This window comes from Pinus tabuliformis, chromosome 5_1 (genome assembly GCF_031772625.1).
Source record: "Pinus tabuliformis cultivar Carrire ecotype Pingquan chromosome 5_1, CPIR1, whole genome shotgun sequence".
NCBI lineage: Eukaryota > Viridiplantae > Streptophyta > Pinopsida > Pinales > Pinaceae > Pinus > Pinus tabuliformis.
Window position 1 is genome coordinate 878,276,127 of NC_142305.1, and position 288,358 is coordinate 878,564,484.

General features: G+C 37.4%; 3 protein-coding genes and 1 pseudogene across 7 annotated transcripts; 2 read left to right on the top strand and 2 right to left on the bottom strand.

The window, feature by feature from the left end:
• Positions 1 to 14,789: 14,789 nt before the first annotated feature.
• On the top strand, positions 14,790 to 15,751 carry LOC149167623 (suppressor of mec-8 and unc-52 protein homolog 2-like; annotated as a pseudogene).
• Positions 15,752 to 18,525: 2,774 nt separating this feature from the next.
• LOC149167624 (dormancy-associated protein 1-like) lies at positions 18,526 to 158,314 on the bottom strand. Of its 3 annotated transcripts, none has more exons than XM_089433054.1 (4): positions 158,128 to 158,314; positions 157,633 to 157,761; positions 157,255 to 157,381; positions 18,526 to 18,633 (listed from the first exon to the last, which is right to left on the bottom strand). In XM_089433054.1, the coding sequence occupies exons 1-4, from the start codon at positions 158,234 to 158,236 to the stop codon at positions 18,597 to 18,599; spliced, it is 402 nt and encodes a 133-aa protein (XP_089289180.1). In that variant the 5' UTR covers positions 158,237 to 158,314; the 3' UTR covers positions 18,526 to 18,596. The 3 variants fall into 3 exon arrangements, with proteins under 3 accessions (XP_089289180.1, XP_089289181.1, XP_089289179.1); XM_089433055.1 differs by lacking the exon at positions 18,526 to 18,633 and adding an exon at positions 156,861 to 157,083 and having other exon boundaries at positions 158,134 to 158,313; XM_089433053.1 differs by lacking the exon at positions 18,526 to 18,633 and adding an exon at positions 156,861 to 157,083 and having other exon boundaries at positions 158,128 to 158,313.
• A 78,748-nt stretch (positions 158,315 to 237,062) lies between these two features.
• LOC149167625 (uncharacterized) lies at positions 237,063 to 239,114 on the top strand. Of its 2 annotated transcripts, XM_089431568.1 has the most exons (3): positions 237,063 to 237,799; positions 237,904 to 237,966; positions 238,049 to 239,114. In XM_089431568.1, exons 1-3 carry the CDS (start codon positions 237,446 to 237,448, stop codon positions 238,055 to 238,057), a joined length of 426 nt encoding a protein of 141 aa, XP_089287694.1. In that variant the 5' UTR covers positions 237,063 to 237,445; the 3' UTR covers positions 238,058 to 239,114. The 2 variants fall into 2 exon arrangements, with proteins under 2 accessions (XP_089287694.1, XP_089287693.1); XM_089431567.1 differs by having other exon boundaries at positions 237,904 to 239,114.
• A 1,880-nt stretch (positions 239,115 to 240,994) lies between these two features.
• LOC149167626 (dormancy-associated protein 1-like) lies at positions 240,995 to 242,522 on the bottom strand. Of its 2 annotated transcripts, XM_089433057.1 has the most exons (3): positions 242,292 to 242,522; positions 241,964 to 242,092; positions 240,995 to 241,383 (listed from the first exon to the last, which is right to left on the bottom strand). In XM_089433057.1, exons 1-3 carry the CDS (start codon positions 242,392 to 242,394, stop codon positions 241,307 to 241,309), a joined length of 309 nt encoding a protein of 102 aa, XP_089289183.1. In that variant the 5' UTR covers positions 242,395 to 242,522; the 3' UTR covers positions 240,995 to 241,306. The 2 variants fall into 2 exon arrangements, 1 of the variants encoding a protein (XP_089289183.1); XR_016260948.1 differs by lacking the exons at positions 241,964 to 242,092; positions 242,292 to 242,522 and adding an exon at positions 241,545 to 241,957 and having other exon boundaries at positions 241,341 to 241,383.
• Between the last annotated feature and the right edge of the window lie 45,836 nt (positions 242,523 to 288,358).

Here is a 288,358-nt window from a genome sequence, read left to right on the forward strand (position 1 = left end):
TTCTAGGATTTATGTGTGCATGAATATCTCAACAACTCTACCAAAATCAATCAATATATCTTACCATGATACCATTTGGAAGAAATCCTTGGATTTATGAGCATATCCCTTTTAGGTGTATAATATGCCATGAATATGGTCACATGGATCATGATTTCCCCTTCATTATAGCTTCCACTATAACTTCTCCATAGATGAACAATATTTAGAGGGATTTGGAAAACCCCCAGCATGCAAGCATAACTAGAGAGCCCAATCCCTACTCCTTCAAGCAAGGGCCCCAAGAATAGTAACATTTTCAAATCTCTAGAAGTCACAAAATATCCCTTTAGTCAGGAATCATAACAGCTAGATCACCCTGATCATCCTTCAAGGAAGAAAGAAAAATAGTTTGATCCAAATCCTATTTAGGATTCAGGGGCAAATCTGAACCAAAGGAGTGCTTCAATAGAACTAGTCATCCAAGAAATTGTTATGAAGGAACCAAAGGTTGTGAAAGAAATAGAATAATTTGAGGTTATGGACCTAGATATGATAGACATTCCTATAATGGAGAAACGTTGGAAAGGAAAAGACCCACAAACGATCCCAGAACACCAGGTTCAAATACTTTGTAAAAAATTCCTCAAATATAGGCTATAGATTCAAGGAGAAATATTAGATATAAATATAGGTAATCCTAATCTAGGATTGCATACTCATTCCTCTAAAGATATTCCTAAATCCTATAAAGAGGGAAAATGGGTCGTAGAAGTAGCAATACACTTCTTCAAGAATTGGGAGAAATACTAGTCAACTCGGCTCATATAACATTCATGGTGGAGGCATTCTCCACCAGACATTCCAACCCTCATTGAAGATAATTTCATTCAATATTAGGGGTGCAAATTTTCAGGGTATGCAAATGCTTTAAAGAAATAGGTGTAGAAAGGACTAACCAACAATCATGATGATACAAGAAACTATAATTTCTATGAAAATCCTTCAATGATAATCCCCAAATGTTGGATTGGTTATTAGTCTATAGTAATCAATCAACAATGGTAGGTAGGAGGATTGAAATAATCTAGATCCTAAAAGAGGTGTAAGTCTCGAATATTTTTGCATCTTTTAGAATATTAATAGTGAATTTTCAACTTATAAGCTTAGCATAGGTTTTATTTCTATCCCACGTATATGGTACTTTGTTAACAAGAGATAAAATGATTTTCTTAAATGTATTTACAATATCAAACCCCTTATTAGGGATGTACCTTAGATCATTGATGGGAACTTCAACCTCATTAAACCATTGGAGGAAAATAAGGGAAGCATCAAGCACTTATATGGGGAAGCAAAATATTTTGGGCATATGATGAAACAACTACAACTTCTAGATCTAGACACTAGTAATGGGATTTACACTTGGAACAAAAAAAGAGGAGGGACTCAACAAATAAAATTGTTCCTAGATCACTTTCTAATCCAAGAGAATATGTTGGAAAAAGACTTATTCATGGAAGCCTCAATTTTGTCATGTGGGGTTTTCGATGACGAGCCCATTAGCTTGGAATTGGACCTCACAGTCGGCCCCAAGAATAGACATTTCAGGTTTGAAATCTTCTAGCATTCCCATCCAAATTTCATGGACCAATTCAAAGATTGGTGGAAGGAATCCAATAGTATTGAGGGATATGCCATGTATCACTTCCAATAAAAGATAAATTATGTCAAGGTAAACCTATAAAAGTGGAATCAAGAGAACCTTGGCAACATATTCCAAGCCCAATAGGATATGGAGAACCGAATAAGTCAAGTTTAGCAAGTAGTAATAAAAAAAAGAAGATCATAGGAATTATTTAAGGAGGAATCCCTTATATTATCACAATTAGAGGATAGGGGAAAGAAATAGGAGCTATTTTGAAAGAAAAAATCACATTTTTAATGGTTCAAGGAGGGTGAACGGAATACAAGCTTATTCCAAAAATACATGTTACAACATAGGCATCACAATCAAATATCATTGCTGAAAGATGTTGATGGTTGTAAGCTCCTACATCACAACGAGATGCAGGATGAGCTCATCCACTACTTTAGAGATTCATTCTTGAATCCCAGGCCAAATGGGTGGATGCCATAACTAGAATAACCAAGCATATCCCCACTTTTGTTTCACAAAATAAAAACAAAACCTTGATGTGCGGCATATTTTTAGTAGAAATGGAAGAAACCATTATGAAAATTCCTAAAAATAAGGCACTTTGGCTAAATGGATTCACAACATATTTCTAAAAGTCTGTTGGATGATCATAGGAGAATAAATTTGTGAAGTGGTTGATGAATCAAGGAGCAAAAAGTTAGTCCAACTCATAGTGCCCACTACCACCTTCTTCATCATGGTTCCCAAGCATGATCCAATGGATGATCTAGGTGGCTTCGTAAGTATTGCACTTTGTAATATGATTTATAGAATCATCACAAAAGTCATAGCCAATTGACTAAAATCTATTCTCCTCATCTAATCTGTCTATATGTAGAATAAATATATATCTTAGATGGGATATTGGTATCTCATAAAGTCATACACTCCCTCAAGAGCACCAGAAAACATAGTATGTTCATAAAGCTAGCTCTCTCGAAAGCATTTGATGGTTAAATTGGTCATGTTTTCTTCATATTTTCTTAACTACTATCTTTGAAAATGAATGGGTTAATTTAATTAAAGCACTAATATCAATAGCTTTCTTCTTCGTGCTACTAAATGGATCTCCCACAACTACCTTTACTCCATCGAGAAAAATTGTTAAGGTGATCCCATCTCCCCATTTATTTTCATCCTCATGGAATAAGGCCAAGGTAGAGACATCAAGATTGTTGTTTCAGAAGGAAAGGTGAAAGGCATTAGAATATTTAGGGAGGACATTCCGATCTCCTATCAACAATTCGTAAATGACACAATTTGTATGGGAGACACTACAATCAAAGAAGCAAGAACCCTCAACAAGGTGCTAGAAGAATTCATGGATGCACTAGGGCCATAATAAATCAATGCAAATTACAAAGGTATTTATTTAACACCCCACTAGCAGTTTAGAATAATGTTTCCAAACTATTAGGTTACAAACATAACGCCCTTCCTATAAAATATTAGGGGCTTTGTTGGCAGATAACTCCTTGAGAACAAGGCCAAGGTTAGACGTAGACAAAAAAATGAATGGGAGGTTGGCTAGTTGGAAATTCCATTCTCTTAAAATCACATGTCAGCTGGTGCTCCTCAAATTAGTTCTACGGGCCCTCATTTCTTTCATCTATTCAAAGGTGGCCCCAAAGAGCATCCTTAATTCATAGCTTTTAACATGTTTTTCTCTAAGTTAGAGTTTTGAAGAGAAAATATATGGACACTAGTGACCCGAGACAAGATATTCCTAACCAAAATTAAAGGGGGACTTGGGTTGAGAGACCCGAAACTATAAGCACAACAATGGGAGAACATTTATGGTGGCACTGAATCCAGGGATGAGAAGCACTTTGGAGACAAATATGGGATTGAAAAGATAGTAATGGATCTGAGGTAAGACTTTTACATGGGACAAAATCCTTAGGATGGGATTTCATGGCCCCTCTCTCTATCATATATTTCACTCAATAACTAAGGAAGCGGAGCACCTCTTCAACAAGTGTCCATATTCAGACTTCCTTTGGACACAAATGACAGTGCAAATGCATTAGTCAAAAAATGGTGAAAATCGACTTGTTTAAATCCCATTCTCAGTATAATTTGGAGTCTCCTCAAAAGTGTTACTGTAGTGTTCCAAACTTAAATAAATAATGATATGCAAAGCAAAAATGGTTCATACAAAGAAATTTTCAACAATTAGTAAATGCTCATAAAAACTCCAGAAGTAGAACGAGCTGAGCCATTTTATTAATTAATGGAAAAAGTACAATAGTATGGAGGAATGCACCTGGGATTGCCTCAATGGAAAGTGTGACAGAACCCAGGTGATGAGACAATGATATCAAGTACAGGAAACTGACTGCTCCTCTAATGCTCTGTGCTGCCTAGAAAACTACACTGTTGGCTAGAAAGGAACTACAAGAAACTCCACTTCTGCTGCTCAGAAAATGCTACAAAATCAGCCCCAAGCTCCTTGACCAAAACCCATAGAAACCCAGAAAGGGTTCGGTCTGAATCCAACCTCCAAAATTCGGCCTCCAATATGCCCTACGCCCTCCAAACTGCTCAAGGATACGACCTGCAAGGAATATGTTGTAACCTACTTTGTATTTTACATTTTATTTGTTTAAAAAATAAAATTATATATATATATATATATATATATATATATATATATATATATATATATATATATATATATATATATATATATAGATATATATTTATATTTATAAAGAAAAATAGAAAAATAGAAAAAGAAAAAGAGATATAAAAATATAGATAAAAAAAAGGAAAAATAAATAAATCCTGTGCAGAAGGCATTCTAATCTAAATGTTGCCATACATATATCATTAATTAGATTTAATTAGTTTAAACATTAATTAGCAACTAATTAAATCCTTTATAAAGCACGATTTGACTTTTTTTGTTTATTGTAATTATTGTGCTATAGTGGACTATCAGGATGTTCCCTGCCCACATCAACGGTTGGGGGAACATTTCACCCCCCCGACGCTTCAGACATTTAACCAAGGGGGGTAGAGTCTAAAAAGATAAATTCACAAACCTGTTGTCGCTAACGTGTCCTCCTCTCATTCATTTCAGACCCCGCCCCTCTCCAAAACCATTTACCATCCACCCCCTTGAAAACCACCAATTGCCATTTCTGCTCCAGCCAAAAAAAATAAAATGCCACTTCGCCTCTGCCATTTGTCCAACTCCAATTCATTCAATTATTAACCGTTATATTTTCAATCACTCCACCATGATCGTTGCCTTCTCGCAATAAATACCCTGCTCCTTTCAACGGTTATCCCTCAAACGATTTAATCCTTGTCTAATAAAAAAAACACATAAGTTTTTATCCATTCCTTTTGCTTATGTTCATCCAGGAGCTGTATGCACAAGCCCATTACAACTAGAACCAACGCTCAAGCATTCATCACTACATCAATCAACTAATAACCCAGTAAAACAATAGTCCTTACCTAATTACATCTTCAACATTTCTTCTTCTAAAGGAAAGTTTAAACTAGTTGAAGAAAACCTAATGCTACCCCATGTTGTAGACCTAGACAAATTACCCTTAGTTGACCAAAAATACAAAATTTTTGAAACCCGATGCAAGTTCGATCTTTATGAACAGCACAATTGGGCCAAACAAAAATTCTTTGATGCCAACGATGAATTGAGCATGTGGGACTCCTTCCTGCCTCAATTCATTTTCTCTCAGACTCGTTCCTTTCTAGAATTTGTAGCCTGGTGTCATTTTAGGTACATTCCAAGTCAAAGAGCCATTATTGCTCCAAAGAATGATATTCTATTTACAGTATCGCCTGAGTCTATATGCCAAATGCTTCAAGTTAAACCTTCAGCCCCTTTGCACCTTTTTTCTGTAGATTCCCTCATGGAAATCTATATAAAACTCACTTTCCCTCAAAGAGCTAAGATTTTTGAGATATTTTTACCTGAAAATGCAGAATTACCAAGAACAAATCCTCCATACCCTTCCTCAATGTTTCCAAAGATGACTAGGCAGGTTGTCTCAATGGTTTCTTGTCTATTAGGTTATCCAACTAATCAGTGGGTTGATGAAATTATTCTAGGATTTCTATCAATGTTTTTAGTAGGTGAAAAACCCTCAATTATCTTCAATTACAGTGAATTTCTGTCAGAAGCTATACATGATCAATTCTTGAAGTTTTCTACTGAAGGATCTTTTAAATACCAATTAGTTATTGTATACTTGTTCTTGTTTCATCAAGCAGATAAATTTCAGTTTCCATTACAGAAGTTAAATGAATAGGGTAATCCTCAATTTGTAATTCATTGGACTTCCTTGGTAAGTAAGAACACCAATTAATTTTCCTTCAGTGATTCTGAAAATTAGTTTCTATATATGATTTCATGCTTGCTCAGTAGTGATGTTGTTCCTAGGATTTCACGAAAAATAAAAAGAATTCTTCACCTCAATGAGCAAACAAAGACTGGAGATTGGTACATGTATCAAAACTACACAGAGATCAGAGTATATGGATGTGAGCTTCCTCCATATAAACTACCTAAGTTTGTGCCAATCAGGATTTTTGCATTAGAATATATCAGGCAGATGATGAACATGGATGAGTTGTATTTTGTGTCAGCTAAAAAGAAGTCTTAATTCAAGTTAAAAGCACAGATTGGGCCATTCATTTGTAATACCATAGCAACAATGAAGGTGGCAGATCTTCTTTTGAAACAAATGAAGTTCAAATTAAGTTTTACTTGGTCTTATGATCCCTTAGGGATTATTTCTAAGTTAAGGGTAGAACATAAAACTACTCCTTATGCACACACTCCTAGACTCTGAAATTGAACAATACATGAATCAAGAAGAGTGGCGGGAGAATACATTGCAGGAAGAAAAGGAGGAGGTCTTCATTTCAACAACATCACAAACTCCAGTTCCACAGGAGAAAAATGTTAATAGGACAAGGAAAGTTCTCCCCCTTCAGTTCCAGAAGTTCTAGATATAGAGTTCATAATGTACAAGAAGAAGAAAAAAATCAAATCCTCTTGAAGAACAATTTCAGGAAGAAAGTTTGTAGGAACAAACTACATTGGTTCTAACAGGTCCCCATGCTGCAACTTTTCCAAGGATTGAGGAAATTTTCTCAAGTTCTCCTGTATCCTCAATTTCTCAAGACCCATTAGAAACATCTCAGACAAGAGAGCTAACTCATAGTGCAAAAAAACCAAGTATCTTTTCTGGATATAGGGAAATCAAAAAGAAAAATGAAGCACTAAAAGCTACCACCTATTTTGAATTTTGGAAGCAGACCCTAGTTTCTCAGCACAAGCTTCTTTCTGCACTAGATACTAAGAAAAGACAATTTCAGATGGCCCTCGTGGAGCCTAAAGTTCCCTTCCCTAGGACTGTAGAAGATTAAAAAATATATATTTTTTCTTTTGATACCAAATAGATTCATCCTATTGACCAGATTGACTTACACAAGCAAGATGGAGAAATGATTTACTCCACTTTGACTAGTTCAACAATGGAAACATCTAAGTTGTAGGTTTCATTAAACAATATTCAGTCACAGTTAAAGTTAGAAAAAATATCATCTTTGGCTAAGGATACCAAGATAAAATATTTAGAAGATCTGGTGATTAAATTGGGATATGATCCTAGTAATGTGAAGGTTGCTGAAGAAATGATTAGGAGGAAAAATGTTGATATCCTAGCATTAAGAAAACAACTAAAACTCCCTACCACAGAAGATCCACAAACCAAAGAATTTGGTGAATTGGAGAAAGAGAAAGAAAGAATGTTTAAAATTATTGTTGAACATAATTTGTAGATATAGAAGATGGAGACTGATTTAGAGAAATTATTAGAGGAAAAAGAATAGCAAGCTGATGTAGCAACAACTATTCCTATAGCAAAAAATTCTATTGCAGATACTTCAACAACAAGGACTTCTATTATAGCAGCCATAACAGTGGAAACAAAATCCACAGATTCAACAACCGATCTAGCTAAAGCTATGGGAGATTTATCCTTAAAGGGTCAAGAATTTGAAAATCTAACTCAACAATCTTCAGGAGAAAAAATCAAAACAGATAATGCTTACTTGGCAGAGCTTCAGAAAAGCCATAGGCTAACTCAGAGAATATAGACCCTTGAAAATGAGACTGTTATTGCTCAAACTATTGCACAAGCCAAAGAGAATATTTGGCTGGATATAAATGAATCCATAACTAACTTATGTCCTTCAATTGAAATCATTTTTGAGTAGGAAGAATTATTGGAGAAGTCAAAGGAGGTAATAGAAGAAGTAAAGAAATATTTGGGTCATAAACCAGGAGATGCAACATCATTGATTAGAATTTTGAATTCAAAAACAAGGGAAGAGTTGGAAGACTATGAATTGAAGACATAAATGAAACTATTCTGGAAGTCAAAAGGATACTTACCAAAAGAAATTTAGTGCTGCAATTAGAAAATAAGTGTCACAATTTAGAAGCTAGCATCCAGAAGTTTCATAAAAAGTTTAATGTGCTTCATCAGAAAGTGTTGAAGAATCTAGGGCTAATGTAGTTATTGTGATTGTTCTTAGCATGATAACTATTTGTGAGGTATTTTTAACTTTTTCTTATTAGCACAATCTTCTCTTGATATCATTAGTGTGTGTATTTCTTACTTCATCAAATAGTTACCAAAATACAAGAGACAAGAACACAAGATGTTGGATTTCTGCTAGGAACCAAAACCTCTCCCTCATGGAGAGGAAAACCCACACAAAATTCTTCTTATAGAGATTCCAATTGACGAATACCAAGATCATAACCCTAGATCTATGAGGCCATTCCAAGACCAAGACACCAATCCTCTTCTTTGACATTGTTGAGATCATCATCATTGCTGCACCATCATCGAGGTCTTCATGAATGAGATATTCATTATATGAGAGCTGTATGTAGATCTACCGATATCATGATAGTCTCATCATGATTGTTCCTTCACCGAGATCATAACGTTTGTGACTATATCTTCATCAAGAACGAAATTGTGACTGCACCTTAATGTATGTCGAGATAATGTGTCACTATGAGGCCCTTCCATCATAATCATGCTGAGACTGTGAGTGGTATTGTAGGATTCTTGAGATCATCCCTATCACTATGATTATGACAACACTGAGATTTGTATCAAGAATGAGATTGTGTTATCTTGATAGCTAGTCAATGTTATGCTGAGAATATCTCACTGTATTACCCATCCGAAATCATAGTGATACTTCTCCATCCAAGGTACTGAACTGCTGCCTTAATCTGAGATTCCTGCACCTCCTGTACCCATCCGAAGTTCAAAGAAGAATCCAAGTTTCTTGCTTTTATGTTGTGACCCTAACTGTGTATATATAGTAGTTATGTCTTTGTATTTGAGCCGAAATGATAGTGTGAAGCATTATGTCCTTTTATTGAGCTGACATGACTTTATTTAGTTTATTTAGTTCAATTTGAGGCCAACATGACTGCTCTCTTGATCGTTTTTCTTGCTGCCTTCTTCAAGAGGATTGTGCTTGTCTGGCAGGGCTGTTTTAGACCTTTATATAGACTTGTATACATTACATATAGGCTCAATAAGAGCATGACATTAACTCTTTGACATATTGAGGCTCTCAATGGGAGCCATCTATAAAATAAACCTCTTTCTCATGAAACCCATGCAGCAAGGAATAATAATAAATTCATTTTCTTGTTTTACAAAAATCATAATTACAATGTCATTGTTGGGTTGTGTTAAATTCTTTCCACGACTAGCCCCGGTAGTGTAACGGGGGCAAAGCCCCCCCTATCGGGGGGTTTGAGGGGGGCAGTATCCCCCCTCTACGAGGTTTGGGGCAGTGCCCCGAGAAATTTTTTTTGGACCCTATATTAGGTGGGAAGACCTACCTATGGTTTTGTGCATGGGTTTTGCACATGGTTTTGGGAGTGATGGTTTTCAGTCCATGGTATTTTGTAGATTTGGTCAAGGGAACTACTGTTATGTTCTAATCTAGGGTTAATGGATTGGGGTTTATGGATGCTTCGGCATGTATACATATTTATTGTAACATTGAAAGGAACATAATGAAAAGTCAATCTGGTAGTCCCGGTTTTGGGATCCAGGGGAAAATCTCTGTGTATATTTGTTTTATGTGTTATGCTCTCGCCATTGTTTATTTTCTATTTCTTAGAATTCTTATGTAGGTAATTTCTGTACGGGGTTATAACCTATAGTCATAAATACCGAACCTAGTTACACTTTCTTCAACACTCCCTCTTAACTAGGGAGGTATTCATGATGGTACTTATTCATTATCAATCTGAAGAATTTCTCATAAGAAGAATCACATTGGAAACCCATCTGTATAGCATCATAGTAACCCACATTGTTACCACATCAAGGCCTTGACTGACAACTCTATCTCTCATTAGATTAGAGCATAATGTTGGCTAGCCTAATGATTATAGACACCTTCATCATTGTCTCTCAAGGTACATACCCACTCGGGTGTTCACTGAGTGTGACCTTCTAGGAATATTATTTTCTTGGGTTCCCAACCCTCAAAGAATGTCAATCCTCGTGGCTACTCTTATCTTGGATGCCCTACACATCCTCAAGGAGAATCAGATGCCAAATGATTACCCAATCCTTCATTCTTTCTTCCCAGATGAAGACAATAATGTTGTGTCTTTCTCTCCCTCTCAATTATGGAGGATATGCCCATTCCTGTAAAGGAATGTACCCAAGCTCCCTCTGACCAGGGACTTGTCCAAGCTCCCTCTTAATTAGGGACTTGTCAGAGCTCCCTCTTAACTAGGGACTCTCCTTTTACATCAACAGGTTCTTCTTTGTGGGTCCTTCAGCTGCTTGATCAATTTCTTTCCTTGATTTCATGAAATTCAGTCAAGATTCTTCCTTGTAAGGCATTAGCCATCCATCACTTTCCTTCTTAGTTCATCATGTCATTCCTTTCTTCATGGAAAGTAGCCTTCTTTATACATATCTAGAACCTTCGTCATATGGATACTTCTTCCTCATCAGGTTTCTTTCAGGGATTTCCATCCACCACATGAATGCTAGTTGTACTTGTACTTACAACTCTTGTTCCAGTAGCCCCGCATGAACTCATCCAGATATTATTTAAGAAATCAAAACATAACATTAAATCAAATAGTATCTTACGAGATGGATCTTCATCATGAAATCTTCTTGTAGGTATCAACATACTGCATACATGTTGACACATCTCCCAAAAATATCCATTGTCAAGGGTCTTCATCTTTTTTAGACTTCCATCAGAGTCTTCATATCTTTACGGGACATTTCCTAGTAAAATATTCTTGGTCTTTTGGATGTTGATTGCCTTCATCATGGTTGCATATCTCATGATCTCTTCCTTCCTCACACATTCCATTCCCAAGAGCTTTCAATCCGATTTTCTTGATTGTAGTCAACCACCTCATACTTCATATGAGGACATATTATTTTGATTTCATCTAGTGTGATTTATGCCTTCGTGCATCCTTTTAGAGGAGGAGATCCTTTTTCTCTTGATCATTCTTCTCAAGATAGAAGTAGTGATCCATGTTACCTACAACCATACAACATTAATTTATAATATTAAATACAATCATACATACCTCATTTTACCTTTAGGTCATCTAGGCTTCTTCCAGCAGCTTCCTTGATTGAAAATATATTCAATCCCTTTATATGCTTCATTTCTCATGTAATCATACCATCATCTCATGAATTTCATAAGTTTGATTTCCTAATGAAACACTTGCTTCCTCTCTAGATTAGTGAAGCCTCTGTTGAGGTTTCCATCAGAGAATCTTGAGGATCTTACATATCCCAATTTGGCGGATGTTTCCCTTTTTACTTGATGTATGATGAGCCTTGTCCTGGATGACTTATTTGTTTCCTTTAATGTCCAATGAGATTCCCAAGAGCTATATCCTTCATGTTCGATTGTCATGGATTTTTTCCTTCATGATTGCCATGGTGATGTCACAAGCTCTTGTTTCTAATGCTTCCATGATGCCACAATACATCTTATTATCATGGTCATATCTGTAACAAAATATTTAGGATCTTATGATAGGATCCTTTTGTGAGGGATATCATCTTAATCATAGTAGAGATTTGTTACTCCCTCTTTTTCTTTGTCCTTTTCTTCAACTTCCTCCATCCTTTCGACTATATGAGTTTTCTTTCCATTATCTTTCCATAACATTGAATCTTAGCTATACTATTTGATGATCAAAATTCCCTTTCCTTTCTGCACATGTTTGAGTCCTTTAACCTTCAATACTTTTGCCACCAACTTTTCTCTATCTAGCATAGAGACCACAAATTGTTGAATGAGGTAGAATTCTTGTTCATGGACATTTGTTACCTTGCCTATCAGTTAGAACAATGATGATTATCTTCATATCCCAATTGAGGTCTTATGGAGATATTCCTTCACTCTTTGATACCTTCAATCAGGTCTAAGTGATATGACCTTCTTCACTGTATTTAAAAGAGTATATCTTCTAGCATTTTATATCTCTCTTTTATGTCATCTCTCCTACTACATAGGGATGAGAGGACCTAGGACTGATTTCATATGACTTCTCTTCTGGGGACTATATCTATCCTCCTTTCTTATGCAAGGAATATTGATGACCCAACCAATTTATAGATCTCCTTGCAAATACAAAGTCATTTAACCAAACTTGACTAGAGAATGACAAGATACTTACTTGACATGTGAAGATGAAATATTAACCTTAATTGCTTTAATGGTGGTTGAAGAAGATATATTAGAGCTTCTTCTTACATGATCTTCTTTCAAATGAAAAAGTCTTTCAATAGAAAAGGTTTCTCCTTTTGATGAGGATGATTTATTGCTTCCTCAGATGATCTTCTTCTAAGGCAAGAAGATGATCTTTTGAAGATGTCCATGCCTTATTGCCTTCAATATGATTTGCCTTCTTTTGTAGTGTAGATAAAGACTGCTTCTAGGGTTTCAACCCTTTTCAATATGACGTGATCTTCGATTTTGAGGTCCTTTGAGCTTCATTTCTTTGTAGACATCATGATGAGAGTCTTGGTGGCCTTTTGATGATGACCGTGGAGTCTAAATTTCTTGCTGTTGTAGACTATATCCTTGATTATGTAGACAAAAACCCTTGTTGTTGTAGACTGATTGTTATAGGCTAATATTTCAATCTTGACAAATCCCTTCAACTTGCTTTGATGCCCTTCTTGAAAATTGATCCTTGTATGTCTCTTTTTTATGCCCTTCCTTTTACTTCAACACCTTAGTTCCGATTCCATGTTTAAGAATCTAGGGCTAATGTACTTAATGTGATTCATCTTAGCATGATAACTATTTGTGAGGTATTTTTAACTTTTGCTTATTAACACAATATTCTCTTGATAATATTAGTGTGTGTATTTCTTACTTCATCAAACAATTACCAAAATACAAGAGACAAGAACACAAGATGTTGACTTTCTTCCAGGGCCAAAACCTCTCCCTCTTAGAGAGGAAAACCCACACAAAATTCTTCTTATAGAGATTCCAATTGATGAATACCAAGACCATGAACCTTGACCTATGAGGCCAATCCAAGACCAAGACACCAATACTCTTCTTTGACATTGTTGAGATCATCATCATTGTTGCACCATCATTGAGGTCTTCATCAACGATATCTTCATATTGAGATATGTATAGGAGAGTTGCATGTAGATCCATCGATATCATGATAGTCTCATCATGATTGTTCCTTCACCAAGATCATAACATTTGTGACTATATCTTCATCAAGAATGAGATTGTGATTGCACCCTAATGTATGTCGAGATAGTGTGTCACTATGAAGTCCTTCCATCATAATCACGCAGAGATTGTGAGTGGTATTGTAGGATTCCTGAGATCATCCGTATCATTATGGTTATGACAACACTGAGATTTGTACCGAGAATAAGGCTGTGTTCCCTTGACACCTAGTCACTGTTATGCCAAGAATATCTCACTATATTACCCATCCAAAATCATAGTGATCATTCTCCATCTGAGGTATTGAATTGTTGCTTTCATCCAAGATTCCTGCACCTCCTGTACCCATCCGAAGTTCAGAGAAGAATCTGAGTTTCTTTCTTTTTTTGTGGTGAACCTAACTACATATATATAGTAGTTATGTCTCTGTATTTGAGCTGACATGACAATGTGAAGTGTTGTGTCCTTTTATTGAGCCAACATGACTTTATTTAGTTTGTTTAATTCAATTTGAGGCTGACATGATTGCTCTCTTCATCGTTTTTCTTGCTGCCTTCTTCAAGAGGGTTGTGCTTGTCTTGGAGGGTTGTTCTAGACCTTTATATATACTTGTATACATTACATATAGGCTCAATAAGAGCATGAAATTGACCCTTTGACATCCTAAGGCTCTCAATGGGAGGGATCTATAAGATAAACCTCTTTCTCATGAAACCCATGCAACAAGGAATAATAATAAATTCGTTTTCTTGTTTTACAAAAATCATAATTATAATGTCATGAAGATCGAACCTAGTTACACTTTCTTCAATAGAAAGAACTTCTAGGTTTGAGAGGAATGGGAGACAAACTAGTTCCCCCTGAAGAATACCAGCGTAGAATGCATTTTATAGCTATGGACAAATCAATATTTTCAAAGATCAAGGGAACCATTACAGGGAAGGATTTTATTAAAGGTTTGAGTTTTGATTTGTTAATCCAACATGAAATCAAACATTTGTTCATAGTCAAATCCACCTTTCAGAAATACACTGAAGTGGATGAGACTTACAGAAAATTAATAAAATATTCCATTCCTGATGAAGAAAGATGGGAAAAGATATGTCAGCTCATTGACTGAACTGTTTTTTCTATGCAATTTTTATCCTCTGATTTTTTCCAGGGTTTGAACATGAGACCTCGCTTGAAAAAGATAGCAATTTAGACGGGTGACGCACATATATCTGGCCATTACCAGAAGCAACAAAAGAAAAAACAAGAACATGCCTACACCCGTTGGCTATGGACAACCTGTGCACAGTGGCTAACTTTCCTCATTCACCTCATGGTGGCCTTCATTCAACAAAATACACCAAGCATTGCCTGCCTTATTTCATTCTTCGGCTTCAAATCGTTGCTTTTTGCCTCCCCTGCTTCTCCTCCATTCCGCTCTTTAGTCGCCCCTAAGGGACAACAACAACAACTTGAAGAGCAACAACAAGAGTACCAATATTTGCTTTCGCCTCATACCATCCATGAGGAGGCTATGTTGAAGATACACATCTCGTACAAGGTTTATATTATGCAAGGAGTGAGATTGACAAAAAAAATTGAGAATGCAAAAAAAAAATGAAGATATTGTAGATGGGAAGTCAAGAGTACAGAAGGAAGACTAACCAGTATCATTCTGCACCACCACAAAAAAGTTGATTTATCAATGGATGATAAATCCCGAGGGCATGAAGAGCCTAATGAAATGCCTCTTCCAGGTTGAACAACTTTTGTCTACATAGAAGTAAATTTGATTTCCCACTTCCACAGGAATTTGTCATAATTGGAGTGGATGCATACGTGCTTGAGCATATTGCTAAGATAATGTCTTATCTTCACTTAGGCTCCTCTAGAAAGGTTTTGAAGAAGAAAAGGAAGGAAAAATTGAAAGGCAGAGGCAAGGCACTTCAATACTTGGCCAGTGAAGATGGAAATGATTATGAAAAACAACCAAATGTTGCAGATGGGAATTCTAAGAGGCACCCGAGTAAAGAAATGTTGCCTCCTCCTCCTCCTCGCAAAGGTCACACAGAAGAAAAGGAGCAACAACAACTTTATGTGAATGTCAATAACGAGAAAGATGACATATTTGAAGGTGTTGGCACTGATTACGTTGTTCGTGGTAGAAATGAAAGCCAGAGTCCCCTCTTAGAAGACATGGAAGAATCACCCAGGGACGTGAAGAGGTGACCATTTTTCAATGATCCTGTGTATGGTCTAGCACCACCTACAGACATGACGGGTCAAGATTGGTAGCAAAAAGGTGGTTATGATACTATTCAAGGACTAGCGTACCAGAAATGGCAAGGATATCCTCCACCACCACCTAAAAAAGTTGGACAATGGGCTCCAAAAGAATTAGATTATACGTATCATTATATTCATAGTCAGATACTGCATTATAGTGTGGAAGCAATAATAACTTTACATAAAGATCCTTGATTTCTCGCTCAAGAGGAGAAGGATTGTGGTCTTGGGTAGTATTCAAATGTGACAATCACAGGATTCTGTAGCGGAGGGAGAAGGATGCTTGGGAAAAGGATCCAAACTTCATTTCTCTCTGAGTGTTATCGAGGTTATTAGGAGTACAATCAAGAGATTGTAGACAATGATGATGAGGATGACCTAACAAAAATGGATATGGGTGGCAGGGCCAAGGGCGGTCTCTAAGGTTGGGACTTTGAGATAGAAGAAGAATGGGCAAAATATAATGAACAAAGTGAAGCAATGCCTAAAGCTACCTTTCAGTGTTGGGTGAAGACCCAAGATGGTTGTAAAATGAGGAAGGAAAATAAAGACCATAAGCTAAATAACAAGTTACATAAAATCGACAAAATTTTGGATAGAAAGAAATAAGAGAAGACAAATGCCTATGATGATCTATTGCTTCTGCCAAAAAAAATTCTTATGAGTGCTTAGATGTAAAGCTTCCCTCTTAGATGGGTATTGTAAGACAAATGTTCCATGGAAGCATGTGATTCATGTATGTAAAATGATAGTATTTTGGATGTTATTACTGTAACTTGTATGCTTTTCTAGGATATCTTGTTTGCGTCTATTTGAAATACAACAAGTAGAACATGACGAAGCTTGTTTTCTTTTGATTGAATTTCAAATATAACATGTAGAACAACATGAAGCCTTTTTATTTTACTTATTTTGTTATGCACATAATAAACACGTAGAACATCATGAAGCATTTTTATTATACTTCTTTAATGTGTTTGATGGCAGATAGCCTGCACTCCAGCTATTAGTGATTTTGTTGCAGAAAACGTGTCGCCTCCATTTCATATTTTTCTTTGAGTAGTAGCCCCACCATAATGATTAGGCTGGATTTGGATAAGCTTGCAGCTCCATATAATCCCATCGTCTACCCTCTGCTCTACCCTGATGATTGCCATGGATGGTATTGGTAGCAACTTCGATGATGGCACAGACGGGATTTGAAACCATGAGGCTTGGCCTCGAACGTACCAAGGCATTCAGTGTTGGAGCTGGGGGAAGTGGGTATCCAAGATTCGCGAGTCGGAAGAGAAAGCACATATGGCTGGGATCTTTTGAAATGACACTAGGTAATGGATTGTTGTGTTCAATGCCTCTGCCATCTATGTATGTGTGTTGATACACGTTAATGAAAGAATGCTATATTAATATTATCTCACCACCCCAAATGAACTGGTAATATTTACTTATTTATGACCTAAACTATAATTGAGTCAAAAGAATGAAAAACACACTTAGCCTAGTCAAAAAGTGAAAAACCCACTACATTCATCTACATTTCTATCGACATGTCTTTGCACCATTTTGGTGCGCATGTTAGTTTTAAAAATTATCAATCCATCATGACTTATGATCTACAAGATGATAAATAAATACACATATAGAATAAAAATAAAAATATAAGATTTAATAAAAGAAATATGGGTTATAACTTATTAGAATGAGATAATTATTTGGTGAACACAAAATTCTAATTAAATTGTTTAATATATATGTGTGTATGCATGTGTGTAATTAGAGGGGTAAATAAATATGTTGAATTAGTTATTACATTTCTAGTGAAACATTGGGTCATGGAAAATAGAGATTTTTATTTTTTATTTTTATTAAAATGGAAAAAATAATATTTATAAAAACAATTTCAATATGGTAATGAAATTTTTACATGAAATACATTTTGATTAAAAATTATTACAATTAAAAAAAAAACCTAAATATTGATAAATTTTAAGCTTCTTGATAATTAGTGTAATTTTCTATGTTTTGATAGAAAATTATAATTTAAAAACTTTAGATGGAAAATTATAAATCAAAGAGTAATGTGTCCATAAGGCCAGTATCCAATATATTGAAATGTTCAAGATTGTAGAACTTGAACCCAATGAGTATAGATATTACAAGACATAGGTTTTCAATGGCATTGTTTACTTTCATTATTGATTATCAAATCAACATTGTTTATTATCTTTTGATAATTGAAATTGAAATATTTTATTATTATTTTTTCAATTTATTTGATTATTTTAAATAAATTTTGGGAAAAAAATATTTGAACAGAAAATTTAAATTATACATCTATATATAATTTCAAATTCATTTATATATTAAGAAAAAAAAGTATATATAACAATTAAAAAAATTACAATAAATTTATGAGAAAAATAAATAACCCATAAAGCAGTGAACACATGTGAAAATATAAATATTCCACGATATTGAATACCTCACCTAAAACTCCAAAACAGATTTATATTTTAGAATATAACATATACAATGGCAAAGCACAGCAGATCTATATTTAAGAATATACCATACACCATGGCAATGCACATTTTCATGATCAAATTTGTCAACCTTGCTTCCCTCTAAACCTAGAAAATAAAAAGTTGCTCAATCGTCCCTAGACTGTCTTTCACCAAATCAAGAGGTGACGGCAGTGTGATAAAGATCATGGCTGCCACCCTCGCTCTGCTGGCTTGTATGGTGTACAATCTTATCACATAATGTAAATACAAGACTAAAATATACCCTCTGAACCACATGTGAAGACTGTGCATTACTGTTTCCATTTGTGACATCATGGAGAAAGTTGCCCTCAGCGCCATTTCGATTTCGTCTCTCCACTGTAAAACCTGCTTCAAGTTTTCATTCCAAAAACAGAGCCCAAAAATGATTTAACAATACCTCTATATATATATATATATATATCACCGGAGAGAAGAAAACAATACCAATCAACTGTTGGGCTCTGCTTTGTCGAACATACTAAATCCAAAAATCTAGAATCAAATTATGCTTAAACATACTAAACCCAAAACATAATGGGAATCAAAACCTTCACTTCAAAATGACTCGGAAAAAAAAAACATATTCTAAAATCTACGATGAAAATATATACTCAAACATACCAAACCCAAAACATAATGCAAATCAAAACGTTCACATGACTCACAGGAAGCGGACGGAGAAGAGGCTGCAGTTGGTGAAGATGGCGGACGCAGAGCTTTCAATGGATAGCGAGCGTTGAATATAGAATTTGGGCGGCTTTCCTTTCACATTTATCAGAATCATGTAACTGTAACCATATTGTTTGCGATTAATATTAATAATAATAAAAAATTAAAATATTTAAGGGTTTTGGATTTATTACGATAGGGTGTTGTGTTAAGGTACTTTTTAATGTGAAGTCTTATTTTCAATTCTCTTCTGTGATATATTGGATATGATGAAGATGGAGTTTGCCAAGTTTACAATAGTTTATGGGATTTTTGTTATTAATATTAATAATAAAAATTTTGTTATTAATATTAACAATAGAAATCGCTCACTAAGTAAGATTAGTTTAATTGGTTATTACTGTGTTACCAAGTATATGAGATTCAAAATTCATATTTCTTTCTAGGTAAGGGTAGTTTAATTGGCTATTATTGTGTTACTAAATATATGAGATTCAAAATCAAATCTCTTTTCAGATAAAAAGTAGTTTAATTAGCTATCACCGTGTGTGTTACTAAATATATGTGATTCAAAATTCAATTTTTGTAAAATAAAATCAAGTAAAAACAATAACAATAAATCCTAATTAAGTGAGATTTAGATATTTCTACTTTATTAAATTATTTGGATATATCCTAGAGTGTCATCCCATATCTTACCCAACATTATTGCTTCACTTTCTTAGTGTCCCCCAATCTAATTTTTAATTTTCGGCCTGAGTGGGGAGCGCCAAGTGGAGAGCACTGCGGATTGACGTATCAGAATTGAACGTTTGCCATTTTCCATCCAATAGCAGTAAGACCTGAAGCTACAACAATCGAAGGGCAGATGCATGAAGGCTACGTGCATAGTAAAAGTCGAAGCTTGGGTTTGTAGCCTCAAATGTGTCACCCTCTCAGAAACGGAGGTGCTTCAAGACGAAAGGCTACGTGCACAGACATGGTTGATGCTTGGTTTGTAGGCTTAGACGTGTTATCCTCTCAGAAAATGTTTTTGTCCAAGGTAACACGGGGTTTGCAAGTTTCGGACATTCCCTTTCTCGCCAGTTTCCACTAACGCTGTGGATTTTAGTCAGCTCAAACTCTCAACTTATCTTTTACTTTTCCTGCTTAGCCAACTTTCTTTGTCTTGAGTCTGTAGTTTTGGTTTGGAAAGTTTAGAGACGTTATCCTCACAGATACTGCATCTCCCTGAACCTTTGACCCGTTTTGTTACAAGTCCCCTGCTTAGTTTTCGTCCCATCTCATCCTTTGGCAAAGTGCACTGGGAGGAACTCAGCATTTTGGTTGGCGAGGTCTATAGTTTCCTTTCTGAGTGAGAGTAATGGCCATTAAGTGCTGAATTTTATGTTTTTTGCGGGGTATCGCACATCTTAGTCTTTTTGCTCGGTTTGGAGGTGCTCTTCACTCGGACAAACGCTCGTTGCTCAACAGGTCAGTATTTTTTACCATAATATATCATAAAATGATAGACTTTTTGTCTGTATGGAATCTGTAAATTTTAAAAAGGATTTTTAGACTTCATATGAGTTATGAGCTCTGAATTACTGGTTCAATCTTTTGTCTGACTTCCTTTTCTGCTAAAAGACTGAATTTACCTTCCTACAACCTGTTATTTTCCTGGTTTTACGCTCAAATCCTTATGTTAAGGTCTGTAAATTTGGTCTGGTCATGGTTTTCCATTGATAGATTAAAGAATTGTTTTGGAATATACAAACCCTGTCAAGACATCCGTTTCAAATTTGGTTCCTGGTGGTGTGTTTTTGAGATATATTGCTGTTGCACTAGATGCTCTGAGGTTTCATTCTGAAACTTTCAAAAAACAAAGATAAGCCTTGTTTCTCCTGCCTCCTGGTTATTCCGGCCAGGCTTCATCTTTCCGAGAACCGGAAAAATTTTCGGTTTACTTTCCTTTCTTCTCTGAATCTGTCTCGGGCAGAGAAGTTCAGCCTCAAATCTTTTGGAGGAAAGAATTGGTACCTTATGGGTTAATGTCTGACATCTTGGGTTGACAGAAGCCGCCATTTTTTAAATCTTCCTACCTTTCCGTTGCTTACTACCTCATGTAATCGTCATCCTTCCTTAAATTCAGAAGACAGCTGGACTCTTCGAAATTTATTCTCTTCTGGGAAAACGAAAATTTTGATTCCCGAGACTTCCTGTTGTCAGTCATCTAGTTAGCAAAGTCCTTGTTTTCTGGTTTGGGTATTTACTCTCTGGGTATTTTATTCAGAAAGGGACAAGTGTACATTCACTGCATGATTTATTACCTGATCTAGAAGATCCTAATTAGGACTTTCTCAGTACAACCATTAGGACAGAAGGGGATTTTGAAATGATGGATCCCGCGTCAGACGCATCGGTCACGGAGGCCATGATCCTAGCTGCCATTCAAGCCGAAAACCGTCATAGTGTTGCCATGTTGTCAAACGACTGGAAAGACACGTTGGATGACGTGGTTGTACATCCGTCCTTACCTTCTAAGGACGTGGATAGTGGTGGCCTATCAAAGGCTGGAAAAATTAGAAAAGGCAAACAAAAGGTTTTTCAGCAAAAAGACTTTCGGCAAAAGAAATATGTCGATTTCAAGGCCTCAAACTACTATAATAAGAATACAAAACCTGTTAAAACCGCCCCTCCTCCAGCAGCGATCAAGCTGGACAGTATCCACCTGTCTGATCGCATCGAAAGTTTGTAGGATTTAGCCCTCGTTGGCTGATGGCACTTTCCAGAAATGGACGATTCAGAGATGCGGAAGTGGATAGAGATTAAATGGAAACCTCTGATCGGCTATTCTCCCATTATAGCGAAACTGATGAAAGAATGGTATTGTTTCCATTTTTTGAGTGCAAGCGACCTGGCAGCCATCCAAAACCGTCCATGGGTACAGGGAAGGAGTTTTCTTGCACTTTATAAGTGGTATATTGGCTACAACCTGCTAAAGAACACCCCCTCTAATAACTTAATTTGGGTCAAACTTCCTGGCCTACCACTGGAGCTGTGGTCGAATGAGACCTTAACAAAAATAGGAAATGCAATAGGTAAATGTGTTTATGTCGATCCCAGATGCTTAGGGGAAAAGGACAAACGTGTAGCCTAGGTACTCATAGAAAAAGCCTACAGAGGAGGATTTCCTGACAATATAGAGATATCTTGGAGGGACTTAAAAATTAACCAGAGACTAGACTTCTGGGAAGTCCCATTTAGATGCTCAACATGTCATAGGACGGGGCACCTAATCAAAAACTGCCCTCGGCGCCCTGTTCTTTTATATAATCTACATCATGGAAAATCAAATTTTGGATTAAATAATCATAGGAAAGAGATTCCATCCCCTGCAATAAGTTTATCTTCATCAGAATATAGTGATCTGCAAGGAGCTATTAATCCAGAAGAAAACCTTTGTATAATTTCTTCATCTATACACCCTCAGAGTCAGAGCATCATCCCGGAAATTGCAGAAAAGTAAAAAACCCCATCTGATAAAATGGCTAACTATCTCCCTTCCATTCCTCCCCAGGACCCCGCTATTGATAAAGAAGCTCCCTCCCCCCGTTCGGTTCCTCAGCCATGCAAAGTTGCAAACCTGGACCCTCATATCACCTTTATTCCTTCCTCCTCATCATCTCCATCAAATTCAATTGGCAACGATCTGGACTGTCTCTTAAGTAAAAAATCACTTGAATTTGAACCCTTAACTATACATAAGCCCGGAAAACCATCCTCTCCTCATATAAGTCCAAATTCTGCGAAAAACATTACAGTGAGAAGGAAAAACAATAGGGGAAGTAGACATTTCAGGGGAAGAGAGGATGTAGCTGGCAGAGCAGTCCGGAATCTTTCCCTCGTTGATGTACCCATAATTGATATGTCACAAGAAGGGCCTCTTAGAGCAAGCATGGCCGAAAAGACACCTAAATGACTTTCATCATATCCATGAACGTAAGGGGTCTCGGGGCAGGCTGAAATTTTTTGGAACTAAAGAATCTTTTCTATTCAAAACAACCAAGAATAATTTTAATCCAAGAAACCATGCATAACTCTCAAGTATCTATCTCCTATTTCAGGAAAATGTTCCCCTATTGGCATATGTCTGCTTTGAATGCAAATGGCCTTTTTGGGGGCCTGGTGGTCTTATGGAATCTTGATTGGATCAAAGCAAAGGCGTATAGATATTTTGCAGGCATTCTTATATCAGCTTCACTTAGAGGGAAAGGATGCCCAATCAACATTCTAAACATTTATGCTCCTTACAAAAATAGAATACCATTTTGGGAAAAACTTTTTGCATTAGAAATTTTAGAAATTGAGTTTCTAATGATTGCAGGAGATCTAAATGCTACTTTAAATGCTGATGAATCTTGGGGAATCAGCAGGAAGAAAGACCCTCTAGCAGACCGTATAAGATTTGAATTATTACACAGAAATCTTGTTGACATTAGACCGTCCAAAATGCTCCCGACATGGGATAATGGAAGGATTGATGGGGCATATATAGCAAAAAGACTTGACAGGTTCATTCTACATGTCAGCATAATAGATAAATTGGGCATGCCATTCTCAACAATTGGAAATGTGTTTATCTCAGACCATAGGCCGATTCTATTAAGTTGGAGAGAAAAGGCATTTAGAAGGGGGTACTCTTTCAAATTTAATAGGTCTTGGCTAGAAGAATCAGATTTCAATGATGTTGTGAAAAGAACTTGGAAAGAACTGTCTGCAACTGGTAATAGACCCCTGTTTTTGACCTTCAGGGAAAAAATTTGTCATATGCAAAAGGTTGTCAAAGAATGGCAGATCAAAAAAAGGATTCAAAATAGAATAAACCTTACGGAGATTCAAAGGGAGCTGAACAACTTTTCTGTAGAAATGGCTACACATTCACTTCCTTTCAATACAAGATGCCGCATAAGTGAGCTTAAAAGACAAAAACAAAAAATCCTGGAGCAGGAAGAAGCTTTTTGGAGACTAAAGAGCAGGGCTATCTGGTTAGAGGAAGGGGACAGGAATACAAAATTCTTCCACAGGTTTGCAAGCTCAAGACGTGAAAAAAACTCAATTTGGAAGATCAGTGATGGAAAAGGGGGTTATCTATACTCTCAACAAGACATTTCAGATGAGGCTGTGAAATACTTTCAAAATCATTATAAGAGATCAGAGGATTGCAGAATCCAGGACATCTTATGGGGCATCGACTTATTTCCAAAGATGTTTGATGATGAAAAAATGAGCATCTCTTTCAGCCAATCACGGAGGAAGAACTGTTAGAAACAATGAAATCTTTCAAGAGGGATAAATCTCCAGGCCCAGATGGCTAGACGATTGAGTTATTCATCCACTTTTTTGATCTCATAAAACACGATTTGCTAAGGATGGTAGAAGGTACCAGAATATCAGGAAGCATTCACCAGAATATCTCCTCAACTCTAATTGCCCTCATCCCAAAAAAAGGGGAAGCAGAATCTTTTCAAGATTTCAGGCCGATATCCCTCTGTAACATTTCTTTCAAAATCATCTCAAAAATTATTGCTGAAAGAATCAAGGTAACTTTATCAAATTTTCTAACAAAGGATCAACATGGATTTTTAAAAGGAAGAAATATCTTGGACGCTGTTGCAAACACACAAGAAAGCTTATTTTCCATGCAGTCTAAAAAAAGTGAAGCAGTTATCCTCAAAATTGATCTCCGAAAGGCATACGATTGCCTGGATTGGGGCTTCATCAGATGCTTACTTGCAAAGATTGGTCTCAATGCAAAAATAATAGAGTGGATCATGGCATGTGTTGAGAAGGTGAACTATGCAGTGATTATAAATGGGATACCATCCTCTTATTTTCCAACTGAAAGGGGACTGCGTCAAGGATGGCCACTTTCCCCTCTATTGTTTATATTGGCAATGAATACTCTTAGTCTCCACATAAACAGGGCAGTTAGTGATAAAAGGTGCCAACCTCTGAGGATCTGTAGAAGCAATTATATCTCACACAACCTTTTCGTGGATGATATACTCATTTTTGCAATGTTATGCAGACTCACCTGGACATGCTTATATGACATCTTAAGACGTTTTCAAAAGGCCACAAGAATGCAAATTAATGAACACAAGTCAGTCTTTCTCCATAATGATGTCTGCATGGATTTAGTAGATTGGTTATCTTCTCTCTTTGGAATAGAGGCGTGCTCCATAAAGCATGGAATAAAATATTTAGGATTCTAGTTAAAAGCAAAGGGTTACTCAAAATTGGACTGGCAATGGCTAATAGATAGGTACTACAAAAGGATATCGTTATGGGAATTTAAATGCCTATCAATGGTTAGAAGAGTTGTTTTATCTCAGTCAGTTCTAACGCAACTAGTTGTTTTTTGGGCCCATTTATTCTTTCTTCCTGCAAGAATTATAAAGAAGAGGAACAAGTTAACTACTAACTTCATATGGGGCGGCCAAACAGAAAAAGGAAATTTCATTTATCTAAATTGTTTGATATTTCATGGCCAAAGAAGTTAGGTGGATGGGGCCTGTTGGACCTGCGAAGTTTTGGTAAGGCGCTGCTATGCAAATCACTGTGGAGAGGGATTTATGGAGAAGGCCCCTGGAGCAACACAATAAAAAAGAAATACATGGCAAGCAAAGATATCTCTTACTGGTATAGACTGGGAAGGATTGGATCCAGTTATGGGTCAGCAATATGGCTGAGTTTTCGTAAGGTTGAAAAGTATTTTTTAAGCAACTTAACTTGGAGCTTTCAATATGGTAGCCGGATTCTCATTGGAGTTGATCCATTCCTAGGTGGATAGGAGGAAATCATCCCGCCAGAATCCCTCCTAAGTTTTTTCCATAGAAACGGAATTTTCACTTGGGACAAGCTGATAGCTAAATGTCAGGGTCCTTTCCCTCTTTGGAAAGAGGCGGACAGTATGGGGATGTCGGATCTCTTAGCTCGGCAATGGAGAAATCTCAAAACTTCTTTGAGGAACTGTGGCATATACGTACACGGGATGCTGATGTCCTTATTTGGAAGGATTTAAAAGGAGTCTCCCTGATTCATGTTAAGGATATATATCAGAATCTGATTGGGATAAAGAATGATCCACCAAGACCAATTTTCTCACCAGCCTTTTGGAAATCGGGATGTCCTTCCAAGGCAATTATATTCTCCTAGCTCGTATTCCACAATAAAAATTTAACATGGGAGAATCTGAAAAAGAGGAGTTGGCATGGCTCGGTCTCTGTCTAATATGCAAGTCCGAAGAGGAAAGCAATTTCCACATGTTCTTCAATTGCCGTATAACTCAACAAATATGGAAAGATCTGGCAAAGTTATATAAATTTCCTCATATCTCTCATGTTTCTACTAAAGAAGCTTTCCTATGGTGGAATGGGCAAAAGGAATCCTGGAGGCCTCTTATTATCATTGCTCTATGGTGTATTTGGAAATGGAGAAACAAAATTATCTTTAATGACAGTAAAGAGCCTTTTATGGGAAATCTTCAAAACATTATTGCTCTTTATGATTCTTTACCACAAAAACCACAAAAGCAAAAAAAGTGTAATCAGAAGGAGCAAGCATAAAATCACTCAATGCTTCCAAGAGCGTATTTCGATGCCGCTGCTCAGAATGGCTCATGTGGTTGTGGCATTCACATTATTATGAATGAAAAAGATCAATATCTCATTGCATGGAATGGAGGAAAGGGCACGAATAGTAAAGCCGAGGCGATGGCCCTTGCAGGCCTTTTATCCTTTTGCCTTTTCTTTAACATTCAGTTTGTGTCAATTTTTGGAGATTCAAAAGTCATGGTTGATTTTGTAGTAGGAAAGAGCCACATCAGTAGCCCTCAACTTACAGGTTGGCTGGACAGAATTAGGTTCCTTTGGAAGAAATTGGAAGGATGCTCCATCCAGCGCATTTTCAGACAGAATCAGCATGCAGATACCTTATCAAAGGAAGGTCTCCTTTTGGAGCAAGGTATATGGTACATGAAGGTAAAATCTAGCCAGGAAATTTTCTCTATCCAGGACTTTTCCTTGCCAACTCTTAATTTCAAATCTTTTTGTTTTTTAGTGTTGCATCTGCCTTTAGTTTTTTGGTCTTTTTTTCCATACAACTCTGATTATGGCTGAAGCAAATTTGGAATCTCTTGAACAAGTTTCTGAACACTGTTTCTCTCTTTGGAGAGATCTTTATGCTTCTATTTTAGCAATATATCTGGTTATCATGCTTTTTTTGACAGCAACTTGTGTCACCGCAATGAGCTGGTCAATTTTTGAAAATCCAAAATCAACTAAAATAGCCCTATGAAGATCTATCTGTAAAATGTATCTGTTCATTATATATCTTATATAATACATCATGCTTTTTCTTTCTGAAAAAAATATATAGTCCAGAAGTTCAGAGATCGGTGAAGGAAAGGGATTAAATATTGATTTACGGAGGGAGATGAAGATGACAACCCTTCGAGAAGGGCAGTAGGTCACGGCAAATGGGTCGTGCAACTTTGGCGCGCAGGAAACCAGTAGTGATGTGACATAAGCTGCCATTGTTAGATCAGACAGGTGGAGGTAGCACTCTTCTTTTTACCGAACCTAAAACCTTATCCAAATCGTACGTATTTTACAAATATATATATATATTATTATGCCTGTCCCGTCTGAATCAGATCACCTCACCTCCTGGCTTGAATCTGTGGGCTTCACTGAAATGGCCTTCTCTGTGGGCTGTGTCATGGAAGTGTCTCGAAATTCTTATTATATTCGGATGCGTTGAATCTTGATCCAATGCATTTCGGATTACTTTATCATCCCCTCTGGTTAAACCGATACAGCTTTATCCATATGGTTAGCAATGGAAAAATAACACTTTATGATATGGAGAGTAATTTAATCGTAAATTTTGGAATATCAAATTTTAATAAATATAAATAATAATTTTGTTAATATTTTTTACATATTTTAAATTAAATTTCAATATCAATTTAATTAAAATATATTTTTCCTAAAAGAAAATTTTATAATTGGATGGAATAAAAAGAAAATATCATTAATTAATATCTAGTTTTGATGATGAATAGGTTAGCTGGTGTAAAATTTTGTGGGCAAAATTTTCTCCGATGGGATTTTTACCTAAAAGACTTTTTTTATATAATAATTATCTTGGTTTAATTTAAAACACTCAAAAAAAATTCCTATTTATCATATGAAAAGGCTCTTACATAAGTTATCATATATGTATTTATTAGTCCGTGCCTTAAGCACTATAGCTCTCACCTAGCTGTCAAAGCCTCTTAACTATGCATTAGTTTGCCAATTTTTTGTAATTTTAACTAAGTTTCCCGAAAATGTTGATTATTTATATTTTTCCATAAATTCGAAAATTCATTTCTAATTTTTTAAACTCTTATTTCTAATTTTCCATAGGCTAAGGGAGCATTCATGTGACATAATTCACCCTGGTGGAGGGAAATTTAATTTCAGTATTTGTTGGATATTAGAGAACAATTTTAAAATAGGAAAAAAGAGAATTACGTGATTAGTTGTTGTAGGGCTTTGATATTGACTATCATGATTGATTTGTAGTGGACATTATAGTCTATGCTAATGCTTTGATGACAATGATCGACAACAGAGGTTTCATGACATAGATTGATGGATGGTGGGACATTGTGTCACTTAAGTAAGCAAGGGTGGGGCATCCGTAGTCACGGTTCCAACATCTTACATGAAAGGCTTCGCACATGGTCAGATGTCTAAATCAATGGTGGAAAATGTATATTGGTTGTGAAATAAAGGGGGGCGATTAACTGCGCAAAGTGACTCAATTGGTGGGTTGGTTGCCACCACAATGTTGGCATGGGCTCGCCCTATTTGATATCTGGTTCCAAAGGAGCTACGCCAAAATCACTTAGCAGAGGGTCCAATACATTTAATTGACTTTAACTTAAAAAATTATCACTTTAATTTTTCTCGAAGAGAGTTTGGGCTATCTCCTTATGAGTAAAAACCTTAATTGTTGGAAGCACAAACCAACTTACCAATTATTTTTTGTTAAATTTTATAATTTATAAGGTTTTTTATTCTATGTAACTATAGCATTGAATTATCAACACTACTAAAAAAATTGGAGTTCAATCTGAGTAACAACTAACTACTCTAGGAAAAAGAAAAAATGCAAACTAAAATAAGAGCCCATAGTGGTGATCAATAATGGTAGTAATATTCGAGTGACACCTTGAAATAATGAAAGATTGAGGCTATGCACACATTTAATTCAATCCATATCAATATCACAAATTGAAATTTGAAACATATACAAGTTATATAGAATGAAGAGCAAAGAAGTGCGTGTGAAAGGAAATATTCAAATAAGATAAAAAAATACCATCATTAAAGTAATTGATTGGGTATGGTCATTGAAAACTAGGGTGGAAAGCTAGGTGTCTCAATGCATCTCTCCGAAGCTGAAACAATGGGCAAATTTGGTAAAATTGGAAAGTGCAAGTATCATGGGAAAGAGGATCCATTTGGCTAATTTGCATCAGTTCAGAAAATCAAATTGTTGACAATGGAATTTGTATAAGAGGGCAAAGTTCTGAGGAGGTAGTGAAACCATGATTGTGACCCCACCCCCATCCCAGTGAGGTCATGGGGTCCCCCCCTGAAATGTATAATAATTGTAGATATCTGCAAGTGAAACTTTCGTTGTTAGATTGAGGTGGGAAAATTTTGTTGTTGAACCCAGAGTGTGGCTCCCCCCATCCCTCATTTCTAATGTCACGGGGGTGATGCCCCGCAATTGTTATGGGTAGTGGATTTTGACGAGCAATCACAATTGTTAAGTCAGTGGTGATTTACATTGAGATAAGGTAAAGAGACCAAATTTAAAAGAAATTTATAAATACATATTTGTATATATTATGTCTCAAGAAATCAAATAAATTAATATACACATTGGTGTGATGATAAAGTGGCAGTTGCACATGAGAGGCTAGGTGGCATAGTGTTATTTTAGTTAGTGTTAATTATCGAGTAGGTTGGAGTCCAATAGGTGATGGTGGTTGTTAATCGTGATTAACAAGGGCCGATGGATTTGATTGAGGGTGCAAGTTTGTTTTAGCATTTGTGTTGGTTGGGGAACAACATGTTGTTGGGTCATTGGATCAAATATATCGTGGTTGTTTGATGTCATCAGAGCACAAATCCATTTTAAAACTATTTTCTAGAGGGAATCTGATGTGGGGGTGGGTCATTAGATCAAAAAAGTTTGGGTCGTTGGATCTGGAAGGGATGTTGGTGTAATAAAAGATGGAAAGTGGTACTATTAGTAACACGATGACATTAATTTAATGCCAAAATGCATAGTGTGTTGTAAATGTGGCATGATGTGAACATTAAATGACAAGTATACACCATAATTGAGGTTATTAGGTTATCAATTCTCGTTTTCCTGCTTTCTATGATCCTTAGTGTATCATTACAACCAAAGGAATTAAGTTTCAATCTCTAGTTTGAGCTTAAAGTGAATGTAGAAGCCTACCATTCCCATCTCTAGGAAACAGGTAAGATTTCCAAAGCCTTGTCATAGTACATTAATAGTATCCCATAAGGTTTTCATTACTATGTTAGCGCAAATTAGTAACACCCACATATAGAACATTGACATGCATGTCGCTAGAGCTCAATTAGAGGTGAATGGAAAATCAGTTAGCTCAGACAATTATTTGTTAAATACTCATTTACTTAAAGTTGCATTGCTAGGTGTTCATTTCAACCTTAATATAATTATTCTTTTAGCTAATGATCCGTTAACTCAACATATTGTTCATCCAGCAAATGGATGTAGTTTATTGGAAGTGTCAGAGGAAACTATGGATAAAATGTTGAGGTTACCTGTGAAAGTAAAGAATATTGGTCATAAGGAATTGAATGAGGAATTTTTAACTTTGGATGAAAATAAGAAATTGAGCTTTTCACAAAGGCTAGTTGAAAACCCTAGTGAAGTAGTGAATTACTAGTCACTAGTAAGGTATTGAATCCACAATTTAAGGCGATGGTCTCTTTACTGAGTGTTATTTTAGGATATCACAATGACTTGGTTATGGATGAAGTTGTCCTTATGTGCTTAAGGGAAATAATGACAAATCTCAATGAAATTAGGATTAATTTTCCAGGTTATCTAGCTTAGAGTATACATTTTCACCTTGGTGGTATGCCATTTTTTGAGTTATCCACACATGTTACATATCTCATGCATCTAGTCTTGTTTTGTTATTCATAATATTTTGACACTAAAGGACTATTGTCAAGAATTAAAGTTGTGTATAAATGAGTGAAAGAAATTGACAAGTGGACTAAAGTTTTATACTCAGTGAGGATACAAAGAGGTTATGTTAAATTTTTAGATTGTTTCCTATATCACATTCAAGAAAAATTGCTTGATGAAGCCCCCAAAAGAATGCCAAAGGATTTCAGGAAGAATTTACAGTTGACAAATGAAACCAGTATAGGGGAATGCTATCTTTTTTAGAATTACACTGTCATAAGAATCTATGGGTTTGAAGGTTAGCCCCACTGTTTACCAAAATTTGTTACCCCACAACTTTTTGATTCAGAAGTAGCTAGATATAGGCTATATGTCGATGATGTTTACTTTGTGTCTAAAAGTACAAAGTTGATGATTGCAATGGCATTTGAAATTTTATCTTTACTGATTAGAAATAGGTCTAAATTAGAAATCATTGAAAAGGATTTAATTTCATATGGTTTGGAAAAAGCTTGTGCTTGGAAATATGATCCATTGCATATTATTTATGACATATGAAGAAAGGTTGGTTTATCTGCTTATATCCATATGTCTGATCCCGAGGTTGAAAAGTTGGCCAATATCGATACACGGCTTGAAAAAAATTATAAAAAAACAAGTTTGCAAGTATCCAAAGAAGTTATAGCTAGGAGATTGGACATTGAAATTGAACTAGTTAAATAAAATTTACCGAGAACACAAAAGTAGCAAAGTTAGCTAATGGACAGGTGTCAGATGTTGTAGATAATGCTTTATTTACAAACTGCAACTATTAGCAACTACCAACCTAGATCCATCTTAACTCTGGATCTATCAAGCGCCGAGAGGGATCAAATCTCTAGAGGTGTAAACCTCTTTTCTAAGTGCAAAACTTCAAGAAAGGTTTGCACCTCAAGAGATTTGATCCCTCTCAGAGCTTGATAGATCCAAATTTAAGACAGATCTAGGTTGGTTTAATTATTAATTTTATTTTTTTAATTTAATTTTTATTTCTATGTAATTTTTCTAAGCCAAAATGTTTTAGTTGATAATTTTATTTTTTATTTTTATTTTTATTTATATGCAATTTGAGTGGGTCAAAATGTTTAGATAACATAATATAATAGGACATTACAACATCTCTTCCATACTGGGATGGAGAGTGTCTCTCTACCCAAAAATGCAATAAAATTAAATTAAAAAAATTATTTATAAAAAATGTTAATTGTGAAATGATAGGTGGTTTTTGAGCATGTGATATTGATAAACCATGGCATTGGCCCATAGCATGGTATGGTTAATAATATCCATACTAAATTGGGGCCAATATCCATTGTTAAAAATCTTTTTATATTGTAAGTATTATTTTGATTATGAAATCAGATATGGTTTTTGAGCATGTGGTACTGATGAGTCATCGTATTTGCCCATGGTATGCTATCGTTAATAATATCCATGGTAAAGTGGGCGTGAATATCCATGGTTTAAAATATTGTTATATTGTAAGTATTAAGTTTTTATTTTAATTTATATAGTAAAATGAATCTTAATTTATAGTCATTGTTTATATTTTATATATTTTAATGCGTTAGAGGTGTAGATATATCTCAAAAGTGATTACAATTTTTTTTTTCTTTTGGATTTAATAAAAAAATATATAAAATTAAATTCAAATTAAATATTTATAAAATATGTTGATTGTGAAATGAGAGATGGTTTTTGGACATGTTGTATTGATAAGCCATGGTATTGTAACAAAATATATTTACAAATTAACAAAATCTATGGCAAATTGGACCTGAACATCCATGGTTAAACATATTGTTATATTGTAAGTATTAAAAATTTTATGTGCTTATTAATTAAATTTAAATATGGTTACAAAATTATTATTCTATTTCGTAAGGTAGAATAGATCTTAAATTATTAGTGCTACTTATATATTTTAATGCAATATGTATATTATGATTTTATTTTATCTAAAAAATTATTCATAATTTTATTAATAAAAACAAAATTACAATGTAACAAATTGAATTTTATTATTTTTATTACTTTTAAATTTTTACAAACACAACAACATCTCTCTCTATATTAATTTTAACTAACATGTAAATGTTTACCAATCATTTAGGTATTATTAATTGGACATATTAATATAAATTCAACATATTAAGTCGACATGTAAAAATGTTGACAAAATTTATTACATTACACCTAACATCACACCTGGGCTCTAGAGCACCTCTCGATGCAATCATTGAAAATAGTGTAGCTAATACATAGTACGATGAATAGAGTCACATGGTTAAGAGAAAACAAGAAGATGATGAGGATATTTTTTTCCAAAATACTAATGAAAAATTATCAAAGTAGGTGCAAGGTTTCTTGAAAGAAATGCAACCTAAAGAATATGTAAGTCCAGTTGTGTTCATTTCCATGAATGTAAATACTAAAACATTTACAAGGGAAAAGGATAAGCAATTGATAATGATTGCAACAAAAACATGGGTTACATAAGAATCAGCCAGTGAAGCAATGATTTATAATATAGGTCCTAGATTCCTGTTGTCCACTAATTATGATTAGAATACCTTTAATTTAACTATTATTCAACTAAAAATCAGGTTTAGAAAAGATCTCATTGGTTCAAGAACTATTTCAATTAATGTTGATTTAGGTCAAGTGCTAGAGACAGATATGGTGGAAGGACATAAGCAAAGAATAGAAGTGGTTTCTCAAAGGCTAATAGAGTCTACCACTAGTAACAAAAGGTTACAAACTCTATTATCTAGGGTTGAAGTACAATTGAATAATGCTAAAATATTTGTAAAAATAAAAACAAATAAGGTTAAAGATTTGGAAATTAAGATAGTTATCTTATCAAGGTTTCCTAAGGATGACATTGTTATCAAACACTTATTGGAATCAAAGGATAAAGAAATCAGAGATATGAAAGTAGATTTAAAGTCTTCTGATTTTGAGCTCTTGTTGCAACTGCTGCAACCACCCTCTAATTTTTTCCCATGCTTTAATTTTCGAGCCTCACTTCTGTCCACAAGAGCTTATCATTTACTATCATCAAGTATTCATGCTATGATCAAGACTTACCTTTTCATTCTTTGCTAGTGATTTTATGTTTTGATCCCGGTTTGATACCTTTCAGACACAAGCTATCTCTTCACTTGACTTTGTAGCATTGTCAGTCTTCCCTCCAGAAACTATACAATCCAGACAGGCAAGCCAATTTTGAGCTCAAAAACTACGCAATTCTGGGAGACAACTTGACCTTGAGCTCAGAAATTGTGCAAAGTTTCCCTTGACCTCAGAAATTGTGTGATTCATTGAGTCAAGGAGTTTCCTAGTGGTTGGGAATTGCACAATCCTTCTCGGCAATGTGAATGGATGGCTTCGTGAAAAAGAAAAAAATAAAAAGAAAAAATCAATCCCTAGAAAATAAGGAGTGGATAATTAGTTTCCCCAAGGATGACACAAGTTGCTACTTTTGTACTTTTGCAAGTGTCGTTTTTTCCTTGATTTTAGACATGCACATCATGAATCATAACCAACCTAGATCTATATAATAGTGTTGATGCCTTGAAATTCACTGCACCAACATGGGGGAAAACCACCCAGTCCAGACCTTAAAGCAGCTCCTTTTCTGTTTTGGGTAGTGGCTCCAACTGGTTAAATTAGGTCCTGTTACCTTTTCCCAATCTCTATTAGCTTTAAATCTTCCTTTAATTTCTAATAGCTAGGGACATCAGATTGATTCTTCTAGTTGATCAGGAAAAAGGAATGAAGCTTAAGTTGATTTTGTGGAACAACCAAACCAATCTTAAAGCATTGCCTCGAAAAGAGGACTTCTATAGATAACATGTGCAAGATTTAGCTAGCATGAAATTTCAAATTATTCTACCCTATAATGCAAACATAATCTATCTTGGCCAAGGTAAGAATAGTCTTATTCTTAACCAAGAGAAAAACTATTAATGAGAAAGGGAAGAGAATGTATTTGAATTTGGATTTAAAATATTTGCAAGATACTAAAATAGTTCAATATCTTACAAATGATGAAGACAAATACACAATGAAAAGATGTTAACAAATAGTTGTATAAAATATTTTCATTCATATATCCAAATTCTTAACTTAGCATGAATTCATTATGTGATTTATATCGAGTGAGGGAAATAGTTCTTCAAACTCAAGATAAGTTAAATCAAGATAGATTTGTAAACAATTAATAAATAGTTATTTATTGTTACAAATAAATCTCCATGAATTCTCCATAATCTTGTTTAAACCAGTGAGATTCCTACAAAGATAACTTCACAAAAATAAACAATTTAGCATAAATCGAGTAAAATTAACAAAAGTGCTAACAATACTCATTCATACCGATTGTACTAAACAGATTAAGTAAAAAAAATAATAAATCTGTAAAATGATTACAATAGTGCAACTGAAAAACAAACTTATCATTTATTGAAATTTCTTTTATAGTCCTTGATGCCTAGAATTTATTTGAAGAGAAAACTTCTACAATAGTGTAAGAAAATCTCCCCCGTAAATAATCTTTGACTCTCGGCTATTCTTCAGGGCTCTCCTCCTTCCTCCTCCTTTTCTTCATCTCAAAGCTCTCCATATGTGCAGAAGTGCTACTATTCGAAGCCTCTTTAAGTAAAAGAAAAAGAATTCAGATCCTATCATTCTATTAAAAAGACTAAGAGGTACAATAGTGCAAGCCTCAAAGGCTTTCTTTTTCGAATTCTAGACCCTTTATTCGATCCATTAAGTGGGTTTAAATAGCAATACAAATTTTTTAAAAATGACTAGTCTTCATACAACACTGAGGAAATTAACAAAATCCCTCAAATCTTGAAAAAATAAAAATAGTTTTCAAAGATAATCTTTTGAAATGTCATTCTGGCTTATTGGCCTCGTATTTTGATCAAAGGATCCTCGCATTTGCAGATTCTATGGAACTGATCTACTTCTTTCTCTGCACAACTTTTTCCTCTTCATTTTCTTCACTATCGAATTCTTCATTTATACCTGGAAAATGATAAACCATGGATAAGAAAACATAAATCAAAACTGTGTTTTTAAGAAAAAAGATAAGATCAAATGAAAATATATGGGCCATTTATTTAAATCGCAATCGCATTGGAATCGGGGATAGAGTCTAGCATCGTAGTCAGAATCGGGGGTGTTCCAATCAGAATTGCAATCAAACAGAGAACATTCCAATTGGAATTGTGAAAAGGAATCAAATCGTAATCACTATTTGGAAGCATCCCTATCAGAATCAAATCACAATCATAACGAAAGGGATCGAATTGAAATCGCAATTAAGCCAGGAGCAGAAATGGCGTGAGGCCCATGAATCTCACAATTGTGATATCGCAATCGCGGAAGGCCGGGGATAGCACTGACCGCAATCGCATCAACGGAGCGACATAACATTAACAGTCCCAAAAGACTTGCGATTGTGATTTGTGAAATGACGTGGGGGATGACATGACTAGTGACATCACTAATTACGTGGCAGATCATAATTGCAGTCAGTATGATCCAGGAATCATGGCTTTTGATAGCCGCAGATGTGATATATTTTAGACTCTGGTTTATAACCTTGACGGGTCTGGAACTGATCGCAAATCGCATCATGGAGGGGCAGAGAGGGGTCAAGCCTGTGGTTCTTGCGATTGCGCAGATGCGGGGGAACTATGAAATGGAGTGTATGACTTGTCGAGTCAAGGTGATCGCAATCACAAAAGGGATAGACTATGAGACTTGGGTTATGGGATTTGTGATCTCCATGGATGAGAGATCTTTATGAAGTGGATTTCATGACCTCGTTGGGTCCGGCCTTATAAAATTTCAATCGCATATAATCAAAGGCAGGGGCATTTTATATTGGCGATGTGCGGTATGTCCAAGGTTTAAATTTTTGAAGAAAAAAAAACAATTCTAACAACCAATGTTTAATACTTGGGTTTTTATTTTAAAAAACTAAGTATTAAACTTTGTTTTAAGAGGTTATTTAAATTTTTTGTTGATTTTTATTATATTTTCTGTTAAATAAAATCGAATTATTTTTAAAACTAAGAATGTTTTATTTAAAAAAATGAAAATGTTTATAAAAAAGAAATATTCTTTCTTATTTTTCGTGTTTTTTAAATATAAAAGGGTCCCTATTTTAATATAATAAATTTCATGGGAAATTTATAATATATTAAAATGGGGGTTGTTGAAGAGTACAAGAATTAGCGATTCACTGGATGAACTAGTTATCTCTGATAAATGATAATGAAATTTCAAAAATTCAGTAAAAATAATTTAGGAAGGTGTTGATGCCTCTAAAATCGTTGCATCAACATCGGGGAAAACCACCCAGTCCAGACCTTAGTGCAGCTCCTTTTCCGTTTGGTGTGGTGGCTCCGACTGGATGTAATGGAACCAGTTTCCCTGTGATATATGAGTTGATGGATGATTGGTTTATAATGTATAACGGGAGTGATAAGTGCTCTATTCTAAAGTGCAAAAAATATACAAAGGTAACTAATCTATCCCAGGAATTCTTCTAACAATGCGATTCTTGATTGTTTCTATTGACAAATAAACATGAAGATGACTTATTCATAAATAAAAATATGCATTCATATGATAATTACTTTGTTCAATTAATTGAACAAAGTAATAATTAAAACATTATCGCACTGATCGTAATATATCACTGACATATATATGTTTAAAAGATGACAACTCAGAAACATTCAAAAGTGACAAGTTAAAGAATTGTTGTAGACACACACACACACACACACACACACGTATATATAACAACAAAGTTGATAAATGCCAATTCACATAGAAAAATAAAGCAAAAACATAGATAGTAGTACCGTATGCATTTGGATCTCCTCCGATGTGAATCACATTCAAATTCTGCCTTCTAATTTGGAAATACTTTCATAGGAAGCAAAAGTGCATATCTCATAAAAGCCTTCTTTGTCAAAATTCAGAATTCTGGTCCAGTCTTTTATAAAAAATATATATCGGAAGTACAATAGTGCAACCTCCGATTTAAGTCTTAATACAAAATTAAGGACCCTTTCTAAAAACATGAAAGGGTCTATAAATACTACAAAAAATAACAAACTAAGAAAGAAAGTCACTATGAGTTGGTATAACCAAAAACACAAAAATATGGGATTTATCTTGAAATAGTAGTGTTGCAGTCAGTCGAAAGGATTCATTGTATTGGCTTATCTTCTTGTGATCGCAGTTGACAAATGGCAAGCATTGGCTGGACCTTTGGTGGCTGACTCATACAAGAGTGTAACTGAGCTGTAAATGTGGCATCGAAAAGTTCAGGGATCATGTGGTTGATCGCATCTGTGAGACACTTCATTGCCATTTGCTGACTATGTGGTTTTACAAGGAAAACCCAAAACGTTTGCCATGTTAGGCTGTGAATGCCCCTGATCAATTTTTCTCTTTGCATCAGCTCTTGTTTCCATTGTTGTTCTAATGATTTTACCTTTGGGAGTTTTCCTGGAGAGCATTCTGTTATTAGATTAGATAAATACAAACTATTGTTGATTAATTCAATTAGATTATTTGTTGCTGATTTGCATCTGGATGTAGCTCTCTCAGCTTTCATTAACTAAGACTCCCATTCGGAAAATAGAATTTCTTTATGTGACTCCTGTATCTTTGGCAGATTGGTAGCTTTTCCTTCATTTGAATCTTGCCAAGATAGAAAATTAGTTAAGCTTTCATCTGCCTTCTCTAACTCAAGCCTTGCATCCACTGATTTTTCGATCATAGCTGCTGAGATATCACATAAAGGAACGACCAATGATATATTATGACACAGAAGGTCCAATTGCTAGGATAAAGCCTTGGTCATCTCCAGGGCTTCAGTTCTGAATTCATCCACCTGGGGATATCCTTTAAATCACTCTATTTGATCTTTCATTTGGGCGATTTGCTCTTCTTTTGATTTCTTCACCTGCTCATTCAATAGTTGTAGTTTGCTCAATGCTTGAGACAACTCTTGTTGCTTATGGATGGCCTATTCATCAATTCTCTGCTTTTCATTAATTAATTTCTCATTCAATTGTTCATTAAGTTGTCTCTGTTCCACCAACTGTTGTTCAAGCTGCTCTATTTTTTGTTGTCATTCTACCGATTGTGCCTCTAGCTGAATGATCGCTTGGTCTTTTTCCTTCAACAAATGACTAACCTCTAAAGCCTTATCTATTGTTGCTACTGTATATGCTCTGACATATTGAGAAAGTTTGGTTAAATCTTTGGAGGGATTTATTTCCTCCCTCCATACCACATTCATCATTTCCATCTGAGGAGTCAAAAGAGGAGAGTGATCAATTTTCCTCTTCTTCCTCTGTCTTTTGACTACAACCCTATGCTTAGGGCTGTAGAAGACATCCAGTGGTGGTATTTCTTCTATATGCAAAACAATTTTATCAGTGGAATTTTCAGGGATGTCTCTATGTCTTTATGAAGCTTGGGTGGGCTTCTTGTTCCTACAATCGGAACTGTGTTGACTACTGATTTCTGTGCTATAGACAACTCTGGTGTAGTGAACCCTTGGGTGTTCTCTGGATTACTGATAATATAATCAAATTGTTCCCATTCCTTGATTAACTTAGGGTCAACATTAATGTGTGTATCAAGGGGTTCACTAATTGTTACCTGCTTCTGCTCCTGTTCTGGTGTCTTTATCTTCTCAGGAATGTTTTCACTTTTGGGAGCATTCTCAGTAATTTTCTCCTCAACCTAGCCTTGAGGTCGTACCATAGATGTCATTTTTAATAAATCTAGGGGTAGGGTTTCCAATCTTTGGGCCCTGAGCCTATTGAATTTTTCTAATCCTTGTGTTCCCAATTTAGTCTTAGCCATTTCTTTGACCTGGGAAAATATTTCTGCTAAAGCAAACAAGTCGTCAAAGCTATCCTCTTCGTGATCAAATCAGGCGATTTTTAGCCTAAGAGGTAACATTGTAGGCAACCTTTCTAGGGTCATACTGCCTTTTTGGAATAGTTGCAAGTTTTAACAACTTGATTTTCTCGGCCTCTTTCTCTGCATGTTTAAAATCGTGCAAGGTAAAGGCACCAAACTGAAGGAGAAATGTAGGCCACATGTGTTTCTTAGAATCCCTAAGGGTCTTTGACATCCCTGCCACTGTTATCTGATATGCTAATTCCCAGGCCAGTAGTTTATCGGGGATGTATAGAGGAAGAACATGAGGATCAGTAAGACTGCCGAAAAGCCTTATATAGGTGAATTTCTCTTCTCCAAACCAACTGCCAACTGCTGTTAAGTCGACCATTGCCTCCTCGGATAACCTAGGAGCAGGCTTATTGAACATGGCATAATGTGCAGGAAGAATAAAACCATGACAAATTCTATACAAGTGGTTCTTATAATGGGCTTTCCATAGCTCCTTGTGATAGATGTGAACGGGATTGGGATCTTGGGGAGTCCATTTCCATCCAAGAATGGGGTATTCGGAATTAAAACAGATGGTGTCCATAATATAGGCATTGAAGTAAAAGGGAGGTATCACCTGGGAAGTCACAGACCTCTTTCTTCTATATTCAAGTATCTCGGTGGCCATTTTATCAAACAAAATGTTTGCCCAGTCCATGATATAGCCATGAATTGTAGCCTCCATTAAAGGAACCATATCTATAGAGAACTTAGCAGAATTATGGACTTCGAAGAGTCTGCACATCATTGCACTAGCATAACAATAAGGAGAGGCTAATGAATCTACAGAGTACATACCCGATGTCTCGTGCTTGTGTTTGGTCGGGAAATGTCTCCATTGCCTGATAGGGTCTGATTCAATGTCGTTTTCCTTGGAAAAAGCTTCTAAGAATGCTTTATTATACTGCTTCTCTGGCTTGGGTAAATGGTACATTTGTCTGAGATCCTCTGCTCTAAACGACCTGAACACTTTTCCTTCTGCTGTAGTAAATGTCTTGTCTGTGGTTGCAATGCTCTCAACAATCCATCTGACCACGTCATTATATGGCAAAACCTTGGCATGCACTGTTATTCTGTGTAGGTATGAGCAGGCCAATTCTTTCAACGTATTCTCTGATTTGCTTGTAGAATTTGCTGTAGCTTCTTCTTCGAGTTCTTCGGGCTCTTTTGCTTCGAGTAAATTATAGATACTCTCCCAGCTTACTTTTCCTAAACTGAGGCAAGTCGTATCTGATATCAATCCTTTCTTATTCGGCTTTGGTTCTTTAACTGCGACAGGGGCCTTGGCTTTCTTTACCTTCTTTCCCATTTTTTTTGGGTTCATGAGCTCAGAGTAGTTCTGCATAGACAATGGAAAATGTAACAGAGAAATATTTCTGCTGAAAGCTAATACGGAATGAAAACAGTTAAGGTAATTTACATATGATAAACCAAATGTAATTAAGTATCACCACGGGTGAAATCCTCGAAGGATTCAACCTTAACTACGAAATTAATGACCATCATAACTGCCAATAAAATGTAATAATTATCTGTCGCATCAGACATATGCTTGATGATCCTTTCAAACGTGTCTTTGGATTTTCCCGATTAGCGATCAGTGATAAATCACGAATCACAATCGGGAGATTGAATGGGTCATGCTTAACATTTTTTACTGATAGCTCCGATCACAATAAAGGAATATAATAAGGCAGAGGGGTAATCAGCTCATTGTTTGATTTATTACCTTTTCGTCTATTACTACTTTGATGGTTTTCACCTACCAATAAAACCTTTTGGCGGTCCTTGAAACATGTGCCTTACTTTATGCTATTGCAATCAGGGAATTTGAAATTGCTTTCGCTATGTGTTCTGTGATACCTCTGATTTCCGATTGCGATTACATTATCGAATCAAAGGTTTAGAAAAGAGTGTTTAGGAAGCATTGTGGCTTAACTTATCGATATGCGATCTCCGATTGCATTATTGCATGGAAGATTTACTTATGTTGGCTTTCTAAAAGGATATTTCATATTTTATCAAAAGTTTTTGGATAATAGCTCTATTGCATCGGGCCTTTTGATAAGGATTTTTATGTGTGATATGATTAATGCTAGGCAAGCGATTTTATTAAATCACTAATTTTACTAAGTTTATTAAAAAGGGACCCATTGCTAATTAAAGTTTTGTAATTTTTTTTTTAAGAAATAGGGGGTTGTTGTATAGCACAACAATTGGCGATTCACTGGAAGAAACAATTATCTCTGAGAATATAATGCAATATTCTGACTTTCTTAATTTGGAAACCTTTGAATGTAGAAAAAATAAGTTAAGAATAATTAGATAATCACTAACTCTGAATATAATGAAAAATGTTTCTGCAATTCCTTTGCTATCTTAAAAATAAAAACATTCTAAGTTTATTTAAGCCTTGATTGGTTGATAAAGATAAAACAAGAAGATTTCTCCAACTTAGCTTATATAATGACTCCGTTGTCATAGGTAGAGCCTTTGCTACCAGCAAACGTTTATAGTCTCGGCAAGGTTACCTTTTAACCATTTAATCATTCATTGTCCCATCCATTTCAGAGTATAATTTCTAAGGGTAAATCCCAAAAGATATGTTTCCACATATTTTCTTTATTGTATTTTCCATCTTCTTTATTTCTTATTTTAAAAGATAAAAAGCCATTGTCCTAGTTTGGTGGCCAGCTATTGACAATGCCATTCACTGGTTGTAATTGAACTGAACAAGCTGGCTCGTGATGAGACCCCTTGTCTTATAATTATAAGCCATTACCCTATTTTTATATACAGTATTGGTAATGTCAGTTTAATTAGTTCCCTAAGATCATGGTAAGCACGCTCGTAAAGAGACCTCTTATCTTTTATATCAAGTATATTTTAGAATTACACTCTGAAAAATCACAATCTTTGTGGATGGGGTGAATGATTTACTCCTTAAGAGAATACAAATGATGATGTAAGAGTTGTAGATGCTAAGTTTGGATAGGCCTTTTCTTTTTATAGATAACCTCATTCGGGTTTTAACAACTTGGAATGATTCACAATATTTTCAAGTTTTGAAAAGATCTTACAAAAATAAAAGAGTTTTTCAGAGTTTAATTGTATCTTTTTCCCTAGAACTTCCTTCTTTTCCTCTAAGGCTTCCATTTATCAAAAGTAAATATTAACATTATTTTCTTTAAGCAACCTTCAAAACAGTAAAGGCCAATAGAGGGCTATTTACAATATTATTTTCTAGCAAACAAACAAAACTGCAAATTCACACAAATACGACTACAAATTGAATATTTACAAATAAGAAGGGGTTACCTCCTTAAGCAAAGAATTTTTTCAAGATAATCCCATTGAAAGGAAGAGAATCTCTTTTTCCTGATAGATCTTGCAATATGAATGTTGATAAGCCTATCTTCTCGATGATTTGAAACAGTCCTAGCCACTTTTTTTGAAATTTAGTGTGTTTACCTTTATCTTCGTGAGCTTTGTCCCATTTCAAAACAAGATCACCAATCTATAAAAATTTTGGGCCCGTGGAAGTTGTATCAAAATAAGACTTAATAACCCGTTGATGCTTTGCATGTGTAATTCTAGCTTTTTTCCTTTCTTCTTCTAATTTAAGGATTTGATTATATCTTAATTGAATAGAAGATGAAGGATTTTCTTCAATAAACTGCACTAAGGCTAGAGATGGGAGTGCTAAGTTTGTTGGTATGACAACTTCCTTTCCATACACTAAATTGAATGGAGAAGTGCCTATTGAGGCCTTCTGCGTTATGCGATCTGCCCATAATGAAAATACTAAAGACTTGTGCCAATTCTTTTGATTCTAATCAATAGTTCTCTTAATGATTTTGATGAGATTTTTATTGGTCGATTCTGCTAAACCATTACCCTAAGGGTAGTAGTTTGTAGAGTATTTCAATTTAAACCCTCTTTTAATAGCAAATTCAAGTATGGTATTTCCAGAGAAATAAGATGCATTATTGAAAATGAGAGCATTAGGTACGCCAAACCTGGTAATGATGAACTAATCTATAAAGTCAATAATTTCCTCAGAGTTGGCTACCTTCAAAGGAATTGCTTCTATCCACTTTGTAAAGTAATCTGTGGCTGTAAAGATATATCTGTGCTATTTGGAAGAATGTGGAATAATCTCTCCAATGATATCCAGTCTCCAATGATATCCAGTCCCCATTGTTCAAATGGTTGTTCAATGTTGACTGGTTGCAAAGGAAAGGCTAGCTTTCTTTGTCTTCCACTGGCAGTCTAACACATTTTGCATTTCCTTACGTATTCATGGGCATCTTTAAATAATGTGGGCCAATAATAACTAGCATGTATAATTTTGTGAGCTGTTGTATCACCTCCAAAATGTCCACCTACTGGACCATCAATTAATTACTGCAAGACCTTCTGTGCTTCAGTTTTTTCAAGGCATATTAATAAAACCAAATCATAATTCCTTCTAAACAACACATCATCAATAATCTCGAAGTTTTTAGCTTTCAGTCTTATGGCACGTTTATTTTTATAGGAAAGATTAGAAGGAGCATATCCATTTTTCAAATAAAATATCAAATCCGCATATTGAGATTCAGGGTTGATGGTACTTATCTCATTGATTTCCTCAATATTATTTGAACCTTCATGTTCCTGAATGTTAGAAGCTCCAGCTAACAACCTGCAAAAACCTTGACCTTTGACAATTTTCGCTGGTTTAATGTCCAAATCATATTCTTGTAATGTTGTAACCCAGTTTGCCCTCTTTTCTCCTAACTCCCTTTGGACTAGTAATTGTCTCACTGCTGAAAATGGGACTATTACTTTCGTATGAGTTTTTAAGAGGAAAGGCCTAAAGTGTTTAATAGATTTGAACATAGCGAAAGCTTGTTTTTCTACTTCAGAATAATTAAGCTCAGCACCTTGGAGATTTGAACTAAAAAATGATATGGGTGCTTCCATGTTTTGATCATTGATTTGTGTCAACACAACTGCATAGGAAGTATCGGATGCCAAAGTGTATAAAATAAAATGATTGGAAAAATTTGGAGTGTTTAATGCAGGAGCATTTATGATTGCCTGTTTGATTGAATCAAAAGCTTCCTTTTCTTTATGCCCCCATTTGAACACTGAATTTTTCTTGATCATGGTTTGTAATGGTAAAACAATCTGTGAAAAATCTAGAACAAACCTTTTTACAAAATTTATTTGACCTAAAAATGATTGCATTGATTTTTTATTGTGTGGAAGTGGAATATCAGAAATCTCCTTGATCCTTTCTGGATCGATATAAATACCATATTTTGAGACAATAAACCCCAAGAGTTTACCTTGGTCAAGAGAAAAAAATGATTTCTTGGGATTCAATGAAATCCCATACCTTTTACAGCATTCAAAGATTTGTTTCAAATCATGTAAATGATTTGCTCTTTTCTTGGAGAAGACAGTAATGTCATCCAAATAGACAACAACTGACTTATTAATTAAACCTTTGAATGCTATATCCATTGCTCTTTGGAAGATAGCCCCAGCATTAATCAAACTAAAAGGCATTTTTTGTAGGCATATGTTCCCCACTTTGATCTGAAAGTAGTCTTGAGTATGTCATCTGGATGCACCAATATTTGGTTATATCCAGAAAAACCATCTAAGAAAGACATTAATTCAGAACCAGCTATTGAATGAAGAGTTTTCTCCATTGTTGGTAGTGGGAAGTTATCCTTTTGACTAGCTTTATTAAGATTTCTGAAATCAATGTAAATTCTAATGTCACCGTTCTTCTTCCTAACAGGCGCTAAGTTAGAAACCCACTTTGAATGTCTAACAGGGAAAATTATCTTAGCCTTTAAGAGTTTGTTTAATTCTGCTTTAATCTGACTTTCTAGGTTCGGATGAATTTCTTCAATTTTTGTTGTATTGGTTTCTCCTTAGATATCATTGGAATTGTATGTTGTATGATAGAAGTATCATATGTTTCTAAGTCATCATAATTCCAAACGAAGACATTTTTATATCTATGCAATAGTATGATAAAGGCAAATCTTTCTTCTGAAGTAAGTCCTAATCCCAGATTGATATTTTGTGGTTTGGCCTCAGTGCCAAGATTTATTAATTCAAATCTCAAAGTAGAACTTTGAAGTTTTGAATTAGTAACTTGCTTAAACCTATCCTTGATGTCATATAGATCCTCAAGCTTGACTACTAATTTAGGTATGGAATTTTCCTCAAGTCTTTGCTTCATTTGAAGATCATGATCACTCTCATCAATAATCTGGTCATCATAGGATTTATCAGAAGTTAAGAAATTCAAAATGTCATTGTCATGATTGAATACTTGCCAGTTAGTGACATTGTATGGAACCGATGGTCTAAAAATTAATTCAATTGAAAATCTATGAGGGTTGTAATCCTCGGATTGGAGGAGCTTAGAAGCAACATTGGCTAGTAAATCAGTTGTTGCATTCTAAGATGTAGGAATGGGAGAAATTTTAAACGCTAGAAAATGAGATATAAGGTCTTGAACCAAGGACTGATAATGTTTAAGATGACCAGAAAGGCAATGTATAGTATTTCTTACTTGCTTAATAACAATTTCAGAGTCACTGAATACTTTAAGATATTGCACTTTCAGGCCTATTTCTTTGTAAAGTCCTTGGATCAATGCCTCATATTCAGCAGTATTATTTGTACACTCAAATTCTAGTCTACAGGATAACATAGTTTTTTCTCCCTCAGGACTAACTAAAATACATCCTACTCCTGCACCGTCATTGGATTTTGACCCATCAAAATATAAAGACCAAAATACAGGCTTATCTACAGTTTTATTTACAATTTCCTCAACAATATTAACACACCTTGATGTATCTGTATGAGAAAATTTTTCTATTTGAGATGTGAAACTATTAACTGAGAAAGGTGATGATTGAGCATTAAAATTACCAAAGAATGATTCAGATGAATAGTTGCCAAGAATATTATTATTGAATGCTATGGACTGGTTTTCTTGCTCAAATTCTATTACAGTATGAGTCATATGCTTCTCCCAATCAATCTTAATCTGATTTGGCTTTCCTTTATAGGGAAGCCACATATGAGACCAATTGGTAGAAATGTAACCATGGAGTTTCTCAGACCAATCCCTGCTTAGAATTAAGCCATAAAACTCAAGAATGTCAGCAATCAATATATCAATTCTCTGAACTACCCTTGGATCAGCTGATAACCTAATGGTAACTGAATTGATTTCTCCCAATACTTGAACCTTAGTTCTATCCAACTGAACAATATGCACTGCAGATTTTTGAGGCTCAATATTCAATTTTGAACAGACTGAAGCTGGCATTATATTTGATGAAGCCCCTGAATCTATCAAGAAATTATGCAAGTTTCTATTGTAGATTTCATAGGTCAAGAGAAAAGGAGGGGTATGAGAATTAGATTTGTCTCTGATCAACACAACATCAGTAGCTTCTACTCTATCGGATGGTGGCTTACCCATTCCATTAGCTACCTTGGACAATACAGCATTTGGAAGAGGAGAAGAAGGTACTGCATTTAATTCTTTGAGTAGCAATTTCTGTTGATGTTTGAGCTTGCTAAGCTCAAATATAGAGATATTTGCTCTAGTCTTCTTCATGTCTTCGATGATGTTGTAATCCATAGAGTCAGCAACTACTAATGTCTTGGATGATGAGGGTGGATTGGAAGATGATGGCTGATTTTGAGTAGGCACTGTTGTAGATTTCTTTGTGGGAACCTTATCTTTGGTAGTAGGACCCATATTTTTCTTCTTTTGAGTTGGTTGAACAGGTTCTGCGGCTGCTTTACTCTTGGTACTTACTGGGAAAACTTCCTATTCATATTTAGTATCTGAGTTGGGTAATATGAAGTCCCACATACCATGGCATTCAATAACCTCTTCTTCCTCATTTTCCTCTAATGATAGGATTGTATCTTCATCTTCATCGTTATCAAATCTGATTCTGCATTAGATATAGCATTAGGTGGTTTTGATTCAAGCCTTTTGAAGTTTCTAAATGGCTTCTTAGTGGAGGTCTCGGCTACTTGTTTTTTAATTTCTACCATCTCATTTGACATAGTATTTAAATCCTTTTGCAGACCTTCCATATCATATGGATCTTTAGCCACTTTCTTCTTTGAATCATCATTAAAAGTAACTTTTTTGGACTTTCGTTCTTCAAGGGAAGTGTTATTTTCTAACCTAATGATACATTTTTCCACAACAATTGCTTCCTTCATATTCTCTGCTAAAGTGGGCTTTGCAGCTCTATCAACAAAGATTGATATATTTGAAGGTAAGGCCGATATGTACCATTCACTTCGGACCTCTTCACTAGGTTTAGATGCAGTAAGAATCCTATTTAAGAGTTTATTAAATCGCGAGTTGAAATCTTTGACTAGTTCTCTTGATTCAGTTTTGAGATTTGAGAGAATGTTGATTAATGTCGTTGTAGACCTATCATCACCGAATTTAGTCAAGAACTTCTCTTGGAAAATGTTCCAACTAGTAATGGATCCTGATAGTAATGAAAAATACTAGGACCCACTTCTCCTTATAAGGTATATGGGAAAAGCCTAACAACAACGCCTTCTTCAGTAACTTCATTTAAGTTTACTCACAACATAAAGTTATTTATGTGTTCTTCTGTCAGTATGCCTATATCTGGGTTAAACTTTGGCAACCATTTTTCGGGATGAGCCAGCAATTGACTCAAGGGTGCAGGCATTGTGACTGCCCTTGGATTGTTCCATGGTCTCTGAGCCATTGTTGAGCTACTAACAGAGGAAAGCATAGATGAAGTTACAAGTGGTTGGGAAGATGATGTTGAAGTTCTAGTACCCTGTTGAACAACAATATGGAGTGGAGGAGTGGATGGTTGACTTTGCAATGGAGTAGATGAAATGGATGATGATGATGAAAGAGTCTCACTATCAGACTCTTCAGGTGTCTTCCTTGCTCTTTTTCTTTTAGGCAGAGGGAATTATGTAGGTTCAATACCAAGCTTTTCACTCTGTAGTCTGGTAAGAGGATGGGAAGGAATGTATTGTGAAGTCACACTGCCTTGAGATAACTCAGATTTCTGTGGTGATATTGAAAATCCTTGAAGTTTATGAATTAGAGACTGAACTTTAGGAGGTTCAAGAGTGGATTTATTTGAGATGTTTTGGGGTTCAGTAGTGGTTGTTGTTTTCTCAACTTCTCGCTTAGAAATTGGAGATTGAGAATGCGAGGGAGAAGTCGGGGGTGATGTGGAGGGAGATTTACTCTCAGAATGGACTATGGATTTGGATTTGCTTGCCATTCACAGTTCATGCCCTCCTTCTAGCGCCAAAAATGTTGATGCCTCTAAAATCGCTGCATCAACATCGGGGAAAATCACCTGGTCGGGACCTTAGTGCAGTTCATTTTCTGTTTGGTGTGGTGGCTCCGACTGGATGTAATGGGACCAGTTTCCCTGTGATATATGAGTTGATGGATGATTGGTTTATAATGTATAATGGGAGCGATAAATGATCTATTCTAAAGTGAAAAAAATATACAAATGTAACTAATCTATCCTGGGAATTCTTCTAACAATGCGATTATTGATTGTTTCTATTGACAAATAAACATGAAGATGACTTATTCATAAACAAAAATATTCATTCATATGATAATTACTTTGTTCAATTAATTGAAAAAAGTAATAATTAAAACATTATCGCTCTGATCGTAATATATCACTAACATATATATGTTTAAAAGATGACAACTCAGAAACATTCAAAAGTGACAAGTTAAAGAATTGTTGTAGACACACACACACACACACACACACACACACACACATATATATATAACAAATTAGTTAATGCGATTATTGATTGTTTCTATTGACAAATAAACATGAAGATGACTTATTCATAAACAAAAATATTCATTCATATGATAATTACTTTGTTCAATTAATTGAAAAAAGTAATAATTAAAACATTATCGCTCTGATCGTAATATATCACTAACATATATATGTTTAAAAGATGACAACTTAGAAACATTCAAAAGTGACAAGTTAAAGAATTGTTGTAGACACACACACACACACACACACACACACACATATATATAACAAATTAGTTAAAGCCTTGCATCCACTGATTTTTCGATCATAGCTACTGAGATATCACATAAAGGAACGGCCAATGATATATTATGACACAGAAGGTCCAATTGCCAGGATAAAGCCTTGGTCATCTCCAGGGCTTTAGCTCTAAATTCATCCACCTGGGGATATCCTTTAAATCGCTCTATGGGCGATTTGCTCTTCTTTTGATTTCTTCACCTGCCTGTTCAATAGCTGTAGTTTACTCAATGCTTGAGACAACTCTTGCTGCTTATGGATGGCCTGTTCATCAATTCTCTGCTTTTCATTAATTAATTTCTCATTCAATTGTTCATTAAGCTGTCTCTGTTCCGCCAACTACTGTTCAAGTTGCTTATTTTTTGTTGTCATTCTACCGATTGTGCCTCTAGCTAAATGATCACCTGGTATTTTTCCTTCAAGAAATGACTAACCTCTAAAGCCTTATCAATTGTTGTTGCTGTATATGCTCCGACATATTGAGAAAGTTTGGTTAAATCTTCGGAGATATTTATTTCCTCCCTCCATACCACATTCATCATTTCCATCTGAGGAGTCAAAAGAGGAGAGTGATCAATTTTCCTGTTCTTACTCTGTCTTTTGACTACAACCGTATGCTTAGGGCTGTAGAAGATATCCAGTGGTGGTATTCCTTCTATATGCAAAACAATTTCATCAGTGGAATTTTCAGGGATGATCTCTATGTCTTTATGAAGCTTGGGTGGGCCGCTTGTTCCTGCAATCAGAACTGTGTTGACTACTGATTTCCGTGCTATAGACACCTCTGGTGTAGTGAACCCTTGGGTGTTCTCTGGATTACTGATAATAGAATCAAATTGTTCCCATTCCTTGATTAACTTTGGGTCAACATTAATGTGTGTATCAAGGGGTTCACTAACTGTTACTTGCTTCTGCTCCTGTTCTGGTGTCTTTATCTTCTCAGGAACCTTGTCACTTTCGGGAGAATTCTCGGTAATTTTCTCCTCAACGTAGCCTTGAGGTCGTACCATAGATGTCATTTTTAATAAATCTAGGGGTAGGGTTTCCAATCTTTGGGCCTTGAGCCTATTGAATTTTTCTAATCCTTGTGTTCCCAATTTAGTCTTAGCCATTTCTTTGACCTCGAAAAATATTTTTGCTAAAGCAAACAAGTCGTCAAAGCTATCCTCTTCGTGATCAAATCGAGCGATTTTAGCCTAAGAGGTAACATTGTAGGCAACTTTTCTAGGGTCATACTGCCTTTTTGGAATAGTTGCAAGTTTTAACAACTTGATTTTCTCGGCCTCTTTCTCTGCATGTTTAAAATCGTGCAAGGTAAAGGCACCAAACTGAAGGAGAAATGTAGGCCACATGTGTTTCTTAGAATCCCTAAGGGTCTTTGACATCCCTGCCACTGTTATCTGACATGCTAATTCCCAGGCCAGTAGTTTATCGGGGATGTACAAAGGAAGAACATGAGGATCAGTAAGACTGCCGAAAAGCCTTATATAGGTGAATTTCTCTTCTCCAAACCAACTGCCAACTACTGTTAAGTCGACCATTGCCTCATCAGATAGCCTAGGAGCAGGCTTATTGAACATGGAATAATGTGCAGGAAGAATAAAACCATGATAGATTCTATACAAGTGGTTCTTATAATGGGCTTTCCATAGCTCCTTGTGATAGATGTGAACAGGATTGGGATCTTGGGGAGTCCGTTTCCATCCGATAATGGGGCATTCAGAATTAAAACAAATGGTGTCCATAATATAGGCACTGAAGTAAAAGGGAGGTATCACCCGAGAAGTCACATACGTCTTTCTTCTATATCCAAGTATCTCGGTGGCCATCAGACATAATGTTTGCACGGTCCATGATATAGCCATTAATTGTAGCCTCCATTAAAGGAACCATATCTATAGAGAACTTAGCAGAATTATGGACTCCAAAGAGTCTGCACATCATTGCACCAGCATAACAATAAGAAGAGGCTAATGAATCTACAGAGTACATAGCCGATGTCTCGTGCTTGTGTTTAGTCGGTAAATGTCTCCATTGCCTGAGAGGGTCTGATTCAATGTTGTTTTCCTTGGCAAAAGCTTCTAAGAATGCTTTATTATATTGCTTCTCTGGCTTGGGTAAATGGTACATTTGTCTGAGATCCTCTGCTCTAAACGACCCGAACACTTTTCCTTCCGCTGTAGTAAATGTCTTGTCTATGGTTGCAATGCTCTCAACAATCCATCTGACCACGTCATTATATGGCAAAACCTTGGCACGTGCTGCTATTCTGTGTAGGTATGAGCAGGCCAATTCTTTCAACGTATTCTCTGATTTGCTTGTAGAATCTGTTGTAGCTTCTTCTTCAAGTTCTTCGGGCTCTTCTGCTTCTAGTAAATTATAGATACTCTCTCAGCTTGCTTTTCCTAAACTGAGGCAAGTCGTATCTGATATCAATCCTTTCTTATTCAGCTCTGGTTCTTTAATTGCGACAAGGGCCTTGGCTTTCTTTACCTTCTTTCCCATTTTTTCTGGGTTCATGAGCTCAGAGTAGTTCTTCATAGATAATGGAAAACGTAACAGAGAAATATTTCTGCTGAAAGCTAATACAGAATGAAAACAGTTAAGGTAATTTGCATATGATAAACCAAATGTAATTAAGTATCACCACGGGTGAAATCCTCAAAGGATTCACCCTTAATTGTGAAATTAATGACCATCATAACCACCAATAAAATGTAATAATTATCCATCGCATAGGACATATGCTTGATGATCCTTTCAAACGTGTCTTTGGATTTTTCTGATCAACGATCAACGATAAATCGCGAATTAAAATCGGGAGGTTGAATGGGTCAAGATTAACGTTTCAGAGTGATAGCTCTGATCGCAATAAAGGAATATAATAAGGCAGAGGAGTAATCAACGCATTGCTTGATTTATTACCTTTTCGTCTATTACTACTTTTATGGTTTCCGCCTGCCAATAAAACCTTTTGGCGGTTCTTGAAACATGTGCCTTACTTTATGATATCGCAATCAGGGGATTTTAAATTGCTTTCGCTATGTGTCGTGTGATACCTCCTATTGCTGATTGCGATTACATTATCGGATCAGAGGTTTAGAAAAGAGCGTTTAGGAATCAATGTGGCTTAACTTAGCAATATGCGATCTTCGATCGCATTATTACATCAAAGATTTACTTATGATGGCTTTCTAAAAGGATATTTCATATTTTATCAAAAGGTTTTGGATAATAACTCTATTGCATTGGGCCTTTTGATAAGGATTTTTATGTGTGATATGATTAATTCTAGGCAAGCGATCTTATTAAATCACTAATTTTACTAAGTTTATTAAAAAGGGACCCATTTCTAATTAAAGTTTCGTAAAAAAAAATTAAGAAATGGGGGGTTGTTGTACAACACAACAGAAGGGGAAACTACTTATTGAAGCATTTAGATAGATGAAATTACTCTGATCATAAAAGTCTCATTAAATTTCAATTTCTTAAAAACCTTCATAGATGAAAACACCTGTTTATCCATATCAGTCATTAGTCGGTTATAAAGATAAATTAGGGGGCCTTTTACAACTTAGCTTTTGATGTACTCATTTGTCATAGGTAGAGCCACTGCTGCCAGCAAGCATTCATAGCTTCGACAGGGTTACCTTTTAACCACCAATAATTCAGTATCCCATCCATTTAATAGCACATTAGTTAGAGATAATTTTTTTTCTTTTATTTTAAATTAGTACCTAAAATCCATTGTCCTGGTTTAGTGACCAGATAGTGACAATGCCATTCATGGGTGGTAATTAAACTGAACAAGTTGGCTCATGATGAGACCCATTGTCTTATAACTGAAATAATCATAAGCCATTACCCTAAATTGGTGTTCAGTATTGGTAATGTTAGTTTCATTATTTCACTATAATCATAGTAAGCAGGCTCATGATGCGACCTCTTATCTTTTAGATTTATTATATTTTTGAATTACACTCTAAAAATTATGTTTTAATGGATGGGGAGAATCATTGACTCCTTAAGAGTTTTGGATGACAATTAGAGTTGAATATGCTTAGTCATAATACAGTCTTTACTTTTTAAAGATAACATTTCTTAACTAATAATAGAGTAAAAAGGATCTTATAATTTCGAGGTTTAAAAGATTTTTCAACTTAATGGAATTTTTTTTTTTTTACATAGTTATATAGCTTTTATCTAATTTTTCAATTTTCATAACCACTTCCTTAAAAATTCCTACTTTCAAATTGAAAAAAACATAAAATGGTTTCAAGAGATGTTTGTGAAAATCCAAAGGTATCCTATTAACATCATTATCTAAAATAAAAATGTAAATGTGATATGATAACATAATTTTGTCAACATATGACCATTCACAAGTATGATAGTAAAATCACCAAAACCAAATCAAAAGGAAAACTCCACAAGATTTTTTATATAAATTTCTTAACAAACATAAAAGAAGATAATCAAGTAAACATTCTTTCTTATGTTGAAATTTAGATAAATTTTAACTTGTAAAGTTATAAGCATTTAGTAATAATAAAATTTAGTTCAAATGAGGAAGAATCTTAACCATTTTTTAATCAAAGTAATTCTTTTAAATAAAAATATTAAAGGTTTAGAGATCCCCCATTTTGGATGATTCGATGAGAATCATTACTTCTTCCTTTAAAAACTTAAAGGAAATCAAGAAAATGAGCTCAAAGTTTGATATGGTGGAGGTGTGAAAATTCTTGTGAAGAGTTGCAAAAGAGAGTTACATATCAACAAAAATAAAAACAAAATTGAATCTAAAAAGTAAAGAAATGAATGAAAGTGAGTATATGAGACTTACCATTGAAGAATTTTATTTAATATTACCTGAGAGATATGACTTTCTCCAATGCAAGGTAACTAACTCAAAATCATTATTTAATAAATCTAAAATGCTAAGTAATGAATTTTAGGATTACATTCACCTCGATTTCACATAGGATGACAATAGTAGTGACTATAACCTTCTTAGAAGTACTTGTGAATCAAAGATTGCCAAAACATAGAAATTCTCCACACATGTTTTCTAAAAGCGTTATTGTCAGTGTGATGGAGTTTTGCAAAATAAAGACAATCATGCGATTTAAAAGTCTCTGATATGTTTTATGCCAAAAATGAAAAATAGATGTTGTAAATATTAGATTCATTACTTGCTTATTGAAATCTGCAATGAAAACAGAAATAATCTAATCTAAATTAATCTACTCCTAATTACTAACTGAATGGAGGGAAAACGACTAGGTATAGTCATACTTCCAATGTAACCATGTAAGCATTTTAATTCTTGCATGTATGTATAGATTAAACATTATTAATAATAATGTAATTAAATAAACAAGTTAAATTTGAATGCATAATATAAATTTATTACTAAAATATTTATAGGCAACATCCTTTCCAATTGAATTTCGATTGGATCATAGAAATATGGATGAATTTCTATTAATGATTGGAAGTGATTCAAAAGAGAAGATAACAAGCCAGGTTGTAAAAATGAACTTTTTGATTCAAAGGCCTATATAAAATCGTTAGTGCTATGTGCAAGTGTTAAACTATTAACATTCTTCCATGAAGGAAAAATTTCCAATTATATTTCAAATGGATTTATTAGAGATCAGTGAAATTCTATTAGATACAATGGAATATTATTAATTGAATTATATCGCTAGTCATATTGTGAAAATGCACTCTCTTGTTGACACTTCTTTCGAAAAGAAAGAGGTAATTGATAAGAGGTGAGCATCAATTGGAATTGGGAAAGAACTGACTTTTGATGTTCACAATTAAAATGTAAAACTTCATTGTTCCATTCAGGCAATGCACCAATTGAGTTTTCAATGTTAAATTGCTCGATATGCTAGCACAAAGTATCTATAAAATTAAAAATTGAAAACAAAAGAAAAAAAATCTGAAATCAATTTGTAGTTTACACTAGAGTTATAATTATTGTTACAACATAATTGGGATTGATTTAAAACGATTTCCTTTTCACAAGAGTTGGAGTTTGAATGAATAACAAATTGCGAATTAGAAAGAGAATTATGACTATGAATAGGAATGAGACCTTGATCATTATATAAATCATAGATTGGAATGGTTTCTTGAATGCTGAAATCATGAATACCATTAGTTGTTTGAAAATGAGAACTTTTTGAATTAAAGTGTTCTTCATTTTCATCTGTGATCTGACTTTGATCATGAGGATTTAATCGTGAAGAAGACAAATCAACATCTTCAATGTCAAAGTAATTATCATAAATGACTTTACCACATTCATTAGAATTCTCTTCGATCTTATCCATTGTATCAAAACAAGGAGAAATATGAAGCACATGTTCATTGATGTGAGAAGAATGATCAATAATCAATTCTCTATCTTGATAAAAGCTAATTGGCAATTCATTAAGATCAACCTCTTTATTTTTTGAAATGTCATTAATGTTAAGAGGGGATAGATTGCTATGAGAAAAAATATCAGGATAAAGTGAAAAATGAGAATCATAAGCAATGGATTTTAAAATGTCTCTATTTGAGAATTCTTGCACATTTTCTTCATCACAAATTTCAGATTTATGATCATTTACTTGGTTAATTTTATTTTCTTGAACAATGTTGCGTGTATATTCTTGTGGTTGATTTGTGAAATTTTGCAATCTTTGTGATTTTGGTTTATTAACATGATTACTGTGAGAGGTGTGTACTCATGTTAAGAATTTATCATACATGGCCGAAGCCACTTCATCATGATTTGTAAGTACCTCTATGATAGAATTTGAAGGGGATTGATCAAAGCTTGTAATAATTTCACATGGATTATGAATGGGAGGAAGAAAACAAATATGTTCAAACCAATCTAATAATTCTTCTTTAGAAGGTTTATCTTCAATTTTAAATTTCAAGCAATTTAAATGAAATCAAATGGTAAAATCAATCAACGATTCAAACTCAAATCTTCGCAAATATTCAATTTCATTGCATACCTGTTTGTAGTCATAGCCATAAAATTTACAAAGGAACGTTGTAACAAATTGATCCCAACTGTGAATTGAGGCAACTGGAAGTGATTGACACCAACTTCTGGCTTTTTCCAAGAATGTAAGAGTAAAAATCCTGCATAAAATACCTTTGTCAATTCCTTGAAAAGGTGATTTTGAAAATTTTTGAATGAATTGTAGAACATGGTTAAATGCAGAAGTATTTTTCTTACCATTAAATTTTACCTGAGACAAGAGTCTTACCACTTCTGGTGGAGTATTGGAAGATGCATGTCCAGAAATAATTCTCCAAATTGGAAGTTTAGGAGGCGTCATTGTGAAAAAATAAAATGTTATAAAACAAAGACTCCAAACGACAAAAAGCTTCAGGCCAGGCCCTGCTTCGAGCGCCAAAATGTTTATGCCTTGAAATTTGATACACCAACATGGGGAAAACCACCCAGTCTAGACCTTGAAGCAACTCATTTTTCTGTTTGGGGTAGTGGCTCCAACTGGTTAAATTAGTTCTAGTTACATTTTCCCAATCACTATCAACTTTAAATATGCCTTTAATTGCTAATAGCTAGGGACATCAGATCGATTCTTACAGTTAATCAAGCAAAAATAATGACCCTTAAGTTTTTTTTGTGGAACAACCAAACCAATCTTAAAGCATTGCCTCGAAAAGACGAGTTACATAGATGATCAAGTGCTTAGTATTTAGCTCAAAAATCAAAGTGCTTGAAATCACTCAAAACCTAAACGAACGCGTCTGTCTCGGTGAAATGCTCCCAATGCAACTTATTTCACTCAAAACCGAGTTTGTATGAAGAAGATATCGTGTTCTGTCCGCTTTTCCAAACAAAGGAATTTTTGTAAAAAAACGTACAGTCACTGCATAGTCAACAGTCCGTACTAATCACATGGTAGGTGACTGGGTAGGTCAACGGGATGGTCAATGATCAATTAGGACTTGCCAAGTGGCACATTGCTATTGGTTTGTAGGTTGGTGAATTAGCTCGATTTTATTAGTTTAGGATGGACCAATGAGGAGGGGACATGTGGCAAGCCCGGAGGCCACCACGTCTCCCTCCCCAAAGGCCGGGTTATCAGCACGTAGTGAAGCAAAATATTGGGTAGGTTGACAGAGTTGAAACTATGACCTCATCTGTATAAACCACATGACATGCCGTTCTACCACCACTACAGTTCTCAGCATTCAATGATCATAACATATATTTAACATTTAATGACTTTACAGTTGTGGGAAGGAGGGAGCCAACCCAGTGGGCCAGCCCCCTCCCATGTGAAAACGACACAGAACTGGTGGCCAACATAACCATGGAATCATAACCATGGAATTTAATGCCATCATGTGACCACACCTTACTCTCCGGTGCCCAACGCAAACCATAACCGCACAATTAACACTAATCCAAATTAATTCCTAATTAATCTGGCATATCCATAATTAAATGTGCAGTTACTTTGGCAGAGTTTTTTGTGGTCCCTCCAATTTCGGCGTTAACTCCAGTTAGTGGAGTTAACTGGAGTTCCTCCAATTTTAGTGGAGTTTTACTAGGAGAAATTGTTTTGACCATAACTTTGGAAAAATTCAACCAAATGGAGATCAGAAAAAGGTGTTCCTAGATGATTTTGATGTTCTGAGCACATTGAAAACAAGCATTGTAAACAACACTTTTTCCATTATTGAACTAATACAAAGGCCCAAGCCATGGAAGATGGACCAATGAGATGTAGCCTAGGAGGGGTGAACTCTTTCATCAAAACATTGTGTTAAGTGTTCATTTTGATGGCTTGTTGTACATTTGATTATTGTTGTTTAACACTTGATTTTCATGTTATTTTTCTCATGAACTTAACATAAAACTTAACATAAATTTACCTGTTTTCATTCACAAACACCATAAGGGAACCTATGTACATGAAGCAAAAGATAAGCATTTGTTTTTAAATCCGAAGTTGAAATTAGCACAGAAAAAATAACATTCAACAACATATCAAGTTGGTATCAGAGCAAAGGTTATTTTCTTGATTGCTTGAGTTTTGTGCAAGTAGGGTTTTAATGGTTTCAAATTTGTGATGCTTACAAGGTTAAAGTTGCAGATAGGAGAAAGGAAACTATTGGTTGCAACTCCTGAGGTAATTCCCAGAATAAGAATAGCCACAAGGCCACAATATCCACCCAAAGTTCCAATCACAACTGCACTTGAAACTCCTCAAGTTTTACCTTCAATTGAGATTGAGGAGGTACAAGCAGTACCATAAGCTAAGCTTGAATCCAAAGACAACATGTCTAGAGAAAGAGAGACTGAAGTTCTTTCAAAAGAGGAAGCATTCAAGAAAGCTTTCTATGACTTAACTGACATGGTTAGAGTCCTCTATGAAGAGAGGAATACTAGAATGGCTGGAGAGAGTTTTAAGCGCCCACATGGAGAGGGAAGCTCAGGAGATAAAAAAGATGAAAAGAAGGATTGAAAGGGTAATGGAGGAAAGTTCCTCCATCTCTACCATCTTCGTCTTCCTCATCATCTTCATCATCCTCATCATCTCAAACAACATCATCTTCCACTTCCACCACAAAAAAATGTTCATACTCATTCAAAAACCTTAAAGGAAAAAACTCCTTTACTCAAATTGGACATTAAGTTTGAACTTCCCATGTACATGGTGAGGTGAATGCAGAAAAGTTAGACAATTGGATTTGGCAATTGGAGGTTTATTGCAAAATTCAGAACCTTCAAGAAGATGACATAAAAATCTAGGTGGCTTCGTTGCGGCTAGAAGGAGAAACACTAGTCTAGTGGGAAGAAAAGACTCAAGGGGAAATGTGAATTCATGGTAAGATATCCATTTCTTGGGTTGAATTTGTTTCTAAAATTAAAAGACAGTTTCATCCTTTAGCCTATATGAAAAAATTCATTATGAGTTGGAAACGTTTTAAGCAACTCAAGGGCCAAACAGTTCAAGACTATACCCAGGAGTTTAGGAAGAGGGCTTTTTTGTTAGGAGTAAACTTGAATTCCCAAGATACACTGTTGAAATATATTGGGGGTTTACATTCCCACTTAAAAAATACTATCCTTATGTTCAATCCAAGCAATTTGGATGAGGTATGTGTGCAATCCATGCACTTTGAAGCAAGAGGAAAGAACATTCAAGAAGAGGGTAGTAAGAATAATCCATTCAAGGGTAAGGAGAAGGAGAAGGGTGGAAAATGGAAGGGAATAAAGAATGCAAGTGTGAAGAAAGAAGGGGAGAAAACTATATGCCAACATTGTTCCAAAGCGGGGCATGATGAAACCTGTTGTTGGAAATTCCATCCCGAACTAAGGTCTAAGAAACCAAACAATAAGGGAAAACAAAAGATGACTGCTACCACACAACATGATCTTGGATCAGATTCTGGTGATGAGACCAAGATTCAGCCATGGTCACAAAAGGAAAAGAAGCTATTGCAAGCACTAGTTCCTCACATAGTCACAATAACACTCCAAATGAAGAATCAAGGATAGAGTTGTTCCATGTGAGGGTAATTTCAAATCATACAAAGATTGATGCATTAATTGATAGTGGGTCACAATCAAACTTAATTTCAGAAGACTTGGTCAAACATATTAACCTTGAAACTATACCTCATCATAAGCCATATCCCTTGGGTTGTGTTAGTGCTTTAAATTTCACCTCAGGTTGAGAAAGGTAAACCTCAAGGCAACATCAAACCACTTAGCCTCGTAGCTAGCCCTACGGGGCTGGAGAGGGCTCTCTCCGGACAATCTCAGTAAAGATCTTCAATGGGCGAGATGACCAATAGGGTAACACTGATTTTAGGCTAGTAAACTGATCAAAAGGGTTGATTTGGGGTTTTTTAGGGTTTTTGGTGGCAAATTGAGGGGATGGCAATTTTGGGTGTGGGGATTGGACACAGTTTCTACAGGGGGTTCTTTGGGGCGAGGTAGGAGACAGTATTGATGCCTTTGATTGAAGTGGATGGTCAGGAATGACAGGTGAGGAGCTAAGGAGAGCAAAAAATAACTTTGAATTCTCCTTAAACAGTAGAAAACATTGAAATTAAACAAACTTAAAAGCAAAGCATGGCAGTCATGAATTCTTACTTTAACACTTCGTTTGCTTAATGTGCAGAAGGAAAAGAAAGGAAATGATTCACATAACACACTTACAGGTACATAAGAAAACACACCATCAATACATGTAACCACAAGAATCCCAAAGAGGACTGCAAAACCCTGGTCTTCCTTAGCCAAAAATTGCAGAGATACAGTGAATAATACAATGATAGCTTCTCCCTCAAGAGTCCAACCATGAAAATGAGAAAGAAAGTACATAATATAGATCATCTAACCTCTTTCCCTGCCTCCATGGGTCGAGCTCACTATCCTAGGAGCTGTTTCAACCACTTCTAAACTAAGCACTACAAATTAGGCAGTCAAAACAACTTGCCTCTATAAGCTAGGAAACCAATTCATTCATTTAATTTTCACCTTTTTCATGAATGAATCTTCTAGAAGAGGTACATAAGAGTAAAAGTGTCATAAAAGTACATTAATTACATCAAAGAGCATAATAATCCACCCCAAAAAGTCAAACAGGGTCAAACTGCGTTTTTCTGAGCTGTACAGTGAAATCTGGAGAAGTTTGTCTGACGGGTCGCACGCCTCTGCCTGACGGGTCACGCACCTTTGGGACCACATTTGGGGCACTTCCAGGTGGCCAAATTGAGCAAGAGTAGGCTTGTTGGAAAGGTATGTGAGTCTACTTTCCAACCCAACTGGAATTTTTGAATTTGGTGGTCATTTGCCCCTCCAAAATTGCAATCTCCCAAGACTGCTTTCTGCAACTCAAAAATGTGGCAGAAAGTCAATTTTTGCTCCTTTTTTGACCTTCTGGAGGCCCAAAACTTCATAAAATCTCAAGTCCATTGATGAGCATATGTAACTTCTCATAAAAAATTTGGAAATGCTGAGTTTTTGCAAAATGGAGTTGCCATGATGTAGGGTCGCGCGGGGGGTGAGACCCGTTAATGGACCAAAACTTGTAAATTGCCTGAAAAATCAAAATTGACCCAAAATGTTCAAAATTTCTTGGGATTTGTGCTGTGGCTAGGCTATTTAGTGCCTTGGTCCTTCAGTGAAGCCTCGGCCAAGATATGGAGGGGATCGGGCCTCTTTCTCCTTTTTTGTGCCTTGGCCAACCGCCTTTGGAACATTTTCACCTTTGCCTTGCACACATGCATTCTTGCCCAATAATGGTTCTTCATGTTCCTCAGCAATTTCTTCTCTTGGTTGGCCTTAGCCAACAGCCTCTCCAAGTGTGCATTTACCCGGATGAGCATGGACTCTCGCTCAACGGGCAATGGATCACCGGGTCTTCTTCGATTCAAGTTGCGGTCACTACAAATCCTCCACAACTCATCAAGAGCTTGTTCATCCTTCAACTGTTTGTTGCGCTGCTCCAGGTATGAGATTTTCCATTGTGCCCCCTCTAATCTCCTCTGCAAGGCATCATTTTCAGCTCTAAGGTGCTGAATGATCTCCTTTGACTCTCGGCAAGGAGAACTGACATCAAGATCAATAAACTCTATATCCGGAACACCTGATGGTCCCTCATCAATCTTGGGCTGTTTTCCCCTCCCTGGTACCTGTGCTGCTGAAGAAAGTGAGGCCCCTTCCACCTGATGTGGAGATAACACTTGCTGAGTCGATGAAGAAGGCGAGACCCCTTCCACATGCTGTGGAGAAAGTACTCGCCGAGCTGCTGCAAATAAGGCCCTCTGGCCTCTCTGATAAGTAACCAAAGGTGAGGAGCTGACATGTGTAGTGACGGGGATGTCATGCTGCTATGATGGCCCTCCCTCCTCGTGAACAACCTTAGGGGGTGATGATGGCGCTGTGAAAAACTCACGAGAGATAAACTCCTCCCATGGGATGCCCTGCTGTTTTCACTGTTTGAGATGTTGTTTCAAGGGGACAAATAACACAAGGGAGAAGTTAGGGAGGGGTCTTTTGAGGGGACTTAGGGAAATTATATGTAAGAGGGAATTTAGGGAAGAAATTATGACATATACAACATCACATAATCATAATATGCAAGGGTTTTATGGGAAGTAGGGTTTAGGGTTAGGTTATTGATTTTTAGGGGTAGGGGTAGGGTTTTAGGGCTTTTGGTATTTTTGGTAGGGAGATTGGGTAAAAATGATAAGGGAGGTGGTAATGGGATGTGGGGAAAAAGTGGGGATGAAAAGGATGACCTTGAGCATAGCAAAACAAAACCCTAGCTTTACTTGCACTTTGACCTTTTTAAGCACAATACACATGAATTTCCCATTTCATCTTGATGGCATTTGACACATCTTCCATGCTCATTTTTTCTTTACCAAGCAAAATCACGATGATTTAGAGGCCTAACTGAAGAAATTTAGGAGAAAGAAGTTGATTTATGGCTCACTGGAAAATTTCTGTGGAGAAATCCCCAACGGGTCGCGCCAGTGTAATTTTTGCACTGGCAAATGTGTCCTGATGGGTCGCGCACTTTTGCAGGAGGCTTTTGGAGGCCTTTCCGATGTCAGAATCGGGTGCAGGATAGCTCCTTGGAAAGGTCTTTGGGTCTACTTTCCAACCCAACTAGAATTTTTCAATTTGGAGTTTATTTGACCTGTCAAAAATCAAATCTCCCAAGACTGGTCAAAAAGTGCCAAATGAGGCTGCCTCAAGGAAGAATGTTGTTGCAGTCAACTTTTGAATGCCTTTCTCAACCCCAAATTGATCTCATGATAGCTCATTGGAAATATATTTGTGTCTAGTTATCATTTTACCCATCGAGAAAATCATTTGGCCAACCAAGCTATAAGAAAACTTGATTTTCCCAAGGTCACTTCAGAGGTGTCTTTGATTCTCCTAAAGCAACGGTATTCTTGACATTTCTCTCAAACAATGACACCTGTGTAAAACGTGAAGGAGGTTTTTCTTCCTTGGAATTTTTTAAACAAAAACCTCTCTCAAGTTTCCAAAATTCATCTTTTATTACTCTGGAACATCATTTGAGTGCGACTTGTCCCGATGTGTGAAACAAGGAATTTTGTCGAAATGGAGCGAAATGAAGGGGATAGGGGGCTTCCTAATTCTTGGGGAAATTCTTGGGAGTGGGGAGGGATGTTAGGAAGTAGGGGAAAGTGGAATCTCAGAGATTGAGCGAGGGGAAGCGGTCCAAAAGGGCAAAACACAGGCCAAACCTAGAAAATTGCCAAGTTGTAGCTAGAAACTAGGGTTTGTGTAAAAATGAGGAATTTGGCGGATCTAAGGGATGGGAAGCATTTAATAAGGTACATAAAGGATAGGGGAAGGTGTATGAACATCAGGATACGAGTTTTGCCGATGATTATACCGTCCAAGAGAAATTGCCTTCAAAACCCTAGGAGAGGGAAATGACCTTGCCTGGGCGCAACTGAAGCATGAACAAGATGTAAAATGACTCATTAGACACTGACATGATAATGAAAACCCAATGAATTATGATAGACTCAGCTGAATAGTGACATAGACCAACATTTGGACAACTTTAGAAGGAGTGAAAGCAAACCCTGGACCTAATGCCTAGTGACCAAATTTTGCTTGAAAACTCTTTGAAATGACAAAATTTGACCTTGACACTCTGAGATCACTTTGTAAGAGCATATTTGATCATTGGAGGAAGGCTGGAAAGACTGAAACTAACAGGTTGGATAGTCAATAATGAAATTTACAGGTTACAAGGAAATTCTTATTCAGGTTTGCCATTATTGAAAAACTCATTGATGAAGTTGAGTTAGATGTAGTTCCACTTGACATCTCAAGAATAATTTTGGGAAGTCCTTATTTTTATGATAGGACATGAGTATTTTATCTCCATGAGAACAAATATCTATTGATCAAGGATGGAGTGGAGTACATTTCGAGATCCCATTGCAAAAAGTTAAACATTTCTTTGGTTAATGCAGGGCAAATGAAGAGACTAGTAAATGCAAGTAAATATTTTGTGCTTCTCATGATCAAGAAAAAGAATGATGTTGATTATGAATATTTTGAAGGTTGTGATGATAACTTAAAATCAGATTTGTTTGATGTGGTAAGAAAGCATGGTGAGATGTTTTAGGAACCAAAGGGGTTACCTCCCAAGAGGGGAATTCAACATGAGATACAACTGCAGCAGGATGTTCCACTTCCAAACATTGGCATGTATCACATGTAAATTATGGAGAGGATGGAAATCAAGAAGAAAATTCAAGAATTTCTGAACAAAGGTATCATACGCCCATCTACTTCATCATGTGGTTCACCCATTGTCTTGGGGCCAAAGAAGGATGAGACTTGGTGCATGTGTGTGGATTTTCATGCACTGAATAAAATAACAGTAAAGAATCATTATCCACTCCCAAGAACTGATTATTTTCTTGATCAATTGAGGTATGAAAAGTATTTCAATAAGTTAGACTTACGAAGTGGTTATCATCAAGTTAGAATAGTTGAAGAGGACATTTGGAAAACCTCATTTAAAACTAAACAAGGACTGTCTAAGTGGCTTGTTATGCCTTTCGATCTTATAAATGCTCCAGCTACTTTCATGAGAGTTATGAACGATGTATTGAGACCATTTCTAGATGAATTTGTCATTGTTTACTTAGATGATATTCTCATGTTCAACAGATCCAGAGATGAACATGCCATGCATGTGAACAAAGTACTTGATGTCTTGAGAAAATAACAATTGTTTTTAAATATGTCAAAGTGTGAATTTGGCAAGACTTATTTAGTGTATTTGGGACACATTGTTGGAGGAGGTCAGCTGAAGATAGACCCCTCTAAGGTTGAGTTCATTCTGAATTGGCCCAAGCCCAATACAATTACGGAGGTAAGAAGCTTTCTAGGGACAACACAATATTGGAGGAAATTTATTGCTAATTTTTCTTCCATTGCAACACCACTACATGCATTGACTAGTGTTAAGAAAGTCTTCCATTTGGGAGATGTACATCAGAAAGCATTTGATGCTTTAAAACAAAATATTAGTTCAACACCGGTATTGGCTCTTCTAGATCTTAGACAACCATTTGAGATTCAAACAGATGCTAGTGATTATGCCATGGGAGCATTTCTTATGCAACATGGTAAGCCCATTTCATTTCATTCTGAAATTTTTATTGGTGTTGTGACTAACTATCCCACTTATGACAAACAAATTTATGCATTGGTACAAAGTGTCAAAAAAATGGAAACACTACTTGATGGGCAAAGAGACCATTATCCATACCGACCATCAACCATTGCAGTACTTACAGTCATAGTCAAAGTTGCAGAAATCACGACACTTCATATGGATGCGTTTTCTACAACAGTTTCATTTGGTTATCAGGTACAAAAAGGGAATCTACAATAAGGTAGTTGATATGCTTTCTAGGCCTATTGTGAATTCATCTATTTTACTCAAGCACAATTCTGTTTTACATGAAAGTTACATTGAGCAATATGCATATGATAACGACTTTCAAGATGTGTATGCAAGCTTGAGGCAAGGAAACCAAATTGAAGAGTTAGATTACCATGTACATAATAATTTTTTTTATCACTTGGGCAAGTTATGTATTCCATAGGGAGAAAGAAACAATATCATAAGGGAGGCGCACACTTCATTGATTGCTAGTCACTTTGGTGTAGGCAAGATAGTAGTGAATATCCAAAGGTATTGTTATTGGCCACACATGTTTGATAATGTATATTGTTTCATTAGAGGATGTTTTTTGTGTGCAACAAGTAATCATGGCAATAGGAAACTAGGATTGCACACTCCACTTCTGGTACCTTCACGTCCATGGGAGAGTATCTCAATGGACTTTGTAGGAGGTCTTTCATTGTCAAGGAAAGGTCATGATTACTTGTATGTAGTTGTAGAAAGGTTCAGCAAGATGTGTATTCTAACGTCATGCAAAAAGAAAATTACAGTTGAACAAACAACTCATCTTTTATTTCAAAATATTTGGGTTCATTTTGGTCTTCCTACTTCCATTATAAGTGATTGAGATTCTCGATTTGTTGGGGTTTTTGGTCAAATTTGTAGGACATGATGGAAACTAAGTTGAAGAAGAGTACAACTTTTCATCTGTAAACAGATGGAAAAACTGAGGTGGTCAACAGGACAATCATTCATGTTCTTAGAGGATATTGCAACAAACATCCCAAGTTATGGGATGAACAATTGAATTACATACAACATGCATACAATAGGGAAGAGCATTCTTCTACAAATACATCTCCATTTGAGGCATGTTTTGGGTACTAGCCGAGATCGCCATTGGAGTTCATCTTTGAGAAAGATGTCGCAATCGATGGTCATAACGACATCGATAAGGAAAGGAAGTTCATTGAGAAAATTCAGTTGATTCATCACACAATGAAAGAAAAACTTGGAAGAAGTCAAAGAAGATACAAGGCAAGGCATGAAAAACATCGTGTCGATCATAAATTTCAAGTTGGAGATGAAGTTTGGTTATATATTAGCAAAGAGAGACTTCAAGGGGAAGGTAAAAAACTTAATCCAATCCGTTATGGTCCTTTTAAAATTCTAGAAAATATTGGTAATAATGCACTTACTGTGTAGTTGTGAGGTGTTTCAAGTGCAGCTATGATTGGAACTTTGGCAAGTTACCAACTGGGGCTGAACACGCACTTTGGAAAGTTGATGTGCATGACCACCAAAACACACTTGAAGATCAACACGGACATTATGCATTAGTGTGTTGCTGGTTCAACCGTACCCAAGAATACCATGTACATGTTAGCAAATGAGTTGGATGAAGGGACCGAACCAATGCATCGGTTGCAACGGAGGCAAGAGTTCACTTCCGCAAGATGTCACCATGAGGTGCATGCACACCATCACGGAAAACCAAGCTTGGCATTAGCCCACTAGCTTCACCATCACAGGCATGTCAAAGAATTGGTCTCACCACAGCGGACTCAGTGTCATTGATGTCTTGCAGGTCTTGCTCAAGCCATGTTGTCTCACATGAGAAATGTGCATTGTAATGTTGAGTCATGTCAAGTGTAAGTCGAGTGTCAACAGTTGGATATAACAGTCATAGAGTAGGTGAAGAGTCATGAGGGTAGTTGAACTGTCACAAAGGTGAATGTCAAGGGTCACCCCACCCTTTGCTATAAATAGTCCCTTATAACTCACTGTAGGGGATTTTTTTCAGCCAAGCTTCTACTAAGACTATCTTGAAGAAGACTTGGACAGTATTGTAATGCGCCTTAGCTTCTCCACTTCACAGAGCTAGTTCATCTCTTTGGAGGAGCAGGTGGATGTAGCTGTAACATTCCACTGATGGGGTTAGCAGGTTTACATGGTGTATTGTATGATTGTGACTTACACTTCTTTATATAAAAAAATCTAGCACATGTTCATGCATATGTTGTTAATGTAGTTGCACTGCTCCGGTTGCCATAATGATATATGTTCTTTAACTTACGTACTTGTATATGAACGGATTTGTATGCAATTATATGAATCTTGTTGTTAATGTGTTGCATATGTTGTTAATGTTGTCACCGTCCGTGTCGACTGCTCTACCGAACATCAGACATACCTTTCTCTGAACCTTGTTATATCAACCGTCACACTCATCTCGGACTGATCCATGAGTGTTGTTCGTGTTATCTTACCTTTTATGTTGTGACTGTCGCATCCGTGTCGACTTCTCTGGTAGAAGCTATGCATATCCTTTGTGTTGTGTGTTCCTAGCCAAGTTGGGACTGATCCCTTTCAACCTGGAAATCACCTTCACCTTCCTCTCCTTTTGAAGTGTTAGAACCTCTCATACTCATTCCTTGACTCATTGCATCAGTCACACCCTTGCTACTGACAGAGTTATCTTACTTGCCTCTGTGCAACATCGATGTCAAGGCATTACGTTATGACCCACTGCTAGGACTCTACACCAAACGGTCTAAGGTCTAATTGGGACTTCTTACCAGGGAGATCCCCTTGACATGTTGGCAGGTCCAACACTGTCAACATTAACAAAAGTGCCAACAATACTCATTCATACCAATTGTACTCATTAAAAACAGATTAAGTAAAACAAATAATAAATATGTAAAATGATTACAATAGTGCAACTGAAAAACAAACTTATCATTTATTAAAATTGCTTTTACAGTCCTTGATGCCTAGAATTTCTTTGAAGAGAAAACTTCTACAATAGTGTAAGAAAATATCCCCCGTAAAGAATATTTGAATCTTGGCTATTCTTCATGGATCTCCTTCCTCCATCTCCTTTTCTTCATCTCAAAGCTCTCCATATGTGCAGAAATGCTATTATTCGAAGCCTCTTTAAGTAAAAGAAAAAGAATTCAGATCCTATCATTCTATTAAAAAGACTAAGAGGTACAATAGTGCAAGCCTCAAAGGCTTTCTTTTTCGAATTCTAGACCCTTTATTCAATTCACTAAGTGGGTTTAAATAGAAATACATTTTTTTTTTTAATAACAAGTATGCGCACAATGTTGAGGAAATTAATGGAATCCCTCAAATCTTGAAAAAATAAAAACAGTTTTCAAACATAATCTTTTGAAATTCCATTCTGGCTTATTGGTCGTGTATTTTGATCAAAGGATCCTCGCATTTGCAGATTTTGTGGAACTGATCTACTTCTTTCTCTGCGCAACTTTCTCCTCTTTATTTTCTTCGCTGTCGAATTCTTCGTTTATACCTAGAAAACGATAAACCATGGATAAGAAAACATAAATCAAAACTGTGTTTTTCGGAAAAAGATAATATCAAATGAAAATATATGGGTCATTTATTTAAATTGCAATCGCATTGGAATCGATGACAGAGTCCAGCATCATAGTTAGAATCGAGGGTGTTCCAATCGGAATTGCAATCAAATGGAGAACATTCCAATCGGAATTGTGAAAAGGAATCAAATCACAATCTCTATTTGGAAGCATCCCTATCATAATCAAATCACAATCACAACGAAAGGGATTGAATTTCAATCGCAATTAAGCCGAGAGAAAAAAGAACATGAGGCCCATGAATCTCGCAATTGCAATACTGCAATCATGGAAGGCCGGGGATAGGGCTGATTACAATTGCATCAACGGAGCGACACACCACTAACACTCTTGAAAGACTTGCGATTCAGATTTGTGAAATGAAGAGGAGGATGACATGACTGGTGACATCACTAATGACATGGCAAGTCACAATCGTAGTCGGTATGGGCCAGGAGTCATGGCTTTTGATAGCCGCATATGAGATATATTTTAGACAGTGGTTTATAACCTGACAGGTCCGGAACTAATTGCAAATCGCATCACAGAGGGGCGGAGAGGGGTCAAGCATGTGGTTCTTGCGATTGTGTGGATGTGGGGGAACTATGAAATGGAGTGTATGACCCGTTGGGTCCGGGCAATCACAATCGCAAAAGGGATAGGCTCCGGGACTTAGGCTATGGGATTTGTGATCTCTGTGGATGTGAGATATTGATGAAGTAGTGTTCACGACCCCAGCTGGACTAGCCTTATCAAATTGCAATAACATATTAAAAAAGGCAGGGGCATGTTATATTGGCAATGCGGGGTATGTCTAAGGTTTAAATTTTTGCAAAAAAAAAAAAAAAACAATTCTAATAACCAATGTTTAATACTTGGGTTTTTATTTTAAAAGCCTAAGTATTAAACTTTGTTTTCGAGGGTTATTTAATTTTTTTTTGATTTTTATTATATTTTTTGTTAAATAAAATCGAAGGATTTTTAAAACTAAGAATGTTTTATTAAAAAAAAATGAATTTTTTTATAAAAAAGTTTTTTGTTTTTTGTTTTGTTTTGTTTTTTTTTAAATATAAAATGGTCCCTATTTTAATATAATAAATTTCATAGGAAATTTATAATATATTAAAATGGTGGTTGTTGAACATTACAACAAATAGACACCCCTAAGCTCATTTGAAGATCTTATCTTGGAGCTCTAGCCTCGCCAAGAATATCAGGGAGACTTTGGCAGATTTTGCAACACTTTTCTAGGTGAGTTTTTCTTTTGTCACCTTTTGTATCTTTTTTTGTTGCTTTTTGTCATTTCACTTCTCTGAGTGTTGTTTTTATTGTTTCTTTTCATGTATGATGACATTTTAACTTATATTAGCTTGTAAAAGTGTTGGTTTAGTCCTTTGTTCGTATTTTACAAGTTTCACCTCAACTTTCTTGTTTTTTCCCATTAGTGGTTGTCATTTTGGTGACTCCCTATGCATGTTTGTTTTTCCCTTTGCATGTTGATCTTCTGAATTTTATTTTCATTGATCTATCCTTCCTTAGTCATATCTACACTCTAACTTGCACTATCACTCAGATCTTCCACTTTCCCATCCTCTTTCCGGGAAGATCTGTGCTTCACTTGGCCAGTAGTTTCCTTGCTCAACTAGGAATTGTGCAAGTCCAAGGCTCAAGATTCATGATTAGCCTCTAGTACTATGCAATTCATAGTACCTTGCTTTCCCAACTATGTATTGCGTAGTTCCAGGGCTCAAGTATCACCCTTGGCCACTAATACCGCGTAATGTGCATTGTATCCCTTATTCTGCCTAGAATGAGACTACACATTACATAGAATAAAGCCTTAAGCTTCTCCCCTAGTTGTTGAGACTGAGCAATACATAGTTCTTGGAGCCAGTCCCTTCCCTCAACTCAGGAATTGTGCAATTTTTCCCTTGATTCTTGTGGTTTCTGTCTTGATCTTTCTTTGTGAGTCATTTTGTTGAAGTTAATTCATGTTTCCCATGAGTGCTTTTTCCTCCTACAAGTATTGTAGTTGTTGAGCACTTCTATTGATCAATCACTATTATCATTCCCCTCCAAGAGATATGCCGCAAAAGAAACTACAAAAAGTAGCATCGGGGAGGCAGTTGAGTGTAAGCCAATGAACTTCCTAGTTTTCACATATATTCAATTGTTTATAGAGAGAGAGTCCGACATCACATGACACAAAGTAAATGAGGCATTCTCAGCAAGAAGCTTCAAATCAGATCTTGAAGACTGATAAGTGTATATCAATGTCTAAAGGTTAGGGTTACAAAACATTGCTTGTAGTACATGGCTTTTCCATGTGCAGACATTGTCATCTGAATAATTTATCATATAGATTCCAAGACTATGACTCTTAACAGTGCCAATGTATAAAGGCTTTCCTCTTTTCTAGCACCAGATTACCAACTCATGTACCATTTGTTGGAGCCATAATCACTCATGGATTCTTACTTCTATGCAGCCACCAACTACTTAAGCACAAAGGAGGTTTTCAAAGGCTAGGTGAAAGAGCGAACAAAGTTTCATCAGACACCCACCAACACCTATAAGACAACCTATCTTAGGAAGGCTTATCAATACTTGATAATTCTATGTTTCAGGATCTATGGTCAACATAGTACTAAGACCTTCCCCAAAGGGTGGGAATTCTTGTTGAATCAGATTGTGAACAAAGGAAAACCATTCAATTGGTCATACTTGTTGGCTTAACAACTGAAGATCCATGTAGATAATTACAAGAATCCCCCAAAGGGTAAGATATCTATATTTTACATGTATGTCTACCTAATGGATGCAACATGTGCTCACAATTCATTTCCTGTCATGAATTGGACATGGACACCAAGGAAGTTTGTCGTGCATATCTACTACAAGCTATATTCAGAGTGCAGCCACAAAGGAGTAATGGAAAAGTTTATTTATCACTTCCTCATTTTGTTATACAAATTAATATTTAAGGAAGAGCCAGTTTGGATGTCACATGGGGAAATGGAAGCAGTGTCAAAAAAAGTAGATTGGTTTGCCTCACCGGATGTCACTTTCCTTAAAGTGTTTGGTAGACAAAATTCATCACATCATTTATCAAGGTATCTCACTGATAAGTTAGTCATGCAAGAAGCTTCTTACCACCTTTCCACAAGTTTATTAGTAGTTCTACAAAGGAAGAATAAATAACCTTAACCTACTCTTCCTTTGCAGATTGGATTGTAGGAAATCAATAATTCAAAAGTTGCAGACACCGAAGGAAAGGAGATAGAAAAATTCACATTCGGTCATTTGGACTTCAATCCTTATGATCCTAGGAAATTTTGTAAAGACCATTGTGAAATGATGCATTTTCAGTGGTCAAGAGGGACATTTCGCATGCCTAAGGGGAAAGATATGAGGAATTGTTATAATGCCTCCAAGTCTTCTAAACCAGTCAATTTCGCAAGGACATCATAGGTTACTCCGCAGAAAGAAGTCACTCCAGAGGCAATACCAGTAGAAAGGCGCAACCCATTGCACAAAAATGGTAAGAGGAAAGTTATGCACAGTCCACTGGAAGAGCAGAGCTCCAAGATGAAGGAAAACCCAATTATCCTGAAAGTGGCCATAGCAGCATAGAAGAGGAGGAACCAAAGGAAGCGAGATGAAGATATGAAGCAGAGGGAAGAATAAGAGTAAAGGGGATTGGAAGAAGAAAGGAAAAGACAAGAAGAAGAAGAAAGGCAAAGAATGGAAGAAGAAGAAGCAACAAAAAAACATGCCGAGCAACAAGAGAAAAAACAACTACTAGGAGAGGAGAGCGAAAAGTGGCAAGACAAGGAGCTTGCTCAAGAAATTGAGGAGTTGGTTGTGATTTAAGACATGGAGGTGGAACTAGAGCCATTGAACCAAGATGTTGACATGATTCCAAGCACTTAGCAGGTCACCATTCAGTCTCTCCCTCCTCCGACAGGAGAGAAAGTTGCAAGAGAGGAAGAGGAAATTTTTCATCTTGATGAGGGTCTGGTCATGGACAAATAGAATCTGACTTACGATGAGCTTCAGAAGAAGATTGTACAAGCAAGGAATAAATTTTTTTCGAATGCTCTCACATCTCCCGCATTCATCAGAGAAAGGGTGATTGTAAGAGAGACCAAAAGGAATCCAAATGCTATTGCTACAACTAACTTGGCCTTCGTAGGTACTACAAAGTCAAACAAAGAGTATTTGATAGATGAGAGAAAACAGTTGGCAAAAAACTTACAGGCTGCATGGCAAGAAGTTGAACAAATTTGAGCAGAGGTCCAAAACACAACACCCCCATGAGTGTATCTAGAAGAACTTAAGGCAACCATACTTGGTGAACTATCGACATTGGGAAAAGCCATTCAGAGCCTTTATGAGGAGCTTGTCATCGTGCATAAAGCAATTGTCCACTTGCACCACATGAAACAAAAGTGTAATGATAATTTCAAATCCCTTAAGGTTGTCCATACAGCCAATGTTGTCATGCATGAGTGGTCAATAAAATACAAAGGGGCATTGTCCAAATTGGTGAAGAAAAGAAGGCAACAAGAAGAGTTGGAAAAAGCACAGGTGCAGATGATCATTCATAGTAAAAAAATTCTCGCCTCATTTACTGCCACTACTCATGACTCATATGCACAATTGTACAATAGCGTGGATTTCATGGTGAAATCTCACAAGATTCCATCAATTGGCTCACTCACTATGGCCAAACGCAGGAATCAGGACAGGAAGGATATTGAAGAATACTTGGATCTGTTCAGATAAATCTCTACCAAAGAAGATCATTAGGGGAATTTTGAGGTCTAAAATGGGCCTCCTAAGGAAATTATAAAATAATAGTGGAGAAAATAAAATAATATTATATTACATCATCAAGCTTTAGAGGGAAAAAATAATAACTAATTTTTCAACTCGTATTTTCAACTTATCTCCCTATGGGTTTACAAAAATTTCAAGCGAAAACACTCGTTGGATGCAGAATTTGATTCGTCATCCAAGGAGTACCCATGTTACATACTTTCGATAGACCCTGCTACACAAAAAATGAGAAATACATGAAAATCATGATTGCAATCACGTTTTTTCATGTATTTCTCATTTTTCGTGTAGTAGGGTCCATCAAAAGTATGCAAAATGGGTACTCCTTGGATGAGGAATTAAATTTTTCATACAACGAGTACTCCCGCTCAAAATTTGATTAAAGCCTTAGGGAGATAAGTTGAAAATATGAGTTGAGAAAGTAGTTTTATTATTTTATTAGTTTTTAATCTTTTTACCTTTTTACTCCAAAAATGGTGAATCATCCCCCATGGTTGACATCATCATCTTGAATCCTATTGGTTCTTATAAAATTTATTTTTGTTGTACATTTTTCTTAGGAGGCCCATTTTAGACATCAAAATTCCCCTAATGCTTGAAGTGAATAGGAATAATATGCAGAAATACATTGGTGGCCTTGTCCATATCAATACCATGTTGCTCCTACTCAATAAGGAAACTGGGACTGGTTTCAAATTAGGGTACTTGGATGCCATGGGGGATAAATTCCATTTTTAGTCTGATCTTATTGCACAATTTGGGGAAGTCATCATGAAATACAAATCTTAGTACCGCCATGTGATCGAGAACCTAAAAGTTGAAGTTGGTGAGCTGGAGTTTCTCCAAAATCAAGCTTAACTTGCTTTGTCTTATTAGGTGATCTAGTTGGTTGTACCCAATTTTGTCCTATATGGGTACAAGTATATTGTAATATTCTTTTGTAATTAATTTGTAAGTGGAATTCTTCATCTGAACTTAAACAGGAATGTAAAAAATCACATATATAACCATAAATACCGAGATGCCGTAAAAATACACTTCATTTCATAAATAACAAATATTGAAATACGCTTACAAACATAATGGAAATAAACTAGCTCAAGTGATGGTAGCTTATCTCTAAGAAGAGATGTGGTAGCTACATGCCTCTAAACTGTGTTACAATGAGGCTCAAGGACCTATTTATTATTGAACAACAAGGGAAAACCCTAACCCTAGGATATGGAATGCCAAGAGTTTGTGGGCCCTGTTAACACTCTGTAATTTTCCTAGGGTGAAAAGGAAACTGTAGACGTAACCACAAACCACTTTTAAAGTTGGCATCTAGCCCTTCCAGCTTCATAGATGGCTCTCTCTATATTATTTAATTTTCTATTTTCAAGATCTTAGGCTAGATGTTAAAGTTCAAGATAAATTTTTCAAAAATTTGGTTGTAAAATGAAAAAAAAGTCCATTGGGCATGGAGTCATTAAAATTATCAGTAATTAGTTACAAATTAATAGAGTAGATGTAACAGAGCAAGGTATGCAAACTCCTGGATCTTAAGATTTTTTATGTTATGGCTGAGTTGATAAAGCAAACGATCAATTAAATATAAAGCATATTTAAATGAATTTTATATTTAATATCAGAAGGAAAACATTAAGATTGTTTAAACATGCTAGAGCAGAGTAAAATTAGGTAAATTTAGCTCTTAATCTTCTTGTAAATGACTTAAGAAGGAAAACATTCATGTGAAACTTTGAAAGTAAAACATATTTACAAAGAGGGAAACATCACCATTTGTTTGACACAAGAATCCTGGAACAAAACAACCTCTTTATTTATGAAATTGATTACTTTGAGTACAATTCATAGCTTACATCAAGGTAGAGCTCTTCTATTCATATAATCCAATGCTTACTAAGTCTTTTTACAAAATATTTATAGAATTTGTCCCAAATAAATTATAACTTCAAATAAAATTTATTACAAAATAATATCTACTAAAAATATGTAGATATTTCTGTTAACACCCAGGTTGTTCCCTATGACTCCCAAGGGAATACGGCCGGGGTAACCACTAACCAATCTTTGGGTTACAGTTCCTAGCCTAACTGCAACCAAAGAGGGCTCTCTCTTTATGATTTGTCTCTGTTATGATGGTGTTTTAGGCTAGCTATTATGCTCAGGTTTTGGTTTATGTTTTGGTTGAAGGATTTCTTTCAGGTCTTATGATGTAGTGTTTAGATAGTATAATACCATTGGGCAATGGAGTCTGGAGTTGTGAAATGATCTGATACGCTGGATTGGTGGTGTTCAAACTGCAGGGCCTATTGTGTATTTTAGACAGACAAAACTAGATCAAATGGTGATGTATGTCAACCAACAGAAAGCAATTAAGAATTTTCTATTAAGCTGGTGGGTGAAGGTGAGCACACTGCACAGGAGCAAAACTTGAATTCCTGTGACAAAGGTCACTGTGATAGATGTATTCTGAAAGTGCAGCAATTAAGAATTACACTTATCTAGATTACAGCTGAAGAAAACATTGATAAACAACACAGATTGAACTCAGGGTACTCAGTGAATAAATCCTGAAAGCTATTCTTTTTCCTTGTTGCTTAGTATTGAAAACAGATAACATATATGGATTTTAACAAAACAACTAATTAACAGAGAGAGATACAGAGACTTATTGTATGATGAAATACACGGGGATCCAGTAGTTATCAACAGACACCAGAACGCATCCAACACCTCAGGAATCCGAGAAATCCCATTGCTTTCTCTATTAACTTCTGAAAGGATTACAGCATAAGAACTTCTTCAGGAGAAATCAACAACAACCCTTGCAATCTTATGCGAAGGGGACTTTACAGAAATGCGTATACAAAATATCTCAGGCATTGAGTCATCTGAGAGAGAAAATATCTTCATTATTACGTTCAGAAAGTAGGCAAGGAGTTATTACAATTTTGAATGCAGCGTAAATGCCCTTTATGTCTGTCAGAGGATTGTTTTGACTTTTGAGAGTCACTGAGTCGGTTGCATTACTCTGTTTTAATTCTGGAAATACGCATTTACTTTTGGCTGCGCAGTGCATTCTCGGGTTTGCCAGCTGTGGTCTTCTATTTCTGCTTGGTTGGCCGCTACATCCGCTGAGTTGGCTCAGCTTTGATTTATGCTGCATGCTGACTTTGCTGAACTGTGCTTTTTATAAAAATTTGTAATAAAACAGAAATTTGGTGAATGCCTTACTGATTACAAAATTCTCTGTATTGCATCTGTCCACCATTCCTGTGTAGGGAGCTGATGCCTGAGGATGGCCTCCATTGTCTCTTCAGCTTCTGTATATTTGAAAAAATTTGGGGCCACATCAAACAAGTGATTAATTTCGTTCATTATAAAAAATAGATTTTCTATCTTACTATAGAAAACCTGTCCTGTAATAGGCCCTGTGTCTTCTGAAGTGCTGGCCCTCTCATTGATCTGTGCTGAGGCAAAAACATTTACTCTTTTAGCATACTGTTCATGGGTGAATAATTTCCCTCCGCTGTTCAGTAAGCTAGGGAGTCCTCTACTCTGCAATACCTGAAATTTCTCCATGAACCTATTTACCTCTGTCTGCATATCCTGGGTTCTTTTGTCCAATGTCTGCACCAGATTTCTAAGAGTAAGAACCCTCTTGATCATTTGAATAGTCTCAGTTCTATTTGTGATTCCAATGGTGGCTAACTGAGAACTTGTTTTGTGGTTAAGCACATTGATCATTCTTGTAGCAACTTCAGGCATATTTCCTAATAAGGCCCTTGATGTTCGGATTTCCTTCTGTGCCTTTGGGATGAGCTCTAGTTGCTCATGGATTGTCTCGATATATGGCCATTGGTTGGTGATGGATTGGCCAATATTGGACCATATCATTGCTCTGATCTCAGATATGATTTTATCTAGCCTGAGCTCATTCTCAAGCTCCTTGATCCTATCTTTAAGGGCTTTGATTTCCCTGGCCTTTTCTCCCACCTCTCTTTTTGTCTTATCATGCCTTTCATTGACCTTGGCCAGCTTATCTCTGGTTTCATGCAGCTCTGTCATCTGAGCTTCCAAGATTTGTATTTCATTCTTTAATTTCTGCATGTCTAGGCTCTGTGCCTGTTCTGTACTTGTAGGTGCTGCTGAAGTGGATGTAGCTGTTTGTTCAGTTTGTTGAGGTGGAGGCACAGTGGTAGGGGCAGCATCCTCAAGATTGATGACTTGAGGAGGAGGCTGAGAAGTCTGACCCTCTTGTCTTTGCTTTAGTGCTGCTTGTAAGGCCGCTTGAGTAGCCTCAGACTCTCCTAATTTCTCTTGTGTCTGCAGGAGCTGCTTATATATAGATATTAGCAGATCTGTGGCATCCTTTTCCATCCTTTGTTGGGCTACCTCATCTGTTTGGGGGTGAATGGTAGCTGGGAGCTTGACTTTCTTCCTTAATGCAGCCATGTCAGCATCCCTTAGTTTCAAGATCTCCTGTATCCCTTTGATGTCATTGGGGTTATGCCCAATTTCCACGATGATGTCCTCTAGGGATTTTATCCTGTTGTCTTTGGCCTGAGATGAAGCCCTCTCCAATTCTAGTTGAGAGGCTGTAGCATTGAGGCTGCTTGTTAATTTGTAATTCTCCAATGTTTTGTCTGCCAAGGAGGCATACACCATTTCACCAGTTTGCTTGTGCAGCTCAATTTTATCCATTGGGTGGATGTCCTTGGCCAGGACCTCTAGATTAGTCCTAAGATAATCTGCAGTAGATTGTGGCTGGAGTGCGGTGGGTATGAAGTGACTCATAGTCAACTTGCCTTCGTCCACATCAAAGGCAGCCATTAATCTTTGTTGGTTGGAGGGGGCCATTTTCAACAAATGGTTATATAATTTGATTTTCATGGGTTCACTCCTTCTTTTGATGTCTATAAACTGCTGTTTGATGCCTACCTCTCCTTCCCTCTTCTGGCTGGAGGAAGTGACCTCCCCTCCCATGATTCTGTCTTGTTCTTGGTGGAAGGAACTGACCGAGGCTTCCCTGCTGGGTGGGCCCATACCCATTGCTTGTCCAATTGCCTCATCATCCTCTGAGAAGTTTAATCACTGTCTCTTCTCCCCTTGGTTGATGGATGAAGTCATGGGTGTTTCTCTGTCCCTTTTCCTACTTAGGTCCTCCTTCTGTGGAGTTTGAAGGACCGAGGCATCAGTAATGTTTTCAGGCCTTGAGTGTTCTACATTTTGGGCCTGCTGCTCAGTGGTAATTGGGGCATCTACCACTCTTTCTTGCTGTAAGGGCTGCTGTGTTTCAGATTGCCCTTCTCCTTGCTGCTGTTGTTGTTTTTGTTGTTGCTGCTGCTCTGCCTGTTCTTTCTCTCGCTGCTCTGGCTCTATCTCCATCACCTGTTCTTTTCCCTTCTCTGATATATTTCCAGCAACTCTTGTAGCTTGCTGTTGGGCGGTTGAAGAGGATGCTGCTGCTCCAATTTGTGTGCTCGGCAGTGAGCTGACCTGTAGAATCTGGTCGGTTAGAACTTGCTAGCACTTTGAGGGATGGACGTTCTAGCGGTCCGGAAGTCTTTTCCACGGCTGGTGCAGGTTTGGACGTGAATTTACATGCAGAACAAACAACAAAGCTTGCGCCCAAAAATAGCAAAAAACACGATTTTTGGCATAAATATAACTTTTGGTGATTTTGGCGCGTTTTCGTGCTGACGTTAGCATGACGTCACTGGTGGGGTCAGGGTCGGATGAAGTCAGCAGGACGTCATCCAGCCAGGTGGCGGCCTCTGGTTGGTCCACGGGGAGAGTGAGATGGCAGGACAAGTGGACCAGTGGTTGAGCGGAGAAATGATGCGACGGCGTACCTGGGGGTGACGTGGGGTGACGGAGCAGTGACGTGGCGGTGAGGTAATACAAGCGGGAATGATAAAACCGGAAACCGGGGCGGTTTCATATCGCACCGCCTACGGTACGGTGGCGGTATGCGTCAGTGGTACCTCCGATGGGCTGTGGAGTGGACGCGTGGCTGCCGCATGACGTAGCCAAAATACGGCCGTCGGGAGATATCGTTCGGGCAGCGGATCGGCTCCGATGCTGTAGTGGCCGTCGGATCTGGAGGAGCAAGATCTAACGGTTGTCGGGAGCTTGACGTGACAGGAGGATAGTACAGTTAATGATCGGGCGTCGGAAGGGGTCCGATGTGATAAGGGCCGTCGGATCTGGAGTTGCTTGATCGGACGGTCATCGGGAAGGTGAAGCGATAACCAAGTACGGGGAAAGGCAGAGGCCTATTTTAATATTGTCCTGGGGATCTGTGCACTGGCGGAAGCTTTGGAACAGTGGGTTTTCATGATTTTTGTTTGAAAATAGACCCGCCCTTTAGACTTAGGATAAGAGAAAAATGTTGGTTTTTTGATGTTTTTAGCCATTTTGAAGCGGGTAAGGGTAGAAATTGGGCTTTTAGGGGGTTTTCATGTGCAAATGGGGGTCAAAAATGAGGGAATGAATTTGCAGAGGACAAAGGAGATTTAGCTTAGGTTTATCAAGATGACCAGGTGCCATCTGATCCCTGACATGGGACTATATGGCTATAATGCCAAGGGGGAGGGATATTTATACAAAATTTGGGGTTTATACACCATGGTGTTAGTAATATTAGGGAAAAGGTGATATAAGGGATCTATATAATAGAGTTAGTGTTAGCATGGATGATGGAAGTGAATGGGGAACAAACACTAAGTTCATTTGAAACTTACTTAGTTTAGGGAGTAGATCAAAATGAAAAGATCTTTAGACAAGAAATGTGGCTTTGGATAAACAAGAATCATTATGAAACCATGATCTTCCTCCCTGAATCTCAGCTCATAGAGGGATGTTAGCAAATGAAAATGAAAGGGGGAAGGAGGGAGGTTAGTTATGGTCCTTGCTGCAACTTTGATGAATATGCACACCTTGTCACTTGATAGACTTTGCCTTGGTAATCATAGTCACCATGCCTGCAATGGTGAAGGTAGCCTTTTTCTACAACCACCACTACCTACCCAACTATTTGCCTAGCATTTTTTGTTTCTTCTTGGAGGGTGCACTTGGACTTGCAGACCCTTACTTGCCTTTTCTTTTCTTTGGCTTTTTCTTTGTTATTTCTATCTACTTCTAACCTTATTGCTTCCAAGGTCCCAGATTAAGCAGTTGGGAGCCTTATTTTCTCTACCTAAGCTATTTGTCTGCCAAGATTAAACAGTTTGGACAGACTTCTTTCTCTAGTCTACAACAGGAAATTGAAATCAAGGCCTGATCCAGATTAGACTGTTGGATCATCCATCAGAATGGAAACAAAGCCATCAAAATTGAAATAAGGAGAAAATTTTTATATGCCTTGTGTTTCTAGGAAATATGGGATCTTTGCATAATCAAAGCAGAGCATATTTGGACTTTCCCTAGCCCATCATGAAATATGAAACCTATTGGTATAGGTATCCAACAGTGGCTCCACATGGGGATGGTTTTTCACTTGAAAGACCAAGGACAGCAGGTCAGATTGCCTTGCTCCATTGCTGCCCATATCATCCTTAAAGTTTGCTGCTTTGAAGTACCAAATTTCGTGCTTCCCTTCTTGGTAGACTTCTGATTTTATTTGCCTTTTGCTGGTTGGTGAATAACTTGGAAAACTGCATTTTTACAATCTAAACAGAAAATAATATGTACATCTGTATATATACAAGGGAACCTCAGGTTGCACTCATGGGAAATAATCAAAATAATGCTTCAGCATCCTGCCATTGACAGGACCTTCATCCAAGTCAGTTTCAGTTAGACTTTTGAGGAAGTAAGTGTTGTTACCTTGTACTGCTTGGATAGCAAATGGTCCCCTCCATAAGGAATCAAATTTTCCATGCTTTCCCTTTTCTTCTCTTCTTGCATCCCACTTGAGGACTTTGTCTCCCACATTGAAATCTTCTGCTTTGGTTCTCCTGTCAAAGGCCTTCTTTAATTTTTTTTGTAACCCTTGAACTCTGCTGAACACCTGATCTCTAGTTTGCTGCAGACATATAATTTGATTTATCCTTCTTTGCATATCATTTGGTTCGGCTTGGTTTTCTTGAAGAAGCTTCATAACAGGTACTCCTATTGATGAGGGAAATTTGGCTTCTAGTCCATAAACCAACTCATATGGGCTGGTGCCAATTGATCTTTTGGTTGTTAGTCTATCTGCCCATAAGGCATTGACTAGTTTCTTGTGCCAATTCTTTTTGTTTTCTTCCAGCACCTTTTTTATGATGTTCACCAGGCTCTTGTTAGATGATTCAGCTAGGCCATTTCCTTGGGGATAGTATGCAGTAGAGTGACCCAAAGTAATATGATATTTGTGGCAGAAGTTTACCATTTTCTTGGATCTGAAAGCAGCAGCATTGTCTGTTATTATTTTGTCAGGACAGCCAAACCTAGCCAGTATGTTGTTTTCCAAAAACTGAATGATTACTGAGTCATTTGATTGTCTGCATGGGGCAGCTTCAATCCATTTGGTGAAGTAGTCTGTGGCTGTCAAAATCCATCTATGTTGACCTGAAGATGAGGGATGAATTTCCCCAATGAAATCCAAGCCCCATTGTTGAAAAGGTCTCTCTGTTGCAATGGGTCTTAGGGGAAGTGGCAACAACTGTCTTTTGCCCTCAAACACTTGGCATTTGTGGCATGAGGTAGTGAATTTCTTGACATCAGAGAACATGGTGGGCCAGTAGTAACCAGCCCTCAGTATTTTGTCCACAGTGGATTTCCAGTACAAATGTCCACCACAGTCTCCTGCATGAAAATCTTGCATGATATTGTCAGTTTCATTTTCCATTAAACAGTGCAGCAATATACCTTCATGGTTTTTCCAAAGTAAATTTCCATCCATCACACAAAATCTAGATGTTTTCATTTTTAAGAACCTACACTTAGTTCTGGACAGTCCTGGGGGAGCACACAGGTTTTGTAACACATAACAGATGTCAGAGTACCAAGGGGATTGTTCAAAGGCTACATTGATCTTTGGAGTCGCCAGCTCTGTTTCACTGTCCAGCTGATTGATATCTAAGGCTTGAAAATTTGTTTCTGTCATTAATTTGGCCAAGCCTTGCCCTTTTATTAGTTTTGTAGGTTTTATCTCAATGTCAAATTCCAAGATACTGGCTATCCATTTTCCTCTTCTGCCTTCTAAGTTTTCTTGGGTGAGAATGTCTTTGACAATAGGACTTGGCACATATGCTATGACATGGGAATAAAGGATATAAATCCTAAAATCCTTAATTGCTTTGACCAAAGCATAAGCTTGCTTTTCCATGATTTGGTATTTCAGAGGTGCGTCTCTAAGGGCTTTACTAAAGAAAGCAATAGGTTTCTCATTTCCTTGGTCATCTTTTTGCAGCAAAACAACAGCAATAGTATACTGGGAGGCGAAAGAGAAAATGATAAAGTCTCTGTCAAACTGAGGATTGGTTAACACTGGGGTTTGAGTCAAGGCCAATTTTATACCTTCAAAGGCTTGTTTTGCTTCAACAGTCCACTTTACTTTTGAATCCTTTTTTAACATGTTGTTTAATAATCTGATTAGTTCTGCTAAGTTTGGGATAAACCTTCTTAAAAAATTGATTTTTCCTAAGAATCCCTGCAACTCCTTGACATTCCTTGGGTGGGGCATTTGTAGGATAGCTTGTATCCTATCTGGATCAATTCTTATGCCATCTTTTGAAATAATGTGTCCTAAGAGTTTACCTTCTTCCAAGCCAAATAATGACTTCTTGGGATTTAAGGAAATGCCATATTTCCTGCAGGTTAGGAAAATCTGTCTCAAATGTTTCAGATGTTCTTGGTCAGATTTTGAAAAGGGTGTAAGATCATCTAAGTAAATGACTAGGAAGTCATGAATCTCTTTTGCAAAAGCAATATCCATTGCTCTTTGAAATGTTGCCCCTGCATTTTTCAATCCAAAGGGCATCTTTACATATTTGAAAGTTCCCCATGGGGTTGTGAATGCAGTTTTGTCTTGGTCATCAGGGTGTACCAAGATTTGATTAAAGCCTGAGAATCCATCAAGCAATGACATCCTTGAAGCCCCCACCACTCTTTGGAGAATGTGATCCATTTTGGGTAAAGGGTAGTTATCTTTGAGTGATACTTGATTTAGATTCCTTAAGTCTACACAAAGTCTAATCTCACCAGTCTTTTTTCTTGTAGGGACTAAGTTGGAAATCCATTCAGAGAATCTGATTGGTGCTATGATGCCAGCTTTGAACATTTTTTGCAATTCCTTTTCAATGGAAGGAAGGAGTATAGGATTGATCCTTCTCAACTTCTGCTTGAATGGTTTTTGATTAGGCTTGAGGGGAATGGTATGCTGAATGACAGAAGTATCATAGGACTTTAGATCCTCATAGCCCCATGCAAAAACATCTTGGAACTCTTTGAAGAGGTCAATGTACTTGGGTTTTTGATCAGGGGGCAAAGAAGCCGACAGCTTTATTATTTTGGGCTTGTCAATGGTACCAATATTGCATTCTTCAATGGCTGTATCTAATGGCTGCATTTTTGGCTTCCTAGGGATGTCATTTGAATCAAAAATGTCCTCTAGCGGGGTAAGGCCTGTTGGAAGGAAATTGTCTTTGAGTTCTATGATTTCAGCTTCAGCGCTGGTCACCTCTTCACAGTCAATTTGGTGAATTTGCTGAATGTTTTCGTTGTTGAAAATGGTTGGATTCAGTAATTGTTTAGCTGTTCTAGGCGATATTGGATGAACCATTTGTTGAAACAGTATTTGTGATTGACTTGCTGACTCAAGTATTTGTGATTGACTTGCTCTGTCAGTGTCAATATTTAATCCTGCAAACTCTTGTTGTAAGGTTAGAAAATTGTTTATTTGCATATCATCCTCAAACACTTGCCATTCTTTGACATTGTTTGGAATGGAGGGTCTGTACTTGACCTCGGCTGTGAAGCAGTTGTTGGTTTCCAGTGGAAATTTGAAAGTGCTGGCAAATGTTGCCAAACTGTGTGCATGGAGATTGTGGCCCCTTGAAATTTTTGTGATAAGGAACTCAGAGAAAGTGTCCAATATTTCAATTACAGCAGACCTGTAAGACCTCAACCTTTTGTCATTGGTGACAAAACTTCCTTTCACTTGTTGAATCACTAGATCAGAGTCTCCCATGATCGAAACCGTAGGAGCTTGTAATGCCTTTACTAGCTTGAGACCTAGTAACAGAGCTTCATACTCTGCCATGTTATTAGTGCATCTAAAGTTTAATCTACAAGCTCTGCCTTCTGCATGGGTTTTCTCTTTTTTATGTATCCAAACTCCAGCTCCTGCCCCTAACTTGTTGACTGAGCCATCAAATTCTAAGACCCACAGGATATCTTGCTTGACAGGAGATTTAAAGATCTGTTCATGGGATGGCAATGTAAGCAGGAGTTGGGGTTTCTTCTCTAGCTTGTGTTCTAGGAGAGTTTCATCACTTGATTGAAAATCTTTGATAACTAGAGGAGGGGTAGTGTCCAGTGCTTGACTGATCGATGTTTTATGGGTGGTACTTCCTTGATTAATGTTTTGTTCTTGCATGAGTGTTTTGGTCCTAATGTCATTGTTTTTGAGGCTTGTGTTGTCATTGAAGAGAATGAACGAATCTATGTCTGAATGGACAGCATATACAGGAAAGTTTTGAGGCTTTTCCTCACTGCTGACCATGTATTTCATGAGTGTTTCTCTGTAGAGTCTCTTTGGTTGCCCAAAGACAGAGATGGTGGCATATGACATATCTAATTGCAGGGAGCCTTGGAGTTTAGCTCCCCATGATCTTGATAACAGCATCCCATATTTAGGTGGGATATCAGCGACTACAACATCCATTAGAATGGTTTTGTTGGGGTATTGAACCAGAGACACACATAAATCTTTTATTAGACCTAAACACTTGACTTGGCTGGAGTCAAAGGAAAACAGGTCCTTGTATGGTCTTGTTATATCCAAATTCAATCTTTCCATGACTGCTTTTGGCATGAGGTTATGAGAGGCACCTGAGTCAAACATCGCATTATGCAGTATTTTGTCATGAATATGCAAGCTGACATAAAAAGGTAATATCCCTGTAACTACTGTTTTTCCATCTACCTCTGGGCCAAACAGTAATTCCAGAGTGTCATCTAACACATTTACATCATCTTTGCTATTAGTGAGTTGAAGGGATTTCTTAATCTGTTGCTTATAGATGTCATGCTTGGCTAGCTCCGAGAGGGGAATTGCTATCTTTAGCTTGCCAATCTCTGTGCCTAAGTCAAAAGGTTTATCAGCTTGGGTTTTGGAGTTATGGATAGCAACCCTTTCTTTGCTCATTAAATCTTCTTGTTGGTTTTCATCTTGACTTTGAGACCTGCCCCTTTCACTCATGTCTTGAGGGGTAATATTTAAATCAGGGTGAGAGGACGACGTTGCCATAGGCTGATGTAGTGGTGACAAAAGTTTGGTGACCTCTTCAACCACTACTTCTTCTGTAGGCAAGTTTGTTTTGTCATTAGGTTCTGTGACTATGGTTCCTTTAGACTGCTGTTTATCCTTTATCTTTTCAGGCTGATTTACATTTACAGTCCTACTCCTTAGCTTGTACTGTTTATGAACTTCATAGACAGCACTATCATATCCTTGTTTAAAATCAAAGGATTCTCCTGATTTAGTTTGGAATATTTTGATTTCATCATCCTCATGATCCTCTTGTGTTAAGAAAACTTGGCTTTTACCATCTAGACCCATTAGATTAATCTCAGGGTCTTCATTGGGTTCAGTTGATGTTGAAGTTTCTGCATAATTTTCTTGGAAAGGGGTTCTTATGTCTTGGTCAGCACTTGTCCTACCAATGTTTTGGTTTTGAGTTCTCCTAAAATTCGGATTTCTAGGAGGGTTGTTTTGTGGTGCTTCCCATGATGACTTTCTTTCAACCGATTCCACTCTTTCACCCAATCTCTTCATGCTATTTAGTATTGCATCCAGCTTTTGATCAAAGCCCGAGGGTTCTTCTTTGAAGGCAGTCCTTTTTTCCAACTTTGCCCTGTTTCTTTTGGCAATTAGGTTAGCTTCCACTGTGACAGCAACCCTTTGAGCTTCTTCAAGGGTTGGAGGATCTCTTTCCTTCAACTGATAGGCCATATCAGGGTCAAAACCATCAGGGAATTTATACAGGGCTAAATCAGGAGGGGGCCTTAAGTTCTGTGGGATAGCATTATATACATTGTTAAACCTAGCACAATATTCCAAAACTGTCTCCTGGGGACCTCTCTTAATAGTGTCATATTCACCAAGTACGTGGAGAGGATCTTTCTTCTTCTCCCATCTGTCAGTAAAAGCTTCGTAAAGCTGATCAGGAGTTGTAATGGAGTTTGCATTCAGGGATCTGAACCAAGTTCTAACATCCCCAGTTAAGCTTTGAACAAAAATTCTCATTCTGACACTGTCATCATCTATTTCATAGGTCTCAAAGTGGTCTTGCATCTTCTTAGCATGCTGGATAGCTGTTAGAGAGCCATTTGAGTCAAAATATGAGATTTTGCTTTGATAATCTTGAGGTAAAGCCGCAGCATTAGCTGGTATCTGCAGAGGTGCATACCTGTTAGCCATATTTATGAGGTTTAGAGGGTTAATAGGAACAAACGGGACAGCAGGGATCACTGGTATAACAGGGTTAATGGGATGAGTAGCTAGTGGGAGACTGGTTAAAGGAGTATGTGCAGTGGATGAAGATGTGAGAGGAGGACTTTGCGATGTTGATGATGAACTAGGGGAACTAGGGGTGGACCGGAAAAGAACTTTGCAAGGAGTGGGAATGAGGCTGGGATGATCCGAACTTATATTTGCATCAGCAGGCTTCTCCTGCTTTTGCTGTCTCCTGATGTTTTTTCGGATGGTATTTGGATTATCAACAATGATGGGTGGATTAGGGTCAGGATTTGCCCTAGTATGCTGTGGATTTTTCTTAGGAGCCAGCTTCCAACCTGTTTTTTGGGATTTTGTAGGAAGTTTTTATATCTGCAAGGACTGGATGAAGATTTTGGAATGGCTATATATTCTCAGAGCTAAGACGAAGATTCCCCAAACAAGCTCCTCCTTAAAGCTGTTAATGTGATGCAAAAACAGTTCTAAGGCCTCTTGGCTGGTTTCAGGCTTGATGCTAGCTTTGTAAGACAGATAGTAATTGAAAAAATCCTAAGAAATCCCCAGTGGAGTCGCCAATTATGTTAACACCCAGGTTGTTCCCTATGACTCCCAAGGGAATACGGCCGGGGTAACCACTAACCAATCTTTGGGTTACAGTTCCTAGCCTAACTGCAACCAGAGAGGGCTCTCTCTTTATGATTTGTCTCTGTTATGATGGTGTTTTAGGCTAGCTATTATGCTCAGGTTTTGGTTTATGTTTTGGTTGAAGGATTTCTTTCAGGTCTTATGATGTAGTGTTTAGATAGTATAATACCATTGGGCAATGGAGTCTGGAGTTGTGAAATGATCTGATACGCTGGATTGGTGGTGTTCAAACTGCAGGGCCTATTGTGTATTTTAGACAGACAAAACTAGATCAAATGGTGATGTATGTCAACCAACAGAAAGCAATTAAGAATTTTCTATTAAGCTGGTGGGTGAAGGTGAGCACACTGCACAGGAGAAAAACTTGAATTCCTGTGACAAAGGTCACTGTGATAGATGTATTCTGAAAGTGCAGCAATTAAGAATTACACTTATCTAGATTACAGCTGAAGAAAACATTGATAAACAACACAGATTGAACTCAGGGTACTCAGTGAATAAATCCTGAAAGCTATTCTTTTTCCTTGTTGCTTAGTATTGAAAACAGATAACATATATGGATTTTAACAAAACAACTAATTAACAGAGAGAGATACAGAGACTTATTGTATGATGAAATACACGGGGATCCAGTAGTTATCAACAGACACCAGAACGCATCCAACACCTCAGGAATCCGAGAAATCCCATTGCTTGCTCTATTAACTTCTGAAAGGATTACATCATAAGAACTTCTTCAAGAGAAATCAACAACAACCCTTGCAATCTTATGCGAAGGGGACTTTACAGAAATGCGTATACAAAATATCTCAGGCATTGAGTCATCTGAGAGAGAAAATATCTTCATTATTACGTTCAGAAAGTAGGCAAGGAGTTATTACAATTTTGAATGCAGCGTAAATGCCCTTTATGTCTGTCAGAGGATTGTTTTGACTTTTGAGAGTCACTGAGTCGGTTGCATTACTCTGTTTTAATTCTGGAAATACGCATTTACTTTTGGCTGTGCAGTGCATTCTCAGGTTTGCCAGCTGTGGTCTTCTATTTCTGCTTGGTTGGCCGCTACATCCGCTGAGTTGGCTCAACTTTGATTTATGCTGCATGCTCACTTTGCTGAACCGTGCTTTTTATAAAAATTTGTAATAAAACAGAAATTTGGTGAATGCCTTACTGATTACAAAATTCTCTGTATTGCATCTGTCCACCATTCCTGTGTAGGGAGCTGATGCCTGAGGATGGCCTCCATTGTCTCTTCAGCTTCTGTATATTTGAAAAAATTTGGGGCCACATCAAACAAGTGATTAATTTCATTCATTATAAAAAATAGATTTTCTATCTTACTATAGAAAACCTGTCCTGTAATAGGCCCTGTGTCTTCTGAAGTGCTGGCCCTCTCATTGATCTGTGCTGAGGCAAAAACATTTACTCTTTTAGCATACTGTTCATGGGTGAATAATTTCCCTCCACTGTTCAGTAAGCTAGGGAGTCCTCTACTCTGCAATACCTGAAATTTCTCCATGAACCTATTTACCTCTGTCTGCATATCCTGGGTTCTTCTGTCCAATGTCTGCACCAGATTTCTAAGAGTAAGAACCCTCTTGATCATTTGAATAGTCTCAGTTCTATTTGTGATTCCAATGGTGGCTAACTGAGAACTTGTTTTGTGGTTAAGCACATTGATCATTCTTGTAGCAACTTCAGGCATATTTCCTAATAAGGCCCTTGATGTTCGGATTTCCTTCTGTGCCTTTGGGATGAGCTCTAGTTGCTCATGGATTGTCTCGATATATGGCCATTGGTTGGTGATGGGTTGGCCAATATTGGACCATATCATTGCTCTGATCTCAGATATGATTTTATCTAGCTTGAGCTCATTCTCAAGCTCCTTGATCCTATCTTTAAGGGCTTTGATTTCCCTGGCCTTTTCTCCCACCTCTCTTTTTGTCTTATCATGCCTTTCATTGACCTTGGCCAGCTTATCTCTGGTTTCATGCAGCTCTGTCATCTGAGCTTCCAAGATTTGTATTTCATTCTTTAATTTCTGCATGTCTAGGCTCTGTGCCTGTTCTGTACTTGTAGGTGCTGCTGAAGTGGATGTAGCTGTTTGTTCAGTTTGTTGAGGTGGAGGCACAGTGGTAGGGGCAGCATCCTCAAGATTGATGACTTGAGGAGGAGGCTGAGAAGTCTGACCCTCTTGTCTTTGCTTTAGTGCTGCTTGTAAGGCCGCTTGAGTAGCCTCAGACTCTCCTAATTTCTCTTGTGTCTGCAGGAGCTGCTTATATATAGATATTAGCAGATCTGTGGCATCCTTTTCCATCCTTTGTTGGGCTACCTCATCTGTTTGGGGGTGAATGGTAGCTGGGAGCTTGACTTTCTTCCTTAATGCAGCCATGTCAGCATCCCTTAGTTTCAAGATCTCCTGTATCCCTTTGATGTCATTGGGGTTATGCCCAATTTCCACGATGATGTCCTCTAGGGATTTTATCCTGTTGTCTTTGGCCTGAGATGAAGCCCTCTCCAATTCTAGTTGAGAGGCTGTAGCATTGAGGCTGCTTGTTAATTTGTAATTCTCCAATGTTTTGTCTGCCAAGGAGGCATACACCATTTCACCAGTTTGCTTGTGCAGCTCAATTTTATCCATTGGGTGGATGTCCTTGGCCAGGACCTCTAGATTAGTCCTGAGATAATCTGCAGTAGATTGTGGCTGGAGTGCGGTGGGTATGAAGTGACTCATAGTCAACTTGCCTTCATCCACATCAAAGGCAGCCATTAATCTTTGTTGGTTGGAGGGGGCCATTTTCAACAAATGGTTATATAATTTGATTTTCATGGGTTCACTCCTTTTGATGTCTATAAACTGTTGTTTGATGCCTACCTCTCCTTCCCTCTGCTGGCTGGAGGAAGTGACCTCCCCTCCCATGATTCTGTCTTGTTCTTGGTGGAAGGAACTGACCGAGGCTTCCCTGCTAGGTGGGCCCATACCCATTGCTTGTCTAATTGCCTCATCATCCTCTGAGAAGTCATTTAATCTCTGTCTCTTCTCCCCTTGGTTGATGGATGAAGTCATGGGTGTTTCTCTGTCCCTTTTCCTACTTAGGTCCTCCTTCTGTGGAGTTTGAAGGACCGAGGCATCAGTAATGTTTTCAGGCCTTGAGTGTTCTACATTTTGGGCCTGCTGCTCAGTGGTAATTGGGGCATCTACCACTCTTTCTTGCTGTAAGGGCTGCTGTGTTTCAGATTGCCCTTCTCCTTGCTGCTGTTGTTGTTTTTGTTGTTGCTGCTGCTCTGCCTGTTCTTTCTCTCGCTGCTCTGGCTCTATCTCCATCACCTGTTCTTTTCCCTTCTCTGATATATTTCCAGCAACTCTTGTAGCTTGCTGTTGGGCGGTTGAAGAGGATGCTGCTGCTCCAATTTGTGTGCTCGGCAGCGAGCTGACCTGTAGAATTTGGTCGGTTAGAACTTGCTAGCACTTTGAGGGATGGACGTTCTAGCGGTCCGGAAGTCTTTTCCATGGCTGGTGCAGGTTTGGACGTGAATTTACATGCAGAACAAACAACAAAGCTTGCGCCCAAAAATAGAAAAAAACACGATTTTTGGCATAAATATAACTTTTGGTGATTTTGGCGCGTTTTCGCGCTGACGTCAGCATGACGTCACTGGTGGGGTCAGGGTCGGATGAAGTCAGCAGGACGTCATCCGGCCAGGTGGCGGCCTCTGGGTGGTCCACGGGGACAGTGAGATGGCAGGACAAGTGGACCAGTGGTTGAGCGGAGAAATGATGCGACGGCGTACCTGGGGGTGACGGAGCAGTGACGTGGCGGTGAGGTAATACAAGCGGGAATGATAAAACCGGAAACCGGGGCAGTTTCATATCGCACTGCCTACGGTACGGTGGCGGTATGCGTCAGTGGTACCTCCGATGGGCTGTGGAGTGGACGCGTGGCTGCCGCATGACGTAGCCAAAATACGGCCGTCGGGAGATATCGTTCGGGCAGCGGATCGGCTTCGATGCTGTAGTGGCCGTCGGATCTGGAGGAGCAAGATCTAACGGTTGTCGGGAGCTTGACGTGACAGGAGGATAGTACAGTTAATGATCGGGCGTCGGAAGGGGTCCGATGTGATAAGGGTCGTCGGATCTGGAGTTGCTTGATCGGACGGTCATCGGGAAGGTGAAGCGATAACCAAGTACGGGGAAAGGCAGAGGCCTATTTTAATATTGTCCTGGGGATCTGTGCACTGGCGGAAGCTTTGGAACAGTGGGTTTTCATGATTTTTGTTTGAAAATAGACCCGCCCTTTAGACTTAGGATAAGAGAAAAATGTTGGTTTTTTGATGTTTTTAGCCATTTTGAAGCGGGTAAGGGTAGAAATTGGGCTTTTAGGGGGTTTTCATGTGCAAATGGGGGTCAAAAATGAGGGAATGAATTTGTAGAGGACAAAGGAGATTTAGCTTAGGTTTATCAAGATGACCAGGTGCCATCTGATCCCTGACATGGGACTATATGGCTATAATGCCAAGGGGGAGGGATATTTATACAAAATTTGGGGTTTATATACCATGGTGTTAGTAATATTAGGGAAAAGGTGATATAAGGGATCTATATAATAGAGTTAGTGTTAGCATGGATGATGGAAGTGAATGGGGAACAAACACTAAGTTCATTTGAAACTTACTTAGTTTAGGGAGTAGATCAAAATGAAAAGATCTTTAGACAAGAAATGTGGCTTTGGATAAACAAGAATCATTATGAAACCATGATCTTCCTCCCTGAATCTCAGCTCATAGAGGGATGTTAGCAAATGAAAATGAAAGGGGGAAGGAGGGAGGTTAGTTATGGTCCTTGCTGCAACTTTGATGAATATGCACACCTTGTCACTTGATAGACTTTGCCTTGGTAATCATAGTCACCATGCCTGCAATGGTGAAGGTATCCTTTTTCTGCAACCACCACTACCTACCCAACTATTTGCCTAGCATTTTTTGTTTCTTCTTGGAGGGTGCACTTGGACTTGCAGACCCTTACTTGCCTTTTCTTTTCTTTGGCTTTTTCTTTGTTATTTCTATCTACTTCTAACCTTATTGCTTCCAAGGTCCCAGATTAAGCAGTTGGGAGCCTTATTTTCTCTACCTAGGCTATTTGTCTGCCAAGATTAAACAGTTTGGACAGACTTCTTTCTCTAGTCTACAACAGGAAATTGAAATCAAGGCCTGATCCAGATTAGACTGTTGGATCATCCATCAGAATGGAAACAAAGCCATCAAAATTGAAATAAGGAGAAACTTTTTACATGCCTTGTGTTTCTAGGAAATATGGGATCTTTGCATAATCAAAGCAGAGCATATTTGGACTTTCCCTAGCCCATCATGAAATATGAAACCTATTGGTATAGGTATCCAACAATTTCCAAATAGAACTAAGCAATAGGAAATCTAGACTATTTCTGATTTTCTGTCCAGACTTTGAGGTGAATTGTTGCTGACTGTAGCTACTTTTTCGCTTCTTCTATTTGTCTGCTGCCAAAACTGTAGGATTTTTGTTTATCTTTATTCAACCAGCTCTAGTAACTTATCCCATCGCTCTTCACTTGGAATGGAAAATTTTACCATGCTCCTAAATCTCTCATCTACTTCTGTGTATGTTTGAAAAGTTGGCTTGTTCAGAAATAGATGATGGATTTCATGTTGAATAAAGAGATCATGTTGTAGGCCTTCCATGAAAGCTTCTCCACTTATAGTTCCTCTGAATTTAGAAAATTTATATGCATCTACAACAATATAACATAATTGATATTGATATTTTTCTAATGGGATCAATTTTCCATTAGAATCTCTTAAGGTTGGGAGCTCTTTCTCCTACAATACACTAAATTTTTTGTGGAATATTTTTACCTATATCTCGAATTCTTTTCACTTATTTTCTAATTGCACCATAAAATTGTATTTGTCAACACTCTTTTGACTTCCATAATTGCATCTATTCTATATTGAATGTTGACCTGTTCAATCTCATCTTTAGTTTTGGAATTCAACATTTTTATAATCATGTGTGCTTCTGCTAGACTATGCTCAATTTCAACTTTTGTTCAACTACTGTCTTAACCTTATGCACCATCTCTTCTTGCTAAAAAATGATCTGAATAGATGGCCACAATTCTATAACATTTGCATTAATATTGTGCCAAATTCCGTGCTTAGCTTCTGCTAACATTTGAGTTGTAAGGGATTGATCTTCATATTTTTGAATTTGCTGAATTAATTTAAAATTCTTTTGTACCTTTGCTAGGTATGCATTGTCTACTTTGATCTTGATTTCCTCCATCTTTGTAAGTGATGTTGTTAACTTCTCCTTTTCCTTATTTGTTAATGATAATTCTCCTAAAGCTTGGGCTAGCTTCTCAGAAGAATCTAAAGTTGATGCTTGTGTTGTTTGTTGTGCTTCATGTTGTGTTGATGTACTTGCTTCTTCCAATTGTTCCTTTTATTTCAAAAGTTATTCCATGTCTTATTCCATCTTCTGGATTTGAACATTTTGTTCAATTATTATTTTGAATAGTTTTTCTTTTTCCATTTCCAGATTGGTTACTTCTTTAGCCTGAGGGTGCTCTGTTGTTGGAAGTTTAAGTTGTTTCCCAAGGGCTTGAATATCTGCATTTTTGTTCTTAATTATCTCCTCGACTGCCTTGACATCACTAGGATCATATCCTAGTTTGATAATTAAATCTTCTAAAGTTTTAATTCTGGTGTCTTTGGCCAGAGAAGACATTCTTTCTATCTTCAACTATGAGTGCATATTATTTAGAGATGTTTGTAACTTGGAGGCAGCCATGGCTGAACTAGTCAGTGTTGAGTAAATCATTTCACTTGCTTGCTTATGCAAATTGATTTGATCAATTGCATGAACCTTTTTGGTATCAACAGAAAATATTGAAGCCTTGTAATCTTCTACACTTTTGGGGGATGGAACTGTAGGTTCCAAAAAGGCCATTTGGAACTACCCCTTTTCTGTGTCAAATATAGATAGAAACCTATGTTGGGTGGTGGTAGTTTGTATCCAAAACTCTGAATATACTAAAGCCTTCAAAGCTTCATTCTTTAACTTGATCTCCCTGTATCTTGAAAAAATGATCTGTTGTGCTGGAATCTAAAATGTAGAAGATATAGGGGACTCAATTGTCTCCTCTACATATGGGAAAGAAGTGGTAGGAGTACATTTCAAAACCATTGTACTTTTCTCTTGTGAATCCTTTTCTTCTGAGGATTCTTCTTGAATATTTATTGCCTAAGGATCTGTCTTAGTATTAATCTTTGGATCTTTCTTTCTCCTCTTAAAGACATGAAACTCTATAGCCTAAGCTTCTGAATCAGTAGGGGACATAATTTCCCTTGGCTCTTAATTTCTTTGTCTTTTGGGATAATATTTTTCAGAAATGATTGACTGACTATTTTCTCTTCAACCTCATGTAGTGTTTTTTCTATCCACTACTCCTTCTTAGCATATTGCTCTATATTTGACCTAGGTGTATGTGCATATGGAGTAGATTTCTGCTCAACTCTCAAATTTTAAATTATCACTAATGGATCATAAGACCAAGTGAAGCTTGGATTAAATTTCATCTGCTTTAATATTTCCTCCACTTCCTTTTTTGTTGCTATGGTATTTTAAATATAAGGCCCAACATTTGTCTTCAATTTAAATTGTACCTTCTTTTCATTTGATACAAATGAAATTCATCCATGTTTAACATCTGTCTAGTGTATTCAAGGGAAAAGACTCTCACTGACACAAACACAAGAAATTTATAGGGAGGAAGCTCACACCCATAGATGCTAATTTCTGTATAATTCTGGTATAGATACCAGTCTCCAACTTTTGACTTCTCTGAAAGATGAAAAACCTTCTTGATCTCTGGTGAAATCCTTGGTTTAACATTACTGCTGAATAGACACAAGGATGTATGTAGAAACTTATCCACAAAATCGGTGAATGAATAATATTGTGAATTTATTCTAACTAATGAGGTCTAGTGAATGAATGCTAATGGACTTCCTTGATCATCCATCTTCTGTAATTGGAACTTAAACCTATCTTCCTGGTAAAATATCATCAGATATACTAAAATTGATTAGTGTTTGAACACACCTTCAACTTTAAACTCACGAAACTGCTCATGTATAACATCTGATAAGAACTGATTGTAATTAAAAAAGAATTGAAGGCTTCTGACCAACTGAAAATACTGATAAAAACCCTAACACTACCTCATCTACCCACTCGTCTGTATGATAATCTAGTAAACAGGTAACCATGTAAATTAGTTGTCTTGACATCTCAGGGAAAATAGAAGTAGAGTATGGAGGATTTGTTCTAGGCAATTTAGAATTCTCGGGTAGAAAAAAATAAAAAATATGGCCTCCCTGGGGGAAAGTAATCTTTTTATATATGTCCATGAGTGCATCAATGGAAAATGGGTGCAGAGAGGCCCGTGGATTTGTCTGAAGAGCTCGAAAAATTATTTCTCGAGAAATTTAAAATAAGACTTCATTGTTTTGGGCGATTACTGCTTTCTGGCTAGGAAGGTACCTGAGATGAAACCAGGTAGCGAATTCTGGGAAAACATGAATATGGGGAAAGGTGAATTTAGGTAGAAGTGATTCCCAGATATTTAAATCATCACTATGGTCTAAATACTTCTGCTTTTCCCAATTATGCAACTCATTCAGATCAAACTCACATTGAGTTTTTGCTATCTTGTATTGAGTATCAATTAAAGGGGTCCTATCTAAATCAAGGATGGGGGGTACCATAGGATTCTCATCAGGCATATTTTCCTTTCCTTCATGCAAATACATCTTAATTTTAATGGGAATTTTGGGGAAATAGAGTTACCTAGTTGTAGTTAACTGAGATTTGTAGAAGGAGATCACTTTGCAAAGGGCACTGGTATGCTTTAGATATACTTCAGGCTGAACCTACATAAATCATACAAATGTCGAAAGGGAAATTTGTAGGTTGAGGTGGAATTTTTATAATAAAATTTGAGTGCGTTTAACAAGGTTGTTACAATTTTTGGAGCGTGCCATTAATGGGAAATTCATACGTTAGCAGGATAAATTTATTATCCAACATTTACACAGCTGTTGGTGGGTGATTTGAATGGTAATGGTCATATTATGTGGATAGTAGGTCACGTGGACAGATGGATGAGTGACAAATGGTGTGGGTGGATAGCGAGGAATGAACGGGCGGAAGGGAATGTCAAATGGTGGTTTTCAGGTGGGGGTTGGAGCGGTAAATGGTATTGGGAGGGGACCCCCTGAAAACACTATGGAGATGACACATAAATTGGTTGGTTTATTTTGAAACCACATTTCAGCGCCCCCGCCCACCCCGCGCCCGCGCGCCCGCCCCCCCCCCCCTCCCCTTTCTTTAAGTCCTGAAAGGGGGGGCTGAGGTCCAAACGTCGTCCCATGCCGTTGACCTGGGCGGGGACGATCACAACCGTTGGAAAGTGAAATTTATTTATACAAGATGACAAAATGTTGTGTCGAATTTATTTCAAACTTTTAAAACAAATTTTGATAAAAAAAATTCAATCAGCAACATTTGAACTAGCGTGCCCTTCTGGGTTTTATTCCTATTTTTATTTTCTTTCTTTTTTATATTTTTCTTTTCTTTTATATTTTTCTTTTTTTAAAGACTAAAAAATTAAAATGAAAAATAATTTACAATATCCCTGTGGGATAAATTTCTAAATAACCATACCTGGACTACTATATTTATAGGACCCTAACAGGTCCCGTTGGGGTTAGTTGGGTAGCCAACTTCCGAGCTCGTAAATTGGTCATATTATCTCTATTTGGCATGTACAATACCTTGTTGGAAATATATATCTTAGTGCTATATGATTTGCAGCAGACCCCTGCCTACAGTGATGTGCTTGCTGACAGTTATGGGCCTACTACAAACCTAAAAAAAACATCGTTTAGGGGGTCAAAACGGCTCTTGAATTTCATCACCTGAAAACTGCTAAAAATAATAAATGTTGCAATAAACAAGGAAACGGATGAAACCAACTCGAGGTCTAGTTGGAATAGGTTGGTGTCCACCAATATCCACCTGGATCAATCCTCCCTCCTTAGGAAGGAATGGTCCCCATTGTGTGCAAAGCCTCCATGATGTGAGTAAATTTCTGTTGAACCTGGTCATTAGTGAACCACTTGCCCCGGTGAAGATGTTGGCCTACTATGGCAACTCGATATAGCTGGATCCTCTGTTGGAGAGTGTTCTTGATCTGTGTGTCCATGATCTGATTAGTTGTGGCCCATTCAATGTAGTCTGGGTTGAGCTTTTTTTGTGTGAGTTGTTCTGCAATGTCGGATGTGTCCAACAATGGTGGAAACTATGGTCGAAGGCGATCTACATTGAACACTGGGTGTAGACCAAGGAATGGTGGAATCTTGAGCTTGTCACTGACAACCTTGGTGATGGTGTATTTCCCATATCGAAGAATGTGAAGCTTTTGGTGGGGTCCAGCGAGACACTCCTTCTGCAAATGTAGCCAAACTTTGTTGCCTACCTGAAACTTGTGCGACACCCAATGTTAATCATGGCGTTGCTTGTACTTAGCATTGGCTCTATCCAATATATCATGGATATGCTGGTAGATGTGTTGAATGCACCTAATGAAGTTGTTAGCCTTGTCGTATTTGGACTAGACGTGAGCCGAATTTTCTTGAGTAGATGGAAATGGTATGGCCACATTAATGGGACATAATGGATGAAATACCAACCGTACCTGAAAGGGGTTGTGGCCTGTTGAGCTGTGGAGAGATCTGTAATAGCTGTACTGGACATAGAGGAGGCTTTCATCCCATGTGCGTGGATGCTTCGAGTTGTACATGCACATATTGTGTATGATCATCCTACTGAGAACCTCTGTTTGGCCATCAGTTTGGGGATAGAAAGTTGTGGACTTCGTAAGTTTGGTATCTAGCATCGACCAAAGATTTGACCAAAATTAACTTAGGAATTTGATGTCCCTATTTGAGACAAAGGACTATGGGATTCCAAACTGGACCCGCACTTGCTCAAAGAAGAGTGTAGCAGTGGCTTCTACTATGATACTCTTCTTCTAGGTCACCATAATGGCCATCTTAAAGAATATATATACGACCATGAAAATGTAGTCATTGTACTTCGTAGAAGGAAGGCCCAACATGTAATCCATGGAGATGGATCCCCAAGGTCGACTAGGAGTAGGCAGAGGGGTATATATGCCTTTCTTCTTGATGGTTGGTTTGGAAATGATGCATGCAATGTAGGATTTAATGTACCTCCCAACATCTTTATGAAGGTTTGGCCAATAAAAATAATTTTGCAGTACTGCCACTGTTTTCTCTACTCCAAAATTTCCAGCGACCTGACTATAGTGCACCTCCCAAATCATCTAGGCACACTTGCTTGAAGGAACACAGATGTTTCCTAGGTTTCATAACAATGCATCCTAGAGGTGAAAATTTGGAACTTTCTTACCTTCCAAGAGTGTCTGGTATACATTGTCGAATTTTGGATTGTTCTTATAAAGATGTGGCCACCCCGAAGCCTTGTGTGCAAAGGAGTCGAGAAAAATGATCAACGCCATCACTGGTGGTCGGCTGAGGCAGTCTGCAACATTATTAGTTCTTCCCTTCTTTTACTTAATGTTCAAATGGTATTGTTGCAGGTATGAGAACCATTTCTAGTGGGGATAACTTCCCTTAGTTCTATATAAATTGTAGGGGTCGGTGGTCTATGCAAATCATTGTTTCCTTCCCTAGGAAGTAATGTTTCCATTGATGGCAGGGCTACACAATGGAATACATTTCTTTGTCATAGGTGGGATAATTTCAAACTGTCTAAAAGTGTCTCACTATGATAAGCCACTGGATACCCCTGCTAAGTAAGAACTGCACCAATAACATATTCAGAGGCATCTGTCTCAATCTCAAATGGTTGGTGCAGGTATGGTACTGTGAGCACAAGTTTAGAGAAGAGGTGCTACTTCAACTCGGAAAACACATTATGTTGGGTTTTGGACCAAAATAAACTTGCTTTCACTCTTCCCTTGGTAACTTGACTTAGAGGCCAAGTGATATGAGAGAACCCCAACATGAACCTACAGTAGAAATTGGAAAGGACTAGAAAGATATGGAGATCTATTAGAGTGGTTGGGGCTGTCCAATATTATATGACTTATATCTTGGTTGGGTTCACATGCAAACCCTGCTCATTAATGATGTGCCCCAAATATTGAACCTAGGTCATGCCAAAAGTGGATTTCTCTAGATTAGCACACAAATTGTGTTGTTGCAGGGTTTGGAGGACTTGTCGAATATGGTGGAGGTGCTCTTCCCAACTCTGGCTAAAGATAAATATTTCATCTAAATACACCACCATGAATGCATTGGTGAAGGGTCACAATATTTCATCCATCAACCTCATGAAGGTTGTGGGGGAATTCGTCAACCTGAAAGGCATGACCAACCATTCAAAAAACCCCTCCTTAGATTTGAAGGCAATCTTCCACACATCGGAGGGTTCGATAGGTACCTAGTGATAACCAGACTTCAAGTGAATCTTACTGAAATATTCCCCCCCTTGAGCTGGTCCAGAAGGTCATCAATCCGTGGGATTGGGTACCTATTCAAGATATTGATCTTGTTAAGCACCCGATAGTCAATACAAAGTCTCTAGGTCCCTTCATTCTTCTATACAAATACAATCGGGTACCCACAGGGTGATGATCTTGGTCTGATGTGCCCTTTTTGCAATGAATCCTGAATCTGCCTCTTGATCTCATCATTCTCTAGAACAAACCATCAATATATTGGTCTATTGGGTAGTGGAGTGCTCAGGGTCAGGTTGATGGAGTGCTTGACATGACAGTGTAGAGGTACCCATGTAGGTGAGGTGAAAATGTACCTGTAATCCTCCAAGACCTTGTCCATCTGATGATGTTGTGTGAATGAGCCCTATTTGTAAGTCATGGCAACAATATTTTTCTTTCCCTGAGACAAAATCATAAGGAAAACAAATTTCCTAGTCTGTGAAATGATCTTACTGCATTGCTTTGCAGAGATTAAAGAGATGGTAGTAGGCGAGGCTACCTCTCGTATCCTGCACAACTTATTGCCCAAAGTAATAATCATAGAGTGAGGTCTAGACCCATATACAACATGTCGCTTCCACAAGTATGGTATTCATAATAATACATCACAAACTTCAAGAGGAGAACCATCACACAGTACCTCGTCCATGAAGGGCTTGATGTTGTAGGGAAGACGACACTACTAGCTGATGCAGAGATCTCATCCTTGGTGAAGCCACTTGATGGTGTATGATTGTAGATGTGTTGTAGTCGGTAGACCCAACCACTTCATGACGTCTGTTGAAATGAGGTTCTTTTAGCTCTTGCTATCAACAATAAACTACAGTGGAGAACCCTTCACCCAAATCTACCAGTGGAAGAAGTGTTCCCCCTCCTCTTGATCTTCAGTCTCCTTATTCTGGATCTTGGTGGTGGTCACTGTTAGCCCTAAGGTGCAGCGCTGCTAGTTTGAAGATTAAAGGAAGAAGATGGTCTGCTTTGCCGTCCTGGAAAGGGCCCCCACACTGGCCATCACTCCACTTTCCCCACTCTTCCACTTACATTCTATCCCGCTCATATCTTAACCCGACCCTCACTTCATAACGAAACCCTCTTTCACCTTAGCCTTAAATAAATTAACCCAAAAACCCCGAAAAACCTTACCTTTTCGTCATAAGCGCCCTCCGCACATTGCCCGAGAACACCACATACCTCCGTGTCCCTCCACCATCGATCTATCCCCACTGATCTTTCGGCCCATGTTTCACCCGATCAATGAAATATGCTCGATCGATCTCTGCCGTTAGATCACTCCCACTAGATCTAACGGCTATTGCTCTTATTGTGCGGGCAACTAGCGAGAGGATTACCCACCCGATAAAGGTGGTTTTTCTCTCTCCTCCTCTGCTACGTGGCGTACAATAAGTGGCATTAGGCCGACTCCATCCTTTATCATTTACCACCCGATGAGTGCTCGATAGAGACCATAACCACCCAAAAAAAACCACCCCCAGGCGTTATCATCCGAGAACCTCCTCTGCTCGATGGCCATCTAATTTGACCACGCGAGATCCAACTGCTCAGACTTTTTTGCTGCCACCAAAGACTGCAAGCCTCATGCAATCGATCTCCCTCATTCATGATCACTCCTGCTTGTCCTTTGCCACCCTGCCATTACTCTATCCATCCGATTTAATTCATCCAATAGCTACCCGCTTGTCCTCCACCATCCTGCCATTACTCTATTTTTCCTAATTAGCATGTCCAGCCACCCATGCACAACATACCCTACTTCCTATCAGTTACCCGAGGAGGAAGGTGGTTGACTCTGTCAGTGTCATGACAATCAGGCCGCTGAACAAAATTAATAGAAAGTATGGCCGAAAGAGAAAGGACACAACACAATAAAAGAAAACAAAATTAAACAGTCATGGAGCCTCACTAGCACAATCAAGTCAGCCACCTAACGGGGCAGTGTTGTACTAGAATTAATTACCATTTTCGTGATGGAAGGAGAATTGTGTCCTTGTACATCATTAGGCAGTTAAAGACAGTGGGGATAGATTAAGACACCTCAAGCCCTAAAAATCTCGAGAGCATTGTAAAGAGCTATAAATAGCTGAAAGTAAGATGTAATCAGGGTTCAACTTCTGGAGACTGTTAAGACTCTGCTACTCAAGCTTCTCATCTTCATTCATCAGTAATACAAGCTTCTTTTGTTGTTATATGTTCAATATCCCAATTTCCCTTCTGCTCTAAGCTTTCACTTGAACATGCTATTCAGGTTTCTTTTGTGTCTAATTCCAGATAACTGTCATCTTATCTCTGCGTTGATGTATTAGATTTGCAAGTTTCATTTACTTTCTGTAGATGGCCATCATATGTTTATGTATGTATCTACTAGTATAGTTAGGATTCTCCATTCATTCACTGAATCTACAAACTATTGAGCATTAGTAGTCTAAAGCCTTGTACGCTGAGGGTGTTCATGCATGCCTTGAGTTAAATAGAGCCGAAATGGTTATCTGGCTTGATCCAAACCATCATCCATTCTGATAGTTCTGAGAACAATATCGAAGATTACATGTTACCAGGCATCTCCGAGCCACAACCATAGGAGAGTTTCCTAGAGTGATAACATAAATTGGCACCGTTGCCGGGGAGAGGAGATTGAAGCTCAGCTTCCCTAGGAGACGACACAGATCTAACTTTGATGATAGACAAATTTTGGACATTCTTTTGGTTTTAATCATCTATCTGGCAACTCTACTAGAGGACAAACCTCTTGGTGACTCCATTGCATAATTTTGGCTTAGTTTGGAAGGCATACTCGAAGAAATCCTCAGAAGTCGCAAGTTGACCCAATATCTGACCCTGAAAAGATAATCAAAGAAAGAAGGGATTTCAAGAAGGGATCATTGGGTTCAGGTAAACCTAAACAATATTCTATACATATTCAAGAAAATCCTGCAATAGAACAAACACATGTCGAGAGTATAGCATCTAATACTAGCAGTGAAGAAAAAATCTCAGAGATACATAAAGCTCCCAATTCTTTAGGTTCTCCTTTTTTTGTAAGCCAAAAGGGAACCTCACCTCCTATCCATCATATCCCCTTAGTATTATCAGTCACTCCTCAGCCCTCTTTCATTCAGATCTCCAGTACCCTTTTAGCCACCACAGCTATGGCAGGTCCACAGGCACCCACCAAAATGGAGAGAATTATAGCTGCTAGGTATGGACCTCTAGTACTGCCTGTTCCTTTGAATGCTATGTCTGTTGGAGAATATCAGAAATACATGCCTAATTTTACTGGGACAAAAGGGGTTACAGCTGAAGAACATCCTGAATCATTCTATAGCTATGCTGATAATCTAGACATTAGTGAAGATGATGTATGGATAAGAGTATTTGTCCAAAACCTAGATGGAGAGGCTAGAAACTGGTCCAGGGAATTGACCTCGAGGTATATAACAGATATTGAAGCCTTAGATGATGCATTACTAAAGCATTGGGGGGACAATAAATATCTTCTCTACTACCATACTGAGTTTGGGAACCTGAAAAGGGAAAATGGTGAGTCACTGTCTGATTTCAATAAAAGGTTTAACCACATGTACAGTAAGATACCAGCTGAAGTGAAACCCACTCCTACCTCTGCTAAACTCACCTATGCCAATGCTTTTGATTCTGACTTTTACCTACTATTGAGGGATAGAAGATGTGCTATTTTAACTGAGATGCAGGATGCAGCCTTGGAGGTAGAATCTAACATCATGGCCGCAGAGAAACTCAAGGGACATGTTGATTGAAGGAAGCAAAGGGGCGAATCTTCATCATCTTCAGATCCCAAGTTAGATAAGATGACCAAGATAATAGAGTCATTAGCCTCTGAAATCTATAAGCTAAAGATGGAACAACACTCTGGGAAAGGAAGAGCTCCTAATGCCTTTGCTTTTAGGAATCCGAACCCATACAGAAGAACTAATGAGAAGTTGCAGGTTCCTCAAAGAAGCAAAGATGCAACTGAAGACCAAAGGATGAAGACCCCCTTGCAGAATGTAGTCATGGATGAATATTAGTATGAGGCAGACGATGAGATCCATTTTCTAGAAGACAAGGGCAATGCCTCTTTTTTGACCCTAGCTGCATATGAAGAGTCACTATCCGAGGACCAAAACAACCAAGAGTGGGATGGTGGGGCTGTTCTGCAAACTGATGACCAACACATATACAATATAAGGTCCAAGGTGAATACTTCCTAGCAAACCCCTGTTCAAAGCGTTACCGTCCCTGCAATGCAGCAAACTAACAAGCAAAAACGACCAGCAATTGATCCCATCATTCTCAAAGCTCCAGCTCAAGAGGTAAGAGGCCCTGACAAGTCCCCTTCTCCCTTCAGTTTTGAACCAGAAATCCAAAAGCTAAAAATATCTATACCTCTTATGGAATTAGTGAAGAATGAATCTTTTAAGAAGCCCATCCTTGAGGCCCTTGAGCTTAAATCCACACAAGCATCCCATGACTATGTGAATCTGCAAGATGACAAGCTAGCCATTGCCCTCAGCCCAATGATTGAGCATTCTGATGACAATTCCCCATCATTCTATGTTTCCTTGCCTATTCATGACAAAATCCTTCACAATTGTCTTCTAGACACAGGTTCCAACCATAATCTAATGTCCAAGATTGTCATGGAAGAGTTGGGCCTGGACATCATTAGGCCGTATCATGACTTGTTTTCTTTTGACTCTAGAAAGGTGAAATGTTTGGGGTTAATCAAAGACCTAGCCATCACCTTGTCTCAGCTGCCCATGAAGAGCATGATGATGGATATTGTGGTAGAAGATGTCCCCCCTAAGTTTGGCATGCTACTTTCCAGAGGATGGATTAAGAGATTAGGTGGGACATTGCAGAATGACCTGTCCTATGCCACTGTCCCAATTTTTGGAGGTGAAAGCAGGAGATTATACAGAGAGGCTCAGTTGGCTTATATCATCAACGATGAAAGGAATACTACTAATCATCCCATCTATGTTGTTGATACTGATTTTGGGTCCTGTATTCTTCAAGTAGAAAAATCACAGTTGGCCTCCATGCAGCTTAGAAATCTGGTCTGCCATAGAAAAGAGGAGGAAGGCTCACAAATATGGGAAATGTTCTTTGATGGAGCTTGGTCTAAAGAAGCTGCAGGAGCAGGTGTAGTTCTTGTATCTCCCACACAAGAATACATACATTTGTCTTTCAAGCTAACATTTCAGGTCACCAATAACATAGCAGAATACGAAGCCTTGATGTTAGGCTTAAACACTGCTAAAGAAATGGGCATCAAAGATTTGAAAGCATTTAGAGATGCAAATCTGATTATTCAATAGGTGAACAAGACATTCCAAGCAAAGCACCCCAGGCTGAAGGCATACAAAGATGAGGTATGGAAGCTCAAGGATTCTTTCAATAGCTTTAGTATTTCATACATCCCTAGAGCTAAGAATCATCTTGTTGATTCCTTTGCTATGTCTGCTAGCACTTTTGCCCCTCCTTTGCCCCCTAAATTGACTTATGAAGTCCAAGTGAAATATAGACCATCTTTGCCTGACAATGTCAAGTATTGGAAAGTTTTTGAAGACGATGATGAAGTCAATAGGTCTCTACAAGTCATTGATGAATTCTCTGAAATGCAAATTAACCAAGAGAACGAAGCCATTGAGAAATGCAATCAGCCCAAGTTGAGAGACAAAATTGGCTAGAATAGCATTGTGCAGCTGCCTAGTAACCATATACCCAAAGGGTTGGTGCCCTTAGAGAGGTTGTTTGACCATAACGATGTACCTTATAAACCTGCTAAAAACTAAAGTGAATCTGCAGTTCATGAACATAAAATAGGGAGTCCAACCCATCCAAAGTACATAAATTTGTCCACTCACTTGTCTATTACCTAGAGCTTTGAGTATTGTACCCTGATGAAACAATTTTCTGATGTATTCACTTGGGAATGCAACGACCTTAGAACCTATGACACCAATATTATTCAGCATAAGATTCCACTGGAGAAGAACACCATCCCCTTCAAGCAGAAATTGAGGCCGATTAACCCTCTCTTGTTACCTTTGATTGAAAAGGAGATCAAGAAGTTGCTAAATGCCAAGATCATAGTTCCCCTAAGGTACTCGAAGTGGATAGCTAACCTTGTGATAGTGAGGGAGAAGAATGGAGAAATTAGGCTTTGTGTTGATTTCGGGAATCTGAACAAGTTATCTTAAAAAGACAACTACCCCCTGCCCAAGATGGAACATTTGCTGCAAAAAGTTTCAAGGGCTAGAGTCATGTCTTTCTTGGATGGATTTTCAGGCTACAATCAGATTGTCATACACCTAGAAGACCAAGAAAAGACTGCATTCACTACTCCTTGGGGCACTTTCATGTACTCCAAGATGCCTTTTGGACCGATGAATGCTGGGGCTACTTTTCAAAGGGCCATGGACATAGCCTTCATGGGTGAGAAGGACAAGTTTGTCCTTATCTATCTTGATGACATAACAGTTTTCTCCAGCAGTCACAAGGATCATTTACAACATTTGAGGAAGGTGTTTCTAAAGTGTAGGAGGTTTGGAATCTCAGTAAATCCAAATAAGTCACAGTTTTCTCTAGAAGAAGGCATACGTTTAACACATATTGTTTCTGCTACAGGCGTAAACATTGATCCAGAAAGAGTTCAAGAAATACAGACATTGTCCATCCCAAGGTCAAAGAGGGACATTCAATCCTTTCTGGGTAGAATTAACTTTGTAAGGAGATTTATTCCAAACTTTGCAGAGCTAGTGAAGCAAATCACTTCCATGCTAAAAAGGGGGTCAGAAATAAAATGGACAGAGGATGCAAGAATATCTTTTGAAGCCATCAAAACAGCTATCATGGAAGCTCCCACTTTAATCAACCCAAACTACACCAAGGAGTTTTATATCTTCTCTTTTGCCTGTTATGATACACTGGCAACGATCTTATTGCAGAAGAATGGTGAAGATGTAGAGCACCCAGTCGCCTTCTTCAGCAATTTATTGAGAGATGATGAGTTAAGGTATGACCTTATTGAAAAGCAGGTGCATGCTTTTATAAAGTCCTTAAAGGCGTTCCGAATTTACATTCTGCACTCCAAGGTGGCTGCCTATGTGCCTTCAGCTTTAATAAAGGATGTCCTAACCCAGCCAGATGTCGGTGGAAGAAGAGCCAAATGGATTGCAAAACTCATAGAATTTGATATAGAGGTGAAGGCCACCAAGCTTGTTAAAGGCCAAGGCTTGGCTAAGCTTATGGCTGAGGAAAATTTCAGTCTAGTGGACATAAATTGCATAAGCTTAAATTCAGATGGAGAACAAACAGAGGAAGAAGCAGGAAAGCATGAACAGAACCAGTCCTTGGCTGAGAATTTGGTCACTTGTGAGTGGTATTCTAGTATAGCTCATTTCTTGTTAAAGCTAGAAGTCCCTCCAAGGCTTAGCTCAAGTCAGGCCAGGACCATTAAGCTCAGATCAGCTAAGTTTTGTATTAATAAGGACTTTCTCTATTGGAGGGACCCATCTGGAATCCTCTTGAGCTATCTCGACAAAGAACAATCTATGGAAGTTATGCACCAGTTTCATTCTAACATCTGTGGAGGGCATCATTATTGGAAAACCACAGCCCACAAGATCTCGAGGGTTGGGTATTATTGGCCTTCTCTGTTCTCTGATGTGTTTTCATTTGTGAAATATTGTGACAAATGACAGAGGTTTACAGGAAGACAACAACTGAAATCACTACCCTTGAAGCCAATACACACCAATGGTCCCTTCCATCAGTGGGGTTTAGATTTCATAGGAGAGATTAATGCACATTCCAGTGGCCAGCACAAGTGGATTTTAGTAGCCACTGACTATTTTACCAAATGGATTGAAGTTGTACCCACTAAGAAGGCTGATCACCAGGTTGTCATGAAGTTCCTCACCGAGAATATCTTCACCAGATTTAGTTGCCCAACCAAACTAGTCATTGATAATGCAGCAACTTTCATAGCGAAGGAATTGGTGGACATGTGTGAATCAATGGGCATTCAATTGGTGCATTCTACCTCATACTATCCTCAAGGCAATGGATTAGCTGAGTCATCAAATAAGAGCCTGGTAAGGATAATCAAAAAACTGCTGCAAGACAACAAAAGAAGCTAGGATTCCAAGCTGAAGTTTGCATTGTGGGCTGATAGAGTTACCACCAAGAAATCCATAGGGAACCCTCTATTCAAGCTGGTGTATGGTACTGAGGCTATTTTTCCTATCCAATTGACCCTCCCTGTGGCCAAGTTCTTACAAGAGGAGCAGGATGAAGAAAATTACATGGCAAGGAGGATGAGTGACTTGGTTGAAGTCCAGCAGATCAGGGAACAACTGATTGAGAAGTCAGCAATGCATCAAAAGAAGATCAAGGAAGTCTTTGATAAAAAGGCAATGATGGACAGTTTTTAGGTTGTTGATTGGGTCCTCAAGTGGGATGCATTCAAAGAAAAGAAGGGTAATCATGGCCAATTCGATGCTTTGTGGACAAGACCTTTTGTCATTACCCAAGCTCACACAAACAACAACTTCATCCTCCACAATCTAGAGGGGGAAATTGTTTTCGATGGTCCAATCAATGGGCATTTTCTCAAGCTTTATTTTGTTTAAGGTTGTAAAGGCCTTAGCTTTGTAAATATGTTTTTGTCTCAGTTTTTATTTTTATGCAAAATTGACTCCATGCCCAATGGAACACTAGGAGGAAGATTTGATTTTGGTTTTACTGGAAAGGCAGTGATCTACAGTTCTTGAAACCTCACAGGGAGGCTTTCATCCCCAGAAGGAGCCAGTGTTAGCCCTGAGGTGCAGCGCTGCTAGTTTGAAGATTAAAGGAAGAAGATGGTCTGCTTTGCTATCCTGGAAAGGGCCCCCACACGGGCCATCACTCCACTTTCCCCACTCTTCCACTTACATTCTATCCCGCTCATATCTTAACCTGACCCTCACTTCATAACAAAACCCTCTTTCGCCTTATAATTAGTTAAATTAACCCAAAAACCCCCGAAAAACCTTACCTTTCCATCATACGCGCCCTTCGCACGTTGCGCAAGAACACCCCGTATCTCTGTGTCCCTCCGCCGTTGATCTCTCCCCACCGATCTAACGGCCCATGTTTCACCCGATCGATGAAATATGCTTGATCGATCTCCGTCATTAAATCACTCTCGCTAGATCTAATAGATGTTGCTCTTATCGCGCGGGCAACTAGCAAGAGGATTACCCGCCCGATAAAGGCAGTTTTTCTCTCTCCTCCTCCTCTACGTGGCATGCAATAAGTGGCATCAGGCGGACTCCATCCTTTACTGCTTACCGCCCGATGAGTGCCCGATAGAGAGCATAACCACCCAAACAAAACCACCCTCGGGCATTATCGTCCGAGCACCTCCTTCGCCCGATGGATGTCCGATCTCACCACCCGAGATCCAATGGCTCAGACTTTTCCGCTACCACCAAAGACTGCAAGCCTCATGCAATCGATCTCCCCCATTCATGATCACTCCTGCTTGTCCTTCGCCACCCTGCCATTACTCTATCCGTCTGATTTAATTCATCCAACACCTACCCGCTTATCCTCTGCCATCCTTCCATTACTCTGTTCTTCTTAATTAGCACGTCCAGCCGCCCATGCACCTCATACCCTACTTCTTATCAATTACCCAAGGAGGAAGGTGGTTGACTCTATCAGTGTCATGACAGTCAGGCCGCTGAACTGAATTAACAGAAAGTATGGCCGAAAGAGGAAGGACGCAGCATGATACAAGCAAATAGAATTAAACAGTCATGGAGCCTCACTGGCACAATCAAGTCAGCCACCGAATGGGGAAGCACTGTACCAAAATTAATTACTATTTTCGTGATGGAAGGAGAATTGTGTCCTTGTATGCATCAAGCAGTTAAAGACAATGGGGATATATTAAGACACCTCAAGCCCTAAAAAGCTTGAGAGCATTGTAAAGAGCTATAAATAGCTTAAAGTAAGATGTAATCAGGGTTCAACTTCTGGAGACTATTAAGACTCTGCTACTCAAGCTTCTCATCTTCATTCATTAGTAATACAAGCTTCTTTTGTTGTTACATGTTCAATATCCCAATTTCCCTTCTGCTCTAAGCTTGCACTTGAATAGGTTGTTCAGGTTTCTTTTGTGTCTAATGCCAGATAATTGTCATCTTATCTCTGCATTGATGTATTAGATTTGCAAGTTTCATTTACTTTCTGTAGTTGGCCATCATATGTTTATGTCTGTATAGTTAGTATTCTCCATTCATTCATGGAATCTACAAACTATTGAGCATTAGTGGTCTAAAGCCTTGTAGGCTGAGGGTGTTCATGCATGTCTTGAGTTAAACAGAGCCGAAATGGTTATCTGGCTTGATCCAAACCATCATCCATTCTGATAGTTCCGAGAAAAATATCGAATATTACATGTTACCAGGTGTCAGAGCCTAGATTGACCTCAGGCTGAAGGAAGGCAATCCTAGGATAACCACAAACCAAGCTTAACATGGTAGCTAGCCCTACTAGGTTGAGAGAGGGCTCTCTCCTTTATAGAACTCAGTCAAAGTGACTGGATTAGATGTGATTTTAGGTTAGGTATAGTAGCTCAGGGGATTTTGATTGAATTTGTTGGTTTTTGTGCTGGGTCAGATGGAGCTAGGCAAGCCGGGTCTGGGAAATTAGGTCAGAGTACAGGGTCTTCTATGGGGCAAGGTAGGTATAGGATTTTACACTTGAAATTGAGTAACATGAGAGGTCTAAGACTGGTGAGGAGCTGAGGAGGGCATGTAAAGAGCATGTATCCTTCTCAAATAGTAGAAAACATAGAATACTAAATGGCTTCCCAAGGCAGAGCACATTAAACAATGAATTCTACCAATCTATCTTGATATCATTCAGCTAGAAGCAATTAATTAGATTGTGGCATACATAAAACATGTGAAAAACTGATAACAGAAGAAGAAACTATGCAAAATCACCATAGCACAAGTATCCCATAAAAATAGCTACAACTCCTATTAATTTCCTTGCTAGCTGCTTTCAAATGATGTACAATATTGTTCAAAGCATCCAAGTGTATCCAACCTTGCAAATGAAGAAGAAAATATATAATATAGATAACCAAACCACTCATCCTAACCATCAAGGTTCGAATCCATGAGAAGAGGGGCTGTCACAACCATTTCCAAACATGGAATAGGAATATAGACAGTCAAACTACTTGCCTCTATAAGCATGGAAACTTATTCAATAGCCTCAAAACCACCCCTAACTAATGAATCTACCCTATAACACTGTTTTACCATCATAATTACATACTATGTCATAAATTACATCATAAAAACAACCATGAGGAGAGAGAAAGTGAATCCATAGTGAAAACAGGTGAAATTTTGGATTTCTTGACAAATTGGTCAAAAGCGCAGCACCACTTTCTACCTGCCTTTGGAGGCCTTCCCCTTAACCAAATTGAGCCCAAGATAGCTCAGTGGAAAGGTCTTCGGGTATAACTTCTATAACAACTTGAATTTTTGAATTTTCAGGTCATTTGCCCCCTCAAAACTTGAATCTCCCAAGACTGCTTCTGTGTGTCCAAAATGAGGCAGAAAGGTCATTTTTTAGTAGTTTCTGGACCTTTTGTTGAACTATATTTGCTTCAAAACTTTTGAAAATTTATAGGGTGCATGTTCTCATCCTCCTGAATCCAAATATGCAAGCCTTTTGTTCATCTGATGCTCCAGGGAAAAGCGCAACGCCACCGGCCAGTTTCCTGTGTTGAAAATTTCAAAATTTGGAAAAAAAACAAAAAATCTTCAAAACTTGCCCAGATTTGGCATGGGACACCACCATCAGCTGCTTTGATGTGCTAGTGAGGCTTCAGCTAATATTTTCAACTTATCTTTCTCCTTTTTTCTCTTTAAAGCCTTCCTCAACCTAGCTTTAAGCTTCCTAATCCTCATGTTACAGATTTTGTTGCAGGTCATGTAATGGTAGGCCATGTGGCGGATCATCTTCTTATCCCTGTTGGCCTTCTCAATCAGCCCTTCAAGATGTATGTTTACCCTCTCAAGCCATGTTTCCATATCATTCACAATCTCTTGCTCAATAAGAGTCAACTTGACATGAGCCTCTTTGGCCTTTTGCCTGTTTTCTTTGATCATTTGCAGCTCCATGAGGAGTTGCTTGTCACTCAATTGTTTGTTTTCCTGCTCTAAATATCTAATGATGAACTTGGCTCTTTTTAAGCTATTAGCCAAGGATTGTATTTGAGTTTCTCTCTCTTGAATAATGATGTCTTTGACAGTTTCTTCATCCTGAGCTTCCAAGTCAATGATGTCAACTCCATAATGAGTAAAGTGTTGTTGTGGCTTCTCATGCTCACTGAGATCAAAATCTCTTTCCTCCTCATCACCTGGTGAAGGGATCTATGGACCTTTGAACACCTCATGAGCAATGAAACTCTCCCATGGAATGTTAAGAAGGCTAAGTTGGTGTAGAACAATGATTTTAAGCAAAGAGTAATGGTATATGCTATTCAACTGTTGGGGGTATGATTTCCTTTGTATAATATGTATCATTTTCTCAATGTTTCTAAACATTAAGTAAGGGAGACTCAACATCTTTACTCTAGTGAAATGCATGAGGAGTCTAATATGATAGGCATACAACCGGGAGAACCTACCTTCACAAGTGAAGTACTTGATAATAATCCTCATTAAAGGCACATACATGTTTTCCAAAAACTTAAAGGGGAATAACTTCTTCACTTGATTTCTGTATTTAGCCTTGATTTAAGGCTCATAGTAATCCTCATCAAGATCATGAACCTTGTACCATTTTTCACCCACATTAGGAATTCTAGTGGCCTCTGAAATGACAGCTGATGAAATTGTGAAGGTTACTTCAGCAAGTGTCACCTCATTGTTATGCAAATGAGTGACAAAAAGTTTGACCAACTCATGGTGAAACTGAACTCTCTCCACCATCTCACAAAATTCAAAACATGCCAAGTGTTTAAAATAAGAAACTGCAAGTGAACAAGCCTGTAACTCTGTCAAACTAGTGGGCTCCTCTCTGATGATTTTTCCTCCTTTATGAGGCTTCCTATGTTATATGTTTCTCTCCCTGGAGTTGTCACTAAATGTCTCTTCCTCATACTCATAATCACTGTCTCTTTCCATTGTTTTCCTTTGGTTTTGACAATGTGGTTGTATACGGATAATTGTATATAATAGTGTAGAAATAGGGTGGAGGAATGGAATGGGCAGAATGTATGGGAGGAGGGAGTGTGAAAATGTATGTGTGAACAGGGTTTAGGGATGTGAGTAGGGTTTCGGAATATGAGTAGGGTTTAGGGATGTGAGTAGGGTTTAGGGATGAGAGATTGTAGGGTTTGTGAAATTGTATGTGGGAATGGGATTTAGGGAAAAATATATGTGGAAATGGGGTTTAGGGAACAATATATGTGGGAATGGGGTTTAGGGAACAATAGAAAATCGATAATATAGGAAAACACTAGTGGAGTGAGGAAAACTAGGGTTTTGAATTTGGGAGTGAAAAACACCAAAACTTGACAAGTAAAACCCAAACCACAAGAGATGAGTGATATACTTACTTGCAATATAGGAGAATTGGATGATTTGAGGTGAATTTGGCGATTTGGAGTGATTTGAGGCTCTGCTAGGCAAAGCGGAGCGCTACCTACAGGAGTGCAGCGCCAGCTTGTATGCGCACCGCCCATGTATTTTTGCATTGGGAAATGCTGCTAGAAGCACATCGCCACCTTGAAAGCACAACGCCTTCCTCAGAAGTGCAACACTGACCAAAATCTTGAAAAATGCAGCAACTTCACTGTATTTGCTTAACGACACTTGAAACTCGAGCTTTGATCTCCTTAAGGCACTTTGATCTTCAACAATAACACAATGGGATGAAAAATAGGAGGATGGCTTTATATAGCTTCACCTTTTTTATTTTTGTTTATGAAAACCCACTTTTATAATGTCTAATTGTTTTTTACAATGCTCTATTTTCCATTTTTGTTTCTTTTTACATGGCAAGTGGATTGATGCTTAGAATCACTTGATTTTGCAGTGGCAGGTACTTGGCAGCATTACAAGTTTTAGGAGGAGATTGGGAACAAATATTACATATAGAAACAATAAAATTACATCATGATGAAGAATAAAAACATAATACTCTATTTTCACCTCAAAACAAGATTTGAGGTGAGAACTACATTCAGCTTATCAACTGATAAATTATGATTTTAACCATTATTATTGACCTCCTCATGTGCTTGATGACCCTTATTAACATATAATCACTGAAATTTGACCATGGAGGAAACCCTAAGACCTAATGAGACAAAAACCCTATGTAATTGATGAAATGGACTGAAAATGAGCATGAATATTGACTGAAAGGTATGAAAGAAGATCAGAAAGTACATATCATGAGGGAAAAACTGAATTAGACCCTACCATCAGTAGATCCATGACCTAATGGAATGCAACCTCATCAGAATGAGACTCCTAGTATGAAATGCAAAAGAGTAGATTTTGTTCACTGATGGCAGTGCGAGACATTGACACTAACATTGACTCCAATGGGGATGGTAGCTTCTTGGAGGTGCCAAGAACCATAGATCTCTGGGAACATGTAGATTAGTGCCTCATCGATTGGGCAATAGGGTCAAGACACTTCAAAGACTGAAAATGACACTATGAAAACTGACTCAAGACTCAAATTGTGACTAGAAACTGAATTAAACACACAAACTCACACAAATCACTCAACTTTATAGCCTTCACCTCAGGCCCCAAGCTGAAATGACTGTGTACCTTTGAAATCTTGCAATGAAAAGGAAAATGGTATATACAATGATCATATCATGATTTCAGAAATCACCTTAGAAGAAGTAGCGCTTCAGGAGCCTACCATTGACTGGCCCTCCTGAACAATCCTGTCCATCCATTTCCTTTAGCAGGAATGCATTTTGTCCTCTATATGCAACAATCTTATAGGGTCCTTTCCATAATTTTTCAAACTTACCATGCTTGCCTTTATCTTCATTCCTAGCATCCCACCGCAACACTACATCCTCAAGCTGGAATTTATCTGCTTTTGTTTTCCGGTCATAGATCTTTTTGATCTTTTCCTGCAATTTGAAAGTGTTTTGGAAAACTTCCTCCCTTGTTTGCTGTAAATGAATCATCTAATTTATTCTTCTCTGAAAGTCATCCTCCTCACTACCAGCCTCCTGTAAAAGTATCACAGCCGGAACTGCAAGAGATGTTGGAAAAACTGTGTCAATGCCATAAACTAACTCAAATGGAGGCATACCTATGGACTTCTTCTGGCTCACTCTGTCATCGCACAAGGCATTAACTAACTTTCTGTGCCAACCTTTCTTATTTGTTTCCAGCATCTTCTTGATGGTTTTCACCAATGACTTATTGGATGATTCAGCCAGACCATTTCCCTGCGAGTAATATGCTGTAGAATGACCCAAAGTAATCTTATACTTGTTGTAAAAATCGATCATCTTCTTTGATTTGAATGCGGCTGCATTATCTGCGATGATTTTACTAGGACAACCGAAACGAGATAAAATATTTGATTCTAAAAATTGGATGATTACCGTATCTGTGGCTTGTCTGGTTGGAATTGCTTCAATCCACTTGGTAAAGTAGTCGGTTGCTGTTAGGATCCATTTGTGTTGCACCGACGATGTTGGATGGATTTCCCCGATAAAGTTGAGTCCCCACTGCTAAAATGGTGCATTGAATTCAACCGGTTTCAGAGGAAGAGGCAACAGTTTTCTTTTCCCCTGAAATACCTGACATTCATGACAACTCATGACGGTTTTGTACACATCTAAAAGTAAAGTTGGACAGTAATAGCCTGCTCTCAACACCTTGTTTATTGTTGTCTTCCAGAATAAGTGACCACCATAATCACCCTTGTGAAAGTCACTCATCACCTGCTGAGCCTCATCTTCTACAAGACAATTAAGTAATACTCCTCCTAGATCTTTCCAATAAAGGGCATTATTCAAAATGCAGAATTTGGCAGCTTTAAGTTTGAGAGATCTACCTTTGTTCTTTGTCATCCCCAGAGGTGGTGAGAGGTGTTGAAGTACATACACTATATCTGAATACCATGGTGACTGAAGGAACATTTCAGACACTTGAATCAGAGAGCCTTCTTCTTCATCTTCTAACATGGCTGTGATAAGATTTATATCTAAAGCATGCAGATTTGATTCCGCCATTAACCTTGTCAGGCCTTGTCCTTTGATCAGCTTTGTAGGCTTGATCTCCAAATCATATTCCAACATTGCTGCAATCCATTTTCCCCGCCTTCCTTCTGGATCGGTTTGTATCAACACATCCTTGACTGTTGCATTAGAAACATATGCTATGATGTGTGAGTGTAGAATATACACTCTAAAGTGCTTCAAATCTTTGACAAGAGCAAGAGCCCATTTTTCAATTATGTTGTACCACAAAGTAGCATCTCTAATGGTCCTACTGAAAAATGCAATGGGCTTTTCCAACTGATCTCTTTTTTGCATCAAAACTACTGCCATGGTTTGCTCAGATGCAAATGAGAATAAAATGAAATCTCGCGTATAATCGGTACTAATCAAAATCGGGGCTGTAGATAAAGCATAATTTACCAGATTCAATGACTTCATAGCATCCTCCGTCCATTTTACCACGCTGTCCTTCTTTAACATATTAGTAATTTCTCTTAAATGCTCAGCTAGATTGGGTACAAATCTATGTAAGAAATTCATCTTACCATTAAAAGCTTGTATCTCTTTTTTGTTCCTGGGAAAATATATTTGTTGAATTGCTTCCACCCTTGAAGGATCAATGCAAATTCCTTCCTTTGAGATAATATGACCAAGCAGCTTCCCTTCATCCATGGCAAAGAGACTTTTCTTCGGATTGAGTGATATCCCAAATTTCCTACATCGCTGAAACACAATCCTTAAATGGTGAAGATGCTCATCATCTGAACCTAAAAACACTGTCAAATCATCTAAATATACAACCAGAAATACATCCTTTTCATTGGCAAAAGCAATGTCCATTGCACGCTGAAATGTGGCTCCAACATTTTTCAAACCAAATGGAATTTTAGCATAATGAAAAGTTCCCCAAGGGGTGGTAAATGCAGTCTTATCTCAGTCATCTTCATGCACTAGGTTCTAATTATACCCTGAATATCCATCGAGTAGTGACAAACGTGATTCTCCAACCACTCTTTGGAGGATATGATCCATCTTTGGTAGTGGGTAGTTGTCCTTCAATGATACCTTATTGACATTTCGGAAATCGATACACAATATTATTTCGCAGGTCTTCTTGTGTACAGGAACCAGATTCGAAATCCAATCAGAAAATCTGATTGGGACAATTATACTAGCTTTGTATAACTTGTTTACCTCTTTTTAAATGGAAGGCAGCAACTTGGGAATAATTCTTCTTAGCTTCTGTCTGAACGGCTTCTGATTTGGCTTGATGGGAATAGTGTACTGAATTATATCTTTGTCATACACCTTCAGATCTGAATAATCCCAGGCAAACACATCAGAATTTTCAGATAACAATCTAACATATTTAGACTTTAGCTTTGGAGACAATGTTTTGGACAATTTCACAAACTTGGGCTTATCTGTTGTTCCAAGATTAACATCCTCAACACCTTTGTCTGTAGGCACCAAACTTGGATTTCTAGCCACATCATCTTGATCGAAAATTTCTTCTAAAGGTATAAGACCTTTAGGGATAATGTTGTCTTTTAGCTGCAATATTTCCATTTGATTCACCTCAATTTCCGTTCATCAGTATCATAGTCAACATCTATGGAAGCATCCTTGTAGTTTCCTTCATTCTGCAAAAAGGTATTGATCTCATTATCATCCCAAAACACCTGCGAATACCTTAAATTGTCCGGAACAGTAGGGCGATGTTTGACATGGATCTCAAACTTGTTGTTGGAATTCATCGGAATCTTCAAATTACTTGCAGCATTGGCAAGTGAATCTGCAATAACATTTTGAGCATGAGGTACTTCTGTCAAAGTATAATCTGGAAACACTCGTGAGATATCTAAAAATACATTTTCGTAGGGTCTCATCCACAGGTGTTTAGCTTAATATTCTCCCTTGACTTGCTTGATTATCAGCACCGAATCTCCATAGACTGATATCCTTTTTGCATTCAGCTTTTTCAAAATTTTCAAACCTGCAATCAACGCTTCATACTCGGCTTCATTGTTAGAATAGTTAAAGGCCAATTTATATGAACATATTCTAACATTACTAGGAAATTTATTTGGCTGGAAAGCAGGGCTATGAATCCAAATCCCTATGCCGGCACCATCCTTACCCACGGCTCTGTCAAAATCCATGCTCCATAGGCCTGCTTCTTCTTCTAAATGCTGAAATTTTGTTTCCTTCTCTTTCTTACTTTGACTGATCTCTTCATTTTTCTGTTGTTCACTGTCTTTTTGCTGCTGGTATGTAGACTGCTTAGAAGTATTTGCAATTTTATGTCTTTCTTGATTAAGGTCTACTCTAAAATTTTCTGAAATCTCCGGAACATCTTCTACTTCAACTAACTGACTATCAACATCATTCAAACCACTATCTGAATATAGTACAAATGACTCTAAATCTGTATGTACAACATTAATTGGATGATTAAGTGATTTCTCCTCACTTGTAATCATATATTTCATTTTATTCTCCCTGTATAGTTTTCTCAATTGGCCAAACACGGAAATGGTAGCATAGGAGAAATCTAGTTGTAAAGTCCCTTTAACCTTTGCACCCCATGATCTGGACAAAAGCATACCAAACCGTGGTGGAATGTCTACCACAACCACATCTATCAGAATATTCTTGGCTAGGATTTGGTCTAAATTTACCACCAGGTCTTTGATAAGACCAATACAACGGACCCTACTGGAATCAAAAGAGTACAGGTCATGATATTTTCGAGTAATGTCAAGGCCTAGTTTCTCCATAATGGCTTTTGGCATCAGATTATGGGAAGCTCCGGAGTCAAACATGGCATTGTGGAGGACATACTCATGCAGTCTAAGGCTTATATAAAATGGAGGAACTTCACTATCCTCAGACTGACCTTCTAAGGCAAGGCCAAAAATGAGCTCAGGGTGATCATCTTCTACATTGACCATATCAGATAAAGGATCTATATGCAAAATTTTGGACACCTGGTGTTTATAGCTGTTGTTCTTAATCAACTCAGTCAAAGGAATTGAAACTTTTAATTTAGCAATCTCATTTTCTAAACTAAAAGCTGAAACTTTATCTACCTCTTTGACTGGAAGGTCCTTCTTTTCGGCTCTTTCTTTTGCTGCACTTTGCTGATTGTTCTTCTTGTTTGCAATGCTATTTGCAGATGGTCCTTTGCTGGAAGTTGGATCAGCAGGCTCTTTCCCTTTCTTCTGAATGTTTGAGGAGTCATTTTTGGGTTGTGCTTCCTTTCTCTTTTGAATTGGACTGACTGGTACATCCCTGCTTCTCAATGAATATTGCTTCTGTTGTGCTATCAATGCATTCATATATCCTCGCTGATAATCATCCGACTCATCCTCCAAAACTGCCTCATTTTCTAGTATGTAGTCTTCATCCCTTTGGGCATCTGGGACCTCCAAATATTCCTCATCTTCTGTGAGAAAGATGAGCAAACCATCAGTAGTAAAGAAATGATTTGCCTCAACCATCAAATCATCATCATCCTCATCCTCTATTCCATGCACATAGTTTTGCTGCAAAGGAGTTCTGACCTGCTGTTGTTGTGATGACTGATCTTGTGCCTTTTTCTCCCTTTGTTTAATCCTGAATTGGGGCTGCTGCTGTCCTCTGAAGTTTGGATTTCTGATTGTTGTTTCAAGCTTATCTACAACTATTAATCGATCAAACATCTTCTCAATTTCCCGGAGTAAATTATCTACCTTAACATCTAAGGAAGATGTCTCTTCCTTTATAGTCACCTTCTTTTTAGTTTTCATCCTTGCTCTTTTGGCCAGTAGATTTGCTTCTACACTCACAGCGTTCTTCTGCATATCCTCAAGTGTGGTAGGATCTCTTTCTCACAACTTATGTAGGAATTTACAGGGTAAGTTCCTCAAACAGAACACCAAAGGACACCGCTCACAAACAGATCACAGATCAATACACCAATATTTTGACGTGGTTAAAACCCTCAAAGAGAGAAACAGTCCACGGCCTGAGCCAACGCGGCCACTTCAGGCAATTTATTAATAAAAGAATGAAAATTTACATATGCTTCTCTCATAGACGGATTACCCTACAAATGACCCTCCATGCGCTTTAAATAGAAATCATGGACCAATCGGGTATTAAGCCACGGATCAAGTGTTGGTAATACTGAGGAGAGAATGAACCGTCGGATCACTACATATCGTGACCATCAGATTGTATGTTACAAAATGTACATAGTAAAGAAACACCTTTACCTAACTCTATACTAGACCAAGTTGTACTTAACTATTTCCTATGTGTCGGAATATCCTAACATCCCCCCTTAAGAACAACTTGGGATAGGATTGAAGGATTTACAAATATGACACAATAGGAGAAGGAAGGAGGCACTAGAGCCTATCCCCCCTTAGTGACAACTTCCTGAACTCCAACCATAAATCGACGTTTAGTGAACTTCGCATCTGTGAGAGCCTTTGTAAAGATGTCTGCAACTTGATCATCTGTTGAACAATATTGCACTTCAAGAACATGATCGTGAATGAGCTTTCTGTTGAATTGCATGTGCAGTTCAATTTGTTTGCTGCGCTGATGTTGGACTAGATCTTTGCATAGCTGAATGGAACTTTGATTATCACACCAAAGTGTAGTCGGATGCCGCTGCTGAAGGCCAAACTCTAACAGGATCTGACGAAGCCACAAGGCTTCCTTACTAGCTTCTATGACACCACGATATTCTGCTTCTGCTGAAGAAAGAGAAATGGTACCTTGTTTCTTGCAAGCCCATGTAATAGGTCCTGAACCAAGAGTGAACACATAACCTGCAGTAGACTTCCGATCATCAGGGTCACTAGCCCAATCGGAATCAGTGAAACCAACCAATAGAGGAGCTGCTTCGGCACTGTAATGAATCCCAAACTGAACTGTACCTCAAACATAACGAAGTATTCTTTTAGCTGCTTTCCAATGACTTTCACATGGGTTTTGCATAAACCGAGCAACAAGGCCAACAACAAAGGAAAGGTCAGGATGAGTATGGGTTAGATACAAAAGTTTTCCTACAAGTTGACGGTATAAGGTAGCATCAACTTTAGGAGAAGTACAAGTGACTGAAAGTTTGACTCCAGACTGAAAGGGAGAAGGGGCTGGCTTACAGTCTTCCATGTGAAAATGGCGTAGAATATCACAGGCATACTTGGATTGGGAAACGGAAATACCTTCCTTGGATTGCAAGACTTGAAGACCAAGAAAATAATGTAAGTGTCCTAAGTCTGTCATTTCAAACTTCCTTTTAAGGCTAGACTTCACATGGTTTATAAGGTTGGGATCACTACCAGTCAGGATAAGATCATCAACATAAAGAACAAGAATGATAAGAGACTTGCCCACTTTCTTGGTGTAGACAGTATTGTCAGAATGACACCTAGAGAAGCCATATTCTAAAAGAAAGTTATCCATTTTGGCATACCAAGCTCGAGGAGCTTGCTTGAGACCATAAAGGGATTTCTTAAGCCGACATACAAGGCTGGAGTCTGTTTGTATAAAGCCAATAGGTTGTTCCATATAGATTTATTCATGCAAGTCCCCGTGCAAGAAGGCAGATTTAACATCCATCTGATGGAATTCCCATTTCAAAGAGGTGGCAAGGGAAAGAACAAGGCAGATAGAGTTCATTTTTAATTCCAAAGACTTTAGTAATCTGTTGCAGTGCTTCATCAGGAGTATCAAGTTCTGCAATATGGAATCTAAGATTTGGAGAAATAGACATCCCTATCAACTCACGTGCTTGGTCTTGCCTATTTCCCATTTAGCTGCCTTATCTTCATCTTTTGGTTTGGTCTCTTGGTCTGTGGCTATTCTGTAAAGACCTTTACTTCTAAGTAAATCCACAATGTAGGACCACCATTGGAAGTAGTTAGTGCTATCAAGAATGACTTGGCATGGAATTTCCATTTTTAATAGAAACTAAAGCTGTATATGCTGAAACTAAGTGTACCAATGGAAAGATCTCAAAAAATTAGGCCGTTTAAAAAAAAACAGTTCCGAAAACGGCTTCCGGATGAAGAAGTTATGGCTTTTTGAAAAAAAATGATGAAGTCGTCGACGATGTGCGGGAATGTGCGGAAATGAAAAAGTCCGTCCCCACAAAATGGAGACTTGAACCCAAGACCTCTTTTCTCATAAATTAGCTTTGCACCAAGTGACCTATACAAAAAGTTTGAGAGAGAGAGAGAGAGAGGGGGGGGGGGGGTTGATGCTTTGGGTTGCGTGCTTGCTTTGAGAAAGCTCTTTTTCCCTACAAAACAAAAAACACAAAACCCAACACGGAAATACAAAAAAAACGAACCTTAAGGCTCGAAGTTAGCTTTAGCCAGAAACTAAATATTTTCAAAAACGAACCTTGCGGCTCGAAGTTAGCTTTAGCTGGAAACTAAATATTTTTCTCAATGTTTCTGATTTTCCGAGATCACACTAAGGCGCAGCGGAAAAGAGCATACGCATGAGAAAAATCCTTCCTTTCTGTTTCTGATTTGCCCAGATCGCATAGAGTCACAGGGCAAAGAGCATATGCAGAAATGAAAGGTATAGATCCGGTAATAAAAAAGGCTAAATAAACCGAAACCGAAATAAACAGAGAGAAAATAACTGTAAACTGCAAATAAACACTGTATACCTCCAGATCTTAAAAATGACGCAGCTAGGGCTACCGAAAACCTTTTCGCGTGAAACGAAAGGGGTTCCTCACTGGAACAGATGCTCCCAACACAACAGAGTAGTCCTCTCGACCCGAAAGCAGTCAAAAACAGTAGATCTAAGAAACGGCAGTCGAATGCAGTTCTACAGGCTTCAGATTTGGATCACCAACGGACGTGGCCCTCAAATGGCTCTGATACCATGTAGGAATTTACAGGGTAAGTTTCTCAGACAGAACACCAAAGGACACCGTTCACAAACAGATCACAGATCAATACACCAGTATTTTGATGTGGTTAAAACCCTCAAAGAGGGAAACAGTCCACGGCCTGAGCCAACGCGGCCACTTTAGGCAATTTATTAATAAAAGAATGAAAATTTACATATGCTTCTCTCATAGACAGATTACCCTACAAATGACCCTCCATGTGCTTTAAATAGAAATCATGGACCAATCGGGTGTCAAGCCACGGATCAAGTGTCGGTAATACCGAGGAGAGAATGAACCGTCGGATCACTACATATCGTGACCGTCAGATTGTAAGTTACAAAATGTACATAGTAAAGAAACACACTTTACCTAACTCTATACTAGACCAAGTTGTACTTAACTGTTTCCTATGTGTCAGAATATCCTAACTATTTCCTATGCACTTAACTATTTCCTATTTCGGAGTAAATTATCTACCTTAACATCTAAGGAAGATGTCTCTTCCTTTATAGTCACCTTCTTTTCATTTTTCATCCTTGCTCTTTTGGCCAGCAGATTTGCTTCTACACTCACAACGTTCTTCTGCATATCCTCAAGTGTGGTAGGATCTCTTTCTCACAACTTATATGCCATATCAGCATCGAAACTGTCTGGAAATTTGATCAATGCTAACCCCATCGGTGGTTTAATGTCAGCCGAAATAGCATTATAAACTGCATTGAACCTTACACAGTAATCTTGCACACTTTCACCCACATTCCTTTTGATATTTTCATACTCAGATAGAATTTGAAGTGGGTTCTTCTTTACCTCCCATTGGTCTAGGAATTGTCTATGCAGAACTGGTAAAGTATTAATAGAGGCTGCTGGTAATGCTCTGAACCACTTTCAAACCTCGCCTCCAAAACTTTGTACAAGTAATCTCATGGACACATTTTCTACATCTACCTCATGAAGGTCAAAGAAGTCATTCATCTTGTCAACATGTTGTTGCGCTTTAATACTTTGAGTGGCATCGAAAATAGGTATTTTACTTTGGTAATCAGCAGGCATATCATCCAGATTCTAAGGCAGAATGAGGGGTGCATATCTGGCAACCATGACTCGAGGTGGATTTGAAACTGGTGTTGGGGTAACTGGTGTATTAATAAGGGGAGTTGATGTAACAAAGGTGATGGGTGTTTGAGGGGTAGTGATAAGCTGATGAGGGAGTGAAGGTATGAATGGAGATAAAGGATGATCTTTAGAAATATGGGGAATTGATGGTGAGGTAAAAGATGTTGAGGCTGTTTCAGAGAGTTCAGGGAGTCTATCAGTGGTGAGGGATGACTGAGGGGAATTCCGAAGGTTTCGGTTACTAGACAAGTTGGCTCATTGGATTTCAAATTCTCTGGTGAATTCTGGATCCGAGACTATGTCCAGCAGTTCACTCTCAGATGTGGTTCTAAATAGAGAGAGACCAAAATACTCATCAAAATGGAGATCTTCAAGGAAAAACCACTCAGCAGGGCATGAATGAGATCTAAAAACATGTCTAGGACTTGGTGAAATTTCTTGTCTGAGTATCCGCAAAATGAGATTAGGATTTTCAAATACAGGAGGAGGATCAGGATCAAGATTGGACCTCGTGTATCTTCTTGAAGCCAGTGTGTTCAGAGTTCTCAAGATTTTTATATTGCTTTACAACTTTCCACTTTTTAGCCTAATGAATTCTAAACCTATCATCCAAAGTTCAGAACTTCTTAGTAGTACTAGGGTATAATGAGATTTTCTTCCCTAGTATGGTCGCCACTATGTTAGAGCCTATATTGACTCGGGCTGAAGGAAGGCAATCCTAGGATAACCACAAACCAAGCTTAACCTGGTAGCTAGCCCTACCAGGTTGGGAGAGGGCTCTCTCCTTTATAGATCTCAGTCAAAATGACTGGATCAGATGGGAGCTCAGGGGATTTTGATTGAATTTGTTGATTTTTGTGCTGGATCAGATGGAGCTAGGCAATTTCAGTCTTGGAAATTAGGTCAGAGTACAGGGTGTTCTATGGGGAAAGATAGGTATAGACTTTTACACTTGAAATTGAGTAAGGTGAGAGGTCTAAGACTAGTGAGGAGCTGAGGAGGGCATGTAAAGAGCATGTATCCTTCTCAAACAGTAGAAAACATAGAATACTAAATGGCTTCCCAAGGCAGAGCACTGTAAACAATGAATTCTACCTATCTATCTTGATATCATTCAGCTAGAAGCAATGAATTAGATTGTGGCATACATAAAACATGTGAAAAATTGATAACAGAAGAAGAAACTATGAAAAAGCACCATACCACAAGTATCCCATAAAAATAGCTACAACTCCTATTAATTTCCTTGCCAACTGCTTACAAATGATGTACAATATTGTTCAGAGCATCCAAGTGTATCCAACCATTGCAAATGAGGAAGATAATACATAATATAGACAACCAAACCACTCATCCTGACCATCAGGGGTCGAATCCATGAGAAGAGGGGTTGTTACGACCATTTCTAAACATGGACCAGGAATATAGACACTCAAACTACTTGCCTCTATAAGCATGGAAACTGATTCATTAACCTCAAAACCACCTCTAACTAATGAATCTACTCCCTAAAACTATTTTTTCCATCATAATTACATACCATGTCATCAATTAAATAAAAAAAACAACCATGAGGAGAGATAAAGTGAATCTATAGTGAAAATAGGCGAAATTTTGGATTTCTGGACAAAATGGTCAAAAGCGTAGTGCCACTGGTCAAAAGCGCAACGCCACTTTCGACCTGATTTTGGAGGCTCCCCCTTGACCAAATTGAGCCCAAGATAGCTCAATGGAAAGGCCTTCAAGTATAGTTTCTCGAAAAACTTGAATTGTTGAATTTGGAGGTCATTTGTCCCCTCAAAACTTGAATCTCCCAAGACTGCTTCTGTGTGTCCAAAATGAGGCAGAAAGGTCATTTTTTAGTAGTTTTTGGACCTTTTGGTGACCCAGATTTGCTTCAAAACTTCTGAAAATTTCCAGGGTGCATGTTATCATCCTCCTGAATCCAAATATGCAAGCATTTTGTTCATCTGATGCTCTAGGGAAAAGCGCAGTGCCGGTGGCGCTGCGCTTCTAGGCCAGTTTCCTGTGTTGAAAATTTCAAAATTTGAAAAAAAAAACAAAAAATCTTCAAAACTTGCCCAGATTTGGCATGGGACACCACCATCAGCTGCTTTGATGGGCTAGTGAGGCTTCAGCTAATATTTTCAACTTATCTTTCTCCTTTTTTCTCTTTAAAGCCTTCCTCAACCTAGCTTTAAGCTTCTTGATCCTCATGTTACAGATTTTGTTGCGGGTCATGTAATGGTAGGCCATGTGGCGGAGCATCTTCTTATCCCTATTGGCCTTCTCAATCAGCCCTTCAAGATGTATGTTGACCCTCTCAAGCCATGTTTCCCTATCATTCTCAATCTCTTGCTCAATAGGAGTCAACTTGACATGAGCCTCTTTGGCCTTTTGCCTATTTTTTTTGATCATTTGTAGCTCCATGAGGAGTTGCTTGTCACTCAATTGTTTGTTTTCCTGCTCTAAATATCTGATGATGAAATTGGCTCTTTCTAAGTTATCATCCAAGGATTGTATTTGAGCTTCCCTCTCTTGAATAATGATGTCCTTGACAGTTTCTTCATCCTGAGCTTCCAAGTCAATGATGTCAACTCCATGATGAGTAAAGTGCTGTTGTGGCTCCTCATGCTCAATGAGATCAAAATCTCTTTCCTCCTCATCACCAAGATCTTCCTCCTGCACTTTTTCCTTGCCTTTGCTCAATTGCTCAACCTTTACCTGTTTTGTTGATGACAAAGGCAAAGCCCCTTCCACACCTTGTGGAGCAAACATTTTCCTGTGGACTGATGATGAAGGCAAGGCCCCTTCCACAGCTTGTGGAGCAAGCACTTGCCTAGTAGCTGCAAAAAGTCTCCTTGTGCCTCTCTAATAAGTTACATACACTGGCACCTTAGCAGTTTTGGTTTCCTTGGATTCTTCCCTTGTTTCTCCATGGCTAGAAGGCCCACCTTCTTCTTGATGCACTGGTGAAGGGATCTGTGGACCTTTGAACATCTCATGAGCAATGAAAGTCTCCCATGGAATGTTAAGAAGGCTAAGCTGGTGTAGAACAATGATTTTAATCAAAGAGTAATGGTATATGCTATTCAACTGCTGGGGGTATGATTTCCTCTATACAATATGTGCCATTTTCTCAATGTTTCTAAACATGAAGTAAGGGAGATTCAACATCTTTACTCTAGTGAAATGCATGAGGAGTCTAATATGATAGGCATACAACTGGGAGAACCTACCTTCACAAGTGAAGTACTTGATAATAATCCTCATCAAAGGCACATACATGTTTTCCAAAAACTTAAAGGGGAATAACTTCTTCACTTGATTTCTGTATTTAGCCTTGATATAAGGCTCATAGTAATCCTCATCAAGATCATGACCCTTGTACCATTTTTCACCCACATTAGGAATTCTAGTGGCCTCTGAAATGACAGCTGATGAAATTGTGAAGGTTACTTTGGCAAGTGTCACCTCATTGTTATGCAAATGAGTGACAAAAAGTCTGGCCAACTCATGGTGAAACTGAACTCTCTCCACCATCTCACAAAATTCAAAACATGCCAAGTGTTTAAAATACGAAACTGCAAGTCAACAAGCCTGTAACTCTGTCAAACTAGCGGGCTCTTCTCTGATGATTTTTCCTCCTTTATGAGGCTTTCTTTTTTGTATGTTTCTCTCCCTGGAGCTGTCACTAAATGTCCCTTCCTCTTACTCATAATCAGTCTCTTTCCATTGTTTTCCTTTGGTTTTGACAATGTGGTTGTATATGGATAATTGTGGATAATAGTGTGGAAATAGGGTGGAGGAATGGAATGGGTAGAGTGTATGGGAGGAGGGACTGTGAAAATGTATGTGTGAACAGGGTTTAGGGATGTGAGTAGGGTTTAGGAATATGAGTAGGGTTTATGGATGTGAGTAGCGTTTAGGGATGAGAGAGTGTAGGGTTTGGGAAATTGTATGTGGGAATGGGATTTAGGGAGAAATATATGTGGAAATGGGGTTTAGGGAACAATATATGTGGGAATGGGGTTTAGGGAACAATAGAAAATGGATAAGATAGGAAAACACTAATGGAGTGAGGAAAACTAGGGTTTTGAATTTGGGAGTGAAAAACACCAAAACTTGACAAGTAAAACCCTAAACCACAAGAGATGAGTGATATACTTACTTGCAAGAGAGGAGAATTTGATGATTTGAGGTGAATTTGACGATTTGGAGTGATTTGAGGCTTTGCTGGGCAAAGCACAGCGCTACCTACAGGAGCGCAGCGTTGGCATGTAAGCGCAGCGCCCGTGTATTTTTGCACTGGGAAATGCTGCTAGAAGTGCAATGCCACCTTGAAAGCGAAGCCCTTCCTCAGAAGCGTAGCACCAGCCAAAATCTTGAAAAACACAACAACTTCACTGTATTTGCTTAACGACACTTGAAACTCGAGCTTTGATCTCCTTATGGCACTTTGATCTTCAACAATAACACAATGAGATGAAAAATAGGAGGATGGCTTTATATAGCTTCACCTTTTTTATTTTTGTTTATGAAAACCCACTTTTATAATTTCTAATTGTTTTTTACAATGCTCTCTTTTTCATTTTTTTTTCTTTTTACATGGCAAGTGGACTGATGCTCAGAATCACTTGATTTTGTAGTGGCAGGTACATGGCAGCATTACAAGTTTTAGGAGGAGCTTGGGAACAAATATTACATATAGAAACAATAAAATTACATCATGATGAAGAACAAAAACATAATACTTTGTTTTCACCTCAAAACAAGTTTTGAGGTGAGAACTACATTCAACTTATCAACTGATAAATTATGATTTTAACCATGATTATTGACCTCCTCATGTGCTTGCTGACCCTTATTAACATATAGTCACTGAAATTTGACCATGGAGGAATCCCTAAGACCTAATGAGACAAAAACCCTGTGTAATTGATGAAATGGACTGAAAATGAGCATGAATCATGACTGAAAGGTATGAAAGAAGATCAACAAGTACATATCATGAGGGAAAAACTGAAGTAAACCCTACTATCAGTAGATCCATGACCTAATGGAATGCAACCTCATCAGAATGAGACTCCTAGTATGAAATGCAAAAGAGTAGATTTTGATCACTGATGGTAGTGTGAAGACACTGACACTAACACCAGGCATCTTTGAGCCACAACCATAGGAGAGTTTCCTAGAGTGATAACAGTCCCCATGGCACTGGGCTCCGCATCAATGATATGCTTCCCTTTATCATTCCCTTTATCGGGTGATGACTCAGATGTAGAACATGCATCTGATTCAGAAGCCTTTAGCTCGGTCACCAGTGGCTGCTTTGCCTGACACTCACTTATGTTGTGAGTGAAGCTCTTATGAAACTCACACCATTTTCTTGTGTCCTTATTTGTCTTCAAGGTGTTTTTATTTCCTTGCAGCTTTGGCAAGTTATATTGGGTCGCCCTGCCTTGGCTTTGTCCTTTCCTCTACGGTTTGGGGGTACATTTCCCTTGCTTCAGATTCACAAATCCAAGGTCTCACTTCTTCTCTTTAAACTCCTGCTCAATCTTAATAGTGTATCGATAAGTCGTGCTGAGTGAGGATATGTCTAGGAACTCCATCTCGTCCTGGATGTATCTGTGTAGATAGTCGCAATACTTGAGTACCAAATGTCACTTAGAATCCTTGATACCCAACTTTGTGTGAAGGGTATGAAAAAATTTGGTAAACTTCGACACGTCTTGGTCCCTTCCTTTCCGTAGTGTGGTCCACTTTATGTATTTATCCTCATAGCTCCTGACAAAGTAGTACTTCTCCTTGATGGTGTCCCAAAACAAATTCCAAGTGGGTGCAGATGAAAATAGTGAGGGTGTACTTTCATTCTTATTCTCACAGTAGGTTTCCCACCAGTCCTTGATGTGGGGGGCGGCTTTGAGAAGTGCAAAAGTAATATTTTTCAGGCTAGAAAAATCATGAATAGAAAAATATGCTTCTATCAAATTTAACCATTTGTCTATGACGTCTACATCTATCTGATCTTCAAATATGAGGATATCAAAGTTAACCTGAACCTTAAAGGGTGTGGAGATTCCAGAGTGGCTGCTGGAAGAAGATGCACCACCTTTGGGTAGCCACTAAAGGATCTAGGAAAATTTGTCCATCATCGTGTTCCTATGTAGCTCAAGGGCTTCTTCGAGCAACATTTTGAAAGGATCTCCTTCCCCCTCGTCTTTCTTCTCTTCCTCCATGGGAGTCTATCTCGCAAATGTAAAAATAAGATAGTGTCAAACTAGAGTTACATTCTATATGAAACAATAAAATGAGTATTATATATTTGATACAATGCAAAGAGAGATACACCTATTACATTAGATATCAAAAAAAAAATTAAATAAGTGTGAACCTAATTTTCAATTAATAGTAAGCACTCACTGAAAGAAAACTAGCCACAATACTAAACTTGATTTCATTCTCCCCATAGTGCATGGTAAAAATAATAAAAGGAAATCTTGTTGCAACATATTACTTGTAAGACAATGTTATTATACCATAATATGCGATAAATTAAAAAATATTCTTAAATAAAAGTAAGTCATCCAATCGAAAAAAGTTCCTAAAATCTTGCAATTACTTATTTTATCTTAAAAAAATATCTAAGGATTTTTCTTTTAAACACAATCCTTGGTGAATATGAATTGAAATTTCTCTTCTCCCTATTGGGAAGGGTGTCATACACCTTGCAATGTTGCTGAGAATATCTACAACATTATTGAGAACATCACAATGTTGTGGAGAATTTATGCAGTACTATTGAGATCATCACAATGTCGTGAACTTCTATGGTGCTACTAAGACCCTTATGGTGCCGAAAAGAATTTCTATAGTACTGTAGAAAACTTTTGTAGTGTTTCTAAGCAATTTAGTAATTGTGTACAGAATATTTCAATAGTTATATATGGAAATTTTCAACAATGAGCAGTGGCAAAGAATAACCTATTATTGTTTTTCTTTATGCAAAAATAGAAAAAATAAACAAATGTTTTATTGTTTTACTATGCATTATAACTAAAATGCTTAGGTAGAGAAAAATGTGAGAGTGTTTTTTACTTTATTGTTATGATTCTGTTGAGGGCCCCGAGATCGGGTCAACAACAAGGGGGATACCCACCCGGTCCGGAACCTGGTTGGCGGCTCCTTGCCCGTTTGGTGTAGCGGGTCCGACTGGGGATAATGGGACCAGCTTCCCAATCTAAAGGTTATGTGTGTGTGTGTAGATTTTGATTATGCTGATTTTGAAAGTATTTGAAAGCTGACTCAAATCTAACTAGTAAACAGATGCTATACTATTGCAATATAATGAAAACAACACATATAATCTACGCTAACCCGAGACATGTCTCTTATATTATGCGATCTAAAAAGATTTCGAACAATAACTGGTAATAAAGATCATTCAGTTATCATAAGAATATGAACCATTTAAGATAAACCATTCTGCATAAGAAGTTAGGCAGAACAGTTGTGAACAACATATCGCATAATAAATCATTCATATGTCAAGCACAAACAAATGATTCCACCGTACAGAAGTGCCAAATGGTAACCCAAACATTCATACATTAACATATAAACAAATCAACTGTATATCACTCTAAGAATATGAGCAGAAATTAATCAAGAGATAAAAGTACCATTTATGACTGATTTCACTCACAAACTTCAAGCAATAACGATTTACCTCTACTTACTTCTAACATCTACTAAGAGTACAGAAGTGCAACATCAGTAGCAGACATTAAAATGCAAACATAAGTAAATCTCGATCCTTCCATTCATCAAAACCTCCTCTGAGGGTGCAGAAGTGCATGTTCCGAGGACAAGTTTTTTGACAAATTTCTGGACCCTTCTCCAATGCAATGAGAAGGGTTAAAATACTAATTCCTAATTCTAATAATAGTATTATTACAAAATTTTAGGATACGGTTTTCAAATGACCGTCCTTTTTCTAATCTAGTTAAAAGAGAAAAAACAACATTCTAAATGAAATCATTTGTGAACTTGGTCTTTGAAGTTGCAAGTATCCAGCATAGGCTTGAGAAGAGTCGGCTGGATGATTTCTGCGCTGAGCTGGGCTGCAAAAACGACATCTATGAGAGCTGGCGCTACCTTCTCGGCTGCGTTCGTAATGCACTTCACCGTCATCCATTGGCTGTGTGGTTTAACCAAGTACGTCCAGTAACCTTCCCAATTCAGCCTAGCCAATGCTTGGATTGCCTTCCCTTTTGCCTGTGCTTTCTGCCTCCATTCTGTCTCCAGTTGCAACTTGCTTGGTAGGTACCCCAGGGTAGTCTCTGTAATTAAATTGGCCCTGTGTAAATTTTCATTTACACAGTCGATAAGAATGCTCGCATGTGTCGCCGCTGTCTCTGCTGCTTGCTCCGCCTGCGTGATTTGTTTGTCCCATTTATTAAAGAGCAGCTCCTTATGATTTTCATTAATCCTGGGTGCTCCTACTCTTTTCCCTTCCTCATCATCTTTCCAATTTAGATATTCTGTCACCTTCTTGTCATTCTGATCATAGTCGCTCCGCAATTCCAACACCTGACTGGTGATTTTATCGCTTAGCTCACAAAAGTGCCTCCACTGTGATATTTTACATCCCAACTCTTCCTGTTGCTACAGTAGTTGCTCGTTCAAGCCGATGGACTCTGAAATAAACTCTGGCAGTTTAGGCTCATCTTTATGCATTTATTGCACTGTCTGCAGTTGTTTTTCTTTTTCTTCAAGAATTTTCTGGTAGCCTATCTGCATCTGTTGAAAATCTTCCTGTAGCTTTTCTAGCTGTCTGGAAGCTTCAGTGTTCGCGTTGGCTTGTTGCAACTGTTGTTGTAGCAGTTGTATATGATTTTCTTGTTCCTTTAAGAGTTGCTGAACTTCGGAGGCCTTGTCAATGGTCGCAGAAGCATACGCTCCTGCAATCTGAGACAGCTTCGTGAGATTTTCGGTCGGATTATTATTTGGGTCTTTCCACAAGACGTCCAGATGTTCAGTACTTTGAGACAGTGTATTCTCAAGCTTTCTCTTCTTTCTCTGTCTCCTCACGACTGCTTTGTGCTGGGGACTATAGAATACATCCAGTGGGGGAATTTCTTCTACGTTAAGTAGAAGTTCTGAGGCTGGAGCGATAGGAAGGTGTTCAGCTTCTGTGGCGCTACTGACCATGGTTGAAACGACTTCCTGCACCACCTGTGTATTGCTCACAGGTGTCTTCGGGACTTGCCCTTCAAGATTAATTAATTCATTGAAGGTTTCCCACTCTTTATCTAGCTCTGTTGTGACAAGGGGTGCTTCGATGACAGGAGGGGGGACATCTCTTGGTGGTGAGGCGATAACTTGCTGCTGAGACATTGCACTCGACTGAGCTGTGTCTTTGGTCGTTTCTTCGTTTTTTTCTTGTTCGTGACCAGACTCTTCAGGATGCTCAGATACTTCTTGTACGACGTTGGACTTAGACTTGGAAGTGCTGGTGTTTTCACTCAGGCTGATGCTCGGAGTCGGTTCTCTAGTAGATATTCGCAGCCTCTCTAGTGGAATACTAGCCAGTCTTCTTTCTCTGTATAACGTGAATTTCTGGAGGTCACCTGAAAACAACCTCGACTGAGCTTCCTGCAAAATTTCTTTGAGCGAGCTCTTACTCTGAAAGAGATCATCAAACAGATCTTTCTTTCCAGAGAACACTCTTATCTTGACATTCATTGTGAATTCTTGGGCCACACTATTTGGGTCGAATGGCCTCGCTGGGAACTTAAATAATTGAAGACACGTCACATTCTCCACCTCGCCAAAAGCGTGTCCTACATCGAACAAAGAGAAGGCCCCACAAGTGACGGGAAATTGAGGCCAAATGGCCTTCTTCTTGTCCTTTAGATCCTTGGTTAAACCGCCTTCAGAACAGGTTTGATAAGCGATTTCCCGGGCCAAAAGTTTATCAGGGATATATAGGGGTAGGACATGTGGAGGTACAGTGCTTCCAAAAAATCTAATGTAGGTAAACCATTCTTCCCCAAACCATCTTGCGACGGGGATGATGTCAATTTGGGCCTCAGAGGAGCACCTTGGGGGGTCTTTATCGTATATCATTTTATATAGGGGCAAAATAACCCCATGGCAAATCTAGTAAAAATGAGGGGCAAACTGGGAATCCCATAAGATCTTGTGATAAACATGGATGGGCAATGGGTCTTGGGTAGTCCATTTCCAACCCATAACAGGAAAATTAGATACAAGACAAACAGAATCCATAATATAGGCAGACAGATAAAAAGGAGGATAGACCCTTTGAGAAAAGGATCTCTTAGACCGATAACTGACAACGGCCGTGTATAGAGTATCAGAAAGGATTTTGGCCCAATCTAGGATTTCGGCATTAGTGGCAGCATCAATTAATGGCAGCCATTCAGATGAAAACTTGTTGATGTCTGGCATCCCAAATAACCTACAGAGCATAGCCGCAGCAAAACAATATGGGGAGGTGAGGGAACCAGTGCTGTACATACCGTTTTTATCCTTCTTTAGCGGCTCATCTCTTCTAGACCATTCTTTAGTGGTGTCTGATAGATCTGGATTCTCCACCGCGAACTTCCTAACGAATTCCGCATTATAGGTCGCTTGAGGTTCAGGAAGATGATACATAAGTTTCAAATCTTGCGCAGCAAACGATCCTACAAGCCCATGTCCATGAACTTTGAATTGTCTGCCCTTCAATTCTGCATCATCCAATATCCATTTGATCATATCTGTGTATGGTAGAATTTTGGGTCTTGCAGCTATTCTGTGGAGGAATGAACATGCTAGGTCCTCCAAGGTCAACTCAGAAGAGCGTGGAGCGCCCGCGACAGCAGTCACCTTCATTATTCTAGGCTTTTCTTCTTCTAGCAGCCTGTACATACCGTCCCATGTTGATATCCCTGCGTCTTTGTTGCAGGCTGTGTCTGTGTACAGGGGTGCCATCTCCTTGGTCTTCTCCCTTGCTTCGGAGCTTTGAGCTTTGTTCTTCTTTCCCATTTCGCTTTGCGTTTCTGTCTGATTCGTCTTCGCGTTTTGTCCCTGCAGGTTACGAGTGAAATGGAAATGACTGATCCAGAAAGGTGATGGGAGAGTTTTAAATGCAAGAGATAAATCAAATACGCCACCTTACGTGAAACAAATCTCTACCAAGGCACGCGTCTTTAATCCACTTAATAACTGACAACTAATTCATTTACTATCATTAAAAATGCATGATTTCGGGTCAGATTATAGAAAGTGGCTTTTTCTTTGAATGGCGCACCCGAAGGATTCATACTGAAGTGGTTTATGATTTGCTGACGTAACCTCGCATGTCGCGCGATCGCTAATCGCATCATCGCAAATCGCATAGATGTGGCATCGCAGTGATCGCAATATCGCAGATCGCTGGAATTTGATATTCACAAAATCTTGCCTGGCTCATTTCTGCGATATGCGATTTAGCGATCGGCGTTATCGCAGATCGGGGGATCTTTAAATTTTCTTCCTGAGCGTTACCAATTTGCGACACGATGCCATTATTAACATGAGGATCTTGCGCATAAAAAGGGAAATGATGGTGTTTCATACTTTTTGCAATGCGACCTTAAGGTTTTCTCTTTTATCATAGACTTAGGTTTTTAAGAGGATTTTTCCGAGCGTATGATTGTGATTTCAAAAAGAAACTCTTGTTTTTCCAAAACAAAAATTTAACTAAGGGTCCCCATTCATCCAGTATCATGACTGATACTAAATTGAATAAGGGGGGGTGTTGCTGGCTACAACAGATTCCAACTCCAAAATTGAACCCCCACTAAACAATCTTGAACATAACACATAAATTTTGTATTGTAACCATGAGTTTCTAAATAATACAATGAATGTTCTTTAGTGTGTGGGGATTTTCTCTTGGAAGGATTTTCCCCAAGATATATTTATTTGATTGGTTTGTTGTTCATTTCATATGTTCAAAACTATTTTAATTTTAATTTTATACACATTATTCTCTCATGTATTAGTGTAGGAACTGTATTCTACACCTCAACATTGTTTCATTTGGTATGAAATCCTAAACATCTCAAATCCATGTTCTTAGCGATAAAGTTTTTTGATCTAATATTTGCTTGATTTTGAGTTTGTGTAGAAGGAATTATTGGTGTAGGGAAATGGTGAGCACTTGTAGAATATAAAGGGAGAATTTTAATGGCATTAATTTTGATCATTGGAAGCGCATGATGGAATATATTCTTGTATACAGAGGTCTATGGACTAAAATATTAGGAACCCAACCAATTGGTATGATAGATGAAGAGTGGGTGGCATTGAAGAGAAAGGCAAGGAGCCTTATAAATATTTTGTTGGCCAATTCAATATTATTGAATGTTTCTAAAGAAAAAATGTAGCTAGACTCTAGAAGAAATTGGGGGATTTGTATCGAGATAAATCCCTAGTAAATAAACCTTTTCTATGGAAATATTTGTTTTCCTTGATAATGGGTTATGGTGATTCTATAGCTAAGCACCTAAATGCATTTAATACCATTGTGAGTGGAGTAAATATGGATGAATAGGATCATTGTATGACTCTTTTGCATTTTAACCAACTTCATGGGATAATCTAGTAATGGCCATTGACTGAAGGTTGGGCATTTCAAAAGGTAATTCAAGAAAGAGGAGAAGAAGAAGAAAGAAAAGAAGGATTCTAATAATGAGTAAGGAAAATATTCTTAATAAGATGATGGGAATGAATTTTGTGTGGTCTTGGAAACCATAAACTCCATAGTGCATGGCTGATAGGATTTGGAGCCTTCTATCATATGACTTCTCATCGACACCATCTTTCGATATATGAGAAATATGATGGTGGGTTTGTATATGTTGGCAGTGACTCTCCTCTAAACGTAGTTTTCCATGGTAGAGTCTTTATTAGGTTCCCTTATGGAAAATTAAATGGGACCAATGGAGTTTTGCACATTTTAAGTTTAGCATGAAATTTACTATCAATCGGCACACTTAATGATGCATATGTGAAAATTGTTTTCTCTAACAAAGGGTGCAAGATGGTTCATGGAGCTATGGTACTTATTAAGGGTGTTCATGCGGGAATCTTGTTTCGGCATGATGCATAAACTATCGAGCATAATTTTTTTATTTATGTAGTCGAGAGATCTATAAGATCTACTCCTTCACAATCAAAACCTCCGTAAAAGGATCTCAGTTCAAAAATCAAGTTACCTGCAAAGAATACAATGATATGGAACAATAGATTAGGCCATATAAGTGATAACAACCTATAGGAATTGAAAAAAAAATGTTTTTTATGGATTAAATGATTTTTCTCTTGAATTTGATTTTTATGAGCATCGCATATATGGAAAATAGAACTGTGCTTAGTTTTGTTATGGTTCTCATAAATCTTTTGGGCTATTGTATTTAATCCATTATGACATATTAGGTATGGTTAGAGTTCCTTCAATTTATAATTCTTTATATTATGTGTCATTTACTAATGATTATTCTAGAAGGGCATGGGTATATTTCCTTAGAACTAAATTTGAGGTTTTTTTATTATTTAAGGATCTTAAAGCTCCGTTTAAAAATTATATTAGTAGGAATATCTAATTATGATGGTGAGTTTTATTATATAGAGCTTGATAATTTTTGCAAGGAGAATGGCATTGAAAGGCATAAGACAACTCATATACCCCTTGACAAAATGGAGTTTCAAAATGGATGAATAGAACACTGATGGAGAGAGATAGCAGTATGCTTCGTGGAATTGGTCTGGATAAGTAGTTTTTGAATGAAGTGATTTCTATTGTGTTTTAATTGATTAATAGGTCTTATATATCATTTCTTTTCGATAAGACACCTATGGAGGTTCGGACAAGAAATAATACCTCTCTTTAGAATATTCATGTTTTTGGTTGCTAGGCATATGCTCATTTACCTAAGGATAAGTAGTCTAAGTTGGTAACAACGTAGTGAAATGTATTCTCATTGGCTATAGTGTCATTGTGAAAGGATATACAAATTGGGATTATATGGATATAAAATTTTTGTATAATAGTAATGTTATTTTTAAAGAATTTAAGCATTCTCCCATAGTGATATAGGAAATAGAGGATGGGAAGAGGTTTTTGTTCACCTACCACCAAATATCAAGAAATTTGAATTAGAAAGTGAACAAGAATTTCATGAAGGACCTGGTGAGGAGTATGGTTCAACGAGTTTAGTAAAGGAGGAAAAAAATCCACCTCAAACTTTGAGGAGGTCCACTCAACAAAGAAGAAAACCTAATAGGTATAATTATAATCCTAATTTCGTATGTATATCTTCTTTATCTACTAACATTGATGAGCCTAGAACTATGAAGTAGGCAATGGACATTAAAGATAAGGAGTCTTGGATACTGACCAAGTATGAGGAAATGGTTGTCCTTAGAAAAAATGATACATGGGACTTTTCCTAATGGATGGAAACCCATTGGCTATAAATGGGTGTTCAAGAAGAAGATCAATTTGGATGGAAATGTTGAAAATCATAAAGCAAGATTAGTTGCAAAATGATACTTCCAAATTGAGGGAGTAGATTTTGGTGAGGTCTTCTTTTCATTTGCTAAGTTAACATTTATTAGGTTTTTATTATTCATTGCAGTAACCTTTGATTTATATATAGAATATATGGATATGAAAATACTTCATGGTGACATGAAATAGGAGATATCTATGACACAACTAAGGAGCCATGTTGAAAAGGGTAAAGAGTCATTAGTTTGCAAATTAAAAAAAGTATTTCTATGGTCTCAAATACTCTCCTAGAATGTTTTATAAAATGTTTGATTCCCTTATATTAATATTAGGATTTAATAGATACAAATTGGATCACTATGTATATTACAAACAAGATGGTGATCATTTTCTTATTATCATCTTATATATTGAGGATATGTTATTATTTGGTAATAATAAGGATGTGATTTATGATTTGAAATCTCATATTTTCAATTCAATTTGAAATGAAGAAATTAGGGTCTATAAAATGTATATTGGGAATGGATATTAGGAAAAAACTAACAAATAAAATAAGTTAGTTAAGCTAGAGTAAGTATATAAAATCTGTGCTGCAACTTTTTCAGATGGAAAATTGGAAACCATTGAGTATTCAAATTTATATGGGAACCAAGCTTACAATTAAGTAGTGTTTTACATCACTCATAGAGATGGGTAATATCGGGTGTATCTCTTCCTTATGAAAGTGTAGTTAGTAGTTTTATGTATGTGATGGCATGTACTAGACCATACATTACCCAAATAGTGGGAGTCTTGAGTTGGTTCATGGCTAATATTGTTTGTTAACATTGGGTTGTAGTGAATTCCATTTTCTATCATAGTGACATTTTAGGGGACCTACACCCAATTGATATGGAGGGTTACGTGATCACTAATTGGGCAAGGGTTGTAGATAGAAGGAGATCTACAAGTGGTTATGTGTTTTAGTTATTTGGCGGAGCAATGACTTGGATGAGCAAGTGACAAATTGTGGTCATATTCTTTACTGTAAAGGTTGATTATAATGCAGCTACTCATTTCTATAAGGAGGGTACCTACACTATGAAACTTTCCTTAGAAGTAAGGCTAAATTATAAAACTATCATGATTCATTGTGATAGTAATAGTTCCATTTGTATAGCAAAAAATCCAACCTTTCATGCAAAGCCAAATCATATAGATATCTAATACTAGTTTTTAGGGACATGGTAGAGTATGGAAAGGTGGTACTTGAGAAATTTGACACGTTGTAGAATGTTGTAGATGCATTGAAAACTTGTGAACATAGATAAATCCAAGTGGTGATATGATTCCATGGGCCTTAGGGGCCCTAACAATTTGCTTTCAATTTTATTTATTCTCCCCTTTTCTCTTGCAAGGTATATGACAAGTGGGAGAATGTTGGGAAAAGTGTCCTACACCTTACAATACTACAAAGAACTTCTGCAACATTGTTAAGAACATGAAAGTCTTGCAGAGAACTTTTTTAGAGTTGTTGAGAACATTGCAATGTTGCAGAGAACTTCTATAGTTTTGTTGAGAACCTTTTAGTGTTATAGAGAATTTTTTCAGTGTCATGGAGAACTTCTACAATGATAATAAGAAATTCAAAAACTATGTAGATAATATTTCAACAACAATGTAATGAATAGTTCAGAAGTGAGTAGTGATAGAGAATAACCTAATGGTGGTTTTCTTTATGTAGAAATAAAAAACCATAGACAATTTGTGGTTTTATTATGGATTATAAATTAAGTGTTGGAGTGGAGGAAAATGTGAGAGTATTTTTACCTTACCATTATACTATCAAATTTTCTCTAGAATTAAGCTACTACTGAACACTCTTTTAGAAAGCATATAAAATTTGTATTGCAACCATTAGTTGTAGAATAATAAAATGAATGTTCTTTAGAGTGTTGGGTTTTTCTCCTAGAAGGGTCTTCCCTGGAATATCTTGTTGTTAATTGTTTGTTGATCATTTCATATCTTTGCAACTATTTTAATTTCAATTTTTTGCATATTCTTATCTCATGGATTAGTGTAGGAAGTGTATTCCATGGTTCATCTTCCTTTTGGTCCCCTTGAAAATGGGTGAATATGATTCCTCATTTGATATATTGTTTGACTATTTATATCTGAAAATAGTAACATGGTTTTAAGATAAGGTCAAATATAACATATTTAAACAATATAAAATATTCTCCAACCTTAAAAAGTTACCCTAATTTTGTCTTGCTATAATTCACCCCTAAAAATCTCTTTGTATTTTATTATTATATGTCAAAGAGGGTTTTCCTCTTTATGAATTTTAGGTTTCCAGTAGAATATCATGGTTTGGGAGTTATGAGTAATAATTTGTTTTTGCACTAATGTATCTAAATAAAAGTATTAGTAAGTAAGTGATGGTGGTGATTTGGTTCTTGGATAGATTTCTATATGAAGGAGAGGAAAGAAGGTATAGAATTTTGGATTCATAGTCAAAGGTACTCATAACAATGGTTACACTGCCTCTAGAATTCTTTAGAATAATGAGATTGGTGTTATTTCTAAGCATGAAAATGGAATGAAACTTGTTTTTATGAAGGCTTGGTTTGGGATGTTTTGAAAGGTGAAAACTCTTGCTACTTGTTGTATCTATTTAGCTTCATGGGGGGGAGAAGATGATGCATAATGGATTCAACTGAGAAAATAATGTTTTCATAAGGAATGTGATGGGGACCCAAGGCAAACTTGAAACCCTTTTTCAAAAGATCAATGTAAGAAGGATCAAGGTTAACCAAAGATAAATTAATGATAATTTTATTTTCCTTAGAGAGTTTAGGGTTAAGCATGGGATTATCAACCACTTTTTTATGTGATAGGATAGTGGGTCGATTATGAGATTCCATTTGGTCAAACACTTATGGTCATTAGTTAAGGTAAGTGCATAAAGAGAGGTACAAATATGAGGATTATAAGGATGGGTAATCCATGACCTAGGTTGTGAGGAGGATGATTGGGGCAATGAGGGGGTCATTGCATTAGCTAGATTAATTTGAATATGTCCTTCATTTGAGGGGAAATAATTTAGGGCATGAGTTAAGAGGGGTGAATGAAGAGAGGGAAAATCAATTCTTCAAGTTTTGAGTCTTTAGTAGGTTAAGTGACTAAGGTGTAGGATGAAAGAATGAGAGAATGTTGAGAGAAGGAAAGATTTTTCATTGTTGTGTAAGGTTTAGAAATGTGGGAGAATGCAATTAGCTCTGAATTTGAGGAAAAGAATGGGGAAGTTTGGGAAGACACGGTGGAAGTTTTTGTACCCACTATTAAAGAGGTAAAAAGAGTAATCCATGAGTTATATTCATAAGAGGAGAGCGATGGAATAAAATTTTGTTTGGTTTGGGTGCCATTGTTTTGATTTATCTAGGCACCAACAAAGATTATAGTGGAATAAGTGTCGAAAGTGAGGATGATAATAAGGTGAGTTGGGGAAGGACAAAAATAAATGGATTGAGGAGAATGTTGATGATGAGAGGATTGTTTGTTTGAAATTTGGTTATTAAATGTCTTAATTTGTTTTAGAGACATTAAATCAATTAATTAGAAGAAGAAATGTAAGATCTACACTCGATGGTGGACCAAACATCAAAATGAATAATAAAGGAAATTTTAAGATGAAGCTTAAAAGCTTTGCCAAATAAATGGATGAGATCTGACTTGGTCAAACGGTTTTAGCTCAAAGAATAACATGCTAGTTTTGGTAAAGATCTAATTGAGAACAAGTTTTAATTGATGATGATGAATCCAAGTGAATGACTAAAGGTTAAAAAAGTGACAACATTGTTTTAGGAATGTAAGATTCATATTGTATAATTTTGACTCTAATATTTCCAAAGGTGCTAATCTCTTTGAGACAATCCTCTCCATAAAGGTTTAAAATCTAAGTGTGTATTTTTTCACAATTATTTAACATTTGCTTAATCTTTTTGAAAGTAAGCAATGCCAATTTATGAAACACCTAATGTTTTTGAGTAGATAATCCACCCATTATCATGGAAAAAAATATCATAATAATAAATAAAAATTGACAAGAAAATTTAAAAAATAAAATTAAAAGATAATTATTGGAAAAATTATTAAATATATAAATAAACATTAGTAAATAAAATTAAGGATATTCTATTTAAATAAATAGTGAAAAATAAGATTAAAATAATAATAATATATTTACTTAAATCACTAAAAATTCTTAATATTAAAGTAATAAAAGAACTACTAAATATCTGTATTAATGTAATAATAAAAATCACAAAATATTAAAAAAATACTAAATTAATGATTAAGAAAATTAAAATATCTATATGATAAATAGGGCTTCAAACCTAAATAAGAAAATTAAAATAATTAGTATGTAAAGAAGAACGAGGAAATAAATATCAAAATAATGCCCTCAAAGTTAAGGATATTTCATGAATATATAAAGAAAAAGAAATAAAAAATAAAGAAAAAGAAAAAAAATAAACTATGCTAAAATATTTTAAGATTAAGAATGGAAGTTAAAAATTCACGATAGGGAAATCAATAAATTTGAGAAAGTTTCTTGGAAGTACTAGGATTAAGTACTAATTTAGAGTAATAATAATGTTTTTTTAAGATAATATTTAAATGATTAATGAAATAATAATAACAAAAGATAATGGCCTTAGTTTTGATGATGAGTTTGGGTGTAGAATCGAAACTTTTTTGATAATAAAATAATTATTGTGGATCAATTTTTCACACCGCAATAATAATAGATTAAGTTATGAAATAGATTAAATTTATTTACAAAATTAATAAGAAAATTAAAATGAGATAAAATAATTAAAAATAATAAAAGTTAAAAGAATTAAAAAAAGAGTAAAGAAAAAAATTGATATGTTTATGGTGCTTTAGATTGATGACGAATGAGTGCATTATTAAGACATTCTTTGCTACTCATTCAAATCCCTGTGGGTTTTATCCAAAAAAAGAAAGAAAGAAGAAAATTGACAAATGAAAAAATTGTAATTAGAGAATAGTGTTAGAAGTGATAAGAGATCTCAAACAAAAATGTAATGTAAAATATCTTGGCTAACATGAGGGACACTAGACCCCACATGGGGTGTTATGTGGGTAAGAAGAGCTAGTGTTAATCCATGTGTAACCTCTCCTTATTATACAAGTGATGTGGAGAAGGGAGCATGGACACATGCATAAGACAATGCTTATAATCAATCCATTGCATGCATTCCAAACACAGGTGATCAACCAAACAAGACCTCAAAATCATGGTGCACATAGAACCAAACCTACATGGTTGTAGGACCAAATAATGAGTGAACTATGAAGGTTACACCCATGCATGTGAAGTCTTAATGCCACTCGCAAACCATCACTTCGAATAATGAGATTAGATATCTAGGAACTCCCAAAATTAGGGGAATCTCAAATCATAATTACCCCACATTCATTTGCGTCATTAGTCATTCACCTTCGAAAATTACTGAAGTTTACTAATTAGCTTTATTGTTAGTTTGTCTTTGAGATAGTTTGGTCACATATATGACTCCCCACCATGAAGGAACGAAGGCAAGGCCTCAATTACAGGGCTACTCCACAACTCAAAAGCAGAGAGAGATATGTGATGACAAATATTTCATTTCACGTTTCCAGCTCCTCCGAGTAGAGGTTTTGCATTCAAGAATTATAATGGCACACTAGAGTCTCTACAATGCTAATAGAGAAAGGGCAGATGGAATTTGAAACCACTAGCTTCGTGATAGACTCGAGCATTAAAGACACCAAATTTCTAGCGAACTTGGGAGCTTTATTGGCACACAAAGGACCTCATCGCTCAGGCACCATCATTCCAAGAGGAAAAAAATACTAAGCATTAGTAAGAAGTTGGATATGTTTTCTGAATAAAGATTTATGTGAGTAGAGTTAATTTGAGATATATCTTTGAGATCCATCCCATAAATATTTTAATTTTGGATGTTTCGAACCAACTGATATAGTTCATATTCAGAGTAAATAAATTGATCTAATCAAAAGAATAAATGGATAAAAACCCTAAAAACTAGAGAAATAAAAAAAAAGCAAAAAAAATCATTAAAAAAAATCATAATAATATAGTAAAAAAAATCATAATAATAAATAATAAATATTAAGTCTAAGGAAAATTATAATATAAGATTTAATATAATAATTAATAATTAAAAATATTATGAAAAATTAATAATAACTCATAAATAATAAAATTAGTATAACAAATAATACTAAGGTTAGTATAACTATTATTATAGTAGAAAAACGTGCTTCTTATTACTCTTGTTTCTTGGATTGTTAAAAAGAAGGGAGAGAAAATTGTGTAGGCACCAAAGTGCCTTCAAAGACACTCCCATTTATCTTTCGGTGTGGAAAAGTTTGGTGACGAGCACTAACCTCCTTAGTATCTTTTATAAGTGAATTATATAAATTTTCTTTCGTTTCTTCATGCATGTTCGTACTAGTAGTACTTATGACCTAGTTTCCTTTTATGGGAAGGTCCGGTTTTTGTTATGTTGACTTTTCTAGTTTTGTTATGTTTGTTAGGTTGAGTATTTAGGTCTTGGTTTCTTTTGAGAGGCAAGATCTAATATATTTATTTTTATAAATGGACAAATTGATATTAGTTTTTTCATCAACGTTTTGTTTTTAATAGAAATAATTATTATAATGTTTTTAATAGAAATAATTATTATAAAATATGGAAAAAATATATTTGTTATTTTGTTTTGATGATGAATTATATTGGATGGTTTGAAAATGTTGGTAAAAATTTTCTGATGTAATTTTTATTGTTTTTTTCTTAAACCCTAACTTGTTAAAAAATTATGGATTTTGCACTCTCAAAATTGAATTAGTTTATATTCATCTCCAGAATTAAAATGATACAAATTGATACAGGAATTATAATTTATTAGATATAAGCTCCTAAGCTAGAATTTCTTCAAATTGATACAAGCATTATAGTTTATTAGATATAAGCTCCTAAGCTAAAATTTCTTCAGTTTAACAATGTAATACCACAAGAAAATGAAAATTTATAAGTTTCTTTAGGAAAAGATAGGATTGCGTTTATCATTTATGAATAATTGCTTAAGAATTTTATAAGGTTTTAAGTATGGGTGTTAATCTTTTTTCTATAAATCTTATGAGTAAAAAAGTCATAGAATCAATAAGAAAATATATCTATATATGTATGCGGTGAGTATTTTTTTGAATAATTTAAAATAAATAATTGATTTGAATTATTTATAAATTTTTAAGTTATATGATATATACATCATAATTAGGTGTTAATAATTTATTAATTTAAATAATATAACAATAATTATTGATTTTTTACAAAATAATTATTTATAAATGTGGTGCCAAAAGAAACTCATAATTAATTTTTGAAATATTTTTAAATAATATAAAAAAATAATTAAAATAGTCTATACTTTAAATATTTATTTGTGAATTTATTTTGTTTATGATTTTATTTATAACAAGAGTAAAAATTCTCACCATTACTCACTAATTCAACATTACAAAAGTATAGATGTTGTTAATTTAGTAGAGGGGATTTTTCTAGGCAGTGTGAAGGTGATGTGTATGTATGTCTTTAACTTGGAGCTGACATATGTCCCTATTAAAATAAAAATAAAAATTCTCTAAATAAATCCATTTATGTGAATATCAACTTCATTTATATTTATATTTAGAAAAAAAATGTTAAAATAAAATATTTAATATGAATTAGTATAGACTTATACTTAAAAATATATAATATTCAAGAATATAATTTAAACAATGAAAAATTACACATGATTTTTTTTACTCCAAAATAAGTTTCCACTTGAAGAAATTTGATTTCTCTCGAATCATATTAGATTTGTGCTTAAAATAAATATTTAGTGATACTAATCTATTAATAATATGTAATATATTTTATATTAATTTATAATATTAAAAAATAATTTTTTTTGGTTATACTATATATATTTATAAAATATTAATTTTTTTCCCTTAATTTATGTGAACATGAAATTAAGTGACACACCTAAAAAGGAAAACAAATCGACAAGGAGAGGCCAGGAGACAACATTGTATAAAAATGAAAAAATATGAAATTAAATGACACACCTAAAAAGGAAAACAAATCGACAAGGAGAGGCCAGGAGACAACATTGTATAAAAATGAAAAAATTAGAAATAGTTAGCAACAGTTTGAGCGCAAAAATATGTAACGATTACTCATTAAGTACATCCAATTCAGACATCAATTTTGGAACTTCTCAGAGGACCTTTTATTTAATTACCAATGTGTTTCTTATTGAGTTTGGTTTGAATTTCTCATAATTTTTTATAGCATTATATATTATTTTAATCAATTTTTCTAAATTGAATATGATAATATATTTAAGATTTATTGTAAGATTTGTTGTTTGGATGAGGGTGTTAATTCTTTCATTAAATGTTAATCTAGTTTTCTAGGAATGATGAGATAGAGTTTGTGAAGAGGAGGGGAGGGGAGGGGAGGCGAGGGATACCATTTGTCTGGGCTTCGAGTTGAGAGCACCCGAGGGAGTTGAAAAAATGAACTCGTAGTATGGGCGCACATAGATGTGCGACAAGCACCCACATTTGGTTAAAGACAATTCAGGTGGAGCATTTGATTATAGATGACTATGAGGCGAGACATTCGGTTATGTGTCGCCACACCATCTGTTAAAGGCAACTAAGTCAATTATGTGCAACTGGTGGGTGAACACGTATAGCGAGCGCGCAAGCGGGTGGGCGCCTGCCCATTACGACGAGAGGCCATGTGGAGGCGACCGATGGGCGAATTGTGTGATGAGAAATTTGTGACCAAGGCGACCGGTGGATGAGTCGTGCGACATAGGAGTCGTGACGGGTGAGTCAGGTTGCGGGCGAATTGGTCGGCTCACGTGAGCTAAGTGTGAAGTGTGAAAGTTGTGTTGGGGTCGGCTGAATGATGGGCAAGCCAACCCGTGAGGTGGACATGACGGTTCACATTGCAAATGGGAGTGTTTTGTTGATGGGCAGGTCGACTACAGATTGGGGCAACCCATGCGCAACACCAAACGATTCATCCCATGAAGAGCATATGTATTGAGGGGAGTTAGTTGGAACACATGGACAAGTGCGAAGAGGAGAGAAGGAACAAAACCACAGGGTGAGGAGGCCGAGAGTTTGGCAGACTGCAGGGAAGATTCAAGGCAAATTTTGGCAAGTAGGTTGGGTAGCGCATTTAGGCAGGCCACAATCAGAACAAGAAGCATTGCACGACGTATTGAACTGGGCAAACTATTGAACGGAGTTTTTCTGAAGGAGTTTAGAGGTCTGGGTGGTGAGGCCGGCATGCAGTGAGGTTGGGCCGTAGTATGACAAAATGGTGCGACAAGCAAACAGTGCTACGCGGGCAAAAACGACAGAACAACCAGGGTTCCAAACACAGACAACGTTCTGAGCAGAGGTGTTGCATGCTTGGTAGAGTTGGAAGATTATTTGCACGACATATTGGGCAGCATGATTTTTGGGTTTCTGGGTAGGCACTGTGGACCGGTGGCAGCAACATCATGATGGGCAGCGCTGCATGACCCGAGCACGATTGTTGGGCGAAATCAGCAAAGTGTGCAGGCTGACCTTGGGTGGTTGCATGAACTTATGTAAAGTTGTAAAATATTGTAATTGAAGTAAATTACATTTTTATATTATAGTTGGGCAATCTTAACCGAGAGGTTCCCCTCCCATATAAATGTGTGTAACTTGTGTTATTGATGGTTTATGATTTCGCTGCATATATGAAAGATAATTGAAGAAGATAAATTATGAATGTTATTTTTGCTAAATTTTGAACACTTAGAGAAAATTGGTTAAGTGTTGAGGTAGGTGTAGTTTGAGTACTTGAGTAGTAGTGAAAAGAAAAAGTAGGGCGGTGCCGCACCCACCTATGTGTGGTTGAAAGACTACCACCGAGATAGGGGTGTGAGAGATAGTATAAGAGCGAGCCCACCATTGGTTAAAGGTGACTCGGTTGGTTATTTGCGATGGGTGGGCGAGCATGTATAAAAAACACGTCAGTGGGTGGGCGCTCGCCCATTGTGTTGAGCGACTATCTGGAGGAGACTGATGGGTGAATCACGTGAAGGGTGAGTTGTGATCAAGGAGACTGATGGACGATTCATGCGATAGGTGAGTCGTGACCGAGAGATGACAAGCGAGTCAGGTTGTAGACAATTTGGTCGGCTAGAGTAAGCGAAGTGCAAAGTGTGGAAGTCGTGTTAGAGTCGGTTGAATGATGGGCAAGCTGACCCCTGAGGTGGACAAGATGGTTCACATTATGGATTGGAAATGCCAAATAACACATCCCTTGATGACAAGGTATTCGATGAACAACGTATATATTGAGGGGACTTGGATGGAGTTCGACCATCAACTCATCCACTCGCTCAACACTTGGACAAGTGCAAAGAGGAGAGAATGAATAGAACCACAAGGCGAGGAGGCCGAGAGCTGGGAATACCGCAGGTAGGAGGCAAGGCAAATTTCGACAGGAAACTCAAGTAGCGTGTTCAGGCAGGCTGCAGGTGGGCCGTGGGTAGACAGTGTCGCTGACACTATGTTGGGCGATACGCCCAATCGGCGAGCAAACCAGGCAGCACTGCACAATGTATTGAACTAGGCGAACTGTTGAACAAAGTTGTGTCGAAGGAGTTTAGAGGTCTAGGTGGTGAGGCCGTCGTGCATTGAGGTTGGGTGATATTGCGGAAAAACGGTGCAACAGGAAGATAGTGCTATAGCGGGCATAAACGAAAGAACAACAGAAGTGTCAAACACAAGCAACGTTCCGGGCAGAGGTGTTACATGCTGGGTAGAGTTGGAAGAGTGTTGAATGACGTATTGGGCAACACAATTTTGGGGTTTTTGGGTAGGCAATGCGAACGGGTGGTAGTGACAGCACGATGGGCAGCGCTGCATGACCCTCGCACGATTGCTGGGCGAAATCGGTAAAGTGTGCAGACCGACCTTGGATGGCTACACAGACTTATGTAAAGTTGTAAAATAATGTAATTGAAATAAATTACATATTTATATTATAGTTGGGCAGAATTAACTAGGAGTTTCCCCTCCCATATAAATGTCTGTAACTTGTGTTATTGATGATTTATGATTCTGCTACATATATGAAAGATAATTGAAGAAGATAAATGATGAATGTTATTTTTGCTGCATTGTGAAAACTTAAAGATAATTGGTTAAGTGTTGAAGTAGGCATAGTCTGGCTATTTGAGTATTGGTGAAAAGAAAAAGTACAGTGGTGTCACACCTGCCTATGTGTGGTTGAAAGACTACCACTAGGATAGGGGCATGACACCATTAGTTACCATGGACCCCTCTCAAGCTCATTTATTTGAGGATAACAGTTAGAGTGACATGCATCATTGGATGGTAACCATAAATAGCGAGTTGGGAGGCTCGCTCTACAATGAGCCACTTTTCCTTGATTGTGTATTAACACTATCTACTCGAATGTTGACCCTCATTCAATTCACTCTATTTTCCAAAATGGACACAAGGGGGATATTTACATAATTTTCCCATTTAAACATATCATAATGGAGATTCAACCCGGGACATAATTGTCACTCTCTTGGATCGATGGGTGATTTTCCTTCTATTGACCATTTACAAGTTGGTGGAAGGACCAAGCCCTCCCGACCTTGCTCCTTCCTTCCTCTTTCTTCATTACTTCTGGTTGTGGTCCTACTTGCAAGCCTGCCTTTCTTTGGCTATTCTTTGCTTCAAGGGAGGTAATGCACTAGGTAGCTTTAGCAAGTTGCGGGTTACTTCAATTTTGCGTTTTTCCCTTCCCTATTTTTATAGGTCTTATACTAGTTTGCAAGCTATATTTCATGATTATATCTCTTTCCACCATCCATATGATTCCTTCACTGCACTATATTTCCACACAGTGAATTTCTAGTCTCAATGAATATGCCATGTCAAAGAGGCCGGTCTCGCAGAGGTGCAGGAGGTCACGATGGCCTCAGAAATGTACGAGCTCAAGCTTGAGCATATGAAATCGTAAAGTGCTATAGGGAGCACACTCCATTGGTTGTGTAACAAGAGATTGAGGATATCAAACATGAGGTGGTAGGAAAGCAAGTGGATTATTTCAATTATGTAGTTCTTTAGGCCATTGTTGAGTGGAAACCTAACTTGGGCACTGAGAGAGGAAGGAATAACCAGTATCTTCTCACTATGGAGCTACATTCGAGGCTCAAAAAATGCTGGGGAAATTCATGTTTGAAAGAAATTCCAATAAAGAGGAGCTCCGCCTAGCTCCTCCTTGGGATGGAGGAGCAACATTTACTATACAAAATTATGGAGCAAAAAGTTCAATGCATTGAGAAAATACTTCTACAAGATCGCAAACTTCCTCCCCCTGATGATCTTTCTCCTCCAACACAGGGGATCTAATTATCTAAGTTTATTCACTTGCATAGTTTCTAATGTTGATGTTATCTAGTTATGTCATCTTGTCTCAGCCTGTAGGCCTTGGTTTTATGTTTCGTATTAAGTTAGTCTATAGGGCAAAGCAACCCAAACTCTGGTTTTGTTTTGGAAGACTTCTTATGGATATTTTGATAATTTTGATGGAGCTATGTTCAAGCCTCAAATTATGTCATTGGTTTGATTTCCTCACTAGGAAGGCACAATAGTCCAAGAAGATTGTTATGCGATGTAAATTCATATATGAACTTATTAGAAAATTGGATAAATTAATTATTTTTCTTTTTATCTGAAATTTAATTTTTATAAATAATAAATAATAATAATCAATAAATTATTAATTCACATGATTTGAAAAAAAGAACATCATAATATATTGCATGTTGTTTCTAATAAAATGAGTTAGTTTCAATAAAAAATGAGTGTGAGCATAATTTATTTACCCAAGAGGCGTACTCTACAACTCAGTTAGTGCTCAAAGTGGAGTTGACACATGTACCTCTTAAAATAAAAATAAAATATTCTCTAAATAGAAAAACAATGTTGACTATAATAAAAAACAAAATGAAAATTGAAAAGAAATGTAAGCTATAATTAAAAACTAGGCATGTTTAGTTAGTTTTAATTAAAAGTATTATAAAGCCTTAATAATCTCAAATTCACTATGGTTAGTTGGATTAGTTGTTGATATTACAACCCAATGTGGTAAAAAAATTTCAAATAAAATATTTCGATGTTCACATGACTTAATATAATTTCATATCAACTTTAAAAAAGAGATAAAAGTAAAAAAAAAGAGTGTAAGTGAGATGCTTAAACCTTAAACTTTTCAAAAAATATTTGGACACTAGATTTAAATGAACTATTTGAAGATCTATTTTAACTAATTTATGTTGATATCAACTTCATATATATTTATATATAGAAAGAAAACATTAAAAAAATATTTTATTATTGTACACAATACAATATTCAATGTTCAAATTAAAAATAAAATAAAAAATATTAAGTGTTTGAGAAAAATGAAAGAGAGATGCCTTATTCATTCAATTCTTAATATAAAATTAATATATGAAATTTAAAAATATTCATAATAATAAAAAATTCAATGTGAGTCATGAATAAATATTTTAAGATACAAGATTAAGTAATATTGACTTATATTTAAAAATATATTAATAAAAAATAAAGATAAAAAAACATTTTAATATGCACAATAAATTCTAAAAATAATGTCTCAATATACATGTTAAATAAAATAATATATCAATTATATATATTATATATGTTTATAAAAAAATATATATATCATATAAAACAATTGAAAAAAATAAATAATTTCACTCTTTTATAATTTTGTTTTTTTCACATTTTTTTATCAATTGTTATTCAATAAATATTTTTTAAATTTACAAGTTTAAGTTATTATTATATATAGTATTAGAAAATACAATTTGAAACATAAAAATTTACCCATTATATGAAAGATGTTTTTTTTCAAATTTTGTAATGTAAAAGAGAGAAATTTAATCTTTTAAAACAGGTTAGATATATGTTTAAAATGAATCTATTTATGTTAATAAAACAATATATATATTCTGATTAATAAAACAATAATATCGATGGAAATTGAGAGAATGATGCGACCAACTGCTAAATATGCCAAAGAAATTTTAAGGCTGCACATCAAAAGACGACAAACGAAGTTCTCAAATCTATGAGTAAAGAAATTAGTGATGCAATCCAACACATGCCACTGCGTGTGATGTCACTAAATTTTTAGTATCAAACCCCATATGATTCATGATTACCATAAATTGTAAGACACTCTAGGTACATGCAAGTCGCTGAGACAATACTTCAACTTTGTGATTATGGTTACACTGATACTACTTACAATATATATTTTATTTTAATGTCAATGATCATTAACATTGAAATAAATATATTATAAAATATATTTTTAATTCATGATTTTTTTTTTTAAGATTATCAATTACAGCGTGTGATTGCCAAAAGAAAATATTGGAATATGATCCATCATGACTTATGATATACGGGATGACAAATAAATACTCGTTCATAAAAATAAAAATATAAGATTTAATAAGAACCAATAAAATAAAATATGCATTATAATTTATAAAAGTGAGATATATATTTTTGGTAAATCCAAAATTATAATTAAATTGCTTAAAAAATAAATTTATTGAATTAGAAGTGTCAATAAATAATTAAATTGTTTAAAAAATAAATTTATTGAATTAGAAGTGTCAATAAATATATTAAATTAGATATTGCATTTTTAGGAAGCATTTAGTCATTGCAAATAAGGATTTATTTTTTATTTTTTATTAAATTGGAAAAAATAATATTTATAAAAACAATTTTACTATGAAAACAAAAGTTTAATATCAAATTTGATTGAAAAATATTATAAATATAAAAAAATATTAATAAATTTTAAATTATTTAAATTTTAAATTTCTATATTTTAATGGAAAATTATAATTTAGAATTTTTTGGGTGGAAAAATATAAATCAAATATTAATATGCCCATCAACATAAGGTCAATATCTAAGGTATTGAAATATTCAAGATTGCTAAACTCAAACTCATCAACTATTATAGTTACTAACAAGTGATAGGTTTAGGTTTTCAATGGCATTGTTCATTTTTATTAATTATTATCAATTTATTATTAGGTTTTCAATGGCATTGTTCATTTTTATTAATTTATTATTATTTATTATCAATTTATTAGTGAATTAAGGTTGTTTATTATCTTTTGATTATTAAAATTATGTCACGGAAAAGAATTAAAATCAATAACATAATTGAAATTGTAATATTTTATTATTATTATTATTATTTTCTTCAATTTATTTAGTTATTTAGTTATTTAAAATTTAAATGAAAAATTTTAATTTTATATATATATATATATATATATATATATAATTTTTTTTGAAATTTCAAATTCATTTACGTATTAAAAATGAATACCAAATCATAATAAATTCATTTACGTATTAAAACCCATAAAACTAACACATATATGTGAAAATATATATATTCTAAAATATTGAATACCTCACGTAAACCTCCATAAACATATTTATAGTTTAGAATATAACATACAAAATGAGAAAGCACATTGTCATGATCAAATTTGTCAACGTTGCCTCCCTCTAAACCTAGAAAATAAAAAGTTGCTCAATCGTGCTCAACTCTCTTTTACATGTACATAACACCAAAACAAGAGGTGGTGGCAGTTGTGATAAAGATCATGGCCGCCACCCTCACTCTGCTCAATTTCAAGAGCGACTCCATTTGTCATGTAAATACTGACTAAAATATACCCTCTCAACCACACGTGAAGTCTGTACATTACTGTTTCCATTTGTGACATCCATGGAGAAAATTGCCCTCAACGCCCTTTCGAATTCGTCTCTCCGCTGTAAAACCTGCTTGCAAGTTTTCATCCCAAAAACAGAGCCCAAAATGATTTAACAATACCAGCAACAACAAATATATATATATATATTTTGTAACTTCACACATTTAAATATATGGAATATTTTTACTTGAGAAGAGGAAACACATAAATTGCACCGATGCAGAGAAGAAAACGATACCAATCATAAACAGTAGGACTGTTGGGCTCTGTTTTGTCGAAATTTTCAGATCCAAATGATTTGGTATTGATGTTATTACCGGGGTGGAACACGCTTCTCCATATATTATCCTGACCTCGTGGAGTACCTGTACAATTCATTCATATACCAGATATATGGTTGATCGGTAGATTCCATGGAAAATTTAATTAATACTAACTAAATCAATTATGTTCATCAAAGTTAAATTTTTTAAATATTCTGAAATCTACAATTAAATAAAACTTAAACATAATAAACCTAAAACATAAAACTTAAACCTAAAAAACCTAAAACATACAGTCATCCCAACTTTTACTCAAAGAAAAATAAGCAAATCAAACCATTCACACGACTCACAGGAAGGGGATAGAGAAGAGACTGCAGTGGGTGAAGATGGTGGACTTGCAGAGCTGTCAATGGATAACGAGCGTTGAATATAGAATTTAGGCTGCTTTCCTTTCTCACCATTTACCTCACTTCCTTCCCCTACATTCATTTCATCAACATCATGTGATTACACCACTTTATATAGATAGTGATTTTTTTAATATTTAATAAAAAAAATATCAGTATTTATTTTAATATATATATATATATAATATATATATTTACTTTTATACAGTGATTTGATTATTAGGTTTACTAAAACATATATATATATACAGTGATTTGATTATTAAATTTACTAAAACAGATATACTTTTTTCTCTCTAACCTCTTAAAAAAACACAAACATAGACCCATTCAAACTATAAAAATAATTTAATTCAAATCTCTCTCAGTAGAACTAAAAAAATGCCGATTCACTGTAATTATAACAAAAAAATACCAATAAAATGATAGATCACATACAGTTACCTGGTGCACGGGCAACGCTGAGATTGGAAGTGTTGCGAATCCTGCTGAGGCCGTTGTCTGGCTGCGGACCTCCTAGAGTGTCATCCCATATCATACTCAACATTTTCGCTTCACTTCTCAGCTAATTTTCAGTCTCAGTCTCAGTCTGAGTCTCAGTCTGGTTTTTTAATTCATTGAGTGGACCATAGAGTGAATATATAGTTCAGAAGTTGAGAGGTCGGTGAAGGAAAGGATTTAAATACTGATTTAGGGACAGAGAAAGATAAGGATGACAACCCTTCGAGAAAATGGGTTGTGCGACTTTAGCGCGCAGCAAGCAAGTGGTGATGTGATTGGAAGGCGTGGATTGACACAAACCGCCCTTGTTAGATCAGACAAGTGGAGGTAGCCCTATTCTTTTTATGGAAGTGTCTCCGAAATTCTTATTATATTCGGATGCGTTGAATCTTGATCCGATGCATTTCTGATCAGTTTACCATGCCCTCCTGTTAAACCGATACGGCTTTATCCATATGGTTGGCAATGGAAAACCATATGGAAAAATAACACTTTATGATAAGGAAAAGGATAAATTTGTAATACGGATAGTTTCTCTCTACAACTATTTTTTGCATATTGTTTTCTAGGTAGGTAATGATGTATTCTTTTTCCAGGTAGGTAATGATGTATTCTTTTTCTAATAATAAAATAAATAGTTCTTACTATAAATTATATGTTATTATTTATATGTTTTTTATAATAGATTATAAGTTTTACATAATGAGTTGAGCTTTACACACTAGCTTAAGTTTTTTCTTTTAATTTTCTAATAATAAAAATAAATAACTCCATATAATAGTTGTGCATAATGAACTAAGTTTTGTATAATAAGTTATAAGTTCGGCACAATGAGCTAAGTTCCACATTTTTTTGCATGGTATTTTGTCTATAATAATATATTCATTTTCTAATAATAAAATAAAATAAATAGGTCCGCACAATGAGTTAAGTTCCTCACAATAGGCTAAGTTTTCCACTTCCACACAACAGACTAAGTTTGTCCCATAAAAGTTATTAGTTATTCTCTTGGTAATAATGTATTTTTCCAATAAAAAAATAACATACTTGATTTTTTTCTATAGTGTTTTCTCCGTAATGAGTTATTCATTTTCCAATAATGATGATGAAGATATTTTTTTTTAACGTCCATGAGACTAAAAATAGTCTATGAGACCATTAGTTCCCTGTTTTTCGCTCTTTGCAATTCAGTCCTTTTCCGATTCAAATTGATGATGAGCTAACCCAACCTTCCAACAATCTCCTCGCTAAAAACACAATGCCAAGAAACTGATGCTAACCTGTGCTCATAACTTTCTCTCATGTCTTTGAATGCATCACATTGCAAAATGAAATGTTTTTCCGATTCCACAGCCCCAGACGTGCAAAATGTACACACCCTTTCTTCCCAAGCTTCTTTAGGCCTTTTCCACCATCTTGTTTCACACCAAAGTTGATGTGAGTTGGTCCTTAGTTGAGCAATAAGAACCTTTGCCCTCCACAAAATGCTAGCTCCAATGAACTCTTTTTCTTGTAAATCACACGCAGGGTTGAATTCCTCAATGTAATATTTCTTCTTTCTGCCCAGCTCTTTTCCCCATACCTTTTTACGAAACTTCTCCATAACAAAATCCTTTAGCTCCTTGCTATTTGTGGGACAGGAATTGAGGTAGATATCCCATTTTTGCATCCATGTGTAGTTTTGTTTCATCCATGTTTTCTTTCTTTCACTGATGCCTTCATTGAAGATAACATTAGGCCATCTACCTACTCTCATTTGTTCAATTCTTTTTAGGTATCTTATGAGCCGCACCATAGCAATTGCTTCAATCGAAGTTGCTCCTGTTTCACTCAACATTATCTCATAAGGTACAGAGCTTTTTATTTTGAACTTGCTCATGATCAAGCGTTTTTCGATTTTCTCAATTTGTTTCCATTTTGAGACAGGAGTGCTGCTAGCCCACAATTCACACCCATATAGCATCACTAGACAAACTAGGAGTCGAAAAAGCACTTTAATCATTTTCCAATCCCATAACTCTGCCTCTCTACATCTGTTTTCAAGAGCATATAATGCTTTCCACCCTCCTAAAATTCTCTTCTTTCTGCAGTCCTCCCAATTGAGTTTGTTGTTGAAATCAATCCCAAGGTACTTGTACACCTCTACTTCTTCAAGAATGTTGTCTTCAAAGAAGAAAGTATGTTGACTATGCTTCCTTTTATTAGGAAAAATCATTATTTTGGTCTTGCTAGTATTGACTTGTGTTACAGGGAAAAGTGTCTATATAGAACTGCTCTATCCCACTAAGGTGTGTCAGCTGCCTTAGAAACAAACAGAGAAAATCTACTTTCGTTTTTCCTTTATGAATTATGGATAGAGACGAACAGAAATACCAACCTCTGTCTTGTGCTAATCTCCTGATTTGATTCCTCTCTTCTTTGATAGTCTCTAGCTACCTGCTCCCTTGCACGCCCAGCTTCACAAAGTACCTGTAAGATCACAGTAGCACAGCACTATACAAAGACAAGGATCTATAATCATAAACAATCTAGGATCAGATGTAAATTGACCATACAAATGTAGCAAGCATCAATGACACAAGAGCATGGAGGAAAACTTGAATAGCTTTTATTGATAAACAAGAAAGAGCCAAGAGGAGTTACAACCAGTTGTTCTGACCCAGCATCAACCTCCCAGCTAAAAAGCCCCTCTTCACCTCAAACAAAGCTTAGATCACCCAACAATATGATGTTTGTCTCAAGAAACCAACAGCAATTCCTTACAATATGCAAAATTCCAGCCTCTAACCTTTGGATCTCTGGGATGAGAGATCTATATATAGATATTTGCAGAGGTGTGAGTCAGCTCTGGGTTTTTGATTAGTGTCTTCTCTCTGATAGTTCTTGATGCCACTTGGAGATCTCATTGATCTCTTACTCATCCTTGGGCGATTCTGAGAGGCAAGTGTCCCAAGAGAAGTTTCTGGAAGATTCCATGATCATCCACCTCGCAAACTGTCTCCGCCACTTGTCTTTTCCTGTCCATCGCACCCCACAGAAGGGCTTTTTGAAATGAAATGCACTTCTCGTGTGTACAAGGTGCGATGCATCGCACCCTGGCCATGGAGCAAGTGAAATGATCCAGTTTTGACCAGTTCTGAGTAGTTTTTCATGGAGAACTTCTGGGAGAAGCTGTAATTAGTTGACCTTGTTCCTTTAGGGGTTAGAACAACACTTTTAGGGACTTAGGAGCCCTTGGTTTATGGACATTTCATGCTTGGGGTTGTAGTGCCCAAAAATGTCTATAACAGTTGCCCCCTAAAGCATGAGGTCGTTAATCTTTTGATGTCGGGTGAAATGATTTATTATGAGGATCCGAAGTTCTTTCAAGCTGGGAGGAGACCTGTAATAAGATACAATACAATACATTATCTTCATAATATTTTCATGATCTAGCTGAGGCGGGCATTCCCATGCTCAGCTTTATAAATTCATTTTCATGTACATAGGACAGACAATCGTCTGAGTGTAGACTGATGATTCTGGTAGAGCCATCATCCCTTTGATTGGATGATTATCTATGCAGCAATGATATAGATTTGATGTCTTTATTTTCCTGAATATATATCGCAGCCCAGATGGATGAAACTAGATCCGGGGTATTCAATCTCGTTCGATCTTCACTCGAAGTACAAGTCTATCCATGTGAGAGATGTTCTGAAGTCGAACATGGAAAGACATCGCTTGATTACCAGCCAATAATATAAGCTGTTAACAAGCGCGAGAGGAATCACCGATAATAATAATGACCCTCAAGGTACTGCAGTACAATTCACGTGGTCTGAATAAAGGACTTGGCGTTGAACACCACACAAAATCTTTCGGTCGAAGGCCATTGATGTAAACCTGTTGCCGGAAGTGAGAAACTTGCCATTGAGGCATGCAAGCTTCAAAGTACTGAATGGGGTGTTCCTAGATCAACTTCTTGGATAATGAGCTGATGTCGACAAGAAGTGATCCGTCATAGGAGGGCCTTAATGAATACCACATCAATGACGCGGAATGGAGCAAATTATTTTAATGGAGGTGAAAACGATCTGGTGATATAAGGTTCAGGGTGGCGGTCATGAAAGAATGGAGTATAAATGTATTGTAGTGGGTGAGACACAGGTGAATTTTCTGAATGACTTCTCTTGAACATATCGGCGACACTGACGTGATGGATTGGTAGCATTAACCCCAAATGTGGATGGTATGATGGGACCATGGTGATGTGACCGGTGAATGAAACAACCCAACCCGACTTGGATGCGGAGCGAAAGTGTCATGTTCAAGAGCGACTTGCTACCAACAAAGTTTCTTCAAGTTTTCTTCCCAATTTTTCCCTAGTCATTGCTGACCAGTACCTCTTTATTTTTGTCAAGCTTGAGGAGGATAACATATGCTTGTTCTATAATTTTCCCTTCGGGCAAACCCATCGCTATGGAAACTCGTTCTCGTCTATATACAAGTTTGTCGCTATTAAAATTTTAACAAGTTTAACGACAAAGATAACTCGGTCCTTTTCAATTTTAGAGAGTCTGAAAAGGAACGTAAAGGTAACTCCAAATTTCCTTTTTCGTCATCTAATCCCTTAAGTCCGAAAAAGTATAAAACAATACAGAAGGGATGAATTTTCGATACTTTTAACGAGCCGAACAAAACAAGCACTCGATCTTTTTGTGTAATAATCCCTCAGGTCCAAAAGATTAAAATTTAGAGGAGGGATAGCACTTCCAGTCCCTTTAACGAGCTGGAGAGGCCAATGGCTCAACAATCTTTTCATATTTTACGAGTCAGTTGAAAAGAGCTTAAAGGAGACTCGTCTTTTAAGGAACGAGTGATAAAATGGGTAGCAACTGATTCCAGGTAAGGTTTGGAATTTTCCAATCACGATAGTGTTACAAGGATGGCTAATGAGATCACTCTTCGTAGCTGTTCCTCAAAATGGGTAAACAATCAAATGGAGGTGAATGATCGGCCAGTACAAAAGTGGAGGTGACGGTGCAAACACGACCAAGGCTTTAACGGCTGAATTACTACATTCACGATGGTTATTTACCGGGGAATAGTTCATTTTTTAATGAGCTTAAACGTGGGGGGAAACATTTGCTCATGGCTTATGTTTATTTTTTAACGAGCTTGAACCTTGTGGTAACACTGCTCGATGTGGGTTTATTTTTTAACAAGCTTGAACCCTGCAGTAACACTGCTCGTGGTGGGTTTATTTTTTAACGAGCTTGAACCCTGCAGTAACACTGCTCGTGATAAGTTTGCATGCCCCCAGCATAATAACACAAATCGAGGTGCATGCCCACCAAGCTTCATTGCATTCAACACGGTGGTTGGAATGAAGGTTTACCTTTGAGATTTGGAAAGGGGATTTGTTTCATTTTTTAATGAGGTTGACACTTTAAAAGAATTATCCTCATGACTCCTTGTTTCATTTTTTAACGAGGTCGACATGAGATAAGAACCATCCTCGAAATCCACCGTATTTACAGTATTTCATAGAAAATCAAAAACTGATGGATGATTAAGGTTGTTGGAATAATCTTTGTGGTAATCTGGAAGATGGGAGCGATGGTGGTAATCTTCCCATGGTGCCTCTCTTATCATCATTGATTGAATGATTCCTTCGTCTGTAAAATGTACTTGTGACCAAGGATTTGAAGAGGTGCCATATTCCTTAGACCTATCTATCCAAACACTCAATGAGCGTTGATTTGGGTTTGCCCCCCAAGCCAAGAAAATTGATTGCTACAATATTTCTAAAATGGCGATGATCCATGCTGACAAAATGTTTAGCAATCTTCTGAATCCATTAGATATAGAAGATTTCATATTGCAGGTTTCCACTGTGGCCACTTCTGCAAAAATTACTCGGAGGTGGTAGGGCAAAAGTACCCATTAAGGCAGGGTCTTTTAGGAGGCCTACTCCAATATTTTGAAGCGAACGATTGCTTCCATGGATCATTGGAATGCTTCCCGTAACTTGTAAACTGTTGGGGAGAAATGTTTGTTGGTCGATGATTGTAATTCCTCCTTGGAAGGGAAATGAAATATTCCTGAAGTAGGTTGACACAACCGCAGCCATGGCATATATCCAGGGTCTTCCCAGTAGGATGTTGTAATCGAGGTTTTCATCGATTACTTCAACATCAATTTCTACTGTTTTTCCCCCCAGTTCAACTTGCAAGTTACTTAAAATCCCGTATGGAGTGTATGATCGTCCATCAAATGCTTTTAACGTCGTTGACGATCTCGACAAGGGCGGTGAGCCTAATTTTTTCCAGCAACTCATCGACATAATACATGTAGATGCCCCCTCATCAATAATTGTTCGATGAACAATTTTGTTGAGGGCTTTCACTTGAATAAGGAAAGCTAGTTGAGCTGGTAACTGAGGGTCATATCCTTTATGATCAAAGGCCACAAGATTGGAATCCATTGGGTCAATCCCACCTATTGCTGATAATAAAGCTTGCTTTTGGGAGGCGCAATTTTGTGGTACCTCAAGTGTTGACATAGCGGACGGTGATTGGGCCAGGTCCTCTATTATATTATAATTCTGTGTAACTTTTGCACGAGGATTAAATGTCGATTTGTGTACTACTCTTTTTGGCGGCTTTATCATTGGTTCAGGAATGATGGGTGGCACAACTTCGGTCAAAGTTGTTGTCGAACTACTAGGTCGTTCATTAGCCTTGTTATTCGACAGCTGTGGATTCCCGTAATCTTTATTCCTTGTCAAAGCATCATTTTTCTGCTTTGAGATAGACAACATAAGCACTCGGGATCGGGAATCATTTTGATTAGCAACTAGTTTGGTTCCCGGGTTTGGAAACGGATCAGTTAACTGCGGAGGTTTTTGAATTCTTGAAGAATTTTTTAAGCTCAGCTCTGTGTGGACAATTTGCGGTCCAATGATCCTCATCGCATATAAAGCATGGATTTTTTGGTTTCCTATCTCCAGGGGGGTTTGAAGAAGATTTTTCATGTGATGATTCCTCCTGTTTCTTCTTCTTCCCTTTGCCTTTCTTCTTGCCCCCTGGTTGTTTGGTTTCTTTGCCTTTATCTATCGATACGGCATTTACTTCCGAGGCAAGAAGTTCACCTTTTGCATTTTGACCTGAAATCTTACGGGCCTTTTTGGATGTAGCCTTTGTCGATTTCGTGTCTGTTGTGCCAATCATGCCATCACCGGCATGAGAGTCATTGTTTGATTTAGGAGGACGAGGAATTGAGAATTCCGGTCTAGGGGCGTCAGGTATTTTATCGTAGAGCGTGCCAGACTGAGTGTAAATCAAGTCCAAATATTGCGAACGAGCGATAACTTGCTCTTCTGTTACGACTCCCCCCTTTGCCACATCTTCAGTCATGGAAGGTAGTAATAACTTGATAAACCATTCAGCTAAGAGCTCATCGGGAACATACGTTTTTACCATTCTACGCGACGTCGCCACTCATGTATATGATCGGATATGTGAGTGGCCGTCGTCTGTTTGAAGTTGGTAAGGAGTTCCGTTCCCGTTTCGTACCTTATTGGTAATTGAAAATGGGTTAAAAAGGTTGTGGCTAAGGTACTGAAGTTGTCGAATGAAGCTTTAGGCAATTCGATGTACCATTTTGCCGCTGGACCAGTTAGCGTCCTCTAAAAAAGGTGAAGCCTTATCGAATCATCATTTAGGGTGTTTGATGAACACCACAGATGAAAGGTCATCACATGATTCAATGGATCTTCACCCAGATTTCCATTCAATTTAGGAATATCTGATGGAAGTTTATGCGGAATCGTTGGCCACCAAGGGGTGTAAGTGATTGGATCGTTTGTTAACCGATTTAAATCAGGTAACTCTAAAGTTGCCACAAAGGGTAACTGCTGATTCAGGTTAGGTGAAGCATACCCAGGATAAGATGGGATTGCCTGAGCAGTTGGTCTTTGCATACCGGCATAATGCATTTGATGCTGGTAACTTTGGTAAGGTTGGTGGGCATGACCATTGTAAAATGGTTGATTTTGACCGTTTTGAATATACGGCTATCCACTATTTGCAAAGACTTGTTGCTCAAAACCTTGGTATACTTGTTGGAATTGTGGTTGCTGGTATTGTACTAGCCATGGTTGTGAAGCCATGTGTTGTTGCCCGATACTAACAGTTTGACCAAGATGAGGGTAATTGTACCCGTCTGAACCTGTGTCATTCCACCAGTCGGCGATTGTGGTTGAGTTGCAGGGTCAAGGGGCTGTTGCATTACAACCTGAGAAACCTGAGGTTGGCATACAACAGGCAGCGCTTGAACTTGCGACACCGTCACAATAGCTGGCGTAGTTGGTATATTTGACATAGGTAAGCATTGTTGCATCGAATATACAACTCTTGGTTGTTGAGGTAGTATCGGTACCCAACCGCTTGAGGTAATTCTAGTATAACCCGAATGTTGTTGTGAACTCCCGTATGGATATCCTCCTGGAGGGGATAATGAAAGGGTATACTGCCCCCCATACGGTGGTAATCCAGAACTCAAGGGAATGGTTTTCCCTTGAGGGCCGGACTGCCCAAATTGACCTCCAAATGGATCAATTTGTTGAGACTCAACATAAGAGTTTCCGGATATTATTCCGGATGAACAAACAGGAACAGACCATACTGTCGAAATGGCCCCTGAGTGGGCTCCTTCTAGCGGTTGAGAGCTAGTTGGGACAGATGGTATACCGACGAACATTGTTGGAGTGATAGCAGGGAGTTCTGCCATCGCTATGTCAAACGACACAGTCCTAGATGTTGACGGTTGTTCAAACATTTCTAGTCTATCCAAAAGATTACCTAGCGATTCTACAGGAGCTTCCGCTGGCGGTAGACTAACTTCTGATGAAGAAGGATATAGAGTGATCCCGACTCCAAATTGCGATGGAGTACTAGTTGGAGGATCTTCCACAATCTCTTCTATGGCAATCAGACCAGGTGGAAGGGGAAGACCGTCAGGTCCGTAGAATATTTTTGGTGCCGAAGAAGGTATGGAATCGGCAGCGACAGATGTTTGAAGAGAAAGACTCTCCGAACCGGTTGTAAATGGAATTGGTTCGGTAACACAAGTGTTTACTCTCAGACTAGGATCAGTACTACTGTCCTTCTGTGGCTGCTGAACTTCTTCTGTAGAGGCAGGGATTCCAGAAATGTTTGGAGTAACCGGAGTCTCTGATGTTGTTGGAACACTTGTTCTAAATTTAACAGGAGATTTGGAACCGGTTAAATGAGTTCGTTTTGTCCGTACTAACTTTGATTCCGGAGACAAAGACAGTTGACTCGTAAGCCTCTGTGAACGACGGGGTTTCAATTGACTTTCTTCCATGATTGCGGATTACTCGATCAACTAAAAATAAAGGGGAAGTATGTTTCCAAATTAAATGAATTTTAGACACTTTGACACAACTTATTTTTTCAATTTTTAAGAGTCGAGAAAAAGCAAAAGATGACTCTAGTCTCCTTCGATTTTTAATGAGCCTGAAGTGACAAGTGCTCAGATGGACCTTTTCTGTTAAGGAGTCTGAAAAGGAATGAAAGGGATTGCTCTGGAAATATAGGTAGAGGGATTACCAAACCAATCGCAAAACTGCAGAATACTTTTTACGGTACGACAGTCAATCTTCCCGAACGCTGTGTTCAGTGCATTGCGATCGATAGGGCGGCAGACACGGCTTCCTATGGATAAAGGACTACGCCTATTGGGGTCTCCCAAAATATACTCGACGGTACGTGGGAGCACAAGTCCATACTGGCACTTATCGTCTCAAAGTGGAGGAATCACCCAACCATCAGTGAGAGCAACAGTTACCCGGCTTTACGACTCCGGAATACATCTCTAGCCTAGACTTCTAAATGTTGTGCGTTAAGTTCCAAAGCATTGTTAGATTCATTGAATTTATTTTAAGTTGATCTTGTTTATGAAGTTTGCCTTTCAGGTTCACCGCAAGATGTAGATGTAATTCCTAAAATGCAATCTAAGATGATAAACAAACTTTTTATCTTCTTTGTGCAATGAAAATCCTAGCTACTAAGGAAAAGAAAGACAGAATCTTTTCACAAAGAGCAAAGAGCACACTCTAAATGCACTTTCCTAAATCAAGCCAATCAGACTGTTTATATACAAATGCACATGCATGTATTTGTTTTCGACTTTCTTAGTATATGAATGCTAAAAAGAAAGTTGATGCACAAATCCGAATTTCTTTTCAAGCGACAAATATCAACAAGTTACTTTTCGAAATAAAAAATGGAGACGATCAAAACACCTTACGATTTTGAAATGAATACTTGTTTTTGACACTAGAAAATTACAAATTCAGACCAAAAAACAATAGTAATAGGATACTCAACCATCAATAGCAATCAAACTCTTTCCTATGATCGAAATCGACACTTGCGACAGTTTCAAATCAAAGGACGACAGTACGATTATGCTACTTTTGCAAAGGAGAACTGAAAATGATTCAACAAATACACAAAAACATTTACAGTTCTTTTGTACAAAGGAGGCGGAATAACAACAAGGAAAAGGGGTTCCAAACAGACATACACTGATCACAGGCAGCAAAATTCAGGAATAGAACTGGAAAGAATGAATCACAGAAACCAAAACTGCACAGAGCCTGGTCTGATCAACGCACCTGTAACACAGAGAATTTGAAATGCAGCGCACCTTGTCCACTCGGGAAGTGCGTTGAAGTTCAGATTCTCTGAACAGTACCTGCGCTGGGCCAGAAACGAGACTCTGTTTGGGTTCAGGGTCACAGTTTGCAGTTCAGTTCTTGGGTTTTGGCCGAGAAAAAAGCAATCAGTAATGTAACAATTAGGGGTAGATCTAAAGAGGATCTAAGAGCTATCACAAGGGCAATCAGATAGTTTGTGAATCAGTTGTTTAAATCATAAACAGATCCAGTAGATGGATTGAAGTAGCATTTATCTACTTTGCATTTGTTGTGGCAAATGCCGTTCGAATGCTACCTGTAAGTTTATGAAATAGACAACAAAGAATGATAAACAAACAAACTAATTCTTCCCCAGTGGAGTCGCCATTTTGTTACAGGGAAAAGTGTCTATATAGAATTGCTCTATCCCACTAAGGTGTGACAGCTGCCTTAGAAACAAATAGAGAAAAGCTACTTTCGTTTTTCCTTTATGAATTATGGATAGAGAGGAACAGAAAGACCAACCTCTGTCTTGCGCTAATCTCCTGATTTGATTCCTCTCTTCTTTGATAGTCTCTAGTTACCTGCTCCCTTGCACGCCTAGCTTCACAAAGTACCTGTAAGATCACAGTAGCACAGCACTATACAAAGACAAGGATCTATAATCATAAACAATCTAGGATCAGATGTAAATTGACCACACAAATGTAGCAAGCATCAATGACACAAGAGCATGGAGGAAAACTTGAATCGCTTTTATTGATAAACAAGAAAGAGCCAAGAGGAGTTACAACTAGTTGTTCTGACCCAGCATCAACCTCCCAGCTAAAAATCCCCTCTTCACCTCAAACAAAGCTTAGATCACCCAACAATCTGATGTTTGTCTCAAGAAACCAACAACAATTCCTTACAATATGCAAAATTCCAGCCTCTAACCTCTGGATCTCTGGGATGAGAGATCTATATATAGATATTTGCAGAGGTGTGAGTCAGCTCTGGGTTTTTGATTAGTGTCTTCTCTCTGATAGTTCTTGATGCCACTTGGAGATCTCATTGATCTCTTACTCATCCTTGGGCGATTCTGAGAGGCAAGTGTCCCAGGAGAAGTTTCTAGAAAATTCCATGATCATCCACCTCGCAAACTGTCTCCGCCACTTGTCTTTTCCTGTCCATCGCACCCCACAGAAGGGCTTTTTGAAATGCAATGCACTTCCCGTGTGTACAAGGTGCGATGCATTGCACCCTAGCCATGGAGCAAGTGAAATGATCCAGTTTTGACCAGTTCTGAGTAGTTTTTCATGGAGAACCTCTGGGAGAAGCTGTAATTAGTTGACCTTGTTCCTTTAGGGGTTAGAACAACACTTTTAGGGACTTAGGAGCCCTTGGTTTATGGACATTTCATGCTTGGGGTTGTAGTGCCCAAAAATGTCTATAACAACTTGCATCCCCACTGCTCTACAAAAATGCTCAAGGGCATATAAGTGCATTTGCAATCCATGGGCCGAATCAGAAATCAATACAATATCATCAGCATATAAAAGAAGCTTTATCACAAACTCCCCCAACCGAACACCTTCTCCACCTTGTAGATTTAGCCACTCTTCCAATTTATCAATATATAGACCAAAAAGAGTGGGGGATAGAGGGCAACATTGCTCGACTCCAATTTCACTTCTAAAGCTTTCTGAAATACCTACTAAGGTTCTAATTTTGACTTTCACTTCTTCATAAACTCTATGGACAATGACTCTATAATGCACATGAATTTCAAGTTCTTCCATTCTACGCCACAACTTATCCCTAGGGATTGTGTCAAATGCATTTTTCAAGTCAACAAAACAAAAAAATACTTCTTCTTTGTCCTCCCAAACCTTTTCAACAATGTGTCTCAATGTGATGTCATGATCCACTGTAGAATGTTTTGGCCTAAAACCCGCTTGTCCTCTTGCCCTCTTTTCTTTTACTTTTGCCCACTTGCTAATTTTTTCTTCTACCATTCTTCCAAAAAGCTTTGCAAACAAAGGATTGATCATAATTGTTCTATAGTTCGATGGATTATTAATTTCTCCACTTTTAAAAAGGGGTATTTTTAGGCTAGTTGTCCAGTCTCTTGGGAATCCTTGCTGAATGATGTTGTTGAATATTTTCATGATGTGCGGTGCAAGAGCGTTCATTCCCCATTTTAGATACTCTGCTTGAAGTTCAACCAAGTCCTTTGCCTTTCCTATTTTCATCTTCTTAATTCCATTCTCCACCTCCTGTAATGTGAAGAGATTTGAATTTGTGTTGATCTTAGGGGGGGACTCCGCCTCAGATTCTTTCTCATAGAGTTGCCTTGCATATTCAAACCATTGATTGGCTGTAATATTATTTTCAATTTGCTTCTTCCTTGGTTGCAATTCCTGCTAGAAAAGCTTTGGTTTATTGTTGCTTAAATATATTGACTCTTCTCTCCTTGTTTGCATGAACTCATCTTTTTTCCTTTTTAGTATCTACTTATATAACTTTACATTCATTTTCTCTTTTCCTACCATTTTCAAGGTTCTCCTTGCCATTTTGCATTCTTCATCAAACCAAGCATTTACAGGAAAGTAATTTGATTCTGATTTCCTATTTTTTGCTCTTTTGCACTTCTCAAGTGCACTTTGGATTATATTTGTTAACTCATGGCTGCTGAAGTGTTTGAAACCAATTTTATCTTTCTGAATTAATCTCTCTAACATTGTCTTGAAGATAGTACCATTTTCTTGTGTTAGAAAAATTTTGCCCCTTGATAGTGATTGTCGAGAGCATTGGGTTTTCCTCTTATGCTGCCTTTATTCTAACCATGATAACCTTATAAAAATTAGGTTATGGTATGATTTTAAGTCCCAAATATGCTCTCCAATATTAACTTCATCTATATTTTCTATTAAGCTTTGTGAACACATCACATAGTCAACAACACTTGCCCCATTGTATGTGTTGCAAGTGAAGTTCCCAAACCTTTTCCATCTATCTAGACCATTGAAAATAATTAGGTTGAAAGCCCCCCACAGTGTAAGAAACTCATCTCCAAAATAATTGCTAACTTTAGTTAGAAATAATTAATTCCTACTTGTCTATGGTTGTAATTCTCCATTTGAGGAGTTTGTTCCTACATAATAGGAATTTAGTTTCTCCTAGTTTAGTGTGTGGTTGAGAGAATCTCTCAACCACACTACTGTACGTCTAAGATAGAATACCTATCTTGAGACTATTGATTGTATAAATATGTGTGTAATTTCCTCATTCAAAGATAATAGAATATATTTGAGTGTGTGCTATTTTATCTTGGTATCAGAGCTTCAGAGGGCCTCGCCCCTTGTGGGCTTGGCCCCTCCTGGGCTGAGGGAAATAACGAGTTTGATTATTGTTTGTTTCTCCATTTATGTTTGATTTGTTTGTCCATTTTTTATTCCGGCGGTGCAACATAGTCGAGCCGACGGCGTTCGTAAGTGTTGAGGCGGGTCTGCATGCTGATGGATCTGTTGGTGCATGGATCCTGCATATCGATGGATCTTGCAGCGATGTTGCCCCCCCTTGCAACAAATTAGTGGCTTTCCCATTGCTGAGCGAACATGACGGAGTAGCTCCAATGGCTCCCTCCTCGACACTAGGGCATCACCTGGCGTGAAGACTCATTGAGGTTGGGGTCAGTGACGTTTTCTCTGTTCCCAGGGACATGAGATCTACTAGACAAGGTGTGAGTGATTGCTGTGTTAGATATTGCTGTCAACGTGAACAGCCATGGTGCCAAGGATTTGCGTCGCTCTACCGAGGACCCGTCCTTCTGTGAGCAGTAGCGGATGAAGCTCTGGAACTCTGGAGAAGCCGAAGGCAAGGGAGCGGGTGGTTCCCCATCGCATATCAGGTACATGAGCATCGGCCAGTCGAGCTGGATCCCGCCCTCCAGGATAGGCAACCGCCCGACATAGCATTCCAGGAGGGTGAGGCCGAGGCTCCACATATCCCCGACGTACCCATTGAAGCGCTCGTCATTCTTACCGAGGTCAATTCTTTCAGGGCTCATGTACACGTAGGTTCTGACGCAGGAATTGCAAGGATCCAATGTCCTCGATAGAATCCTGCTCACGCCGAAATCCGTGATCAAGATCAAGAATCAGAGCTTCAGAGCCCGTAAGGGTCTCTGGCCCTTCCTGGGCATAGAGAAATAAATTACTGAGTGTGTATAGCTTTATTAAATTTTTTGTTTGTCCATCAGAAAGCAGTTCTAGTGCTGCGTAGGACTGAGCCTGGAGCGCTGTTGGTAAAAGCTCTAGAAGGCTACACAAATCGAATCTCAAGAGGCAGATCTGTTTGTTGTATTGTTCCTGGCTGCGTGGAGATGGACGCTGCCCAAATCTGAACGATCTGAGCTGTGCCATTGCAGTGGGTAGTAAAGGAGTGCCGTGGAAAGAGCGTTGGAGAACGTTGGAGCGCTGGTTTCTCTGGGCAACCAGCAGAGGAATGATCAGTTCCTGTCAGGGCCATGGGCATCAAAGAAGCATGCAGGCAGCTCTGAGGAGCCAGAGAAGCCTTTTAACCTGCATACTAAGACGCCCGACTTCGTTAACGAATATGGCTATTACATTAAAGCCGATTCGCAGTCCCATCCTCCCAAGAAGCAGCTGGTGAAAGCGGCAGAGACGTGAAGCCGATGTGACCCTGTTGGAATGCACAGCGAATGTGATGATTGCCTGCTGTGTGTATGCTTTAGATGGAAAGAATCCTTGGGCGTATGAAGGTTGGCAGTCAGTCCAAATCAGTGGCAAATCATTCTGTGAATTTTTACTGTATTTCTCTACGGGAATTCACCCCAGACGAAGGCAGATATGATGTTATATGGATTCAATGGTGTATTGGTCACCTTACAGATGCTGATTTCATTGCATTTTTTTTAATCGAGCCAAGGCGGGATTATATATATACAAAACGAAGGCCCAGAAAGGCTTTCCTCAAGAATTGTACCCAGTCAAAATGTATGCGTTGACAACAGAGCCACCTGCAATCGTGCAAGAGGTTTCCCATGAAAGAAGATCAAAGAGACGAACTAAGAAATCCCCAATCATGTTAGCAGGACTGGTTGCGAAAGGTGCTCAGTGATCATTAAGAGCAATGCAATCAGAGTGATGTGCAGGCATTGATCAACTTCAAGTAAACTGTTAGCAGTTCGAGTCCTCTGCATTGGGAAGTCAACAAGAGTTGCTGCGTGGAGAAGAAAGCAGCGTGGGTAAATTCTTTGGTGAGCTGTTGGTGTGTGCGGATCTCCTCAACGTTCTTGATGCCTTGCTACTACGCCAGTCTGCTGCGTGGTTTGTTTGCTGTTTGCAATTCACTAGTATGTTTGGTGCAGATCAAAAGTGTTGCCATGATGTCATGTTGTATATTGTTTTAAAAATGGTCATGAATGTTCTACTACCAGATACGATGATGACATGACAATGAAAATGGCATCAAAGAATAGTGGTTGGAGCTGCATGATGATCGCGTTTGGAAAATAATCATCTATGGGCAGAGATAGAGAAATTAAACCTGAAGAATTTATGCTTTATTTAGTTTCTTGGAATCATGTTTAAAGTTATTGAGCCTAGCTAACTCAATGTAGGTAATGTTATTTTGTTAGAATTCGCGACTCTAATGAATGACAGGTTAAGCATGGAGTTCCAAGAATTTATTTGACAAAGATGCCCAAGATGTGAACAATGAACAAATGAGGTAAAGCAACAACGACAACGTTTATGGTGGACAGCAAAAGTAGATGTTTGTTTAAGTTAGCGTGGTTTGTGGAATAGACTCCCTAGCATGTTATAAACAAGTCCAGTTGTTGTAATGGTCATTGTATGTACCCAGAAACTCCAAAATGTGGAATGAAATGTAAGTTTTAAAGGCATCTGAAAGTTCGTGGTGATCTTAAAACCACTTTGTAATGGTTTATGGTCAGCCTGAAACCATCTTTTGTCACTGTAATGTGATGGTTGGTGGTGAGACAGAAACCATCTATAGAGTCTTTGTGGCTGAATTGCTTGCCTTTGTGGCAGAATCGCCTCTGTGGCTTGAGGTGCCTTTGTGGTCGGGTGTACACAAGAGCTTTGTGCTCAATTGAGCAGGTGGACTGCAAAACACCTGTCTCGGACTCAGATGATTTTTTAATTTTTTGAGTAGAAGGGGATTGGCGCACTTTTCGCGCTGATAGTCATGCCAGGATGCGCAACTGGTGCATCTGTTAGGCCATTAATAGCATCACCATGCCAAAATACCAAACTGGTGCGGAATTTTACGGAAAGATCGCGCCAATTCACCTTCAAGGGGATCCGCGGGAATCCTCATCTTCGTTTGACGATTTGCGAGAGGAGGCAGATCGGAGAAGTTGTGGATCTGTCTGAGGGAGGCAGATTGTGTTTTGGAGGTTCTGTACATGTAATTCGCCTGATGGTGGTGGATTTGACTATCATGACAAGTAGTCATTAAGGGGGGGAGTTAGAAATAATTAATTCCTACTTGTCTATGGTTGTAATTCTCCATTTGAGGAGTTTGTTCCTACATAATAGGAATTTAGTTTCTCCTAGTTTAGTGTGTGGTTGAGAGAATCTCTCAACCACACTACTGTACGTCTAAGATAGAATACCTATCTTGAGACTATTGATTGTATAAATATGTGTGTAATTTCCTCATTCAAAGATAATAGAATATATTTGAGTGTGTGCTATTTTATCTACTTTGTCATCTTCTAAACACCTCACCCATTGGGGATTCTCCTCTTTAGTGAGCCAAATAGGATTGTTATCCTCTTTGCAACAAAGGATGCTAGCTTGATTATTTGTTGTTCTATCATTGAAATCTCCCACTAAAAGAACTTCTCCCTGCTGAGAGTACATGAAAATATCTTGTTTTAAAGCTGCATATGGATCCTTGTTGTCAAGTCCCTTATTTTTGTAAGTTTTTGAGACTTGAGGGGAAAAATAGCATGTTGCAATTCTTATGTGATTCTCGTTCTCTGATATTTTCAACCATAAATATTATTTATTTTCATCTTCTTTAACTAACTAAATGTGACGGCCTTCTTTTTCTTTCACTAAAACTAGTATTCCCCCATACCCTTTGCCATTTTCTGCTACCTTGTTCCAAACTGCCAACTTCAAATAACCGTCAAACAAAGGAGTTTTACAACCATCATGCTCATGAGTTTCTGTGAGACAAATTATGTCTCTACCTTCCACAATAGGCCCTAACCCAGGTCCCCTCCTCCAAGGATAACCTCTACAATTCCAACAAACTAAACTTAGGTAGACCTGGGTAGGATTTGACTACTACACAGTTTGGCACATAAGAATCAAATTTGAGTCTTCACCCCTTTTTTTCCATGCTACTCTTGTTGTTTTCATCTCTATTATTGAATTCTCTATTTTTTCTTTACTGTCAGCGTGCTACCCTGATTTGCCTGGAGGCTCAAACACTGCAATAACGAATTTCCCATTGTACAACCATGCCCTTTTCCCTTCATTTTCTTACTATTCTAATTTTCTCCACTTCATCCCTTCTCTCCTCTTGTTGTTTTTTGGTTAAATCTTCATCGAGGAAGAAGTATCAGCCTTTCAAGAGTTTCTTTTTGCCCAAAAGCTGTCGTTTATCTTATATGCTTGCCATGGTGACTTTTATGGGTCGAGGCCTCTCTTCACATATCCTCCCAACACTTCTTGCTTGGCAAATTTTCCCTTTCCAATGTAGTTTCTCTTTCAGAAAGTCTCTTGTTAAATTGAGAGTACTTTCATTCTTCCCATAATCTCTTATTCCCTTGATAATAAAGTTTGTTTTTCTTTCCTGTCTTTCATTTTGTTATATTTCCTATGCTCTGTGATCACTTGCATCTTATTCTTCCTCTGTCCTTATGTAACCATTAGCGTCTTTAGCTCTAGCTTTGATTTCTTTTAGACTATCTTTCCCACTATTCATTTTTGCATTCTATTTGGAAATGTCTGTTTGCTGAGATACCTGTGTATCTACCTAAGTTTGTTTAGAAATCATCACATCTTTGTTTGTTGTTATTACTTCTTTCATGTTTTTCCATTATTGTTTCCCTGTTTCTAGAGCCTCTTGTAACATTGTTACCTATTCTTTTAATATTATATTACCTTCCATTATACATTGGTTTGCAGCTGTGATCTTTGAAATTTTGCGGTATCCTTCCTGTTCTCTGGCTTCCAAAATATCCAGCCTTGTTCTGACCTTCATCAGTTCTTGGACATTTAGATCTGATGACAAAGTAAGAGGTCTAGATGTGGGACTGTAAATGATTGATTCTTCTTTATTTTTGTTTCTCTTATTTATTTTCTTTTTCTTTTTCTTGATCTCGATCGATTTTCTTCTCATTTGTCCCCATTTAAGGTGACCAATCCTATGCCTTAAAATGCCCCCATATTGCTTTGCATTTACCCAAATCCACCTTCCTGTTTTGTTTGTTGAAGCAATTTTGACTTGACCCAAATGATTTGTTTCCACAAAATCTGAAATTTCCTTGCTCTTTACACCTTGGCTCTTCTGAGCGTTTTCCAAGTTCTGAACGTTTACTTATTTAGAAGTTAATTGCCTCACTGCTCTGTGCTCACGAAACCCTGTTCACGCTGCCTGTCCACTGTGCTCACAAAACCTTGTCCTCTTCTTGCCCGCCTGTTCACACTACCTACTACCTGTAAACAGTAAAATATCAAACCCGTGGAACCAAAAAAGTTCAAATCCAAGCCTCCAGATAACCACTTAAAACCTTTAAATTTCTCTAGCCCTATGCTTCGAGTCGCAAATGTCTCCGAAATTGTTCAAAATCCAATCTTCCAGAACCTAAATTTGCTTAAAAGTCCAAACCTTAGACCTACGCAAAATCAACTCGGAACTTTTAAAAGTCGGCCTCTAATCTCCAGCAAAGATTGAATTAAGGCAAGCGGTATGGTCGGTAGCAGAGAAGTAAATTGGCTAATTGTCAATCCCACTTCCAACTATCAAATATCATAAAGATATTCAAAGAGCACTACATTCTGAATGCCAACTTCTCTTCGTAGATGCCCTCCTTCACCAACTTCTCTTTGCAGACACCCTCCTTCGTCGTGCCTCTCCTTCGCCAATGCCCTCCGCACAATGAGCTAAGTTCCACACAATGGACTATAAGTTTCACACAATGAGTTGAATTGAGTTTCGCACAATAGGCTAAGTTTGTCGCTTCCGTACAATAAGCTAGGTTTTTCAATAATAAAATAAAATAGATAACTCTGCACAATGTCCCTAAGCTCTGCACAATGAACTAAGTTCCACACATTAGGTTATAAGATTCACACAATGAGCTAAGTTTCACACAATAGGCTATAAGCTCGACACAATGAGCTAAGTTCCACATTTTTTTTCCATAGTGTTTTCTCGATAATGATGTATTTGTTTTCTAATAATAAAATAAAATAAATAGCTACACACAATACGTAACGCACAAGAGGCTATAACTCGGCACAATGAGCTAAGTTCTACACAATAGGCTATAAACTTTTCACAATGAGCTAAGTTCCACACAATTATATGCTAAGTTTCTCGGTTCTGTGCAATAGGCTATAAACTCTGCACAATGAGCTAAGTTCCACACAATAGGCTAAGTTTCTTACTTCTGCACAATAAGCTAAGTTTCTCGCACAAAAGTTATTAATTGTTTTCTGGGTAATGATGTAGTCGTTTTCTAATATTAAAATAAAATAAAAACAATTGATTTTTTTTGCATAGTATTTTTTCGATAATTACGTATTCATTTTCCAATAATAAATAATATAAATAACTTGGCACAATTATTGATATTATTTCAATTGTAAATAATTCAGCATATGTGCAGAAGTCCAGATGAGTTGTATTGTGCTCGATAACTTTCTCCACACAATTTCTCGTATATATGTTGTTAAATCCTTATTCGAGAGTGTTTTTCGCACTTGCATTTTCTCATTATTGCTGCCTCCGTACAACTTTTCTCAGGAAATTAGTAACCATTTTTTTATTTGTGCAGAGGTTTGTATTTCATCCACATTGCTTGTTCCACACTACTTTCTCACGATTGCACAACTTCTTTCGTACATGCTATATCTGAATACGTAACTCTATTGTGCACATAGGTCCTCATTTCGTCCACTAAAGGATTTTATTACTAATATTTTAGTAAAGAATTGACTTATACGATATTATTAGTGATATTCCTATCTCTGATTTTTTTTTATATTTGTGTGGAGATGTCCATATTTCATCCACATTGCTTGTTCTGCACTACTTTCTCCACACAACTACAACTACATGACTTCTTTTGTATGTGCTATATCTAGACACTTAACTCTATTTTGCGGAGAGATCTGCATTTTCCACGCTGTTTGGTTTGCACAAATTTTTCCGTACATACTATATGTGGAGACCCCACCAGAGCGAATAATTAATTTAGTAAAAGGTTAACATATACGAACTTATTGTTAATATTGTGTATATTTCAAATATTTGCTTGTGCGGAAGTTCTCTTTGTAAGAATATCCACATTTTTCATTAAGTGCTAATATTATTGCTAATATTTTAGTTATAAATAATTCATTTTAGCAGTCAATTTAGTAAAATTTATGTGAATAATAACATTGTTTATGTTCATATTATTGATAATATTTTTATTATAAATAATGTTTCAAAGATCTGTTTCTTTATGCTCTTGTGTGAAAAAAAATTGTGCCAAAGTACGCACTCTGAACTAAACACTTTTATTGCTAATAATTTAGTTATAGATAATGCATATCAATAGTCAAGTGAGTAAACGTAGTGCGGAGTGCACACAAAGTTGTGTACAAAATCGCGTTTGATTGATCAGAAGCTTTGTTTGTAGCAGAAGAAGCTATCAAGTTTTCATTTTGCGGATGATAGCATTTTTTATGCACATATTATTGATAATATTTTAATTGTAAATAATGTTTCAAATTAGCACATGTGTTGAAGTTCAGGGAAAGTCCATTGTGCGAATGATGCTTTGAATGCGTGAATCACCACACTTGGTACTTTAGTGTTAAATAATTGCAATACCACTGAAGCAAGCGATGGAATTATATGATTGTTGTTAATACTTTAGTCATAAATGATGTGTATCTACCTATCTGTACAACTAATTGAGTGGGGTCTGCATTTCTCCCACACTTTTGTCTCACCTCATGCTTGCTCTGCACAACGACATTTACACAACTTCTTTCATGTACGCTATGTGTGGACACACTTCCTCCACACGTGATGTGCGCTAGAGTCCACCAGCATTTGCATTGAAGGCATTTATATTTGTTGTTTGCAATAACGTCGAGATAACTAGTGTAGTGATACAATATTATTGTGAATATTTTAATTATAAATAATGCTTTTTATTGCTAATATTTTAGTATTAAATATTTTATATTTTCTTTTGCAATATTTTAATTATAAGTAATGTGTATCTCCATATTGTCAAATATCAACAATCTGATATCATTGAACACAAGATTTCTTTATGGTTATGTGGTAGTCTATTGCGTGAAGGAAGCTTTCAAGCTTTGATTTTGTGAATGCTTGCATTTCACATTAAAGAATTTTGTAGGATTTTTCAGGGAACTCATACGTAAGTGTTAAGTTTGGCTGAGAAAAAAATTCAAAGCTAACGTGTAGTGTCAGTTTTCATTTATCAAATTTGATATTGCATATTATAATCATTATCTTTTTAGTATGTGACATTAGTGTTTCTAACATATTTTATTATGTGATTACTATAGATTCTGTCTTGGTCTTTGGGAGTGGTAGAGAGAATAAATGAGACACATTACTTATTTCAGTGAACAAAGTTCATTTAATATATGCATAATGTGAGAAAGACAAAAAGGAATTCAACTGGTGAATTGAAATCTAGATTCTAAAATTACTTTTGTAAAGTAAAAGTTGGCCAGTAGCATGGCAAGTCTACATAGTAAATATGCTGGATACGCATTATTTCAGTGAATAATTAAGGAAAAGACTTTTATTTATGGGAAAAATAGCTTTATTTAAAGAAAACAGAACGTGATTTATGATTTTAATAAAATACTATGTCAACATTGATTTCTAAAGTGTGTAAGGTAGATTAATCATGAAATGTAATTGTGTCAATTACACTATGTCAAATTGGAATTTAAGTAAAATGTATATGATTTAAAGTAACATATTTTACAACAATCTTTTCTTATTAAAGTTCAGGCAAATCAGTACTATCCACATTGATAACGATTACTAGTTAAATGTTATCATTGAAATTGATAATAGTTAAATATCATTTCATAACTTAAATTTCAATTCGTGATTTATATGACTTAATGCCTCTTACACATTGTATATATGCTTATGCTTGCAAAAACAATTTGTAAATTCTCATTTTGTTCTAAAACCGTTAGTGTTTTAAGGTATTGCTTTATAATTTGTCTATTATTTTCTGTATTTTTTGCTAACATTAAAGAAATGATTCAAAGAAACAATGGCAGGGGCACAGAGGAATATGTACATGTAAGAAGCAGAGATATTTTAATGCTCAGCCAAAATATCTTAATGCTTAACAAATATATTTAATGTTAATGCATAAAATACTAGAACTTCAACAAATGCTTAAGTGTCTTGAAGATGAACTAGATACCATAAGAATGTCATTAGAAGAGTTATTGCAAACCATGAAAAAATGAATTAGTTCTCAATCCTGATTATCTATTCCGATAGCATAATCAATACAATATTTAATTCCCAGAAACAATGGTTAATTAATAGAGAAGGTGTTATCATTTTTTTTTCTATTTGTTGAATAGATTTTAAAATTCAGTATATGTTAAAGGCCATGTATTGTAATATTGTTGACATAATTAATGCAATGAAACATATCATACTATTTTGGATTATAGATCTATGTATAAATGTAATATGTTTTATAGGTTATATCAGTTTAGAAAATTGTTTGAGCTTTGTATGACGAGTTATTTGGATCTTTTTTAAATCTTGTATGGAATAGCTATTTAAATAGGAAAAAAATATTGAGTTTGTAAACAAAGAAGACCATTATTGTAAAGTAATGTCACTGAGCTTGAGTAGTTATGTAACTTGAAAATTTGATAAACCAAGAAAAATATGCAAAGAAAATTAATGAGGGCCAAAAATAAAAAATAAAACGACATAGCATAACAAAAAATATAGAGCCAGAACAGAAAAAGTAGTTCATTGGATTAAATTTATGTACATATTATAGCAACATTTGCATTGGTAGAAAAAATCGTCTTGTTGTTGTGATGAGTACATTGTTAATCTTGTTTTTACATGGGTATAGTGTATTGATTAATAATGCAAAATCAGACTGCAGACGTCCAATAAAATGAAAGAGATATTAGGATGCCTGACAATGTAATGAGGAAACATTGTGTCATTTCAAAATTACTTAACAACATAAACAAAGAAACCTATCACTATATATGTACAATTACATTTTGATGGTCTATCGTAAATGTGCCATGTATTACGAAGTTGCGTGAGGTTTCAATAACATCTGCACAATATTGGTCGTAGGAAATTTCTTGTAGTGCAGGTAATAAATTTTCCAGTTCGTCGCCCCTCAGAATACACTATTTTTCAATCCTATCAGTTGCATGTATGATGCAATTTAGACAATGAAAATACAAAAAGACAAAGTGTTGATTGCAGACAGTGCAAGAAAGCATAGTATTGTTTATAGTTCTAGCAGTTGTGATTAGAGTATTGCATTTTGCGCATACAATTTCAAATGACATCATATATATGCTAACTGATTAAAGATATCCTTGAAAATGTTGTAAAATTAAAATAGAAAACATATACTTAGTAACACAAAATCAAATTTTTTTCTTATCTTTTGTTCTTTATCTATGTGTATTTAAACAATATGATAGCTTACTATGCATATTTTTCTTGGCGAGGAAATTTTTTTTCTTAGGCCGTCAATTTTTTTTCCTGTGCCACTACATAAATGAACGATGGCTATGCTGTACGAAAAACTTTTTTTTTAACTATATATTTTTAGCAATATTAGTGGAAAAACGTTTGGTTGCAAATATCTTTGAATTGTAACACATGTCGTTCAACAAGTTTATTGTGTACTTGAACATGTTATACATGCAATATTTGTAAAAAAATACATAAAAACTATACAATAGATGATGAATGATTTTTTCCCCGAACATTGAAATATACAAACCTGCGTATACATGACCTTTTTTTTTCTTCAATGAACTTCATAACATTAAAACTTTTAAATAAAACAAAGCTTAATGTAGCTTTGTCCCATTCTTCATTGTCGTCTTCAATTTCTAGAATATATTGTGTTGCTCTTTGCGTTGTCGAAATTGCAATAGCTATGATTGCGTCTACTAGAAAGGAATTATCATTGCGTGACATATTTTCAATTTTCGTGTTTGGAAAAAAACGGTACTCTACACAAATAGGACAGATGTTTTCTACGCTACTAAAACTATTTAGATAAATAGTTTTCTCACAATCACCAAAATCATATTTATGTTTTGGAATAATTTCAAAATATTTAATAGAGATATTGGCATTTTCAATAAGCATTGACTCATCTTGTTCGATTAACGATGTTGGCACAAACAATGTTACTGCAATTTCTACTTTCTTATCTCTTAAGTCTGCACTGAGTATTACTTTCGACTTATTTGTTTTGTCCAAAAACGTTCAATATGTGGCCAAGAAAACGACATGATTTTTTTTCCAATTATATTGTTACTCATATCTTCAATCAACAATGGAATGGACTTAATGTCCTTTTGCCTAATTATAACCACTGAATTAATTTGTTTGTTTTGTTTTTTTTTAAGAAAAAAGAAAGCAATGAATAGAAAAATGAAGGCAGGTAGAAAAAAAGAGGAAAAAAGGAAAAAAAATGATACAAAGTTAATTGATTTTGCACATACGTGTTGGGAAAAATACTGGAGGGGGGGGGGGGGGGGAGGGAGAATCCGTATTTTCAAATCATTAACTTTTCATTTCATATTCTGATTTCTGTATGCAAATTTTCTGAAGGGAACTCACGTGTGTATGCGATTGTTCTTAAGACAACTAGCGTATATCTAGTAAACTTATGTTTTAGTTAATTTCTCATATGTTTATCTTGATCTAGTGCATCAATACTTTATTAAGCATTAGATAAACAATATCCATGTGCAGTAAGAAAAAAATAAACCATCACACATAAGCGATCCACATGAACACCAGGATTTAAGGTGGAAACCCAATGTGGGAAAAAACCACCTGTTGTTGTCGTCTCTATCTTCTTTTAAATATAAATAAAATGTCTTACAATATTATACTAATGCAGAATCATACCAGTACACATGCAACCACCTACAAAAGGTCACAACCTTCACTCATTTTCTAGCTCCTACTTGAAGGGAGCTCCAACCCCCTGAATCTTGTAATGGCGTAAAATTACACCAGTATGTAGGCATTGACCTGCATAAGGCTACAACCTTTGCTCGTTCTCCAGCTGCTACTGGAAGGAAGCTCCATCCCCCTGATCTGATTTACCAGATACCACTAGAAGGAAATTCCAACTCCCTCAACTCCATGGACCACGTTTCATAAATTTTCATACTAGATCCACTTGCTACAACACATCATAACTTGTACGCCAAGTTTCATCAATTTTTCAGACTGGACCCAACTACCAACATTTAAGCTCAATATCAATCATCAAACTATAACTCATCACTGTAACTCAATCATCAAACTTTGACATAACTAAATCACCCAATCACTGAAACCCAATCAACTGAAACTCAATCAAAACTAAACCAATCAATCATATGACTGTAACCAAAATACAAACAACATACTGTGCATCATAGAAATCAGATTCTATTACTATAAACCATGATCAAGCATCTATCAAAATATGTACACTACTTTTTAGTAGCAAACCCATGTGTGTACACGCATTTTATGAATCATACCTGCATACAGATCTTAAACCTCTGAAAATTTGAAAACAGAACAGTTGCCATTCTAAAACAAACACTTAATCATACTCATATCTACTACATCATTCTGAATCAATCACGGAACTTTCCATGATCTCCAATCACAATCATCAAGTAACTTCAACATTCTTTAATAAATCAATCCATAATAAAAACATCATTATTTAAGAACATATCATCAAGAAGCCTTCATTGACAAACAACAACAACAACACATCAAAACTGATAAAACTGATCAGACAACCTTTTCATCAAAACCATACTTTATGTACGCGCTTTCTTCCAAGAATATCTGCATGTGTACACGGTTTTTAGAAAACAAACCAGTGCGTACACGATTTTCAGAAAACAAACCTATGTGTGTGCGACTTAGCATAACCACACTTGCGTGTGTATGCACCTTGCAGGCTATAAAACCTGCATACAAATCTACAAATTCAGAATCAAATCTTTGTTGCAACATAGAACTTCAGACATACCCAGATCTCAGCATACACAGAATTATCATGCGTTAAGATGCCATCAACACAATCAAATCATCCCATAATTATGATTGTCATCTCAGATCTATTGGATCTGATCCATCATCAAACTCCCGAGTGCATACTTAGTTTAGATCAAGAAAAGCATCAATAGCCCATAACATGCATATTTGCTTCAAATCTAACTATTCATAAGATTCACAAATTTCACATGTTGCACCACTTTGATCTTCATCACCTTATATAGTTTAGCCCTTATCCAATACCACAAGTCAAAACAATTTTCTTGCAATTTTATTTGTTCTCCCCTTTTCTCTTGCAAGGTATATGAAAAGTGAGAGAATGTTGGGAAAAGTGTCCTACACCTTACAATACTGCAAAGAATTTATGCAACATTGTTGAGAACATGAAAGTCTTGCAGATAATTTTTTTAGAGTTGTTAAGAAAGTTGCAGTGTTGTAGAGAACTTCTATAGTTTTGTTGAGAACCTTTTAGTGTTATAGAGAATTTTTGGAGTGTCATGGAGAACTTCTACAATGATTTTAAGAAATTCAAAAACTATGTAGAGAATATTTCAACAACAATGTAAGGAATAGTTCAGAAGTGAGTAGTGATAGAGAATAATCCACTAGTGGTTTTCTCTATGCAAAAATAGAAAACCATAGACAATTTGTGGTTTTATTATGCATTATAAATTAAGTGTTGGAGTGGAGGAAAATGTGAGAGTACTTTTACCTTACCATTATACTACTAAATTTTCTCTAGAATTAAGCTACTACTGAACACTCTTTTAGAAAGCATATAAAATTTGTATTGCAACCATTAGTTGTCAAATAATAAAATGAATGGTCTTTAGAGTGTGGGGTTTTTCTCCTAGAAGGGTTTTCCCTAGGATATCTTGTTGTTAATTGTTTGTTGTTCATTTCATATCTTTGCAACTATTTTAATTTCAATTTGTTGCATATTCTTATCACATGGATTAGTGTAGGAAGTGTATTCCATGGTTCATCTTCCTTTCGCTCCCCTTTAAAATAGGTGAATATGATTCCTCATTTGATATATTGTTTTGACTATTTATATCTAAAAATAGTACCATGGTTTTAAGATAAGGTAAAATATAACATATTTAAACAATATAAAATATTCTCCAATCTTAAAAAGTTATCCTAATTTTGTCTTTTTGCTATAATTCACCCATAAAAATTGCTTTGCACTTTCTTATTATATGTGAAAGACGGTTGTCCTCTTTATGAATTTTAGGTTTCCAGTAGAATATCGTGGTTTGGGATTTATGAGTAATAATTTGTTTTTGCTTTAATGTATCCAAATAAAAGTACTAGTAAGTAAGTGATGGTGGTGATTTGGTTCTTGGATAGAGTTCTATATGAAGGAGAGGAAAGAAGGTATAGAATTTTGGATTCATAGTCAAAGGTACTCATAACAATGGTTACATTGCCTCTAGCATTCTTTAGAATAATGACATTGATGTTATTTCTAAGCATGCAAGTGGAATGAAACTTGTTTTTAAGAAGGCTTAGTTTGGGATGTTTGGAAAGGTGAACAATCCTGCTACTTGTTGTATCTATTTAGCTTCATTGGGGGAGAAGATGATGCGTAATGGATTCGATTGAGAAAATAATGTCTTCGAAGGAATGTGATGGGGACTCAAGGAAAAGTTGAAACCCTTTTTCAAAACATGAATATAAGAAGGATCAAGGTTAACCAAAGATAAATTAATGATCATTTGGTTTTCCTTAAAGAGTTTAGGGTTAAGCATGGGATTATGAACTAATTTTTATGTGATAGGTTAGTGGATCGATTATGAGATTCTATTTGGTCAAACACTTATGGCCATTAGTTAAGGTGAGTGCATAAAGAGAGGTATAGATATGAGGATTATAAGGATGGGTAACCCATGACCTAGGTTGTGAGGAGGAGGATTGGGGAAATGAGGGGGGGGGGTGGGGGTCATTGCATTAGCTAGATTAATTTTAATATGTCCTTCACTTCAGGGGAAACAATTTAGAGCATGAGTTGAGAGGGGCGAATGAAGAGAGGGAAAATCAATTCTTTAAGTTTTGAGTCTTTAGTAGGTTAAGTGACTAAGGTGTAGGATGAAAGAATGAGAGATGTTGAGAGAATGCAATATTTCTCGTTGTTGTGTAAGGTTTAGAAACGTGGGAGAATGCAATTGGCTTTGAAGTTGAGGACAAGAATGGGGAAGATTGGGAATACATGGTGGAATTTTTTCTACCCATTGTTAGAGAGGTAAAAAGAGTAATCAATGAGTTAGATTCAAAAGAGGAGAGCGATGGAATATCATTTTTTTTGGTTTGGGTGCCATTGTTTTGATTTATCTAGGCACCAACAAAGATCATAGTGGATTAAGTCTCCAAAGTGAGGATGATAATAGGGTGAGTTGGGGAAGGACAAAAATAAATGGATTGAGGAGAATGCTGACGATGAGAGGATTGTTTGTTTGAACTTTGGTTATTAGATTTCTTGGTTTGTTTTAGAGAAGTTAAATCAAATCAATTAGAAGAAGAAATGTAAGATCTATAGTCAATGGTGGACCAAACATCAAAATGAATAATAAAGGAAAGTTTAAGATGAAGCTTAAAAGATTGGCAAGATAAATGGATGAGATTTGACTTGGTCAAATGGTTTTAGCTCAAAGAATAACATGCTAGTTTTGGTAAAGATCTAATTTAGATCAAGTTTTAATTGATGATGATGAATCCAAGTGAATGACTAAAGGATAAAAAAGTGACAACATTGTTTTAGGAATGTAAGATACATGTTTCATCATTTTGAAACTAAGGTTTTCAAAGGTGCTAATATCCTTGAGACAATCCTCTCCATAAAGGTTTAAAATCCGAGTGTGTACTTTTTCACAATTATTTAACATTTTACTTAATCTTTTTAAAAGTAACCAATGTCAATTTATGAAACACCTAATGTTTTGAGTAGATAATCCACACATTATCATGGAAAAGAAACTATCATAATAATAAAATAAAAGTTGGTAAGGAAATTAAAAAAATAAATTAAAATATAATTATTGGAAAAATTATTAAATATATAAATAAACATTAGAAAATAAAATTAAAATGATAATAACATATTTATTTAAATCACATAAAATACTTAGTATTAAAGTAATAAAAAAATTACTAAATATCAGTGTTAATGTAATAATGAAAGTTACTAAATATTAAAAAGATACTAAATTAATGATTTAGAAAATTAAAATATCTATACGATAAATAGGGCTTCCGACCTAAATGAGAAAATTAAAATAATTAGTATTCAAAGAAGAACCAGGAAATAACTAATAAATATCAAAATAATGCCCCAAAGTTGGGACATTTCACAAATATATAAAGAAAAAGAAATAAAGAGAAAGAAAAGAAGTAAGCTACGCTAAAATATTTTAAGATTAATAATGGAAGTTAAAAATTCACGATAGGGAAATCAATAAATTAGAGAAACTTTATCTGGGGAAGCATTAGGATTAAAGTAATAATTTAGAGTAATAATAATGTTTTTGTAAAATAACATTTAAATTTTATGAAAATAATTATTAAATATTAAAAAATACTAAATTAATGATTTATAAAATTAAAATATCTATATGATAAATAGGGCTTCAAATCTAAGTGAGAAAATTAAAATAATTAGTATTCAAGGAAGAACAAGGAAATAATTAATAAATATCAAAATAATGCCCCAAAGTTGGGACATTTCACAAATTGTAACACTACAGAACAAGAGTGATAATTTTTTTTTTCCCTTAACAATAATAGAACATAGTAATAAGAATTCAAATGCAAGTTAACCGATTGTTTTAATTCATTTACATATCATGGGAATCATATTATTTATTGATAAAGTTACATCTACACTGAACCATAGCACGTAACATCGATATCTAATTCTGTTTTCAATCTCGAGAACCAACATTCGGCTTTGAAATGGTAATCTACACTTACGGTGCAATGGATTGAATATAAAATGGTCGTTTGTACCATGGAATGAGTGGCCATTTATCGATTTCTTATTTGAGTTAAATGTTATTCGCCTAAATATCCGGCCTGGAAAAGAGTGTCGCCGAGAATCGCTCGGGCGACTGGCGCTTGACAAGCTGGTCTTCCCCACACCGTCCATCTGGCACGATGAACGATCGACCTGTCAGTACCATGTGATACAGTGTGCTGGATTAAACACTCAGGACTCCAGGAGTTAATGCTTCTGATACAAACCTCGAGTAAACCCTACGACGGCTACTTCCTGGGTTTCTATGCCCATTTCTACGGTGGAGATGAGACCATCTAGATCGACGGTTGAAGTCATTCCAGGTGAGGGTGAAAAGGCTTGAAGTTCTCTCTCAAAGCATTTTGGTAATTCTTTTGCAGCTCATTGTTATGGCAACCTCTGATGTTTACAGGTTTCTGGTGTTTTGTATTTTCGCACAGAGTACCTCTCCAGCATGCGATTCAATGATGAAAAGTGGAATTAGCTTCCTAAACTCGGATAGGATAACCTGGTGCTCCCTCTTCCTGGTGAATGTCTGGATTGTTTACGATTTAGTTTCTTTTTCTTCTTACCCTTATCCCCTTTCACAGCTCGGATTCTTATTCGTTTATGGATGACTTTTGTCTCAGGTGCGGAGCCTCAGTGCTGAAGCCAGTGCTCAATGGAGGACCAGCTCGATCTTCCCTACTCACTCTGCATATTCTGGTAAGTGGCGTTTAATTCCGCGGTTAAAGTTTAGGAAGATACCCTAGGTAACGGACTGAGCCGCTGCTTATCCTGGCAGGCTACCTGGACTGTGCTTGAGCAAGAGAGTGTCATGGTTTTGGGGTTTTCATCATTGTGGTTAATTAATCGGCTTCCCGTCTCTGTTACACAATGTATCATATGGGTTCTGCACAGAGCAGATCAGGCAGAAACCCTGTTGGGTTACGCTCAATACCTGTCCATTATTGTATAACTGTTTCAGAGCCGAGGGTTACACCCTGCGGCAAATATTTATATAATGCCTCAGTTATTATTGATAATTAAATTTTGAGTTGGTTGTCGTGTTGTTTCATAGTTTCATGTTTTTTTTTGGTACCATACTTTGTTTAAGAGATTTGTTGGGCTTCCATGAGCCTTTCTTCGCCTAAGGTTGTAGTTCATATTATTCTGTGAATATACTTGATACACTTATCGCCTTCGAAGGTTTTCCTGTAACTTTTATTAAGAGAAAAACTGTCGTAAAGTCTTTCCTGTTTACTGTTGTTATCTTTATTTGAGGAATATGAGTTGACGGCTTTGATTGTAAAGAAGCTACTCGCCGGCTATTCTATAATGTTCAAACAGGATACGGCCGTTCTCCTTACAGACCCGTCCCTTGAACATTGGAATATCTACTGTTGTTAATCGTGTTTATGCTGTGACGCTAATTTTCTTTCTATCCACGAGTACCATGATGTTTGTGTTACTGTACTATTCATTCCTAGACCACATTATAAAGATGGGAATTCTGCGAATCTTCGATTGGTTGCTTAATCTGGAGAATACACGCATAGATTCATTTTTGACCTACCACAGTTTTCATTTACAGTAACGTTTTCTTTTTGAAATCTTTATATGCCATATATGTATATACATACTGTTTCGATTTATCTGCGTAGGCTGGAATAAATATATGCAATTTTATGTTTCCGCTTCACTGTTACTTATGCTACAGGATTTGCTCCAGTAAAGTAGTATTCGAACTTTAATTAAATCTGGTTAAACTGTTTTCTTCCTTCTGTCAATTGCACAGGCTAATGTTATTTATGTGTTCTACCTTTTCCACTTTTGCAATTACAGTAATTCTTCCAATGCCATACACAGTCTGACTTAGACCCTAGTTGTTTACATAGTATACATATACCGTTAATATCCATTTGGCTTTTTCAGTTAAAAATCCATACCTGAACAGAGGCGAACCTCTCTGTTGTGCTTGTCAACCTCCCGACCTTAGGAAGATCCTCCTCGATCTTCCACCACCAAGCACTTCTGCAGATTTTTGTTGTCTGCAAACCCTCTGGCTCTACCAGAGTCACGCTATCTGGTCCTTACCAGACGTAGCGGTTCAGGAAGCTTCCGCCTTCCAGACATATGCCATCTGATCTTTACCAAACATAACATTTTTCCCAAAAAGAGCCACTCTCTTTTCTTTCCTTTTTTTTTTCTCTGCTATCTGGTCTCTACCAGACTTAGCATAACTTTCCCCCTTTTCCTCTGGGGTCTCAACTGTCTCATGAAGGTAGTTAGGATTTCTTTTCCAACCACCTCATTAGCTACTAACAACAATTAATCAATATAATTAATTAAACAGTAGTAGCAATAATTAATCAACATAATTAATTAACAGCAGTAGCAACATAGTTATTTTAATTTCACCAAACATAACCTTAGTCAACAGTTAAATTTTACTGCCTTACTTAAAACATTATCGATTTACTAGGGGCATTACATCTCCCCCTTCTGAACTTCAACATCGTCCCGATGTTGTTCACCCAAAAACAATTCGGGATAGGCTTCTTTCATGCTCTGCTCATCTTCCTAGGTGGCCTCATCTAGCCCAAAGTGCTGCCATTGCACTTTAACCTGGGTGATGACTCTTTTCCGCAGCTCGACCCTTCTCCGATCTAGTATGTTCACTGGCTCGACCAGGAATTCTCCTTCCGGTTCCACCTGAAACACATAATATTCAGATTAGCAGTTTCTTAACAATCCATCTTTGGTTTATGTTTGTCTTACAACATCTTCTTACCTGAATGTCCTGCCAACTTATTATGTGTCTAGGGTCATAAACATATTTCTTTAAAACGGACACGTGGAAGACATTATGGACCCGGATGTGGCTAGGTAGGGCTAGCTGATAAGCTACCGGCCCCACTCGTGCTAAAATCTGGAAGGGCCCACAAAAGCGGGGTGCCAATTTGGCACAACCATTCCATTGTAGAGTACTTCTCCTTGCCCGAATTCTGACATATACATGTTCACCCACTTGGTACTCCCTAAAGGTCCTTTTCTGATCTGCAAAACGTTTTTGTCTGTCCTGAGCTACTTTTAAATTAGCCCGCACTCTCTTAACCATTGCTTCCATCTCTTTTAACATTTCAGGACCCAGCATGAGTCTGTCTTCTGGTCCACCCCAGCTGGATGGCATGCGGCATTTTCAGCCGTAAAGTACTTCGAATGGGCTCATCTTCAAGGATGCATGATATCCCTTGTTATAGGCAAACTCCACAAGATGTAAATACTCTTCCCATCGAGTGGGTTGTTGCATCACATATGACCTCAGCATGTCCTCCACCACTTGATTCACCCGCTCAGTCTGTCCATCAGTCTGCGGATGATATGCGGTGCTAAAATTCAATTGAGTTCCCAGACCTTCAAACAAGGTCTTCCAAAAGGCTGATGTGAATTTAACATCGCGATCGGATATTATAGTTTTTGGCAGCCCATGGAGCTTAAATATGTTCTGCATAAAAACATTTGCAATTTGTGTTGCACGATACGTAGATTGAACTGGTATGAAGTGGGCTGACTTACTGAGTTTGTCCACTACAACCATAATAGAGTCATTATTCCTCTTGGACTTTGGTAACCCTGTAATAAAGTCCATGGTGATAATCTCCCACTTCCATTCTGGTATAGGTAATGGCTATAGAAAACCCGTAGGGTGTTGATGTTCAGCCTTAATCTGTTGACATTCTATGCATCGTGCCAGATATTCTATTACATCTGTTTTCATGCCTGGCCAATGATATTCCCTTCGAAGCGAAGTGATTAACTTTTGATAAACCGGGTGTCCCGCATAAGGACTTTTATGATATTCATCCAGAATCTTTTCCTTAATATCGCCCTGATTGGGTACATATATTCTTTTCTTGTAGCATAAAATGCATGCTGCGTCCAATTCATAACCTTGTTGCATTATGTGGATGTTTAAGTTCTGCACTAGTTGTTTCTTTTGCTGGTAGATTTGATCTTGCTCAGCAGCCCCTTTAATTTCTTTGCTAAGGGTAGACCGTCCTTCACTAAGGCCAATTTCATAGAGACAATGCACCTTTCGGCTTAGAGCATCCACCACCCAATTTTCTTTTCCTTTTAGGTGTTTGATTTCAAAATCAAAACCACCCAAAAAGTCCACCCACCTAGCTTGCCTAGCGTTTAAAGTTGGTTGACTAAAGTAGCTAGTTAAGCTGTGGTGATCTGTCATCAATAAAAATTTTCTTCCCACCAAATAATGGCGCCACATTTTTAGTGCATGTACTACAGCAGTTAGTTCCAGATCATAGGCAGAATACTTCTGCTCATGTTCTTTCAATTTTCTGGATTCGTACGCGATCACCTTCCCTTCTTGCATCAGCACCCCTCCTACACCCTCTTTGCTTGCATCTATGTAGACTACGTAATATTTTTCCAGGTCTGCAATGCTCAGCACAGGTGTAGTGGTGAGCAGATATTTGAGCTGTTCAAAGCTCCGTTGACACTCCGCTGTCCACTTAAATATTTTTCCTTTCTTCTGCAAGGAGGTGATAGGGTATGCAACCCTGGAAAAACCTTCCATGAACCACCTATAATATCCAGCCAGCCCCATGAAAGATCTGATATCTGCCACGTCCTTTGGTGTTGGCCATTCCATTATGGTTTTAATATTTTCAGGGTCCACATCAATGCCTTCCTTGGTGATGATATGCCCCAAATACTGGATCTGCTCTTTATAAAAGTCGCATTTGCTAAATTTACCATATAGCTGATGTTCCCGTAGTGTCTGTAACATGAGTCTGAGGTGCTCCTCATGCTCTTTAATATTCTGGGAGTATATAAGTATATCATCAATAAAAATTAATACGAATTTTTCCAAGTACTAATGAAATACACTATTCATCAGGCACATAAATGTCGCAGGTGCATTGGTCAACCCGAAAGGCAGTACCACAAACTCATAATGCCCATAACAGGTTCAAAAGGCTGTTTTGGCTATGTCCTCCTCCTTAATTCTGATTTGATGATAACCAGACCTCAAATCGATCTTTGAAAACATCGTCGCCCCTTTCACCTGATCAAACAGTTCATCGATGCGGGGTAGTGGATATTTATTTTTAACTGTCAATTTATTCAGCTGTCTATAATCTATGCACATACGGAGGGTTCCATCCTTTTTCCTAACAAACAGTATAGGGGCTCCCCAAGGGGATACGCTGGGACGGATATACTTCTTGTCCAATAGCTCTTGCAGCTGCATTTTTAATTCTATTAATTCTGGCACACTCATCCGGTATGGTGCTCAGGACACTGGGGCTGCACCGGGTATCAATTCTATGGTAAAATCTAAATCTCTTTTGGGCGGCAGCCCTGGTACTTATTCGGGAAATACATCTGCAAATTCTCGCACTACTGGTATGCTTCCCATAGTAGCAATTTTATCTTCAGATTTGGCATAACCTACTTGAACTGCATATATTTGACATTTTTTCCTGATGCTTTTAGCTAGCTGTGAGGCAGTAATTGGCCGGATCTGCACTGGTTTCAGGATACCCTGAATTTCCTGTTCATTTCCCAGTTCGTCCCGATAAGAAATTGTTTTTGTCTTGCAGTTTATTATGGACCACCGCCTTTCCAGCCAGTCCATCCCGATCAACACATCATATGAACCGAGAGGGAGTACATTCAATTCTGTCATCACTGTCTGACCGGCTATCCTCAATGGGCAGTTGCTGACCTTAGCCAACACCCGTCTTTTTTCCCCGGTTGCTAGCTACACTAACCATGGACTCTTAAACTTAATGGATTGCAAATTACAATTTTCCACAACTTTGGGACTAACATAGCTTAATGTAGCTCATGGGTCTACTAAAATGGAAACAGTTCGATCAAAAATCTTACCTTCAAATTCTACCATCGTTGGCTGGTAATCAGCTTGACGATCCTCGAGGGCAGCATTTATTATGGGTATGGACCGAGCCTAGTCTCCCACTATGGAGGCTTCATAAACCTGGGACACCTGATCACTTTCCTTTCGGTGAGGGCAATTTTTAATATAGCGTGGCCCGCCACAACCCCAACACTGCACTGGTGGCCTAGCTGATCCCTCATTATCAACTCTACCTGGCTGCTCAATGTATTTAGATTCATTAGGTGGCTTAAATCTGAGCTCATTTCTGGACTGGTTTCTATTGCTGGCCTCTTTGGAGAATCCCTTGTTGAAATTGTTGCAAGCTCCCTTAACTCCCATAGTTATTCTGCTGCCTTTTCTATCTGCCCAACGCTTCCCAGAATTTTCTCCTTTTTGTTTATTCTGCTGATAACATATTCTAGCTTTCCGTATCGCTTCGTCCATGGTCTTCGGATTATCAAATTCGATCCTTTCCCGCATTGTCTAGGGTAGGCTGCTAACGAACCACTGCACCTTTGCCTTTTCCTCCCGAATATACGGTACATAGCGAAGCAGAGATGTAAATTTAGTAATGAATTCATCCATGGTCTGCTGCCCAAGCCGCAGATCATGAAATTCCCGTGCTTTTTCATCATAGAAGTGTTCAGTCAAGTATTTCTCCTTGAAGTACCTTTGAAAATTTTCCCAACTTACATCTTGCTCACTCACCCCCCACACCATCTTGACTTCCTCCCACCATAATGTAGCTTTAGCCTGCAGCTGGAAAATAGCCAGTCGTGCCTTAAGATGGTGATCATACTCATAGACTTGGAAATATTTGTTCATGTTGATTAACCAAGCTTCTGCGGCCTCCTCGGATTCCCTGTCAAAATGTGGTGGCTTGATCTTCCAAAACTCCCCTTGTAGTTCTATCCGTTGTCTTTTTGGGGTTTAATGTTCAGAGGCATTATCAGATTTCTCTCCTCGAACCTCCGCTCTTTCCTCTGTTTCTTCCTGTTCTGTATGATAGCCCTGTTCATCTGATTCTCGCGTTTGCTCAGGACTAGGATGAGGCTAGTGCTGGTTTTGTTTATCTGATAAACTTTTCGTGATCCTTCCTTGTTCCACGGTTAATCTAGCGTTGTCCTCACGCAAACGGGCCATCTTGTTCTTCAGTTCCTGGACTGTCTCCAATATAATCAAATTTGTGTTGCGTGCTTCCTCCCCCAGCTGTACCCATATCTCAGGATTTCCCTGAGGGTGGGTAATGTTGTCTGGTTGATTCATATTTCCATGTGGAGCGCTGCTCGTTCTCCTCATTCTGCTGTCACCTGATCAGGAGATTAATTCATTTCAACAGATATGATGTGCAATATATTGGAATAACCCCTACTTGCTTGTTAATTTGGTTATTTATGTATTGTTGTCTGTTATGATTAACCCGAGGTCACAGAGTTGTAACCTGGGCTCTGATACCACTTGTAACACTACAGAACAGGAGTGATAATTTTTTTTTTCCTTAACAATAATAGAACATAGTAGTAAGAATTCAAATGCAAGTTAACCGATTGTTTTAATTCATTTACATATCATGGGAATTGTATTATTTATTGATAAATTTACATCTACACTGAACCATAGCACGTAACATCGATATCTAATTCTGTTTTCAATCTCGAGAACCAACATTCGGCTTTGCAATGGTAATCTATACTTACGGTGCAATGGATTGAATATAAAATGGTCGTTTGTACCACGGAATGAGTGGCCATTTATTAATTTCTTATTTGAGTTAAATGTTATTCGCCTAAATATCTGGCCTGGAAAAGAGTGTCGCCGAGAATCGCTCTGGCAACTGGCGCTTGACAAGCTGGTCTTCCCCACACCGTCCATCTGGCACGATGAACGATCGACCTGTCAGTACCATGTGATACAGCGTGCTGGATTAAACGCTCAGGACTCCAGGATTTAATGCTTCTGATGCAAATCTCGAGTAAACCCTACGACGGCTACTTCCTGGGTTTCTATGCCCATTTCTACGGTGGAGATGAGACCATCTAGATCGACGGTTGAAGTCATTCCAGGTGTGGGTGAAAAGGCTTGAAGTTTTCTCTCAAAGCATTTTGGTAATTCTTTTGCAGCTCATTGTTATGGCAACCTCTGACGTCCACAGGTCTCTGGTGTTTTGTATTTCCGCACAGAATACCTCTCCAGCATGCGATTCTATGGTGGAGAGTGGAATTTGCTTCCTAATCTCGGATAGGATAACCTGGTGCTCCCTCTTCCTGGTGAATGCCTGGATCGTTTACGGTTTGTTTCTTTTTCTTCTTACCCTTATCCCCTTTCACAGCTCGGATTCTTATTCGTTTATGGATGACTTTTGTCTCAGGTGCGGAGCCTCAGTGTTGAAGCCAGTGCTCAATGGAGGACCAACTCGATCTTCCCTACTCACTCTGCATATTCTGGTAAGTGGCGTTTAATACCGCGGTTAAATTTTAGGTAAAATACCCTAGGTATCGGGCTGAGCCGCTGCTTATCCTGGTAGGCTACTTGGACTGTGCTTGAGCAAGAGAGTGTCATGGTTTTGGGGTTTTCATCATTGTGGTTATTGGTTCGGCTTCCCGTCTCTTTTACACAATGTATCATATGGGTTCCGCACAGAGCAGATCAGGCGGAAACCCTGTTGGGTTACGCTCAATACCTGTCCATTATTGTATAACTGTTTCAGAGCCGAGGGTTACACCCTACGGCAAATATTTATATAATGCCTCAGTTATTATTGTTAATTGCATTTTGAGTTGGTTGTTGTGCTGTTTCATAGTTTCGTGTTTTTCTTTGGTACCATACTTTGTTTAAGAGATTTGTTAGGCTTCCATGAGCCGTTCTTCGCCTAGGTTTGTAGTTCGTATTATTCTGTGAATATACTTGATACACTTATCGCCTTCGAAGGTTTTCTTGTAACTTTTATTAAGAGAAAAACTGTCGTAAAGTCTTTTCCTGTTTACTGTTGCTATCTCTATTTGAGGAATATGAGTTGACGGCTTCGATTGTTCAGAAGCTCCTCGTCGGCTATTCTATAATGTTCAAACAGGATACGACCGTTCTCCTTACAGATCCGTCCCTTGAACATTGTAATATCTGCTATTGTTAATCGTGTTTATGCTGTGACGCTAAATTTCTTTCTATCCACGATTTCCATGATGTTTGTGTTACTGTACTATTCATTCCTAGACTACATTATAAAGATGGGAATTCTGTGAATCTTCGTTTGGTTGCTTAATTTGGAGAATACACGCATAGCTTCATTTTTGACCTACCACAGTTTCATTTACAGTAACGTTTTCCTTTTTGAAATCTTTATATACCATATATGTATATACATTCTGTTTTCGATTTATCTGCGTATGCTGGAATAAATATATGCATTTTTATGTTTCCGCTTCACTGTTACTTATACTACATGATTTGCTTCAGTAAAGTAGTATTCAAACTTTAATTAAATCTGGTTAAACTATTTTCTTCCTTCTGTCAGTTGCACAGGATCACATTCCTAAATGTTATTTATGTGTTTTACATTTTCCACGTCTGCAATTACAGTAATTCTTCCAATGCCATACACAGCCTGACTTAGACCCTAGTTGTTTACACAGTATACATATACCGTTAATATCCATTAGGTTTTCTCAGTTAAAAATCCATACCTGAACAGAGGCGAACCTCTCTGTTGCGCTTGTCAACCTCCCGACCTTAGGAAGATCCTCCTCGACCTTCCACCCCCAAGCACTTCTGCAGATTTTTGCTGTCTGCAAACCCTCTAGCTCTACCAGAGTCATGCTATCTGGTCCTTCCAGATGTAGCGGTTCATGAAGCTTCCGCCTTCCAGACATATGCCATCTGATCTTTACCAAACATAGCATTTTTCCCAAAAAGAGCCACTCTCTTTTCTTTCCTTTTTTTTTTTTCTCTGCTATCTGGTCTCTACCAGACTTAGCATAACTTTCCCCCTTTTCCTCTGGGGTCTCAACCGTATCATGAAGGTAGTTAGGTTTTCTTTTCCAACCACCTCAATAGCTACAAACAACAATTAATCAATATAATTAATTAAACAGTAGTAGCAACAATTAATCAACATAATTAATTAACAGCAGTAGCAACATAGTTATTTTAATTTCACCAAACATAACCTTAGTCAACAGTTAAATTTTACTGCCTTACTTAAAACATTATCGATTTACTAGGGGCATTACATCTCCCCCTCCTGAAGTTCAACATCGTCCCGATGTTGTTCACCCAGAAACAATTCGGGATAGGCTTCTTTCATGCTCTACTCATCTGGCCCAAAGTGCTGCCACTGCACTTTAACCTGGGTGAAGACTCTTTTCCGCAGCTCGACCCTTCTCCGATCTAGTATGTTCACTGGCTCGACCAGGAATTCTCCTTCCGGTTCCACCTGAAACACATAATATTTAGATTAGCAGTTTCTTAACAATCCATCTTTGGTTTATGTTTGTCTTACAACATCTTCTTACCTGAATGTCCTGCCAACTTATTATGTGTCTAGGGTCATAAACATATTTCTTTAAAACGGACACGTGAAAGACATTATGGACCCGGATGTGGTTAGGTAGGGCTAGCTGATAAGCTACCAGCCCCACTCTTGCTAAAATCTGGAAGGGCCCACAAAAGCGGGGTGCCAATTTGGCACAACCATTCCATTGTAGAGTACTTCTCCTTGCCCGAATTCTGACATATACATGTTCACCCACTTGGTACTCCCTAAAGGTCCTTTTCCAATCTGCAAAACTTTTTTGTCTGTCCTGAGCTACTTTTAAATTAGCCCGCACTCTCTTAACCATTGCTTCCATCTCTTTTAACATTTCAGGACCCAGCATGAGTCTGTCTTCTGGTCCACCCCAGCTGGATGGCGTGCGGCATTTTCGGCCGTAAAGTACTTCGAATGGGCTCATCCGCAAGGATGCATGATATCCATTGTTATAGGCAAACTCCACAAGATGTAAATACTCTTCCCATCGAGTGGGTTGTTGCATCACATATGACCTCAGCATGTCCTCCACCACTTGATTCACCCGCTCAGTCTGTCCGTCAGTCTACGGATGATATGCGGTGCTAAAATTCAATTGAGTTCCCAGACCTTCAAACAAGGTCTTCCAAAAGGCTGATGTGAATTTAACATCGCGATCGGATATTATAGTTTTTGGCAGCCCATGGAGCTTAAATATGTTCTGCATAAAAACATTTGCAATTTGTGCTGCACGATACGTAGATTGAACTGGTATGAAGTGGGCTGACTTACTGAGTTTTTCCACTACAACCATAATAGAGTCATTATTCCTCTTGGACTTCGGTAACCCTGTAATAAAGTCCATGGTGATAATCTCCCACTTCCATTTTGGTATAGGTAATGGCTGTAGCAAACCCGCAGGGTGTTGATGTTCAGCCTTAATCTGTTGACATTCTATGCATCATGCCAGATATTCTATTACATCTCTTTTCATGCCTGGCCAATGATATTCCCTTCGAAGCGAAGTGATTAACTTTTGATAACCCGGGTGTCCCGCATAAGGACTTTTATGATATTCATCCAGAATCTTTTCCTTAATATCGCCCTGATTGGGTACATATATTCTTTTCTTGTAGCATAAAATGTCTGCTGCGTCCAATTCATAACCTTGTTGCATTATGTGGATGTTTAAGTTCTGCACTAGTTGTTTCTTTTGCTGGTAGATTTGATCTTGCTCAGCAGCCCCTTTAATTTCTTTGCTAAGGGTAGACCGTCCTTCACTAAGGCCAATTTCATAGAGACAATGCACCTTTCTGCTTAGAGCATCCACCACCCAGTTTTCTTTTCCTTTTAGGTGTTTTATTTCAAAATCAAAACCACCCAAAAAGTCCACCCACCTAGCTTGCCTAGCGTTTAAAATTGGTTGACTAAAGTAGCTAGTTAAGCTGTGGTGATCTGTCATCAATAAAAATTTTCTTCCCACCCAATAATGGCGCCACATTTTTAGTGCATTTACTATAGCAGTTAGTTCCAGATCATAGGTAGAATACTTCTGCTCATGTTCTTTCAATTTTCTGGATTCGTACGCGATCACCTTCCCTTCTTGCATCAGCACCCCTCCTACACCCTCTTTGCTTGCATCTGTGCAGACTACGTAATATTTTTCCGGGTCTGCAATGCTCAGCACAGGTGCAGTGGTGAGCAGATATTTGAGCTGTTCAAAGCTCCGTTGACACTCCGCTGTCCACTTAAATATTTTTCCTTTCTTCTGCAAGGAGGTGATAGGGTATGTAACCTTGGAAAAACCTTCCACGAACCGCCTATAATATGGAGCCAGCCCCATGAAAGATCTGATATCTACCACGTCCTTTGTTGTTGACCATTCCATTATGGTTTTAATCTTTTCAGGGTCCACAGCAATGCCTTCCTTGGTGATGATATGCCCCAAATACTGGATCTGCTCTTTATAAAAGTCGCATTTGCTAAATTTACCATATAGATGATGTTCCCGTAGTGTCTGTAACAGGAGTCTGAGGTGCTCCTCATGCTCTTTAATATTCTAGGAGTATATAAGTATATCATCAATAAAAATTAATACGAATTTGTCCAAGTACTGATGAAATACACTATTCATCAGGCACATAAATGTTGAAGGTGCATTGGTCAACCCGAAAGGCAGTACCACAAACTCATAATGCCCATAACAGGTTCGAAAGGCTGTTTTGGCTATGTCCTCCTCCTTAATTCTGATTTGATGATAACCAGACCTCAAATCGATCTTTGAAAATATCGTCGCCCCTTTCACTTGATCAAACAGTTCATCGATGCGGGGTAGTGGATATTTATTTTTAACTATCAATTTATTCAGCTGTCTATAATCTATGCACATACGGAGGGTTCTGTCCTTTTTCCTAACAAACAGTACAGGGGCTCCCCAAGGGGATACGCTGGGATGGATATACTTCTTGTCTAATAGCTCTTGCAGCTGCATTTTTAATTCGGTTAATTCTGGTACACTCATCTTGTATGGTGCTCGGGACACTGGGGTTTCACCAGGTATCAATTCTATGGTAAAATCTAAATCTCTTTTGGGCGGCAGCCCTGGTACTTCTTCGGGAAATACATCTGTAAATTCTCGCACTACTGGTATGCTTCCCATAGCAGCAATTTTATCTTCAGATTTGGCATAACCTACTTGAACTGCATATATTTGACATTTTTTCCTGATGCTTTTAGCTAGCTGTGAGGCAGTAATTGGCCGGATCTACACTGGTTTCAGGATACCCTGAATTTCCTATTCATTTCCCAGTTCGTCCCAATAAGAAATTGTTTTTGTCTTGCAGTTTATTATGGACCACTGCCTTTCCAACCAGTCCATCCCAATCAGCACATCATATGAACCGAGAGGGAGTACATTCAATTCTGTCATCACTATCTGACCGGCTATCCTCAATGGGCAGTTGCTGACCTTAGACATCACCTATCTTTTTGCCCCGGTTGCTAGCTGTACTAACCATGGACTCTTAAACTTAATGGATTGCAAATTACAATTTTCCACAACTTTGGGACTAACATAGCTTAATGTAGCTCCTGGATCTACAAAAATGGAAACAGTTCGACCAAAAATCTTACCTTCAAATTCTACCATCGTTGGCTGGTAATCAGCTTGACGATCCTCGAGGGTAGCATTTATTCTGGGTATGGATCGAGCCTAGTCTCCCACTATGGAGGCTTCATAAACCTGGGACACCTGATCACTTTCCTTTCGGTGAGGGCAATTTTTAATATAGTGTGGCCCGCCACAACCCCAACACGGCACTGGTGGCCTAGCTGATCCCTCATTATCAACTCTACCCGGCTGCTCACTGTATTTAGATTCATTAGGTGGCTTTAATCTGAGCTGATTTCTGGACTGGTTTCTATTGCTGGCCCCTTTGGAGAATCCCTTGTTGAAATTGCTGCGAGCTCCCTTAACTCCCATAGTTATTCTGCTGCCTTTTCTATCTACCCAACGCTTCCCAGAATTTTCTCCTTTTTGTTTATTCTGCTGATAACATATTCTAGCTTTCCGTATCACTTCGTCCATGGTCTTCGGATTATCAAATTCGATCCTTTCCCGCATTGTCTGGGGTAGGCTACTAACGAACCGCTGCACCTTTGCCTTTTCCTCCCGAATATACGGTACATAGCGAAGCAGAGATGTAAATTTAGTAATGAATTCATCCATGGTCTGCTGCCCAAGCCGCAGATCATGAAATTCCCGTGCTTTTTCATCGTAGAAGCGTTCAATCAAGTATTTCTCCTTGAGGTATCTTTGAAAAGTTTCCCAAGTTACATCTTGCTCACTCGACCCCCCACACCATCTTGATTTCCTCCCACCATAATGTAGCTTTAGCCTGCAGCTAGAAAATAGCCAGTCGTGCCTTAAGATGGCGATCATACTCATAGTCATGTTCATGTTGATTAACCAAGCTCTGCGGCCTCCTCGGATTCCCCGTCAAAATGTGGTGGCTTGATCTTCCGAAACTCCCCTTGTAGTTCTATCCGCTGTCTTTTTGGGGTTTGATGTTCAGAGGCGTTATCATATTTCTCTCCTCGAACCTCCGCTCTTTCCTCTATTTCTTCCTGTTCTGTATGATAGCCCTGTTCATCTGATACTCACGTTTGCTCAGGACTAGGATGAGGTTGGTGCTGGTTTTGTTTATCTGATAAACTTTTCATGATCCTTTCTTGTTCCATGGTTAATCTGGCGTTGTCCTCACGCAAACGGGCCATCTCGTTCTTCAGTTCCTGGACTGTCTCCAATATAGTCAAATTGGTGTTGCGTGCTTCCTCCCCCAGCTGTACCCATATCTCAGGATTTCCCTGAGGGTGGGTAACGTTGTCTGGTCGATTCATATTTCCATGAGGAGCGCTACTCGTTCTCCTCATTCTGCTGTCACCTGATCAGGAGATTAGTTCATTTCAACAGATATGATGTGCAATATATTGGAATAACCCCTGCTTGCTTGTTAATTTGGTTATTTATGTATTGTTGTCTCTGTTATGATTAACCCGAGGTCACAGAGTTGTAACCTGGGCTCTGATACCACTTGTAACACTACAGAACAGGAGTGATAATTTTTTTTTTTTTCCTTAACAATAATAGAACATAGTAATAAGAATTCAAATGCAAGTTAACCGATTGTTTTAATTCATTTACATATCATGGGAATCGTATTATTTATTGATAAAGTTACATCTACACTGAACCATAGCACGTAACATCGATATCTAATTCTGTTTTCAATCTCGAGAACCAACATTCGTCATTGCAATGGTAATCTATACTTACGGTGCAATGGATTGAATATAAAATGGTCGTTTGTACCACGGAATGAGTGGCCATTTATTAATTTCTTATTTGAGTTAAATGTTATTCGCCTAAATATCCGGCCTGGAAAAGAGTGTCACCGAGAATCGCTCGGGCGACTGGCACTTGACAAGCTGGTCTTCCCCACACCGTCCATCTGGCACGATGAATGATCGACCTGTCAGTACCATGTGATACAACGTGCTGGATTAAACGCTCAGGACTCCAGGAGTTAATCCTTCTGATACAAACCTCGAGTAAACCCTATGACGGCTACTTCCTGGGTTTCTATGCCCATTTCTACGGTGGAGATGAGACCATCTAGATCGACGGTTGAAGTCATTCCAGGTGAGGGTGAAAAGGCTTGAAGTTCTCTCTCAAAGAATTTTGGTAATTCTTTTGCAGCGCATTGTTATGGCAACCTCTGACGTTTACAGGTCTCTGGTGTTTTGTATTTTCGCACAGAGTACCTCTCCAGCATGCGATTCAATGATGAAAAGTGGAATTAGCTTCCTAAACTCGGATAGGATAACTTGGTGCTCCCTCTTCCTGGTGAATGTCTGGATTGTTTACGGTTTACTTTCTTTTTTATTCTTACCCTTATCCCCTTTCACTGCTCGGAATTCTTATTCGTTTATGGGTGACTTTTGTCTCAGGTGCGGAGCCTCAGTGTTGAAGCCAGTGCTCAATGGAGGACCAACTCGATCTTCCCTACTCACTCTGCATATTCTGGTAAGTGGCATTTAATATCGCGGTTAAATTTTAGGTAAAATACCCTAGGTATCGGACTGAGCCGCTGCTTATCCTGGCAGGCTACCTGGACTATGCTTGAGCAAGAGAATGTCATGGTTGGGGTTTTCATCATTGTGGTTATTGGTTCGGCTTCCCGTCTCTTTTACACAATGTATCATATGGGTTCTGCACAGAGCAGATCAGGTGGAAACCCTGTTGGGTTACGCTCAATACCTGTCCATTATTGTATAACTGTTTCAGAGCGGAGGGTTACACCCTGTGGCAAATATTTATATAATGCCTCAGTTATTATTGTTAATTGCATTTTGAGTTGGTTGTTGTGCTGTTTCATAGTTTCGTGTTTTTCTTTCGTACCATACTTTGTTTAAAAGATTTGTTGGGCTTCCATGAGCCGTTCTTCGCCTAGGTTTGTAGTTTGTATTATTCTGTGAATATACTTGGTACACTTATCGCTTCCGAAGGTTTTCCTGTAACTTTTATTAAGAGAAAAACTATCGCAAATGTTTTTTGTTTACTGTTGCTATCTTTATTTGAGGAATATGAGTTGACGACTTCGATTGTTCAGAAGCTACTCGTCGGCTATTCTATAATTTTCAAACAGGATACGTCCGTTCTCCTTACAGACCCATCCCTTGAACATTGGAATATCTGCTATTGTTAATCGTGTTTATGCTGTGACGCTAAATTTCTTTCTATCCACGATTTCCATGATGTTTGTGTTACTGTACTATTCATTCCTAGACTACATTATAAAGATGGGAATTCTACGAATCTTCGTTTGGTTGCTTAATCTGGAGAATACACGCATAGATTCATTTTTGACCTACCACAGTTTTCATTTACAGTAACGTTTTCCTTTTTGAAATTTTTATATACCATATATGTATATACATTCTGTTTTCGATTTACCTGCGTAGGCTGAAATAAATATATGCATTTTTTATGTTTCTGCTTCACTGTTACTTATACTACAGGATTTGCTTCAGTAAAGTAGTATTCGAACTTTAATTAAATCTGGTTAAACTGTTTTCTTCCTTCTGTCAGTTGCACAGGCTAATGTTATTTATGTGTTCTACATTTTCCACTTTTGCAATTACAGTAATTCTTCCAATGCCATACACTAGGGGTGATTTTAGGGGCGAATGTTCACCCTTTGGCGAAATTAAGGGGTTTTAAATTTTTAGTGGGCGAATGTTTTGTATCATAGTACATTTTTACAAATCACCTCAAATAGCCCACCTTATTTTAAGGGAGAGGGTAAAAAAGGTAAATTTAGCCCTTGAAATTAGGAGTTACAACCTTCCATTCGCCCATTTTCAAGAATAGGTTTTATTTAAGTGAATCCATTCGCCCTTTTCAAGAATAGGTTTTATTTAAGTGAATCCTATGGACCAAAGGCCCAAATACCATATTTATAAAAGAGGTATGGTAAATTAATAAAAATATAAATAAATGAGAGGTATGGTAAATAAATAAAGCATTTTTTATATTTACTCCATAAGTCACCTTATATACATGCAAGGGTGTAAACAAATAAAAATATAAGTAAAGTGGAGGTATGGTAAATAAATAAAACGTCTTTTTATACTTACTCAAAAGGTATGGTAAATAAATAAAAATATAAATAAACTAGACGCATGGTAAATAAATAAAACCTCTTTTTATATTTAGTCCATAACCCTCGTTCTATTTATGAAGGCTCAAGAAAGAGGTTTTATTTAAGTGAATCCTATGGGCCAAATACCATATTTGTAAAAGAGGTATGGTAAATTAATAAAAATATAAATAAGCGAGAGGTATGGTAAACAAATAAAACATTTTTTATATTTACTCCATAAGTCACCTTGTATTTATGAATGGTATGGTAAATTAATAAAAATATAAATAAACGAGAGGTATGGTAAACAAATAAAACATTTTTTTATATTTACTCCATAAGTCACCTTATATTTATACTATGGGACAAATACCATGGACTAGATTGTTATTAATACCATGCAAAAAAACATTATTAACCCTAATATTAGTATTAATAAAAATAAAAATGGCACATGGTATTGACCCATGGTATTCACCAAAATGGCACATGGTATTGACCCATGGTATTCACTTGGAATGTAGCCTATTTAAATGGGGGAATTAAACCAGCATAGATCCATCTTTACTCTGGATCTACTAACCCCCGAGAGGTATCAAATATCGTGATATGCAAACTAGCATAGAGTGAAAAAATATTTGATCCGATCAAGAGTAAAAATGGATGTTGTAATTTAATGTATGTTAAACATTTTATCTTGGTTAAAATAAAAATCAACTATTAATTTTATTAATTTTTATAAATTACTAATAGTAATTTTTGAGCTCCAGGTTTATGATAACCCATGGTATTGACCCATGGTATTCATGTGAGCATAGACTATTTAAAGGGGAAATTCTATCTTAGATCCATCTTAATTCTGGGTCTACCAAGTGCTCAGAAGGATAAATAGATTTCATCCCCCTAAGAGTGGTAGATGTGGAGTTAAGATGGATATAGGTTGGTTTTTATGATAATGAAGATATTAAATAGACTTAGGAAATTATATTGTAAAAGCATCTTAAGGTGAATGGTTAAAGCATAGACATTGGACAAGTATATTTGTATACTTCTGTTTTAAACTGAAACAAATCCAGGGCTAAAAGGAATGGATTGATTTCACTAGTCATCCTTCTATAACTTTCCAACATATGCTGGAGTAAACAGATTGTAATTTGGGTAATTTTTCTAATTGCAAACAGGAACATACTTGTGTATTGGCAGGGTGGTTACGAGGTCCCTAGAAGTGGAGTAAACAAATTGTAATTTGGGTAATTTTTCTAATTGCAAACAGGAACATACTTGTGTATTGGCAGGGTGGTTACGAGGTCCCTAGAAGTGATGAATTTGAATTTTTCTTGGTTTTATATATAGTATTAGCTTTTTTCTCATGCTTTCTGTGAATGGCACGGGTGAATTTTATCCTACACCCACTAGGTTATCGATATGTAATTTCGGTAATTTTGATTTCAAAAGATATTTTAAAGAAATGCAATGATTTCATTTGTGTATTCAATAAACACAAGATTTTATAATTGAGTAAAATATTCGTCATGCCTGGTGAGAGATTTGCCAAAAAATTATATATACATATCATATTATTGATAAAATCGCCTTCCATTTTTCCTATATACCATGGAGATTCGCCCATTTATTATACATGTAAATTTAGGGGGGGTTCTTAAAATTTTCCCTGCATACACAGTCTGACTTAGACCCTAGTTGTTTACACAGTATACATATACCGTTAATATCCATTTGGTTTTTTCAGTTAAAAATCCATACCTGAACAGAGGCGAACCTCTCTGTTGCGCTTGTCAACCTCTCGACCTTAGGAAGATCCTCCTCGATCTTCCACCCCCAAGCACTTCTGCAGATTTTTGCTGTCTGCAAACCCTCTGGCTCTACCAGAGTCACGCTATCTAGTCCTTACCAGACGTAGCTGTTCAGGAAGCTTCCGCCTTCCAGACATATGCCATCTGATCTTTACCAAACATAGCATTTTTCCCAAAAAGAGCCACTCTCTTTTCTTTCCTTTTTTTTTTCTCTGCTATCTGGTCTCTACCAAACTTAGCATAACTTTCCCCCTTTTCCTCTGGGGTCTCAACCGTCTCATGAATGTAGTTAGGTTTTCTTTTCCAACCACCTCAATAGCTACTAACAACAATTAATCAATATAATTAATTAAACAGTAGTAGCAACAATTAATCAACATAATTAATTAACAACAGTAGCAACATAGTTATTTTAATTTCACCAAACATAACCTTAGTCAACAGTTAAATTTTACTGCCTTACTTAAAACATTATCGATTTACTTGGGGCATTACACAAATGTATAAAGAAAAAGAAATAAAGAGAAAGAAAAGAAGTAAGCTACCCTAAAATATTTTAAGATTAAGAATGGAAGTTAAAAATTCACGATAGGGAAATCAATAAATTTGAGAAACTTTATGTGGGGAAGCATTAGGATTAAAGTAATAATTCAGAGTAATAATAATGTTTTTGTAAAATAACATTTAAATTTTATGAAAATAATAATAATAAAAAATAATAGTTTTAGACTTTAATAACAAAATAATTATTATGGATCAAAATAATAGATTAAGTTATGAAATAAAATAATTATAATGGATCAAAATAATAGATTAAGCCATGAAATAGATTAAATTTATTTATAAAATAAATGAGAAAATTAAAATAAAATAAAATAATTAAAAATAATAAAAATTAAAAGAATCAAAGAAGGGGAGTAAAAAAACATAAACTAAATTGTTGTGAAATACAAAAATTGACATGTCTGTGGGGCTTTCGATTGAAAAACATTTTTTGCAATAGGTTAGTGGTTCAAATCCTCCTAGGTTTTACTTAAAAAAGGAAAGAAGGAAGAAAATTAACAAATGAAAAATTGTAATGAGAGAAGGGAGCATGGCCACATGCATAAGGCAACACTTCTAATCAACCCATTGCATGCATTCCAAACGTGGGTGATGAATCAAACAAGACTTCGAAATCATGGTACAGATAGAACCAGACGTGCATGGTTGTAGGACCAAATAATGAGAAAACTATGAAGGTTACACCCATGCATGTGAAGTCTTAATGTGACCCACAAACCATCACTTGGAATAATGAGATTAGATATCTAGGAACTCCCCAACTTAGGGGGAATCTCAAATCATAGTTACCCCCACATTCATTTGCGTCATTAGTCATTCAATTTCTTTGGAAAATTACTGAAGTTTACTAGTTAGGTTTATTATTAGTTTGGATTTGAAATAGTTTGGTCACATATATGGCTCCCCATGCAAGAACTAAGGCAAGGCCTCAATTACAGGGCTACTCCACAACTCAAAAGCAGAGAGAGATATGGTGACGACAAATATTTCATTTCACATTTCCAGCTCCTTTAAGTAGAGGTTTTTCATTCAAGAATTAGAATGGCACACTAGAGTCTCCACAATGCTAATAGAGAAAGGGCAGATGGAATTTGAAATCATTGGCTTCTTGATAGAACTGAGAAAATCATGCATCAAAGACACCAAAGTTCTAGCAAACTTGGGATTTTTATTGACACACAAAGGACTTCATTGCTCAGGCACCATCCATCATTCCAGGAGGAAGAAAATACTAAGCATTAGCAAGATGTTGGATATGTTTTCTGAATGGACGCTAATGTGAGGTTAATGTGAGTAGAGTTAATTTGAGATATATCTTCCAGATCCATCGCATAAATATTTTAATTTTTGATGTTTTAAACCAACTGATGTGGTTCATATTCAAGGTGAATAGATGAAGAGAATTTGATCCAACCAAAAGAATAAATAGATAGAAACCATAAGAACTAGAGAAAGAGATCAAAAAGCAAAAAGTCAAAAGAAATAATCGTGTATATATATATATATAAATAATAAATGATAAATATTATGTAAAAAAATTATAATATAAAATTTAATATAATAATTAAAAGTAGTAGAAAAAATTAATAATAACTGATAAATAATAAATAATAAATAATACTAAAATTAGTATAACAAATAATACTAAGATTAATATTAATATAACTATCATTATAGAAAAATATGTTTCTTATTACGCTTATTTCTTATTTCTTGTTAAAAGAAGGGAGAGAAAATCATAGTGTAGGTACCAAAGTGCCTTCAAAGACACTCCCATTTATCTTTCAGTGTGGAAAAGCTTTGTGACAAGCACTAACCTCCTTGGTATCTTTTATAAGTGTTATATATAAATTTTCTTTAGTTTCTTCATGCATGTTCTTAACAGTACTACTTATGACCTAGTTTCCCTTTATGGTTTTGTTACGTTGACTTTTCCAGTTTTGTTACGTTGACTATTTAGGTCTTGGTTTTCCTTAAGAGGCCAGATCTAATATTTTTATTTTTATAAATGGACAAATCGATACTAGTTTTTTCGTCAATGGTTTTGTTTTTAATAGTAAGAATTATTATAAAATAGGTAAGGAAAAAATGCATATGTTATTTTATTTTTTCTGGTTTTCATGATGAATCACATTAGTGTGTTTGATTGTTTGAAATAGTAACATTTTTTAATATGATTTTTACGGAAAGTTTTTTTCTTAAATCCTAAATTGTTAAAAAAAATATAAATATTACACTCAAAATTGAATTAATTTATATTCATTTTCACAATTAAAATGATAAGAGTGCTTTTTAATTTCCAACACCTTTTTGAATTACACAAGTTGATGCAAGAATTATAGTTTATTAGTTATAAGCTCCTAAGCTAGGTTTGAAAGATCTTCTAACTTAACTAATGTAATACTACAAGAAAATGAAAATTTATGAGCTTCTTTAGGATAACATAGGATTGCATTTATCATTAGAGTTATGAATAATTGTTTAAGAATTTTATAAGGTATTAAATATGGGTGTGAATCTAAAAAAATCATAAAATCAATAAGAATATATATAGAAGTGGTGAATATTTTTTTTGAATAATATAAAATAAATAGTTGATTTGAATTATTTATAAATTTTTAAGTTATATGATGTAGAGCATCATAATTAGGTGTTAATAATTTATTAATTTAGATAATATAACAATAATTATTGAATTTTTACAAAATAATGGTTTATAAATTTGTTGTGTAAAGAAACTTATAATTAATTTTTGAAACATTTTTAAACTAGAAATTGCACCAAATGTTGCAAAGGAAATGTCGTAAGGCATAAATTCGAGAAGCATCATGATATATAAACAATCATTGAAGATAAAAACTAGTAAAAAAAATGGAATTGAAGAATTGTGATTAGTCATTTAAACAACTAGGCAATGTTCATTTCTTTTTTGGAATAACATCCAAAATATTAAACGCACACTACAAATTGGTGACATGATTCACTAGGATCGTAATATTAAATGCACACTGCAATGCTCTGTATCTATTAGATAATGGAAAACGATAATTCATAGAAACAAAACTAATTTTCCATCTTGAGTCATCATGAAACATAATCATAATGATACTAAATGAAAATATGTCTAACATACTAATCTACTGCTTTACCAACCAATTACTATGGATGAGAAAGCGGTCTAACTTTTCTGCAATGTGGGAAATGTCACTTCTCCAATTTTTCCAAGTATACTTACCATTTTTTGAAAACCATTAAGAATCTCCCAATCACTGATGACATCTTCCATTCTTTCACAGTGAAGATCCCTTACAATGCTTCCACCATGTTTTTCAAAATTGAAAATCATTGTGTTAAAATCACTTCCTATCACATTATCTATGTGCTAGTGACCCTCCTTTATAAGTGTTAAAGAGTACCAAAAATCTTATTTTTCACTCTACAATACTGGAACATAGAGACATTTATAAGGGACAATGATTCTTTTGACTACTTATCTTCTACTTTGAAAGCCACCCAGAAACATAATTTGACATTATATATTAGCATTAATCGGTATTTTTACCAAAGGCTGCAAATGTCACCAAAATCTCGCTGAGATCTTTGCGCTACACCCAAGGTCCCAAACAATTTTTCCGAATTGTTTGTGACAAGGCCATGGTCTCTTCTTCAGTTAGTTTTATTTCTTGGAGAAATAAGACCTGCAGTTTCCTCAAATTCACTAGTTATTTTACTTCCTTTACTACCTTTGGTTTGATGAGGTCTCCAAGTCCCCTAATATTCAACGATGTAATTTTCATTTAGACTTTCAGAGAGCATACTTACCTCCTCCAGCCTTACATCTCGCATTTTCTTTGTTGCTCACGTTTCGAAGAAATTTTGTGATCTGAGGTTGGTTTCCAAGTTTGATAGTTTGCTTTGATTTAGCCTCTCTTGTATCTTTCTTAGAAAAAAATGGTGGAAGCATTGTAAGGGATCCTCACTGTGAAAGAATGGAAGATATCATCAGTGAGTTTGAGCTTCTCAATGGTTTTCAAAAAAGGGTAAGTATACTTGGAAAAATTGGAGATGTGACATTTCCCACATTGCAAAAAAGTTAGACCGCTTTCTCATCCGTAGTAATTGGTTGGTAAATGGCATATAATGTATTTCTAGTATTCTGGCTCAAGGGGATTCTGATCACAAACCCATCAGGTTGGATTTAGACTCTCCATAAGATTTAGATCTGATTCCTTTCTGGTTTAATCCAGGGGGGCTCCAAAAGGAAAGAGAGGCTGGCCTGATAACTCATGCTTGGGCTATGCCAGTTCGCAGGTCTCTTAGCTATGTTTGGGAATAAAATATGAAGGAGGTGAATTATGCTCTTAGAACCTGGGACAAAATCAATTATATGCCCCTGCAGCAAGAGATAAAAGAACTAATTCAAAAGATCGAAGATCATCAAGGCTTGATGGAGTCCAGACCAATCACTCACAAGAACTTAGAAGAAGAAAAAAACCTAGTAACCAAATATTTAAAATCAACAGGAAAGGAGGAAGAATACTGGCATCTGATGTCTCGAAGCCTCATGTGATATAAATACATCCTTTTTTCACAAGCATACTAAATAAAGAGAAACTAGGAATCGAGTAAAGGAAATTTCTTCTCGAGGTCACCTTAAAATATGTTTTTTCTAGGAAATTAAGAGAGGACTTTTGCTTCTTCAAGAATCCACATTCTAGGGACAAAGTAAATGGCTCAGAAATGTAGAAATACTTCATCTCATGTCTCACCTCCATTGTTTTGTATCAGGAAAATTCTCATCTTGTTAAGCCGATTAAGGAAGATGACGCAATTGAAACCATCTAGTCCCTAAACATGGTTAAAGATCTGCGACCGGATGACTTCTTTATAATTTTTAATGTGAATTCTTAACTCCTCCATATTTAAATGAAGGTTTGGGGGCAATACCAACTCATCCTTTTTAGCTCTAATTCTGAAGGAGACATAGTTGTCCTCATTCTCTCGATTCTGGACAATCTCAATGTGTAATTTGGCCTAGAAGTTTCTAACAAAAAATTTAGCTATTATGCTCAAAAAGATTTTCCCTACAATCATATCAAAAAACCAAGTTGGTTTCATGAAGCATCGATAAATCATAGACAACATCATTCTTGTTCAGGAGGCGATTCATTCAAGAAAGAAATAGGGATAGCTAGATATGATTATCAAACTTGACATAGAAAACACCTTCAATAGAATCCATCACTCCTTTTTATTCTCGGTGATGGAAAAGTTGGGTTTTTGTAATGAGTTCATAAATTAGACTAGAGATTGTATTGGAAGCCTATGGATAGCTCCTTTAGTAAATGGACTCCCTTGTAATCTTTTCTCCACCTCTAGGGGTTTGAGGCAGGCTTCCAATACAATCTCCTAGTAGTAGAGACCTTAATATATTAGTGGCAGAAAACTTAATAAGGAACCTGGAGATGCGAAGAAGGGAAGGGAAGGGAGAATATGAGGACTAAGTATAGAAAACAACAATAAATATGTGTATCATTCCCAGTTTATTGACAATACATTGTTGATAGGGGGAGCCTCCAAAATTATTTCTCGACGATTCAAACCAGTGTTGGATCAATATCTAGACCTGTTGGGGGTCTTCATTGATAAAACAAAGAGCCTAATCATAGGATGGAACTGTCCACTTCAAAATATTAATGAAATTGTCCCTACAATCATATCAAAAAACCAAGTTGGTTTCATGAAGCATCGATAAATCATAGACAACATCATTCTTGTTCAGGAGGCGATTCATTCAAGAAAGAAATGGGGTTAGCTGGGTATGATTATCAAACTTGACATGGAAAACACCTTCAATAGAATCCATCACTCCTTTTTATTCTCGGTGATGGAAAAGTTGGGTTTCTGTAATGAGTTCATAAATTGGACTAGAGATTGTATTGGAAGCCTGTGGATAGCTCCTTTAGTAAATGGACTCCCCTGTAATCTTTTCTCCACCTCTAGGGGTTTGAGGCAGGCTTCCAATACAAGCTCCTAGTAGTAGAAACCTTAATATATTAGTGGCAGAAAACTTAATAAGGAACCTAGAGATGGGAAGAAGGGAAGGGAAGGGAGAATATGAGGACTAAGTATAGAAAACAATAATAAATATGTGTATCATTCCCAGTTTGCTGACGATACATTTTCGTCAGGGGGAGCCTCCAAAATTATTGCTTGGCGATTCAAACCAGTGTTGGATCAATATCTAGACCTGTTGGGGGGCTTCATTGATAAAACAAAGAGCCTAATCATAGGATGGAACTGTCCACTTCAAAATATTAATGAAATTGTGATGGTTCTGGGATTCCCTTTAGAATGGAATGGAAATTATTTAAATATCTAGGAATCCCCATTTTGATCGGTGCCTCTAATATGGAGAGTTGAATCAATACCTTAAATAAATTTCTGAAGAAATTTCAAGCCTGGGGTGCTCAATGGCTCTCTTCATTAGGATGTGTTGTGATAGTTAAATATGTTCTATCATCACTTCCTGTCTACCTATACTCTGACCTTCTAGACCCAAAATTTGTGCTCAATCAGATGAGCTTGTTAATTCACAAGTTTCTATGGCAAGGAGGGAGGAATAGTGAAAGAAAATTCCATTTAGTAAACTGGAATGTAATTTGTCTCCCAATGGTTAATGGGGGATTGGTAGTCTAAGACCCTCTATTTATGAATATTGCTCCTAGAGCTACAATCGTTTGGATACTTATTTCAAATTTCAGTGTGTGGTGGAAATTTGGCTTTTTGCCGGAATATTCAACAAGAATTCTCTTCTCAGGGTAGAATCAACTTATTGGGCAGGTCCAGGTTTTACTATTTGAAAGCTGTGAAAGGAAGCAACCCCTCTTATTATTGATCACCTTAGTTGGAAACGGGGAAATAGGTCTCGCTTATATATTTTGAGATAACAAATATTTCCAAATATCCTGTTGAGTGGAAGTGAAGAATTCAAAATCCTCGCTCAGTGGATGAAAAAAAATGGTTTTTCTCAAATTAAAGGACATATAAAAATGGGATATCAAAGGGGTATGGAAGGGTTGGATCAACCTAGAGCTGGTGATTCATTTAAAGCTGGTTTGGGTTAATTAGACTTTAGTGATAAATGGTTGTTTATAGGAGCTGCCTAAACGTGTAGCAGACTTCCCTCCCTTGCCGAAGTCTGATGTACAATTCAGTCAGAGTGTTGATTGATCTGGAACTCTGACTGTTTTGGATGATCTGGTTTAATTTAAAATTGGGCAAAACAAACCAATGGAATCATTCCAACATAGAGAATTTTCACTGTGCGTGAAATTCTTGCTGGATTCTTGTCAAATTTGTGGTTGGAAAGAGGGTCTGTTTGCTATACAATTAACGTACTCTATTGTTCATGAGTAGCATGGTTTTTGTACCCCAATGAGCTTGTCAAATATTTCTGAAATGATATTTTGAACAGGTCAATCCTCACAATCATCAGCCAAAGTTATGTGATTTTGGAAGTGCCAAAAGCTCTGGTGAGTTGTTGGTGAAGTGTAACTAGTAGATTCCTGAATTGGTTTAAATTATTTGATGGCAGCATTTAATGTTTTATGAAATGTGTAATGTTTAGAATACTAGATTTTGTTCAAAGGACTTGGGATTTAAGGTTTGATTCATGAGTCTATTTAATGTAGAACTTCATTTCTCTGTATGTATGTATATATGTATATGTTGATGCTCTTCTTATAAGGTAAAAGGTGAACCAAATATATCATACATTTTCTCCAGTTATTATAGAGCTCCTGAGCTTATATTTGGAGCCACTGAGTATACTTCTGCTATTGATATCTGGTCCATGGGTTGTGTCTTGGTTGAGCTACTTCTTGGTCAGGGAAGTGGGTTTTCAGTTTTAGAGTAGTCTTACCTCTGCAGATCATGCATCAATACCGAAATTGCAGTTTGTAATATTCCCAATGACATCATGCTTACATATACTTGAGGAAATTTTACCAAATTTGTACCAAAAGACAGTGTAGCATGCTGATCATTCTCACTATGCAGAAATCCTGCAATCGTGTTTCGGTATTATATCAAGTAAGGTATTCTAGGAACACAGATTTCTGATTTTCCTTGCTCTTTACAGGCTCTCTTAGGCTCCCACTGGGATCAGATTTCATCCCTAGCTATCACTACCCAGTCTGTGGGGTGGAACAAAAGGTCTTTTGATCATTAGTGTGAAAGCTACATACAGTTTGACAAAGATATGTAAATTATTGTTATCAAACCTACATACAGTTTGACAAAGATATGTAAATTATTATTATCAAACTATGGAAATTTAGGATTTTATTTTTTATGCAGTTGGAAAATATTAAGGCTAAGCAGTAAGGTTTCTTTGTGTAAGTTCAGTAATATGGTTAAACTGCTAATAGTCATACTTCAAAAAATCACTTTTGAACGGTCCAAGTAGTGTCCTACTAAGTCAGGAATAGAAGGCCCAATTCAGCTTCAATTCAACATCAATGCATGAATAACTACGGTGTTGCAGTAAGTTATGTAAGCCGAATTGTTTTGAATAGTGGAGGTGTTTAGTAGGTTTGAGAATACCCTTTACTAGCCTTGGGTATGATATTCAAAGCATCAAAATCACTCTCGGTTTCTAGGCCATACTGCCTTGAGCATTAACCCTAATTAAGAGGCATACAGTTGGAAAATATATTTGGATTTTGTATCATTGCACTCGGATATAAGCATCCAATTGAATTGTCATTGTCCTCTTTTCACCTTACACGTTTGCAAATATGCCTCTTTTCACCTTAAGCTATTTGACAAAAATGGATTTACCATTTACACTCATATCCTATCAAACTCTGCTCGGAAATATACAAATCATTGTTGATTATATTCAAAGATTAATTAAATTTATACTCTAGGTAGAGGAATCATGGCAGAGCATGGCGCCTTTTTCCAATGTAACCAACCATGTATAATTTGCTCGTCACCTAGAAAAATAAAAATAATTCACCATCTCTGTCAGTAATATAGTGAAACATAATTTAAACCCTGAAACATAATTTAAACCCTGAAACATAAACAAAAGTAACCATATTAGTTGTCTTGGAGACCACCCACTTCACATCTGACGGTGAAACAATGCATTTTACAGGCACGGTTTTATGATTCTCGAGCTGAATAGAGATGACTTCCAAGGGCTCCATCCCTTTGAGGTTTCTTGAAACAATATAATCAACTTGCCCACATGATTAAATGACACAATTTATTAACTGTAGCCTCTTATTTCGTGTTAATAACACGAGTAAGCCTCTTGCGTTTGATGCTAAGTAGTTTGTCATATATCACCCATGCAAAACTTATAAAATGGGGATCGGTAGTACCAGATCCTTTCAAATTTGCACGGCCCCAATAATCTGGGTGACATGTTACATGATACCCAGTTGATGCCCTGGCACTTTGCTTGTCAGCAAAGCTGGTTGCAGTGTTCTCGTAATCATCATAGCCATTTTCAAACCACCCCCTGCAGTGTTCTGAGAGACCTTACTGCATACATGATTGTTTCCTTTAGATCTCTATGCTTCCTATTACCATGGAATATTGACAAAGTTACGATGTTTCCACTGATAATCTCCGCAACCCATAATAATCCATCAATGATGCCAACTTACAGCCATACCATTTTTTGTGCACTAGAGCTTCACTGAGGTAGATTTCAAATCCCTTCACCTCCAAATTATTGTCATATGCCTTCCGAACAACTTCCTCTGTGAATGAGCTTATACAAAGAGTCTGTGATGCTTGTACATGTTTTGATTCATATGTTCGTTTATCCTCTTTCTCCATGAAATCAAGAAATTCTTTTTGGTGTAAATTGGCAGGAACCCGCGCTGGAATACCATTTTTCGGAAAATCAACTGCTTTTGAAAATAGCTCGGCTAACTGTAGACAACTTGCACTCTGAGCCATACTCGACTCTTGGTCAGAAAATGCAGTATGAGAATTGGCTATCATTCCCAAGCTGTCATTCATCATATAATTCACAAAATACTCTTGAACCTACTGCATCATCAAACAAAATCATATAAGATAATGCACGGAGCAGTGCTAGTGTTTAAGCTTAAACAAGTATAAGAAAGCAATATAGGTAATTTGTCTCCAATGAAGGCCCACAAATTCTTTTCATATAAACATTGGCTTAATTAAAGTGAACGTGGATAAAGAAAAAGATCATAATCACAAAGTTAGTAGGTTAATATTCTAGAAAAGTATGCTAATATTCTCCTCTGAACAGTTCAGAACATGAATCCAACCAATGTACAAACAGTCCAAGGATTCATATATTTTAATGAGATGTGGTCAATGGGGTTAGTAGCAGACTGTCCGGTAATATCTCAGTGAAAAGTGCCTAAAGCATCCCGAATTCTAGTAAAAAAAATAATAAAACCTAAGGGGATGCTTGCAAGACAAAATTCAACAGGGAATATTATTGGTAAATGTTTGAAAAATAGTGTAGTAAGCATTCTTATTTTTAATTTTTTCTGGGAACATTGTTCTGGTCAGTTTTCTTAACCTGTCTCCCACAACCAAAAGCATCAAAAGAAAACAACAATATACAATGATCATGAAGTTCATGAGCACTCAAATGGACTTTCAGTGTTTTCTTCTTCGACTTCCCCATGGCTTCTGAAGAAGAAATACCCAACAACAAATCCCAGAATGACAGCTATAAAAACCCCCATTGAAAGACATCACTGCCAACATGAGCAAATATCCCAGCCCTGCATTCAGACCAAAAATGGTCGATTCCATGACCCTAAATCCAAGTGCTCTAGGGTTTCTTCCAATTAGAGAAGCATTAAGGTCCGAGGCAGCTTTACCACTCGAAATCCCCTTGAAACGAGACCGTAGATTGACAATATACTCATGAAATACAGAAGCAAAAAACAAAAAAAAAACAGCAACAAGGGTAAGCGAGTAACCAAGCCATGATCGAGTCTTCCAGCCCTCGAACAACAGGGTCATGTCTCCCGCAACCGAAAGCATCAAAAGAAAACAACAATATACAATGATCATGAAGTTCACGAGCACCCACATGGACTTTCAATGTTTTCTTCTTCGCCTTCCCCATGGCAAGAAGAAATACCCAACAACAAATCCCAGGATCACAGCTATAAAAAAAACTTCATTGAAAGACACCACTACCAACATGATCAAATATCCCAGCCCTGCATTCAGACCAAAAACGACGGATTCCATGACCCTAAATCCAAGTGCTCTAGGGTTTCTTCCAATCAGAGGAGCATTGAGGTCCGAGGCAGCTTTACCACTCGGAAAATCCCCTTGAAACGAGACCGTAGATTGACAATATACTCATGAAATACAGAAAAAAGCAATACAACAAGAAGGGTAAGCGAGTAACCAAGCCATGATTGAGTCTTCCAGCCATCGAACAACAGCTCCTGCAGTAAAACATTATGTGCATCATCTTGGAGGTCTGGAGTTTGAATCCGGATGAAACCCTTTTCCAAAATTTCGCTGGAAATGCCCTTAACAGATCTGATTCAGGGCCTGGTCCTTGATATTGAAATAGATACAAAGCAGAACATTCCAATAGGGTATATTCTTCTCCAACTCATCCAAGACTACCCTCCCTCCAGCATGTATACAGAAACGCTCAAATGCAAGCTTGAAATCAGGAATATATGCCTTGATCTTCATCTTCAGAAGTTTTCTTCCCACACCAAAAACCACTGCTGACCCAAATCAGACAAGAAGACAGATATACGAAAATGTGAGAACCAGAATCAGAAAATAGGAATCAAATACAAAAATCTACGAACTGGGGATTGGGCTCCAAAAATCTGAGAATCCAAACCAAAAATGGTCTGAATACCGCCACCCACTTCGATATACCCATAAAATTTCCCTGTGTCGCTTCAGACCTCAGGGCGAGCGACTCTGTTGCAGTGTTTCTTGGGCGAGCGACGAGCGACTTTGTTGTAGAGTGTTAGATGGTGCTACTCATAACAGACAATCTTATCGTGTGCAGTGTTTCTTGGGTGAGCGACTCTGTTGCAGAGTGTTTATCGTGTGCAGTGTTTCTTGGGCAAGCGACTCTGTTGCAGAGTGCAATTTTCTCAACTGATCAGAATGTTCTTCACTAATGATCTAATGGCTGGAGATTATTTAATCGTCTAACAATCCATTTAACGGCCCACATAGAGACATGGTGGCATGGAGGGGAGTTTATTTAAGAGGGAACGCCTTACAGCGTAATAATATAAAAAATAACTAAATTAGTTTATATTTTAAATTTTTATTTGTGAATTTATTTTGTTTATGATTTTATTTATAATAATGAGCAAAAATTCTCATTACTACTCACTAATTCAACATTATAATAATATAGATGTTGTTAATTTAGCAAGAGGATTTTTCTAGGCAATGTGAAGGTGATATGTAAGTATGTATGTCTTCAACTTGGAGTTGACACATGTCTCTATTAAAATAAAAATAAAATATTCTCTAAATAAATCCACTTATGTGAATATCAACTTCATTTATATTTAGAAAAAAAATGTTAAAATAAATTTTTTAATGTTATATATGATAAAATTATCCAATGTAGGTTATGAATGAAATATTTTAATATGAATTAATATTGACTTATACTTAAAAATATATAGTATTCAATAATATAATTTAAACAATGAAAAATACACATTATTTTTTTGCACTGTAAAATAAGTTTACACTTAAGAAATTTAATCCTTCTCAACTCATGTTAAATTCGTGCTTAAAATAAATCTCTACTGATACTAAACTATTAGCAATATATAATATATTTTGTATTAATTTATAATATTAAAATATAATTTTTTGAATTATAATATATATATATATATATATATATATATATATATATATATATAGATAATATTAATTTTTCTCCCTTAATTTATGTGAACATGAAATTAAATGACATGCCTAAAAAGGAAAATGAATCGACAAGGAGAGGCGAGGAGACAACATTGTATAAAAGTGAAAAAATTAGAAACAGTGAGCAACACGCAACACTTTGAGCACAAAAATATGTAACGATTACTCATTAAGTACATCCAATTTAGACTTCAATTTTGGAACTTCTCGAAGGACCTTTTGTTTAATTACCAATGCATTGATTATCGAGTTTGGTTTGAATTTCACATCTTTCTTATAACCTTATATATTTTGTTTATCAATTTTTCTAAATTGAATATGATAATATATTTAAGATTTGTAAGATTTGTTGTTGGGATGAAGGCATTAATTCTTGCATTAAATGTTAATGTAGTTTTTGAGGAATGTTGAGATAGAGTTGGTGGAGGTGAGGGGAGCGGAGGAGAGGGATACCATTTGTCTGGGTGTCAAGTCGGGAGCACCCAAGGGAGTCGAAAAAATGAACTCATAGTATGGGTGCGCCTAGATGTGCGATAGGCGCCCACGTTCGGTTAAAGGCAACTCAGGTGGAGCGTTCAGTTAAAGAAGACTAGGAGGTGAGACATTCGGTTATGTGTGACCCCACCATCGGTTAAAGGTGAATCAGTCGATTATGTGTGACAGATGGGTGAGCACATATAGCGAGCACACTAGCGGGTGGGCGCGCACCCATTGCAGTGAGTGATCGTGTGGAGGTGACCGATGGTCCGACAGGGGAGTCATGACCAAGGTGACCAGTGGACGAGTCATGCGACAGAGGAGTCATGATCGAGAGGCGACGGGTGAGTTGGTTGGCTCAAGTGAGCGAAGTGCGAAGTGTTGAACTTGTGTTGGAGTCGGTTAAATGATGGGAAAGACAACCCATGAGGTGGACACACCGGTTGATATTCTGGATGGGAGTGTTGTGTTGATGGGCAGGTTGACTACACGTTGGGCCGACCCATGGGAAACACCAAATGACACATCCCATGAAGAGCGTATATATTGAGGGGATTTATATGGAGTTCGACCATTAATTCTTCCACTTTTTCAACACATGGACAAGTGCGAAGAGAAGAGAAGGAACAAAATCACAGGGTGAGGAGGCTGAGAGTTTGGCAGACTGCAAGGCGGAGGCAAGGAAAATTTTGGCAGGCATCTTGGGTAGCGTGTTTGGGTAGGCCACAAGTGGGGTGCGGGTAGACAGTGCCACTGGAACTGTGTTGGGCGATGCACCCGCCCAATGGGCATGCCAGGGAACAATGCACGACATATTGAACTGGGCGAACTATTGAACGAAGTTGTTCCAATGGAGTTTGGAGGTCCGGGTGGTGAGGCCGCCATGTAGTGAGGTTGGGACATAGTGTAGCAAAACAATGTGATGGGTCGACAGTGTTACGATAGGGAGAAACGCTAGAATGATAGGAGTTCCAAATGCAGGCATCGTTCTTGGCATCGTTCTAGGGAGAGGTGTTGCACGCTTGGTAGAGTTGGTAGAGTGTTGTATGACATATTGGGCAGCACGATTTTGGGGTTTCTGGGTAGGCAGTGCAGACCGGTGGCAGCGACAGCATGGTGGGCAGCGCTGCAAGATCCGAGCACGATTGCTGGGCGAAATCAGAAAAGTGTCCAGGCCGACCTTGTGTGGCTGCGTGGACTTATGTAAAGTTGTAAAATATTGTAATTGAAGTAAATTACATATTTATATTATAGTTGGGTGGACTTAACTAGGAGTTGCCCCTCCCATATAAATGTGTGTAACTTGTGTTATTGATGATTTGTGATTTCGTTGCATATATGAAAGATAAATGACGAATGTTATTTCCACTACATTGTGAACACTTGTATAAAATTGGTTAAGTGTTGAAGTAGGCGTAGTCCGAGTAATTTAGTATTGGTCAACATAAAAAGTACGGTGGTGTCGCACCTGGCTATGTGTGGTTGAAAGATTACCACCTGGATAGGGCATGACAGATGGTATCAGAGTGAACCCATCATCGGTTAAAGGTGACTCATTCGGTTATGTGCGATAGGTGGGTGAGCATGTATAACAAGTGCGTCGGTGGGCGAGTGCCAACCCATTGCGACGAGCGACTGTGTGGAGGTGACTAATGGGTGAATCGTGTGATGGGTGAGTTGTGACCAAGGTGACCGGTGGACGATTTGTGCGGTGGGCGAGTCGTGACCGAGAGTTGATGGGCGAGTTGGGTTGCAAAAGAGTTGGTCGGCTCGAGTGAGAAAAGTGCGAAGTGTGGAACTCATGTTGGAGTCTGTTGAACGATGGGCAAGCCGACCCGTGAGGTGGACACGATGGTTCGCATTGCAAATTGGAGTGTCCTGTTGATGGGCAAGTCGGTTGCATGTTGGTTTGACCCATGGGAAGCACCAAACAACACATCCCTTGATGGAAAGGAATTTGATGAAGAGCATATATATTGAGGGGAGTTTGACCATCAAATCATTCACTCATTCAACACTTGGACAAGTGCAAAGAGGAGAGAAGGAACATAACCGCAAGGCAAGGAGGCCGAGAGCTGGGCGGACCACAGGGAGGAGGCAAGGGGAATTTTGGCAAACAACTCGAGTAGCGTGTTCAGGCAAGTCGCAGGCGGGGCATGGGCAGACAATGCCACCAGCCCCATGTTGGGCGTTACACCGACCCAACGGGCAGACCAACTAACACAACATGACGTATTGAATTAGGCGAACTATTGAACAAAGTTGTGCCACTGAAGTTTGGAGGTCCAGGTGGTGAGGCCGCTGTGCATTGAAGTTTGGCTGCATTGAAGCAAAATAGTGCAATGAGAAGACAGTGCTATGATGTGCATAAACGTCAGAACGATAGGAGTGTCAAACGCAGGCAGCGTTCTAGGTAGAGGTGCCACACGCTAGGTAGAGTTGGAAGAGTGTTTCACAACATATTGGGCATCATGATTTTTAGGCTTCCAGGTAGGCAATGCGGACGGGTGGCAATGACAACATGGTGGCTAGCGCTACACGACCCAGGCACGATCGCCGTGAAAAATTGGCAAAGTGTGCAGACCGACCTTGGGTGGATGCACAAACTTATGTAAAGTTGTAAAATATTGTAATTGAAGTAAATTGCATATTTATATTATAGTTGGGCAGATTTAACTCGGAGTTTCCCCTACCATATAAATGTGTGTAACTTGTGTTATTGATGATTTATAATTTCATTACATTTATGAAAGATAATTGAAGAAGATAAATGATGAATGTTATTTCTGCTACATTGTGAGCACTTGGAGAAAAATTGTTAAGTGTTGAAGTAGGCATAGTTCGAGTACTTGAGTATTGGTGTAAAGAAAAAGTACGGTGGTGTTGCACCTGCCTATGTGTGGTTGAAAGGCTACCATCAGGATAGGGGCGTGACACCATTGACCACCATGGGCCCCTCTCAAGCTCATTTATTTGAGGATAACATGTAGAGTGCACATGCATCATTGGATGGTAATCACAAATAGTGAGTTGGGAGGCCCGCTCTATAATGAGCCTCTTTTCCTTGATTGTGTATTAACATTGTCCACTCGAATGTTGACCCTCATTCAATTCAATCTGTTTTCCAAAATGGAAACAAGGGGGATATTTTCATAATAAGGGAATGTTTCCCAATTCAACATTTCGTAAAGGAGATTCAACCTAGGACATAATTGTTACTCTCTTGGATCGACGAGTGATTTTTCTTCTATTGAACATTTATAAGTTGGTGGAAGGGCTAGGCCCTCATGGCCATGCTCCTTCCTTCCTCTTTCTTCGTTGCTTCTGGTTGTGGTCCTACTTGGAAGCCTCCCTTGCTTTGGATGTTCTTTGCTTCAAGGGAGGTGAGGCACTAGGTGGCTTTAGCAAGTTGTGGGTTACTTCAATTTTGGGTTTTTCCCTTCCCTATTTTTATAGGTCTTCTACTAGCTTGCAAGTTATATTTCATGCTTATCTCTCTTTCCATGCTCCATATGATCCCTTCACTACATTATATTTCCACACGGTGAATTTCTAATCTCGGTGAATATACCATGTTAAAGAGGTCGGTGTCGTAGAGGTGCAAGAGGTCATGATGGCCTCAAAAATGTACAACCTTGAGCTTAAGCATATGAAATCACAAATTTCTATAGGGAGCACACTCCATTGGTTGTGTAACAAGAGATTGAGAACATCAAACATGAAGTGGTAGGCGAGCAAGTGGATTATTTCAATTATGTATTTCTTTAGGCCATCGTTGGGTAGAAACCTAACTTGGGCACTAAGAGAGGAAGGAATAACCAGTATCTTCTCACTATGGAGCTACATTCGAGGCTCAAAAAAATGACGGGGAAATTCATGTTTGAAAGAAATGCCAATCAAGAGGAGCTCCTCCATAGGATGAAAGAACAACATTTACTATACAAAATTATGGACCAAAATATTCAGTGCATTGAGAAAATACTTCTTCAAGATCGCAAACTTCTTCCCCCTAATGATCTTGCTCCTCTAACACAAGGAATTTGATTATCTGGGTCTGTTCAGTTGCATAGTTTCTAATGTTCATGTTATCTAGTTATGTCGTCTTGTCTCAGCGTGTAGCCCTTGGTTTTATGTTGCCTGTTAAGTTAGTCTATAGGGCAGATCAACCCAAGCTTTGGTTTTGTTTTGGCAGATTTCTTATGGATATTTTGATCATTTTGATGGAACTATGCTCAAGCCTCAAGTTATGTCATTGGTTTGATTTCTTGACTGGAAACCACGATAGTATGAGAAGCTTGTTATGCGATGTAAATTCATATATGAACTTATTAAAAAATAGATATATTAATTATTTTTCTTTTTATCTGAAATTTAATTTTTATAAATAATATATAGTAATAATCAATAAAATAAATTATTAATTCACATGAATTGAAAAAAAAAACATCATAATATACAACATGTTCTTTCCAATAAAAGGAGTTAGGTTCAATTAACATTGAGTGTGGGCATAATTTATTTCCCCAAGAGGCCCACAATTAGTCGTTGATATTACAACCCAATGTGGTAAAAAAAATTCACTCACTCTCACAGTGATAAATAAAATATTTAGATGTTCACATGACTTAATATAATTTCATATTAACATTAAAAAAAAAAGATAAAAGTAATTAAAAAAAAGAGCATAAATGAGATGCTTAAACCTTACTTTTCAAAAATATTTCAACAGTAGATTTAAATGAATTATTTGAAGATCTATTTTAACTAATTTATGTTGATATCAACTTCATATATATTTATATATAGAAAGAAAACATTAAAAAAAATATTTTATTGTTGTACATAATACAATATTCAATGTTTAGATTAAAAAAAGTTAAAAAATAAAAAGTAAAAAATATTAAGTGTTTTGTGAGAAAAATAAAAGAGAAATGCCTTATTCATTCAATTCTTAATATAAAATTAATATATGACATTTAAAAATATTCACAATAATAAAAATTTCAATGTAAATCATGAATAAAATATTTTAAGATACAAGATTAAGTAATATTCACCTATGTTTAAAAATATATTAATAAAATAATAAAAATAAAAAAAACTTTTTACTATGAACAATAAATTCTAAAAATAATATTTTTTAATATATATGTTATCTAAAATATTTAATATCTATTATGTATATATTATATATGTTTATAAAAGAATATATATAAAAATAAGTAATTTCACTATTTTATATTTTATTCTTTTAATCATTTTTTTTATCGGATAAATATTTTTTGAACTTATAAATTTAAGTTATTATTATATATATAACATTCCAAAATATAATTTACAAAATGAAATTGTAAAATTATATATATATATGAATATATGAAAGATGCCACTTTTTAAAATTTTGTAATATAAAAGATAAAGAAATTTGCAATAATATCTATTCTGATTAATAAAACAATAATATCGATGGAAATTGAGAGAATGATGCGACCAACTGCTAATATGCCAAAGAAATTTTAAGGCCACACACCAAAAGACGACAAACGAAGTTCTCAAATCTATGAGTTCAGTGAGATGGGAAAGAAATTAGTGATGCAATCCAACACATGCCACTGCGTGTGATGTCACTAAATTTTTAGTATCAAACCCCACATGATTCATGATTACCATAAATTGTAAGACACTCTAGGTACATGCAAGTCGCTGAGACAACACTTAACTTTGTGATTATGGTTACACTGATACTACTTACAATATATATTTTATTTTAATGTCAATGATCATTAACATTGAAATAAATATATTATAAAATATAAAATATATTTTTAATCAGACATCGCCTGATATTGTGGCTCAATAGCAAGCATGCTATAATGGTTTATATGTATATCTTTATAGGTTCTCTCTGTCCTCCTCACACGGGGGCTATATCATGTCTTACAATGCTCCTCTCCATCTGCAAAATGTCTCTTCTGAGACATCTGTAATGCTGTCTGTTATATTATCTTAATATAATCTATCTTGATTTTTTCCTCTGAAAAAAAAAAAAAAAATGTATATCCTTATATTTTCTCAATATAATATATGCTGATTTTCACTCTGAAAAAAAAAATATATTTTTAATCAGATATAGCGTGTGATTGACAAAAAAAATATTGGGATATGATTCATCATTGGTTATGATATACGGGATGAGAATAAATACTCGTATATAGTTCATAAAAATAAAAATATAAGATTTAATAAGAGAAAATAGAATAAAATATGCGTTATAGTTTATAAAAATGGGATATATTATTTGGTAAACCCACAATCCTAATTAAATTGTTTAAAAAATAAATTTATTGAATGATAGGTGTCAATAAATATATTGAGGAAGCATTAGGTCATCGCAAATAGGGATTTCTTTATATTTTTTATTAAAAAGGAAAAAAAAATATAAAAACAACTTGAAAACTAAAGTTTTCAAAACATATTACAATTAAAATAAATAAAAGTAGATATTTATATAATTTTAAATTACTTAAATTTTGATTAATCGCCAATTTTATTACACTGTAAACTTTTATATTTTGATATAAATTATAATTTAAAAAAAAATTAATGAAAAACTATTAAATACTTATGTATTTATTAACATAAGGTCAATATCTAATGCATTGAAATGTTTAAGATTGCCTAACTCAAATTCAATTATTATAGCTATCACGCTTCCACAAATAAATTTTTTATTTATTTATTATAATACAGCAATGTTAGTTTTTCTACCTAAGCATTATTACTATGACTTACACATTACTGGATGCATTCAAACCTTACCAATACTTACACATTGCTACTTTGTTATATTCATGGTTTGATATATATGTTGTTATATTCGCATTCATATATATCCACTTACGTTCCCCACACTCATGACTTCAATGATTCAATATACATTATACCTTAATTATATGTGAATGAAATAGACATAATCCACGGCTTATGGAAAAGATTAATCGTTGACCACGCAATATATATGGTTGTATGCAATGTTGATCATGGAATGTTTATTACATATCCCGAGAGATCGGGTTTGATCGTTTGTCCGGCCACCGTATTCTCGGACCAGGTGTAAGCATCCTCCATCGTCCATTTGGAAAGATGTGTGGCAGATGGCAATCTTGCCATGTGCGTCCTGTACATGGCCCTGACTCCTCGGCCTTGATGCTTTTCGCGCCAGAGAACCTCCACGGTAAACCGGCAATCGAATGGTTGACAATTCCTTTTGCAAATCAAGGGTTCTCAATGAGCCACGAGCCGGTGACCTTCTGGAGGGTTTATAACTTGTCTAAACTTTCGGGTTGCCATAATGTTTATTCCATTTCCTCCGCCTCGTTCCAGCTCTGTAGCCTCATGGTGCTCCGCCACATCGGTCTTTGGCCTCAGGCATGCAGATCGGGCCACCATTCATCCTCATTGCTGTTTGAAGATAAGATACCGTGTTGCAGAAACCAGGTGCAGCTCGGTTATGATTATTGTTTAGTTTCTTTGCTCTGGATTCCTTACAGTTTTAATACCAGGTTTATATGATGCTAACATCGTGTAGTTTTTTTGTGCAGGAATGGAATCCCTCCGCCATAAGGGACGAGGGTTCTTCTTCTCCTCGTCTTCCTCACCGACAGGTAAGTTTCAACCCCACTTACCGCCGCTATACATACAAGTTCTGTGTGGTTAGGGTCTAAGTTGTGTTCGTCCGCTTGACAGGGGTTCTGACAATGAGTCCCGAATCTGTTCCCTGCACAAGCTCAGGGTCTCCTGAAGGCATGTAGTGTTAACCTTTTGTATATTAAAACCCTTCGCTAGGACTCCGAGGGTTGAATTACTGTGGCTCATGAATGATTTACAGTTCTGTCTCAGACACAGTACTGACATTTTATCTTTTTTGAAAAATAGTCTAATATTATTTCTTGAGCTCGGCTTCGGCTCTAATGGTTGTTTAGTCTTTGTTGTATATGGATATAGTGACTTTACGACCGTCTGGTCATTTGTTCCAATGGGCCGTGCCATTTGCTTTCCAATGAACAATATATATTTTCCAGGTCTTTTATTGAATGTTTGAGTTTTTACCACAGTTCAGATGAATGAACCTACGGCCATTCGACTCCGGCCTGGTTACCTCCACTGGCTGAGCGTAAGCTCCCGCTGCAATGGTTACCAGGTCAGGGTTTCACCGGCTATAATCCGCCTGAGAGAGCTTGTAACCCTGGTTACCCTGCTCTGTCCTCGGCGTCCATGCTTATGTTATACAGGAATGGTGCATGTTTTATTTCAGCGTTTACATAGTATGATTAAAGTAATATGAATGCGTTCTGTTTCAAATACCCCGTTGAGGCTCTCCTCACGGCTTTACACCGGGGTTTCTATATTTAACACCTTTATTCATTCGAGCGTTTTATATATTACAGCGTGAAGGAAGACTCCAGTTCGACATTGCTGTGAATGTGAATGTATAAGCTTTAATATTCAGATAGTCTATAGTTTCCTTTTTGATGCGGAACACTTGTGTCCATTACATCTTAAAATGTTGCTGTGTAATGTTTCATGGTTCGGTTCTTGAACGCGTCTTAGGGTTTCTCAGTAATCTTTACAGAACTGTATATTCTCGTTTAATAAGGAGGCCTGTACGTTTGGTTTAGCTTCTTATTTGCTAAAGGATGCAAAACATTTGGAATGGGTTACGTTTTTTCCCTATCGCAGGCCTATCACTGCATTTTCTCTTATAATACAAAAGACTGCATTCTATGTTATAATACGAAAGACTGCATTCTCTATTATATGCAAAAGACTGTTATAATAAAAAGATTTATGTTCTTCCTTATGCTCAGTTATGAATGAGTAGCTAGTATCGATCTCTGTTTATAGAGTTATTCTTGTTTTTATGTTATTCTCAGGAAAGGAATAGCTAATATTAATCTCTGTCCGAGTTAAAGAAATTAACCTTCTTTACATCTTATACTTAAGAAAGAACAGCTAATAACCGTCTCTGTCTGTGTCATAGAAATTACTCATCTTTATCATACATTCTCAAGAAAGTAGCAGTTATTACCAGTGGTTTTTCCTTCAACACAGAATAATAACAGAAGTATTTCTAGTAGATGTGAGCATTGTGAGCCATACCTGCTCTTCCGCAACCTACTTGTTATTGCTTGCCAAACCTCCCGACCGTAGGAAGACTTCTCTTTGATCTTCCACCCCCAAGCAATTGCAGGTCCTACTCGACCGCAATAACACTGGACTCGCCAGTAACGCTATCTGATCCTAACCAGACTTAGCGTGTACAGGAAGTTCTTTTCCTCATGCCATCTGATCCTAACCAGACATAGCATCCCAAAAGAAAAATGTTTTTCCTCTTTCCTTTTTTCTGTTTTCCGCCTGTCTCTATTATATACTCATACGTCTCCCAACAAAGATACCGATCGAACACGCGACCTTCAATCCTATTCAGTCTCACGCTCTTCCATCAAAGATGCCCCGACCAGCATCCCCTCGTTCAATTTTACAGGAATCAAGAATCGGTTCAATAACTGATTCAAGAATCGGTTCAACAACTGATTCGTAAGTTTTTTAATTTAGAATTACTTTTTACTCAGGGTAGTTGCAAATAGGGATATGACATACTCCCCCCCTTAACAGGAACACCGTCCTCGGTGTTCATCTCTTGTTGGAACTTTAGATTGTACTCAATGTATAATCATCTAATCCACACACAATGATGATCCTTCCTCTTTGGAATCCAAGATTTTATTCCAATTAATGACAATACCCGAAACAATAATGATATAATCATAAGAAATATCATTAGTTATAAGCATCAATAATCATAAGCATTCGTAATTGCAAACTATGCAACTTTTAATTGCCACCACTTGGCCCTTATTCATTCATGATAACAATTTTCTGTGTCAACTTACCATTACTTACCATCTATTTTGAAAACCATGAATACTTTCATGTAAGCATTTTAATAGTAGTTGGAAATCTCTTCATTCCTCCACGGTAAGTAATTCCTGTAATATATGACTAACAAATAAATTGCATTAGTCACTATATTTTGAGTCAAATGAAATATTTTTTTGACTATCAATTCAACTGTGCAATGCTAGATGATTTCTAAATCACAGTACTTTTACAAGTACTTAAAGAGCACTAACACCAATCATCAAATGATAAATCACTGCTCACGTGCACACTGAACGAATTCTTACTAAAGACATCCGCAAAGTGCTTCTAGATGTATCAAAAGAGCACCTAGCTCTAAAACAATCAATCACTGCATCATTTGAAAATGGTCTTAGTCCCTACTAAGACTTTCACAAGATTAATAATATGATAAAGGAATTAAAATTTCCAATAATTCCTTATTGAGTACTAAATTCATTTCCTGTTAAACGTGCATAACATATTTTACACAACTATATATAGAATTCATCTTTAACATATCATATAGCTGATTCGTTAATTTCTTTAACTATGAGTACCATAAAGGCTAAAGAATTCCCAACCCATGGGAACTGGTTTCCATAACCAAACCGAGTCATTTTCACATCCAGACAGTTTCTTTGATAGAGACCTTACCAGGTCTAACATGGAATTTCACTGGCCAACCAGCTCAAGAATTCCAGGGAGAATGAATCTGGGCAGACAAGTACCATCAACCCCTCTGGGCAGGTAGCTGCCATCAACCCAACTCCGGGCAGACAAGTACCATCAACCCCTCCGGGCAGGTAATTGCCATCAACCCAACTCTGGGCAGACAAGTACCATCAACCCCTCTGGGCAGGTAACTGTCATCAACCCAAGCACTTGCAGGTCCTACTCGACCGCAATTACACTGGTCTCGCCAGTAAACGCAGGTCCTACTCGACCGCAATCACACTGGTCTCGCCAGTAAACGCAGGTCCTACTCGACCGCAATCACACTGGTCTCGCCAGTAAACGCTATCTGATCCTAACCAGACGTAGCGTACACAGGAAATTCTTTCCTCTTATGCCATCTGATCCCAACCAGACATAGCATGAATATTTCTCTTTTTTCATCTCTTTCTCAAAGTAATTTACACAATGAACCATATGAACATTATCTTTAGCACAACAGACATGCATGTATACCATGCATTTACACTTAACCCCAACATGGGTCCACAACATCAAGATTGATGGGAAACATATCCATCATACACGTTGTATGCATGCAAATTTTCCAAATAACATAATTCATGCATATCATATAACATCATTCTTTCTCATTTATAATTGCATTTCACATTGCAGCAATTTACGTGATGAGTTTTCTTGTTGCCATTAAGCTACCACTACTTAATCCCATCAGCAACGTTAGTTATAAATATGCATCAGTTAACACGTATTCCATTTCCAAGAATGTTCATGCATACAATATTGTCATGTATAAAAGCATATGCAAATACTCATTAATGTATAAATGTCAACAACAGTTGAGTTAATAATCTAAACATTTCCAATTTTGCCATAGTCTGTTGTTCCAATTCAAATCATCATTAATGGAGTATTAGCTTACGTTTACTATGTCTAGCTTTAGTCATGCATTGTTAATGTAATTAAACATAATCTCTCTAATAAAGATCATAACTCTATATCATAATGGCTAATCTTTGTGCATACCATTGCTTATCATATAAGCCTTTCTTTAATGTATGCAACCCATATTCCTTTCACTAGAATACTACCAGCATTTCATACAATAAACCACATACCTCTTTCTTAAAGGAAGTCATTTTAATCCTCATTTCTCTATCTTCCGATGTGAGGGTTTCTCAAGATTCCCTTTTCAAGAAATTATTAAAGATATCTATCTTTAGGCATAAAAATCAAGATACAAAAACAAAGTTTACTTATCCTTTATGTATCAAAATCAAGCAATCGACACAGCTCATCCAACAAGACAATCTCTCCAAGAGATTATTATTTTCAAAGAAGCTAGCATGACCACTTTCTCTAAGTACACACCGACTTAAAATTTCAAAGTCACAATAGCTACTCATATGCAACATGTGTTCTCCTAACACAATTACTTTACTTCAATGCACATAGTTCTTTTCATGAAACAAGTAAGGATTTTGGTTCTTGTATGAACACTATTCTAATGTGTCTTTAAGGAAAGAACCTCTATTTTCAAGAAAATTCTCATAAAATCCTGCATCTTCATACATGAAGCATGCATACTCTTAGGATGAGACTATGTTTATGTATATATGTAATATACTCTTTCCTCAGGAAGTTACTTTGGCCATATTTAGCAAGATTTTATAGACAAGAGACAAGCATCTCACATACAAGACTCACGTGGAGTCTTCCCAATAAGAACTACTTATTTGCTTTATTAAGAAAGCATACAAAATAATCAATCTTTAATTGCATGCTTTAACACATTTTCTTTACCAAGAAAATCTATAAAAGAACCATTCTTTTATTGTATGCATTCAAATACTTCCTCTACTAAGAAATCATATAAAACATTCATACGTGTTCTTCAAGAAAGTGAACAAGACACTTATCTTATGCATAACTTAACAAGTTAAACCACCCTTACCGGAAGCAATGGCTCTACTTTATGCAATTAGAAGCATAATCTCCTAAGTGTCACACACGCACCAGAGTTACCACTTGATGCTAGATGCAACAACTATCATAACAGTACTATGTGTCCATTTCAGAATAATAACTTCAAGGAGGCATTACGAAAATCATTACATCAATACACTATAGTTATCATTTTCCAACTCCTTAAGCATGGTCAAGGGAATACTCACATGCACATCAAGCGTTATCTAGTCATTTCCAGACTTAGAGTTTTCTGCAAGATTCCGATACCCAGAGCTTGCTCTATCTAGTCATCACCAGGCTTAGCGATTTCTTTTCCCATCTCCGTCTGTCCCTACAGCACGGTCTTCTTCCTTCTCCTTGCTTCCTTTTCCTTTGGAAGCATCTATAGCTGGGGAAGGTAGTTAGAGTTTACTGACAACTGTATTAACACAGGTAGTCTATTTATGAGTAATTATCATATGTAACTATACCATAAATGGATCCTAGAAATGTTACCCACCGAACATGCCTCTCCAATTAGGTTCACACTGGAATGCAACATGCATAAGAAATCCATCATTCCCATAGTAGAGATAAATTCAACCATCATTAAGGCTCCAATGGTTTTTATCTCTCAACCAGTAATGATAAACACATACCATGCTAATGGATTTCACTTAATTAGAGGGCAATCATCTTTAAATCTATTAGGACATAAGCATATACTATTCATCATGCATTCCCATGGTGAATAAAATTAAGAACTCTTCTCATAAACAACTAGAACTATAGCACAGAGAGAGTAAGAATCTTCACACACACATTCCATGCATGCGACATCAATCAACTTCACTTGTTTACGGATTGTAGCAATCTTAGTCCAATTCAATTAATGCATATAAGTTCCATGGGTTAGTCATACAACACTAACCAATCTCAACTACCAATCATCTTCATGCATCCATGATAAGACTGAATCAAAGTTAGTTATGACAATCAAGTCTCGCTGCTTGACTCATTGCATGTTTTTTTTTTTCTTTTTTTTTTTTTTAAAACAATTTTTCATCCTATTCAAGGATGTTTCCCCTGATTTATATTCATGCATTAGCCTATTAAGTTTCGTTCATTGTAATTTCAATCTAGTTCAATTTATGCATCATTGTTATTGCCATATTTGCAAATTAAAACTTGGTAGTTGATTGTCACTTCCTCAATGAGTGTTCAATATTGTTCTTAAGTGCGACAAAAGTTTCATTGTCTTTTTCCTCATCAGGAATCCAATGTTATGAATGTAGTTATGCAACAACTTATTACCTACTTCTCAAAGAAGTTATAAACATGAATCACACCTGTCATACCAAAAGTAGTGTACGACACAAATGAATATGCGAATGATTAAACTCATACCTGAGTTAATGCCTACTAATGGCGTACTTCAATATCCTTTCCGCTTACCAATTCCCAAAGGCGCCAGTATTGCAACCTTTAGCTCTGATACCAATTTGTCACGCTTCCACAAATAAATTTTTTATTTATTTATTATAATACAGCAATGTTAGTTTTTCTACCTAAGCATTATTACTATGACTTACACATTACTGGATGCATTCAAACCTTACCAATACTTACACATTGCTACTTTGTTATATTCATGGTTTGATATATATGTTGTTATATTCGCATTCATATATATCCACTTACGTTCCCCACACTCATGACTTCAATGATTCAATATACATTATACCTTAATTATATGTGAATGAAATAGACATAATCCACGGCTTATGGAAAAGATTAATCGTTGACCACGCAATATATATGGTTGTATGCAATGTTGATCATGGAATGTTTATTACATATCCCGAGAGATCGGGTTTGATCGTTTGTCCGGCCACCGTATTCTCGGACCAGGTGTAAGCATCCTCCATCGTCCATTTGGAAAGATGTGTGGCAGATGGCAATCTTGCCATGTGCGTCCTGTACATGGCCCTGACTCCTCGGCCTTGATGCTTTTCGCGCCAGAGAACCTCCACGGTAAACCGGCAATTGAATGGTTGACAATTCCTTCTGCAGATCAAGGGTTCTCAATGAGCCACGAGTCGGTGACCTTCTGGAGGGTTTATAACTTGTCTAAACTTTCGGGTTGCCATAATGTTTATTCCATTTCCTCCGCCTCGTTCCAGCTCTGTAGCCTCATGGTGCTCCGCCACATCGGTCTTTGGCCTCAGGCATGCAGATCGGGCCACCATTCATCCTCATTGCTGTTTGAAGATAAGATACCGTGTTGCAGAAACCAGGTGCAGCTCGGTTATGATTATTGTTTAGTTTCTTTGCTCTGGATTCCTTACAGTTTTAATACCAGGTTTATATGATGCTAACAGCGTGTAGTTTTTTTGTGCAGGAATGGAATCCCTCCGCCATAAGGGACGAGGGTTCTTCTTCTCCTCGTCTTCCTCACCGACAGGTAAGTTTCAACCCCACTTACCGCCGCTATACATACAAGTTCTGTGTAGTTAGAGGCTAAGTTGTGCTCGTCCGCTTGACAGGGGTTCTGACACTGCGTCTCAAATCTGTTCCCTGCACAAGCTCAGGGTCTCTTGAAGGCATGTAGTGTTAACCTTTTGTATATTAAAACCCTTCGCTAGGACTCCGAGGGTTGAATTACTGGCTCATGAATGATTTACAGTTCTGTCTCAGACACAGTACTGACATTTTATCTTTTTTGAAAAACAGTCTAATATTATTTCTTGAGCTCGGCTTCGGCTCTAATGGTTGTTTAGTCTTTGTTGTATATGGATATAGTGACTTTACGACCGTCTGGTCATTTGTTCCAATGGGCCGTGCCATTTGCTTCCAATGAACAATATAAATGTATTTTCCAGGTCTTTTATTGCATGTTTGAGTTTTTACTACCGTTCAGATGAATGACCCTAAGGCCATTCGACTCCGGCTTGGTTACTCCACTGGCGGAGCATAAGCTCCCGCTGCAATAGTTACCAGGTCAGGGTTTCCACCGGCTATAACCGCCTGAGAGAGCATGTAACCCTGGTTACCCTGCTCTGTCCTCGGCGTCCATTATTTATACATATGTTATACAAGAATGGTGCATGTTTCATTTCAGCGTTTACCTAATATGTTTAGAGTAATATGAATGCGTTCTGTTTCAAATACCCCGTTGAGGCTCTCCTCACGGCTTTACACCGGGGTTTCTATATTTAACACCTTTATTCATTCGAGCGTTTTATATATTACAGCGTGAAGGAAGACTCCAGTTCGACATTGCTGTGAATGTGAATGTTTAAGCTTTAATATTCAGGTAGTCTATAGTTTCCTTTTTGATGCGGAACACTTATGTCCATTACATCTTAAAATGTTGCTGTGTAATGTTTCATGGTTCGGTTCTTGAACACGTCTTAGGGTTTCTCAGTAATCTTTACAGAACTGTATATTCTCGTTCAATATGGAGGCCTGTACGTTTGGTTTAGCTTCTTATTTGCTAAAGGATGCAAAACATTTGGAATGGGTTACGTTTTTCCCTATCGCAGGCCTATCCCTGCATTTTCTGTTATAATACAAAAGACTGCATTCTCTGTTATAATACGAAAGACTGCATTCTCTATTATATGCAAAAGACTGTTATAATAAAAAGATTTTTGTTCTTCCTTATACTCAGTTATGAATGAGTAGCTAGTATCGATCTCTGTTTATAGAGTTATTCTTGCTTTTATGTTATTCTCAGGAAAGGAATAGCTAATATTAATCTCTGTCCGAGTTAAAGAAATTAACCTTCTTTACATCTTATACTTAAGAAAGAACAGCTAATAACCGTCTCTGTCTGTGTCATAGAAATTACTCATCTTTATCATACATTCTCAAGAAAGTAGCAGTTATTACCAGTGGTTTTTCCTTCAACACAGAATAATAACAGAAGTATTTCTAGTAGATGTGAGCATTGTGAGCCATACCTGCTCTTCCGCAACCTACTTGTTATTGCTTGCCAAACCTCCCGACCGTAGGAAGACTTCTCTTTGATCTTCCACCCCCAAGCAATTGCAGGTCCTACTCGACCGCAATAACACTGGACTCGCCAGTAACGCTATCTGATCCTAACCAGACTTAGCGTGTACAGGAAGTTCTTTTCCTCATGATCCTAACCAGCCATAGCATCCCAAAAGAAAAATGTTTTTCCTCTTTCCTTTTTTCTGTTTTCCGCCTGCCTCTATTATATACTCTCATACGTCTCCCAACAAAGATACCGATCGAACACGCGACCTTCAATCCTATTCAGTTTCACGCTCTTCCATCAAAGATACCCCGACCAGCATCCCCTCGTTCAATTTTACAGGAATCAAGAATCGGTTCAGTAACTGATTCAAGAATCGGTTCAACAACTGATTCGTAAGTTTTTTAATTTAGAATTACTTTTTACTCAGGGTAGTTGCAAATAGGGATATGACAATAGCTATTTTTAATAGATATGATTTCAATGACATTGTCTATTCTTATTGTTTATTATCAAATTAATGTTGTTTATTATTTTTGGAAGGCCAATATCCAATGTATTGAAATATTCAAAATTGCCCAACTCAAACTCAATTATTATAGCTACTATCAATAGATAGGTTTTCAATAGCATTGTCTACTCTTATTATTTATTACCGTCAAATTAACGTTGTTTATTATCTTTGGATTATTAAAATTGTGTGATTGAAAAAAACAAAAATCAATGAATTGAAATTGAAATGTTTTATTATTTTATTTTTTTCAATTTATTTAGCTATTTTAAATGAATTTTATTAAAAAAATATTTGAATCTAAAATTTAAACTATTATTTTATATTATATATATGTATTAAGATAAAAAAAAAAAAAAAATATAATAAATTTATGAGAAAAATGAATGAGCTATAAAACTGTTCACACATATTTTATTATTATTATTGATTATCAAATCAATCATTGTTTATTATATTTTGATTATTAAAATTGTTATATTTTGATTATTAAAATTGTGTGATTAGAAAAAACCAAAATCAATAACCTAATTAAAATTGAAATTGAAATTGTTCAGACATATCTTATTATTATTGATTATCAAATCAGCATTGTTTATTATTTTTTGATTATTAAAATATATCTTATTATTATTGATTATCAAATCAGCATTGTTTATTATCTTTTGATTATTAAAATTGTGTGATTGGAAAAAACCAAAATCAATAACCTAATTAAAATTGAAATGTTTTATTATTTTTTTCAAATTTTAAATAAATTTTGAGAAAAAATATTTGAATGTAAAATTTAAATTATATATATAGAAATTTCAAAATCATTTATATATTAAAAAATTATACATAACCATACAAAAATAACAAAAAATAATAAATAAAATAAAAAATAAAAAATAAAATGAGAAAAATAAATAACCCATAAGACAAGACAGTTAATCCATATATGTGAATATATGTATATATTTCACGATATTCAATACCTCACCTAAACTTCCAAAAACATATTTATATTTTAGAATATAACCTACACAATGGCAAAAGCACATTTTCATGATCAAATTTGTCAACCTCGCTTCCCTCTAAACCTGGAAAATAAAAAGTTGCTCAATCGTCCCCAGACTCTCTTTCACATGTACGTAACACCAAATCAAGAGGTGGTGGCAGTGTGATAAAGATCATGGCTGCCACCCTCGCTGTGCTGGCTTGTATGGTGTACAATATTTCATGCCTCTTATCACATAATGTAAATACTAGACTAAAAGATACCCTCTGAACCAACGCGAAGACTCTACATTACTGTTTCCATTTGTGACATCCATGGAGAAAGTTGCCCTCAGAGCCACTTCGATTTCGTCTCTCCACTGTAAAACCTGTTTGCAATTTTTCATCCCAAAAACAGAGCCCAAAATGATTTAACAATGCCACCCAGAAAATATATATTAACTTTACACATGTAAATATTCTTTCGAATGGAGTATTTTTACTTGAGAAGAAAAACACATAAATTGAACCGCAGAGAAGAAAACGATACCAATCATAAACAGTAGGACTGTTGGGCTCTGATTTGTCGAAATTTTCATATCCAATTGATTTGGTATTGATGTTATTCCCGGGGTGGACCACGTTTTTCCATACATTATCCATGATATATATCGAAAATTTATGGGACAATAACTAAATTAATTATTTGACATACCATGATATATATTGAAAATTTATGGGACAATAACTAAATTAATTATTTGACATGACTTGGTTAGATTCTTAAAACATTCTAAAATATACAATCAAATTATGGTTAAACATATTAAACCCAAAACCTAATATGGATATTAAACCTTAAACATAGTAACTTCTAAAATATTCTAGAATCTGCAATCAAATTATATACTCAAACATACCAAACCAAACCCAAGACCTAACGCAAATCAAAACATTCACATGACTCACAGGAAGGGGATGGAGAAGAGGCCGCAGTTGGTGAAGATGGCGGACTCGCAGAGCTTTCCATGGATACCGAGCGTTGAATATAGAATTTAGGCTGCTTTCCTTTCGCACCATTTACCTCACTCCCTTCCCCTTCACTCATTTCATCAACATCATGTGATTACAACATCTAATATATATATGGCTGGTTAATGATGTTAATAATAAATAACAAATCCTACTTAGTATATTTAGTTTAGTTTTTGGAGTATCAAGACCTTATCCAAATTACTCCCAAAATTACCAATTCACTATGGTTATAAAAAAAAAAAACACCACTAAAAAGAGTTACCTCCTCCACGGGTAGGGCTGAGATTGAAAGTGTTGCGAAGCCTTCTGAGGCCGATGTCTGGCTGCGGACCTCCGAGAGTGTCATCCCATATCTTACCCAACATTATCGCTTCACTTCTTAGTGAAAACCCAGCTAATTTTCAGTCCCAGTCTACTTTTCGAACCAGGAAAACAGGCATCCAGCTTTTTCTCTTCATTGAGTTTGTGTATATAGTACAGAAGTTTAGAGGTCGGTGAGGGAAAGGAATTAAATATGGATTTACGTACAGAGAAAGATAAAGATGACAAGCCTTAGAGAAGGGCAGTCGGTCACGGCAAATGGGTGTGCGACTTTGGCGCGCAGCAAGCAAGTGGTGATGTGACTGGAAGGCGTGGATTGAGATCATAGAGACATAAAGGCAGGTGAAGGTAACCCATTTCTTTTTACAGAACCTACAACCTTATCCAAATCGTAAGCTTGTCTGGTCTGAATCAGATCACCTCCTCACCTCACATCACATCACATGAGCCTCTCTTGGCTTGAATATGTGGGCTTCACTGAAATGGCCTTCCCTGTGGGCTCTGTGATGGAAATTCGAATTATATTCGAGTGCGTTGAATTTCATCCTATGCATTTTGGATTAATTATTTTATTTTTTTCGAGAATGAAAAAACATTTTCAATTCATTGATAAAGAGAGATGTGTGATGGAAATTCGATTTATATTCGAATGCGTTGAATTTCATCCTATACATTTGGAATTATTTTTGGTTTATTTTCGATAACGAAAAAACACTTTCAATTAATTGATAAAGAGAGTATATTGGTACACTTTTTAGTATATGAAAATTAATAGAGTTTTATTATCAGTTTTGTACAAAGAGATTGTAATAGACTTGGGTTAAAAGTTTATGTAATAAAAGTTTTGGTAAAAAGATTTGAGAAGAGGGAGACCCTAGAACTGGATCACCTCCCCATGATGGGAAATAAAGGTAAAATAAAATCACCACTTATTCCAACTTAGATGTTGGGCAAATATCTAGTGGACATGGCTTCTTGTGTTTATGGCTAACCAGAAATTGGCAAAGACAATGGCTAAGGCTTTGAAAAGACAAAAGGATATTAATTGACATTTATTTTATGAAAATAAAGGAAATTAGGAGAAAAGGGAGGTGAAAGGTCACGGGTGCATGTGAGGAGGAAACTTGAAGAAAATTAGAGACGTCATTAATAAAAAGGCATCAGAGCATCATTAGGTAGCTTTTGGTAGCTTTTTTGTCATTTTCGGATAGCCATGGTGTGATGGAACTTTTTTCGGTTGGAGCTTTGGATTGTAAGAAGATTTTGGATCCGGGTGAGGCGGTCGTAGGAAATTCCCAAAGGCATATGAATCTCTTGATTTGTAATGATGAGATACATGGTAAAGCCTGAGGGTGGAGATAGAAAATTCCTCAAGGTATTGGAGAAGAATTCCGAAGCATCCAAGCTTGGTTTAGTTTTGTGATCTCGGCACCGGTTTAGGTGAGGTCACAGTATGGTGAGGGTGGAGGTGGTTTAACCTCTGGATTCCCTTGGTTGTTTATGGATTGGTTTATCCCATGAGATCCTATTCATGCTTGGAATATGACATGGGGGTGATTGGCTGAAAGAAAGATATGGTTCAACCAATCTATGGTTGGGTGGTTCGTGGAAGCTTCAAACCTAGTTGGCTTTTGCCTATGTTTAATAAGAGCTAAGTTTCTCTTGCTTTTGATGAGTAAATGTACTTGTTATTATGTGGCTTTAATGGTTGTTCTCTCATTGTTATTTATCTAGTTATATGTTGGTTATAAGCATGGTTATATGACAGTTCTCAATCATGGCTCTTTTCATGTTTTTATTTGAAACTGAATGACTAATGAATGCAAGATCTAATTGGTGTTATAATAGCTAATGTGAGAAGGCAGTGGCCCTTCTTTTTAAACCTTAGATAATTTTTCAGTCCCTTTGTTCAGACTTGCATTCATGAACTGTAGGTTGCTTACCAAGTGTTAGACAGAATGCCAGTCATGATTCGACCAGGGTAGGTCAAGTCTTTGATCAAGTTTGTTATCAAAAGCATTGTCTTCATATCTGTTAAGAATTCTAAAAGTTTCATAGAGTTTTGGGTAGAGGTTAAGCCCCCGCCCTAGAAAATACCCTCAAATCTCACAGTTGCTAGCATTGCATTAGTAGAAAAAAGCTACAGTCATACTCAGGAAGGCTCATGTGAGCGACTAGGGAATCTTAGTCGCTTGGAAGGCTTGGAAAGGAAGCGATTGGGGCTCTAGTTCAACAAAAAGGTGAGTTCTATAAATGGTTGAGGTCCAAGAAGGGTGTGTCAGCCCTTGGGGGCCCTGTGGCATTAGGAAGAAGTCAGTAAGGTCTAGTTGTGTCAATTCTGTTTCCTTAAGGTCATCTAGGAGGTTGGGTCTTATCATAGTAGCCCCTCATCTCATGTTTACCCCAGATAAGGAGGTGAAATTGGGTAGATATGCGAGGAGGTGTGTTACAAATACATTGAGCTACCTTCATGCAATAATTAGATAATTAATAATAATAAAAAACACTGGAGAGTAAACCCAAGGAAAAAAAACGAAAGGAGTCCTCTCATGAACTTATCTAGTGAAGTGTAGGATGTCTCATCCCATGCAAAAAAAACCAGGATAAAGCGCTACTCTAGAGACAAGAAGCAAATAGAAAACAGGTGGTCCAAAATGTGTCCTGATCCCTACAAAAAAATAGAGCTAAATGTGTCCCGATCCCTGCAAAAAGCCATTGTCAAAAAACTGAAAATTGATCTAGTCAAACTTCGAGGTACATCCATCCTTGGATAGTCGGTCAATAGCATTGTTTTTGTTCTAGTAGATTGCGAGATGGAAACGATGTGGAGCATTTGGATCAAGGCCTTTGTCTTATTTTGCCAAGGTTTAAGATTTAGAGAGTTTAAGGATCCTCTCTCATTTGCCCAATCGATGACAGATTTAGAGTCTTCGAAGATACTAAGATCATTTAGGCCGAGCCAAGAGGCATAAAACAGGATTCCCCAGAGAGAAATTAATTCAACACGAGTGTTGGTGCCAAAGCCATAGTGCTAGTGAAATATGTACGAAGACTCAGGCCCAAGGAAAATGACGATACCACATCCACATAGGCCAAGAGAGGTTGCCCCATCAAAAAAATCCACTGGATAAGAAGACCATAAATTACGAGCAGGAGAAAAACTCTAAATAGAAAGAAATGACTTTGTTGCATGTCCTCCACAAATAACGTGTCACGTCATCAAAATTTTGAGCATTCCTAGACTGCCAAATCCCCCAAATTATAAAGAATGCTAATGTCCTATGGGATTTGTGGTCTTATGTCCATCTGCTAAGGCATGTGGCAATATCTGAGCGGTCCCAATTTTTAGGAATATTTATTAAGCAAAGAACACAAGTCAGACTGAAGTGGCAAAGGGGCAGTGAATAAAGAGGTGATCAATGTACTCTTTTGATGAAAGGCAAAGACAGCATTTGCCCTAACCCTGAAAACCCTTCTTACTTTAGATTTTCCAATTCAGAATCTAGTTGTGAACCACCAACCAGGAGAAACACTTTAGTTTTAGAGGTAAATTCCATTTCCAAGACCGGGCAAACCATGGGAAAAACATTTGTCTATGGGGTTGGGATATAATATGATATGCCTCATGAACAATAACCTTACCCTATTGTGAGCCACTAAACGAAGTTAATTTGTCTTCTTGTGGAGGGAGGACAATCCCAGATAGCTTGAGATTCGAACTGTATAGATTCCATTCTAGGATCAAGGGTAGTGGAATCTCAAGCTCAAATGCATCTTTCCAATGGGAGGATGAAGATGATGAAAGATAAAAATTAGCTACATCTTTAAACACAAAAATTCTTTGATTATGCAGAAAGGAGATGTGGGGGAGGAGACAATAAATGTGAACCAGTCATTCCAGAGAGAGAGTCCAGGCCTATCTTTGGGATAGATCCTGAGCCAACATCCCATCTGAGATTCCAAAAAAACCAATGTTTGGAGAGAAGAAGACATTGCCAAGAGTGGGAGATGTTGGGAGGGACTGGAGCACCAACATGAATCTATCCAATGAGATCCCTGTGCTGAAGATATTTAGCCTTAATAATTTGATTCCAAAGGTCATCACCACTGACAGCTCACCAAATTTGTTTAAGGAGTAATGCAAGGTTGAAAAGTGTAATATCTGAAAGGCCCAAGCAGCCTTGATTGACAGGGGTGTTAAGCATCTCCAAACTGGCAAGATGGAAGTTACGAATCAGATGAGGGCATGTCCATAAGAAACCGGAAACAATGGAATTGATTTTTCAAACAACACCCATTGGGAGATTGTAAATGTGCATCCAAAAAATAGGAATACTGTGGAGGAAAAAATTGATAAGAATTAGGTGGCCCCCAGTGAAATCCATGTGTGAGTCCACATGTTTAGCCACTTTCCAATTTTCTGTGTAAGCCAATCATAGTCCTGGTTCATATATCCATTCAGTTTTAAGAATAAACCGAGGTACCTAAATCCCTCATCCAAGGACGTGACTTTAACCCCAAAAATACCAACAATATTTAATGTCCAATCCACATCAAGTTCATTGGTAATCAAGGCAGACTTGGATTGGTTCATAAAGAGGCTTGGGTTGATCCAAAATCATTTAAAATATCAAAAAATACCTGCCACTCAAAAGGATCAAACTTCCCTATACCTATTGTAATTGCCATGATTGATTTTCAATGGACACTACAATCTATGCTAATGCTTTGATGACATTAGTTGAGAATGAAGGTTTCACAACATAGATCGATGTTTGATGGGGCACTATGTCCATTAAGTAAGCAGGGGGGCGCAGAGGGGGGCATCCACAGTTATGGTTCCAACATATTACATCAAAAGTCTTTGCACGTGGTCAACTATCTAAATCAATTGTCGAAAATATATATCAATTGTGAAATAAGGGGGGTAATTAACTACATTAATCAACTCAATGGGTGGGTTGGTCGCCACCACTATTTTAGGTGGGCTCACCCTATTTGGAATCTGATTCCAAAGGAGATACGTCAAAATAGTATCGTAGAGGATTTGATACATTAAATTAACTTTAATTTTAAAAAATTCTCACTTTAATTTTCCTCAAAGAGAGTTTGGGTTTCCTCCTTATGAGTAAAACCTTAATCATTGGAAGAACAAACTAGTTGACCAATTTTCTTTTGTTAAATTTTATAATATATTATCTTTTTTTCAATGTAAATATAACATTGAATTATCAACACTACTAAAAAAAATTGGGGTTCAATATGAGTAACAACTAACAACTACTCGGGGAAAAAAACAAACGTAAACTAAAATAAGAGCCAATAGTCATGATAAATGATGGTAGTTATATTTGAGTGACACCTTGAACTAATAAAATATTGAGGCTACACACAAATCTAATTCAATCCATATCAATATCACAAATTAAAGTTTGAAACAAATACAAGTTATACAAAACAAAGAGCAAAGAAGTGTGTGTGAAAGGAAGTGTTCAAATAAGATAAAAAACATCATCATTGAAGTAATTGATTGGGTATGGATATGGAAAGCTAGGTGTCTCAATGCATCTTTGCAGAACCAAAACAATAGGCAGATTTTGGTAATATTCAGAAGTGCAAACATTATGGGAAATAGGGTTCATTTGGCTAACCTGCATTGATTCAGAAAATCAAATTGTTAATAGTGGAATTTTTGTCAGAAGGCATAGTTATGGGAGGTAGCGGAACAACGATTGTGGTCCCCCTCCCATCCTAATAAGGTCATGGGGATCCCTCCCCACCCCCTGCAATGTACAATAATTGTTGATCTTTGCAACTGAAACTTCCACAATTAGATTGAGGTGGAAAAATTCTATTGTGGAACCCAGAGTGTGGCTCCCCCCCTCCGTGCTTGTTGTCTTCATAGGGGTGGCACCCTGCAATCATTGTGAGCTATCGATTTTGACAAGAAATCAAAACTATTAAATATGTGGTAATCTACATCAAGGTAATGTAAAGGGACCAAATTTAAAAGAAATATATAAATACAAATTTGTATATATTATTGTGGTTCAGGAAATTAAATAAATTAATATACATAGTGGCATGAGTGATGACGTGGAAGTTTTACATGAGAGGCTAGGTGGCATAATGGTATTTTAGTTGATATTAAATGTCGAATAGGTTGGATTCTGATAGGTGATGGTGGTCATTGATCGCAATTAACTAGCGCTGGTGGATTTTATTGGGGGTGCAAGTTTGTTTTAGCATTCACGTTGGGTGGGGCATGCTATGTTGTTGGATTGATGGATTAAAGAGATCATGGCCGTTGGATGCCATCAGAGCGCAACTCCATTCTAAAACCATTTTCTAGTTGGAATCTAATGTGGATGTGGGCCATTAGATAAAAGATGTTTGGGTCATTAGATCTGTTAGGGATGTTTGCGTAATAAAAGATGGAAAGTGGTATAGTGAGTAACATGATGACATTAATTTAATACCAAAATTTGTAGTGAGATGTAAATGTGGTGTGATGTGAAAATTAACGAGAATTATTACTCGTAATTGAGGTTATTAGGTTATCAATTCTTATTTTCCTGCATTTTTCAATCCTTATTGGATTATTACCACACTCTAAGGAATTATCTTTCGATCCCAATTTTGAGCTTAGAGTGAATGTAAAAGCCTAACATTCATCTCTAGGAAACAGGTAAGCTTTCCAAAAGGCTTAGTGTATTACATTAATATTATCCCATAAAGTTTACTAATTTAGAATAGCTATTGAACATGAGAATGAAGTTTTCATTAGTATACTAGCACAAATATGTGACACTCACATATAGAACATTGACATGCATGTTGTTAGAGCTAAATTAGAGATGAATGGTGAATCAGATAGCTCAGACAATCATCTCTTAAATACATGTTTACTTAGACATGCACTGTCGGGTGTTCATTTCGACCCTGATATAATTTTTCTCTTAACTAGTACTTATGATCAGTTAACTCGACATATTGTTCATCCCACAAATGGATGTAGTTTTTTGGAAGTGTTTGAGGAAACTATGGAGAAAATGTTGAGGTTATATGTGAAAGGAAAGAATATTAGTGACAAAGATTGGAATGAGGAATTTATAACTTGGGCTTGTTGGCAGACCACCCTACTCCATTTTATTTTTGAAGAAACAAAGGGCCCCTCCTAGAAAATTTACTCATTTTGTCATTTTTGAGTTGATTGTATTGGTATTGGATTGATTTTTGCATCTTTTCCTCTAATCATCATTTTGATTCACTTTTGCTCATGATGTGTGTTACATATTATGGTCCATTCTTTCATTCATCGGTGATGTAAAGGATATTTTCTTTGGTTGTTATGATTAATGAATTTTTTATTTCTCCTAATGGTAAGAATTTTTTTTATTTTATGGGTCACTAGAGAATCATAGATTTTGTAGCAGCCCTAATTCAGTTTGAAATGTTAATAGGATATAAACTATCATATCGATTCTTATGTTAATACTTTAATGTATGATGTGTGATTTTAAAAGTTTTAATGTTCGGATCAATGGTGATAACATAAGGTTTATACCCTATATTGGTGGCCTTGTATGTTGTTTAAACATTTTATTTTCATTATTTAACACTTCAATCATATCACATCCACCAATTAATGGTCCATTGATTTCGAGTTAAATATATGATTTTTGGTGATCTATTTCATGTATTCACACTTATGGAAGATACTCGTTTCGAGTGATGCATTATGTTATTACATATATTCATTGATCCCCCTAGAAACCAAAATCCCGAGTGTTAACCCATGGTAATGCCAACTGTCATATGGCTCGATATCCCTGACTGCCACTCATTGCTCATATCCCTAGGCCATCATGGCCCTAACTCTAGCTAGTACTTGATAATTGTTCAATTCATTCCTCTGTTTTTCAAGAGGCTTCTCTAAGAAAACCCCCATTTCATCCCTTTTCATTTTGGTCCTAAGAGCTTTGCAACTTAGATTTGATAGATGGTCTTTGTGCTTTCTCCAACCCTGTTTGGCTTTGTTTCTAGTCTCATCCCGCAACATGCCAACCATAGTATGAACCGATTTTTTTGGGGCCAAACTTATTGATGCAAATGATGAGTTTCTAGCTATGTTTTTCCAAGTAGGCTAATGGGAATTGTTTCAGGGACACCACAATGAATTCATGAAAGTATTTTCTGCCTCTTTTAATGGGAGGAGAGGCCATGTGGGATATTAGGAAATTAAAATTAACTTGTAATTCATAGCAATAACCATGCACCTTCCTCTTGGAGGTGAATGTTGGTCCAAGAATGTCGCAGTTCGAAAGTTCCATGGAGAAAGCTTCTTTCCAGTAAGGACTTTCAGTATCATGTTTTTTTTTCTCAGTAAAAACTAATTCTATTAAGAGGAATTATGGTACAATAAGAAGTTACATCCAAGAGAGGCAAGAACACAGGCTGCCGGAAAGGATATGCTATCCACCTCGGCCCCTAAACGAAGAAGAGAAGAGAGCTGAACTGAGCAAGGAAGAAACAAGAAGAACAGGAGAGCGAGAACAAAACAGAGGATTCTACCCAACATGTGTAGAATCAACTATTCGGCATTTTTTCCCTTTCTTTTTCCCAACTTTGACCCAATCAGGGGGAGACTGTTGAACCGGCATGATTTGCAAACTGAGTTGTGCTGTCGGGGAAGGCTCCTTGTCTGAATCCGAGGTGGAGGATTCATGATTTCTTTTCTGAGAGATTGGTGGGACAGATAAATCCTTAGGATCAGTCGAAGGCGGATCCTGAGCTGGCTTTGCTTCCATTCCTTCCATTTCCTCTTCCTCTTCATCCGAGCTGAAATCAAAGTCATCCATGGGGGGAGGATCATGAGGCTTCCAGCTTTTGGATTTCTGCTTAGGCTTTACTTTCTTCTTTTGGGCCGCCATCGTGGGACAAGAACTCTGAAGGTGCCCTGTGAGATGGCAGTTTCGGCAGCGAAAGGCTGTGTTCTCGTAATCCAAGTTCTGAGTCCAATGGAAGTCTCCGATTTTGAGATTGATCTGGTCAGGGAGACCTTTGCTTATATCTATTTCTGCACAGATTCTGGCAAAGGTGTATAGGCCCTTTTCCCCTCTAGAGATGTTTGTGTCTAGAAAGCGTCCTAGAGAATTGTCGATCCCTTGGAATACAACGAAATGCCATAGGTGTGTCGGGAGATTTGGAAGTCTGACCCAGATAGGGAGCTTGGTGATGATTGTTGTAGCGGGATCGAAATCTAGGAACCAGGGGGTGAGGAATAAACCTACTGAGCCCCAGAACCATGGGCCTGTAGTTAAAGCTTTTTGGTAATCCTCATCAAGAGAAAACACTACGATGAAGAAGCCCTTTGAGCATAACAACACCTCGCAATTGTTGGTCCAATTAGAGTGAAGCCATTGGTAGAGGTCTGCTGTGCGTGGCCATAGCCCATTGAACCTACAAATGATGGCGTGATCTGCAAAATTTTGGGTTAGCTCATCCAGCGATGGGTGCATGATTTCTATGGAAGGGGTTTCCTCCAGTTTGTCCACCAGAAAGGGCTTGGGAGCCTGAGCTGGTGGAGCTGTTTTCTTAGGCATCTGAGCATGGACAACGTCTTTGTAAGAAAACGACTTAGTTGAGGATGATTGTCCTGCAGCTCCCCGTCTTAGACGAAGGGTAAAAATAATGGATGCATTTCTCTTAATACTGTAAAAAGACAGGGGGAGATGATCCTCGAGTTGTTTACCTTCGTGGAGAAGTCGTTGAGTTGCAAAGGGTATACCCAACTTGAGATCCATAGTATGCTTGAGGTCCAGCACAAGATCCGACGAGCTCACCCACTGTAGCAGAGTTTTGCTCGAGATGAGCCTGATCAGGATCTGGAATGCGGCCTGATCCGTTTTCTGCTTTCCTCTGCAGATCTGGGATGAGAGGAATCTGGTGCATGCACGACTTGCTGAGAGCCCAATCTGTCTCTGTTTCTTTTTTCCCTTCACCCCGCCATCTTTTTCAGGGCCTAGCTGAGCGCAGACAATGGTTGAACATTGCAACTCACGGAGGTTTCTCAAAGCCTCTTCAGAAAATCCATTCTGCGTGTGGCTTGAGATCAGGCTCCTCCATGAGACCAAATCTCTATATTGCCTTTCGTCAAACACTTGCCGCGCATCCTCCTTGCTTCAGCATTTTGCATATTTTTTGAGACTAATGTTTCCGGGAAAATTTTTTGTCTCCAGTCCGCACATCCTAGCATACCGCAGGGACGTGGATTTTTCCAGAGGAAAACATACATGTTCTATAACCCATCTCCCCGCCCATGAACGGTTTGGGAGAGAGCATAGGGTATCCACAGACTTTAAAAGCGATATCTCAGGCAGTGGAAGCTGTTGTTCCCCCTTTAACCAGAAGGCGTACCCATTTGTGCCGTCAAAAATGGTCCTGTGGGGTTCTTGGGAAACACCTTCACTCGTTAAGCAGACCTGAAATAAACCGTGGATACCAAAATCTGCTCTCCCGCTGGAAATGACTTCTGTTGCATCTGAGCTGAGCGGATCCAGAGTGGTGAACAGAGCCACATCGTAACCAGAGCCAGGGAATCCAAGCACACTAGAGATGAGACTTGCCCGGGCTGCGCCATCCAGGGAAACTTTGGAGCGCAGGGAGAACCTAGCCGAGCACGCCATTTTTCTTCCCGTTCGGCCCTTTCAGTATCATGTTAAAGGTATGTATGTATTTTCTTTTGAAGCCAACATGGCATGAGATGTTGCACCTAATTAATAGGTATATAACCTATGAAGGGCGATATAACATAGTTTTCATGTATCATATCAAGATATTAATGTTTTTCATCTATCAAAAGCTTAACTTTCCCTATTATTTGCTTAAGAGTTTAACAAAAATTTCCAGGACTTATCAGGCTAACCACAAGAACCCTGAAAGGTCCTTGTTGCAACATATTTTAAACTAGATGTTAGTTAAACATCATCTGGCTAAAATTGGTGATGACTGGGATTCCTTTCTTTCCTGAAATAGTTATGATAAACCTCTAACATTTAGCCTTGTTGATTCTTATGCTACAATGGACCCCAACCCCTCTCCTATCGGTTCAACTCCATCCCTTGATGATGAGTTATAACAGGACGAGTGTGAGGCCTATGTTCAAGCACCAGGGTCACCTTTTTCAAATTATGGTCAGGTTTCCATTTCAAAAATTTTAACCTCCCTTAATTTTATTAGAAGTGCGACATGATCCCATGATTAAAACCCTCCAAAGAGTCTCCTCGGCTAGAGTTAGAGTCTTCCCATCCGACACAAGAAGAAAAATGGTCAAATTAAACTGGATATGGTTAAAATAAAGCAACATCAAAGAAGAATTGCTCAAGACAGAAGGACAATGCGTAAAATTCCCCTTGTGGACATTCCCTTGGTTGATTTGGGTACTAATCTTGAGCCATCGCCGAAAAAAAGCCCCAATCTCATGGAGCTCAAGAAAACACAACCAATTGTGATGATTCTTCATCGAGTACTCCTCATTCAGATGAATTAATTGCCAATATGTATTTGCAACAACAATACATGGTTATTGCCTCTCGTTTGGAACATTGAAGTAACCAACTCATCTATGAGAATAACAAACTAAGATACTCATTTTAGGAAAAGGATAAATCTAATGAATAAAATTCATCCAATGTCAAGGGTTAAACCCACTCAAAGGACAGTCACATCATGATTAAATATCTGAATATGAAATTCACTATTTATTCAAAATTAGAGGGATCTTATATAGATAAATAGTGAATTTTTTTTTATCTATGCATGTGAAGTGTTTCAAGTATGCTTTGTTTCAATCTATTTTTCTACTTTTAAATAAAAGGCCACTACAGAATTAGAAGTTTTGTGGCAACCTCATTTTAGTAATATTATCAATTTGTTTAATTTTAGTTTGCTTTATTGTGGCAAGTATTCCACATGTGCAAGATAATCATCTTGGAATTCATGATCCAAGATACTCTCGATTACTATCTGATTTTTCTTAGCTCTTTATGGGCAACTCTATCTACCACCTATTTCATTCGACCAAAAGGCCTAAAATTGCAAAAGAAAATCTTTTGTTTCTACAATCAACTGTTAAAAAGACAAATTTTAGTTTTTATTTGATCTCAAAAGGTCATGAGCCCCTGTGTATATATACCCCTCATTTTGATGAAAAGGGGGATCTAAAAGGGAAATTTTTGGATAAGGAAATGATGGTTAAACTTTGACTGTTGAATGCTTGTAATACAAGTTCATTGATTTGATAGCATTCAATCTAGTTCTTTTGTCATTATGTGCCATGGTCATGTAAATATATTCTTCACTCTCCTGTAATTTATTTTCAAGATTTAGAAGATGATGTCATTTGGTCGATGATTTTATTCTTAAAGCAAACAACTGGCCTTATCACATTTCTTTGTTGATAAAAAAATATTTTAGTTTGTAATTGTTTCATTAGTTTGATATTCTTCTTCAATGACATGTGTCCTAAGAAGTAATATTGATCTCGACATTAGTTTAATTTGAAATTTTGTGAGTATTTTCCAGAGATTTATCCCTTTTCTTCTTTACATTGATAATAATGTTGTTGATGTAGATGATTGTCTCATTCATACCATTACTTTAGCTAGTAGGTTTTATTGATTTTTTTTATAAAGCCACTGATTAAAGTGTATTAATTTAAAATAGATAATTTACAGTTTTCCATTTTATTCATCTTGGCCAAGAAGCAATTAGAATTATATATTAGTTAGACTTTGCATTCATTATTAATATAAAATATGGAAGTAAAGATAACTAACATGTGTTTTTCTTTCAGAATAAACAACCTTGATGAGCCTCATCATTGGGTAAAATATATGGAGCTTAATACACCTCCAAGCTTACTAAAATCAACTCTTCTCATAATTCTTTACATGTTTTAATTATATTTTGCTTAATGAGATGAGCAAAAGTAAGATGTTATGTCTAGTGGTCTAATGTGCATTGATTGTAGGTTTTTGGGAGCAAATTATGGCTAATTAAGGTGCATGAACCTGAATGAGACAAGAAGGAGAGATTATAGGAGATGGATCTCCCTCATTAAATCCTCAGTCATTCGAAGATCCCTCAATCAAATCACACCAGCTCAGAGTTGCAGGCAGTCGAATCATGAGGATCAGTGGCAGCCGAGCTAATGATAGTTAAGAACCAGTTAATCTTAAGATTAAGAGCCAAGCCTCCCTAGATTTAAGGAATTTGTTCGCAGCTTCAGTTTTATAAATAAGGAGGTCTATAGCCTCATTAGGATTCATATCTTTTGTTATGCAAAATATCTAAGCACTTTCGAGTTGAAGGATTATGACAAAAACATTGTTATGTATTTTTTGATATGTTAATGAAAATGAGCATTTCCTTGATCCAACACTGAGTTGACTCAGAGGGTTGAAGCTCTTGGGTTAGGGACCAACCCTAGCAGTAGAGGTTCCTCTTACTGTACTTGTATGCTTAGGTTACTTCATAGATTACTTGTTAAATTGATTTTGGCATTATTACATTGCAAGTATGTTGGATTTGATTAGTTTGCTTCCATTTGTGCATAGCTTTAACAGTAGCATTAGAGAGATAAGGAAATATCAAAAAAGGCTGATAATAGGTGGATCCTACTTCCTTCCTCCCTTCATGGACCATGGTTTGAGGAAAAACTCCCATTCAACCCAAAAAGACAGAATTCTAGTTTCTTATGAAACTTAGGGTTTTTCTACTAATTAGGTCAGCATCTTTCAGTTTTAGAAGATAGGTTGCAATTGTCATTTCTGATATCTTAAGTTTTGTATTAGATTTCATGTGCTTTCATCATAGATTTCAAGCATTTCCATGCATGAACTAGGCAAATAAATGATGTAAATTTTGTTTTCCTTATGTTGTTGTAAACCCTTCTTGTTTTGAAATGATTTATGGATAAATGCCAACAATAATGTGTATGTTGTAGGAGTTTCAATATTGCAGGAAGACCTCATATCATTAGCCTCATCCAAAGCATACCCACCCATGATTGCTAAAGGTCGCTAAGTTCACAATCCAAGTCATCATTTCACAAGGACAACTTTCCATTCTTGTTGAGCAAATCCAACCATCATAGAGCTCGATTTGAGTTCTGAGTGAGTTCCAACCACTTCCTTGCCTTATTCCTCCCATCACACACCTTCCCTAAGCACCATACCACTTTCCAAATCACTCCTTATGCTTTCGGCCTATTCCTATAGGAAAACAGGGGATCCTATAGGTGAATTAGGACATCCTATAGGTAGCCCTTTAGTGGCCTGTTTTGAGCCCGATTTGTGAAAAATGCATCACAAAAACTAGGAGAAGACCCCTGCTTGCCTCCCAAGCCATTTGAACCATAAAATCCATCCCTATCAACACCTATCCCACCTACCATGTAATCAAGAATGATTAGCATTCATGTTTTCACAAAAAGACAAAAGAAAAAGGTTGTTATGCTTATTCATGTGCACAACAGTTAAATGTTTGATTAAATGAGATTTCATGCTTAGGTTAGTTAGGATTTCACAGGTGTTAAATTAGAATTCTTCTGAAGCAAGGTATCTTAACAAATATCTAGATGAGTTGTGTGTTTTATGCATCTATTTCAGTCTTTCATTACTGCAGTAGGTAACATTTCAATCCTCTCAATTAGGGTAAAATTCCCCTTTCTCAATTGGTAATCAAACTTCTTCTAAATCAATAGAAGGCTAGTTTGAGAAACCCTAGTGGTCTATCACCCAACTTAGCAGTGACAAAGAGTGGACCCATTACATCTACTTGTGTATACAATACCGTCACCTCCAAGTTTGTAGGAACCCCAAGTTGATGAAGAAAAGTTGGTAGCACCAGGAGTTATAGCATTCTTGCTGTAATACTGGTGCTCATCACCTTTTGGTGCTATTACTGGGGAGGTGTCTGAGTAGATGTGATTTATGCTTTAGTTCTTCTATTTCTTATCTCTTTCATTCTGCTATTAGTTTCATTTTTACAAGATATTTGTAAGTTGGTTTTCTTTCTTTTCCATTCTACAAGTGATTTCATTCAACAATTAGTTTCAATTCAGTTTGTCTTTTCCATTCTGCAGTTAGTCTTAATGATTGAAAAAAAAACAATTCTTTCATGCCTCGTAGGAATAGGGATAGCTTAGGAAATTTTCTACCAAATACCCCCACCAGTTCAAATAGCCAACCTCTTCGGTGGCTATGAATTAGAGGATCCCTTAGGCGAACAACCAAAATTTTTTGAAGAGCCTATAGGGGAAGAAGAAGAACCCATTCCAACTAACATAATGGATGAAAATATAAATGAAAGGGGAGATAGAGCAAGAATTGGGGGTGCTATTCCCATCAAAGAAACCAATGGGGATGCCAAGATGAAAAACATAAGCCCCTCTGCTCTTCCTCACTTCCAAGGTCTGACCTCAGAAGATCCAGATACTTTCTTGTTTGAATTTGTTGTCATATGCAGATATTATGATTACACCATTGATGATCAGAAGTTGAAATTATTCCCATCCAATCTCAAGGATGTAGCTCTTCGCTGGTTCATGGGTTTACTGGGGGATAATATCACCACTTGGGCCCAAATGCAGCAAGCTTTCAACAACAAGTATAGGGACTACTGCAGGTCCAAAGACACCAAAGAGGAAATTTTTAGAATGACCTTGGGGCATGATGAGTCCTTAGAGGATTATGGGGAAATATTCCAGTTCATCTATAAAAGGGCCAAGTGCACACTTGATCTTGAGTCACTTAAGCTAGTCCTACTCAGGGGGATCAAGGAAGATCTCCTGGATACCTTAAACCTGCTACTGGGAGGGGACATCTACCAGCTACCCTATGAGGATATCAAGACCATTTTTAAGAACCATGTTAGGGCAACTAGAAAAAAGGGTAGGGTTAGTAAAATAGTGGCGAGCTCATCCTCTTCCAACACATCCATAAAAAGTGAAATTGGAAACATGTTGGAATATTTTAAGAGTGAAATGTTGCAAACCCTTTCCCTACAGATGGAAACTATGAAAATCAAGAGGAAGCAGGAGGAAGTAGAGAAAGCATTAGCCATCTTCTACCCTAGATGCACAAGGATGCACCCTAGGAATGAAATTCCATTAAAACTTATAGAAATATGCTCGGTCTGTGAAGAAAACCACTCCATAGACAGGTGCCCTTCTCTACTCGGACTAAAAGCTATGTATCAGGGAACTGAAGGGGTGACTGAACAACTCTGCTACATAAATCTAAGGAGGCCTCATGGGCCTTGACCATACTAGCAGGGCATGCAAGGGTCATCCTATGCATATTACAACCCTAACCAAAACACATCCATTCCCTCTTGGCTCCCCCCAGCTCATCCCTCCTTGTCTACACTTTCTCCCTGGCATTTTGCACCTCAGTACCATTCCCAGCTGACCAACTAGCCATTTTAGCCATATACTCCTCCATATCCTCAATGGAATGCACCACCCCAGGGGTGGAGGCCCCCACACATCAATGCTCCATCTTTATTTCCTTCATCTCCTACTCAACCATAGTTTTTACACCCTGCTCCACCTAAACAACCTCAGATGCCTTCCCAACCAAACCTGAACCCGAACAATAGACAGGGACAATAGATCTACAGTGGAGAGACATCCTACCCTTCTTATGGTGTGGAAATTCAGGAAATCGACCTTAGGTCTGGGAGAGTGCTTCCTGATAACCAACCTCCATCTCCACCTAGGGAGACTGAGGAGGAAAGAGATGAATGTATGCCTAGAGTGAATCCACCGCCCTTTCCTGAAAGATTAACTCATCAAATCCAACATACCCTAGAAGCGAATGAACTTTTGGGTGAATTGAAAAATCTATGTGTCAAAATCTCACTTCTCCAAGATATTAAGGATGTACCTATTTACAACAAACTGATTAAAGAGAAGTGTTTCAAACATCTAGGGAGGCGAAAAAGAGACCCCTCTACCATTAATGTCATTGGACAACTGTTCGACTTAATGTTGGGGCAGGTAATTTTCCCAAAGAATTTAGACCCTAGAAGCCCCTTAGTGGATGAACACATCAATGGCACCATTATCCCACATACCTTGATTGATCTTGGGGTTGCCATTAATGTAATGACTAAGGAAACCATGCTCAAGCTGAATCTCCAGGGTTCATTAAGAAATACCATGACAGTTTTGCAGCTTGCAGACTGATCCATAGTAGACCCTAAGGAGATTTTTGAGGATGTGACGGTCTCCATTGACTCCTGGAAGTATCTTGCAGACTTCTTAGTTCTCCAGCCTATGACCAAATTTAATGGTTATCCTCTCATACTTGGGAGGCTTTAGTTAGCCACTGCCGATTCCTACATCAGCTGTAGGACTGGAAACATAACTATCAAAAATGGGCATCTATCCGAGAAGTTGATCCTATACGCTCCTGCACATCCATATTTAGAACATGACTTACCTTTATGGCTAGAAGAGGAGGAATAAGATGAAGTCTACTCCACCCAACTCTATACCCTAGAAACTTCCATGGGAGGAGGACAACCTGATGAAGATGATTTGATTGAACACATCCTCCAAAATCCAACTCCCAACACCATGTCTTTGGAGGAAGTAGTGAAGGAAACCAAGAACAACCATCAGATTGATCTATGCTTAGCTGAATCAAACCCTACTCGTGTCAAGACAATAGAATTCGACCCTGAAAGAACATTGAAAATCAACCCCTCTCTCTTTGTACACCAAGAAGAAGAGTTATGTAATATGCTAAGAGAGAATTTGGATGCCTTTTCTTGGAATTACAAATAAATGAAGGGAGTGCACCCCTCGGTGTGTACTCACCACATTTACATCAAAGAAGGTTGCAAACCAGTTCGATAACCCCAAAGGAGAATGAATCCAGCTCTCAAGGATAGAGTCAAAGAAGAGTTGCAAAAGTTGCTGGATGCAGGATTCATTTACCCTATCTCCGATAGTGAGTGGGTGTCTCCTTTGGTGCTGGTTCCAAAGAAAAAGGGAAAGTGGAGTATTTGTGTTGATTACAAAGAGTTAAATAAAGCAACAAAGAAGGACCATTTTCCTCTACCTTTCATTGACCAAGTGTTAAATGACATAGCAAGGAAAAAAAAATCTCTTTCTTAGATGGGTTCAGTGGGTAAAATCAAATCTAGATTAGCTGAGAGGACCAAGATAAAATGCCTTCACCTATCCTTGGGGTAATTTCTCTTATAGGGTCCTTCCTTTTGGTCTATGCAATGCCCCTGCCACTTTCTAGAGGACAGTCCTGAGTATCTTTGAAAAGCTAGTCCATGAAGCAGTAGAAATTTATATGGATGAATTTACACCCTATGGGCGTGATTTCCAAGAGGCTCTCACTAACCTGGGTAAGGTGCTAAATAAATGCGTTGAAATGAACTTACCCCTTAGTCCCGAAAAATGTGATTTCTTAATGACTGCAAGGATTGTTCTAGGTCACTCAATATCCCAAGAAGGACTGCAAGTAGACCCAAATAAGATATCCATCATCAAAATGGTCTCTACTCCACAAAGACAGAGGGATGTCAGATGTTTTTTAGGTTTAGTCGGATACTATAGGAGATTTATAAAATATTTCAACAAGTTAGCTTCTCCTGTATTTGGGTTATTAGCCAAAGAATCTATATTTTTATGGTTAGAAAGCTATCAAGAAGCCTTGGACACCCTAAAGGACAAGTTGACTACTGCACCTATTCTTCGAAGCCCAAATTGGGCTCTTCCTTTTCATATGCATGGTGATGCCTCTCACAAAGCCATAGGAGAAGCTCTAGGCCAGATAGATGACAAGCTACCTTATGCCATTTACTTCATCAGTGAGAATCGGTCAAAAGCCAAGCTGAACTACACAGTAAATGGAAAAGAGCTCCTAGTTATTGTGCATTCATTGAATAAATTTAGGCATTACATTACCAACTACCAAACATTTGTACATAATGACCATGTTGCAATTAAATACTTGATGAATAAACCTGATGTAGATGCCCAGATTATTAGATGGTTACTTTTATTGCAACAATTTGATTTAACTATTATTGATAAGCCTGGAAAGGAGGATGGTGTTGCAAATTTTTTATCAAGATTGACTTTTCTACAAGGGAGGAAGGAATGGTTGATGATCAGTTACCATATGAACATGTATTCACCATTTTAGTTCTCTCTCCATGGTTTGCTAACATAGAAAACTACTTTGCATCTGCATAGTTTCCACCAAACTTGTCCTCCAAGGAAAAGAGAAGGATCATAAGAATGAGTGCCCCATTCACTTGCATTGGGGGAAATCTCTTCAAGCTAGGTCTAGATCAAATTCTAAGAAGATGTGTCAGGGAGGAGGAAGTCTTCGACATCTTTCTAGTCTATCATGATGGGCCTTGTGGAAAAGAAGGAAAGAGGAACCATACCCAAAGGAAACATCCCTCACCTACCATTCAATACCACCCTTATCCACTCATTTCAACACCCCTTATACTTCAAAGATGAAAAAATATGAAAGTTTAAGGGAGAGGCAGCTACAGGACATCATGTAGACATCCTGTAGGAAATCTTGTAGCAGCCTATCCCACAAAGGAAACCATAGAGATTGTAGACATCTTCAGAACGGGGACTACAAGGATGAAGAAGCTCCTCCAGAGCTTAGCAGCAGCAGGAAGATCACCAACAACAAGGTTCAACACCTGCACATAAAAAGGAACAAGGCATCAAAAGATTCAATACACAGTGAAAATATGCACATTGAAAAGCATAGCAAAGAAGCACCACTCTCCAGCATGCATCATCAATGAAACAATTTACCCACAGTTATGCCATCTTACTCATGCTCTCTCATTAGTATGATATGATCAAAACTGTAGGAATAATGCGAGAGTTTATTTTATAAGTAAAGGTGGCTAGTTAACTTGGCCACCTTCAGCCAGTCAACAAGAAGAAAAGAGTTAGACCACTCCACACGTGGAAAAAGTCAAATCAAAAGGAAAAAGGGAATAAATCCAAAAATGGTTAAGTTACGGAGGATAGGAGTGGGAGATACTTACGAGGTAAGGTGAAATGATGGACTGATAGTGGGACCAACAGTCCAAAAGAAGGTGTTCGTACTTGGATAGCTAGCACACCACCCCACATGATCATCCATAAATGGAAATAAAACATTGATTCCCATATAAAGAAAGCAAAGGCAACTTCGAGGATCCATCGAATGAAGAGGTTTCTCTCAGCCATCCTGAAGTAGAACCTACAGGAAACAATCAATATCTACAACATGCAAGAAATATACAAGAATCCTACACGATACAGAGGAATCAGCCTATAGAGCTATCAGTGGGCACTAAGGGAGGTCAATTCAAGGGTTATCCTCACCATAACATAGAAAAGTGAGGTAGGAGCCATACCTTCCATATTTTCCATTTAAGAAAAAAAAGGAAATCCCCAATTTCGTTAGCAATTTGTAGTGCATCTGAGGATAGAAGAATTGTATTGCATGTCACTAAAAGTCAAATTTCAAACCTCCTCACCTACCATAATTCTTGAACTATATCCACACAAGCCTCTACAAATACTAGGGAAAAATGACAAGAGGTTTTAACAAGGGAGAACCCACAAACACAGCAAGGATCCACCAGCATCCTCCTGTGGTGGAAATTTTCACAAGGCATCAATGGATGGGGTTCTTTGAGAGGATGAGAGGATACAATGATGATGTGGCCAAAGAATTTTCTCTCTCACTCATACCCCTCACTAGGACTAGTGCCATTAATGTGGTAAAGGTTTTATCAGTAGCAATTACCCCTGAGGTTATAAGTAGAATCACTACACTCCCCCTAGGGTTACCATGGAGAAAAGAACACAAGGGTAACAACACCCTTACAAAGAAAAGCTTCTTTTTGGAATGAGAAGAGCCAATAGAGGACAAAAATGGGGTTAGAAGGGAGATAATTCCATACCCTTGGAACGAAGTCAGTTACCACCTCATCAAATATATTTCATGTAAAGGGAGATATAGTGTAGTGTATGGTTACCACTTTAGACTCCTCCAAGAACTAAGATTTGGAGAGAACACACCTCCTCATAACAGATTAAGTATACCTTATTTTCTTCTACAATCCATGATAGACATGAGCATCAAAGTGCAAAAGGGAAAACATCGGAAATTAGCCTATCATGGGTTGATCAAACTCATCCTTAAAGATGCTCTACAAAACTAAAGATTTCCTATTGCATGGACAACATTTACAGACATGTAGGTAGAAGGAGAAATTCAAGCTATTGAATATGACAGAATCCCTACTGCTAGTGAGGGAGAAGAAGGAACAAAAGAGGAAAAGAAGAAGAAATGAAGGGGAAAAATGAAGAAGAAATAGAGGAGGAAAATGAAGAAGAAACAGAGGAGGAAAATGAAGAAGAGACAAAGGAGGAAACAAAATAAGAAACAAATGAGAAGAGTGAAGAAATAGAGGAAGAAAAAAAAGAGAAAGGAGGATACAAAGAAGAGGATGAGAAAAAAAATGGGCAAGTGGAAAAAGGACAGAAGGATGAACAGAGGTCTGTAGTTCAAGACAGAGTGGAAGAATAATCACCAAGGGTGTCTCTATAGCCTACAGAGAAAGAGGCAGTAGCTACTCTTACTTCCCTAAGTACACTTGTCAAATCAAAGAGGAAGAGGAAAAGACAAACCCCACTGTACTTCAGGACAAGAAAGAGCACTAGGATTAGACAAGGGAGACCTCACACCCCCACCAAAACTCCAATTTTCATTGAGGATTCACCAAAGAAACAAGAGAAGGAAACCCCTCTAAAGAAAAATGAAGGAGAAGGAACATCAAAACAAGATTCTCCCAAGTCTCCAATCACCTATGTTAGGAGGCCTGTCACAAGGTCAGCCTCATCAAAGGGAAAAAGGTATCCTACAGGAGACACAGTCAAACCTACAAGAAGCAAATACCATCCTACAGGAAACTTTGTCAAACCTACATGAAACACGGAGAAGAGACCAGGAAGGAATTACTCAACAAGAAACAAAGGAAGAATGCCAGTAACTAAAAGAACCTAGCCCATAGCCAAACCTCAGCTCCTATTACAAGTTCATTAAATGAGGTAGGGTGATACCACAAAATTTTTCCATTCCCCTATTCTTTGAACTTGAAAAAGAGAGGGCAAGGACACACATGTGGATGCAAATTTCTAAACCAAAAGTGGTAGACGATGTAGGCCACATGGAGGAGAAATTGTAGGAGATGGGTAGAGAACTGAGAAGCATAACATATGGAGAAGCAATGATGAAATCTTAGTTAGAGGCATAGAACACATGGCTAAGGAAGCAACTACAAGAAAAGGAAAGCCAATTGGAAACTATGGCCAATTTTTCCATGGAGGCAATCCAGTGAAGGATGCCAAAAAATTCTTATGCCTTATACCTCAAGGAACAATGGCTACAATTCTAGATAAATACCCTAGCACAAAGAGGAACTATGGCCTTCCAAGACTATAGACAATTCATTGATCTTTGTGATCAAAGTACCTTGGAAGATAGAGAAAAGATATCTGAGTTTTACCTACACAATTTGGCCTTGACAGATTTAAATGTGAGGGACCCAAATCCAAATCTAGGGTACTTGCAATTGATGGCCTTAGCATCTTGGATGAATCATGATGAGGCAAGAGCTACAGAGATGAAAAAGGTAATGGAAAAAGAAGAGGCATAATCCCTTATGAACAAAGAAGAACAATCTAACCCAATGGCTTTCATCAACACCCACAACCTCATTGCAAATGATCCCAATCTTGCACCAAGGTACCTTTCTTTACAAGAATAGGCATTCACACACTTTGAAGACATGCTCAGATTGCTAGGAGATGACAGCCAACAAGCCTGCCAAAGGAGATGGAACACCTTGCCTTACAACCTAAAAATCATAGAATATCATTCTCTTGACAGAATGAGAGAGGCACTAAATAGAACCCCAATGTATAAGCAGGCACTACAAAGACTCAAACTCAATTGGATTGGATTGAGGCTTAGTCCACCATTGCTTTTGGGAATGTTGGAAGGAAGAAAAGAAGAAGAAGAAAGAAAGCAGTGGGAAGAGATAGAGAAGAAGGAAGGGTTTTATTCACAGGAGGAAGAGACTACAACATAAGCATGGGATGTCAGGGAAGCCACCAAAGAAATAAAGGAAATGGAGATAGATTGAGTTGCTCAGAGGATGAGAAAAACTTTTAGTGGGGGGTGATGGTGAGGCTCATCATTGGGTAAAATATATGGAGCTTAATACACCTCCAATCTTACTAAAATCAACTCTTCTCATAATTCTTTACATGTTTTAATTATATTTTGATTAATGAGATGAGTAAAAGTAAGATGTTATGTCTAGTGGTCTAATGTGCATTGATTGCATGATTTTGGGAGAAAATTATGTCTAATTAAGGTGCAAGAACTCGAATGAGACAAGAAGGAGAGATTATAGGAAATGGATCTCCCTCATTAAGTCCTCACTCATTCGAAGATCCCTCAATCAAATCACACCAACTTTGAGTTGCAGGCAGTCAAGTGATGAGGATCAGTGGCAGCCGAGCCAGTGATAGTTAAGAACGAACTAATCTTAAGATTGGAAGCCAAGTCTCCATAGATTTAAGGAAGTTGTTGGCAACTTCAGTTGTATAAATAAGGAGGCCTAGAGCCTCATTAGGATTCAAATTAATTTTTATGAAAAAAAGCTAAGCACTTTCGAGTTGAAGGATTGTGACAAAAACACTGTTATGTATTTTTTGATATGTTAATGAAAATCAACATTCCCTTGATCCAGTACTGAGTTGACTCAGAGGGATGAAGCTCTTGGGTTAGAGGCCAACCCTAGCAGCAGAGGTTCCTCTTACTGTACTTGTATGCTTAAGTTACTTCATAGATTACTTGTTAAATTGATTTTGGCATTGTTACATTACAAGTATTGTTGAATTTGATTAGTTTCCTTCCATTTGTGCATAGATTTAATAGTAGCATTAGAGAGATAACGAAATATAAAAAAGGTATAATAACAGGTAGATCCTACCTCCTTCCTCCCTTCAAGGACCATGGTTTGAGGAAAAACTCCCATTCATCCCAAAAATACAGAATTCTGGTTCCTTATGAAACTTAGGGATTTTCTCCTAATTAGGTCAGCATCTTTCAGTTTTAGAAGATAGGTTGTAGTTTTCAATTCTGACATATTAAGTTTTGTACTAGATTTCATGTGCTTTCATCATATATTTCAAGAATTTCCATGCATGAACTAGGCAAATAAATGATGCAAATTCTGTTTTCCTTATGTTGTTGTAAACCCTTCCTATTTTGAAATGATTTATGGATAAATGTTAGCAATAATGTGTATGTTGCAGGAGTTTCAATATTGCAGGAAGACCTCATATCATTAGCCTCAACCAAACCATACCCACCCATGATCACCAAAGGTCGCTAAGTTCACAATCTAAGTCATCATTTCAGAAGGACAACTTGTCATTCTTGTTGAGAAAATCCAACCATCATAGATCTTCAATTTGAGTTTTGAGTGAGTTCCAACCACTTCCTTACCTTATTCCTCCCATCACTCACCTTCCCTAATCTCCATACCACTGTCCAAATCACTCCTTATGCTTTTGGCCTCTTCCTGTAGGAAAACAGGGGATTCTATAGGTGAATTAGGACATCCTGTAGGTAGACCTGTAGTGGCTTGTTTTGAGCCCGATTTGTGAAAAATGCATCACGAAAGCTAGGAGAAGACCCCTGCTTTCCTCCCAAGCCATTTGACCCATCACACCCATCTCTATCCACACCTATCCCACCTACCATGCAATCAAGAAGGATTAGCATTCATGTTTTCACAAAAAGACAAAAAGAAAAAGGTTGTTATGCTTATTCATGTGCACAATAGTTAAGTGTTTGATTAAATCAAATTTCATGCTTAGGTTAGTTAGGATTTCACAGGTGTTAAATTAGAATTCTTCTGAAGCAAGGTATCTTAACAAATAGCTAGATGAGTTGTGTGTTTTAGGCATCTATTTCAATCTTTCATTATTGTAGTAGGTAGCATTTCAATCCTCTCAATTAGGGTAAAATTCCCCTTTCTCAATTGGTAATCAAACTTCTTCTAAATCAATAGAATGCTAGTTTGAGAAACCCTAGTGGCCTATCGCCTAGCTCAGTAGTGACAAAGAGCAGACCCATTACATCTACTTGTGTATATAGCACTGTCACCTTCAAGTTTGTATGAACCTCGTGTTGATGAAGTAAAGTTGGTAGCCCAAGAGTTGCGACATTCTTACTACAATACTGGTGCTCATAAAACCTATAAATTTATGGTTACTTGTTCTATTATTATTTACATTGAGAAATATTTTATTTTGTCGTTCCATTTAGGAGAATAATTTAATTTGGTTTCATAAATATCGTTTACAACCTCTATCATTAGAATATCCATTTTGTGATCTAGTTACGTTACATTTTTGCCTAGTTTATTTTTTGTAATATAAATCTTATATATCATGTATCATAGTTTAACTTTTGTATTATAACATTCATTTACTGATTCTGTAGCAGTAGTTAATGTATTTTATTTTTTTGTTTTTGTAAGTTTGGTAGGTCCTTCCTTTTTCATTAATATATAAAAAGAAAGTTACATCCACATACAGATTGTTAGGTGGCCTCAACTTGCCCAGAGGGAAACCAAGTCTGTCGGCCACCTAATAAAGTGATATGCCATCTAGTAACAAAAAATAACAAGTCTTTCTAACCAAGCTAAATAAGTCTGATTGTCTTTGCATTGCCTGAATTCTATATACCTAAAAAATAGCTATCAAAATACTGAAAACTAAATGCTTCCCACATACAGAAAAGAAAACAAAACTGAGAGACCAACTATCAAACTACTTTTCACCATCAGCAGATGCAGACTCCACCAGAGCCGGGTCCTTAGCATTGGATCCTAGGAGCTCTGTCTGTGGGAGAATACAAGGAAGATGTTCTTTAATATGCCAAAGTTAGGCATCCTTCTTTTGCATATGAAATTGGAGCTTCTGAAATTCATGTTTGTAGTCAGGAAAATCCTGTACTACTGCTGCCATACCCACAAAAATCTGTTCCAAAGCTTTTGCCAGGATACCCTTCATAGACCAATACAAGAATAAATTTTGTTTAAATTGAGTGACGTGGCCTCAGGTGTTCCTTGCCTAAATTCTATATACCTAAAAACATAGCTATCAAAATACTGAAAACTAAATGGTTCCCACATACAGAAAAGAAAACAAAACTGAGAGACCCACTATCAAACTACTTTTCAGCATCAGCAGACACAGACTCCACCGGAGCTGGGTGCTTAGCATTGGATCCCAAGATCTTTGTCTATGGGAGAATACAAGGAAGATGTTCTTTAATATGCCAAAGTTGGGCATCCTTCTTTTGCATATGAAATTGGAGCTTCTGAAATTCTTGTTTGTAGTCAGGAAAATCATGTACTACTGCTGCCATACCCACAAAAATTTGTTCCAAAGCTTTTTCTAGGATACCCTTCATAGACTAATACAAGAATAAATTTTGTTTAAATTGAGTGAAGTGGCCTCAGTTGTTCCTTGGGTTTGACACCATATCTCGGCAGTCTTCTACATCATTTTCTATCGTGCCTGCCTACCTGTTCAAATCTTCTTCTGATTCTTCCATTAACTACCGAATTTCTTCTGATGTGCCTTCATGATAGGTTGTAGCCACATCATTTATGATGTTGGAGACTGGCTTTTGGCCCCAAGTTTTGCCCCAAAGGAGCTGGGATGACCTACCGTCAAGGCCCCCCTGGTTCTTCTACTATAGCCCCTAGAGGATGGGCTTCTTTCCTATGGTTTTGTCGACCAAACCATTTCCTTATGCCTACACTTTGTTGTGGAGGTTGTGACTAATCTAGTTACTTGCGCAGGTGGTATCCTAAGCCCATAAGCTCCCAGCCTCTAGGAGACACTATCTCCCCACACACTTGCCATAAAAGAAGCATGAACCAACAATTTCTAGTATAGAACTCGAGGGATCACCCCCATCTTCTTCCATTGCAGACGTCCCTTACTAACCGACCCGAACAATGATGCGACCCCCATTTCCAAGAGCTAGTCATTAACCAGTGTGGGGAAAAGCCAAGACCGCCACCTCACCTACTCTTGTGTCGATCAACAAAACTTAGCACCACCACCCTTCAACAATCCTTTACCATACACTACACGATTATTGATTTCCCTCGTAGAGCAACTTACCAAGTACCAAAACGTAATGGCATTGTCACCTTCAGCAGGAACCTTAATAACTTGCATGCATGTAGCCACCACACCTTATGCCTCGAGCATGTGGAGGGTGGTGGGTCTGTACCTCAAGGATACCCCCATTAATTCACCATGATGGCATTTCCCTCCAACTCACACCTCGATTGGGGGATCAGTTCAGAGGCTTGGAAGCTTTGAAAACTATGTCCCCTATCTTGCTCCAGGATCTCTTTCAGGGGTTTAACTTACCTTCTAGGGGTTGAGTAGGCCAAGATAACTCTAATGGCTTGTTTCAGTAGAACCAACTCCAATTATATAAGAATTTTGCTACTTTGTTTCCTTCTCTTCTAACATGGGTTGTGATGATATAGTCAAAATTTTGGAGAATCTCACCTACCTCTTGCACCATTCTGGAAGTTCTCCAACTGTGGTTGAGCTTGTCCCATTTAGCCCCCTGACTCAACTTTTTAACAATGCCAATCACTAATTTGGAGTCTCCTTCCACCACTAGCTTCTTATAACCCAACTTAATAGCCATGAGAAGACCTTGTTTAACTGCTGCAAATTTTGCTTCATTATTACTCGCATAGCCACAGTGGTCAACATATATTAGGTGTGTTTTCACCCGAGAGTCTCTAAAGAGCCCCCCAAAACCTGCGAGGCCTGGGTTTCCTTTCGAGGCTCCATCAAAGCTTAACTTGATGAACCCCTCCGGAGGTGTTGTGAAGTGTTGCAAGGAATCCACATGGGTCGTTATAGGTTTTGATAATTTAGGGGAAATCATTGATGTTGATAGATTCAGGTGATGGAGGATTCTAGCCTCTTGGGGAGATACCTTCCAGTCATCCAGTTGCCATTTCTCAGCCAAAATTGTTTCTCGAATGTTTTAGGTGACCCCGATACAAACTTCTTCCTGATATTGTTGGTTGTTCTTAAAAATCCTTTGGTTTCTCTCTTTCCATATAGCCCAAAGTGTAAAGCCCAGAGCCAGTCCTCAGGCCCGATTAAGGATTGGGCTTGAAAATAGACCTGTCTGCCATAGAAGGATAGATTCTCTAATGATTTGATGATCTTTGTCCAACCATCCAAAGAGGTCCTCCACTTGCCTCCAATTTTTCTCCTCAAAAGAACATGAGTTTAAAAGGTGTTCTAGATCCTCATTATGTTGACCACATAGAATATAGTATGAGGGTCTGTAGATACCCCTCTTTTGGAGTTGGTCCCAAGTGAGGATTCTACCTCGACATACTAGCCAGAGAAAGTAAGCTACTTTTGACCACCATCCACCTGTCCAGATCTTCTTCCAAATTGGGTGATGGTGACCATGACCCCATCTTGCCCTTAGATTATAAGCCTCCTTGATGGTAAATGTACCCCTCGTAGTGTATCCCCATCTGAGGATGTCTACTCCATCCTGAATTGTGAGCTTCCTGGATTCTAACTCTCAATCCAATTGTTGCCATTGATCTGAATCGATGGGTTGTGGCCAATCCTGGTGCTCTTTCCATTTCCTCCATCCATCATTAGTCAAGGTGTCTTTCCAATAATGATCCACCGTATAGAAGTTACGACCATTTGTATACAGGAATAAATCACTCAGATCTTATCTCCCAAATAGTTTTTCTCTCTATTTCCATGAATCCTACCAAAACAGGGTTTTTTTCCCATTTCTGATTTCCTAGAAAAAAAATTGTTTGATGAGGTCATTGTTCTGTACTACCAGATTCCATATTGCTAAGCCTTTGGGAGGGTCTTGGTATCTAATAATGTCTTCGGTGTGAATTGGCATGCCATATTTTCTAGTCCATATTTGTTTCCATAGGTCAAATCCTCCTCTTATCCAATGCCACCAGAGTTTGGCTCCCATTACTTGATTCAGTGTGAGAGGGTCTCGGAGTCCCAGTCCCCCTTCCATCTTTGGCTTTGTTAGGTTCAAACATGAGACCAATGCCCATTTCTTCAACCACTGTGTAACTCCCCATAAGATTTTTTTAAAGGTTTAAATCATCTTTGCACGTGAATTTTTTGGGGTTGCCATCCCTAAAATTTGGTAGCTTAGGATGGATTAGAGAAAATATTTTAGGAGGATAGTATGACCAGCTAGATTGAGGGATCTGAAGGCCCAACTACTAAGCTTCAATTGGAATTTTTGGAGCAGAGATTTCCAGCATGAGGTTTTTAAATAGTTCAAAGATAAAGGCATGTCAAGATACTTGGAGGGTAAGGAGCTGATGCCGAAGCCCAACACCCAAGCCAAAAAGGTTTGAATTTTTGTCGAGGTGTTGAAAAAGATGATACAAGATTTATCATTATTTATCATGGTCCTCGATGCCTCCATAAAAACTTGAAGAATATCTTTTATGCGCCGAGATTCTCACAGAGATACATGGCAGAAGAGCATAATGTCATCCACAAATTGCTGGTGCGTGATAGGGATGTCATTGCCCCACAGCCTCAGACCATGGATCTGAGAAGCCATAGCTTCAGACTTTAGATATCTACCCAGACCTTCTGCCACCAGGATGAAAAGGAATGGAGAGATAGGGTCACCCTGTCGCAGGCCACGAGAGGGGTTGAAGGTTCTAGTGGGAGAGTCGTTAAGAAGAATGGAAAAAACAGGAGAGGAAACCATGGAGAGGACCCAGTTAATCCATCTCTGGTCAAAACCATAAGATTTTAGGATGTTGGTGAGGAATTCCCAATTAATATGGTCATAAGCTTTGGAAAGATCTAGTTTTATCATCATGCCCGGGGATTTAAGATGCTTCAGAGAGTGAAAATATCTTGGGAAGTGACAAAGCCATCAAGGATCTGACGACCTTCTACAAATCCCATTTGTTATGGGGAGATAAGATTCAAGAGCAGAGGCTTGAGGCATTTAATAGTGAGTGTGGCAATGACCTTGTATATGACATTACAGAGTGCAATAGGCCTAAACCCTTGGGGACCTTCAGACTTGGACATTTTAGGTATTAGAGTAATGAAAGTAGTGGTTAGTCTCGGACACACCTTTTGGTTGCAACACGATTCATCAAAACATCTAGACTAGGAGATTTATTTTTTCCATACCTTTGACAACATCCTCTATTTCCTCCAAAGTGGGTACCCTCATAAGGGCAAGGTTCTAATCCCTTGAAATGAGATGAGGGATGTTTTGTGTGATTCTATGAATGGCCTCAGACCTATCCTAAGTGGGTTCAAAAAGGAGGGATTGGAAATGGTTGACTGCCAAATCCTCCATTTCCTCATGTTGAACCAGTCTATTCCCTACTTCATCCTTTAGTGATAAGATCATGTTGTGTTGGCAGTGTTGGATCATGGATTTGTGGAAGAAATGAGTATTTCATTCCCCTTCATGAATCCATTGAACTCAGGACTTCTGCTTCCATAATATCTCTTCTTATTTTCGTCACTCCTCTATTTTGTTGATTAATCATCCTTCCTATTTAATTAGGTCTTTAGATATGCCCCGACTGATGATCTTCTATTTTATTTCCTGCATTTTGTTGTTCAATTAATGTTGGTCTTTCACGATATGACCAAACTCTTCCTAGTTCCATTTCTTGATCTTATACTTGAGTTACCTCAGCTTCAGTTGGAAGGTATGCATTTTATTTCTTCCTTGTTATTCACTCTCCTTCCACTAGCTTTCCACCTTCTTCATGAGTGTGGGGTCCCTTAGCCATAAGGATTCAAATCTAAAGTGGCAGTTCTTAGGTCCAAGTTTTAGGTCTATCTTCAATCTGATTGGCCAATGGTATGATCCCATGCATGGGAGGATCGAGGCCTCAAGGAAGATATCACGATTGATCACTTGCTTAGAAATCATAAAGCAATCCAAACAAGATGTGATCTGATGTGTGTCCCCCCTCCTGTTATTCCAAGTGTAGACTCCATTATTCGTTGGCATGTCCACAAGGTGCAGATCAATGATTATTTCTCTAAATTCCTCCATGTCTGCATCTGGTCTTCAAATTCCCCCTTTTTTCTCATCTAAGGACGATATTATGTTGAAGTCTCCTCCTACTATCCAGAGATCTTATGGATTTACTTTTCTCAGTATTTCAAGGTTTTGGAGAAAACCCCCTTTTTCTCCTAGAATGTGAGGCCTGTATACCCTTGATAGTAGATCCCAATCTCTGGTTCTAATGTCTTAGAATTTTCCTGAAATAATTTTGGGGAGGTTGATCCAGTCCTCAAATATTATTTCCTCAAGGTTCTAGAGGATAGCAAAGCCTCCAACACTACCCCTGACATCCTGAGCAACTACCTCATACTGGGGCTTAAAAATCTTCACAATCTCCATTAACTTTGCTTCCCAGATGTTAGTTTCTTGGATCACAATGATACTGGGTTTGTCTATTTTGAGCCCATCTTTCAAATATCTTTGTTTTCCTCTACTGTTGAGGCCTCTTACATTCCATGATGTAATAATCATTTATAAGGTTTGTTGAGTTGGTGGAAGATCGCCAACAGTAGCACCACTCTTCCCGAATTAATCAGCATTTCACCTACCACCTGGATGGACTCATTCAAATTCTTTCTCCCATGTTTCTTTCCTCCTTTTCCATGAAGTCCATGTTCTTCCCCTTGGCTTATTTGGGATCCCAATTGTTCAGGTTAATCTGAAGCTATCGTCCCTTGTTTGGCTTTGTATTGTTGAAAGTTTTATTTATATAATTGTTTCTAATCCTCTGGTATGAATCGTTCGTTCAAATTCCTCCATTCGTTCAATAACCTTCACATGACTTGTTCCTTTGTACTGAGATACTCCTTTTGGATGTCGATCTCCATGTTAGCTTGTTTTATTGGTTGTGTGGGGGCCTCTTTGTCCTGGGGTTCCTCTTCTGCCTTTATTTTGGTATTTTTTCCTCCCTTCTGCAGAGTTGTGTGATTTTCCTGGCCTGGAGATGCAATATGATCACCAATGGCTTCTTCCTCCTCTGTGAGGATGTCATATCTATTGTTATTATGTAGACCTTTGCTGGGTGGCAGCTGAGGCAGGGTCTGTGAAATCTTCTGATTCCATTTTTTCCTTTGAACTTCCTAAAAACCCTCAGCATCCTCTCGTAGTTTGGCCTGACCATTGGTGTTAGGAGGCGCTTGGGGGTTTGAGTGGTTCAGTGGGCAGTCACGATACAAATGTCCATATTCATGGAATCTATGGCACCTAAAGGGTGTATGTTCATAGTCTAGGGGTTGCTGCCATACCTCATCATGGTATTCTAGCTTAATGAATTCTGGTAGAGGCTTTGTTATATTCATGTACACATAGATCTTAGCATAGGAGGTGTACCTTCCCCAATGTGTTGAGTCTGCAACTTTAAAAAATCTCCGAATAGATTTTCCGCTTCCTTCTAGGATGTTTGGGTCCCAGAAATCTATCGGTAGGGAAAATAACCTAACCCACACTGGGGCTGCTAGAAATTTCTCCTGGTCAGTGTTATAACACTCTTCCCAGTGCCTCATGAAAAGCCCCCCATTGTTGAAGAAGTAAGGCCCATTTTCAAACACCCTTTCCTTATCCTCTAAACTGGTGAAAATTACTATAAAGAAGCCTCTAGCCCTCGGCTTCAGCTCTATGTGGCCTTTTGGTTACCATTTGTGTTGAATCCATTTTACCAAATCCTTTTCAATAGGCTAGACCCCAATAAAATTACAGATTAGTGCATGATCCTTCATAAACTTTTAGTAGGTCTCTAGTCTGTTGCTGGGTATCACAAACCTTGGTTTTTTAATTGCCTGCAAAAGGCATTGACCTCACATGCGAGCTTTCCATTGGGAACCAAGGACTGGGGATCCCTTCCCGTTTCCATTCTGGTTACCAACAGCTGCCGCCATGCCTTGGGTACTCGTTTCTCCTACCGTGATATTTCGGTAGGAGGGGATCTCTCCCCTCCCCGCAAACACACTCATTCCATCTGTTAGTGCATCAGATTGCAGCATGGTCAAGTAGTTAGGTACAATGCCACAATCATGATTTTGTTGCAGAGTTTGCAAGGTTTCCCTTCAGAAACACTAGCAGATCGATTCATGAACTCTCCTTTTCATTACTTTTTAACTAAAAAAGATACTATGATTTTTCTTCGTATGACTCGTTTAAAAACTTTACTAATGCATTATATTTTTAATTCTAATTTCTAAATGAAATATATAAATTGGAATTATTTAGTATATCACACTTTATTAATAGTGAAAAATCAACTTTTTGTTTTAATACTCATATTAGATTTAGGTTGTTTGATTCCTATCATTTCATTTGTATAGCTAACTTGATAATTTAATTGTCGTTTATTTTAACCATAATTTAGAGTAGGATTAATGTAGATTAGTATAGGAAAATTGTAGTTTAGATTAGGATTAGATTTTTCCATATTCACTCCTTCGTAAGAATAAAGGATCCAAGGTAAACAAATCATATAAACCCGCCAGGGTTGACTACTCCAAATGGCTTGGGTTATTAACGAGCCTCAATCTGGGTCACTTCCTCCCTATTGACTTAGGTGTGAAAGCACTCGCATCAACAAAATGATGCTAGAAGGATGGCTTATCCAACTGTAAATGTGAAAAAGGTAGTCAAAAATTCCAAAACATTAGGTCACCTATTGTCACCCAGAGTCGCACTGACCCTCCCCTTGCTGAGACTTCAGCTAGCTCTCAACGACAACTCGAGCAGGCCAATAGTGAGCCTACTACACCAAATCAACCATATTCACAAGCTAAAATTGATGAGGTTCTTCAATGATCTAGAGAAATTATCTCTCGAACTCAAGAGAGATATGAAATAACTTCTTCTCTTCAAAGAAGACTATCTCAAAACATAGTCTCTCCTCTTGACCTTAACTTACAAGAACCCATGGTACTAGATTCTCACGAAGGCATACCTCAAACTACTGCCATAGTAAATGATAGGTTGCACAATATTCTTACTGGTAAAATCATTGACTTCAAACAGTCTACATCTGAGCCACCTTCTGGTAAGTCCAATTGATCGACTTTTCTTAGAGGATCTGGTTCTCCACCTTCCCCACCTAGTTCACCCTCTTCCTCAGGAAACTCTTCTTGTGAAGAAGGATCCTATGAGTCTTAAGAATAAAAAATATCCCCTAGGATGGTGGATAACCAAAGCAATCCCATAAATAATTAAGACAACTTACAAAATTATCCCATAAACCCTTGTCTTGATCAAGATGCGGTTGTCTTTCATGGTGTGCAACATCCTCTCCCAAGGAACCCTCACAAGTTCCTTCCAAAGTTTGATCTTGATTCGAAGAAACTTGTTGAGGATCACATCAAATATTTTATGCTAGGTATAGGGAAAAATAACATTCAACATGAGGATGTAATGTGTAAACTATTCCCTTATACATTTGAGGGAAAAGCCACTACATGGTATTTTTCTCAGCATCCATATAGTATTGTTTTATGGGGGCAACTTGAATCTATGTTTCTTGAACAATTTAGAGATGACAAGCCACCATAGGTTTTAGTCGATGAACTGTCAAACATAAAAATGCAGAATAAAGAGAAGGTCAAAGACTTCAAAGTTATATTTCTTTCATTGAAAAACAAGATCCCTGTTGAATATTTTCTAGCTCAAAATCTAATTGTCGCTTATTATGTAAAGGATTTACCTCATGACATAGCCATGTGGGTAAAACAAGAATAAAAATATACTTTACAGGTATCCTTTAAAGAAGCCTTGTTAGTTGAAAAGGACATTCTTAGTCTGAAACCGAGTATTAATAAACAATATGACTCGACCTCTTCTTCCGGCAAAAAAACATAGAAACATCAAAACAACCTACAGTCAAGAAAGTCCAGTCAGCTTTAGATCTAAAGAGCCTCCAAAATCTTATAAATAAATTATCTAATTAAATAACCTATCTTAAGATAGGAAAATATGAACGACCAACTATCAGGGGAAATGTTAAGCAATCATTTAGGAGACCACCTCCTCATAAATCACTTCCCCTTAATGAAGGTTTGAATGTTGAAGGAATGGAAAATATTTTACAGGATTTGACAATATATCTTGACTTAACCTCAGATAATAGTGAGGAAAAGGAAGTTGAAATTGATTTTGGAAATCAAGATGAAACTCAACCTCCTGATTTTTTGTTGAATTTATTTGAAGATCTTAGCCCTGTTTCTACCCGAAGTAAATCTTTAGTTGAAAGCAAAACACCATCTACACCATATAAAAATGTAAATAAACAAACACCTAACACTCACAAATATATTGTTTAAAATATACAATATGATCCAATAAATGACCTTAAGAAAATAAAATATAATATCTCGTTGTATGAGCTATGGAAAATTACTATAATTCAGAATAAAGTTCAGCAACATATTGATGGCTTGAAAGCTCCTGCAGGTAAAGATGTAGCTTCTTTTGACAAGTATTCCTTAGAAAATGTTCAGATATTGAAACGCCCCACAAACAACTCTTCCACTCAGAAAAATAAACCCCCATTATTTTTGTTAACTCTTGAAATTTGTAACTGTAATGTCCAAAATTGTATGATCGACACATGTGCTTCTTGTAATGTGATGGCAGTTTCAATTTTCAAGGGGATTAATGCACAAATGGAACCTTTTGACTTAAAGATTGTACTATTGGATATAACTTATGTCAAAGTGGTAGGGGAGTTGAATGACATTCTTATAAAATTTTAAGAAGATCATAGAGTCCATCAAATTTTAGATATTGTGATTGTTAACATTCGTAAAGTATATGGATTGTTTTTTAGTAGGGATTGGCTACAACACCTTAACAAAATTATTGATACTAAATTTACTCAATGATGGCTACCCTACAAAGGGGAACCAAATAAAACTATAATTAATAAGGATCCATACATAAAACATATAGTTACCGATTTAAATGATTCAAATGAACCAGTTAGGGCAAATGATTTCATGTCTATTGTATGTTATTTTAGAAATTTTGTTGATTTTTCTCCGGTTTTGAATTTAGAACAACAATTTGATTTGGAAACACTCAATGTATTAATTACAACTGATCATAAAATTATTGATTTCAATAATGTGTCGAATCTTGATAAATCTGAAATCTGGTCATTGTATTTCGATGGTTCTAAGTCCAAAGAAGGGGCTTGTGTTGGATGTATGATTTTAGATCCTAATAGAAATATAGTTTTTATCAGATGTAGATTAGAATTTCAATGTACTAATAATGTTTCAAAATACAAGGCTCTTATTCATGGACTCTGTAAAGCTCAGGATCTTGGGGTTGAATGTTTGAGAGCTTATGGTGATTATGAGATAATTGTTAAGCAAGTAAAAAATTATATTCACTACCTTTTAGTTCACTTGAAGGCTTATTGATTCTGATTCTAGAACTGAAAATCAAGAAGCAAATTTGTTAGTTAATGTAGCTTCTAGATTGATTCCTACTGAAAATTTTGAACTTGATTCTTTTTCAATTGAATTTCTTTTTAGACCATCTATACCTAACAACATCACTAATTGGTCTGTGTTTGACGATGCCAAATAGATAATCGATTTTATGGATATGGATGGAAATTTTAAAGATGTAGTTATTGATGAGACTACTCATGATGAAAATTTTGTTAGATGATCCAAAATACATAAACTATAGTTTAATTATTTAGAGTCTAATATTCAATTATCTAGAATATTTAATTAAATATTAGAGACATTTTAGAATAGCTAATTTTTGTAAAAGATACAACATCTAGAAAGGTGTCCTATAATCTCCATTATTATCAACTGACTAACCCTAATATGTTAGGTCTGGGCATCCCTCCCCCATCCATCGAGCTCAAACCCACTAGGGGCAGACCTACAAAGATCTCCAAAGCCATCAAATCTTTGGGGCAGATGTGGCCCAGGGGTACCAGAACACCATTGAAAGGGCACTTAGAGCATCCGGCAACCTCGGCTATGTTCCCTGATGAAGTGGCTTTCTTACAACTGTAGGGGGTTGGCCAACCCTTCCAAAAAACTAGCCCTAAAGCGACTCTTGCAATGTATACCATGTGACATGATCCTTTTACAGGAAACCCTGGGGCCATCAGAACAGATTATTAGGACCCTTCAAGCCATCTTACCCGGCTGGCACTTCCAAGCTTTGGATGCAGCAGGAAGATCTGGGGGCCTAGCCATTGGGATAAATCCCCTTTCTATAAGGGTGATCTCTTCTTGGGGTGGCCAGGGTTTCCTGGGCATGGAATTTTTCTCGGCTGAATTAGGAAAACAACTTCGTATCTTTAATATCTATGCTCCAAATCAAAACAGGCTGGCCTTCTAGCAAACCTTGCTGGAAAACCCCTTGATCAGCAAATCCACAATTATAGGGGGTGACCTGAACTTCTCCATTGGACATGAGGAATCCTGGGGGCACCACTCGCAGCTAGACCCTCTCTCTGAACAACTGAGCTCCCTCCTAGATCAATATGGACTCATAGATGTTCCCATGAACAAGAAGATGCCAACATGGCATAATAGACAAACCGAAGAAGCTGCCCTTGGTCGAAGGCTTGACAGATACCTTATTCAGGAAGACCTCCTCCAATCCCTCTCCATCTACAGGTAATGGGTGGGTTCGAGGGGCATCTCAGATCACTCTCCCATATACCTGGAAGTGGTTGGTTCATTCAGAAAACCTAGGGTGCCATTCAAATTTAACTCCACCTGGTTAAAGGACCCCGACTACATCAAGATGGTTTTGGAGTTTTGGCAAGCTCAACCCCCACTCATGGACCAGAGGAAGGTTGTTGGGTTCTGTAGCAACCTGAAACAACTAAAGATATTAACCATTGAGTGGGCTAAAAGGAAAAAGGCTAGAGATGATCACACCCTAGCTGACATCGAAGCTCAGTTGGCCTCCCTCACGGATGAAAGTGGGCATGGTTACATATCCATCAAAGCTAAGTTACATCTAGTTGATCTGGAGACACAGAGATCTAAGATCCTACTTGACCAAGAAGAAACATGGAGACTCAGAAGTAGGGCAATTTGGCTTCAAGCAGGGGATGGCAACACAAAGTTCTTTCATAAATATGAAAATGGAAGGAAAGCTAACAATACCATCTGGCAGATGCCCTTAAACCTAGATCAGATTGCCACCACTCACCTACAGCTTGCCCTTTTCGATATCTCACACTTCAAGTAGCTTTTCAAAGCTCCACATGGAACATCCATTGCTGAAATCATTAGCATTATAGGCCATTTCCCTGGCTTTGTGGAACTTGAAGGGATGGAGGACCTTATAAAACCAGTTTCCATGGGGGAATTAGAAAGCACTCTCAAGTGGTTCAAGAAGGACAAAAGTCCGGGACCAGATGGTTGGTCGGTGGAACTCTTCATTGCATTCTTTGACATAATTAGACCAGACCTACTGGGGGTGGTGGAAGAATGTTATGCTCTTAACCTGCAAAGTAATACCCAAACACAGAATATGCGAAGAAAAGATACCCAGAACATAGAATATGCGAAGAAAAGATACCCAGAACACAGAATAGCAATGATTTTATTATTCAGAGAGAAATGTTCACAGGCCTCTTCGAGGGGGCAACCTCCAATAGAGAAGAGCTCGATTACAAAAACAACACACGATACTCCTCGCAGGGAGTCTCTATCCTTTATATATGACTCATACATGCAATACCACGGGCCAATACCGTGGGTTTTATTAATACCATCTATCTAATACTACCGCCCATTTGCAACTAACTGTGGTCCTGTCATTAATTGCGGGTTAACCACTTACAAATATTAATAGGGCTTTATTGACTCTTGACTATGGCGTGATCCCATGACATAAATAAGGGGGTTAGGGTGGGACCCTAACATGCCCTCCCCCTTAAGACTAGCCTTGTCCTCAAGGCTGAAGCTACGGAAACTGCTGAAGAATAGTGGCTGGTTCCCAAGTTGCATCTTCCGGAGAGGTGTCTTTCCATTTGACGAGGACCTCCTTAATCATGCGGCCGCGCAGGTGCTTGTCTCGTGTGTCTAGAACCTGTTCGGGTTGAAGCCAGATTGACCCTTCTTCATCTAATTCAGGTAGACTGGTTTGAACTCGACAATTGTTCCCAATCACTTTCTTGAGGCACGATACATGGAAAACTGGATGGATTTTTGCCGTAGGGGGCAAAGCCAACTTGTAAGCCACTTCTCCAATGCGCTGAAGTACTTGGTATGGTCCATAGAATTTTGGAGTGAGCTTTTGACAACCCTTATCTTTGAGTGATGTTTGCTTATATGGTTGCAGCCTCAAAAAGACCTGATCCCCTTCTTGAAATTGGCGCTCTGAGCAGTGTTGGTCGGCCTGTTGCTTCATGCGGTTCTGAGCTTGATGAAGATTCTCGCGAAGATGGGCGAGCATGGTTGCGCGGTGTTGTAGGAGTTGATCCACTGCTTGTACTTTGGAGCATCCCTTGAGATAAGAAGTAGGGGAAGGCGGATGTTGACCATAGACTGCTTCATAGGGAGTCATTTTGGTGGTGGCATGATAGTTGGTGTTATACCACCATTCAGCCAGAGGTAACCACTGTGCCCAAAGGTGTTGCTTTTCTGAAGTGAAACACCTAAGGTAGGTTTCTAGACATTTGTTGACGGCTTCGGTTTGACCATCTGTTTGCGGATGATATGAAGTACTAAGTTTGAGTTGAGTGCCTTGTATTCTGAAGAGTTCCTGCCAAAAATTGCTGGTGAAGATCGGGTCGCGGTCGGACACTATAGAAGTGGGCATGCCATGTAATTTGAAGATCTGATCCATGAAAGTTTGAGCAACCAAGGTAGGTGTAAATGGGTGGGGTAGGGCGCAGAAATGAGCATACTTCGACAGTTGATCCACAACCACCATGACGACTGACTTGTTCCCTGACTTTGGAAGACCTGTAATGAAATCCATAGAAACCTCCATCCAAATTGAGGCCGGAATGGGCAATGGTTGTAAGGTGCCTGGTGTGTTGACGGTTTCCCCTTTGTGGCGTTGACAGACATCACATTCGGCTACGAAAGTAAGGACATCCTTTTTCATGCCTGTCCAAAAGAATGATCTTCTGGTGTGAGCATACGTCTTCTGAAAGCCCGAATGTCCTGCAATGGGAGATGAGTGCAATTCTGCCAAAAGGTGACTTTTGAGGGTAGATGTTGGTGATATTACGACTCTGTCCTTGTAGCGAAGAATATCATTCTGCCACGAGTAGCCCTTGCGGGAATTAGGATCTACCTTCAATTGAGAAATGAGTTGGGAGAGCCCTGTGTGTGAAAACCATTCCCTGCGAGCCTCTTCAATCCAGTCTGGAATGGGGAGGGAAATTGCGAGTAGAGTACTTTCCTCCTCAAATTGGCGCGACAATGCATCTGCTACACTATTGTCTTTCCCTTTCTTGTAAATGATCTCATAATCATATCCCAGCATTTTGGCTAACCATTTATTTTGTTGTGGGGAGGATAGGCATTGCTCCAAAAAATATTTAAGACTGTGATGATCTGTGCGGATTTGGAAACGTCGCCCCAATAAGTAAGGTCGCCAGGTCTCGACTGCATGTAAGATGGCCATCATTTCCTTCTCGTAGGTAGATTGGCCCAGATTCCTCCCACTGAGTTGTTAGCTGGTGAAGGCCAATGGTCGCCCTTCCTGCAGTAAGACTGCTCCAATACCTGTACCCGAAGCATCACATTCAATGACAAAGGATTTGGTGAAGTCAGGTAGTGCTAAGACGGGAGTGGAACACATGGCGTTTTTGAGAGCGGTAAATGCCTGTTGTGCTTCCTCATTCCAGAAGAAGGAATTTTTCTTTAGGAGTTGAGTGAGGGGCTTTGCTATGCGGCCATAGTTGCGGACAAATTTACAATAATAGCCTGTTAGACCCAAAAATCCTCTCAAGCTCTTCAGGGTCTTAGGTTGAGGCCATTCTTGCATTGCCTGGATCTTTTTGGGGTCCACCTTGACACCTTCACGCCCCACAATGTGGCCCAAATACTCAACTTCTTCCATGCCAAACGAGCACTTAGACATGGTCTTTGATAAGCCTCATGAGCTTCCACCCTCGCGAGGCTTATCAAAGACCAATTTGCATATTCATGGCGATTATTCGCCTCCTCGTGGGCTGGCTCCTTGCCCTTCGAGAGTGCATTCTGTATCTGGATACTTATTCCTTTAATCTCATGTTGTATTTCGTTCACCGAAAATTGGATGGAGTTCACCTGGTCTTCAATTTTTTCCATCCTTTCATTGGCCATCGCTTGAGCGCGAGTCTCTACCATACACCAACCTGATGAAAAATTAGGACCGCCTAAAATTTTTTTACTAAGAAATTGAATGGTACCACCTTGCTCAGCTCGTCGTCCTGATTCTGATGGGCTAGGTCACCAATAAGCGCCCCGGAAGATCTCAGACTTTTTTTTTTTTTTTTGGAAAACTCCTAACGGAGTTTTACTCCTTCCTGATCAATACTGCAGTCGCCAAATCCTAAAAATGTCAATGCCGCCAAAAGTCCTGCGAAAATTATATCCAGGTACAGGAACCCTTCACAACTACTCCGATCTGGTGGATCTGAGAGATCTGAATGGTGGGACAACTGCTGTTGCTGATCTAATGGAGCTGCGGGGCTGATGTCTGCTGCTGCTGCACTTGCTGATCTGGAATAGATGATGTGTGATCCCCCGATAGAAAAGGAACTATGGTCTTGAGGAGTGTCAGGTGCTACAGATCGCAATATACATAAGGGTTTGACAGTAGTACTCGGCCCAATGTTTCAGGGCTCTAACTAAGGAGGATCGACCGTACCCTTAGCCGTACAACCCGACTACCCTATCGTACGGGCGAGTAATCTCTCCGAGTGCTGTTCTCGGTGTACTGTAGCCACAAGACGGCCGAAGGTTTATCTATGGCGAGGTTTCAAGGGAGCTAGGGGGCTTCCTATATACCCAGAGGGTACGTGGAAGACAGTCCGTTCGCGGTTCTGTCCAATGCGCTACTACTCGAAGGGGTACCCACAGGGGTTACAAGGGAGTCCAACAGACGTGACCACCTGTTGTATTTCCTGCATGCATGCCTCCCCAAATCCGCAGGTTTATGTGCTTAACGACAGATCCCGTGGTTTAAAGACGCCGGAACATGTCTCTAGCCAAAAAATTTTTTGCTAAAAATTGGAGATCCCACCGAGCCCTGGAAAGTGCTCTGATACCACTTGTTATTCTCTTAACCTGCAAAGTAATACCCAAACACAGAATATGCGAAGAAAAGATACCCAGAACATAGAATATGCGAAGAAAAGATACCCAGAACACAGAATAGCAATGATTTTATTATTCAGAGAGAAATGTTCACAGGCCTCTTCGAGGGGGCAACCTCCAATAGAGCAGAGCTCGATTACAAAAACAACACACGATACTCCTCGCAGGGAGTCTCTATCCTTTATATATGACTCATACATGCAATACCACGGGCCAATACCGTGGGTTTTATTAATACCATCTATCTAATACTACCGCCCATTTGCAACTAACTGTGGTCCCGTCATTAATTGCGGGTTAACCACTTACAAATATTAATATGGGCTTTATTGACTCTTGACTATGACGTGATCCCATGACATGAATAAGGGGGTTAGGGTGGGACCCTAACAAAGAAAGTTGGACCCTAGGCCGCATACATGCTCCCATCAACTCTACCTTTATTGCCCTTATTCCAAAATCGGACTCCCCAATCTCCTTCAATGACTTTCACCCTATATCCCTCTACAACTGTATCTACAAAATTATTGCAAAGATTATATCAAATCACATCAAGCCAATCTTATTTTAACATATCTCTCAGGAGAAATTTACTTTCCTACAAAACAGACAAATCCATGAAGCCATTGGATCTGCCCAAGAGGCCCTCCACTCCATCAAGCTGAAGAATCTGAAAGGGGTGTGACTCAAAATTGACCTCTCAAAGGCATTTGACAAGGTCAGTTGGTTATACTTAAGAATGATACTCACCCATCTGGGGTTCCCACTGGTGTTTATCAGATGGATTATGGGGTGTATCACTTCAGTTTCCTTTGCAATCCTAATAAATGGTTCTACCTCCCATACCTTTCAAGTGGAGAGGGGAATCAAGCAGGGCTGCCCCTTATCCCCCTTACTTTTCCTTCTGGTTATGGAAGGCCTGAGTAGACTGATTGCGGTGAAGAAGAGAGTTGGGAGACTCCATGGCCTCAAGATCACGGCATAACACATCTACTATTTGTTGATGATATTCTCATACTCCTTGATGGGGGAATACAGGACATCATCACCCTCACAGAGATATTGAAACTTTTCAGTGCAACTACAGGAATGGAAGTAAATGGGGAAAAATCTACTATATCTTTCTCTGATTGCACACAACAAGAAACTCAGCTAGCTCTACAAAAATTCCCCTTCCAAACCTTGGCACTGAAGGACGGACTAAATTACTTGGGATTCAGAATTAAAGCAAATAGTTATAAAATTGTAGACTAGACCTGGTTGATTGCAAAGGTGGAAAAAAGATTAAACATTTGGAGCCATCGCTTACTTTCCAGAGCTAGAAGACTGGTTCTCATAAAAGCAGTGCTGGAAGCAACCCTAGTCTATTGGATGTTCTTGGCCTGGATCCCCCGGGGGATACTACATAAGATACAAAGTTTCTATAGTCATTTCCTTTGGAAGGGACACAAAGAAGGAAAGCATTTTGCATGGGTCAAATGGAGTAGGATCACTACTCCTAAAAAATGGGGCGATTGGGGTTTAAAGCATCTCCCCACTTTCGCACAGGCTCTGGCTGCAAAACTAGGTTGGCTTCTCCTGAAGCACAAGAGCCTTTGGTCGGAAGTGGTCACCCACAAATACATTTGGCTGAGCACTGCCTTGGACTAGCTAAGATGACCCTCATGGAATAGGAAGGGCATATCAGCTATCTGGAGGGCCGTAATAAACACTTCCCATCATTAAAATAGGCCTCATCTGGAGGATTGGAAATGGAGAGTTAGTCCAGATAGGGCTCGGTCCTTGGATTGGCAACATAAATTCCTATCAACTCCCACCAGATTTGATTACCCTACTAAACCTCAATGGTTTTCACTTCATCACACATCTTGGGGACCCCCACAACACATCCATCTTCTAGCAAGCTTTGCATACAGGGGAGGAATGGGACATCCCAGAACATTGGCAAAGATAGTGGAGAAAATATTTGCAGACATTAATAGAATCCCATATGCACCTGAGAGACGAGGAGGATGAAATTCTCTAGGGATATTCAAAGAAAGTGTAGGTTTTAACCCTGTACAGAAATTACCTGCATACAAATTCTAAAACATAGATAATAAACAATGCGAGAGCATAACACGTAAAACACATATACACAGAGATTTTCCCCTAGATCCCAAAACCAGGACTACCAGCTTGATTTTCCATTATGTTCCTTTCAATGTTACAATACATATTCATACATGCTGAAGCATCCAATACCATGGACCAAAAACCATCGCGTCCAAAACCATGTGCGAAAATCATGCACAAAACCATAGGTAGGTCCGCCTAACCTAACATACGGTCCAAAACCAAAATTTTCTGGGGCAGCGTTACCTGCACCCCTCAAACCCCTGTGACTCCCCCCGCTACGCAATCGGTGCAACAAAGGGGGGGCTCCGTGCCCTTTCTAACCCCTTGGTTAACTACGTGGGGTAGTCGTGGAAAGCATAGAACACAACCCAACATTCTCCCACTTGTTGTTTTCTTTTCACAAGGGGCCACAAGAGAGCTTAGTCATTTATCCAGCCCTGCAATGCCCATTTTTTTTCTACACCAAGAGAACTTCTCAGAGCTCATAGATTTTGTCAATGCATCTGCAATATTCTTCAAAGTGTCCACCTTTACCAACAACACCTTTTTGTCTTCAATCATATCCCTCACAAAGTGATATTGAACATCAATGTGCTTTGTCTTTGAATGGTAAGCAGGGTTCTTTGCCAAGAAAATTGCACTTTGGCTGTCACAGTCTATCCTTATAGCTCCCTGCACTAACCCCATACTTGAACACAGTCTCTGCAACCAAACTGCTTCCTTGCTTGCATGAGTTGCTTCCATGTATTCTGCCTCTATAGTTGATAGTGCCACTAGAGATTGTTTCTTACTCATCCAAGAGTGGGGTTACCTGCACCCCTCAAACCCCCTGTGACTCCCCCCGATACACAATCGGTGCAGCGAAGGGGGGACTCCTCCCCCTTTTTAGCCCCCGGGTTAACTACGTGGGCTAGTCATGGAAAGAATATAACACAATCCAACTGAAAGCACACTACTCCCCTGAGGAAGGGAACGAAATCATACATGCTGGTCACAAACCAGATAGTCTGAAGAGCTAGTGGAGTCATCTTTGGAAGTTAAAAGCCCCTCCATGCACCAAATTACTGATGTGGAATATTATAATGGATAAAACCCCTACAGGAGAAAACTTCAGGAAACGGGCATTCCTAGACCCGACTTGGTGTGTACTTTGTCAGGCAGAGGAGGAATTGAACCATCATTTATTCCTCTCTTGCCCCACAACCCAGCAACTCTGGACTTAGGTCCAGCACATGCTAAGATTTCCACATACCTGGAGTGGTCACAATATCCCTACTGCCTGCAAAAGGTGGTGGGAAACAACATCTGAG

What these genes read in the sequence shown, in the direction of transcription:
- LOC149167625 (XM_089431567.1), top strand. Translation starts at nt 237,446, where the DNA reads ATGTGTGGCAGATGGCAATCTTGCCATGTGCGTCCTGTACATGGCCCT. An exon ending in TACCGTGTTGCAGAAACCAG is followed by an intron (nt 237,800 to 237,903) that starts GTGCAGCTCGGT and finishes TTTTTTGTGCAG; the next exon opens with GAATGGAATCCCTCCGCCAT.
- LOC149167626 (XM_089433057.1), bottom strand. Translation starts at nt 242,394, where the DNA reads ATGTTGGGTAAGATATGGGATGACACTCTCGGAGGTCCGCAGCCAGAC. An exon ending in CAGCCCTACCCGTGGAGGAG is followed by an intron (nt 242,093 to 242,291) that starts GTAACTCTTTTT and finishes AAATGAGTGAAG; the next exon opens with GGGAAGGGAGTGAGGTAAAT. An exon ending in CTCTTCTCCATCCCCTTCCT is followed by an intron (nt 241,384 to 241,963) that starts GTGAGTCATGTG and finishes AATTGCAAACAG; the next exon opens with GTTTTACAGTGGAGAGACGA.
- LOC149167624 (XM_089433054.1), bottom strand. Translation starts at nt 158,236, where the DNA reads ATGTTGAGTATGATATGGGATGACACTCTAGGAGGTCCGCAGCCAGAC. An exon ending in TGCCCGTGCACCAGGTAACT is followed by an intron (nt 157,762 to 158,127) that starts GTATGTGATCTA and finishes AAATGAATGTAG; the next exon opens with GGGAAGGAAGTGAGGTAAAT. An exon ending in AGTCCTACTGTTTATGATTG is followed by an intron (nt 18,634 to 157,254) that starts GTATCGTTTTCT and finishes AACTTGAAGCAG; the next exon opens with GTTTTACAGTGGAGAGACGA.